The 252,405-nt window shown below is 38.4% G+C and overlaps 15 protein-coding genes and 3 long non-coding RNA genes across 25 annotated transcripts; 10 read left to right on the top strand and 8 right to left on the bottom strand.

Annotated features, from left to right (window-relative positions):
- The first annotated feature begins 20,474 nt into the window (after nucleotides 1-20,474).
- LOC143147201 (uncharacterized) lies at nucleotides 20,475-27,857 on the top strand. The gene is made up of 6 exons (XM_076312257.1): nucleotides 20,475-20,657; nucleotides 21,198-21,501; nucleotides 22,482-22,710; nucleotides 23,526-24,121; nucleotides 25,405-25,807; nucleotides 26,496-27,857. The coding sequence occupies exons 1-6, from the start codon at nucleotides 20,475-20,477 to the stop codon at nucleotides 27,112-27,114; spliced, it is 2,334 nt and encodes a 777-aa protein (XP_076168372.1). The 3' UTR covers nucleotides 27,115-27,857.
- Nucleotides 24,140-25,348, bottom strand: LOC143153887 (uncharacterized). The gene is made up of 5 exons (XM_076325519.1): nucleotides 25,341-25,348; nucleotides 25,270-25,292; nucleotides 25,186-25,190; nucleotides 24,685-25,070; nucleotides 24,140-24,378 (listed from the first exon to the last, which is right to left on the bottom strand). The coding sequence occupies exons 1-5, from the start codon at nucleotides 25,346-25,348 to the stop codon at nucleotides 24,210-24,212; spliced, it is 591 nt and encodes a 196-aa protein (XP_076181634.1). The 3' UTR covers nucleotides 24,140-24,209.
- A 1,695-nt stretch (nucleotides 27,858-29,552) lies between the features above and the next one.
- Wdp (Leucine rich repeat protein windpipe) lies at nucleotides 29,553-74,272 on the bottom strand. Its single transcript, XM_076322707.1, has 3 exons — nucleotides 74,190-74,272; nucleotides 39,911-39,960; nucleotides 29,553-33,874 (listed from the first exon to the last, which is right to left on the bottom strand). Exon 3 carries the CDS (start codon nucleotides 33,855-33,857, stop codon nucleotides 31,797-31,799), a length of 2,061 nt encoding a protein of 686 aa, XP_076178822.1. The 5' UTR covers nucleotides 33,858-33,874; nucleotides 39,911-39,960; nucleotides 74,190-74,272; the 3' UTR covers nucleotides 29,553-31,796.
- On the top strand, nucleotides 39,443-48,948 carry LOC143152498 (uncharacterized). Its single transcript, XR_012993585.1, has 2 exons — nucleotides 39,443-39,555; nucleotides 48,727-48,948. It is a non-coding gene; the product is annotated as an uncharacterized LOC143152498 (long non-coding RNA).
- An 18,642-nt stretch (nucleotides 74,273-92,914) lies between the features above and the next one.
- Nucleotides 92,915-102,875, bottom strand: LOC143152491 (uncharacterized). Its single transcript, XR_012993584.1, has 4 exons — nucleotides 102,823-102,875; nucleotides 102,585-102,757; nucleotides 93,711-94,076; nucleotides 92,915-92,996 (listed from the first exon to the last, which is right to left on the bottom strand). It is a non-coding gene; the product is annotated as an uncharacterized LOC143152491 (long non-coding RNA).
- Nucleotides 101,888-133,524, top strand: Gp150 (leucine-rich repeat domain-containing glycoprotein 150). 3 transcript variants are annotated; one of them, XM_076322693.1, is made up of 9 exons: nucleotides 101,888-102,079; nucleotides 125,895-126,244; nucleotides 127,622-127,956; nucleotides 128,715-129,298; nucleotides 129,420-129,762; nucleotides 129,957-130,322; nucleotides 130,478-130,651; nucleotides 131,105-131,321; nucleotides 131,693-133,524. In XM_076322693.1, the coding sequence occupies exons 2-9, from the start codon at nucleotides 125,903-125,905 to the stop codon at nucleotides 132,098-132,100; spliced, it is 2,769 nt and encodes a 922-aa protein (XP_076178808.1). In that variant the 5' UTR covers nucleotides 101,888-102,079; nucleotides 125,895-125,902; the 3' UTR covers nucleotides 132,101-133,524. The 3 variants fall into 3 exon arrangements, with proteins under 3 accessions (XP_076178808.1, XP_076178799.1, XP_076178791.1); XM_076322684.1 differs by lacking the exon at nucleotides 101,888-102,079 and adding an exon at nucleotides 104,342-104,505; XM_076322676.1 differs by lacking the exon at nucleotides 101,888-102,079 and adding an exon at nucleotides 112,646-112,685.
- A 398-nt stretch (nucleotides 133,525-133,922) lies between these two features.
- LOC143149993 (putative hydroxyacid-oxoacid transhydrogenase, mitochondrial) lies at nucleotides 133,923-141,785 on the top strand. Of its 3 annotated transcripts, none has more exons than XM_076317943.1 (8): nucleotides 133,923-134,294; nucleotides 135,783-135,891; nucleotides 137,185-137,448; nucleotides 138,399-138,631; nucleotides 138,777-139,010; nucleotides 139,153-139,315; nucleotides 140,277-140,558; nucleotides 141,619-141,785. In XM_076317943.1, exons 1-8 carry the CDS (start codon nucleotides 134,242-134,244, stop codon nucleotides 141,700-141,702), a joined length of 1,422 nt encoding a protein of 473 aa, XP_076174058.1. In that variant the 5' UTR covers nucleotides 133,923-134,241; the 3' UTR covers nucleotides 141,703-141,785. The 3 variants fall into 3 exon arrangements, with proteins under 3 accessions (XP_076174058.1, XP_076174079.1, XP_076174069.1); XM_076317964.1 differs by lacking the exon at nucleotides 133,923-134,294 and adding an exon at nucleotides 134,313-134,471 and having other exon boundaries at nucleotides 137,201-137,448; XM_076317954.1 differs by lacking the exon at nucleotides 133,923-134,294 and adding an exon at nucleotides 134,313-134,471.
- On the bottom strand, nucleotides 141,334-143,733 carry LOC143150001 (uncharacterized). Its single transcript, XR_012992915.1, has 3 exons — nucleotides 143,599-143,733; nucleotides 143,309-143,499; nucleotides 141,334-143,174 (listed from the first exon to the last, which is right to left on the bottom strand). It is a non-coding gene; the product is annotated as an uncharacterized LOC143150001 (long non-coding RNA).
- Nucleotides 143,734-145,254: 1,521 nt separating this feature from the next.
- Nucleotides 145,255-147,350, top strand: LOC143145901 (glyceraldehyde-3-phosphate dehydrogenase). The gene is made up of 6 exons (XM_076309700.1): nucleotides 145,255-145,368; nucleotides 145,589-145,704; nucleotides 145,853-146,116; nucleotides 146,299-146,459; nucleotides 146,667-146,861; nucleotides 147,187-147,350. The coding sequence occupies exons 1-6, from the start codon at nucleotides 145,284-145,286 to the stop codon at nucleotides 147,302-147,304; spliced, it is 939 nt and encodes a 312-aa protein (XP_076165815.1). The 5' UTR covers nucleotides 145,255-145,283; the 3' UTR covers nucleotides 147,305-147,350.
- Nucleotides 147,351-147,766: 416 nt separating this feature from the next.
- LOC143152470 (glyceraldehyde-3-phosphate dehydrogenase) lies at nucleotides 147,767-151,348 on the top strand. The gene is made up of 5 exons (XM_076322663.1): nucleotides 147,767-147,829; nucleotides 149,261-149,354; nucleotides 149,446-149,685; nucleotides 149,776-150,030; nucleotides 150,127-151,348. The coding sequence occupies exons 2-5, from the start codon at nucleotides 149,277-149,279 to the stop codon at nucleotides 150,553-150,555; spliced, it is 1,002 nt and encodes a 333-aa protein (XP_076178778.1). The 5' UTR covers nucleotides 147,767-147,829; nucleotides 149,261-149,276; the 3' UTR covers nucleotides 150,556-151,348.
- Nucleotides 151,349-152,086: 738 nt separating this feature from the next.
- On the bottom strand, nucleotides 152,087-156,484 carry Reps (RALBP1 associated Eps domain containing). 4 transcript variants are annotated; one of them, XM_076322628.1, is made up of 5 exons: nucleotides 155,989-156,484; nucleotides 153,888-155,097; nucleotides 153,734-153,798; nucleotides 153,310-153,412; nucleotides 152,087-153,222 (listed from the first exon to the last, which is right to left on the bottom strand). In XM_076322628.1, the coding sequence occupies exons 1-5, from the start codon at nucleotides 156,160-156,162 to the stop codon at nucleotides 153,038-153,040; spliced, it is 1,737 nt and encodes a 578-aa protein (XP_076178743.1). In that variant the 5' UTR covers nucleotides 156,163-156,484; the 3' UTR covers nucleotides 152,087-153,037. The 4 variants fall into 4 exon arrangements, with proteins under 4 accessions (XP_076178743.1, XP_076178733.1, XP_076178755.1 ...); XM_076322618.1 differs by having other exon boundaries at nucleotides 153,310-153,517; nucleotides 155,989-156,482; XM_076322640.1 differs by lacking the exon at nucleotides 155,989-156,484 and adding an exon at nucleotides 155,836-155,980 and having other exon boundaries at nucleotides 153,310-153,517.
- A 646-nt stretch (nucleotides 156,485-157,130) lies between these two features.
- LOC143147192 (uncharacterized) lies at nucleotides 157,131-164,897 on the bottom strand. The gene is made up of 5 exons (XM_076312248.1): nucleotides 164,666-164,897; nucleotides 160,668-163,982; nucleotides 159,056-159,978; nucleotides 157,767-157,910; nucleotides 157,131-157,581 (listed from the first exon to the last, which is right to left on the bottom strand). Exons 1-5 carry the CDS (start codon nucleotides 164,895-164,897, stop codon nucleotides 157,360-157,362), a joined length of 4,836 nt encoding a protein of 1,611 aa, XP_076168363.1. The 3' UTR covers nucleotides 157,131-157,359.
- A 3,529-nt stretch (nucleotides 164,898-168,426) lies between these two features.
- LOC143149857 (uncharacterized) lies at nucleotides 168,427-175,126 on the bottom strand. The gene is made up of 3 exons (XM_076317604.1): nucleotides 174,611-175,126; nucleotides 170,991-171,158; nucleotides 168,427-169,886 (listed from the first exon to the last, which is right to left on the bottom strand). Exons 1-3 carry the CDS (start codon nucleotides 174,663-174,665, stop codon nucleotides 169,672-169,674), a joined length of 438 nt encoding a protein of 145 aa, XP_076173719.1. The 5' UTR covers nucleotides 174,666-175,126; the 3' UTR covers nucleotides 168,427-169,671.
- Nucleotides 175,127-181,774: 6,648 nt separating this feature from the next.
- Nucleotides 181,775-186,523, top strand: LOC143153325 (uncharacterized). Its single transcript, XM_076324373.1, has 3 exons — nucleotides 181,775-181,832; nucleotides 185,554-185,688; nucleotides 186,300-186,523. Exons 1-3 carry the CDS (start codon nucleotides 181,775-181,777, stop codon nucleotides 186,521-186,523), a joined length of 417 nt encoding a protein of 138 aa, XP_076180488.1.
- Nucleotides 186,524-200,663: 14,140 nt separating this feature from the next.
- LOC143149566 (UPAR/Ly6 domain-containing protein CG9338) lies at nucleotides 200,664-208,651 on the top strand. Its single transcript, XM_076317085.1, has 3 exons — nucleotides 200,664-200,881; nucleotides 205,994-206,227; nucleotides 206,671-208,651. The coding sequence occupies exons 1-3, from the start codon at nucleotides 200,821-200,823 to the stop codon at nucleotides 206,895-206,897; spliced, it is 522 nt and encodes a 173-aa protein (XP_076173200.1). The 5' UTR covers nucleotides 200,664-200,820; the 3' UTR covers nucleotides 206,898-208,651.
- A 794-nt stretch (nucleotides 208,652-209,445) lies between these two features.
- LOC143149573 (uncharacterized) lies at nucleotides 209,446-214,428 on the top strand. Its single transcript, XM_076317098.1, has 3 exons — nucleotides 209,446-209,634; nucleotides 212,120-212,281; nucleotides 214,037-214,428. Exons 1-3 carry the CDS (start codon nucleotides 209,586-209,588, stop codon nucleotides 214,246-214,248), a joined length of 423 nt encoding a protein of 140 aa, XP_076173213.1. The 5' UTR covers nucleotides 209,446-209,585; the 3' UTR covers nucleotides 214,249-214,428.
- A 4,158-nt stretch (nucleotides 214,429-218,586) lies between these two features.
- LOC143147779 (UPAR/Ly6 domain-containing protein crok) lies at nucleotides 218,587-225,446 on the top strand. The gene is made up of 3 exons (XM_076313371.1): nucleotides 218,587-218,894; nucleotides 220,727-220,885; nucleotides 224,118-225,446. Exons 1-3 carry the CDS (start codon nucleotides 218,834-218,836, stop codon nucleotides 224,357-224,359), a joined length of 462 nt encoding a protein of 153 aa, XP_076169486.1. The 5' UTR covers nucleotides 218,587-218,833; the 3' UTR covers nucleotides 224,360-225,446.
- Nucleotides 225,447-226,234: 788 nt separating this feature from the next.
- Spz3 (Spaetzle domain-containing protein 3) lies at nucleotides 226,235-252,006 on the bottom strand. The gene is made up of 7 exons (XM_076317198.1): nucleotides 251,662-252,006; nucleotides 246,908-247,424; nucleotides 243,296-243,530; nucleotides 231,314-231,438; nucleotides 230,561-230,854; nucleotides 229,842-229,967; nucleotides 226,235-229,040 (listed from the first exon to the last, which is right to left on the bottom strand). The coding sequence occupies exons 2-7, from the start codon at nucleotides 247,408-247,410 to the stop codon at nucleotides 228,848-228,850; spliced, it is 1,476 nt and encodes a 491-aa protein (XP_076173313.1). The 5' UTR covers nucleotides 247,411-247,424; nucleotides 251,662-252,006; the 3' UTR covers nucleotides 226,235-228,847.
- Nucleotides 252,007-252,405: the final 399 nt, after the last annotated feature.

The following is a 252,405-nucleotide window of genomic DNA, read 5'->3' as shown; positions in this document are numbered from 1 at the left end:
TGTGAGAACGACTTCTGATCGGGAATCCGAGCGACAAAATTTTATCAATGTTTGAAACTCTAGCACGTGCTAGATTATTTTATCCGGTTTTACGTCGCTCTGTTATCTAGACACTCTCGGTGGCGCGACGATCACCGTTTCTAAACTGGATCAATTGGCTGATCACCATTTCTGATCAACGTACATCGCACCTACGCGCGAAACGTTTGTATAGATCGACTGTAAATCGAAGACAGTGTACATTTAATGCCGTATATATAACGACAGTGGTAGCTCCGAAGCTCGCGTGTAATATACAGGGAGCCATAAATATCGAAACACAGACCCGTCGACGTTCTCTGCCAAGGAACGAAGGGTGAACGGGGGTATCTGGCAGGGGTAGTTCCGCAGGAGAGACTCAATTGATAAACGGATAAAAGCGGGGCCACAGTGGTTTCGTTTCGCATACAGATAACGGAAGTCGCGGAGGGTGCACGCCCCGCAATTAACCTAATTATTGATTGCACGAAAGATGAAGCCAACCGAGGGAAAAGAAAACGATCGTACAACTCTGAAAGATACTTCCATCTCATCGATGTCCCGACGAGCCTATTTCCACCACTTGAGAACGTTATTGGCAATATTTGCAACATTGCGAAATAAATTTAATATCGGTGGGAAAATAGTAGAACCTTTTTCGAAACAAGAACGAAACGAAGACGTATATTACGAAGTTATTCCAGCGAACACGATTTTTCATTCGTTGTTAAAAAACGAACGAGACGGAGCGCGCACGCGCGGGCGAGAGAGAGAGAGAGAGATAGAGAGCGAGCAAAGCGTTTTCCCTTAAGCAATAATCCCCCTAATCCGCGTACTGGGTGTAACCACTGAATGCACGCGATCTCAATAAATAATTACCGGGTAGAAAATTCTTGTTACCGAGACGAGGAAACGGAGATCACGGAATATACGGAGAGAAGAGAAACTCGGCCTTGGCGGAGGAGAAACGAAACTGCGCCAAGAGAAGAAGAAGAAGAAGATGGGGGAGGGGAACGGAGGGGGTGGGTGGCGGTGGTCGGTTCCAGGGCTTCGCTGAATCCGCGGGTGTCGGGGCAATAAATCTGGCGGGTATATCTGAGCTCATGAATGTTATTAAGATACAACCCCCCGCGAGCTGAGCGGAGCATAGAGCACGGGGTGTATACGTACCGTCGTAGGGAGATATAGGCAGAGCCGAAGAAGGAAAGACGCTGCTGGGTAGATCGTAGGGACCAACCGGCCGGGGAGGGGAGAGGACCAGCCGAACCTGGTGGGAACGACGAAGAAGAGAAAAGAGAAGCAACCCGAAGAAACGGTTATGAAGAAATACCGCCACCGGTAATCCTACCATAGATCACCGCTTCTGGTGGCCGCCTCTGTATCTTCGGCTCTTTTCTTCCTCGTCTTCGTCTTCTACACGCTCTTCGTAGTCGTTACACTCTTCCACCTTCATCGTCTTCGCCGTCCAACGTGGACCTAGCGGGATAGTCTAGTCTGAAGAAATCGATCGTTTTTTTTCCTCTTTGCATTTCCTCAGCATCCAGAGCAGCCGCGTTCGTACTCGTTTTGAATCGAGGAACAGTTTCTACCTCCGGGCTGGGAATATTCGAATATTTCTCGAATACGAGGATACCTATTCGAATACGAGGATACCTATTCGAATAAGAGGATACCTATTCGAATACGAGGATACCTATTCGAATACGAAGATACGTATTCGAATACGAGAGTACATATTCGAATACGAAGATACCTATTCGAATACGAATATACCTATTCGAATTCGAGGATACCTATTCGAATTCGAGGATACCTATTCGAATACGAAGATACGTATTCGATTACGAGAGTACATATTCGAATACGAGGATACCTATTCGAATACGAATATACCTATTCGAATTCGAGGATACCTATTCGAATACGAGGATACCTATTCGAATACGAATATATCTATTCAAATACGAAGATACCTATTCGAATACGAGGATACCTATTCGAATACGAGGATACCTATTCGAATACGAGGATACATATTCGAATACGAGAATACCTATTCGAATACGAGGATTCGAATAAAGAATGTACGAATATTTGAGTATTTGAATGGTCGAATATCGGAATATATTCGAGCAGAAGACGAGAAGAAAGTTTGAAGGCGAACTATTCGAATGCTACGAGTATTGAAACACTCGAGTATTCGAACAGTATTTGAATTATTAGGTTGTTCGGAAAATCATTTCGTTTTCCAAAATGGGGAATGTACAATTCAATAAAATGTTTATACGCTCTAAAAACAATCGTGTTTCATTTTCACTAAAAAGAACGAAATGACTTTCCGAACAACCGAATATTTTACCGTAGAAGTGTCGCGTATACTTCTTACATCGGAGACAATGACAAGAAGACGTTTTCTGCAACGAAGCCAAGCTTTGTTGGCGGTAAAGCCAATTATTGCCGACACTATTCTTAGCGCAAAAAGGTGTCGGTCCAACAAACAGATGCGATTCGTAATCTACGTTAATCTAACCCTTATCCGGATAAATGTTTATCTAGACACGCGTTGATTCGCGTGTCGCAAATAAAACGTCATTCGTTGTTCGTTATCCGGACAAAAATGTGCTCGACGGATAGATATTAACGTTACGAAGAAACGAAAATAGCGACAAGAGTAACACCGAACTAATTAATAAAAATTCGAAAGGATAATCGCGTTTACGGAAACGTACGACTTAGTATAGTCTTGAACACGTAACTCTCGAACAAGTAAAGTTCACCCTCTTTATCGTCGGTTAATTAATTGGACTCTCCTGCACGAAATGGACGGCATTCTCGACATCAAAGCAAAGCTTTTGGTCTTTCGCTCACCCCGAAATACCTATCAAAGTGTCCTGCTTGCCAATTAATAGCAGACCCAGATATTTGTCCATCGGTCTGCATCGTGTCTTATCTAGTAATAATAAGTAAATACGGATATCTCATAGACCATGAAGAACCTGACAGGACTGATCTCCGATCAAGCTCCCTGTATCGTTTCCTTCCACTACTTGTTCCCGAAGTAGTCAGAAACGCAAAACTTAATAAAAAAACAAATCGTTTTTGAGCGAGAAAAACAAGATAGAATAAGAATTAAATAGATTGAGAAAATATTGCACTTAATTACAGTACGATCGAGAGAATTTGAATAACATAATAATTTAATATTTTACACACCAGTTCGAACGTACAAACTTCGAATACTCAAGAATTATTTTCATTCAACGAAGATAAAATTTAAATAGAAACGATCCACTTACAAATCTTGATTAACACTCCACACCGCGCTATTTGAATACCACGAATCCAGAGACTTGGACAGTGCAGAAAATATTCGAGTAACCAAGTATTCGAGTAACATTCGAATCGTATTCGCGCAACACACTAATGAATACTATACTTCAACGATTCGAATGCATCGAGAACTATCAGTTTCAAGACATCGTTAACACTATTGTTCTCAGAATTCCTTACCTCGTCCAATTCCATCGTAACAGACTGGATCTAATCCAGACCTTGACACCTCCATCCAAAAGTTCACCATATACTCAACAAACTATCCCTCTCCGAACAGAATATTTCCGTCCAATTCTTACGTTCAAACATCTCGCTCGGTGTTTTCCTCGGTGTTCACTCGAATCGTCCGAACGCGACCGGAAGTCCTCGATCTTGGTCTCTCAAAATCGTTCATTAAACGTCGTCTCTTGAACGCTGTGCACAGAAAGAGATACGTCGTGACCTCTAACGTCCCTAATTAAAGCTAACGTTCGCGTTGCGAAACTTACCCGCGTAGTCGCGGTTCAACCTACCGGAATCGGGCGTAAAGAAAATGTTTGTCCGCGTGCGCTAAGCGCTTCGGTATTATCAAATCTCCAGGTCCGGGGGGGTTGGGTTTCCATTCAGAGAGCACGCTCCCCGTGGCGAGCGTTGCAGGAACTGTGTCGGCGGGGCAGATAATGCAAAAGAAGAGGAGAACCGGGCAAGCGAATGGGAAAGATTTAAGACGGCGTGGCGCTACCGTAAACAAAAGCCGCGATAAATTTCATAAGTCGCCGAATTAATAAAAGATTACAGCGCGGTTACTGCGGCCAGCCGCGAGATAAGAAGATACTCCCGCGCGGAGCACACTCGACGGAACGGCCTCGAGACCGCAGCTAAATCATCGGATATCTTGCCCCCGCGATACATAAACCACCCTTCAAGCTTACACGTAGACGTTCCGTACACCGCTACCCGAGTTCTATCTCCGCGAGAACAAGGATGCTGTCCTCCCGATACCCGGAACAAGGGGGATCCGGATGTCGGACGGTGAGACGAGTCCTGAGAGCGAATGCTCGTCGATGCTTGACGTGGATCACCTACGGGTTAGGTCCTCTCCTCTTGGGTCGTACATGGAAACTTTTACGGTCGAGATACAACGTACAGGTGCCTTGGAATATTTGTTCTCCAGGACTTACGAGTCAACCAGGTACGTCGTTGAGGTTAGAAACCTTTGGGATGATCCAAGTTGGCACATTTGACCTAAATAATGCCTAGAAGCAGTAGTGAGTAACTGTTGGAACGTGTTCGGGGTATTCGAATAAGGGAGTAAAAGTCCTACAAGTGAAAGTAAACGAGGACTAGAATTGTGTGAATTAACAATGCGATTAACGGTTAATAATGATTCGACGGTTAGGTCCTCCCCTTTTGGGTCGTGCGTGGAAACTTTTACGATCGAGATCCAATGTACAGGTGCCTTGGAATATTTGTTCTCCAGGACTTACGAGACAACCAGGTACGTCGTTGAGGTTAGAAACCTTTGAGACGATCCAGCTGCACTACATTTGACCTAAATAATGCCTAGAAGCAATAGTGAGTAACTGTTGGAACGTGTTTGGGATATTCGAATAAGGGAAAAGTCCTACAAGTGAAAGTAAACGAGGACTAGAATCGTGTGAATTAACAATACGATTAACGATTAATAATGATTCGACGAGTGTACACCTGGTGACATGGATGGCGCCGCCAGTGAGAAGAGTCCAGTTACCCCTTCTCCTTGGTGGAAGCGCCTTGGTCTCGCGCGCGAAGGCGCTTCACGTATGCGCGACACGGATGCGCAGAACAATTTCGATACGTGTAATCTGCACGTGTCTGGTCGCACGAGTCGCTACGGAATGACAGTGTTCTTCTCTCAAATGGTTCGGTGATACGTAATCCAATGATAGGATAAAATGGGTTGTTGATTTGAGAATCGAACCGCTCGTTTGTTGAATAAAGTTTGATACTATGGAAGATTTCGGTTGCATGTCATGTGATCGGTGGTAGAACGATTCTGCGTACTACTTCATATTGCAGTAACGCCATCTAGCGTCGCGGCTGCGCGATAAGTAGAAGCGTACCGCGAAGAAGTAACGGGACTCGGTGACTTCCTCTTGTACGGCCTGAGTTCGTGTTATTGAGTGTGTACTTAGATTGAGTCGCGCGAGTTATTACGAACTGCTTTCACGAGCAATCGACCAAAACGTTGCTTAAAATTCTTGACAAAGATAAATATCTTGTTTGAATCACTGACGGTGATATTAGAATTTATACGAACGTATTTTGTTTTGCCTTGTAAAGAAATGTATTACAATTATGCGACGTTGAGTAAAATTATTCCCATACCTCGCAGTAGTAATATCGATTACTTTGTAATTTTTTGTACAAAAATTAAAGGATCAACGATAAGGAAGAATGCATAATTTGTGATGTATAATTGTTTTACAACACGAATTTACTATTTGAGGGCCTCACCGCTCGGTTCACGCTATCCCTTTTCCTCCCCGGCACGCTTCTACTTGTCGCACAGCTGAAACGCTAGATGGCGTTGTTGCAGCGGTTCGACGCGACCTAGCTGCGCAGAACAGATTTTTCCATATCCTAACCCAAATCCACGTCTGTTCTGTATTCTGCTGTCGTGAACAAAGTTATGACTTTTCACTTCTTCAATAGCTTTAATAACTTTCTGTTTTACCATTCGAAAATGTTCAATCCCTCTTTTCCCATAAACTATGAACACGATTGTCCAAGTAACAAGCGAGTTAATTAGAATGAAATTGTCAATGATTTTTGATCATTCAAGGATCCATTGTACCTCCATTAAGGACTTTTGCGATATCTTCACCGATCATCAAATTATGTTACTCAACCTGTACTGTTGAGAACTGACATCTACTCAAATTCAAGAAGGCAGTTCTATCGGTCATAATTTCGACGGCTGTTTCGTAACGCGCGTCAGTGTTGAAGTTAAATTACTTCCTGATTCGCGGGAATAACATCGATCCGATATTAATATTGGTTTCGAATCGTCCGCGAGATTGTAACTCGCAGAGATTTCCACGCCGCCTTCATTTCTTTTTAATGGAGCCATACACGTTTATCATAACCATTCTATTGCACGTTTCAGGATGCCGTTCGAAGATGGAAACGAAGCTCGCGTTCGATCAATGGTATTCCTACGAACATCAAACGAGAAATATTAACTTCGATCGCGGTTCTCTCGCGACACGTTTTCCAATTCTTAAATCGAATCAAATTATCGAGTTCGGAAAGTCGTTTCGTATTTTTTTTTTTTTTGGTGAAAATAAAACACGATTTTTCCAGAGTGCACAAACATTTGATTAAATTACACATTCTCCGTTTCGGAAAACGAAAGACCTTCCGAACAACCCGATACGAAATTACGATTCGCGTTTTCATCGTCTACGATGAAACAATCACCGAGCCGTGAGATCGTCTGTCCGATATCGTGGGCGTGCAATACTTTTTCAAATTGCTGCCTATATATGTACCAGAATTCCATATAACGGTGCCGGAATGGCGCTATATTATTATTAGAGTCCCTTAAGTCTAAGAGCCTTAAATCTGCGATAAGTTATGGGCACCCCTTTCCCCGCGCCTCTGTACCCAGTACCCAGGAACCGACTCCCCCAGCCACCACCTTCCACACCTTATACCATTCCTCTGTAATATCTTAGTCTACGATGGCGCCTCTCCGGCCTTTATCTCGCATACATTATATGCCCCTGAGCGGGCCGAGCTACGTTCCAAGCGAAGGGGTGGGGTTGCAACTGAAGGGGGTCGAAGGGTAATTGAAAATAACTGCCACCCCCGAAACGCGCCTAATCCTTTATATACCAGTTGAAATAAACCTGTTGGGATAATCTCGCGATTTTCAGCTGTCATATTTTCGCGCGCTGCAACCGTTGGATAATTATAATTGCGATTTAAATTGAAGTAATTCCGTGAAACTGTATACAGTGTGACGCAGGATTTTCCGTTTTCGAACCGAGTCGATACGTTGTATGGGTGAATACAAGTAACAAGGTTGTACGAACACGCAGCTCCGTAAATAATTCGTTCGAAATAATAAGAAGAAAATTAATCGAAACGTTCAGCATTTTTAATTTAAAACTACTGCGAGCGAATCGATTGCAAGGAGTCGACACGAGTGTACTTTGTACGTGTGTATATGTTTTCTCGGGATAGTTTTATCTATTTTGTTACCTTTTTTTTTATCTTGTATAGTACTTTCTTGCGAATTTTCAATACTCGAATACTATTATAAGCGTAGCGACGATTCGAGATAAAGAAATGTTTCTTTAAATAAGGATTCGTTAGGAGAGTTTCGACTCCAAAAATTTCTGTTGCCTCGGTATACGCTGCAGTTAATAGAACTTTGCTACATTCGTGGAGGTGTCTTTAATTCTGCATCGACTAACCCTTCTGCAGCTTCGTTATCGAACTCTCTCAGGCACCTTGCTTCATGAAAGAAGTCGGGGTGGGGTTGGAATGATTTTTTGGAAATTTTGGAAATCACGACTTGCAATAACTCGCACTTGGAACCTGTACATTTTCAATATCACAAAAGTGTACCTCACGGCTTACGTAACCGCGTTCTAACCTTCTTTTATCCTTCCACGCGGTGATGAAAAGAATTACAAGGACAGAATAATAAAATGGTCCGAGTTGTGTGCCGAATAAGTATAGGTTGCTCGAAAATTGATGCGAACTAATACGTTCTAATGCGCTCCCCGTTGAATGACAGACAAGGTTGCTTACCTTATCTGAAGAAAAAGTTAAAGGCTTCTGGAAGGGGGTTTATAGGCAGAAATGGCTCGAAGTTTCCAAGTCTCGAAGAACTGTCGAGGCACCCTGTAAGTTAAATTTTGCGGCACTGCGCGACTTAATCGCTAAACGTCCTGATTGGCTCGTTACGGGAAAGCTTCGAGCATTACGTAGGCGCGATCTATCGAATTTGCATAAACACCGAGGAAAGTAGTTTCGAAGATCTTCCGCTACGAAAATCTTGTCGAACAAAATAAATGTATTTCTCAACGCTTGTACGAGCCGAGTTCTATCGCGCACGGGTACGTTACAAGCAAAATATCGTTCGCAGTGTTAAAACTCGAAAGCGGGATATCGATGGAAATATTTCACGTGTAAACTAAACCGAAATCAATGCATTATACTTTATTGGCGCGATCCATTTTGATATGATATCGGAATATAATGGATTTTAATTAAAATAGCTAGTAACCAATTTAATTAGATTTTTCAGTAACCGTAGCTTTAACGTCTACTCGATAACAGGGAAACAATACACGGAATATGAGATACATCGGTGACAATTTCCTGCGGCAGCCATTTAGACACCAATAACGTGTCGCGTATAAATTAAAAAATCAAAAGTTCGTATATCGATTCCGATATTCATTAATATACGGTTCCTGTGTTTCGTACGTGCTCGTGTGTCGACAGAAACGTTCCATTACGTTGCTACGAGTAATTACAATTATTTTGTCATAAATAAACGGCATAAAACATCGCCGCTGGCCGATGCTCCGCCCTGGAAGACAGAACACGATGCGACCAGGTTGAAAATTATTTGGAATACGAAACGGACAACAACATTTCGAGTAATGATTCATTTGGATCCCGTTATTACTTTCGCTGCGAGAAACAACGATAGAAAACGTTTAAATATATTTCTTTTTATTAGGAAGGAATTAATATACATTCCTTTGGTATCTCACAATGTTGAAAAATAACGTTAAAAATTAATTTCTCAATCGTGAGTTACATTGAACCACGACGAAATCGAACTAATAGAAATCTCTACTTACCCTCGTTTCAGCGAACTCTTCTCCCGGTGTTGACGCTCGAAAGCGGGAATAGCTACAAGATCAACAAGTCCACGGTCCCGTGACTATCGCGGGAATAATATCTATGGATCAGAGAAGAAGATTCATCGCCGTGAGAACCCATAAAACTCGCCACGCGTTCGAGCGGTGCGTATTCTCGTTTACAAGCACGGATCGCGAAGGCGTGAAAGAAACTATTCGTCTTGGAATCGAGTGACGAAACGATCCAAAAAAAAAAAAAAAAAAAAAAAAAATTCCGTTGGAACGAAATAACCGAATCACCTGGTAATCATCTTCGAAATATTCCATTCGAGCAACACGAGCAATATACACGAAAAGTGGGCGATATTATTACCAAGTTGCACACTATCTCGAACAGCCCTTCGTTTCGCTCGATCGCTGCCCAAGCCGTTCCACGAGCCTGTCCTCATTTTTTCCTCCTGCTCGCCGTAAAGAAGATACGCTCTGTCAAATCTGGAAGAGATTGAAACTCGGTCGGTGCGTGTTACGCGGCGCGGAGAGGAGCGAAAGCGTCCATTAAGAAGCGGCGCAGAAGTAAAGATTACATTCGTAACGTTTCGCCGGGTGTTTTCACGGTTCGGGTGTGGGGGGAGCAGACAGGACAGCCGCTTATCGCGGCAATAAAAAGCATCGAGCAAGATTGGCATGTTGCCTGCCCCGTAGACGGTGCAATCTTTTCGACTGTTTGGCCGTGTTTGGATGCGCAACGGTTGCCTAGATAGCGCGGTGAAATATGCTCATCCCCGCGGAATGTTCCCGCGCCTCTTACCATTCGACGGAAAGATCACACGGGATCGTTTCATTTTTTTTAAACGAACGCGACCATTTTTCCCGATAACGTTACTTGGCACTTGTTGACGCGGGGATCGTGGACTCGTGAAAAAGAACTCGAGCGAATGCTACAGTCGTCGTCGAGGAAGGTGTCCGGTCGAGGACTTCGAGGGGTGAAAAACAAATATTGTACCCCATTTTATGTAGTATATCGGGTTGTTCGGAAAGTGATTTCGTTTTCCGAAATGGAGAATGTATTATTTAATGAAATGTTTATACGCTTTAAGAAAATCGTGTTTTATTCTGATAAAAAAAAAAACGAAATCACTTTCCGAACAACCCAATATAATAGATTGCATTTGTTATGCGTGTAGCTCTGTAGAAAGCGTTTGAAATGAAAGCTACAGTCGTCGTCGAGGAAAATGTCCGGTCAAGGACTTCGAGGTGTAAGAACAATTTTTCTACTCATTGTGATATATTAAAAAATTATCTGCCCACGTATTAGTGGGCTAGCTTGCATTTATAATGTGTGTAGCTTTATAAAAAGCATTTGAAATGAAAGCTACGGTCGTCGTCGAGGAAAATGTCCGGTCAAGGACTTCGAGGAGTAAAAACTATTTTTCTACTCATTGTAGTAGATTAAAAGATCATCTTTCTACTTATAAACGAGGTAGCTTGCATTTCTTATATATGTAACTCCATAAAAAGCATTTGAAGTGAAAGCTACAGTCGTCGTTGAGAAAAATGTCCGGTGAAGAACTTCGAGGAGTAAAAACAATTTTTCTACTCATTGTAGTACATTAAAAGATCATATTCCTACTTATAAACGAGCTAGTTTGCATTTGTTATGTGTGTAACTCCATAAAAAGCATTTGAAGTGAAAGCTACAGTCGTCGTCGAGGAAAATGTCCGGTCAAGGACTTCGAAGGGTAATATATTATAGTATATTAAAAAATCACCTATTTATCAGCGAGCTAGCTTGCATTTATGTGCGTAGCTCTGTAAAGAGCACTATAAGTAAAAGCTACAGTCGTCGTCGAGAAAAATGTCCGATCAAAGACTTCGAGAGTCTAAAACCACTTTGTCTACTCGTTGCAAAATATTAAAAAATCATCCTCTCACTTATCAGTGAACCATCCTGCATTCGTTGCGCTCTATCTCGAATCGGCCCAGGATCCGAGCGATCGTTCGCACCGAGAACATTGGAGTCTATCCCCTTTCGGCCTACCCTCCTCGACGGTTTCTCCACACCTGCGACCTTTAATCGTCACCCACGTGGAGACGATCGCGTCTCGGGATTACAGACTTCGCGAGCGAATGCCAACAAGGACCGTGATACAGAAGGGGACACCGCGTTCGAGGAAAGACGGTCGCAAGGAAGGAGAGGCGATCAGAAACGACAGACGAACGAAGGATAGACCCGGACGACGATTAAACAATGCTACGGAAACATCGAGGATGCTGAGGTTTGGCGTGTCCTTTCCTCGTTCGGGCCACCTCTCTTCTTCCGTAGTTTGGGAGCACCGACAGATGTGCTCGGTGTCACGGGCTGAATGTATAGCCCCATTGGCGTGTACGTGCAGCCTGGGGACACGAACACGCGCCCGTCTGACGGTATACGTTGCATCTCATCCTCACCGGGGGTTCCCGCGCCTCAATGTCTCTGATCTTGTTAAGGACGCACTGAACCACAAATAGCCGGCATCCATTCAAATATCAGCGAGAAATCTACCTACACTTAAGCCAGCTAGTTCCACGGTAACGACGCGTCGACGATGGATCTAGACGAAGAAACAAAAAAGCGGGGTTAGCATTAACTCGTCCTCGACCGATGATCAACCGGGTAAAACGGATTACGTCCATGTTACAGACTCTGCAATTTCTTTGTCGATTCGGTAGACGATCAACGGAGCGATGAAAATTTCGAAAAAATATGTCCTGCCAGGCAACAATATCCAAATTTGTATTTTTCAATACGAGTGGAAGAAAAGAGCATGCACGTACTTGTGTTGTATATATTTACACACTATGTTTATTTACATCGTTGTACCATTTACGGTGAGACACTACTATGGACAAGGTCGTGATCTTTAATAATAAGTCAATTAGCGGATGAAATGAAAATATTCAAAACATGAAAATGAACATTTTACATATTCAACGTGATGTATCTCTTAATGGAGCCATCGATATTAGAGATTTGGAAATGTTAAAACCGAACGAAGAATATCTTGCAAATAATTGTTCAACTGGAAGATTCGGAAGACTCGGAACGTTGCAGTAAACTATTAGTAAAGTTCGTGCACGAGCTTAGAATACTAACGAATGTGTTGCTACACTGACGCATGAAGTTTGCCTGCTTGTAGGGGCTGAGGCTGACTATAATCGCTACGTTCTACTTGGCTGAACAGAGGCTCGCTCAAAATCAAAATGTTGCTTGTTTCGAAAGCATATCTTAACGCACCGTATACACACACGACATTTAAAAACCGATAAATTTTTCATATATAATATATACTCGTGCGAAAACACGCAAGTCCTTTAACAAAACTGCTCAAAACCTAATAAAATTCGTAAAATTCGTAAAATTCGTAAAATTCGTAAAATTCGTAAAATTCGTAAAATTCGTGAAATTCGTAAAATTCGTAAAATTCGTAAAATTCGTAAAATTCGCAAAATTCGTAGAATTCGCAAAATTCGTAGAATTCGCAAAATTCATAAAATTCGTAGAATTCGTAAAATTCGCAAAATTCGCAAAATTCGCAAAATTCATAAAATTCGCAAAATTCATAAAATTCGTAAAATTCGTAGAATTCGTAAAATTCGTAGAATTCGTAAAATTCGTAGAATTCGTAAAATTCGTAGAATTCGCAAAATTCGCAAAATTCGTAAAATTCGTAAAATTCCTAAAATTCCTAAAATTCCTAAATTCAGATTCTAAAGTACTAAATATCAGTCTCGAAAGTAAGTGTAATGATTTGTTTAAACGCATACGAATGCGTACAATAGACGAACTTGAATTTGAATCGAATCGTTCGAAACCGTGTTTTCGAGCTGTGGAAATGTCCAAAACAAAGTTCGATTTTTCCAAAGTGTTGAATTAGAATACCATCCCCAAATAATCCGTGTAAGGCGAGGGTAACCTCGCGATAGATCCACGTAGAAAATATTGCACAGATCCGTGCACGCGACCTGTACGCGTTCGTCGATGTGGAAAGAACCGCGCGACAAACCGCTGGATTTAATTCAGATACATGCCAGAGCAATTACGGGCGCACGTTTCGAAAGACGTCTTCTTTCGCGCGACCCCTTACAAGGCATAAAAGGTGGCGGGAAGGGTCGCCGGGAGTAGCGGAGTTTGGCTTTGTACAGAGTCGCGGCGGCGTTGAAGCCGACAAAAGATAAGCTGTTATTTATAACCGAGCTTAAGGGCCACCGCGGGGCGGGGGTGGCTTTAGGGAAAATAAAATCACTCGGAGATCTCGAAGCTCGAGTGTACAACATCCCCACCGTGGAATGTATCCTCTTCCGTTTCTGGCACAAAGAACGACGGACTGAACTCGATTGTCGGACTGCGTCAATTACGGGGACCGTCAGTTTTCCGTTAACAGAGCTGTCAGTCGTTGTTCGTAACTCTATGGAAATTCGACAACAATGTTCAATATTCCTTTCATTGGCCGATGAATACAACTTTGTTCGTGCGCGTAGATCCAATCTCGTGGATCGCTGACAATCGATGGAAAATTTAAGGTAACGTAAAACGAGTTCGGAATTTTAAATGTAGCTTCGCTGAAACTAAAATAGAGCACATCGGACACGTATCGAACTATCGAACGAAGATTCTTAATTCTAGGGTTGCTCGGGTGTATCTTCTTTGAAGAAGAATTTCAGAAACGTTTACTAAATTCTGAGTGAGGTTAGGATTAGGTTAGCTTAGAGAAAATTTGCATCGGAACGAGCATTTATCTGATCGGGTTATTTAGATAGAAGAATAATTTAATGATCCTATTTTCAATTCGTAAAAATATTTCCAATCGCTTCGTTTAGACGAGAGAACGGCTCAACGTTTCGACCTAAAAACAACCGTCGATTGATACCTTCTACGATCGTGTCGTACAGGCGAGAGAAGAACTTAAAGATTGAACTTACAAACGACCGTCGATCGATAACTCCTTCGATCGCGTCGCAGCGAAGTTTCTTAAGTGGAAGAACAGCTTAACGATTCCACGTACAGACGACCGTCGAGCGATCGTTTTCTTCGTCGAGTCGTTTAAATGGAACAACACCTTGAAAATTCGACCTACAGACGTTCATCGATTGCTAATTTTTCCGATCGTATTATTTAAGTGGGAAAAGGGCTTAAGAAGGGGTCAACTTAATTCCAGGCGTCTCGTTCGACCGTTGAAAGCAGAGACTCGCGATTAGAATCTTCAAAAAACGATCGTGCATACTCTTCGTGATCATTGGTAACCACCGGCCTCACGTTCTATATTTAAATAGAACAACACCTTGAAAATTCGACCTACAGACGTTCATCGATTGCTAATTTTTCCGATCGTATTATTTAAGTGAGAAAAGGGCTTAAGAAGTGGTCAACTTAAGTCCAGGCGTCTCGTTCGACCGTTAGAAGCAAAGACTCGCGATTAGAATCTTCAAAAATCGAACATCGCTGAAAAACGATCGCGCATACTCTTTGCGATCGTTGGTAACCGCCCCTGTCGCGTTCCACGAACGAGAAAAAAGAAAATAATCCTTCCGGATCCCGTGGCCCGAAAAAGCGAATACGTACTAACAATGGCAACACACTCGACAGTCACGGTTCTGATCTTCGAATCGCGGAACGATCGGAACGTTTCCAATTAAACGGACCAAGAAGCGGCTTTGTCGAATCCCCCGAATTTCTCGTCGGTCGGTGGCAGGGTGGGGGTAGAATCGCGCAAGCGACGACACCGATGCAAACTAGTTCCCGTTTTATTTCCGTGGAGCCTACCGAAGCGTAACCCAAGGATCCGAGCGGAGACGACGAAGATATCTAAAGATTCGTCTTCGATGGTTCGTTGGCGGGTAGCTGGAACGGGTGAGAGTGGGGTGGAGATCGGGTGGAGGCGGATGGGGGCGTCACGAGAGACGCCGATGCCCGGCTGGTGAGGGTAAAAGGGAGGGGGTCGGTGCAGGGGTCGAAGCTTCCAGCCTGCAAACCGTGCACCCCCCTCCCCTGTACACCGGCCGCTGGTGGGTGGTACCCGGTCCTCGAACTGATCAATACCTGAAACACCGCGAGGTATCGTCCCGCTATTTCCGGTGTCCCAACGCGGCCGGAAATGAAGGCGTTAAAAATATATAGAAAGACGTGTACACGTAGACGTACGGGGGGCCAGAGTCTCTCGGGGTAGATAGTAACGACGTTATATCTTCTCTAGCGACTGTTTAGCGCAGCTGGGCTCCGATCGTCGGTTCGCACGATGAATTTTTCCTTCCATCGTATTTTTTTGGACAATACCTTCGCAACCGTGGCGCCAGATTTCACGCCGGTGTGTACGCCCGCGGATTGAATCATTCACTCGGTATTTCCGCCTCGTTAATACCAGAAACGTTTCCTCGGAAGGGAGGAAAGAAATTTTCTTTTTCTTTTTCTTTTCTTTTTTTTTTAATTTTGTTTTTACCGATTCGAACAGTCGCGTGAATTTTTGTTTTTTTTTTGTTGTTTTTTTTTTTTGCGTTCTTCTCGTCACGGTACCGTTTTTACAACGAGAAGATTCCACGTGGAATTAATGGCCATTTTTCCACGAGAGAATTTTCGAAGAACGGAAACAAGAGTACCCTTCGGTATCGTTTTTAATCGCGGTTGTCGGATTCTTTTTATCTTTTACCGCTCGATTGGTAAATATAGATGCACGCGGCGCAAGTTATCTCGCGGAGTTTCGAAAAATATTATTTATCCGCGATACCGAATGTTATATTTCGTTGCCGATTTTACGTTCCGGCCAAGTGCTGCTCGTATTTCTCGGTATACAACTTTATCGACTTTTAATTACAACTATCCGCTGCAGTGGCCGTCGACGGCGCTTTGAAATCAGCAATGGGAAATCGATACAGGGTGATAATCAAACCCACACACACACACACGTGCGCGCGTACACACGTATACACCTGTGAACAACCAGTATCGAGACACGGAGCATTTTTTGCTCGACAACGGGCCATTTAAATTCTGCGCTGTTGGTGCCCGGTTTCGATAAAATACTAACGGATAGACGTTCTAAGAAGTTGTAAAATTTGAAAAGAGAACTCGAAAGGATGAGATACGATTTGTAAAAAAATTCACACCGCACCTTGAAATTTTGTAAATAATACGAAGCATAGTTTCGAGGAAAGGAAGTCCTATGCTTGTAATTCGTTAAAGCACGAATTAATGTTTCTTTATGTTCAAATGTTTTATCGGTACGCTTCTAGATTAGTTTAATTTCAGTTGTGATAAAAATAATAATTTTTACAATTTTCATTGATATTCGAGGATTCTAAGATCAAATGATACCCATGGCCATTTATAACAAATAAAATATTCTACTCATTGGTATGAATTCGAATCAGTAAACGGTGACTTTAAAAGGAGGACTTTAAAAGAGTGTTTCGTGTAACTTTTACAGAATACGCGACCAATGACTGTATATAAAGAATAAAAAAATATAGTTCATTTTATTGCGTCACGGTATTTGATTCTGACACCTGTAAGCGCTAAAATTTACCTGAAGAGGCTAAAATTTAGTCTCTAAATATCGATAATTATCAGCTTATTTTTCAAACTTTGCACTCGTATTTAAGGGAGTATCGAGCAGTAACAATTCTTTCGATCACAAATCTTTAAATCGAGACGAGTTCAATTTTAGCAAGATCGTGTATCCTTTTACAAAAATTGATACATATATCGATACCAATCAGCAATTTAAAACCCTATGATACCGCTGTTACACCGCACCATCATTGTCCCTAATTGCTGTTCCATGCGCACGTTCCGTGTTACACGATAGCCAATTGTGCAAAAAAGAAAAAGCACGTGAGCTTCGACACGGAGGGCGTGACCGAACGTCTAGCGTGGAACTCCGGATTTGCAAAATCTCAGCGAAGGGGTTGGTTTAATATCAACAGGTAGAAATAGCGTGTCCTTGTCCCTACTGGATAAGCCGTTGGCTAAGCGCCGGCGCTGGCTAAACCGCTCGCACCCTCCCGAGGGTGTGACCTATCATCCCCATTGGACCAACCGGACGTGTGAAAAAGAGAGAGACACAGTCCTGCGCGGATAAGGCCTTTTTAAATCTACGGACACGAAGGGTGGAGCTCTTATCGCCTATCGGTGCTCCGCGGTCAGAGGGCAAGTCGGTTCGTATCGTTACAATGGCTTCACACCTGACGCGGTGCACCTGAAAAAAAAACAAACGTTAATACGCGATTTGCGTTATTTTACATCAATTGTGTAAAATTGTAATTACATCAATTGTGTAAAAAAATTTGTGTTGGATTTAGTGAAACTTGGATTGTTTGAAACAGGGCTGGGATTATTTGGTGAATTTCTTTTGTATTCGAATCGCATCGGTGATTCGAATACTCGGTGAATATAATTCGAATAGTACTCGAGTACCTCTATAAAAGAGTTCACGTGCGATTTAAATTATTATGTATCGATTGTTGAGTTCTCTAGAAATTATTTGAAGTAGGGCTTGGACTATTTGGTGAATTTCTCTTGTATTCGAATCGCATCGGTGATTCGAATACTCGGTGAATATAATTCGAATACTACTCGAGTACCTCTAAAAAAGAGTTCGCGCGCGATTTAAGTTATTCGATATCAATTGTTGAGTACTCTAGAAATTATTTGAAGTAGAGCTTGGACTATTTCGTGAATTTCTTTTGTATTCGAATCGCATCGGTGATTCGAATACTCGGTGAATATAATTCGAATAGTACTCGAGTACCTCTAAAAGAGTGTTCACGCGCGATTTAAGTTAGTCGATATCGATTGTTGAGTACTCTAGAAATTATTTGAAGTAGGGCTTGGACTATTTGGTGAATTTCTTTTGTATTCGAATCGCATCGGTGATTCGAATACTCGGTGAATATAATTCGAATACTACTCGAGTACCTCTAAAAAAGTGTTCACGCGCGATTTAAGTTAGTCGATATCGATTGTTGAGTACTCTAGAAATTATTTGAAGTAGGGCTTGGACTATTCTTTGAATTCTTTTGTATTCGAATCGCATCGGTGATTCAAATACTCGGTGAATATAATTCGAATACTTGAATAGTATTCGAGACGATACTTGAATAGAGTTACAACGATCTCGACGGAATAGTTATAAAATGGACAATATTGGAAGCTAGTTAATTAACAGCGAACTGTTTTCGATTAAATTCGAACGGAAAAATAGCACGGAGTTGAGGAAGAGAACGGTCATTTATCCTTGTTAAATGCAGGATGTTCGCTTTATTAACACCCAGCAATTTTCTTGTAAACGAATAATACGCGAAAAATATACGAGAGTATAAATCCTCACTACTTTTTACAAAGAATGACTACAGTCAATTTTCAATTCTGCGGTAAATTTCGAATCACAAATTGTCGTATTAAGGTGAATTTAATAAATTACGAAATAGTAATATTCCAGGTCACACACGATAAAACAAACGGAGGTTGACGAAACATTTCTCTTGATTTTATACGCCTAGAAACATTATGGTTATAATTATTTATTTATTAAGAAATTTATACGTACGCGTGTCCTACTTTTTCTTTTTTATACACGTGTGTAGCGACTTCGTAGTCACCAGTATCTTGACACGCGTTATCGTTATAATTCTGACCCACGATTGCCCCATCCTCTGGGAAGACCTTAGACACGGTCCTGTCGGATCGAAGGACCGATAAAAAGAGGTTGTAATACAGCAGGAGTAGTTGGGGAAAGGGAAAAATATCCGCATGGGTCAGCCGAGAGAGACTTAGACCGAAGAGATGGCCGCCTCAATATCGGCTTTCCGGGATACTTGAAGTATTTATCTAATGTCTTATATTTTCCACCGGACTGCCCCTTCGAATTTCAATTCGCGTTTCGCTGAGATATGTATGCGTTTTCCGCTGCAAACCCTCTTTCGTTTTCGTTTTTTTTTATTTCAGATCGTTGGAAACGCTATTGCAGATTATTCTCTAGCGCCAGTTGTTTCACCAAGTAAAAATGGTTCTTAAATTTTGGAAAAATTAAATACTTTTCGTTAACATTATACAAGTCTATTAATTTTCATTCGCGATTCAATTATTCCTCGGTGAAGAAAAGAAAAAATTATAAAAGACGCTCAATATTTCGATAAAAATTGTCTAGATCAATAATATTCCCGCCTGTTTTTTTCGGATCAACGGTTCACCCGAAATTGTAAAAACACCGTTAATTTAAATTATTACAGCCAATAGCGAAGAATTGTTCCAGAAACTACATCGGACAAGGTATCTATTAATTTTCATTCGTGTACAAAATTATTCCTTCGTTAAAAAGAGAAAATTCAGAAAAAAATTCTCGTGAAACTACATCGGACAAAGTATCTATAAATTTTCATTTCTCTATCCAATTATTCCTTCGTAAAACGAAAAAAGGAAATAAAAAAACCTTGAATCATCGACCCAAAGTAGCCTACGTTCAACACTCTCGCCCTCTTTATTTGGAATTAACACTTCCCCAAAATCGTGCACAATGTTTCTTAAAAATTGATTTCCTTTCCATACTTTAAATTACCAAATGTAACAAAAAATTCTTCCAAAAAAACAAATAAAATAAATACACACACACAGCTATCAATTTTCATTCACGACTACAATAAATCTTCAATTTCGTTCCAAGTAGATTTTCTTTCGATACTTTAAATTACCAAATGTACCAAAAAATTCTTCCAAAAAAAAAAATATAATAAATACACACACACAGCTATCAATTTTCATTCACGACTACAATGAATCTTCAATTTCGTTCCAAGTAGATTTCCTTTCGATACTTTAAATTACCAAATGTAACAAAAAATTCGTCGGAAAAAAAAAAGAATAAAATAAATAACCGATTTCTCTATATATCTATTCGATTCTTTCGTTCGCAGCGGGCAATAATGATTCCCGACACTTCGCCGCGCGCTCGAGTTATCTTACGGAGATATCGTGCGGCACATCCCGCGTTACTTATCAAAGATAAGTACTCAGTAGTTTTCAGGACGGTTCCGAGCGCTGTTGGGCCGCATCCATCGATCCCCGTTGCCGCCTAGTTCCCTTCGAAAACACGTCGTGTTACCAATCCCGTTCGCGACGCTGGAAATGAACGAAAACGAGGTCCTCTGAGGGAAAAGGGAGATCACCGTGGCTCTGTCGGGACGTAGGTTCGCGGTTCCTCGATGAAAATGTGATTTCCATGGAACACGGCGTGCCCGATAGCAGTGAACATGGAGAAACGGATAACGAACGTTTCGTTCTATTTGAGAACGGTGTTCCTCGGTATGCTCTGCGTCACGGTCGGCCAGAGTGTTTGCCCCGCGAGATGCTTGTGCCATTTGAGCCAACAGCCGAGAACTGTCATGTGCGCGAAACAATCCCTGGAAACGTTCCCCGAAAATATCAGCGACGTGGTGAGTAGAGAACCGATCGAGTTCTCGACACCGAGTTTCGTACCACGAATCTCGGATATACGCGCAGGACTCTACCGACGACAATAGCTCACTCTCGACCGAGTAGAGACGTTCTTCCGTGTTTTATCGCGTCGATTACTGAAATTGTACGACTGAGTCACCCGTATAAATGTAACCGTCGTGCAAAGACACCAATATCTAACAGATAACTCGAGTATAGCGACGAACCGGTTGCAAAACACAACGGTGTGTGCAATTTTATCGTTTTCAGAATCGAGCGAGACGAAGAAAGGATAAGAATGGCGGTCTGTTGGGATCATCGTGAAATGTAGGTTATCTACACGTGGATACGAGAAATATCACTTTCCCCGGTCGTGTCTTATCCACGTGAGATCGGTCGCGAAACGCTCGGGTTCGCGTTAACGTGTATGCCCACCGATTTAGGGCTACGGGCGTTACGGTCGCGTTACGTGTTCACGCGTTGCTTTAATCGTCGAGGAATGTTTTCTCGAAACGTGTCGTTTCTTAATCGCGTTTCAGGTGGAGCAATTAAATTTATCGAACAACCTGTTGACGCATATCACCAGTGATATTAATCGACTGATAGATCTACAGTACCTGAATCTGGCGAGGAACAAGCTGAGTTCATTGCCCGACGACGTTAGCCGCTTGACGAGACTAAGGAGGTTGGATTTGAGCGGCAACGCGATACACGAGATCGTTGACATCGCCTCTGTCAACCAACTGACCTCCCTGGTCGTTCTCTATCTGTCGAAAAATCCGTTCTCCAATTTCGACGGTTTGGCGAACGGGGCGGTTGAAGCTCTGGACATTGGTCACTGCGGTACGACGATATTCGAATAATAAAACGCGTCCAGTCTCTATTTATCGTTCAGTTGCACGTGCTTGGAAAATTTGAAAATATTCTTTTTCTCGTTCGTAGATACTATTAAATACCGACAATGGTTTTTTATGCAGTGTTGCATTTTTGCAGTACATTTTCATCAATTTCAATTCACTTCTCTTAAATAACGTTTATTCTAAAGAGTGTTTCTTTTTTACATTTTATTAGCAACTTTCCAAAGAAATATACATTCAAGGGGATTGACATTTTCATTTCTTTGCACGTTTTCACCAATTTCAATTCACTTCTCTTGGACAATGTTTATTCTAAGGAATGTTTCTTTTTTATATTTTATTAACAACTTTTGAAAGAAATATACACTCAAGGGGATTAACATTTTCATTTCTTTGCACATTTTCACCAATTTCAATTCACTTCTCCTGGACAACGTCTATTCCAAGGAGTGTTTCTTTTTACATTTTATTAGCAACTTTCGAAAGAAATAAACATTCAAGGGGATTAACATTTTCATTTCTTTGCACATTTTCACCAATTTCAATTCACTTCTCTTGGACAACGTTTATTTTAAGAAATGTTTCTTTTTCTAATTTTATTAGCAACTTTCGAAAGAAATAAACATTCAAGGGGATTAACATTTTCATTTCTTTCTCGTCGTGTCTCGTGTCGCGATGGATATCGATCGAGTATTAAATATTCTTTAATTTTTGAATGCTTTGGCAGTTCTTGTGCTTACTTGCAGCAAGTGTGCGAAATCTTTTAAGCTACCGATCGATAAATATTTCATTCAACGTGAATTTTTCATACGAATCGAGTAACTGCTAATCGAATTACGTTTCTGAGTCAAGTTTTTTTTTTTTTTTTTAATTTCCAGTCGGTAGGGACAAAGTGCATTTGTTAATCGATGTTACGCTTTTGCAGCTACGCTTTACTAATTTTTTTCGTATGCTTTCGTTCGATAGAAATACGAGAACTTAGTAATACATCTCTGGACGGTCTGCCAGCATTAACTACACTAAGCTTGATAGGAAACCCTTTGAAATCCATTCAGAAAGCATGGAGTCCAAAACTACGGTGGCTCGATATGTCCGACTGCCTTTTGAATTACTTAAGTCCCGATACTTTCAACGGATTTCCAGAGCTTGAAGAGCTTCGACTGTCCAACAATCCCACGTTAGTGTACAGCACCAGGTAATCGACTGGAAAATTTTTAATAGTTAAAAACGGAAGTTAAAAGTTCGTAGTACATTTCAGTTCCGTTGTAAATGGAAATATTTGACAAAAATTAAAGAAAATACATCGCGTGGTACGAGTTAATTAAATAGAAGACAAATATGGTTCGCAGTCCTATAACACCTTATAGTTACAAAAATTCTTCTTCAAACTACTCAGGCAACGATTTTAAGAATTTTAGTTGGAAACAAGTAGTGTGATAAATGTTATTTTATACCAAGTAAATTTAGAAACTGGTAAATTGTACATTTGACCCATTTTTATGACTTGTAGTACTCAATAATTGTTACATATTCCTTGATAATTAAATTCTAAACGTCGATTTCAATTATAGTATTTGTTTACAGTACTATTTACACATATTAGATACCTAATACATATGTTTAGTACTTTCATAAAAATAACAATTCACACAGTAACACAATGGATAGGATTTCTTCCAATCACCCTATACTATTTTTAAAATACAATTAAAAGCACACTGCACTGTACAAAAGGACAGTAACTTACCATAATCGTACTCTTCGTAATGGTCGTTATTATACAAACCTAATTGATTCCACAACTTCGATTAACCTATTTAATTGTAATTGTTCGGAAAGTCATTTCGTTTTCTTTAGTGAAAATGAAATACGATTTTTTCATAACGTACAAACATTTTATTAAATTACATACTCTCCATTTTGGAAAACGAAACGACTTCCCGAACAACCTAGTACATAAAAAGAAAAATAAATAAAAACTGATACATTCGTTCGTGGTTAATGTTCCAGACACACGACTCTCAATCATGCGAAACTGAAGAAATTCGACGTGTCGAAGTGCAATCTGGACAGACCCGGTCTCCATGGGTTCCCATTGTTGACCCACGCTCGATTGGCCCATAACGCTATTCGAATATTACCCGATCGTATCTTCGCGAAAAACAGAGAACTCGGTTTCTTGTATCTGAGCGCGAACCGTCTGGGTAAATTGAACGTCAGCACGTTCGAAGGGCTGGTGAAGCTCCAGGTGCTGGACCTGTCAGAGAACAGCCTCGAGGCGATTGATCGTTTGGCCTTCCACGAGAACATAGAGCTGAAGATGCTCAATCTGTCGTTCAACAACTTGCACGAATTCCCGAATCTTACGTCGGCGGTCGCTTCGCTGGACGTCTCCTCGAACCTGATTTCCAAGCTGGACACCAACTTTCTCGCGAACATGCCGAAGATAAGGAGCATCATCCTGAGCGACAATCGTTTAGAAACGATACCATCCACCCTCACGTCCACCACGTTGAAGAACTTGGACCTGCGACGAAACAGACTGGTGGAATTGGACAACGACACCTTCCTCAAGTTACCCCAGCTCATTAGGATCGACTTATCAGGTGGGATATTTGCTTTACCACGTATAGAATTACACGTATAAATACTCAGGGATGGATTACTTCAAACGGTATGCCCAACGTGCTAGAACTAGTCTGATGAGTCTAATGTGAACGTCTCAAGTTTGAATTTTTGGTAACTTTGCAGCTCTTCGTCGTCCAATTCACTATTTCCGAGTTTCGATGAAACTTGACACACAGGTGATTCTTCTAAACGATAAGATTGCAAGATTGAGCTTCTAATCTCTGTCGAGTATTCTCTGAAATAATGTCGTACGTTAAATTACTCTAAAGCTATGTATATGGCACTCGTGGGTGACCTATGCATTGGGAGGGATTGGATTGAATCTTTCATTGGAAATCGAAGATTTTACAGAACGTACTTTTGTATTTTAACTCTCGCATTGAGTTAAACTTGTTTCGAAGGATCTTTTTGTTAGATTAAAAATAATAATTAAAAAATAATGAAAGCTTGAAAGGAAGCCCACCGATATACTTTTCCGCTCGAAGTATATCGGATTACAAAGTTACGAAGCTTATTAACAAAATCCCCTGAAAACTCCAACCTCTTTCCAGTGGATCCTGTGACGGCCAGGTAGCTGACTGGTTCGTTCTCGAAAATCTTTTTTTCTCTAGTGACTCCTGGTGTTAGCCAAACACGGATTCGTTCAGAAAAACTCAACTTTCTTTTAGTGGACCCTGGTGGTTGGCCAAGCAGTGATTTGTTCATGCAATCTAGTTCTTTCCTGGTAGCTTTTGGTATTATCCATGTATTGTTTCGTAAATGAAAACCCAATTGCCTCCCAAAGGCTCTTGGTGTTAACCAAGCACAGGTTCGTCTGCAAAAACCTAACTTCGTTTCTGTGGCTCCTGGTGTTAACCAAACTAGAGTTCGTGTATGAAAACTACTTCCTTTATAGTTGCTCCTGATAGTTACCAGGCACACCTTCGTCTACAAAAGCTGTACTTCCTTCTTAGTAGCTCCTGATGTTAGCCAAGCACTGATTTAGCTCTGCTTATTTCCTAGTAATCTTGTTCTTTCTGTCGCTATATTATCATCTTATTACGGTATCTAAATTTATTTCAACGTTATAAGTTCAAAAATGATATTTAAATACATCCGTATAAACTTTTCCCCAATTTTCAATTACGTTTACAATTCTCAAATGTGTTACTTCAGAGACAATCTGTGGGGATAAAGAAAAGGATGTGGATAGTTTACTTAAACATATTCGTGACAAAGGATGAATAATTGTTTATCTAATCTTTGATGGATATATTTTTAGGAAATCGTTTGACGGAAGCTATGAGTCCAGAAATCTTTCGAAACAATCCAGTTTTGAATAGCATTAAATTAGGAGATAATCCGTGGCGTTGCGATTGCAAGGAATTGTACGATTTGTACAATTATTTGACCGAACAACCCGCCAAGACTCTAGAATCGAGTTTAATTTGCCAGAGTCCCGGGAACGTGACTGGCTATTCGTGGGAAATGGCTTGTTTCGATGTATGGAACGAATCCTTGTACTACAGCAAAGACAGAACTTGGAGCTTTGTGATGATCACCGTTCTCACGATCATCGTTCTGTTTGGAAGCTTTGTCTCCATCAGACACATTATGAGAGTCAAGAGAAGAGCCATAGAACAGAGACAACAGGCGGAGACATTGAGATTACTTAGACAAAGAAGGTAAGAATCCACAATGTTCTGATAAGTGAAGTTTACACTTAAACATTTTATGGTCCTTGACTGTTGATCGTGTTGTAACTTGGACACGAGAGGCTTGGGTATTAGTTGGGTATGTGCTGACAATACAGTTTCTATTCACAATGGTAGGACGTGTCTTCTGTGAAAATTTTTTTTTTTAAATTCTATCCGATATTTTTAACTTTACTGGTTGTACAAGACGTTATTTAATTTTCGATGTTCAATTGTTAGAAAGGATTTATAGTAAAAGATAACGTGTACTCGATATATGAAATTTTGTCGTACCAGATTTCATTTTGGAGAAACTTGAATTCGACAGTTCGATGTTATTTAAGTCGAAGTGGTGAATAAATTGCCTTGTTTTGATTTTGGTGAATTTTTAAAAGTAAACATACTTTTTCTCGTTCCATCTCAATAACGGAAAAAATGATCAAATATCGGCATACGTTAACTTTCTTAAATGGTTATATGATTTTGTAAATGTGCGAGTTACCTATGTAGAGTAACTAAGAAATCTACTCTATCTTACTAATTACTTAAATATATTTTCGAGTTTAAAATCTTTGATAGTCATATCAATCGACGAACGAGTATGCTTAATAATTGTTCGAAAAACTTTTCGAATTTTCTTCTCGAAAACTAATGCATTCGATTGATAATTACCCAACAGGACTTTCATGCGACAAGAAGAAGTCGTTGAACACACACCGGAACCGAGAATCAATCCTCTGGAATTAGTAGGACCACCTAGTTACGAGGAAGCGATACAGATGCCACGACTCGCTCGTTCTTTAGACAATTTGGACGAAATATCCGTGGACACGTCTTCTATACGTATGATGGGTTCTGCTGATAATATAAGAACCAAACAGAGAAGAACCAGGAGAATGAGAACGAGAAATTACAGCGAGGACGACTTGCTTAGAAGGGAAGATCGTCGACGTGAAAGAATTAAAAGGGAGAGGAACATGTCTGTCGGTAACATCGGGAACGATTTACCGCAGAATGCTAATCAAACGAATTCCAGACACAACGTGACGCGCAGAATCAGAAAACATAACACAATAAGCGATTCCGTGGACTCTGGAACCGGAAGGCTTCGGTCTAGACCACAGACACCGAATACGAGGAGACACAGAAGGAGGCACACGGTTTACGACGGACACTCGACCGACGATGAAGATTCGGACATCCCACGATTCCCATCGAATAGATCGATCGTTATCAGAGAACTTCGAAGAGAACCTAAAAGCGGGTACAGAGAATCCACCGCGGAACAAGACTCTTAACGATTCATGTACCAAGTGAACAAATTCTGCGAAAAATGTCTGAAACGGAAACTTGTTACATTTTGATATTTCTAACCTCTCAATTGTCGACAACGTTCGCATCCGTATCCAACGAGTCGCCTCGAACAGCGCACTCTACTTGTTGCGGACCGTACTCGAGTTCCTCGGATAACTAGACGTGAGAATCAGAACTAAGCATTCAAACGAAGCGAGTACCAATTTATAACCTACGGTTACATCAGCAACGCGTAGACAGACGAATGTTCTACGTTCAGTACAAACATATTTTGTGTTCCATTTCACGCTACAATCGCGCAATAAAAATCGTGTCATGTCGAATCGAATAGTCGTAGAAGGCTGGTCCGGGCAAGGGAACTGTAATTATCCAGTGAAACTTTTCTATACGGTGACAACGTTCCTTCGTTTAAACATTAGGGCAATAGAACACTTTTACTCTTCTTCGTGCAATGATCAAATGAAAATAAAGTACGTAAAATTAGTCTTGATTACGATTATCGGACTATTGTTAAGCGATACGACAGAAACACTATATAACTGGAGTCTGTGGTATGGGCAGAGTCGATGAAAGTTCAACTAATCTTGTACACTGCCTTTTACTGGTTTTTGTGATTTTGGTATATTTAATAAACTTTTAAATCGTAAGCCTTCGCAATACTAAAACTGTCTATTTATTGAACAAAGTTAAACAATTGTATAGTCTTAAAATTAGTCGTTTAAAAATCGTTGAAGATGGTTGAAACATGTGGTGACAAATAATGACGATATCTGTGTGGAGAAAAATGGACGTCGTAAAAGTGAATAGGTTTGAAAGGTTAAAGATTTGCATAGAAACCGATATATCATTTTACAGGAATTAAAACAATATTGAATAGATATGTTTTGTAATTTCTGGAAAGGTACTTTGGTCGTTCAGGGAAATTTTAAATAAGATTGAAACCTGATAAGAACAAAACCATAGAACTATAAAATTACAGTAATTTCACGCCAACATGGGAACGATTAACGTCAGCTTTGCACCGTAAGCAATTACTTGATCGTATCAACGTATCATTTACCCTGATATATGAACCGGAGAAAATGATAATAGGCCGTCCGAAACATGTTAATCTCTTAAATAATAGTCAACGTCGTCAAACAAACACTAGATGCGAAACTAAAATAATATATCATTACGAAATAACCTTTCATAGTCGTTCGAAGTATGTGTAACCCGTCAAATTTTTATAATACAACACCTTTCATCCCAAGTGACGAAAGTAGCAAGTTAGTTAATAAATTCGCGCGTTTATTTAGGTATTTTTTTTCAAAGAAAGCTAGTAATTTTTGACTCATCAACGATGTATTTTCTTTCGTTGTGTAAAACGTGACGCCATCTTGTAAGCAGATTTTGAATACCATTGTACAAGAAGTCCAGACTTGGTGAATTTCTTTTCTATTTCCTTTTTCAGAATTCGTAACTGTAAATTGTAAATGTCTCGAAAGGAACAAATGTCATGTTTTACCTTTCTAGGTTGAACTAGTGTAATATTCTGACTATCTTTTTACATGGATGCAATTTTAGTAAAAGTAGCAAGCACGTGAAAAATCAGGTTTTACAGCGCACTCTAGGTTCAAAGATGGCGACTATACAGACATCGTATGCAACTCATCTACAAAAGTCGATAAAGGTAGAAGAAACCTTATCTGTGATTTTATCGACTCTATCAATCTCAGTCTCAGTCTCTATGTAAAAATATATTGAAAATGAAAAACTTCAGCAATGTGAAAATGAATAGATATTAAAATATGTTGACAAAGTGCTAGTGCATACACGGAGAAGTTACAATATAATTTTGTTTAATCGATACTACATCAATCTCGTATTATTCCTCTTATTTTGATGACTCTTTAGCTATGTGTATCATCGAGAGAAGATTTTAACTAGGTGTATCATTGTTAGAGCCACACACCTTAGGTCTCAACTTTGTGTAAAAGAATTACACCAGATTGAAATCATAAAGGCAAAAACAATAAAATAAAAATAAAAAGTTAATATTAGACATAGTATAAGAATAAAGATGATTCTATACTGAGTCTCAAATTCGAACGAAACCAAGGTAGATTAAATTGGCACGCGATTATGATTTTAGGCTGTAAGCTAATCACAGTCCAAGAACTCGTCCTTCTGACCTGAGACTCTCTAATTCATAACCATAGCAATGTAGGCCAGAAAACGAAACATTCGCACCAATATTCAATGACTATTAAACGATCTCTTGTTTTTTCATGGCACTTATCGCCGTTAACATCTTTGAATATTTACAGAAACCATACAACAATAAGCACTAAACGAATCGAAAATGGTAAAGACGAATTGCAAGTTCGATTAACGTTTTAATAGGATTGGCAAATAGTCTTCGAAGTAAACGTTCACCAGATAAATATTAATATTTTATTTCGCATTCAAGGTTAAACTTATAAACACTTGAAAAATATATTCATACGATTATGTTGACTGCGTTTCCGCTATCGTATTTATTCGTAATAATGTATATTCTGTAAACTTTGCGCGGTCATCTTATCTAGGGAACAAATCAAATGGCGACAATAAAAATGACGTGTCGATGATATCACGAAGGATCAAAGATCACCCCTTTCAGCGTTTCAGCGATAATCACGATATCGATGAGATAATTCTTTTCATTGCTGATTAAATGAAACGCTCGTACGAAATCTTTGCACTATTAATGGACATATCTGTGATGCAACAGTCGATGCACAAGCGCGCAAACATCTTCTTTGGAAGAATTTTCTTACAAGGGGATCTGCCCTGTTTTAATCGTCAATGCCTTCACATTTCACACATTTGGCTCAAAGAAGCATAAATTCGCCGCAAAGAAACAAACGTAACGAAGATGATGGGAATATTCGTCGCAAAAACCCGGACGAGAACAATCCAAAGAATTCTTCTTGAAGACGTTCCACTTCCATTCCGTTCAATTTTTTTTTTTTTTTTTTATTCTAACTGACATATTTCCCATCGAAGAAAATATGTAACAGAACAATTTGAGCGTACCGTTACCGATAGCTTCTGTCTGAACTCTCAAAAATATTCCCATCACTTCGAATGCTTCCCAACAAATCCTTGAACAGCGTTTAACGTCACTATTTATAATATTCAGTTTATTAAACAGCTTAATCGTTATTTAAGAATACCTGTTGCTGTAAAATTTCCATACATGTGATATATTTTCGCGTAAAATGATCGGTAGATTGGTTCCAGAAAATTCGCAATAAACGCCGCGAACAACGATTATTCCCGCGGATTCGAATATTTAGAAATTCGTATCTCGTTTGAAAAATCGTTCGCGAATCGTGAAAATTGTTCAATTCGTGTTATGAAATTCCGAGTGCAAATCGATTACGTCACCTTTACGAAAGGTTTACAGCAGAATGGGGAACACGATCGTTCGATCGATGGCGAGTGATCATTGGGGACAGGATGATACGATTGATTTGGAATGCTCGTTGTGAATTTATACGATATAAACTTTGTATAAATTAATTTCTCAACTAGTTACTAAGTGGTAAACTCCGCTAGCAAAAGTCAAAATTCCTTTCCCTTTTTGTCCTTGGACGCGCGTACATTTGATACAGTGTCGCCCCGGATAACTGTACGCGAATCGTGGCCCGTTGGCGTTCAGTTAACCGGGGTGGGCGGCGACTCCGTTCCAGGAATCGATGGAGCAACATTGGTGGGAATGAGTCCGATTCGCTCGTCGAAACTTGACAATCCATTCGCTCGTATCGACGATACCGTTAACAGGCGAAACGTTTTATTTGCTACCGGAGCTACACGGCGTTTAAAATTCTATGTTCTATCAACACCGAAACATCATCAAAGATACAAAGCAGCTTGTAACGTTAATTACGATGGCTTCTATTGTTACAGCAATGCTAAACTTACGACTCAAATTACAATTAACGATATACTTCGAGTTCAGAGGATTCTAATGGAACTTTACGCAACTTGAATTCCATTCAAGCTTGCACGAGAAGGAAGATCCTTAAGGAAACTGACTAGTGTGCTAATATTGTATACACGTATATAAAATGTATCAAATATTTTCCATCCATAAATCTTGTACAAATAACGGGAGTTAATATATATAGATTTATATATATATATACATAATATTTAATATATTATGTAACATATTACATATATATCTGGAAATATGTACAAACAAATCTCGTTTCACGGAATCGCTCGTCCCTCCTAATGTTCTCGACTAAACGAATCCTCGTCGAACTTGTGCGTGCTCTCTCTTTATCTCTCTCTCTCTCTCTCTTTCTCTCTTACACACTCAACGTGATCTTTCTACCGCAAACGGTCCGGACATCGTTCAAGATACAAACTGGTGAAGAAACTCTAGATAGGTTCCACTTAAACGCAAAAGTTACGTCGCGATCACGTAGCCACGATGCGACTCGTGGCACTCCTCTTCCCACCCCCTTGAAAAAAGAAAGGAACACTGGCGACACTACGAATCCATCGAATTGGAAACACACGATCACGCCGATGATCTTCTCGTTTTTACGGTTCCTCGGGTTCCTTTTGCCGCGTTCGTGTCGTCCCCACCGTTGGTCACGGGTGAATCCAAATGTTTCGTCGTCTTTCGTCACTCCCCGCGCCAATCGGGTTCGTGGCGTCTCGGTTGGGGCTTCGCCACTGTCGTTCTCGTGATGAGTATCGGCGTTCTCGGCACGCTGTCGGGATTCTCCTGCAATGTGATCTTCACTCTCTGAGCACCGGGGCTCAACGGTGGTTCGTTGGTGTCCGATGTTTGAACGTTCGGCAAATTGTTAACCGTTAGATCGACGGGACTCAGCCTTGCGGAGTCGGTGGTCAGCGAGTTCGTGTCCAGTTCGGACTCGTTGGTTTTCCTCGTCGATTTCGGTGGGTTCAAACGATCGGTGCTGCTGTTCAGAGACTTGGGCGCGTCTTCCAACCGATTGGGACTCTTTCGTTCCTCGTGATCGATATCGTCCTCCACCAATGGCACGCTCTCGACGTTCCCGTTCGAGGCTACCTTTGATTGGGGCGCGTTGCTCGTGTCCAACAGTGCTTTCTGCATGTCCTTCAACTCGGTGCCGTTCTCCACGTCGCCACGTTTCCTTTTCTTCTTGCAAAAGTCACCTTTGTAAGCCGCGAACACTATCAGAGTGGCCAGTATGGCGAGCAGAGCGGCCAGAACAACGTAAGAGCCCATTCCCTTCTTGGATTGTTTCGCGGGCGACACCGCCGCCATTTCGTCGGTCGTGCAGTCCTCGTCCGCCTCCACGTTACCCGCTTTGCTCTTATCGTGTAGCCCTCCGTCGAGCAACTCGACCCCGGCGCTGCTCGCACCGGTGCTACGACTTGTGATCGTTTCGGTGGTAGTCGGTACCTCGGCCTCGTTCGGATCGACCCTCGTCGGTACGATTAATTTCTTCTCGTCGTCCTCTTTGGTCGAGGACGCGTCGATGAACTGTTCCTCCTCCAGATTGAAGTCCTTCTTCACTTCCGGAGCCGCGGTGCTGCTCCAGAACACATTGAACAGCGTGTCGAACACCCTGTCGCCCAAAGACATCGATTCCTCGTTACCGTTGCTCTTGTCCACGTTGTCCGATTTCCTCCAATCGTCGAAGATCACCTCTGTCCCGGAACCTTCGCCGGAGCCTTCCTCCTCCGCTCCGGAACCTTCCACTGGATAGAACAAAGCGTCTGTGAATATCTTCTTCTTCTTGTTCGCCGAGGAAACCGTGGACAGTTGGTCCTTCTTCTCCTCCGAGTCGAAAAAGATCTCACCGTCCTTTTCGGACGTCTTGTCGTGGTAATCCAAGTCGTTGGGTGTCCACGACGAGGCTTCGAGCGGTATCGTCACGGCGGGTATGCTCGATTCGGTGGTCGTAGTCATGGTCACGTGAGGAAGTTCTGGATACGGTGTCTCGATCTCCAGCTCCGTGGTAGACTCGGTCGGGGCTTCCGTACTCTCTATCGCTTCCTCCGGTTCGAGTTTCTCGAAATCGTCTCCAGAACCCAACTCCGTGGTTTCTTGGTAACCCTCGTCTCTCTGCATCTCGTGATCATCTTCCTCGAACTTGCAGATGATCGTCGCGTCGTGTTTGAACAACGACGTCCCTTTCATATTCCCCGGACCGGCGCAAAGAATCTTCTTCGAGATCTTCACGCCTCTGTCGACGATCTGATCTCTGACGCGTAGGGTCGCGCAATTGCATTGCAACGGGTTACCCTGAACGTCCAAGTGTCTGAGAGCCTTCAAATGTGCCAAGCTCGCCGGTAGCTTGCGAAAATTGTTCTTGCGTAGGTTCAAACTGTGCAGATGATTCAAATCGTCCGTGGTGGTGAACTCCAACTGACCTATATGATTCTCGGCGAGGCTCAGGCTCTTGAGGTTGCTCAGTTTACGGAAACTTCCCGGCTCTATTCGCTTCAGGCTGCCCCCGGAGAGATCCAGGTGTCGTAGGCTGGTCAGATTCCCGAAGAAACCTGGACGAAGAACCGACTCCGAAACGGGGGCCTTCAACGTGTCGAGATCATAGGTCTCGATGTACTTGACGTCTTTCAACTCGTCGCAGCGGGCCAGGGTACCGTTCTGCAGATCGCAGAGCCCGTTAGTCCATCCTGAGTAACTCAGGACGATCAGGAGCAACGACAGCACGGACTGTGCTGTCTGCATTTTTCGATCTGATGTACCTGCGAACGACAAACGAAGCGGAATTAAATCGTGGGAATACGTATTTAAGCGTCTCGCGCTCTTGGATCGCGGGTAGACGAAAGTTAACCAAGATTACGATACAGGAGGAATGTTCCTTATTTTCTTTGGCCAATTAGAGCTGGAACGCGCGTTACGTTATCGCGTTTATTGGTTCAACGTTACGACAGCGCGGTTTTGACAATCTTCAGGAATACCGTTGTGTTAGATAAAGGTACAAGTACAAATCTAATGATACGATAAGAACGAAGAAACAATGAAAAAAATGTATTTGGAAAATATAATACAATTCGACAGATGGAGAAGGATATTAACACGAAACTGAACTGTTTTGAGGTAAAGTGAATTCAGAAGTTGTTCAACTTGAATTAGAACACAAATTAAATTGTGGATCGGTTGACGCGATTGTACAGTGATTGGGATTAAAATTACAGTGTGCGCGATTAATTTTTGAACGTTGAATATTATACCATGATTAACTGCTTGAATGGATATGTACGAAACATTCGAGTCTATAACACTGGTAACTTCGATATTTAACAAATCTACGAACAAGATACGTGATTATCGCAGCAATTACTAAAAGTGGCATTATTATCACCGAGTCGACGATATTCAGTGTGGAACTAGAGATAAGGGGCAATTCAATTCGTATACGAAGTCTGGTTTATCTTGTGGCATGTGTACCTAAGTATTAATTATGGAATTAAATATTCATAGTAGTTATTAGTATCTAAAATAAAGTGTCAACGTTGACAAAATTTTAAGCAACAATAACGATCGAGTATTCAATACGCGACAAAATAATTGAAAAAGCAAGTAATTGGATAAGTACTCTGTTCGCTTATCGATACCTAAATTATGTTTACAATTGATACTGACACTTCGTTTTTCAAAGAATGAGATATCATTTTCATGGATAATTACGTAAGAGTTTGTGTATTTAACTACGCGAAATTTTTGGCGCGATGTAAACGCGTTCAAACACAATCCTACCGATTCAAACCACAAGACGTCCAAGACAGCTTCATACTCGATTATGCGAATCTGTTGCAAGTCTCGATCAAAATCTACGATAGCCTTCATTCCAAAGGTGAGACGCATTTTTGAAAATTAAAAACTTCAACAATTTATTCAAATTGAAAATGACACTGGACGAGTTTTTCAAAATAACTCGACCAATTTCTATGAAAGAAGCAACGATAAATTAATTCAACGGTTGGAGGTTGTACAAGAAGATGAACACTGAACGATTAATATTTCGCACGTACGTGTACATATTTTCCACGCAACGTCTCTGCTTAGAAAGAAAACTATGCAAAGGCGTGTGAAACGATTCGATACAATGGGTGATCAAATTATTATAAACATATTGAAACTGTTACTTATTTGTAGTTTCGTCAAGAATGGAATTAAAAATGCACTTAACTCGTAGGCAACGTTTCGCAACTATTTCGAAGCTTTTATAATAAAAAAAAAAGTACATAATTATACTACAAAAAATACATATATGTGCTTACACGTATAACAATACATTTTTTAAAAGAACCAAAGTATAGTTTTATATTTACAGCGAAGTTTCAATTCCATTCTCGACCAAACTTCAAATAAATAATCGTTTCAAACTGTTTACGATAATTCGATCATCAATTGTACACGGATGAACGTTCCACCCTGAACGAAACGGGATTACAATTCTAACCAAAACCCCGCAAGTAGTTCGCGTTAAGAACGCGAATCCGAGCGTGACTCACGACCGAATTGTTTATCCCGAACGAAAGCAAAATAAAATGTCCATCTGCTCCGAAATTAACGAACCTTCCCCGAAGAATCCGAGGTCGGGGCAAGGAAAATATAACGACGAAGAAACGATGACTCTTTTTCGTGCCTTTAAATGCCACTTTCAGCCGCCGAACCGCCATCCCGATCGTTCTAAACATAGACAGACCCGAGAGGGAAGCCGTCTACTTTCGGCGCGTTATTTGCATTATTTTGCATACCGTCCGCGTTTGCCGACATTACGTGACGTCACCGTCAATTTCCATATACACACATTCGCGATCCCCGGATAAAAAGAAAAGAAACCGCGTCGCGCGACGCGCGCGTAGCTTTCGCGGGAATGCACGAGCATTGAACTCCTCTGATCGATCGTAATCGCGTCAGCCCGCAGCTGAAGACTGCACGCACCGCGCACCGCGCACCGCGTTCTTTGTACACGCGTTCTGAAATCACTCCGATTCCCATTTGTGCAATGTATTAAGAAGTATCGTTACCGGGACGAACGCGAATCGTCCGTATCATCCGTTAATGAGCCTCGTTATCTCGGAAAAACGAACTGGACGAATGACAGGACGAAAAGAATAAGAATTTAGAGAATGAAACGCACAGAGGGTGACTATGCTTATATCGTGTAGTAAGTATCGAAAAGTATGTTTAGTATATAGGAGTTTGTCGTATTCGATAAAAATTTAGTAGCTTTTTTGAATTTTAGAAGACACGTGTGCTTATATCGTGTAGTAAGTATTGAAAAGGATATTTAGTATATAGGAGTTTGTCGTATTCGATAAAAATTTAGTAGCTTTTTTGAATTTTAGAAGACATGCGTGCTTATATCGTGTAGTAAGCATCGAAAAGGATATTTGGTATATAGTTTGTCGTATTCGAAAACAAAATAGTAGCTTTAACGATATATGGATAGGATAATCTACTGTGTTGAATTTTTGGAATTTTAGAGGACACGCGTGCTTATATCGTGTAGTAAGCATCGAAAAGGATATTTGGTATATAGTAGTTTGTCGTATTCGAAAACAAAATAGTAGCTTTAACGATATATGGATAGGATAATCTACTGTGTTGAATTTTTGGAATTTTAGAGGACACGCGTGCTTATATCGTGTAGTAAGCATCGAAAAGGATATTTGGTATATAGTAGTTTGTCGTATTCGAAAACAAAATAGTAGCTTTAACGATATATGGATAGGATAATCTACTGTGTTGAATTTTTGGAATTTTAAACGAGACGCGTGCTTATATCGTGTAGTAAGCATCGAAAAGAATATTTGGTATATAGTAGTTTGTTGTATTCGAAAACAAAATAGTAGCTTTAATGATATATCGATAGAATAATCTACTGTGTTGAATTTTTGGAATTTTAGACGACACGCGTGCTTATATCGTGTAGTAAGCATCGAAAAGGATATTTGGTATATAGTAGTTTGTCGTATTCGAAAACAAAATAGTAGCTTTAACAATATATCGATAAAATAATCTACTGTGTTGAGTTTCTTTGATTAAAATTTAAAAAATTTTTTTATAATCTACTTCCAGTAGGGGTTAATAAATAATTAAGATAATCGATACCGCTGAACGAACTCTAGTTCTCGCTTGTTTTGAATATTTACAAAAGTAAAAAAAAAACTCAGTTATTGTATCATTGCTCGATACGATTGTTTAAGACGTAAGCATTTCCATAAATAGAAATTGTTTTACACACGCGTGGTCCGTCTCAGATGTGTGAACGAGAAATGATATTTTGAAAACGTTTTCATTGGATGTAATTGTAATTCAATGCTATCTTCCTTAAAGTACTTGTTCCTTGACCCACTGATACCAATTCCTTGTGAATAATTTCAAGGTGGTCAAAGAAGACTATGCTCGTTGAGTTGATATTTGACATACTCCCGCGACTTTTCTTCGTTCACGGTGAAGATTTAGCCGTATCGTTTTGCATTTCGTTCTCTCGCGTCGCTCGAGCCGTGAAATTTGTTTTCCGGCTCGTTTCGACGATTTTATCAAATCTAACGCGGCGTGAATCGATTTTACAAGCATCGTTAAATAAAATAGTAACGGCAATCTCTCTGCAAACAACGCGCTGAAATCAATCTTGATCCACTTCTAGATTTATTCCGCGTGTAAGCCGGATGACGCAATTCGTTTCCAACGTTGGAAATTAGCATGTAAAAATTACATTCTCATTACTCCAGAGACGGACCGCGTACGTATAATGTATGTATTATAGCAAGTGGCTGTCACGTGTTCTCACTTTTATGTCAATTTTTACACGTACAGTGTCTCTCTGCGGAATTGTTCAAACGTATGGAAAATTTTCGAAAATATTGTAACACACGGGAACGTCCGTGTTTTATGAACGATTTAAATTCTAGCAGCTCGTTCGACGAGTTTTTGCGATTGTTAAATAAATTTGATGTCGCAGAGACTACATTAATCGACTACAATGTGATTTTTCATCTTTGAATTGATTCATCGATGTCGTACTTCAGAGAGAACGATCGAGTTCGGATTTTTCAAATTTTCGTAACGTCAGTAGCTATTTTTCCAAGTCGATCAAATTTCTATTCTATTTTCCCAAAAAATTTTCTCAACTTCGATGTAAATATTACTGTTGCCTGTCGTGTTTAAATTTGTTTCAGCATCTATTAAAAAACCAAGTACCGAGAATTGGTGAATCTCTTACAGTTTGAACTAGTAGAAGTATGTTTATGTACGTATGCTTCGCGTCGAAAATTCGCAGAGCTTTAGAAAAGTGAGCAGTAGGGTGTCGATTGACGTCAGTTTACGATATTTTATTGAAAGAGATAGACGTAAACTGAAAAACAAATTCCGACATACACGTGCCCAATTTTGTGACTTCGAGGTTCATGTTAATAGATACCTGTTTATTATTACATTTCGCTATCTACTTCTCACTGTTACCGATTGTTGTACATTCGAATGTACAGATCACAGATTTAACGTACAGATTTGCAGTACATCGGAATGTTAAGATTACTTTTTACCACAAAATAATTCATTTCTTAAACGAAGTGACATCCATCGAGAATCATTGCAGACAATCGAATACAACCACGAGAGAAACGTTGCAGCTACAAACCATTGAAGTAATATTTTTATTACGAAACTTGTCATGTATTAAACAAAAAATCATATTAATTTTTTAGACAAACCTATCATTCATTATAAGCTCTCAATAAATATAATTATAATTATTAAAATTCGTATCAAATTTTAATTTCTTAATCGAATTCAATTCATCGAACCCCAAAGAACTCGAGATGCACGAGGAATATTTTTGCTTTTTATTAAACGAAAAAAAAATTCAACGAAGTGTAAAAACATAAAAATTTAAAGACGTTCGAGTGCTAGTGTCTAGTGTCACCGGTGATTACGCGTATCCAAGAACACGTAGCAGTTGCGAGTAAGTAGCGAGTCGGTCTAAGACCAGACAATGGAATTATAAATACGAAACGCGTCGAAAAGACAAATTCGTCGCAAAGCGTATTATTGAAATCTGTGTGTCGGCCCGTCACGCAATTCCGTCGGGTCGAATGTCCAAATGACGCGTGCAGATACATGTGTACGCGCTGTCAGACACTTCTGACAACTTCTGCGCCTAATTTGCAAACAGACGCAACGGCTAATAGGACTTAAGTAGTTACGTACTGCGCAAAGCAGTCTCGGAGTGTTTTGTTCGGTCGCGTGGGTGGCGGCAGGTCATGGCCAATGAGTTCGAGAGATTTTAATAGACAATCCGCGATTCTTCGGCGTGCTAACTCGAGGAAAGAACAACACCTGACAATCTGCCCATTTATAGACTCGAATGCCTTCGTATACCACTAAGTCGGTTCTCAGAGTGAAACGCGGAGTAAGTGTAGCTAAACTCTTCTGTAACACGGTTAAGTCGCGGTTACATCGAAACTGTGTACACTCTACTCACTACTGTGAATACTATAAAATTGCATCGTACGTACGCTCAAAAGTAGAGTATTTGTTAACAAAGAAGAAGAAAAAATGATCGCTTTACGTTGAAGAATTTTTGACGATTTTAGAAATGCATCCGAAATTGAATATGTAATATCATACGTTTGGAATTAATATTATATAAATACAAATTTGACGAGCAATATTTGGTATAGAGTTATCGTGTTGTGGAAGGATTGACGAAGATTTTTTATCGTGTTATAATGGGGGTACATGGAAAAAAGTTTATAAATACTCACGACTTGTTTGATCAGATGTGGCTTCAGCAGCGATGTAATTTCGGGAGCATCTGCAATGCAATAGAAAATATATGTATATATTTTTTTTTTATTGTTTAGTTTCTATCGAATTGTCACGATGACAAAAAGGGTAAAAAATATTGTATAGAGGAAAGTTGAGAGTACATTGAAATTAAACGATGATAAATATATTACCCATTCGTGACCTTTAAATAATGGATCTCATCGATAAATCTAATACGATAAATTCCAGAAAACAGTGGAGTATATTTTAACATATAAATACATCATTTACATCTAATGATATTAAATTTCACTCGCGACGTTTCGAATCTTCAGTTTCGGGTCATCTTTTATTCAGACAGAAGTAGTAAATCTATAAATAGATAATGAACGTAATGGCCGTACAGCGATAAGGAAATAAAATTAGAAAAAAGTGTGTAATAATAACAAAGAGAAAGAAAATGGAAACAACTGTAAAAAGTATGATACGAAGTCGTCCGTTCGAAGACGGGTGTAAACATCTTGATTTGTATTTGGTCTGCGAAGTATCAAGAAAACGTGGTAAGTTTTATGCCTCTTCGTTTTATTTTGCCGTGTTGGTTATACGATGGAAAAAGAAGAATAAATTCCGAGCTGTCAGGGACTCTGACAGCAGTGAAAAAGAAATTTGTCTCAATCATCGCGAAGATTTACTAAGCGATAAGAAGAAATTAATTTCTTGAAAAAGAGGGCCCATAAATACAATTACATCGAGCGATTCTAATTAGAGTATCGACGATCGGTAATAATCGATCGCTTATGTGTTTTGAACACCTTCTAGATTGACTCTTAAAAAACATGTCACGCTCCGTTGGAATTACGTATCAATATCGTTCCTAACCAAATAAATATAAACGTCACTCGTTGCACGAGCGACACGCCTCCCTGCGGCGAACGCGGGAAGCTTAAAATTTCCAGCGCGTACGCCATTGCGTACAATTGTGCAATATTTACAAGCGATACGAAAAAGTACGCAACGTGGAAATGTTACATCCTGTACCGTTGCAGAATAATACAAGCACGTTTTATTTACATCCGTGTACAACGAGTAAACTTTAATCGAATCGTGTAACATCCTCGAAGGAAACGTTTCGGTTGCGAAAGAGAAAATGTTTGAAAACAGTTCACGGTGCATTGGCGCGTACTAGTACGATTCGTGCAAGTGAAAATATCCATCCAGTGGACGACTGCGAAAACTTATCGCGCGATAATTACGATTACAAAATGGAGACCGATTTCCGTCGATTCTCGTCAGTTACGTTCTTTGGTATCAGTTTTACGGTAACAAGTGTTCCGCCGACATTTACCTGTTCTTTTAGAGTTCAAAGAGCACCGTCATTACGCTCAAAACCGTGTCGTGTGCTGCGACATAAGTTACAATTACACCGCGGTAAAAGTGCTCCCTTTTTTGTTTAATAACTGTGTAACCCAGTTCGGACGGAGATTATTCGGAATTACGGCACACCGAGCTGCAATAAACTCAAACACGCGAATTAAACCTGTTGCCTATCTCCGTTCTGTGATCGCTGCCAAACGTATCTTATATCATTCCGTGTAAATGTTAATTGAAAACCGGAAGACATAACAGCGTGTACTCGGTGTGCGTTATATTTCGAATTCATTGCCGTCTCATTGCGAGCGCTCATTATTATTGCGCAATCGATTGACATAACGGTCGTATAAGTGCAATTTTTGTCTCAATTAGAAGTCGTTTCACGCTGTCGCGGTTTTTATACGTTTCCCTGTTGAATCGCGATCGGTACGTTTATTAACGCAATCTGTGACCGATAGTTTCCCGAAGTATTACATTAATTTAAATTCCTCTCGGCCCGTAGCCCGGAGTAATAATAAATAGCCGTTTCATAGAGTAATATAACCACGATAAATGTTATATTAAACGTAAACGATTCCGCGAGGACCTCTTTCGTTGCCCTGTGTTGGCCAGTGGAAGAAACGATCGTTTATAGCGAAGACGAAGATGCAAGGAACGTGTGCTTATAACGAATAAAGGCAATGTGGACACTTTCGAGGAATTTTGGTTACATTTCCCGTTTCGAAACTGTTTCTCCACGATCGTAGCGATCTGAAGCCACACCGTGTAAGCGAGACTTATTCTCGTTCCATCGGTTACCTCTATAATTGCACCAACCTCGATACTTGTAGCAATTTCCAGCCACCATTGCAATCGTCCGCGTTCTACCGTACGTACGTACGAAAGTATTCCATTTTCACGATCACTTAACAGTATTCCCTTTTATTATCCTGAAAAAGGGTCATTATCTCTCTTACAAAGGGACCACAAGACATGCACCGATTTTAACGACACTTGGTACATACCTTCGTCAGAACCAACAAAAATCTAACCTCTATCGTTTATTTAGATACTCGTCAGTTCGTGAGATCTTAACAAAGATCGTTCGTCCGCTGACACTTCGAGCATTTAAACGACACTGTTCTTTTTAACTTCGAACGATAGTCCATCGACCGCGGTCGTTGCTTCCAAGCGACGACGCGACCTCGGTTCGAATCCCGCTGGAACAGGTTTTTTTTTATTTTTTCCCCCCTTACATTTTGTTTGGATTTATACAGAAAGTAACAACGTTACGTAATCATTTCTTTTGACATTTAAACGAACCTCTTTTTCGTCGATCACTTGGAACGAATACGCAAGAATACTCGAAAACTCGTATCGGGTGAATACTGTTGCCGCGCGCAGCGAACACGCGAAGGTCACGAAAACCCTCCTGCAGTCAGAAATCATTTTAACGTAAGCGACGCCATAAACTGGGATTCTTGGGGAGCCGTACACCTCGCACAGCCTAGCCTCGACCGTGGCTCGTTCCACGAACGAGACGTCGCAGCTCGATTTCCAAGAATCCAAAGACCGATACGAGATTGGATAAAACAATACTGAAACTTTTACTCGGTTCGCAAAACTAGCTCGATCGTATAATTGCTGTCGATAGCTGTGGTATCTCCAAGACATTTATCGATAGCGAGTTGACAGTGATCAGCTTCGAACGTGTCCGTGGTATTAATCGCTGCTACAGTGCATCCGGTGGAAAAAGTGTCTCCGTGAAGTTTTCCGTGAAAAATCGAAGCAGAAACTTTGCAGATGTGGCTGAGAACTGCTTTCGAAGACGATTGCCCGAACGAGGTAACGTTTAGATAACTTACCAATAAGTTTCTCGATAGATTGGAAGATTTAAAGAGAAATAGAGAAGAAGAGGAAGCAGAGTAGAAATAGAAAACGATTCGTTCGTTGAATCGAAAATGGCGAATTATTCGAAGTGAGAGATAATAAATTGTTTAATCATTTCCCAATGTCGTGGAAATCGTTACGCGTAACGTCACCGTCCGATATTTCCTCCTTTTAATGGAAATCAAACGCGCATTGATTGAATAAATAGTTCCGTATCAAGGTTCTGTATAATTAATAATAAATTAAAGGAAATGGTAAATAATAAAATTGTACCGTGATAAATCGAAGTAAACGAGCTTCGACAACGTCCCACTTCAACTAGTTTCTAGAATATTGATTTATCTCCCGAGAGCAACGATTTATCATAACCAGGATCGTCCAGCATCCGATCGCGACCTTGTACCACGACAAACCTGTTAATTAATACCATATTGTTCGCGGAAACTTTTTTAGGCACATTCCTTCAGTATTTTAAAATACGTATTTTTCATTGGTACAAGTGGTTCTCAATAGTAGACGTTTGATAAAGTTACTGGGTGCAATAAAAAAGGAAAAGATACTTTTAAAATACGAGAAGAAGAAAAGTCTTCGTAAAATTCCCTAGGAACTATTATTGTCAAAATCGTGATGACTGAAATTCGAATCTTTTCCAATTCGATTAGCTATTGGTGTTCAATAATTTAAAAAATCTCTTATTAAAATACGAGAAAAATAAAAATTCTCATAAAATTCCCTAGGAACTATTATTGTCAAAATCGTGGTAGCTAAAATTCGAATATTTTCCAATTCAATTAGCTATGATTGCTTAATAAAAAAAAATTTATTAAAATACGAGAAGGAGAAAAGTCCTCGTAAAATTCCCTAGGAACTATTATTGTCAAAATCGTGATGATTGAAATTCAAATCTTTCCCAATTCGATTAGCTATTGGTGCTCAATAATTAAAAAAACTCTTATTAAAATACGAGAAGAAGAAAAGTCCTCGTAAAATTCCCTAGGAACTATTATTGTCAAAATCGTGATGACTGAAATTCGAATATTTTCCAATTCAATTAGCTATTATTGCTTAATAAAAAAAAATGTATTAACATACGAGAAGGAGAAAAGTCCTCGTGAAATTCCCTAGGAACTATTATTGTCAAAATCGTGATGACTGAAATTCGAATATTTTCCAATTCAATTAGCTATTATTGCTTAATAAAAAAAAATGTATTAACATACGAGAAGGAGAAAAGTCCTCGTGAAATTCCCTAGGAACTATTATTGTCAAAATCGTGATACCTAGAATTCGAATCAATCGAAACTCGTCGAACACAGTATTGTTTACGCGAGGATCTAACTTATCTGTTCGTTCCATCGAACGCGAAGGAATCTAAATCAGCGTCACATTGGAGCAAGTTGATCGTTCGCGTTGATCCTTGAACGACGACGATAGAAACGATTTGAGAAAACAACGAACGCCAAGGTGGGTTTCTTACTCGGGCAATATCGTTTTGTCCAGATTCGGTGGTAAAAAGCTCGACATCGTCGATGAAAGAAATCGTGGAATCCACGGTCGATCCATCTCGAATGACACAATACGATCACCGGAGTCGACAATAGCTACACCGAGGCTGACCAGGAAATTCGAAGTTGTAAAGAACCCGGCAACGAGCATACACACCCGCTTTGGTCATGGTTCGGCTTTTTGCCGGCTGCGTGCTTAACGGTACCATCGCGGCCTCGTGGTCCAGTTAACCACGTGCTTCTACGAGAGCCGGCGATTCCAGAAGTCGTTTCAGGAGGTCGTGTACCTTTCGGTACGAGGAAGTCGAAAGTATCTCTGAAATCTCCTCTCCTCAAGCTCCGCGTTAACGAAAGAAAAAGATCGCCGAGCTCACCGTGTTTCTTGCATTCTCGTAGTTTCGTGCTTACCGAATTGATAACCTTCGTTTCGCCTCGATAAACGTCGGCCACGGGCCCTCGGGGTCTTCTCGGATCTTAAAATTCCGATTTCACGTAATTCGAGATTGGCTTATGCAACTGTGTACAATTGTGTATAATCAGCGATACCGACTTTGAAGTATTCAGTCCCCGGACGAAAAGAAACGGTAACGATTGGAGGAACGCGTGAACGAAATACAGGAAGGAACTTTCAGAAACGATGTAACCATCGGTGTGATTTTTCGAAGGAACATAGATATCAATGTCATATAAATTAGAAAAAGGAATCTTTCTCTCGCTCGTTAATACGGTTTCCCTCTTGTTGATACCGGTAGTAATTTAATTCAATGTGCAAATGAGTGAATAAATTTACATCCAAGAAAGAAGAATTAGCAAATTAAATTGGATTGCTCCTCGCGTACCAAAAAAAAGGGAAACCGTGCTGCGTAATGATGTTAAGTCATAAAAGGTTTACGGCACTCGTTAAATAGAATTAAAGTGAGCCATACAATAGTACAGAATTTCAAACAAATGTTTACCAATTAAAATAGTCGTCATTTATGTCGATATAAGAGATAAAAGTCGAATCTGAAATTAACATCGAAATTTTAATACAAATCTTTCACCAAACGTTCCGATAATTCTTGTTAAAATTATTCTTAGTGCGTGACCAACGACGCGTATCTACGGAACAAGTAACATTGTTTTTAATTCTATTACTCGACCGGACAAAACGATTAAATAAATGACAGCCGATGGGTGAATGATCTGGGTCGTATGGTGGTTTCAAAACTTAGATCCTAAAGTGTACGGTACATGTCAACCGCGCTATATGTGGTCGAGTAGAAAAAGCATTCTTTTTCCATCGATCTCGAGAAGATCGTTTTTCAGCCACTTTTTGTCAAACCACATCGAGTTACGAGCAATACCTCCCAGCATTAATGGATTTTCTGTCGCTAAGAAAATTTATCTCGACTACTTCTTTCCTCTAAAGCGTCTATAAATCTTTCGAACGATTTCTTTCGATATTCTGCCAAGTTTGAATCCTCAAAATACGAAACATTGTTCACCGAAAACGACTTCCATTCTGAACTCACATGTAAGAGAACAAATAGTATTTTGTAAAAAAAAATACCAACACTTAAACCTACAAACAAACGAATCATCCTTCGAGTAGACATACCATGCTATTCATTACATTGTGCAACGACTATTTTACAGAAACGTGAGAAACCTTCTTGCAACGACCCAATAATAATAATACGTCTTCGTTGCACCGGAGATGCATCCAATATAAAATGTGGAATCGTGTGTGGAATGTGATGCATAGAAATGAAAGTAGATGTACATTTACGTATAAAGACGGTTTCTGTATATGTGTATATATATACTGTTATTGATACAGCCTCGAAGATATCGTAATAAACCCCGAGATTAATAGTTTAAGAGATATTCCCTTTTTAACTCGCAAGTAGACGGTTCTTTGTACGAGTACACACTCCGTGAAATGACTGATATCTCGAGAGTTCAATGAGTCAATAACTAATGGACGACCTCGGAATGACTATGGAGACTGTTTCACAGCTACGGGCACCAAACTTAATCGTTACACGAATCTTGTAAGATGAAAAACCATCAACGTATCCCCGAGTTTCCCGCTACGTAAAACTGTTGTTTCTTTGCTCGATCCGATATATCGTGCAATGATTTATAACACGCGCTCGCGCGTTCGAGAGTGCGCGAGCGGCTGTTTTAAATGAACGCGTGGCGTAAAAGAAATCTAAGAAAGGAAAAAAAAAGGAAAACAAAAAAGAACCGACAAGACGTATGGAAACCACACACGTCCGCAATTACCACGGGCGCAATAATGCAAATGTAAATGCAGCCCGTAACAAGAGATATTTCATTACGAGGTCACCTGTTAGTTGTTGACACGCTGAACTCTCGAGATATCGGACATTTTGCAATACGTGTAATCGTGCGAAGAGTTATTGCCTTATAAACTAGAAAATAAACCTCGCGAAAACGACTAGTTCGAGGACCTATGTTTATCGACCTTAAGCCGTTTTATTATACTATAAGCTCACCATTTTTAGCCAAGGTATAATCTCCCGAATATACGAAACTTGTATCTTTAACTCAATTGCATATATTATAATAACTTTAATCGTAGAAAAGGAAATATTATACGTCGCCACGGTTGAAAAATACACGAAGAACGCGTCAAGTTTAAGTCTTCGACATCTTCGTCGGATTTAATAATCCGAGATTACAATTTTTAAATACTTTTTTCATCGTCTTCAATACAGTTATAATAGTATTCGCGTACGATTTTTAGATATTCGAACTTCGTTCGAGACGTTGATCGACTCGCATAGTGTCGATCCAAGGTACGAGGAAAAAAACGAACGAGACCAATTTCATGGAGAAAGCTTGTACAAGCCTGCATTCGAACAGTCATCGTTTTCAACAATTGCTACGGAAAACCAGTTTCGTGATCGACAGTGTACACTCGATTCGAACGATTCTGTCCGCACTACCATAGACGCGCGTGAGGCGTGAAGCGAATCTCAACTCCCGATTGGTGGAATCCGCATCACCAATCTTGCTCCGCCAATAGGAAGCGACTCGCCTTTCGCGCTTCTGTGGTAGTGTGGACAGAATCGTTCGAGTCGGTGTTGAGCAGAAAATATCACTCGAAACAGCGTTCACGATTCAAAATGAACAATCGTTAATCGCACGTAACCGTCGACGATCGAATCAATCGTTAGTCTCTAGCGATGTCTAGGTAAAATATACCCTGAATTTCACCCAATACCAGAACATTAGAAAAGTTGTATCTCGAGTTAGATCAGACTTATAAACACTACATTGTTCGCAAGTTTGACCTTTACCCTCCGAACGTTTTCTAAACGATTCGTTTTAAATTAAAAAATGTAAATAGTGGAAACCAAAACGACAAATCGATGAATATATAAATTTTATTCGTTTCGTGCATCGTTCTGATGTAAAATATAAATACTAACGACAACAATGTTGCGAAATGTATACGTATACTCTACGCGTGTCTCGATTATCTTGCACTTCTTGACATTCGAAAGCTTGGTGCGTCGATCGAAAGCTCGTTCCATCTACTTTATCGTAACAATTCCATTTGTGTAATAAGTCATCATTCTGTAACAACACCACGTTCCATCGTCACACGAACACGCGTAACGCACACAAATGCATTATTTATGGAAGGAAAAGTTCCAATATCTAACGAACAGAGAGCAGGTGACTTGCATTTAGCCAAGTTCGGGGTTAAGGGGACCCCATCGGAGGAACCGTGCCGCAACTTCGAACCAAAGTACCAAAAGGATTGAGACGTACCCTCACCTGGACCTCGTTAAACGATTAACCTTTGCACCCACGGTTCTGAAACACCCTGTAGGTCGCTCTTCGCGATTTTCCCCCACCCCCTCTAGTTGCTCACGGTGGGATCACGCACCGCGGTAAAATCCCGCAACGGAGTGCAACGCCAACTCGTTCGGCACAATAGATTACACTCGACAGAGGATGCAACCGGCGCATCTGTGTAATTATTACGCGGACGTTACGCGCGTAAGCAACATAACTGCAAACTTACCATCCGCAATATCCATTTACAGGAATCTCAAGGTGTTCCGGCAGGAGCACGAAGACACGGCCAGGACCCCGGCTGCGTGAAGCGCGACGAGGAGGCGAAGATGGTGAAAGAAGAGGAAAGAGTAGAAGAAGAAGAAGAAGAAGAAGAAGAAGAAGGAGGAGGAAAAAAAAAATAAAGAGGGAAAAAAAAGAAGAGGAGGGAAGGGTAGAAGCGGAACCGAGGAAAAAGGAAAGCAGCGCGAGGGAATGCGGGCTCGAATGTGTCGAGGGGGGAAAAAGAGAGTGAAAGAGGAGGGGAAAAGAGAGACACACAGGCCACACAGGGAGAGTGTCTTAACCACACAGGTATCGCGGTATCAATGGCAGCCGGTCGTGCGAAACGATTAGCAAACCGTAACGCACCAGAAATCAGGCTCGGTGCATACGTCAGGACAGGTCAATCAACTCGAAATAATCGCGAATAACGAGGCGTATTCGCTTTCCTAACGAGCCTTTCTAGTTATGAATTGCCGCTTTCGATTAACGGTCCTGGACTACGAACCGATCAACGGACATGGAGGACGCGAACGCACCAACCGATCCCGATGCAACGGACGAATTATCGGGGGACCATTTTGTTTCACCGTGTTCGTAGAGTTTACCTAACTGACCGGCGAGCCGCTCGACGAACACGGTCTTCTCTTTTTACGCGATGTTTGCAATCAACGGGATCGCGTGACTTGGACGATTCGACGTAACAGATCGAAAACAATGAGATCTATGATCCTCGATCGGTGGAGTCACGGGTCGGACAAGATATCGTGGATGTTGCAACGAACAACGAGATTGCAACGAATAGTTTGTAATTATAATTCGTTACCTACGGTTAAACACAATTATCGTGAACGATGATTGATTATCCGTCCGACAACCCGTATACTTATTTTTATGCAACGAGCAACGAATCTTGTTTTACGTGTGGATTGTAAATTGTTATTTGCGGTTGTAGGTTCTGTTGCTCAGTTGTGTAGGAATAAATATTGTTTTGTAGGAATAGTTGTAGATTCTGTTTAGTTGTGTAGGAATAAATATTGTTGTGTAGAAATAGTTGTAGATTCTGTTGCTTACAATTAGTTGTGTAGGAATAGTTATAGATTCTGTTGCTTAGTTGTGTAGGAATAAATATTGTTTTATAGGAATAGTTGTAGATTCTGTTGCTTAATTGTCTAGGAATAAATATTGTTGTGTAAAAATAATTGTAGATTCTGTTGCTTAATTGTCTAGGAATAAATATTGTTGTGTAAAAATAGTTGTAGATTCTATTGCTTGTTGTGTAGGAATAATTGTAGATTCTGTTGCTTAGTTGTGTAGGAATAAATATTGTTGTGTAGGAATAGCTGTAGATTCTGTTGCTTGTTGTGTAGGAATAAATATTGACAACTATGGTACAAACAGAATAATTCTTTATGTAACGTTTACGACACATTTTCTTTTTTTTCAATCGTCTTTAGAATTGTTTACTTGCAAACGTAAGCGAAGTGGAAGTATAACTTACCTCGTAAAAGGACAAGTGAAATATAAACACAACTTTACTTTATATATATATATACAAGTTCACCGATGTGCTCCTTTTATTAATTTTTATACCAATTAAGGCTATTGAGACGCATATTCTTATAAAATGGCTTTTCACCCTTTAATGTCGGTGAGTTATTGTTAGGAAGTAAGGCGATAGTCATTGAGATGAGATTGTTGGGCAACATTGAAGAGAAAGAAAACCTGCTTGACGGTGCTTGCAAATAAGTGAAAGTAACGACACAACGTGTGCTCTTAAAAATACGATACGTCGTAGTCAATGAATAATAGATCGACGTGATTAACAGAACAGCATTATAAGAAGAAACGGAGAATAAAATTAGAAGAAAAAGCACTGTGGTAACTGTACAGTTGATTATTCGAATATATTGACCAATTGTACGATGGAAATGTTACTCGCTGCATCGAAGTTTGAAGAAAACGTTTGAAACTTTGAATAATTCATCAGAAGAGCAACAGGAGTTATTTGCTACTAATATTGACTGGGAAAACAGTGATTTTACACGCAGATTGTCTAATTTTAATCTTACCACTATATCGTCTCTAAGATAGTCGGTAACAGGAAAGGAGTCAAGTTTGTAGATGTTGAAATCGTCTTCGTTGCGATACATGGAACTACGCAGTGGTAATCGTCTATGATTAATGTACGTATTCTGACAAGTGCAACGATCTTAAATAGAAATGTTTACTATACTAGAAAGCGTGAATGCATTTGCACGGGCATTCAAACATTTCCAGATTCCCTTGCGAAAAAATAAGAAGACATTAATTTTTACAGTTCGATGGGCGAAATATTTTAACTGAAAGATAATTTTTCAAGGTCGTTTTCAAGTTTTCCAAGACCATCGATATTTTTTTACAACGGCACCGTACGTTGTTGTAATTTATAATACCCGAGCCGAGGAGAAACTGAAGACAAATTCCAAGATTTTATTACGCATTGTTTATTTACATCGCGAGATACTTGATCCTAGATATCAAATATTCGATGACAAAATAGTAAAAGTTAAACAAATAATGTCTCTGCGAACGGTACAACTTTTAAACTTAATACCGACCTGTTCGGAGAAAGTAGAATGATCGTATCACAGTGGAACACCCTGTATACAGTTACAAGCATCGATAGATGTGATTAGCAAGCAGTGCATCTGAAAACTGGTAATTAAAATGTTCCATAAACGCCTCACGAGACGGTTAAAGTGCACAACACAGGAGTTGTATCGAACGATTGTGTAACTTGTTGCAGTTTCAAGAAACAACATTTATGGTAAATCGCGTGAATGTCAAAACCATTGGAGATAAAGTGTAATAGTATTTTGTACGGCGTATAATTGGCAACAATCGGATACGCGGCGGCGAAAAGTTTCTCAGAAGAGAAAGCAACTTTTGGGTGAAACAGTAAATAACCACCACGTGAAACGAAATTTTATTCTCAAGTTCTCGATTCAAATTACCATGTAAATTATTTATAACCGTATATTATACTTTATCGTGGTCTATAAATTACAAATAAAAATGAAGTTACAAGTGATTCCAATAATTTCCAACGAATTAATATACGTTTTATACGTATGCAGGAAGATTTTATTTTACAAGAGACGAACAATCGATGGAAAGAAATATCTCGAAACTTCTGCTATTCTTATATGGTGTGAGTCACCGTGGCTTAGCACCTTAAATAACTCTTTTACTTTTGATATTACGAAAGAGTGTCTCAGAAAAGATACGCTCTATTTAGTGGGTGCTACGAATACTCGAAAGACTTTTTATACAGATCTCGTTGTTTTTAACATCCGAAAATCACCTTGTCCTTTTTAAACGAAACGTGACTCTTTCCAAACCTTATCATATTTTACGTTCTATTTACATTTCTGTCCGAGAAGTCGCTCGAAATTTGGACTATCTACGACGCGAAATAAACGATAATAAACAAGAAATTCAGAATCTCCTTTAAGTAAATTATTCACGTACGGAATGTTCTTCCCTCGATCGAACGCTTCGTCTTCCTATTTTTCGCAACGTTCTCGTATTTCTCACAGACTTTAAGTCTCAATTATCAAAGCGGATACGACGTTCTTTTAAACAAAGTTATATTTTACTTGCTGCAACGAGCAACGATGTGATTCCATTTCTGACTTCGATGCATAAAGAGCAAAATTTATTACGTTGTTCCACTCGTGAAAGTGGATGGTCCCGATGTAAAGTTAACGAGCCGACGATGAACGAATATTATAAATCGTAATAATACGACGAAAGCCCGCGATAATTTCGCGACTCGTACTCGGTAGTCGTTACCATTTACGTATCTCTCGGAGCTTTTGTCTCTGCCAAGATCAAAGTAGCGGAAACGTCGTCTTAACGTTTCCTTTTGCGCGATCGTATTGCTAACTCACGGCGAGGAACGCATCTGGATAAATCTGAAACAAGATTTCCTTGCGCTAACGCACACGCGCAACATATCGGTTATTAATTTCACGATTATCGCTTAGCTTTGACAGGTAGTTTGTAATACAATGAAAAAATAGTCCCGTTATCGAGCCGCAAACTGGTTTTCCGCGACTGATGAAAGCACGCCAGCTGGTAGGCCAGTTGGCAACGTTAAACCCGTGCATCTTCGACGACGTGTCTCGGGGACGCGCAAGTGCCATGGTATCGGCACGAACCGCGAGCATCACGTGGCCGGTGTTCCTAAAATAATCCTTATTGACAACCAATGGAAGGCAATTAAGAACGATATCTGGCCACTGACATACATTTCGTGGCGAAACAAAAGACGCGAACGCCCGCGGACGTTGATCGGCTAGGAGAGCAAGGCGTGTCCCCTGTCAGACACATTCGTCGATTGAATAAGCGATAGAAATCGCACTTGGTTTTATAATTCAAGGGTATGCATACACAGTAGTAACCACTGACCCGTTAATCGCTGAAATTATTTTATTCGCAATATTCGTGTTTTCTGTCTGCGAAAGTGTCACTTGTCAAACACGTTTCTCGATCGATTAAGCGATAGAAATCGCACTTGGTTTTATCATTCAAGGGTACATCGAATATACGAGAGTATACATTGACACATTAATCACTGAAATTAGTTTATTTTCAATATTCGTGTTTTCTGTCTGCAGAAGTGTCACTTATCAGACACGTTCCTTGATCAATTAAGCGATAGAAATCGCATTTGGTTTTATAATTTAAGTAAAATTGTGTACCGATCGTACCATAGTATACATTGACCTATTAATCGCTAAAATTATTTTATTTTCAATATCCATGTTTTCTGTCTGCAAAAGTGTCACTTGTTAGACACGTTTTTCGATCGATTAAGCGATAGAAATCGCACTTGGTTTTATAATTCAAGGATACATCGAATATACCATAGTATTCATTGACCCATTAATCACTAAAATTAATTTACTTTCAATATTCGTGTTTTCTGTCTGCAAAAGTGTCACTTGTCAGACACGTTCGTCGATCGATTAAGCGATAGAAATCGCACTTGGTTTTATAATTCAAGGATATGTCGAACATACAGTAGTATCCACTGACCCATTAATCACTAAAATTAGTTTATTTTCAATATTCGTGTTTTCTGTCTGCAGAAGTGTCACTTGTCAAACACGTTCCTTGATCGATTAAACGATAGAAATCACACGTGGTTTTATATTTCAAGGATATGCCGAACATACAATAGTACGCATTGACCCATTAATCACTGAAATTAATTTACTTTCAATATTCGTGTTTTCTGTCTGCAAAAGTGTTATATGCCGGACACATTGGTCGATTGGTCCTATAATTCAAGGGTAGTACGAATAACTTTCGACGTAATAATATGCATTAACCCATTAGGTAACCCAATTATTTTGCCTTCAATTTTCATGTTTATTACCTATAAAAGTCATGTGATATTTAAAGCAATTTTAATGTCAATAAAAGACCATTGACGCTGGTATACAATGGGTTAATAACAGCAGCTGGCTAACAATACCACAGTAATACACATTGATAATAGTTGATTCGTAGTTATTCAACTCATTTGCAGTGGAAACACGTCTTCGAAAGAAGATATGGATAGAAGGAAAATATTTTTCTTTTCGAAACAGAAGACCAGAGGTGTAGATTTTTCATTCAAATTGTGCATTTATAGTTAACGAATATTATGTCATTACTTTATAAGTTCCATTGACGTTGAATAAGTGAATGACAATGAGATATAACCATAAGTGAGTCAAAGTGTATGGCAATAAAATAAAGAATCACCTGTTACGTGTAACAAATTGTACACACTTTAAATCACATTAGCGATACATTGACTAGAACATAATATATTAAATTACTTGGAAAAACTTTTTTTCTAATAATTGCTTAGAAAAACTGACTATCCTAATAATATCTTACGTACAGTAAAGTACAAGAAACCATCTAGGAAGGAACAATAAAAGGTCTTACTAAAAATGAGAAAATTAATTTTTATAAATTTATATACACGTAAAATCCAATCTATCGTTAAAATTTCATTCGAAAAGGAACAATGTCCTTCACGAAACAGTGGCAATGATTAGTAATATAAGTTGCGCAAAGAATGTGGGTCAGTAAACTCTTTATGGCAGAAGCAAGGTCAACATGATGTCTGTGCCTCAACGTACAGGCAATATCCTGAAAACAAGTCCGTTATCCTACTAGTGACACCTCGATTTTAAGATCATTGCGCGATTACGTTCAATCAACCGGTCAACCTTCACCCTTTGTTAACTCGTATAAAAGAAACAGCAACAAGTATAATGCGCAGATGTGATTGAATTAGGGCTGAGACTGCTTGACGACTTTTTTTGTATTCGAATATTCGACGAATATAATTCGAATAGTTTCTCGAATATTCCGTACACTGATCACAAGTATTTGGATATTCGTAGTGATCGAATACCGTGTAAGGTAAATTATTAATCGAGTTCTTTTCAGACTGTATTCAAAATAATGTACAATGATTCAAGACAAGAGTTAATATTATACATGCTTAGATATAATATATTTTACCAGTATTTGTACTATTTAAATGATGCAAAAATAGAAATGCTTAGTTAAATAATAATATTTAAATAATAATATTTAAATTAAGAGAGAAATATCTTTTAAAGCAATTATTAATAAAAATTCAAATTAATACACGCGTGTAAAACGAGAAAGAAAAAACGAAATTAATAAGGAAAACTGATGATGATAATACAAAAGCAAATAGTTAAAAAAACATTAGAATTCATTATTCACAGTATGATGGTCGCAATACAACCGACGATTGAGCTCTCGCTTTGCATAACCGGAAAACAATGGGCTTCTTCAAACACACACGGTGTTCTAGCTATTACTGGCCAGCATTTCTTTCACAAATGAAACGTGTAAGAGAAAAATAGAAGAGAAGAAAGTGCAACCGTATCTTATAACGAATACAATTGCTGAAACCAATTTTCTGAATTTACAATCGATTTTGAATTGTCAACGAGACCTTTATTTTTATACGAACAAAAATTTCCACAGAAGAACAGATGTCAGAACAATTTCGACTCTGACAAAATAATGTTCAGGGTCACACGAAGTCAAAATTGAGAGACAATAAGTAGTATAAATCACTCAGTCGCTGTATAATGCCTCTCCGAATACTTAAAACATCGATCAATATGCAGAGTGAGCCACCTAATGTCAGTGTCCCAAAAATCTTCAACAACACGAAAGAAATCTCTGCGGAAAAAATTATTTGACTTGGGATGACAAATATTATCATAAGCAGATAATTCGTTTCAAAGATACATTTTCCGAAATTTATAAGAGATCGTGTCAAACAATATATTTGAATTTGAAAAACGTATACCAAAGTCTATTAGTAAAATTTTATTTACCACAGTAAATGCGTTACGCAGTATTTTCACAATTTGTCACCGCTCTTTCGTTAAGTTTACATACCTGAGATTATTAAATTAGAACAAATTCGAATTTTTGTCACCGCAGTCACGATAATAACATATTTTTCCTAATAACTCTTATGGATGCATTTCTCCTTCCAATGCTTTGATAAAAGTATTCGATTAAGCATTTAACTCTTATATAGGAGTCGCTTTCAAACGCATAATTGCGTCGGAGACAATAGGCTATTGGATCAGCCTTACTGATGAGTTCACAAACAGCCTAAGTAAAAACATCTTCTATTGGTAACCATTTGTTCCCATTAAAAATACTTCTTTCAGAATTTTACAAGGAAAGGTGTACCAATAAAAATCGCTAAAAATAGTGTATGATATTGAATTAGATTTTGGGTGGGTGTACGACGGTGTTGAACAAGGTGTTGCAACGTATAGTAATTTAAAATATTTGAACAACATGAATAAAGTACAAATATTGTTATTACGTACGAGTATTACGTACAAATGTTATTATTACTCGTATACCTAAGCGGAGATGTATTTGACTAAATGTTAACTGTCCAAGTATCTTTTCTCTCTCACTATGTTTTTCCGTTAATAACAAGTTCTCCGGTCAGTAGACGTTACATGGTTATAGTAAACGTCATTATACACGATTGGTATACTAATATCGTGGGCGTTACAAGTTTAAGGTGGAGAGTCTCGAAGCAGAAAGTAAACCTGCTTTTCTCTCCTGTCGAGTAAGTATTGTTTCTGGAAACCAGCCTACGAGACAATTAGTCAAATGTTCCACGATGACCCCAATACATGAAGTATGATTTTGGCAATGTAGAATTATCCAACCAAAACTGTGACCTCGTTAATAGACAAAGAACAATTGATTAGTTAATACGATAGAATAAAAACACTGCTGTCTTCTCGTCAGATATGTAAGAGAATTACCTTAAATTACTTACTTGTCTTTTATTTTACTTACTTTACTTACTTATTTTACCTTACTATTATTTCGCTTACTTTGTCAAGAAAAACTAAATTCAAAATATCGTGTTTAATATCGATCGATTGTTTCCTACGTTTACAATTTCTTCATAGTAAATTATAATATTTTGTTTCAAGAAAATTCTATTGTTTCTATCATTCACCGAGTGATCTGAGCTAGAAATGCTTTCACTTTATTTATAAGTTTTTCCAACGGTGCGCGATATTTTTCGAACGATCGAATCGGATCACTCATTTCGAGTGAATTTATGAATCAGACGATTCTCATTTTCCACGCTTCGATGTTCCTTAAAAATATTTCGTTTTCCATTTACGATCGAAACGTGCTGCGTAAACGTTGGCTGAAATTTTTGTCAACTTTTCCTAGAATTCCTAGAAAGTGGTCGGTTCGTTGGAGAAGAAAACGCTCCAAACCCGTTAGTCGTACGAGTTTCCGTATTTGCGAGGTATCGTCGCGAAAATATCTCGAATAGTTGGAGCGCAGGCTTTTCGATATTTAAAATTTTAATCTCTGGCAAGACGCGGGATAAATCTCAGGCAGGAAGCGGGAAAAATGTAACCGAATGCCGACCCGTCGACATTCTTCGTTCGATCTAAATTGCTCGCAGGGTCAGTTAAACCCCGGAAACTGGCATATCATGCCTCGTTACAACCGATTCTCGCATTGCAGCAAGAAAGGTCGTACAATAATGTCGAATCCAGTGACCACGTTGCCATCCACTTTGTTCGACTTTCATCCGTGACCTATACAGGAAGAGATTCGCGTACGATCGGTGTGACTCCAGTCAAGTCGGTTCTCGAAACATTATTCCAGCGGTTCGATCGTTCTACAGCTGGACGATCAAAATACTGTGCAATTCTGCCCACGACGAAACCTCCAGGATACCGACTAGCACAGAGACACGAATAATTGGAACACACTCGCTTTCCCGATCGTTCTCTATTTCTGTTCGAATAACAGAAACGGAGGAGCAACGTAACAGAAAATTTTCTCAAATATTGAACTTTGCGGAACAACGTTCTTTGCGTGTATCTCGAAGCGTTCGATCCCTTCTCAAATACAACGAAGGCTCGAACGTTTCTCAATCGAGATATTTTTAATTCCAATTATCTTACACTCCTCGATGTCAACAATTTTTACGCTACGACACCGTCGCTCGACTCGCGAATTATCTCGTATCTTGTTTCCATAAACAAATACGAGCGTAATGCTTGCTCAATCCTTGAACAAACAGGGATTTTTGTTCCCCAAGCGGTGTGGGTTATTCAACGACGATCGAAACGTAACGATCTATTTTACGATCATCTTTGCACAATTATTAAAGTATCTATAACGAGAAGAGTGAAAAGTAGGGCGACATACATTTTGTAACACGTTTTACGGAACATCCAATTAGTCTTCTGGTAAAGACACAGTTAGGTTTGCGCAATGTGAAAAAAAGTTCTGCGTGGAATTATACGATGTATCCACGTGTGTTTCAAAAAAAAAAAAAAAGAAAAAAAAATGGAACAGGAAACATAAGATACATCAAACAGTATCTGCAAACAAAGGTAACGCTTTATCGTTTGAAATTACTATTGTTACTTCGGTATTACATTCCCCTACGGTTTTTGACGAATATATAACGCTCAGTTATGCATTATACGTAAAAGAAACGTAAGTATCTTACGTTGTCAAAATGATATCGCAAACGATTCTGTTTAATCAGTTATTTTTTCTTCTTCTTTCGCCAACAGTTAGTCCCCGTGATAAAAACACTGAAACATCGATAACCTTCCGAATTTTTTTACTAACAAAGTGTTGCATATGCTTCGTTAATTTTCCGATAAATGCACAAAAAAATCAGACGGACGAATATCGTGTTACGTTCGCGTGTTTTCAAATGATAAAAAATCGTCCAGTATATAAAAAAATTATATATATATCAAGTAAACCTTATCTTATCTTATCTGGTGCAATCTTTCATGGAATTACGGTATAAATGTAGTTTCTGGCACACCGTGTGGCTCTATAGCCGAAAAATGATCTCATTGAAATATTCTTTACCGATATGATCGAACGGAATGTCACGCATATTTCCGAACATTTCTATCCAGTGGAACAAGTTAGGCCAACGTGATTCGTATTTAAAGAATTTAATCGGCGCACTGTGAGAATGTACCTCATTAGTTCTACAGTTTAACGACACTGGACATTTAGAGAATGCAGACCGACTATATAAATGACATAGTTTATTCAGATATCTTCCGATCTAACGAGTTTTACGGTACTTTCTGTTTGAAGTTAAATGTCGCTTTTTTCTCCGACTTTTTCCCAATATTATGAAAATAAAAAACAATGTAATCACGCGAGCCACACTAGTGCATTCTAGGAAGAATACTAAATCGAACATTTTCAAATAAATCAAATCTTTCATTTTTATATCGAAGATTTGCAAATTATCAATGTTCGACCGATCGGTCATTTTTGGTTTTATCGCAACCGCGGTATTTCGAAATGTTTCGTTTCTAATTACTAATACTCAATATTCGATTTTAATATATCCTTTAATATGAACTTCTCACAATTTCGTATGTTACACATCGTTGCGAAACTGTGTTAGAATTTTAATTCGTGTCTCCTAAAGGGGGCCAGAAAATTGTGAAAACGTTAACGAATAAATGAAACTATTACCTCCGAAACGATCTCGTTGCCAAAGAACACTCGTAAAAAATTGCAAAAAAATAGAAAATTAGAAAAATTAAGAGAAACGCGTCGATATTTACTATTTCTGTGAATCGAGGAACAATCGAACGCGATACTCACTCGTGCCTCGTTAAAAGTGTTTCGTTGAAGGGTGGACTGTTACGGAACCGCTTCCGACCCCCCTTGTGAGGAAATCAAGGTGTTCCGCGCATTTCGACCCATCGCTCGACTCGCAGATTACGTAACGCACCGTATCGCGACATTACATCAGAATTTCACCGTGTACGACCCGGTGCTGTCCGCAATAACGATCGTTTTCGTCGTCCGCGTCGGTTTCGCAGACCGCAAACGTAACGCGGGCCGCTCGCAGCGCCGCTAACCGCCACAGAACAACACGGAACACATGTACGAACAAAATGGAGACGACGCGACCGAGACGAAGAAGGGATTAAATAAATACGCGGAGGTCATGGGTCGTTTCTGTCGTCTTCGAGGCGTATCAGCATTGTTAATGCCAAGCTACTCGCAATCAATAACGTCCTTTTCTACTTTGCCGTCCAACCGTATGGAAAATAAAACGAAACTGTTCACTTTCTTCGCTCCTCGGCCGATGCGAGCGCGTTGCATGAATATTCGCGGGCCCCGATGTGACCCAAGGTGAGACTTTCTAAACGAAAGAAATCTCCTTTTTAATCGGTTGAATATTGTCGTGGAATTTATAGAAAGCCCCGTTTAAAAGTTACAAGCTCACCTCGATAAAAGTTTCGATATCGTCCACGCGACTGTTTGTTCTTTTGTTCTCTTTTTAACGAGGTTTTTCGTACCGACATTCGAATGGGTTATTGGAAAAAGTCTAATTCGTGATTGTCGGAAAGTCGACGACCTTTGCGAAAAGATAAGAAAGCGTTCGTTGGAAGTACGCGACACACATTTCTCTGCTTGAAAAATTACAAAACGTGAAATAATATAAGGTGTGCCAAGATATTCGCAGATCCCCTGCGGGTACCACAGTATGAGAATCACTGCTATACATAACTCGGACTACACCGCGTACGAGTTAACCCTCGGTCTGTCAAATGGGATCCATTAAACTTAATCATACGACTACAATGTTATTAATTATCTTAAGCAATGAGTCCTTGAAGTTTCGTAACTTTCTCTACGCACGAAGGAAATTGCCCCCCCCCCCCCCCGCTTGTATACTAATCACGGAGAACACTCAAAGTACATTTTCAATGTATAAATTCGTTAAACAGAAAATAGCGATCATTGAACGATTGTTAAGAAATAAATCTCTATAGTTCGCTAAAAATTGCTGCTTTGGCTACCTGCACCACTTAACCTAAAAGTTAACGTACAAATTACGTACACATTAAACTACTGCTTTCTCACGTTGAACGAGAAGACTAAGTATCCTTTAACAGGAGTTTCATTGTGCGGTTAATTGCAAGGAACTACGTGAAAACCGTACTTATGAAAAACTATTTTACACAATTTACCCGCCAACTTCGAAATGCTAGAACTTCCAAGTCATAGGAAGTAACGAGGTTAGGTTAATAACAGCATGCAGCTGTACATTGTCCATGCATAGTAAACGTATACTTCTCTTTACTTCCGTATACTATATTGTACTCGATATGTACATACCTAATGCATTTCATATTGTAATACATAACTCCGGAGCAATAAAGGCGTGCTGGTATTATTATTAACTTGACGATCCTTGAATCGCAGGAAACCGATACGCGTTTACTATCGTAAATAAGAAACAAAGAAATTCGTTTGAAAAACCATAACAAAGACGTGTACGCACGATAAATACAAAATATTTCACTATAGTTTTCATACTTGCAAACGTACATGCACCTTTTCACAGATTGTTGGATTCGTTTAGCGCGCTTACGTTGCACAAACCTTTCGTGAATTCAAGGACTAATTATTTCGCTTGAAATAAATAAAAAAATTCCAATCAATACCGACACGCGTCATCGTGCGGTGTATCATTGGAAAATTTAATTCTGAATTAATTTGAACGAAATGCAAACACACGTATTTGCCAATAATATCGGAAAAAGTTAATACGAAATTTTATCGTTTCTCTTTCTCAGGTTTCTCTCGTTTCGACTTTCATTGTTTCCTTCCGTTCCATTTCTGTTTTGTTTCTTCGTCTTATCATTCTGTTTCTCCCTTCCGGTCGACCCTCGGCTTCTTATGCGCCGCTCTGAGAATCATCGCGACTCTGTTTTCTTATTCGATGGCACGTGACCCTCGTGAAAGTTCACATGCGCAACACGTGCGTTCTAGGGTCGAGGGAGATTCATGAATTAACCGAGGTTCACTCGAGCAACAAACTTCGCTAATCGCCTCCATATTTCTGTGTAATTTGAGGTGTTCGCTCCATGTTGCCTCTTGCGGACCGATGTAACGGATAACCAGACCTGCGGTTTTGCGGAAAATGTTTAATCAAAGGTTTGTAATTAACACCGACAGGTAATTTCGATAAAGGTGAGAGCAGTCGACCGATCTCTATATTGATTACCTATAAATTTGAGAACACGCGTAACTGAGACGCGAACGCATTAAATTTTGTGGAAACCTAATCGATCGCTATGTTTCGTTCAGTCGGTGCTCCGAATAAAAGTTTTCAGCGCATGCCTCCTTTGCGCTTGATAATAATTTCAATTCACGTACCGAGAATACATCATTTAAATGAGGTTCGATTCGTAAAGGAATTTTTTATCGCTCGCATCGATTACGTAACGAACAATAAATCGTTTCATCCACGCGAAGATATTAATTACTGACACGGGAAATTATGCAACGACAGTTTTGCCATGATTAATAATGTCGAAAGGAGATTATAAAAATTGATTTTCATACATCGGAAAATTCACTTCTGGAAGACTGCCACGCGATTATCATTCAACGACACGTGACACTCTTCCGATTAAGGATCATCGTAAACAAATAGTAAAAACAGATGTCGGATTACCTGACAATAAAATACGGTCAAAATAAACAGTCGCCGTATGAATTTTTTGATATTCTCAAGTAATTTCACTGGTTTTTTCGTTTCCAATGAAATCGATATACTTCAATTTCGATTAGAGATAAAAAATTAATTAAAAATCACCGTATTTCTAATTATCTTGAACACGAAGCACGAGTTATGTAAGAGCGTTTAGAGTAAAAGTTCACTTGAAAACGGGGTAGGTAGTGATTTTTTCAAAGTAAATCGCACACTCCGAGAGTAAACGAGATAAACCAACAGCGCGAATCTCGCATTAGGTGTGTTTACGGACCCCACCCACGGAGAACACTGTATCCATGGTGAAATAATAATGCTTTGGAACTAAAATTTTAACAATTTCTTTGCTAGAAAATTAATCGTCGTCGACGTAAAGTGCCTTTGAAACATTTTTATCTTCTCGTCAAGTGGAATACATAGAAAGAACAAAACATTTCGACCTTGACTTTATAAAAATATTTTCCTCTACACCGATAAAACAATGAAGAACAACACCGTAATAAACTATATTTCGTTTCTTTGTAGTATTTGTATACAAATTTGCCTAGAGTGTATCACGTTGTACGTCTGTCTGTCAAGGTTTCTAATTATAAAATCATCCAATAAACGTGTCTTCCTATATTCCTTTACATTAGAGTTACGTTACATTCTATATACTCATCGTACAAATGACGTTAAGAATTTGTGCGATATGACGTTAAGAAAACAGATAAAAGTCGCGTTATTCTATCTTTAGCACGTATGAGAGCCTTATCATGCATCGATGAGCTTACGATAAAACACGCGTAAAACTTTATACGGATCGTACAGGTATCCGAAGAGAATTTTTTAATTAATAGGATCGCAATGATTGCACCTGATGTTGCGTAATAATAGGGCGCCTCGTGTCTGGAAAATGTTCAACTTATCAATTACGGTGGCCACGTTTTCCCTTAAAGAATGTTATCACGAGTAGCACATTATTCCTCTGTTTTCTGTATCGTTATATAATACACAAGTAACGGTATCGTTTTGTCAGTGTATTCGTTACACTGCACCCTATTGTAAATTTGTTCTTACGCATCAGAATAAATAATGTACGAAAAGAAATAAGAAAATATACGATATAAATTTTTTTTTTATGATATAGTAAAGTTTTCATCGAAGTACTGATTTCTTCAATCACGAAGAATGTTATGCTTTGAAAAAATCAAATTATAAATAAAATACAAAAAAAGGTTTGACCAATTCTATCGATATCTCCTTATCTATTCATCATTGACTTACAAGGTATCCTAGTCCAACAATCTTATCGTAGAACTACAAACAATCTTTGCTAGTTTCATTACACTTTCTTGTTACAACGAAACGTGGACAAGCAGGAAGTAATTAATTGGTCACAACTCTATTGCAACGACAAAAACTTTTAAATGCATCGACTTAACCATTATATACTTACAGTATTTGTACCGTTGTTACGTTCGAAATTAACAATTCAATTTATCATTTAGTGGAGAAAGAAAGTAAAAAATGTCTCTCGTACCGTAACTATTACACAACGGTATATAATTACACGAAACTCGTTAACGACCGAGATTTAACAATTCAGAGGTACAATAATCACCGAAAACAACATTTCAATTACCAAAGTCGAACATTATTAAAATAAACTTTGATTTAGGTGGTAACGCATACATTTACGTTGTCAAAACAATACCACGGAAGTGTCTTTCATTTAAACTGTTTACTATACTTATACGTGATCGCACACATAATTATGTAAATACACTTGGCATGATTGGCAGTCTTGCTTTGTCATTAACTGTATCGTTCTTTATTAAACGAAACGATACAAAAAAAAAGAACGACCTTCTAATAGTGATTATTTCCTGTCTCTATTATTCCAACATATTCAAAATCAAAATCATGGTCGGTGTATTTACGTTTTACACATCTACCTATTTATTCTTATTACAATATTTTATTCCTAATCGTACAACTAGCCAATGAAATGACACGTGACATCAAATTTGAACAAATTTCAAAAAATACTAGATTGTTCGATCAATTTTGTCGTTTCCTCCATTGTAAAAAAATACTACGACACTTCAACTACGAAGTCGACAGATCTACACGAAACTTCACACATTCGTTAAACGTTCATTAAACAGTAGTACAATCTTTGGAAAAATAAAACGACGAACCCAATAGCTCCGTTTCTTATCGAACGAGGAAACTTATTCACCTATTAAAATCGAGATTGCAACCGATACAAATTTAATAAGTTTTGTATTATATATAATTTCAAATCAAACTTGTCCAATCCATCGGATCGCTCTAAGGACAATCCAAGCTTAACATCACGACTGTTCTGTTAGCAAAAATGGCTGACCCAAACTATACCCCCGTAGTGTTAAAAGGTCGCGGCAGAAATAACCAAGGGAACGAGAGAGAAACTGAGACAGTGGATCGCTGGAACGAAACACACGGTTCTGTTAATGCAACTCGTTGGATCGAGGCAACTGAAATGGTAAAGGTGGGTACGATGACGTCGCGTGGTCGTAAACACCTAGGAACTCGTTATCATGACGGTACGGACGCATCGAACGTTGCATCGTCAACTGCAACTTCGCGTTGCATCTGACACATCGATGCGCGTGTGCAACGTAATTGTAAATTTCTCCCGGAAGAAAGTCCCGGTGGCGTTCAATGGAGCAACCAAATAAAATATACTTCGATCAGAAACGATATTTCCAGAAGAGTTTCGTGTTTCGTTACTTACTGTCATTACCGACCCTCGAGATTTGTCCATTTTCGTCCAACCTGTTTCACCGTTTCCAACTCATAGACGTATAAGCAATTTAAATCCTAATGGAGCAAATTTCTACAGCCTGGGATCATCAACGTGGAAGAAACTTGGAAACGCGAGGTAAAATATTTCCAGATTCTCGAAGAACGTTTCTGATCGCTCCATCCAGTATACACTCCGTGTACACGACAAAACGATCGATTTATTTTTAATAGACGTATTTGAAAGTTAACTGTAATGATGTAAGCACAGATTCAATTCTACCCATTGAATTTTCTATATTTGGTATAAAAATGGAAAGGTTTAATTATAGTAACGGAGTTACCCTAAATTTTCCTCGATAACAGCTTCGAAGCAATTTTGAGGACAATGTGTAGTCGCATGGACAGAGCTCGAGATTGTTACAAAGTTTGTAAAATTAACATCTTATCGTCTTGCCCATCGGTGTTTATCGACACTTTTGTTCGTAACGATCAACGTTACCTTGCAGTTTTCAATATTCCCTCGAGTTGTCTTTTCAATTTCCTAGAACGTCTCCATCAGGAAGGAACGATCACATCGAACCTAACGTGATCGTGAATTTACATTAAGCGCGCTCGCGATAAAGCTTTAATCGCTGCTGTGACGCGAATAGGTTAACCAGAACAGTCGCATCTACGAGGGAAAAAAATTCACGATACACGAGACTAATGTAGCCGGATGTCAGTTTTTCGGCCGGATACAAAGAAACGATACGCGTCTCAATTTAACACGGGACACAATTTGCTTCACGCTCGAGAAACCATCGCTTTAGATTGATTTATGGTGATCATAAAAGGACGTCCAGGGAAACGCTGATTATAAACTCGCGGTTTTATAGTGGAACGTAACGGGTGTGAAATTCACGCTGTGAATTTTAACAAGCCACAGCTTCCAGACCTAACTCCTGCAACCACTTCGAGTTCGGGAAAAAATATTTTACTAACGAGTTTATTGTTACAGCCGGATACCGGTTCGCTCGGAAATAAATATAAGACGAAAAGATACGATAAGCGAGCGAAGCACGGTAGACCCGGCGTTCGAAACAAAACCAATCCAACCTACGGGTTTCTAGTTCTGTTACATTCTTTAATATCAATTATAAGTCAATTCACAAATTGGTTGCACGGATTTCTGCCAATCGTCGCTTAAGCGCCGGCAATTACTTTCGATCAGTAACCTCTCAATTAATTGATTGGGAATCGATACTTCTAGACGATCGAGAGTTTTACTCGGCGAAAATCGTTTATCTTAATTAAATACATAACCGTCTCGATCGGTGGACAAATTTGTGACTTTTTTAGCGATATATATATATAGTATTTCTATGGTAAATATATTTCGATTCAATATCGCGCGATATTTCGATTTTGTTGGGTCGTCAGTCGAGCCCGACGAGGAATAACAAAAATCGAAATATCGCGCAATATTGAATCGAAATATATTTACCACAGAAATACGATAAACTTGCGAAGAATTGCACGAAATTGTGACGAACATTTCTGTAACATTAGAGATTACCGAACGTTTTCTAACGAAAGATTCGAGACACTCTTCCGAACTGGCAGCCATTTTTCAAATCAATTCAAACTCCGCAATAACGTCTAAAATATTATTGCAAGGTAATGCACACGTGGATAGCACGACGTAAATGAAATAGACGATTCAAAGGGTAGAATCACGCGTACGCGATAACGGCCGATAACTGATGGTAACGAAGTCACGTATACGTGACAGCGGCCGTCAACACGACTTAACTGTTTCTCGGTCGCGTCGGGGAATCTGTGAAAACTAAATAAAGGACACGGAAGAACCGTACTATCTTAATCAATGTGTCGTTTGTAACCGGCAAATTTACACAGTATCATCCACACGCTCGAAGCGAACCAGCACGGTGTTGGAATTTATCATTCGTGGAACGAACACAGATCTGCGTTAACATAAATTTGAAAAAAAAGAAGAAAAAAAGGAACCCAGCGGTCTTATTTATGCGCATACCCGGAATTAGGTACGCGCGAGTGTACCTGCATGACCTTAGATACCTCGTGGTATGGATGTACATTACGCAACGAAACGTTAACGGTGACGTGTAATCCTGGGACTCCGCGCAAGACAAATCCGAACCGTCATCCCATTCTCGCTTAAGAAACTTAAGAGTTTTAGAATCCTCGGCCTTGAGGTGACACAGTCGTGCTCTCAATAGAGCAATTTAGAACCGATGCGCCTTCCCGCGGAGCGAAGCCATTGGATTAAGCAGCACCCGAAATGATTAACAGTGATCAGCGCGCACTGGGGCAATGACAGTACACAGTTCGCACGAAAACTCGAATCGAGTTACATCGAAGAAAACCCCGAATCACTGTACCGAGCTAATGGTTCAAATATTCGCCGATACGAAAACTTCGATATGGAATCGAATGTTGCATCGTTGGCGAGAAATAATATCTTTAGAAATTCGATGTAGTATTCGCAGACGCGTATCGACGATTATTGTCAATCAAAGGCTCGATCCAAGAGATCGTTACATTCGTCGTTAACGGATTTTAATTAACTTTTCTCAAATGCTCGTATTAGGAATAGTAATATTGCAAAGGTAAGAAATAGAATCAACGGTGACTCCTTAGATTACTGCTACGTTTTTATTAAACACTTTTTCCTTAAAAAGTATCGTATGATAATGATTTGATTGAAATCGGTAGATTCGTTTTCTTTTGTGAGATTTCAAATTGCACCAGCTACATTTTGCGCGAAATTATGAACTTTGATATTCACGCACGATTCAATTATATTTTCCCCGATACTCGCTCGATGCGAGTAAATCGGTGACGTTGTTCGAGTTGTCGCGTTTTCTCGTTAAAGGAACATTATAAAAAGCGATTGCCCCGTCACGTAGTATTTTTAAATTTCGTATCAAAGAAACCACGTTTCACGAAATTAGGTGCCCGCTCGAGTCGCCCAAAGAAACGTTTTCCCTGATATTAACTGTGCCACGATAATAATGATTACAAAATTACTTGTTTCCCAAGCCGGAGACGGGAAGTGTGTCTCGGTGCGCGTGACTAATCGTGACATACGTGGCAATTCGATCACGCTTACACGTGTCAACCCGTCAATAACACTTCGATGCCGTGGTAGAAATAATTCCCAGCTACCCGGTAAAAGTCATTCCCAGCCACCCGGTAAAAATCATTTCCATTCGCGTGATCGAGTAAAGTCGTGGTGTTCCTCGCCATTGAAGTTTCCCTGTCGAAGAAGACGACAATAAGTACTTGGGACAGGTATCGAACGAGACAAAAGCTGCATTTTGTTGTTCCACGTAGAAATCCCGGTGAGAATAATCGGTCAATCTTCAGAGAGGGGACGAGCAATGAATGAAGCAGTTGTAAGAGTAACGGAGGTGTGTCAACCTGACATCACCGTAACAGTTTCCTTTGCCACTGTCGCAGCCACTATGAAATATTGAAACCAATGACGCAACGAGTTTCCGCGATACTCGAATTTATCCACGGTTAACGACAAAGAAACTGGTCTGCAGCGGACGATACACGTGATTGAAAATTATTTGATCGTTTTGAATTTATTCATCGTCTACTCGAACGTTTCTTATGAGAAGAGTTTACCACGATATTTCGTATTAGAGCAATCAATCGAGAGTTATTCGAATAATTTATATTTACTTAAATGCTACGAATAAACTTCGAATACTCGAGTACTTAATATTATTGTTAGAGTGTTTGAGTATACAAAAATCATTGCTCGAGTGCTCGGGTATTGGGATATTATTGTTCGAATATTAAGTAAAAGTATAATTTAAAAAAGAGCGACAGTTTCGACGTATTCGACCTAATGAATATTCTAATTATATTCACTGACTATTTGCGTCACTGAAGCGTTCGAATATTCAAATACACAAAACTTCACCAAATGGTTTCAACCGTAGTCGATACGTATACCGAATATAAACTTTCAACATACTTGTATTTTAAGGCTGTTTTCTAGATTAAACTTTGTAAGAGTTTAATATACCGAATGTCGTATAAGTACTTTTTTCATACTATTGACAATTATGCGGAGCCCCTGTGTACAAATTATGATACATTTAGAAGATATTATGAGTAATGTATGAGTAATACTTTCTGGAAATTAATGGAAAAGTGTTTCAATGTATTATAGTTGCATATCCACGCGCGCGCATTAAATCTTTACGATACAAAATTGTGTACTATTTAGGAAATTCTTGATTTCGTTATTATTTATTAACGTTACATCAACAACGAAGTCTATTTAGAAATTTTTGTAAAAACTTTTATTCCAAAGCTTGTAAAGTATTTCTTTTCTTGTACTATCGTACAAATATAATGCAATGATAATCGATAATTGTAACATTTATTATTGTAATATTTATGCGTGAAAATGATCAATTATATTTACGTACTCTGTGTTACGATACTATTCTTACTGTTGAAGAAGCAGACAAGTCACTGACGCCACAAACCGAAGAACACTTCTCACTCTGACAAGGTTAATTTTTCGATTTATGTTGACTCAGCAATTTTCATTCGGCTCGGTGAGTAGTAAATGCTTTCTAATTGTAAGTCCTTAACCTCTTTCTTATTACCCTGTATAAGTTAAATATTTAGCAAAATATGTACCGTACTTTATTTTGCGAATCGTCTAAAAGCATAATAATTATTTCTAGTACGCTATTACGAAAATTTACTCTTAGGAAATAAGAAACCGTTTCGGATAGAAAATTTAGTTTTTGTAATTAATATTTTACTTTATACTTTTCTTTTTCTACGTTTCTCGCCTGTGCCTGTATCGATTGATTAGAAGTAACAGTATAAAAAGAACGATACGAACAGTTGATAAATTAACAACCTAAGTAGTTTATTGAGTGAACGCTAATAATGAGTATAAATGATGGCAAAGAGTATTGAGTCGTATAATAATGTTACACGTATCTTTTTTTAAAAACTGAACCGTTCGTGTAATTTATTGCGTTAATACTGTGTTTATCAGATGGAGATCTTCTAGATAAGATTAAAGAAAAGGTCTACTTTTAATAGCAAAGCCGTGTACATTTATCGTTATATAATTACGCAATCTGGACGATACAGAAGCTATTAAGAGCGTATAAGTTACACAACATTGTAAAATTTCAATTTTCCAGAAATATTGTTAACTTTTTAAACTGGTAACGTTGAAAGCAGAAATATAATTAAAATTAATTAAAATAACCGACATTATTTTTGCAAATGCTTCGTTTACGAAACAATAATGTTGTCGAAGCCCGATCTAAAAAAAAAAAAAAGTTTTTCTTTAATGCATCAGCTGACTCAAGATAACATAAGAGAAGTACCACGATTCTCAGATACGAATTAAATAAATATATCGCGAAAAATACTTCGCAAAATTGATCCAAGAATTTCGTTGAGAGCTGAAAATAAACGTTAATCGCGATATAAGCAAACGACCGCATTGTTCGGTTAAAGCTATAATTTAGTCGCATGGATAAAGTCTTTATTTAACCGACAAGTTTGTGAGTCATGTTTCGAGCATAATAGTGATAAGTTCATTCAAAGACGCACTGTTATTTCACGAGTGCGATACAAATAGAGATTCGTATCCAGAATTGTTCTGCAATCGGATTAAACAAACGCATTGTAATATCGTTCGCATACGAGAACAATTAGTAACGCGAGCTAGCCAAACAAGTTTCTAAATGTAAAATGCGTTTTCACGCCATTGAAAATGAAAGTGCTTAATCGGGGAACGATCTACTCCCATTGATTCACATAAAGTGTACAAATTTCTGATAAATAATCGTCTGAACCAGAAATAAGGGACCATCTCGGATAAAAAATTTCGCATCAACGGATAAACGTTATCGTTTATAACCAATACTTTACAGACTACTGTCCGGGCTCGTTAATTCAGTTACAACTTTTGTATAAATAGAATTCACGTATGCAAATTTGTACCTTATCGTTAAAGTATGAACTAAAATTGAATAGGAATCAATATTTCGTTACTCGTTTTTTCTCGAGTCTTTTGTCTACATATTTCGAGCAGAAATTGGCGTATTTGAATGATTGTAATATTATTTCAGATACGCCTCAACAATAAAATATTAACACATTTACTATTGTTCTTCGATGAGTAAATACATAAGAAATATTTAATTCGCACAGAACTAATAGAACCCGAGAATAAAACGTTACGCATTATTTATTTTACCTAGATAAAAACGGAATATAATATTCTTCAATTACTCGACTACCAAATACCAATATATTCAAGTGAGTACAAAATACTCGGGTATTTCAAAGCTGAAAGTATCCCTTAGTTACAGAGCTACCGAATACAGTACTCGAATACTTTTGAGTATTCGATTTAGAATGAAATACAAACGTATAAGTTATTCATCAAATACTTTCGAGTATTCGATTTAGAATGAAATACAAACGTATAAATTATTCGTCGAATACTATCGAGTATTCGATTACGAATGAAATACAAACGTATAAGTTATTCGTCGAATACTTTTGAGTATTCGATTTAGAATGAAATACAATCGTCTAAGTTATTCGTCGAATACTTTTGAGTATTCGATTTAGAATGAAATACAAACGTGTAAGTTATTCGTCGAATACTTTTGAGTATTCGATTTAGAATGAAATACAAACGTGTAAGTTATTCGTTGAATACTTTTGAGTATTCGATTTAGAATGAAATACAAACGTATAAGTTATTCGTCGAATACTTTCGAGTATTTGATTTAGAATGAAATACAAACGTATAAGTTATTCGTCGAATACTTTCGAGTATTCGATTACGAATGAAATACAAACGTGTAAGTTATTCGTCGAATACTTTCGAGTGTTCGATTTAGAATGAAATACAAACGTATAAGTTATTCGTCGAATACATTCTGAACTGTGCTCGTTTCCGGTTTCGAAGAAGAGTCACCATTTTCTCGGCGAAGTTCCACATTTTCATGCAACAAAGTTTATCATCATTTATCCAAGATCAAAACAAAGTTGACCTGCACGCTGTTGCTCGACCCTGACTGTCTCGAGATTGCGTTGCTCGGTTTCCAGCATTTCGTTCTAATTTTAGAAAAACACGGCCACGCGGCTAATACCGGAAGAGCAGTTTTACCAAAGTCATGAGCCGCGCGCGATAGGTATCGAGCCTCGTCTACTACACGGGACACAGGTAGAAATGGCTGTCCATTTGCATTACAAAGAAAGTACGACCAAGCATAAAATAAAGGATCGCGTTACGTATGCGTTCGGAAAGATTGGACTAGATTTAGATCGGTATTAAAATTACACGTTGTTCCGTCGATAAGACCCTTCAACCGCAGATCCCGTGTAAAAATATCGGTGGAAAATCTGTTCTTCGTTTTAATCTTCAACTTCTCGACGGGGTCTCGTATTTTCGTCAAGTTCCCAATAGCGTGTTTGCTCATTGTTTCCCTTAACCCTCGTGAACTGCAGATTGACGCAAAAGGAAACTTTGAATGTTCATAACTCATTGACAATGTCACGAAAGACGTTTAATTGCTCGAAGAATATTTTAAACGACGCCAATAGAATTAAGTAATAATGTAGTTTTATCGTAGCTGATTATTTATACTATCAGCTGATAATATAAATGAAATTTTTTCGATGGATAATTAAAATCGAAAAACGACGAGAAAAATTGCTTGTTCCGTATTATTCGTATAATTTTTGACTAAATAATTATTTAGTCTACTTCAACTCGTATTATTTTAACAAAATGTATTAACCTCTATTAACGCGTACACTACCTTTCAATAAAAGTAATTTGTATGCGTATAAATCTGACACAAAAAATAACAGTTTGACTATTTTAAACCAGTTAACAATATCCGCGTAAAATTTTACTGTTTCCAGGAAAACGAATATTTTCAATAAAAATATACGTAACTTCAAAGACACGAACATGTTCCTTGGACAAATAGAAATAAATTTTCGATGTACCGGACACACGGCTACTCCCGAGCGGATAGCGTATACGTTTCGAGTACGGTCAGTAAATACCAAAATGAATTGAGTATTTTATCAAAAAAGTTATTAAAAGCCTGCCTCGGTACGGGTCAACTTTTCCCCGGAGCCAATATAAAACATTAAAATTTTCCTAAAAATAAACCGCCCCCCTCCCCTCCCCCTTCCCGAAAGAGTGATACTCGGAGTCGGTGCAGTCCCGTGGAAAATAAAAATTACTGTCTGCACCCGGTTACACGGTACGGGAAGCCGCGATTGAAAATCCCACCGACCGACCGATGGGATCGCGGTTTCTAACCTCACTCTATAATTGAGCGCAAACCGGGACCTCGCGACTCGGTTCGCGCTCAAATTCTCGCGCCCGTCTCGTGCAACTCGAAATCAAATTTCTCGTCGAGACGATCAGCTGCTCGGCAATAGTTCGCTGTAAACACTGTTAACCCTTACCTCCTGCGTTCCTGGCGGTCGTTGCTTGTATCCTGGTCGCAGGAAAGTATCCTCGAAGGTCCTTGAGGTTCACCGACACTTGAAACAAGACGGCGAGAAACCGTTGGCGGAACGTTATCGACGCGACGCGCGATAAAAGGTGACACGGTCGGTTGGTCGGTTGGTCGGTCGGTCGGTCGGTCGGTCGGTCGGTCGGTCGGTTGGTTTCGGGGCGACACTCGAAAGGTTCGTTCTCTCGTTCGATCGGTCGGTCGCAGTTGAGGAGGTCGGTCAGGGCCGGCGAGGAGAGCCTGACGCGCGCGTGAGACGTATTCGCGGCAAGATCGAACCGACGAAAGATACGATCTATCTTAGCCTGAGGCCGAGTTAGGACTGTGGACTCTGACAGACCGCAAGTGAAAGAACGTAGTCAGCGGGCAAGCCTACCAACTCTCCGCTCGGCTCTCGCGGCCCCACCACGTTTCGCGATGCACACTTGGTAGCGATAGGTGTGCGCGATCTGTCTCGGGGAACCGGTAAAATCGTTCCGGGGAACGCCGCGGCCTCCCTGGTTTGTCCTTTAACGCCATTGCCCCCGCGGGCCCGCGAGAGAACCGTAATTAGACGTTTCGTACATACGTACGTATACTATATATGGAATTTATATCTGTACGTATGAGTGTATATCTGTATAATGGGTGTATATATATATGTATGTATGTCTGTATATACGAGTGTATATCTGTATATGTGAGTGTACATCTGTATATACGAGTGTATATATGTATCTATATCTTTATATATGAGTGTATATGTATATATGTATGAATATATGTATATGTATGTATATATGTTTGTATAAATGTATGAATGTATGAATGTATATTCTTTTTTCAGTCGCTCAAAAGAGATATCTACTCTCGTCTTGAAGAAGAGGGGTATAGAAGAAAAAAGATCGTCCGCTTTCTTTTTTATTACATTTTCTCGACGCGACGATTCTCGTGGCGAGGCGAGAGCGTCGTGTATGCGCAACGTCGGCGATTGTCTGCTGCTCTTCGTAGCAACAAATGAAGCATGGACCAGACTAGGGCACGGACCTAGGAATATAGGAACGGAGCATGCGGTCACGGGTGGAAACTATTGGGGGACAGGGAACGAGGTAAATTGGGCCTAATTTTTATTCGCTGCTGTTTCGTACAATTTTTTTTTGTATATTTATAGCTATATATATTTTTCTTTATACAGTAATGTATATGTAATATATACAAATGTTGTAATATTTTCACACATATATTAGGTTGTTCGGAAAGTCGTTTCGTTTTCCAAAATGGAGAATATATAATTGAATAAAATGTTTACACACTCTAAAAAGATCGTGTTATCATTTTCACCGAAAGAAAAAAACGAAATGACTTTCCGAACAACCCAATGCATATATAAAATTTCAGATTGAGTGTTGTAAAGCGTTCGAGAGTGGATGTTTGGAAAACGTGTTTAAGAGAATTAAAAATACAAGTTAAACAATGAGAAGAAAAACCAACGCAGCGGTAATTTGTGCCTACGTGCAAAAACCGATCAAACTTAGACACAACAGGTGGGCCCCCCCTCCCCCGTGAATTAGAATTCGCTCCCCTCTTTGTCCATAAACTAAGCTTATGCTCCGGTGCCTGTAATTCTAGGTCCGTGGACCAATGTCGCATTATGCACAGCTTAATATGGAAATATTTAGTTCGTCTGTTCGATACATTATTATTTGTACGTATTTAACCCTGTTGTTCTCCTGGGATCGTTATAACCCGAAATAAGAAATAGTGTCAGGAGCGTAATTATTTATACAAATTTACATTCCACCGATGACCTAATGCTTTGAACTTCGAGTAACCTGTACTTCGAACGTATGCTTCAAAGTTAACCTGTACTGCTTTAAAGTTTTTCAATTTTTTAACCCGTTGTTACTTAACGTAACCTAGAGAAAAACCATATCATCCCAGACCACTACTTTTGGCTTGTAAAGACACGACGAATAAATAATTTTAAATTTAAAATAAATTACAATTACCTATTGGTGTTTCGTATTGAATTCCACGCAATCGAGTAGAAAAATTTGATAGTACTTCAAAGCTACGTACCTCGACAACCGTAACCGACCCACGCATAATTCAAAGCATAGGTTACTCGGAACTCTATTCCTCGCAACATGTTCCAAAATCACGACAATCCATGCGATGTAAGTTTTTGTAAACAATCGTCCGTCAGGAGTCTTAAAATTTAATTTTCGATCGTTTCGTCCGTCACATTATGTAAACTGTAGCGGAAACGAAGCACAATGTGACGATTATTGGCATTGTAATCGAATTGTAGACCATTGTGTGTCGCAATTTTACGCCAACGTGTAACTATTAAATGTTTACAGTCGACCATTATTACATCGTAGAGCTCCCGTATCGTTTTATCTTGAGTTTTATCTATAAATATAACAATAAGAGACGAACGATTGCTCATCGATGACGTAACGATAGAAATACATTTAAAAGCGAGTAACACTAATCGGGAAATTTCTGAAGAAGAAAATCACACGAACGATGACAAATACGAGTCTCTAGAATCCAACTACGATGACTCGGACAATGCTTAAATAAATAATGCAATGTGCACAATGCTGCGCAAGCTAAATTAAAAGACTAATGTGCAACTTGGATGTCACAAGCGTATCCAGACAAATTTCGATCATAAATACGTTCGATCGAAACGTGACGTTTTCCTTGCCCGTTAAAAATGTGCATTGTTTATTAACCAAATGCAAAATTTATCCTGAACTTACCTGCAATGACTCTTTCTTGCCCAAGTAGCTCACCGAGCGCGAACACGGCGAACGCGAAACTTTTTGACATACCGATGAAAAGCGAGATCAAGCGAATCGAACAGTATCAAATTAATTACAAGTGTTACGCTTATTGCCTATAATAAACGCACCACTAATCACGGAGGTTCGGCGCGTGGCTGCAACTAATCATTCGCAATAATTCTGCCCCAACAGATTACCCAGAACAGCACGTTTAATCATTCACTTAGCGACCCACGCTATTCGCGAGATCGATGTTGCGTAACCCGAAATCAGAGCGATAATAGTCACGATCCCTTAATCCGTTACATTTCACCATCCAGTTGACCCTAAATTATTGTATGATATTTCGAATATTTTCCAGAAGAGGCTTCAACTTCACCGCACACTTGAACTTCGAATTCGTAGAATTATTTATCAAGAAAAGCAATTATTTGCATCGGAAAATATTCCTATCACCTGGAGAAACATTGAGAAATATAGGTACGAAGTTTGAAATCGATTCATCGAGTAATTTTCTCGGAAATAAAACTCAAGTGTCGAATAATTGTTAGGATTAGCAACTAGGCGGATAAATATTGACTCATTGAAACGTTTAAGCAGATACTTTGTGCAAGAACACGCCGGTAGAAAGTGATCACAGATCTTCTATATCTTTTCACACATAATTCTTAAACAATCAATGTCTGCTGCTTCCACTGTCACGTGCAAGAGTTTCACATAGCAACAGAAGCACATGTTTATCGACTAAGTGCATGTCATAAATCGATATAGCGTGTGGCAACACCAGCACATGTTTATCAACTTGTTACAGATCAGAAATCAATACAGTCTTGCCGCTTATTGTTAGAAAAATAATTACAGGGATGGTCGTTCACACGAGGAAACTCGATTCTTCGTACAAAATGTTTTCGTAAATGTAGTGATAAATGTACCGACGAGGGACCAAAATGCAGAATGAAAATATTTAATTTTGCTCGTTCGAACGATCGTTTTTATTCTCACTTTTATAGTAACGAGGTATAGCACATGCTGACGGAGCAATGACCCCTAAATTTTATCAAATTCGTCTTACAGATCGTGAAAACAGCAGGACTGTTACAACGTAAAATCGAGATATTACGTACGATGAACGTACAATAATCTAGATTGTAATCTGAAAATATTATTTTACTCTCTATCTCTCCGAAATGTTACGAAATCATCCATCACTTACGCGTAAAGTCATCCTTGAGCACCATGACACGTCTAAAAGATGAAAGTTAATTTCACAAACGGGAAGAAAAATACAAATTTACTCGTTAAAATGTCAATAATACTATCGTGAATGTAGAATAATACTGATTCTTTGTTACGTCAGAAATCAACATTTGTAGAATATTTTCTTAAATCTGAAAAGACGCTATTTCGTTGCATATTTCTTAACATCTAACCTACTGTACGAAACGTAACTCATCGGTTTAGTTCAATGAAATATAGAGCAGACAAAGCTGTTTAAAAAAGTATCTAGTGTCTCCGGTCAAACAACTTTTGGAAGTTTGGCAGAGCATATATTTAAATTCATTACCATAAATAGTTGATTTCAGTAGGTAAAGATAATCATCACGTGATGGAAATTATCGGTCTCGTCAACCTATTTATCATTCATTTTCTTATCCGTTTCTGTCGAAGAGACCTTTAATGCTGATAAGAGTTCAACTGGATCTTCGGTATTGCTGTTCATCCAAACTTAAGGAAAACTTTTTTCGCGCGTGAACATATTATCATGAAGTTAACATCAATATTATTGACTCGATTTTCGCGAATTAAAAAGTTCAAGTACACGATACTCGAGCGTTCGAATAACATTCAAACGTTCGAGTATTCGAGTATTCGAGTCATAATATTTGAACGGTATTCGAATGTTCGAGTATTCGAGTCATAATATTTGAACGGTATTCGAACGTTCGAATATTCGAGTTATAATATTTGAACGGTATTCGAATGTTCGAGTATTCGAGTTATAATATTTGAACGGTATTCGAATGTTCGAGTATTCGAGTCATAATATTTGAACGGTATTCGAACGTTCGAATATTCGAGTCATAATATTTAAACGGTATTCGAACGTTCGAGTATTCGAAACACAGTATTTAAATACTATTCGAACACGGACAAATTCAACGAATAGTCCCGAACCTGACCCGAACCTTTCACCTTTCACAACGGACTATCGTCTTCGAAATCTCACAACTTCGTTCAGTTCTTCGAACTTCGAGCGAAAGATGCCACCCAACATTCTTGAGACCGTGAACCGTGAGAAGACAGAAGAGAATAAAATGTTCAATCTCGCGTGGCAAGACCAGACTCTCCCTTTTCAACCCATAGCAATTAAACGAACGATCTCTCGGGGTTCGTTGCGGAAAGAACGAGATACGCTTGAAAGAAAAATACCCAACACGTTCCACAACAGTTTCTCCCGGCAGGGCTCAACATCCTCTATAGCCGGGTACCATAACGTCCACCCAAGATCGCACTAAAGATAAACTGCGAGTGCATAAAACATAATTTGCAACAAGCGAATCGCAGTAAAGCGGACAGTTAAAGCGGTAACCGGGACCGAAGGTGGCGAACGCATTCATTTCTGGATTATCCTCGAACGATTTTCTTTCAACGACGAACAAACCGTTGGGACTCGCTGCGTTCGATTATCGATTATCACTTATTCGCGTCTCCGTTGTCCTCGACCAGTCTCGTTGCAAGAAGAATTCTCCGAGGTGGCATCGAGTCGATGACTTATTGTTAGTCGTATCGACCGACGCCTGTCGTATATATTTTCTGACCCAGAAAGAGATTCTTGCGAGCGGAGGAGAGCAACCGAGGGACAAGTAGCGAATCGAGTCGAGCTAAACGACTAACACGTCTATTGCCTCACTGCCGGTAAGCATACGACCACTGCGAATCGACGATTAGGGTTATATGCATATTGCGAGACGAGTTGGGCAAATTTTATTTCGAATAACGACTCGAACTTAAAGTTTCGTTCGCAAACGTAGAAAAGATTCAACGCGAGCGAAAGAACGCTAACGGATACATTAGCGTTTCATCTATCGGATTAATGTCGGAATTTATTCGAATGAATTTTGATTTCTTATTCGTTGGAATTCAGCAACGCGATATGCTTCATGCGGTAACACTATACGTGTGGTGTATATACAGTAGCGATGGACACAATTTGTATCCGGATGAATGTTTCGAACAACGAATGAAAATTATATTGGTTTCGATGAGTAAAAAAATAGCCTCGAGTAAAATTTGGAATTTGAATAAGCGTAATAAAAGTCGCGAATAAATTGTTACACGTTGCTTTCGTGCGTAAACTTTTACTCGAAGAAAACTTAACCGTGTGTTACGTACCTATACTTGTGCGATAGGTATTTGTGACGCAGCATGTGGGTAAAATTTATTCAAATCGATTTTAATTCGAATGAAAATTTATTCGAAAAATGCTCGGCTCCGGTTGCAGGTCAAATATCGTTGTGTGGTCAAGAATCGTGATCGAATCCTTTTCCCGTTCCACTTCTTCGATCGATTATGTTTAGAATGGAACACGACACAAGATGGAAACATTGCTTCCGGGAGGAATTTACACAAATGACATTCGGGGACAATAATTTTCGTAAAAGACCAACTCTAAACACAATACTTTGTATAAAAGAAAATTAATACCGTTCAGTCTTCGTTGATTCCTCGTGTTTCATTTCTACGCAATTACAAAATTATCAGCTATTGGTTACATATTTTCTACTCGTTAATTCGTATACGTATTACCATACTTTTTTATTTCATTTTACTATAAAATTTACAAGAAATATTCGACTAATTGCATACCCCTAGAACGACCTCGTAATGATTTTTTTATCACCGTTGCGAAACAATGGTGTCGATAAACCGCATCGATGCAATGGAAATAAACGCTGACGAGTAAATAAAGACGAGCAATGCATCGTGCGTCGCTACTTTAGGAAACACGCGTAGCTACGCGTCTGGGCGCGATTAAGGCCACGTTAAATGTTGACCATCCTTATACGTACGGTTTCTTTTATGCGAAACTGAAGTTCGAACTGGAACGATTCGTGACTGACTACGTGGGACTTGTAATCTCAGAATTCTCATTAGTCACGGATCACCGAAGGTAAATCTGCATCGTGAGTAAATACTTATATCGTTTTCCGCTGCAACCTTGGTATGCGTGGCAACCAACGACACAGGTGCAGACCCGATATCGTATCGTTTCCTTCGGCATTAAGGCCTACGTTTGTCTTACGAAACGGTCAATTAAGTTCTGTTTGAGACCACGTTACGCGCATCCAACGTCATCTATTCGATAACGACATTAACGATGCTGTTTTCAGAAAACAAAAACTCAAGGAACACACGAAGCGTGTTCGGGCAAACTGTTGACGTTGCTGTTTTCAGAAAACAGTGACTCAAGGAACATATGAAGTGTGTTTGGGAAAACTGTTGACCAACTTTCGAAGTATGTACTCGTGGAAGGAAAATAGACTCGGTATAATCGAGAGGAGGAATTACTCGTTTTCGAGGTCTAAGAAGTTCAATCTTTATTCACGAGGCTACTTAACTCTTCGTTGTGAGACTTCGACACCGTACTGTGCGGAAATTTGATAGTCTCGTTTATTCAACGTATACGTTGGACGCCTATAGGCGTTCAACGCACAGGATGTATCGATCGCCAGTTCAAGAATTCAATAATAAATTGTTTGTTGAGTGTGAATCCACGAAGGAAAGAAAATACTCCGAATCAATTAAAATATAACGTTTCGACCTTTTATCGTTTGGGTCTGCATCAGAACGCGTAAGAAAGAATAAATATCGATTTAAAAAAAAAAAAGAAGAAAAGACATGGAAAATACGTGCGCAAGAGCGAAAAAAAAATGACCGATAATACAATATTTTTGAAGTAGCACCTATACAAAGAATGAAAATATATCAAATGTTTTGCTTCGGTTTCTTACTATCTACGAAAGGTAAAAAGAAGAAGAGAGTGATTCATGAACGAAAAAATATTATTTTATATTAATTTCTTGTAACAGATATTTGTTTCTTCTCTTCTTGCGCACGTATCATACTTTCATCCCTCTTATCTTCCTTTTTTGCTCAGATTAATGTTTGTTCTTTTACTACGTTTACCGAAGAGTAGAGATTAATTAATTATTACGGTATCGAGTACAACACGAATTGAAAAACTACGGTATAGATTATAATTAAAGGCAAACACGTTGAACGCAGGTGTTCAAACGAATTAATTTATTCAAGGTGCACATCTTGTAATATAAAAATGAACAGTTTTCATCCCACGTAGTCATCGAGAGCAGTTTTTCTTTCTTTTTTTCGTGAGCCTTCTATTAAACGTTGATATTTGTTGTACACCGTGTAGAAACAAATGGAGCGGAATCGAGTAAAGGATATCATGCTGTAAGCGTTAAATCTACTTCAATCTATTCCCGCAGGGTTTCAGTCATTACCAATTTTTTATGAAGGAAGTCATTGCACCGAGTGGAAAATATTATATACACGTACACTGGGATCTTGAATGGTTTTGATCAAGTAAATTGTTTTATACAAAAATAAATATCGAAGGAAAGCGAAATTATTTTGCTATTTTCTCTTTAATTGCAGTTTGAAGAAAAAAGTATTAAAAGTAGTTCTTCGGTTATAGGAAAATGTAATACGATGATTGCTGTTGAAAATCTATAATTGATGGAAATACATCAATAAACGTTTGTTGCCTAAATGAGAAGTCTGTCTACCGCACTTTGATCAAACCTAATCGTAAAACAATTAGAAATCTAACTGCAAGAAATTTGTTATAACCGGTTACAACGCGATAAACGATGCATTAGGGTAATTGACATACTCCTGTATGATACCCTACTTTTACGACATTTTCGAATTCTTTTAATCAACATTGTTACAAGACATCTCGATTCAATCCCGGAAAGAAATGTGGTAAAAAATTCCAAGCTTTTTCATAAATATAGTAAATTTCAAGTCTAGATATCTACGGTAAAAAGTATTTCAACGAATCAACAAAGTAGACACTATTTGTAGTAATATCTTAATTCACAGAATGTACATTATTTTTAAATCTGGTACTTCAAACTCTTCCGTTACAAATAATAGAAACACTGCTGAAATTCAAATTTTTAATTATTCGAGTCCCATTTTTACAATATTTTATCGATGCCAAGATTTGAAAATGCAACGTGCATTGTGCACGAAAATTCCGTACTCGCATTTATAACATCGAGAGGATTGAAAATTATCAAATTACGTATAAAATTATTATAAATATTTGTAAAGGATTCCTAAACGTCCACAAGGTTTTCTAAATCTTGTCTTATATAGGAAAGAGGAACTGCACCTAAATACAATGAAAGCAAGACATCTACTTTTTTATATTTTTTATTCTTTTTTACCAATCGCGAGAGGAATACGATAAACGTTTCATTTATGTCAACGTTAAGTTCGTAGATTTTACGTTTTCTTGCATTATCTCTGCTTAACCAACAGGACGACTTTATCTTGTTTTTTAACTTACAACATTTTCTTTTTACTTCTCCGAATCTTTCCAATCTCCTATAAACATTTTTTACAGTGCTGACAAATCACGATCACATTATTTCCTTCCGTCTAATTGCACGCTTCCTTCGTAATTTTATATAACAGGATATATTTTAAATTTAACGACTGCGAGCTTATTATTAAAGAGAATGTATTACTAAAGAAAAAACACGAAACCTTTCTTCACGATGAATTTAGATATTATCGAACTAAATATTACCAGGATCACGTTACTGGAGTAATTTCTCCCAATAATCCCCGTATAAACTAAAATACAAGAATATAGCCCGACGTGAAAAATACTTACCGTTACAATCTCTAATTACAATTCATAAATCTTCTCTATGCACTTTTCTTCGTCTAATATTTACTTCAACTTGAGTCGTATATTACAATACCAGTCATATTTTTCTCGAACTTCGAAACATTGTACAAAGTTATTCCAGTAGGGTTCGTTCACCTCGATTAAAAGTCTTTATAGTACAACTTTCACAATCGAAAAACAAAAATTTACGTTGATCCCATTCTCGTCGTTCACCTATAGTACAAAGAAGCGAAGTTCTACGTTCGAGAACATTGCACACGAACGTACCTCGCGACCGAAATGGTCCGAATTTGAAACACACCGGGTCCGTGTTCGTCGAACGACGTATAAACGGAAACGAAACGTTTACACAGGACGGTGGAACGAAGAAATCGTTGTGAGTACACCTTTACTCGATGTCTTAGAGAGAGGAGCCACTTAGGTAGTGCCGCAGTAACTCTATAACATAAGCGTGCCAGTTGGTGGCAAATTTGCGGATGCGTGCAATTGGCATTGCCTAGGCCCTGCGTATACCTATATATCGGCAATGGTAAACCAGCTGTCCAATCGGCAGCTATGAAGCAGTTAACTTAATATAGGCGCACTCGGAATGTGTGCCATCGACGACCTCGAGAGGCCTTCCCTAGGTCAGTGCTAATTCTCCAGAACCGACCACCTCTTCCGAATTTCCGGTTGACCTTGAAGATCTAGACGACACGAATTTAGAATACCATACACGCCCATAATCGGTTCGTCTCGCCGATGATCGGTGCTCGAACGAGAATCGTCGTTTTAAGGACACGTGGCTCGAATCGATTTCCTATTAGCGATTATTCGGTTTCATGGTCCGCGGTCCGGTTCCTCTGTTCCCTGTTTGGCAACCAAACGTTACAATCACGATCCGAGTTAACGCGATACTCGATGCATTATGTACATTATGATCGTGTTAAGGTTCGATCGTCATGGAACATTATGCAAATGCATTTAAATTAAAACTAACCGTAATGGGGATCTTTATTAACCCTAGGTTGATTTCTGTCGAGCTTCGCTCCTGGGGTCGTCCGAGACCAATGTTAGCCTGAATTTCATCAGGTTTAATGGAATTCTTTTTAACCTAGCTCGATACTTTGAAGCATCGAAATACTTTGACGCGATACTCGATGCGTCGTGTAGATTATGATCGCGTTAAGGTTCGATCGTCGTAGAACATTATGCAAACGCGTTTAAATTAAAACTAACCGTAATGGGGATCTTTATTAACCCTAGGCTGATTTCAGTCGAGCTTCGCTCCTGGGGTCGTCCGAGACCAATGTTAGCCTGAATTTCATCAGGTTTAAATGAAATTCTTTTCGACCTAGTTCGATACTTCAAACTCGATAATTTCGTGTTTTAAGTATATACGTGTAGTTACGAAACTATGCTCCGTACTCGTGTACACTTATATACTTATGAAACTATGCTCGACATATAGGTACACTCGTATACTTACGAAACCGTGATCTTTCTCAATATGTGTATTTCATTAGCGAAACTCGATCGCAAAAACCGTGCGTAAAATTCAAGTTTGCAAAGATCGGAGAATTTCGCAATCTGAGATACCCGTGTACGCGTGATGAAAAAAAAAAGTCACAAATATGTCGGGTCAGTCGCGACCCCCAGAAGCAGTCCCGTAATCGACGACGTCGAAAAATGACGATCGCTTATCGGTAATTAATAACGTTGATAATCGTTTCGTTTCTTTTATGTAACACGTGTTACTTAATTGCGAATATTTCAGTTCCACGATACGAAAAAAAAAAGAAAAAAAGAAAAACGTAATTTTACAAACACTTTCTATTTTACGAAATTCCTTCGTAACCTTACGCTACGCGCGATAACCGTTTCGTGATATTCCGAGCAAAAATGACGCTAGTTATTGGATTCGATATATGTATCTTAAAAGCGACACCAGCGCCACGGTCCAAAGGATTATCATCGCTACCGAGATAAAACCGTCGAGCGTTAATCCGTAAACAATGTGCTTACTGCTAACGCGACAATTTTTCTTATTTTTTCATTTTCTTTTCTCCCACGTGACCGTACTCAGGAACGATTCGAAGTTTTCGCATCGATCGATCGACGGCTCCCGATTCGAGGAACGTGTTCCAGGAACGCTTCCCGTTCGTCTGGAAATTTACAACGATATTCCGCGCGAGTTCCTCGCGATGAAACCACTTCCTCGATGTCCGATCGTACAAGGGAGCATGCATTATTACGAAAATCATTTTACACATTTCAGCAATCCGCTTGTGTCCGTTGATTTTCACTTTCACTTTAATATTTCTTCACCATAAGTAACTCCGCAATGCACGCACGCGGAATGTGATAATGGTATCCGTAATACCGCGAGCGTGCACGATACTATCGAACACGGCACGTTTTTATTTAATGGGAACGGTGCCTCTTAGAAATATATCTGCCCCGGCACGTAAAAAAGTCACGTTATCTGATTCGAAGAACATTTCGTATTTACTTGAAGCCGTTCCCGATATCGATATTATCAGGCCAGCCATGGAAACTCGGTATAAATTATTCGCGATATCGGTTGCAACGAAGTGAACCAGCCAATTTCGCTCGAATGGATTTGATGGTCTATTGAGAGTAGCATTGTTAACATAGTCTGCTTATTAATCTCCTATTGTCTCGCGTCGGAACTCGAGGTTATGTAATTGTATTCGTTACACACAAGGTATTAACGAAAGAGGGGTTCAAGACGTACCAGGTAGCGATGGGGACCAACCACTTCCACGCAAATATTTCATATCGTTGCCAATTTTTTGCAAAATGATTTCACAGTCTTCTTTTCTCGCTCTATCGCGGTGTCGATTGATAATTGTATTACCTCGACTTGAAATGTAACGTATGTTTAAGAATTTGATATTCTTAATCGAGAAACACGAAATTTCGAAAAACGAAAAAAGCGATATTATATTTCTGGTTTGCATTGTTCCGGTGCAAAGTACATTCCAGATAAATATTACTGAGCAAGGCCTGAACAATTTTTATTACAAAGTTAGAAATCGATATTTCGAGATAAAAGTGTTATTTTTGTCTTCAAGAGATCAAAGATAATAAACGATTAAAAAAAAGAAGTTTGCGCTTCTCTTTACCTAACTCGAATTTAAAATTTGTCACGCGAAGTGCCACGACTTCTTACTTCTCCACTAATGCTTGCAAAACATGTCTCTATTTTACAAACATTTGTTCAGAATCTTCGCCACCGGAGCTAGTGAACAATTTTCAACGCGCCGTCGTTCGTAAGCTTGTTGCATTACAGAGAACAATTTCTCCGATGAAATTCGAATATTTGCACTTTCCAAATTAAAATTAAACTTTCGCGAAAAATTCGACTGGTTGTAGAAACGACGTTTGTATATAAACAATTTTAAGCGAATTTTTCTCCCAATTCACTCTGCACAAATACGAATTGAACTTTTGATCAATTCGAACGTTTACCAAGAACACAAATATAATACATATAAAAATTCTAGTTATAAACAATTTTAAGCAAATTCTTCCCCCAATTCACTCTGTAGAGATACGAACTGTACTTTTGACCAATCCAAACGTTTGCTAAGAACACAAATATAATACATATAAAAATTCTAATTATAAACAATTTTAAGCGAATTTCTCCCTCAATTCACTCTGCACACGTACAAACTGAACTTTTGACCAATCCGAACGTTTACCAAGAACACAAACATTATATATATAAAAATTCTAGTTATAAAATATTTCCAGTCATAAATTTTCAACGAATTTTTCTCCCCAATTCACTCAGCACAGATACGAAGTAAACGTTCGACCAATCGGAGCGTTCGTCGAGAACGCACACATTAGCTACCATTTTGTTATGACGCTCCATAATTGATAGTACGTACCGTTGGCACCTATGCAAATGGTGATTATTACTCCAGTGCCGTTATCAAAGCGAACGATATTTTATACGGCGCAGCATTCCACCAACAGGAATCGCGCGCTTCAATTACGGACACGTGTGTCGTTTCAACGCGTACCGTTTCCCGGGCAAATGGTCTAATTACGCGGTCGCTGAATTATAAGCGGCGCAGAACGAATCACGTCGGAGGTTAATGCGTTAATTAAATTTTATCGACGGGGTTTCACGTTTTTGTTGACACGAGGTTGCCTGACACGAGGTTGCCTGACACGAGAAGAAAACGATCTCAATCGGTCAATCTCTTCGCGTGACGATGACGTTTCCGCCGCAGAGCCTCGGTTCATGGGAGAACGAATCGGACAAGGGGACGTCTAATGCACCAACGAAATGCCACCGCTAATCCGCGAAGGTGAGCAAAATTTTACTCGAACCAAAAAACCACACGGAACAAAACCAACGCAAAAATAACCACGGTTCATTCTTTTCTTCTTTGTGAAATATTTATTACACATTTCACTTTTTTCATTTTTATTTAACGAGTATTATATCCTATTTCGATCTGGATAAAAATTTCGTTACACTTTGAAAAGATACCGAGCGTGGAATATTAATTAGTAATTTGGAGCGACGAGATTTGAATATTCTGAGTTGCATTGTTTCGAGAAAATTAAAATTATGGTATTTTAAATCAATTGGAAATCGTTTTGAGACTGGAAAGATATCCTTGGGAATTTTGAATATTTTGAATATTTTGAAAATTTGAAATATTTCACGTATGATACGATTCGTTATTAAATCTTTGTTACTTCTGTGTTTTGTTCAATTTATGTCTAATGTCAAAACATACAACTGTTACGAATGTAAAAATTGGTAACACAATGGGTGATATTCCGCTCGTAACAATAATAAGTCTTAAATATCTCGAATGCGTTAAAAGTCTTACAAACATTTCAACTTCTGATAACCCTGACACCACTGGTTGATATCGTGACGATAGGAAAGAATTTGTTTATGTTTATCCTACACGATTAAAAGATAATACTAGCAATAAAATTTTGTATTTACATTCCGTGGAAATCTTTTGTTTTCCGTTGTATTAAGATTAAGTACTGTTCGATTAATATTCGAATATATTTTAAGTATTCAAATACACTTGATATTGTACGTAATTTATGCTGAAAATATTCCAATGCTCAGGTATTCGAATAATATCCGAATTACATTTACCGAATTATTGAATCACCGAACTATTCGAATATTTGAATACAGATACACTCGATGAGTAATTCCAGCCTTAACTTAGGCACTACACAACATACAACAACTTCGAATCATTCGATATTCCTAAGGTATTCAAGACTTCCAAGATATTCAGGACACTTAACAAGCATTTAAAATTCCCAACATATTCAAGACTTCCAAGATATTCATGAATCCCAGGAATTTACAAAACCTCCAAGCACCAACAGTTTTGCAAAACACTTTGAAATTTAAATGAGTTCATTCGGTGTCGCATATCCGGGGAAGACAGCTATTTGTTCGTTGAATAAAAAAAGGTTGATACGCTTCTAATTGTACCAAGCATATTTATGCATGAGATGTCCTTAGATGTAAACCTATTAACAGTTTATGAATATATACAACAAACTGAACACAAAAAACCATTCGTATTACGCTTACTCTTTTTTTCTAAACCTCCTATATGTTTATTATTTTTTTGCTCACACTTTCCTTCTTTATCGTTGTATGATAACCAGACGTTCATTTTCCATATACAAAATTTACCATTTTCGTCTAAAAGGTGTTTCGGTTATTACTAAGTGACTTTGTAAAAGAAAAAAATGATCTCTTGTTTCTGTCTCAAATGAAATCCACTCTGGAAGTAATTAAACCGTTGAATAGTAAATAACCGAGTATTATTCAATATTTATATATTCGAAGAATACGTTTGAATTTGTTTTCTCGTACTTACGCTCGAACTGTGGATCATTTTTTTTTTCTCCGCTTTGCTCGTCTCGTAGTCAAGGATAATCAATCATCGACAATTAAATAGTCGTTTCAGAATTGGAATGTAGGATCGATCGCGAGTCGGCGCCATCGCGTAACAATCCGTGATCATTCCTCGATCGAACATTCTTACGAATTTCATTCAACGCGAAAAACCGAACGTTTCCTTGTAAAATTCACGAGCGACTAGCGGGAAATAACGTTTGCATAACCTGTTTACCGTGTCCACGCCGTTTGTGAGTTTCCTTGGTCGCGCGTGCAACGTCTACGCGGTATACGTGAATTTGCGACGTGCAACGGTAAAGTTGCCAATCAAAATTCAACCTCACTCGTCGTGCTCCAAGTTAGTATCGAACGCGAGAAGAGATCGTCGTACGTCTGGTTCCCTCGTCACCAAGTGCCTGGAAATTCCCAAGATATATCACGAATGAATCACGCATAGAATACTCGTGAATTGACGTACTCGCCGAGTCGAATACATCGTGACTTGACAGATTCCTGGTTCACGTGGGAGAAGGTCACGAACTAGGTGCTCTATTGGTGGAGTAATTCTTTGTAAAAAAAAAATAAGTGAAAATCGAATAAACGAATACAGATACACTCGATGAAAATCGAATAAAGTACTCACGAATTGACACATTTTTTAAATCGAATACATCGTGACTTAACAGATTCCTGGTTCACGTGGGAGAAGGTCACGAATTAGGTGGTCTATTGGTGGAGTGATTCTTTGTAAAAAAAAATAAATGAAAATCGAATAAACGAATACAGATACACTCGATGAAAATCGAATAAAGTACTCACGAATTGACACATTTTTTAAATCGAATACATCGTGACTTAACAAATTCCTGGTTCACATGGGAGAAGGTCACGAATTAGATGGTCTATTGGTGGAGTGATTCTTTGTAAAAAAAAATAAATGAAAATCGAATAAAGTACTCACGAATTGACATATTTTCTAAATCGAATACAACTCGAATTAACAGATTCCTAGTTCACATGAAAGAAGTTTACGAATGAGGTGATCTATTGTTGACGAAGTAACCAGCAAGAGGATGATTCTTTGTAGACAAAAATAAATCGAAAATACAAAATAAAACTTTGGAGAATCTCCGTTGACAAATCTGTGTTTTTGAGAACGACTTTTAAAATCGCTGAGATGGACGTACATTCGACCGAAAATTGGCGTAGCGAGTTTTATCTCGGACCACGTCTCGCTTACTCTTGTTAAATGACCAGCCTTCTGTGTGCTATTACTCACCCTGAGTCAATAAGCCCTACCGTCGAAGAATTGGAATCTTCACACCTTCAAAACATGTTACTCATTGGCAGGGCGCTTTCTAGTACAAAGGTCGATTCCACGCAATCTAACATTTGCACTATATATGCTTAAAATATTCCTAATAGAAACACTTTTAATTACAGAAACTCTCTTTTCTTTAATGTTTCTTTTCGTTTAACTTCGATTAACTTTTGCAACGAAGATCGTATACCAATTGTATCGTACAGAGAAAAGATCAATTCTAACAGGAGAGTTCACATTCCTCTTATCGATAGTGTCACGTTATTAATCCGTAATCTTTGTTTCTCCCTACAATACGTTACAATGTTTACAAAATTAATAATTATTCATAAAATTCGACCGTGAAAAACACCGGGAACGAATTAACCACATTGAAGGACATGTGTACAATGTATCTAAGAAAAGAAATTAAAATACATAATGTGTTGTGCGCAACTATTCGAATTGTATTCGTCGAATACTCGAAGCGTTCGAGTATTCGAGTAGAGAAAAATTCGTAAAATACATCCACGACTATTAGAGACACGCTGTCGTTACACGATGTCGTGTTACCGTGCAAATCATGTCACGCCACGTGTCTCTTTCATTTTCCGTCAAAGAACACACTTTCGTGAGCCACGAGTTACGAGTTACGAGCGATAAACGATGGAGGTAGTTGCACGTAGAGAAAATTTACGCGCACGAAACGCTCCGCGATGTAAAATACCGCAATTATGTACATTAGAATGTTCACCGAGCGACATGGAAATACTCTTTGGACGAAGTTTGAAAAATGATAGATTACGTTGTCGCGTACTCGCGCGTACCCATCTCCCTTGATTCTCAATCAAGCGCACGTGTAACCGACGTTACTGCGAAGTCATTTTTCACGAAAACGACGACTCACTCGCAAAAATTCTATTCCACACTTTCGACTAAGCTCTTTGCCCGGAATGGATCGTTTACCTTTTGCGCCGGCCATAACGGACCACCGTGTACACACGAGGAAGAACGCACTTCGAAATCGGTTGTCCACCGGTAATAAACGTACCAGCGGGACAATGTCCACGCGCGGCCGAAACGTCTATGCGCTTTTTATTTATGGACGTTAATTTGAACATAAAATTTTCAACTCGCTTCTTGCAAGTACGAACACTTGACTCGACAAAAAGATTTCAAGGACTTCGACTTTCGCTTCGCGCACTTAACTTGACACATTTTATTACATCGATATGGCCGAAAATTTGAAAGTTTCTTCCTTACACCCTGCAACCTATAATTTGTTTTTTTTTTTTTGGTAAGAGGGGGTATTAAAAAATTCATGGTACTCGATTCATATTCGTTAAGACTTCTCTGTTCGGGCTATACAGTGGAACGATACGAGTCAAGTGTCAAAGAAGAAAAAATTACTTCAAAATGGAGTAGACGTGTTGTAGTAAAATACAATGTTGAAGTACTTGTTTCGTTGTAGCACTTATGTAAACGATAACATTGTTATTTTAAGGCTTATTCGAAGTATATTAATTCCAAATGAATCGATATTTCTGTTATTTCCACGTACAATCGTCGAATTATTACCTGGAATGGTTGCATTATATATTCCCTGTACGATGGCTGTAAAAATTATATTTTTATTTGATAATGTATTTCAATACTATCAATAAACATTGTGTAGACAATAGATTTTAGATGACCCAGCAAAGATAATATTTACAGAATAGTCAACAAGGTCGTACGTAAGATATCGAGCATTGTTTGTAAACAGTTGAATGGAGTCAATTACACTGGCTTAGTTTGTCGACAGACTGTCTGCAGCAGAAACCTCTCTGTAACAGGAAACCAAAGTCGAACGAAACATATATTTACATAAATTTATTTTATCATTTTTTAAACGATAAATACCTTCCATTTGAAATTTGACTAATTCTACACATTCGACACGTTCTATTAGGTTGTTCGGAAAGTCGTTTCGTTCTTTTGGTAAAAATGAAACACGATTTTTTTAGAGTGCACAAACATTTTATCAAATTACATATTCTCCATTTTGGAAAACGAAACGACTTTGCGAACAACCCAATAATACAAAACTACCTAAATTGTAAGCCCCGTAAGAAATACTTTTGGAGTCGCGGAAAATTTAACGAGACATAAAATACGTCTTCTCTTTATTTCAACACGTGTTTCCAAATAATTAAACATTTCCTCAAAAACATCTCATAAAATACATAATCCAATATCGTAATACTTTATCCGTACATGAAAATTCAATTTGTAGAATGATACTCGTTACAAATATTGTATTAATTCGTTCGATCAAATATAAATATTATACATCGGTTGCTAGAATGTTCACGGTACCTATAAATTAAACAAAACCGGTTGTAAAAGATATTTAAGTAGCGGTGTTCCCATTCGTGGGGATCGATTTTAAACGAGATCGTCGATCGATAAACGATAAACAACGAACGCTGAAATTTCCGCGTGTTTTGTAAATTGTTGCGTGACAATTGGCAATGACCATTGCCGAATCAACTACTTACAAGTACGTGCAGCCCGATAAAACGGTCCACGCGAAGGTATTACGTTACGCCTACGTAATAAACGGCGTTAACGCGAGGATGTTAAGAGCTAATGGACCAACTTCCCGGACACGACGAGTTTCAACGGCCGCCGTAGCGAATCCTCTGGCAATGACATTGCCGTCTGTCACGTCGTCGACGCTGACAATTTCTCGTTTTCATTTCGCTGTATTCGCTGTTTCTATTGTTACAACGGTTACGTCTTCGTACCGCCATTTCGCTTCGGTGAAATGTTACTTTCTGCGAGGAAAGCGCACCCTTTATTACGAAATGGGAGTACATTGTAATCGTTCGTGGTGGATGATACCTTTTGAACCGTGACGCAATCTGAAATTTAAAATTGGAGAAGAATTACGAAATTTTTGTACATTTGTGTACATAGAGAAATATAATTTTCATTCTGAACACAAGTCTTTTTTTATTCTTCCCCGCTTCCAAGTGTACTCGCGGCGATTTGTCACTTGAACCGTATCTGACACACCGTCTCGAAAACTTCACGAATATCGACTAAGTAGAAGTGTTACTTCGTAGACACGGTAATTCTTAAATTTCAGATCATTTATGACATTTTTTGACGAGCGTAATATTTAAAGAGGACGGTGGATAATAAATTTTCAATGTATTGTAGTGGTTAAAGATTCTTTTGCTCAATCTTCGGTGAAATGCTACTTTCTGCGAGGAAAGCGCACCCTTTATTACGAAATGGGAGTACATTGTAATCGTTCGTGGTGGATGGTTCCTTTTGAACCGTGGCGCAATCTGAAATTTCAAATTGGAGTAGAATTACGAAATTTTTGTACATTTGTGTACATAGAGAAATATAATTTTCATTCTGAACACAAGTCTTTTTTTATTCTTCCCCGCTTTCAAGTGTACTCGCGGCGATTTTGTCACTTGAAAGCGGGGACTATTCAATCATGATCGTATCTGACACACCGTCTCGAAAACTTCGCGAATATCGACTAAGTAGAAGTGTTACTTCGTAGACACGGTAATTCTTAAATTTCAGATCATTTATAAAATTTTGCGACGAGCGTAATATTTAAAGAGGACGGTGGATAATAAATTTTCAATGTATTGTAGTGGTTAAAGATTCTTTTGCTCAATCTTCGGTGAAATGCTACTTTCTGCGAGGAAAGCGCACCCTTTATTACGAAATGGGAGTACATTGTAATCGTTCGTGGTGGATGGTTCCTTTTGAACCATGGCGCAATCTGAAATTTCAAATTGGAGAAGAATTACGAAATTTTTGTACATTTGTGTACATAGAGAAATATAATTTTCATTCTGAATCCCAAGTCTTTTTTTATTCTTCCCCGCTTTCAAGTGTACTCGCGGCGATTTTGTCACTTGAAAGCGGGGACTACTCAACCGTGATCATATCTGACACACCGTCTCGAAAACTTCGCGAATATCGACTAAGTAGAAGTGTTACTTCGTAGACACGGTAATTCTTAAATTTCAGATCATTTATGACATTTTTTGACGAGCGTAATATTTAAAGAGGACGGTGGATAATAAATTTTCAATGCATTGTAGTAGTCAAAGATTCTTTTGCTCAATCTTGAGCATTGTCGTGCATCTTCGTTGCCTTGATATTCCGCAAAAATATATTTCGTAAGAAAATGCGTCTTGTAACCGAAGGTGTGCTCGATACCCCGCTTTCAAGTGTACTCGCGGCGATTTTGTCACTTGAAAGCGGGGACTGCTCGACCATGATCGTATCTAGAATGATTATATATTGCTGTAGAATGTTAACGCTGACTTGTATAATTTTGAAACAAATACGAATGTTTGATGGAATAATTCAAGATATTTGATATTTAACTTATCAAAAACTGCAAACTGCGACCCATCGTCATGGAACATAAACCCGACTATTCTTTGCACAATCTCAAAAATTTTACAACTTACGTGCTCGCGTATGATCGATAACTGTTACAAGGTAAAAGTAAACGAGCCTATTTACGATCGTGCTTCTACTTACATAATTACCTGTTCTCTTTCTGTCTTTCGTGATCTTCTGTGTCTTTAACGTACAATTGAATGAATCGTGGACATTGCCACGTAAGAAAAGTGTACTTGGCCTTCCAACATCAATCATGGGTTAATTTGCAGTTACCATGAAAGGAAGAACCTTCGCAAAAACGATGGAAATCTTGCACGTTGTTTCAGAGGTATTCACGTACGAAATAAAAATATAAAATATAGTAATTGATACTCGAAAAGTATGCTCGCTAAAGATTACCAATGTCTCCATAGATATAGAATTTAGAGATTAGATTTTACAAAAAATTTCACTCAAAACTTTGCAATTGCATTAATTGCAGACGTGTAAGACATAGATACGAAATTAGAAGACAGATAATCTCGTAAATTAAATAATTATTAAAATTAATGTACAATTTGTTTGTGAGAGTAATAAAAGAAACGATAATTTAACTCTATCGATTAATGCATTTATTTACTTGTTTACTTTTCCTTTCACATCCCATCGTCAAATATTCTTATCGTCAGTTTTTTTATCCGCTTCTTATCCAACGCTATATAATACAAAATTATCGAAAATTAATGAATTTCGAGATATTTTCGAGAGGATACACAATTTTTAACATATTTATCTACTCCAATAATTCATCGAAATAATTATTATCGCATATTAAATTGGTAATTGTCGAAGTGAGTTAATTATGATTGTTTTTTACTCTAAATTTATTTAAAAATCTTATTTGTATAAATGTAATTCGCATGGCTCAACATTTAATTATACTCAAGAGTCAATAACAAAAATCGATAAAGTGCTCTACGTGAAAAATATCTATTCTGTAAATTTATAATCGATTAGAAAACACTGAAATAGCGAAATCAAAGAGCTACTACTGCGAAATTATTACAGCAAAATGTTTAATTGAAAAACATGTTTAACACGATGGGACCTAATTTCACTCAATAATTTTCTCGAATCTTAAGCCAGAAAGTATTTCGCAACGAAATGTAATATAACTCGCAATCTATCGGCGAAATACGAAGTAAAAAAGTATCGATTCTTTATTGACTTTTTCGCACATTCTACGATTGCAGTGACGATACTGAATACAAATAAAGTTAAATCGAATATCTTCGGTTTCTCTCATTCGCAACTTTATTATATTTTGCGGCGAAAAATATTAAAAAATGTTCGAGGAACAGAACGAACACAATGATTCTTCTTTCTTTATTATATTATTTACATTACAATCAAATAATTTAAATTTCACTTCGCATTGTTCTAAAATGAAATAAAAGAAACGTAAAAAAAAAATAAATTTAGTTTTCCACTCTGTAGAAATACAGAATTGTTAACCCTGAAACTATGAATTATTTCAGGGAAAAGTATAATTAAAATTTAGTATTAAATACAACGTAATACAAAATTGTTAACCCTGATACTACAAATTATTTCAGGGAAAAGTATAATTAAAATTTAATAATAAATACAACGTAATACAAAATTGTTAACCCTGAAACTATAAATTATTTGAGGGAAAAGTATAATTAGTATTTAATATTAAGTACAACGTAATTATTATTAGCATTTTTACCGTGAAACAAGAAGTGTAGTGCCAAGACTCCAAGTGGAAGAATCTAAACTCGTGAGACTTTCCCATGACTCTAAGAAACACATGGAAATAATCTTCTTAGAATCATGAATAAATCACCACCGCTAGCCACTCTTCTACGGTCACCGAATTCACTCTCGTTTCTTCCTGTTTATGCCTGCCGTGGTATTATAATCGGCAACCTTTCTAAATCGAAACGAGAGACACATTCTTTATGCGACAAGGAAATTAACGAGCAGAGACGATTGTACAGGTTGAATGCAACGAGTGACACCAACGCAAAGACGGTGATACTACGCACAAAGTAAACAAACAACGTCGAACAGAATTGTTTCGCGCGTGGTTTCGTTTCGCGGAAAATCAATGGAACTCGATTGAATGTACGAACGAAAAAACAATTTATACAGACGCATCGGTGTTACATATTAGATTCTAACAAAAAATATATTTTACAAAACTTAACGCAGAATTATTGACGAGTTTGAGAATAATAAATAACTATTACTGCCAACGTACAGAGAGTAATAAAGAAGTAATCGTTTATCATCGAGTACATTCCTCGTTTCAAGATAAATAGGAATCACCGATGTTTAACCGAGGGTCGGTACAGTATTTCTTGAAACCGATCGAACTTAAACAGGACGCTCGAAGAAGACAGTAAACGGGAACAGAAACATCGAGACTGAGAGAAACAGAGCGGAAATAAACAAGTAACAGAAAATTCGAAAAAGAAATCGGTTTGTTAACGCTCGTACGAATTACAATTTTTTATATCTTCTACTGTATCCTTGCGATAATTATATTACTCGGTTAGCGAGTATCTCCCGTTGAATTTTACGAATTGAAACGTTACACGAAAAAATCTAAGAATAAAATACTATATTTTCACATTTCTTACACAGTGCAATAATTATTTAGAAAACAGCTGTTGAGGGAATACGTGTTTTTCTTTTTATTGCAAAAGCGATAACCAGTCAGCAGTATCGGTTTGATAAAGAGTACAGGGAGAATACAAACAAAAGAGTACAAATATAAGCTTCAAGTCGCGGTCTTATGATACATCGATCGCTATTGAGGACAAGGCAGTACGGCGCTAGAAGCGCACGTGTTCAGCAGAAATGATCAAGTTTGTGACAATAAAACGATTTCAAGTGCCTCGTTCTCTGACTTAATTAATTGCCCGTACCATCGATAGAGTATTCACGCGTGACTGAAAAACAAATCTGTACCGCACAATTTCAGTTACTCGGGGTTATTCACGCTTTCCTGGCTGGAATCGTTTTTTTTTTTACGACGAGATAAATACACCAAAACCGAGCGCGTCTCGTGCAGGCGCCCAATCGCCGAACTTCAAAGCGACGTCGCGCGCGTATCGATGCGACAGCCTTTAATGCAAACCAAAAACTTTCTCGCGAGAGTACTATCAATCGATTGGTTAAGTTCTACCGATGAAAATGAGACCGAACGCGACTATATTCGCGCTACTTCTACTTTCCGACTTAGAAGGAAAGAAAACTATCGTATTCAAGAGAAATGTCAAAAGAAAAATGTTTGTCACCGAAAGACACGTTTAGAAACTTACGATCACCTTTCATCCGTTAAAGAAGAAATGATTTTCGAAAGAACATATCGTACACCCCGCTTAAAAGTCACGCGTCACTTACCCACTTGACCAAATTTTCATTACGTAATGTAAATTACTGAAATTATTTTGCTTCGTTCTTGGGTATATTTACAGGCATGTGTTCAATATTAACTAAGAACAAAAAAAAAATATTTTGTTGTTCCAAGCTGTGGAACATTCCTTGAGATGAACACTCAATGAGATGAATAGAACAATATTGTTCGAGAAATTATGAAAATTTTATATCTAATTCCGGTGTATATTCGTCATTAGCAAAAATTTCAATCTTAAAAAAAAATAAAACGAGACTCTCCCTTTTATGTGGATTGAAAAGTGAAGAAAGTTCGAATACGGTCGTGTTTGATCGTATTTTAATCGTTCTCATCGTGAAGCTCACCGATCCGTTGGTAATACACTCGTGAAGCCACGCGATGAGAAATATGTAGAAAAGTTCGTAGTTTGCTCGATCGCCGCGCCGATTGGTGTCGCTTCGAGTCGAGCAGTGAACGTGAACGACGAGGACGATTCGGTTCCCCGAATCCCGTGCGGTGAACTTTTATCTTTAAGCGAGGAACTACCGTATCGACGGTTCCGCGCGAGCAGATACGACGATTCGCGAATAAACACCGCGCATCGTATCCATTTGCGAAAACGCAAACGATATTAGAGTTCCACTTGTAAATCGATCCATCGTGTCTGCAACCACTGTTGGAAAGCAGGTGTTTGTAAATAATATCCGACGGGCGAACAAAAATGTGTAACTCAAGCGTACGATATTCGATGAAGACGCACGGAAGTTAATCTGTCGGAAGACATATATATATATATATATACATACATTTATATATTTTCCTCGTAATCGAGACAGTGCACCAGTGTCTGCGGAATCGCGACGTTTCTTTCGCGCCTTTTTTTTTCACTTGGACTTTTTTTTGTCATTTTTTTTTTCCTTTTTATTTCTCTCGTCGTCAAAAGTATGCATTATATTGCAAGCACAAACACAAATCGTGTTATCTGATAAGTATAACCGAGATACTGTGTACAAACTAGATAAAATCCTTTCCTACTTGCCGCTGATATTGCGAAAGAATGCCAAGGATGACGATGTTTAATCGAGAAGACGACTCCGAGTACCGCCCGTTGCGATGAATTCTTTTTCAACCGTGCCGGACAAAACGATAACGCACCTCTAATTACCACTTATATAATACAAACATCGTCAACGGCAACGAGTTTATCATCTTTTCTTACGAAACTTTTGTATTCGGGTTACGATATCGAGCGAGAGATCGCGATTGAATTTTTTCGCATCCTCGAAACGGTTCCGATACGTTCTGCCCTCGATATGGCCCTAATCTGAAATGAACGCGAGTTCGTGAAACCGATAACCAAACTAGCGACAAATTACAAATGTTGCAATTAGGATATGTTGAATGTTAGATAGACGACGCGGTCTAGATTTTTACGAATAACGTTTACATTAACGATGTAATTTTGTATTATGGAAAAATATATTAAAAGTAGCCTGTTGTTGACAATCGTGTCCATAACCTCAACATTGTCAAAATCGAAGTTGTTACCTCCTCGTCCTTTATGCTAACGAATGTGACATCATTTTTTGAATTATTTTCATTCCAAAATACTGTTTCGAGGTTAAACGTGTTCAAAATTGCACAGTTTGTCTATTGATAATTTTCAACCGAGGTTTAGCAGTATATTCTGCTACTAAATACAGGAACAACGTGTTAGGATAGATATGGTTCGAAACGATCTTTGTTAAATACTTGTGTTAAAAATATGGGAGAAACAGGAAGGAAATAGGACGACAAAACGTCCTGGCCAGATTTTGCATTTCAAAATGTTGTCCAACTCGATCGATACAAGTCCGATATCAAGTTTTTCCTTTACAGTTACCCGCAGATAAAAATCTAATTGCGTAAGGTCTGCTGATCACGGAGGCCAATAAACTGGTCCTCCGTGACCAATCCATCTTTGGAAGTAATGTTCATTCGACCAATTAGTACTGGCCTTACAATTAGCCAGTCACCGTTTCCCTTGCACTTCGTACTTTTATAGGTAATGTTTAACGAAGAATTTTAGGAAGAATAATTACGCAACGCTTTTTATTTATAACGATAAACTATTCTGCCAAATTTTTGATCGAAAAACTATTGGTTACCCGATACACTTGTAGCTGATAATTCAGCTCCACAGCCTACACGTATTATTGCGCAGCTGCCCTCTATTTAGCGACGATTTAAAAATCAATTTTCCGTTCTTTGATCCTTGAAATAATAATACCCATAGCAGATACATCTAAAAGTGAAATTTCTTTCCCTATCGGTAAATATTACATTTTTTCATCATTGAACAGAATTCCGAAATAACAATAATTGTAAAGTTCTCCTTGTAACTGCAAGATTGAATCGTTTGTTTTCTGTTTCCTCGTTTTATATTGAGACGAGACAATTAATCAATTGAAAGTTTTCCATTTTTTTAATTATGATAATGTACCTCAGAGGGCAGTAGTCCAAAGGCTCTCTAAATTACTACGTTACCGACGATCATTGAATACCATCGGTTGATAAAGACAATTCAAGGAAACAATTGACGAGGTATGGAATAAATAGCGTACAATGAAAAAATACCATTAGTCATTTAGGTGTCAAATACAACCTTATTAATTCAAAATATAATAATCTCTCATCGTTTCAGTGTCGCTTCCAAAATTATCGACTTAGCCTGAAATAAGATTATAGTGCCATCTACGGTAAGAATTAAAACCAAGTATGCCGACAGTTACGTATTTCAAAATGATTAACAGTTAGATCGATCCGAGTCTAGTGGGCGTGCTAAATGATCTGACTAGATGTGTATCAAACTTTGCACAGAAATCAAGCACACAGTGATATGTTTTCTTCGCTTGTTACGTCATATAGTATAGCTTTTATGTAATACTTAAAAATCAAGCTACAATTCCGATAAACTATATAATGTGACAATTGGAAGGAAACAAAATTTTTTAATTTGTCACCAACATCCGCTGAAGATGCTCAGAAAATTCATCGTCAACTCTTCGTAAATGCAAACAAAACCGTGAGTGGACCGTGAGTATTAATTTATTAAATAAAAAATAAAAAATACTTCTGAGAACAATATAGAAAATGATCAAATATTCAATAGTATATATGCAATATACGTGTAACTTTATCGATAGTGATAATATGATATCATTATAGTGATAATCTTAATCATCGTAACAACGAAGTTTTAATTAATGTTGGATAAAACACTGATAAAAAGGAGATTGGTCTGAATCAGAATAATAATTAGAAGCATGACTCGATGCTCGTAGATCTACTGAATCTTTCGATACGTATCTACTATCTCTTCGATTTCCGCGGAATGAATGACAGCATTTCCTACATAAAAGTACAAAAATACTAGGAAAATGTTTCGATTCACAATGACTTGTATATCGAATTCGATGAATAATTGAAAAGTGAATACAGCAAGCGATTAAACAATTATCGATAACTATTTACACTAGAGGTTAGAACACCAATTTTGATCAAATTGAAATATGTGTAAACTGGTATTTCTTATACATACAACCGCTGTTTGGCCTTAGTTTCCGAGATTTTCGCGAAGAACTGCTTCTATAATGAATTCTGTCCATACTTGTGCGTTCGTAATAGCGTGTGCGTAAGTGTAGAACCACCGCGTGTCTAGTGTTCCTCTAAACACATGGCGGTGACTGGCAGTCACGATGTATAACGGGTAAACTGAAAAAATACGACCTGTATAGTTGGCCGCCTCATAAACCGTAGGGAAAAAATATATAACCAACCAATGCATCTTTTTCCATACGTACGAGATCGGTATTGATTGGGGGCAAATTTGTCTGTGGCTATAAGAATCGAAGTTTTTAAGTTCACCCATTATACGTTTTGTTGCTGACTGTTGCGATGTGTTTGTAGAAATTGTAGATGAGTGGTGGTACAATGTTGACGCATACACTGCTACGGACACGTATATATAGAAAAAATTCAATGTATTGCATCGAAAGTTTTTAAAAATATTTCAGAAACTAAACTTGTTACAATATTTTCTAGGACTGATAGGTTTGATACAATTACAAACGATATTCAAAAATGTTTTCTACGTTTGTCATATTTACGTTTGCTATAGTTCTCAAAATGACTGCTCTTGTATTAAAACATTTCAAAACCTGTAATATTTCACGAGATCGTGTTTGTAGATCGTACCACACTATCTTCCGTAAGATGAAACATCTGTTTTGTATCCCGTCTGTAATATCGGTTCGTAACGCTGCATATGGTTACCTTGCGAATGTAGTTTTTCATATCGGCGCTAGATGGTAGCACTGTGACGTTGATATACAGACAGTAAACTTACAATGCGATTCACATTGCTGTTTAAATAATACTTACCTATGATCTGGAGAATTTCGCAGCCTTGTCTGCATTGTCAATACGTGCAAAGAAAAACAGACAAATACGATTAGCAAACGATTATCCTTCCAGATTCAAGAATCGACGTGTATTCTACTCGTGAAAGAACAATATTCATGAGAACATTTGACGCGTACAAAATTAAACCCTGTTAAATAAATACGAAAAGCACTCATAGGTTATGGCGATTAAACTATTTCTAAACCTCGAGAGACCACGTCGAGGCATTTTCCACAGCTTTACCTCCATAGTGAACAATGACGGTACGTTTCAACGTGAAACTTCCTCATCGCCGTAAACGTTTTCTCGAAACGACTATCAAAGAAAAATTCTAATAATTATCGAAGAAACAAAGAATCGTGAACGTTTCATGTTTTTCGTATACCCGTACCGATGTTCACCGTGCAGAGAAAAGTTCAAACACTGATACATCTGTTGCATCTGTTTCCTTTCGTTCGTGGCGTTAAAATTGTGTAAATAAGCAAAGCAAATACACCGAAAGGAATGTGTTTTTACACTGTTTCCAAAATAGACGGCACAGGACAGCGGGCGCGTAAAATGATTCTCGTATTAACCTTCCCGCGGAACCAGAGCCGAGTATTACGATCCTTCGTCGCATCCTTGCGCCGTGAACCGCTGCCCACGCGTTTCGTTCTCGTATCGTTGCTCGAAGAATCGGGGAGAGAGATACACGCACGACCGTGGATGTTTCTGCATCGGCTTCGCCAGATGGCACGACCACGGTCACCTGTTTACCTGAATTTTTACCTGAGCAGCTCCGCAGCATCGGGGCCCGACCGACCGACCAATCGTTGCGCCGACCCTGGGGCCCTACTCCCCCCCACCCTCCGAGCTCCGCACCACTTGCCGCCTGGCTCGAGTGCAACGGGCTACGTAGTTCAGAAATTCGTCAGCCGTACGCGCGAAACCGATTTCTAGCGTTAGCATTCGTGGCTGCTTTCATCGCAACTGCGTCGCGTTGGTGTTGTACAGCGTACGCGCGCAATTGGTTCAGTGTCTCGGCCCTCGTGGAATACCAGCACGGGAAGCGGGAACAGGTGAGCGATTTACAATACAAGACCACGATTCGTTAACGCGCGTTTCCTCTCGCTGAACGTGCCGCGCTCGTCGACGAACCGTCGTTCGCGTCGTCGAGGCGACACATCGAGTCCCGCTATCGGATTCGCGAGAGGAAGTTCCCCAACGGACACGCCAACTAAGGACATTCCGTCGTATCGTTTCGCGTTCGAGGACGCGTTGAATTAATTTTGTAGGCGTATTCGTACCACCGTCGGCACGCATCTAGGCGACTCGTTCCCTTTCTAGAACGCTTGGCTGTTTTTTTCGATTAAGGTCACACGACTTCTGTTTATCACCGCGTCGATTCGAAGAATGGAACCCACGTTGAGTAGCGAAATTCTTCCGTTTCTTATTTTTCCACCACCTCCTTCTTCCTCCTCCTCGAATCTTTCTCGAATCGACCTAATCCCCATATTGTTCTCGACGGTGCGTTTGAGAAGCTTTGTTTGGACACGTGACCCCACCTTCGCGATCGGTATTCAGTTCGGTCGAAGTTGATCGAAGCGCGACTCTCAATACCGGGCGCAAGTTTAATTACGATGCTACCGAGACTCGGTTAACTTCGACGCGATGGTAAAAATTCTAACACGACGTACCGCGCGTATCCTTGACGTATTCTGTGCACGAGCCCGTACGTACGACGCTTATCGGGTGACTATTTCGATTTATAATTCCGGTTCTTTCCACTGAGAACCTCGACAACGTCATATTAAGTAAAAGCAGGGACGAGTTGGGTCATCGACGAGGTATTCCGATCCACCTTGTCGACACGTTTCGTCGACAACACCTGAAATAGAGTCTAAAAATATTATCCACCGATTAAATCGGTGTATCGAGCGTGGCGAGTGATCGTACCTTTTTAAATCGTTACGGACCTACCGTATAACAGTGGACGTTCGATCGATTTAATTTCCATCGTTTCGCACGTAGCGTTTCCCGGTAGACAGCTTCCGTGGAACTCCGTAAATATTTACGTCGATTATTATACAGAGGACTGACGCTGTGCGCGCAGTCGGTAATGCTCGCGACTATAATCGTCGTTTTCTTTCTTTCTTCTTCTTTTTTTTTCTTTTTTCTTTTCTTTGCACAGTCGTTTACGTAAAAGAAATATATACGGCGACATTAACATAAGGCCGATCTAATACCTTCGGACAACAATTTAATTTTAGATTCCTCAACTAGTGTCTCATGGCCAAAGAATAATTACTGAAACACCGTCGACCGTATTTGTACGAACACTTGTCGTTGGTACGTTCGCAAACGCAATGTTCGTTTTCGTATAATCGCCAAAATTCGTACAGTCTTTTTTCTTCTCTCGTCGTTTTGTGCACGAGTCGACGCAACCTTTCGGTCGATCGATGCAGACACGATTGATGGACAAATATATCGGTGTCGGAGCTACACGTGGCAACGTAGCACTCGAGTAGTTTACTCACCGTTTCAGCGATCTCGGAAACGGAACGATCGACGCGTCGAATTAACGAACTCGACGCGAGTTTTCAGCTAGGTGTGCAATCGTATCGTAACCCGTTTACCAGACACAGATGCACGATTACCCCTGCATACCTTTGCAAGCTTATCAGCGTCCACAGATTAGCCTGCATTTTTGCGTCCTCGTTGGCGCCAACGGATTGTAAAACAATACCACCGATAAGAGATACCAAAGGGATGGAGACGCGTCTTAGACAATCAACTTGTAAACTTTCATCGTATTAGAAACTCAAACTTTTCGAGTTTGTGGACCCAGACGTCCCGTTTGACGCACGGCGGGCGTATGTCTGTTGTTTTAGGTTATGTTCGCAACGCTAGAACAGATATTGCAACGTCGACCTCATTCTGTTTGAAATAACGTTCGAAGGTCGAATGAAGATTTGGCGTCGAACGTAATTGCGAACGCGAGACAGACGCTACAGTTGAACCGAAATCAATCGGTCGCTCAAGGCCACCGAGAAATTATCCCCACCGTGTCGCTTCTCTACTCTCGTACGTACGCACGTACACGCCCTCTGTCTCTCGAACAGTGAGTAAAAGTAAACGTCCCGTTGGATATTAAGTTTCGTCGAAGAAGTAACTTCTAACGATCGATCGAGTTCGATCCATTTATACCAGGAATTACAAATCTTTTGTCGCTTAAAAATAGTTACGTGGACATTTTACGAACCTTTCTTCGAAGGAGAAAAAAAAATTGGAAAATTGTGATATCTTTGGAAACATTTTGTATAATAGAAAAAAAAACTACGTTGTGTGTAAACTTATTTATATCGAGAAAACATCTTCAATCTATTGATATTATTTTTACAAAGATCAGATAAAAAATATTAAAAATTTACTTTCGTATTAGTCACGTGTATTGCGAGACTCGATTACTGTTGCTCCATCTCGCTCCCTCTCGGTGTATTCTATTCAGACTCGGCCTTCGAGATAAAATCTCTACCTACCTCAATCTCGAGTGAACTGGCCCCGATTTTGTCACTCAAAAGCAGGAATTACCAATACCTAACTATTAATACAGTATTGCGAGTAAAAGTTAAGGAATTACTATTTCAATAGAATTCTCGTTAGTGGAACTTCTTCTAACGACCAAGTTTAATCTTTTTCGGCTCGATTTTAGTGAAAAATCAGCATTGGGTAATTCGAAAGTTTTTGATAGGTTAATTGCCAAACAGTAAAATTCTTTTAGCCAACCACGTTGGCAGATTTTGAAAGCACTTTATGTGTACAACCATGCATCATTATTTGTCAGTTAATCAGATAAGTAGTCAGTTCAGAAAGCAATTAAACTCGAATTATAGGTCGTTAGAATCATTCCTTATCACCTTGGTAAGTTTCTTTGCGCTAAAATAAACATGATTCAATCGCATCGGGTTTCAAATTATTTGGTGGAACAATTTCGACTGCAAACTTTTTCCAGATAGAGCTTCTATAGCCCTAATCTTAATTTAAGTTTAATATAACCAATAAATTCTTAATTTCAGTCACGATATCGGGACTTCTTTTCAAGAGTTTTTATTCACGTTAAATATTCTCAAAACTAACGGAGTATTTAGGAAAATAATACGAATTAATTTTAATAAAATCAAATTTAATCTAACTTAGCCTTTTTTTCTTCTATTATTCGTTCTCGAGTTCTTGTTGATTTTATATTACGCTATTCACTGCTCGTTTTTATTTCCCTATGTGTTCTCTTATCACGAATCCCAAGAGTATTGTATATAGTATATTCGGAAACAGTCACTCGAATCTCGGATACCGAATCATTCTCGACACGGCTAACGATAAAAACTTGAATTTTGTTGTGCAATCTGTTTTATACGATCTCGTTCCCGTACACTTTTGCACGCTGAGAATCGGATATTTGCGAAACTGGAAAACGAACTACGAGACCACAGAGAACTTGGCGACAACTATAAAAATAATTACCAGCGTTCGTATGATCTTAATAATACCGCTGTGACCACACACAATGTTAGTACACAAACATAAATATTAATAGGAAACAGGTATACTTTTACGTAAGCCATGCACATGTTCTGCCATCATCGTTGCAAACCCACGTACTATACAGGGTATTTGCAAATTCATGGTATACACTTTGCAGCCATGTACTGCTTGGCATAACTAAGTAAAAAAAGGGTAAGTGAACACGAATTCGAATCTCAATCAATACGGAGGTACAAAACATTTTTCTTGCGTACTTTATTCTTCGAATGAGATTTTTCACTATAAATAATACATAATTATAAATCAAAATAAGATCTTGATCTATAGTGTACAAAATTGACACAGTAACAAAGAAAATTATGATCGTTGGAGCATTTCTTGAAAATGCATTAAGATTTCCAATCCCTCTGGCTTCGATCCTGTTATGTCTTTTCCGTTAATGATCAATCGGTTCTCCGTTTGTATTTTTTTTTTGTTTATTATAATATCTTTCGTCTGATGGTATAATCGTGTCGTTGTATCGTCGAATAACAAAGAAAGGACTCGGTCTCTTTGATCTGTGTTAGCTTGAATGAAAAACGCGCCCATTGCCTGTCCAATTTAAAGATGGAGCGGATGTAAACACTTCTATCTCACGTAATCAGAATCCCAATGGTCCGGTGTGTCGACACCGCCAGGTGTTGGGTATATTGTAGTAAGTTTGTGTTTAGCGGGTCTAATCGCTAAAAAAAATACGGTGCAATGGTTAAAAAAACAATGGCAGATTTGCCATGAAAAAATTGCTTTGAATATTACTACAGTACTATATATATATTTATAGTAATTTGTATCTCTAAAGATATCTGTATTAATAACTGTATAAATATCTGTATTAATAACTCTATAAATATCTGTGTAAAAATTTATATAAATATCTGTAAAGGTTTGTTTAAATATTCGGTAAATATTTGGTTAAATATTCGGTAAATATTTGGATAAATATTCGGTAAATATTTTCCCCGTCGGAACAAACTCTGTCGCATCCACGTGATTTTGTTTACTCGCACTCTACCTTTATGTTGAATAATAATTTACGTTTTGGTAAACAACAGAGATTAACGCGTTGACCGCTGCGCTGCATTTGCCGATAATCCCACCAGATCACGCTTGTTCGATCGCCAGACAACGGAATATAGTACATACATAACACGCATTTTGGAATAGTCGAATGAATAAAAGAACACTTCGTAACATCGCAGAAATAGAATGGTACAACCTGCGAGGTAAATTGAATCTTTTTCCTAACGACAAGTAACGATTGGTTCATGCATTCAAACTATATTTCACACGTATCGTTATTATTATTACTATAATGTTCGTGTTTAATATTATCGTTTTTACTTCAACTAAAACTTTCAAATTTTTATAATTTCAATTTTATTTCTACCGATTATAGAATTCTGTTTATTCCGAAAATAAATTAAAACTCATATGTCGAAACGTTGATAAAAATGGTTTATACCGAACGGTGCCGAAACGATTTTTTTAAGACCGATATAAAAACCTTAGTTTGCATTTAGCCTGTAAATGCAAAAAAATTGCTTTGAATAGTGGTATAATATTATGTATATATATAGTAATTTGTATCTCTAAAGATATCTGTATTAATAACTATATAAATATCTGTGTAAAAATTTATATAAATATCTGTAAATGTTTGTTTAAATACTCGATAAATATTTGTATAAGTATTTTATTTCGAATTGTAAAGAACGTATAGTAAATTTTGTATCTTATTTTATTTGCGCCGTAAAATAACGAAGAAGAATAAACTAAAATAGTCAGTGACTCGGACAGCAATGGAAAAGAAATTTGTGTCGAAGATTGTGAATATTTACAAAATGATAGCGACAAGGAGTTAATTTCTACGAGAAGAAGGCTTATAAAATTAATTCTAACAGGTGATCCTAATTCAGATATTGACCGTGCAAATACTGATTATCGCGTATTACTGCCATATACGAGTTGTTAGCAGTTCCTAGACGAATTGGTTATCGAATGACGCATCTAAATAATACTAATATTATTCGTAACCACGTGGACGTAAAGGTCACTTACACGACGTGATCCTCAGTGGACTCGAATTTTAACATTTATTATAATGATTGGCTGGGTGTTTACGAATATTTTATGTTTATTTCAACGACTGCCAAACTTAATAGCTCAATATACCAAACGAATGATCGAACACCCTATATATGAATATTATGCGACGATTGAGAAGCCATCTTACATCTTGCGTTAATCCACCAACAAAAAAAGGTCTATGAAAGACACATTTGTGATACTCACGACGTAAAGTGTTCTTACTTTCAACTAAAACAAAGAATCGCCTAAGCGTTCGAGGATCGTGAGAATCGTGGTTCTTTGCAAACATCTATATCATAAATTTATTTTTTTCGCATTGATTTAATTTACATTTTCCGGAATTTTGTACAAATCGATCGAAGCTTGCGTAAAGAGAAAAATGTAAATTTTTTAAATCGACGATCTCTTCGCAGTAACCGAGGAAGAAATATTTATAGATGTTACAATCTTCGAGTTTAAGATTGTCGATCGCGGTAAACGTTTCGATTTTCCCCGTAGCGTTTTTAACCGTAAGTTTCGTCGTCATCGGTAAATAATACAATCTAAAGTCGTTGCATAACAGTAAACGAGGAATAGAAATTCAATGACATCATGTATATTTCGAGCTGAAATATAAAAAATATTACCTGGCACTTTACAATTTATTTTAAGACCAAGAAAAAGAGATTTTATTTTCATTCCGTTACATGTACACAAACACTCATCCGACATATGTTTTAATTGTAATTAATTTTAACCGGAGAAACACACAATCCTGACTATTTTATATTTTCTTCGAAACATCGTACAATTATTTTACAAATTAAATAAAGATTAAATTTCTTTCCGTCTCTCCTAACAATTAAGATACAATCGTTCGTTACACTTAATTCGCGCTACAAATAATTATATCATCGATGGAGGACCGAAATTACAGAGGTCGGAGAGAATTACAGAGCCATAAATTTATTACCGAATCGCGCACGAATGAATATTAGTACAAAATTGCGTCGAGCCGGTATTTTAGTATTTATTCAACCCGGTACCGATTTACGTGGTAATATTGCTACCTCGTGTCGTTAAGAATTTTAATTACGAATATTTATACACGATGTCGGCGGTTAGCTCTCTATTAGAATATTTAAAATAATTGAAACGTTCGCGTACGTGCCGGTGATCATGAAGAGGTCGGTGTCTGGATTAAGGAAACTTAGAAGCGGGCTTACACCTCGATAAAAATCTTATCTTCCGGCACTTTAGCCGCGTTAAAACAACGGAGTCGACAATATGCTCGCCTTTCTAATAATATTTCGCATTGTTGCGTTGATTCGATCGGTTACGTAACAGCAAGGTCAGTGTCCATTCGAATGATCTATTTTCGGTCGGGAGAAGCTCGGAAATACGGCTCAAGCTTCTGCATCGATGTAGCGATTGTGAAAGCGGCCGGACCGCGCGGAATGACGGTCAAGGTGTCATCGTACCGCTGCAACATGTGACCGTCGACTTTTTGAATAGCAAATCACTCGATCTTCGACTCGTTCACAATTATTCCCACCGAAGTTTTCTTCTTTGGACAAGGTTACATTTTATTGGGTTTGGAAAATCATATCGTTTCTTTTTGGTGAAAATGAAACACGATTTTTTCAGAGTGCATAAATATTTTTCTAAATCCTATATTCTCCGTCTTGGAAAACGAAATGACTTTCCGAACGACCCGATACATTCGAATATACAATCGTTGTAAACACGACGATACGTTTTCGTAAAGTTCGTAGATGTTTCGACCCAAATTTTCGGGCCTTTCTCGCCTACAGAAATTCACAAAAGAGAAACTCGTTGTAGCAAAATACTGGGAGAAACACTCGAGCGAATATTTACGTTCGTTGTTCGAAAAATTCGGGTCGGTGTGCCTAATGATCTCATCGAACGCATAGAATCGATGCTGTCGATAATACTTTTTAGTGTCGTCGATTCGCTATAGAGCATACGAAACTTAGAATAGAGATTGCCGGTGAAGAAATAATTGTTACGTCTCGTGATCGTTGCGTCTCGTTGCGGGAATTTTCGAATATTCGTCCTCGCGTTCGTACGGTCTCAAATTGTACCATTTTATTCGTAAAATACAACAGAATGTACTCGACGAGGGGTATCCATCATGGCGGACACGAAACGATTTCTGAGAGCGAAATGTCCGTGCGAGATCGGTTAAAATCGGTCTATTTCGTGCTCCATAATTTCATTCTTGTCTCAATGCCTCCGGCCGAGATCAGAAACGATCGCTCCCAGCCCCTGAATGAATAAATACCGAGTGGAAGAGCAGGTTTGCCAGATGCTTCGATTATCTTCGTTTTTTTTCTTCTTCTTTTTTTCTTTCTCTCATCCCTTTAGCTTTTTCTTCGAGCCACGAGCACAGTGCTCATCGATCGTGGAAAGTAGAATTTTTTCCCTTCTCTTTCTTCTTTTTATTTTTTAGCAAGGTACGTTCCAGAGTTCGTGTTTCATTATTCGTCGTTAGCAAATAATGTGACGTGTTCGGTGGCACGACGAGAGGTACAGTGGAACCTCGATAATTGCAGGAAAACGGGAATGAAAATTCCTCCATCGAACGAAGGTACGTGCAATAATTAAGGTGACCCATCGAATGAGTTGTAGCACCACTTACACGGTATATCTTGACTGGCTGCAGCCACTGTTGCCAGTTACTTCTTCTTCTAATTTCACACGTTGCTGAGTGATCAACCCTTCTATTTGTCAACGTTGTGCAACATACGAGGTTTACTGGTACACTCGACGACTCGATAAAACGTTGTACGATCAATTTCGCGAACTCACGTAGGTGATAATCGTAAGTCGAAAGAGGTAGATTAAAATCTTTTCGTACGTAATTATTCAAATGCAATAAATATATTCCACTATTTGGAATATAATTTTTCGTGTTACGATGTTATAAAATTTTTGTAGCATAAGGTAATCGCGCCGATTAGGCCTCACGAACCGTGTAAAGTTTCATCAAAATGCTCCGAATGTGAATCACGAAGTTTTTTATCGCATAAACGATTGAATACGTTATTACGATCTTCGCTCTAGATTAGTCTTCCCAGCCTGAAAACAAAAAGGAATGTCTACGTTCGCGAACAATGCTCGATAATTTACCGTTAAGAAATTAACATCGTTGACGTTGGTAAAACACTTGATAATTCCCTGACGAATAAGTGATTCACACACCATCGCCATTGTTTTTGCATACAAATATAGAGTGCGTCGCAAATGAGTTCTACAACGGTTAAAGATTTATCGCCTAATCGGTACAAAGTAACCGTAAACGTGGCTCATTGTTAACGTTAACCTTTTAAGCAAGCTTTTCATTTCGAAATTCTAAAAAAAGAAAAACAGAAATCTCTTCTTTTAACGAAACACGTGTCCGTCTGTGTGTACTCGAAATTACGATTGGAGCCGTGCAAATATTTTTGGAGTATTCGAATGTTGCGAATGAACTTCGAACATCGTTGTTCAAAAATTGTAAAATGAACACGTCGCGCTGTTCGTATACTTTTCATTTCTACCGGTACTCAAATACTCGAGTGTTCGAATTACATTCACCGAACATTTATTCGAATCGCTTTAAATATTCAAATACAAAAATGTTCGGCAGGTAGTCCCAAATGTGTTCTAAATGTGAAGAAAAACGTTAAAGAATGTCAAAGGAAGACGAAAGAAAAAGTCCTTGTGGCTTCTTCTTATACTTCAATGACAGACAGCTGTATTCATTTACTTATTCAGAGTGATCACAGAGTGCACGCAAGAAAGTTGCCGCACGTTCATCGAAATGGAAACTGCTGCATCAGATATTCGCTTTCTTGAAGCCACGTGCATTTTACTGAAATTACGCTGACGCGTTTTTTCCTTCTTTTTTTTTGCGTCGCTATAGTGCTCTCCACTTTTGAACGAGGATTGTTGAAGTTGACGCGCAAAGACAAAATTGATTCGAAATAATATATAAATGTCGGTTCCTTTCTGACATGTGTATTTGAATTATGGCTTTGAATAAGTAGTTACGGTTATATTTTTTTTTTTTTTTCAAATAGGTTACGAGATGCCAATATTCGCGTAATTCGCGCGATGCAAATTGCTATTAATATAACGCGACACACTCGAACCTCCGTTTCTCGCACAAAATGTGCTTCAGATACGTTGGGGAACGAAATGTTAGCACATTTCGTGTAACAATTTATTTAAACATTGTTGACGACAAGCGACTTCACAGTCTTTATCAAATGACTTGTTATTAGATAGAGTGATGTCATAACGTCATTTGTTAAATACTGGACAGGTTATCGTATACGAAATGAAAAGTCGTGCAAAATACGATGAACAAAATTTAGCATTTTATACGAATGAAAAATAATTCATATATATAAAATGAAAGAAACATTCTACTGTTTGTGTTTCATGAATTATAAAATCTAATCACGTTTTTTTTTTTCTTTTTCTTTTGGTTACATTTAATCAGATTCTACTTGGAACGACAAACTTAATTGTAAGTTACGTCGAACATTAATTAATCGAATCAATATACAATTTTCATTAACGCTAGATTTATCAACCAGTCGAAATGACTGGTTCCAACTGCTTTCATAATAAAATTTACTTTAAATTTCGTGGCATGTTTTCCTAAAACGTTATGATTTTTTTATTCTACGCACGTGATCAATTACATAAATTCTTCTTTTTCCTCATCGATTGATTTTCTTTTAGATATGTATATAAATAAGGTATACCTTAATGTTACGAAATCTGTCGGTAGATCTAGTGTTCTAGTAGAAACTTCAATCTCTGACTTAACAGGTTTGTCGATTACTGAATCACGAATCAGAATAATTCTGACTCAGAAGTCCACAAACCATATGCGGATCGAATTTTGTGGCTTCTTAAGATATTATAGTATTCCCTATTAGGTCGTCGCAAAGTTATCCCCACCACTTCTGACTGTATCTCGTTCGCTCTCACTGTTTCTAACTTGTATCCTCGATGTGTACGAAATTAATCGAGTGGAACCAATTTTGAACAAAGTATACTTTGATTAACGATTAACGAATACGATTGTCGTGCAATCGGGACAATGATTAATGACTTCGATTGCCGCGTAATCATTAATTATAATTAATAGATAACTCGAATAATATAATTAAAAAATCGAACGTAATAATTACTATTGAATTAATAATTACGAAACGATTGCATTTTTCGTTCCAATTAAATTGCAACGTTAACAATAACGAGGTAGCTGAAAAAGAGTCGGTAAAAGTTGAAGTAAGTTATCGATCCATTAATGATTGTAATTATCATTGTCACTTTGAGCAATTAATTACACGAATAATCGATTATGGAGCAACTCTACTCGAAAGGGCATCCTACCGAGAATATATCGAGTTGTTCGGAAAGTAATTTCGTTTTCCAAAATGGAGAATGTATAATTTAATAAAATGTTTATACACTCTCAAAAAAATCGTGTTTCATTTTCACAAAAAAAAAAAAACCACTTTCCAAACGATCTAATAGTGAGTGAAACTCGAATAATGTCCAACTCTGATTCGATACTGTTTGCGATTGTCGCCGTACAATGGCATCTCGCGTATCAATCGTCTTTATCGCGTTAACTTATCGACGTACGATCAAATGGTATTTACGCACTCCTTATCGCGTCATAAAATCCTCAAAGGTTAACGACGTAAATCGACTTTGCTCGGCGAGAGGAAAAGAAAATATTTATAACACGTACAGTGGAACCTTGATTGTTGCAATTTCGATAATTGCATACGAGCTTCGTTCGTTGTACCGTGTTGACAAGTGAAAGGGATGGTGCATCGAACAGCGAGTAAAATTGGAGAGGGGGAGGGGGGAGAGATAATTGATAGCAGTGGCCACATATATTAAGAATATCCTGTGTAAGTGATAGATTGGATTGTTGCACAAACCGCGATCGTTGTAGAAATTTTCAGTCTTGTTTCTCTACAAATATGGTCAATCTATTCTACCGACAAAGTATTATACTATTAATTGAAAACGTTAGAATGGCGTGGTCCACGGTAAGAGATCTGTAACTTACGCAGCTTCTTCGATTCAATTTCTAAAAATATGGCGTCTATTGGAACGAGTTGGGAGAAGTTAGGTGGCAATGGTGTTTTACAACTATGTCAAAAGTTATAAATTAACGGCCACCTGGATAGATCGATTACTCTCTTTTGCTTCTTGTAATCGATGTACGAAACTTTCAACAAATCTTGAAAATTAACAATTTACAACGTGTAACGTTTCAGTTCGTTCTTTGGATTCTCTTCGTATATTATTAGTAATGTACGAATAGTAATATACGAAATTACTGTTATTAGTAATATACGAATAGTAATATAGAAAATTACTATTATTAGTAATATACGAAGCTACTATTATAAGTAATATACGTCGTATATTATTAGTCATAAATTATTATTGATTCTTCTCACTTCTTCGTTCTGTTTTGTTCTTTAATTGTTCGTATTAGATAAAATTCACGGCGCGAGATTTATAAAACTTAATTTTCCACAAACCGTTCGAACGATCGCATCCCTTTTAAGCGGAGCGTACGCAGGATGTCGTTAGTCTACTTACGATGTAACATTTCTTTTTTTTTTTTTTCAATGTACGATCCGGTACTACGAGTTTGGAAGTCCTGATAAGTATGCAAAAAAAAAAAGTACGGTGCATGTTTACGCGCGCAAGCTACAACCTCAAACAGAGATACAAAGGCGCGTAGAGCAATGGCGTAGTCTGAGACAAAACAAATACGTTATCAGTATATGCGAGATAAACTGGTTGATAAGACACGACGATAAAAGCCGTACGTACGTTCCGTGATAAAACGACGGTAACAGTACTGACAAAAGGGTTGGACAAAATTTCAAACACGCCTGCTCGCGTGAAACGGAACAGGAACCGTGCACGTAAACTACTTGCACGAGTACGCAAGAAATAATTATTTCGTCGGTTTGTACAATTTAACGGTTATAAAAAGCACCACGGGTTCCGCAGTTTCGCAAAGTGAAAGCTGTTCGTAATTTTCGTTCCAACGCGCGACGTTGGATAACGATGAGAGAAAGAACGCAATTAATGCCGATCCAACGTAGATGGCGGTAATCGCGCGTTAACGCGACGACCCAGGCAGGCATCCAAACCCGATCCAAGCGGTTCTCGTTTAACACGCTCGAATTGTATTTGAGCCGGTGGTCGCGTGAAACGACCAGCCGGGATAGAATCGAATGCATAAAATGCGTGACGCGCGCCACCACCGTTAATTCTTCCTACTCAACAATAACGCGTTACGTAAGTGGCAATTACGATGCAAAAACATTTACGCGTCGAAACGAAAACGTCGCGATCGAGCGAAGAGTGGGGGAAACGAAAGAGGCTCCGGATAGAACGATCGTTGAAAAATTCACCTAGAATTCGACATTTTCACGCAGCGCGATATCTTTATCGACTCGCTGAAACAGGGAGCGATATACCCGCGTATTCTTATCGTTGAAAATCCAAAGTGCGACGAATTCTAATCGCGATTATTCGAGTGTTAACGTATTTTAGGCCCCCCGTGAGTCAACGATAGCTCAAAATGAACTTTCCGATTTTCAATCGTCGCGAAATTATTTGCAGTATCGTCGATCGTAACTCGTACACGTTCGATGCAAATATTTGTAACAAATTTCGATCCTCGAACGAATTATCCAACTGTTCTCGGACTAATGAAATTTAACGACTGTTTTGTGCTCCTTCGTACGAATTCTTTATTTACCGCTATATTTTTCAAACAAATATGCGTTTATCTCCTATTGGTGATTATTTAAGTCTTAACTCTGATTTTTCTTTTATTTTTTCGTCCTCTTTTAATTATTCAACAATTCAGACCTATTCAACATTCGTAATAAAAAAGCTGATATTTCGTAGATATCGATTGTCAACCACTTTATAATTATTCCAACCATTCGAGTATTTTTATTTGTTTGAATAAATTTGGATACGGTTTCGAGGTAAATATGTTCAAACTTATCGGAGAATGAGCTTCAGCAATTTGACACACTTTTGAAACTATTTTGTAACATCGCTATTTTTCAGAAGGATACTCTAGGAATATATTTTTAAATGGTTAAACCTTTAAGAAATGTAAATTAGAAATTTTTTCGACTCTGTACAGTGGTTATCCTTATCTATTTGGGACTTGACGGTAACAGATGTGTGCATTACTGTACACGATACTTTAACAAGTTAACAACCGCACCCGAGTTGACTCGCCGTCATAACATAATCGCTAGATAAACAAATGAAACAATGTTTAGGAAGAATGCTTCTTTTGTACGTCTAAACAAATAAGAAAATGTGTTCTCACCATAGAAGTGGTTAAAATCGATAATTTTATGATATATAATATACATTTGCGCGTATGTTATCTATATACCTACTATCTATGATGTAATTTACCATCTTAAAACTACAAATGAAATTATGCAATGATCTTTTCCAGTACACACTGTACATTTACAATTTCTTCGAAGCTTCTTTAAAGAAACGATTTGTCGGCTGCACCGTGTCGAAAACCACATCTATGATTAAATATTATTAAGGAATAGCAAATGTATCATAACATTTATCGAATCGTAACGTTCTCGACCTCGTACATGTATGTCCCCTTCCAATGTATAGTTCTACAAGTAACGAGAAAAATGATATCACAAACGATCCAGGTAAACGCGCTAAGGAGAAATAAACGAATAAAAATCGATATGAAAAATATAAATACCACATCTATGATTAAATATTAGGAAGGAATAGCAAATGTATCATAACATTTATCGAAATCGTAACGTTCTCGATCGTATATGTATGTTCCAATGTATAGTTCTACAAGTAACGAGAAAAATGATTTTACAAACGATCCAGGTAAACGCACTGAGTAGAAATAAACGAATAAAACTCGTTATGAAAAATATAAATCTATTACGGTTACCGTGTTTCAAAAATCACTTTTCCAGTCACTTGTGAAACGGTACGTCGAAGAAGCCAACCGACAAATTCGTAAACGTTTCGATCCAATAAATAGCTTAATTGGCGATCGGATAGGAATTGTTATTTTTACAAGCATCGGTTCGTCAAATATTCGGATCGGTGAGTGAACCGAAATTGTCTCAAACGTTTGACGAATCGTGCACCGTTTCGCGAAATTGTCACTTTTAATGTCATCGAAAGTATAGAACGCAACGATTATGTTATGACGGCGTTGCATTAACAGCGGCGTGTGTGCTTCCCCGTAGAGATTGTCATTCGAGCCGTTCGATTTCATAAGAAATCGCCTAACCGTCCCACAAAGGAAGGCAGTCAGTCGTGCAGCGCGGGCAGGGAATCGATCGTATCGATACGCGATTCTCGCTCGGGGAACGCTTCGATACGACTTTGCTTCGAAGGACATTGCTTTATAATAATTGTCCAACGCACGTCAACGGAATGTGTTCCAAGCGATGTAACATTGTATCGGTCAGGTGCAACTGTATCGTTTGGATTCATCGCTTCCGTGTAGTCATTTAGCCCCACCGTTTCCTTTTCCAGTTACGCAATAAAGATTTATATCGGTGGTTTCTAAACTTTTTTAGAAAGCGCAACCTCCCCTCGCCTCTTGGAAAGAAGCGGTCGGTTCGAAGCTACGCAACACAGATACACTCGTGCAATTTTAAACCCCAATGAAGGAAAGAAACGTTCGAGTTATCCGTATCTCGGTAAGACGCCTCTTCTGGAAGTGTCGACGCCCACTTTAAATACACAAACGAAACGCGCAACGATCGTATACACCGTGTTTTGCTCGAAACGATCCAACATCGATATCCGTGAATCGAACGGTTTCGTCGAACGATCGACGTTACGAGAAAACTTCTACTTCTCCTCGGAGTTCTCAAGGCCCTGAGAGTTTTTCTTTTTATTTTATCTACGTATCTACGTTTTTCACTTACGCTCGATAGTTTAATCGCGTTTATCGTTTAATCGCGTTAAGTTTGTTTACAGTTTGTTTCGTATTTCAACGAGTATTTACTTCTTCGATGAAACGTTCGATCGATTTATTCTAGCTCGAACGAACTGCAATACGTCTCGTCGTGATTCGACCTCGTTGTTCGAATATTCTCAAATTTTTAAAAAATGAAATTCTCAAATGAAGAATGAATATTCTCAAATGAAAAAAATTCGTAAAGAAATTTCTTCTCGAACTGTAGCGTCGTCGATCCTTCGTAACGAACATCCGGGAACCCGTTCTCGTCCATTGGTCGATCGTGGCACGTCTTGGACAAATTTAGCACCATTTCCATAGAACATTTGCAAAATTTTCAAAATCCTTCCGTTCAAACGTGAAGTAAAGAATGATCGTTGGTGGTTCGGACTCGAGCCAACTCGTTGCTCCGAAAAAGTGTCGTTGTTGGCATGGAACGTGGAAACGAAACACGAAAACACGACGCGAAGCATTGTGACACGGAGCGCTCGTAAACAAACCTCGACGTCTCGAAGTAGCATTCTAGCTCGTCCCGAGCGACGTTTCCGAGTTGATTTATCTATTTTCACGTCGGTCCCTTTTCAATGGTCCTCCAGCGGCCTAGGTGGGCCGGTAGACGTTACACGAAAATGCCAATCTCGAGATTTACCGATTCTATTCCGGACTGAGTGGCCCTCTTTCTTACGTGGTCCTTGTTGTCGAGCGATTTCGAATGGAAAAGGAGGAGGACCACCTGCACTATGCACCGGGGCAGGTAACTCTACCTGGTTTCTCGACCGCCGAGATTATTCGAGGGTCGAACAAAGAGCCCAGCTGGTACTCGTGCGCTCCGCGACCTAAGCCCACCTTTCATCTTTTAAAGCGGCATTCACACGTGTACCTGGCCCGATCCGGGACTCGGCTCCTTTAAACCGCATTCCATCCACGGTGGCTCCCGCTGTTTGCTATTTAGACGACGGTGCATACCACGCGCGAAACCCTCGATAACAGGGAAAAAGATTTTCCTCGGAAACGGGCACCATCGCCGCGGATTACAGACCAGACGACCCAAAGACGCGCGTCTCGGTTCCACGGGGATGGGAATAATAATTTTTTATCGTCGGAGAAAATTATTACTTCGAGCCTCGGCTCGCTGTAAACAGACCGGAGCTATTTAAATAATTTGTCGATAAAATGGTTAATTGAAAGGGACATCGATTGGATAAGACGAATCTCCCCCTCGAGAAGTAGAAAATTATTGAACACGGAGACTATTGGAATTGTTAGATATTTGAAAAATTTCCACCTTGCGTTTCGTTTACCGAGCGTTATTGAAAACTGACGAATTTTTACGTATTTGGAGAATTCTCCATCTTGTGTATTCGTTCGTTTAAATTTCAATATTTTGAAACCTCGGGTGGGGTACGATAAAATTTATTGGCGTTTCAAGTGTTTACATAGAATAAGAAGAATTTGAGGAGGGTGTTTGTTTAAATTTTCTCGAAGTTCCACACGTTGGAAGTATTTTTTGTTTGTTGATTATTTTTTCTTTCGTTACGAATAAACGTCAGTTTTACGCTATCTTGAGGAAAGTTATAGTCGACGGTGTTCGAGTAAGAGATTCACGATGAAACGCGTTTTTTCAGCGTACTAAACCAGAAGACCCCTTTAAGATAATGACAGCCGCATCGTTAACGTATTGCGCGGAACGGAATAGAATTGTTATTGGACTGATTAATTCTTATCTGGAGACATATCACAAAACGTTATTACCATGATAAATAAAGTAATTAACCTTACGGAAGATCTATTTAAAAACGTTTTATCGGTTCCGCATTACGTATCGTGCTTTAATATACAGTGTAGCGTGCATACGTATGTCCGCATTTTATTAACAATCGAGTTCACTGTTGGTCGAGGACATAAATAATTAGTATACAATAACTGGAATATAAAAAATATATTGCTCCTTATTGGAAACATTCGCGTATTGTTCTGGAACATTATTAATTTTCGTGCAACGATTGTAATAAATACGAAGGATTAAAAACGAACAATCGAAAATGATAAAGATACTCGAGCGAGTGTGTCCTTTTGACGTTTAAAGACAGAAGCTATTGTTCTTCGTCAACTTCGGTTTCAATCTCTCGTTCACAAGAATCGAGAATCAGACCTGATAAAAGCAGTCATGCGCTTAAGTTGAACTGTTTAACAAGATAATGTGAAACGTGACAGATAACGATTTTTACGAAAGAAAGAAATTTTCAACAGTACGATAAAAAACATAGGGCATATTTTCATTCGAAATAAAAGCTGTCCAAAGATCGATTGACCTCGTATTCAACGATTCGTCTGTCAAATATAAAACGTATAACCTAGAGAAGAAAATGTAATCAGATATTACGAAGTATTACGTAAACTTATTGTACTCCGAGTAACACTACACTCACTAATCAGGTTTAACTGTTTCTGTTCTTGGACCTTCGTTACTTCGTATTGCAACATACCCTCAGGACACAATACTTCGTTCTCTTACTTCGTTTCTGATCCTGATCGTTCAAGAGTACCTATCGTCTATTGAAGCACGTAGAAACGTTGCAAACAATTCTTATCTATCACTTAAATTCAGTGGGGCAATAACTTATCCTGTGATATCACGAAAGACTTCACTGTCGATGTGAAGTTCCGCGTGTATAGTTCTCGCGAGAATTTCGTATCAATCGTGCGTAGGTAATTATTTCGTTTCTGTTTCGAAAAATTCTTGGTCTTTCGGATCGAAAAGTCGAGGCGGTGTATTTTTTTTTATCATCGTCATTATTATTATTATTATTATTATTATCATCGTTAGTCAAGTGTTTGCCACTTGACGTATCTCGCAGTGACTGGAATAAATCGTAGAGTGATTGCCGATTTCAAGCGACGAAACTGGTGCAATAATTCCCGCTTTCAAGCAACAATAATTGTAACCGTCGATTAACTTGACAACGGTGTAGATGGCGACTGTTATTCGACGAAAAAAGTGAACGTGAATTGGATACACCGAAAGTGAACGAAATATAGAGCCACAGCAAGCGAGACTCGCATTACACGCACTCGATGGCCGAAACTTCAAAACGATACTACTCGCGTAACGATGCATCAACCGCTAATGCGAAATGAAAATTTGTAGATTTCTCGTCGTATCGTTATTACGAACAGATTAACGGGATTTTTTCGACGAAATTGAATCCAAACACGACCTTGCTCGATTTATTTTCAATTATAACGCTATTTCTGAAAAAAAAAAAAAACGTTTAATTAAATACACCTCGAACAAGGTCGTGTTTGGATTTATTTTAATTGGGAAAACCTCACCGATTCATTGGTAGCGGATCCGTAAAGATACAATGGGAAATATACAAAGTTTAATTTTCACTATAGGATGAAATTCGATTCTGTCGCTTGACTGAAACATTGTCACTTGAACGCAGAAATTACCCTAACCTAGATCGAACGAATACGATCGACGCGACATCTGTTCCCAATTGGAGTGTTTAATCATTTCCCTGTGTCGTTTGGACTGTATTTGTAAACAATAAGCAATAGTGTATCGATAGTTGCAGAGAAACGGTGATGAACATTTTTGCGAGTATCGAGGTTTGTACAATTATCAAGGTGATCCATCCAATACGAATTCTCGCTTCAAACAAAATCTTTATATTGTCTGTGGTTGGTACTACCAGTTACTTGCTCCTCTAATTTTACAAATTGGTTAAAATCAATTTGTTAAAAACATTTTTAAATTCCATCTTTCGATGGAACAGTGGGGCAGGATTGGAACGTTGATTGTGGATAAAAACTAAACGATCTTCTCTTGTCGGGAGAAATTTTTCGCGAATAGCGCGCAAAGGTGTACGGTGTTTAAATTTGCGCTCGAAGCAGTAGGTGATCGAGGATCGAAGCACCGAATCGGGAAGATCGAGAAGATAGAGGCTTCCCCTGGATCGATTACTCGAAGGTGCTTCCCTTTCTTGTAAAGATGCTGCACTTCCGCTTCTAAAACCGGTCGTGGTACACTCGATCCTAACTCTGAAACCGTACGCGACGAGTCTAAAAATTTATGCATCGATTTCCAGCGAAACTTTCCGCGTATAGTTTTAAATTACGATGTAAGGATGGAAAATTATACCTAGGAAAGAATCTTGTCGCGTGTTATATATAATGGAGACCGAGGTTTGAAATCGTAAACGATAATAATAGGGATAAAAAGTCATTTCTTTCCATTTATTCGACGCGCACCTATCTATTTTAAAGCAAACTTTGCAGAAAATTTCTGATTTACGAGTCCGCGAAATTACAAGTTAAATATTATTATCTGGTATCGTTTCCTATTGTCAGTTATGACCTGTTTCCAACGATAAGCAGCTTTCGAGAATGTGTACATTGGGGACCGTTTGAAATTAAAAATTACTTATCGTTAGCAGTTATCGCGTTTAAATCAAACAGCTTCATTGAAGATAGTGTTCATAGTGTTTGCGTTTTTAATTACGAAGTGTAACAATCTCTTATTGGTATGAAATATTTGAGAATATTTATTCGTGCACCAGCATCATTTCTATCGTGCACGTACGCCATTGTCGTTAAGAGTACGTAGTTATCCCTGCCTCGCTAGTTGTCGCCTTTCTGCCTCGTTAGCTACACGCATTTATCCCCACCACTTAATTGTCTCTCGTTTATTTTTACCGTTTCTCGAAACACTCAGCTTTGCCTCTAAACAGGCCTCTGTTGCTATGTTTAAAATATTAGGCAAAACGATTCGATCAATCTCAGAAATGCAAGTAATTAATGCCACATAACTTGTTGCAACAGAATAGATGACGCTATAATCGGAACTGTGGAATTATTTAAAAAACGAACGTCTATAAAAAAAAAAAAGAATTTAACACGGATATTATTATTAACACCGACAAGACCAGCTGCCAAGTACCCAAGTAATTATTCGGTGAACTTTATCGCGCCAGATTGAAAAATCTATGAAAATTCGCATTAAAAGTACAAAATGCATTGTTGGGCTATATTTAATAACAGGTGTGAAAAGCTACTATTAAAGTTCTCTGTTTGCAAGAAAGAAACGGTTAGTTATACACTCGTGTTTTACCGATCGTTTCTATGGTTTTAATGTATGCACAATTATTATTCGACGCTTTACGCATCGTTATTAAAATTGTAAATGAAAGCAGTCGAAAAAAGATAATATTCTGTGAACTGGGAGTCAAACTCGTAACTGAGGTCGCAGGGATTACCTACCCGCTTACTTGTACAATCTACGCCACGGCTACACCGATAAAAGAGGTTCGTCTCTGTATCGAATTGTTAAACCTAATGCACAGCAACAGGGACCAATAATTTACCATTCTGCGAGAGTAGTCAACGATTTGTCTTGACTATTAAACGATTAGTCAACTACAAATATACAACAGCGTTCAATATTTTCTGGAACGCTCACATTCCTCGTTAATAGTCTCCATTCGATCCCGAAGCTGCGACAATTATCGGGGCATTCCGTACTACACGTGAATATAAAATTGTTCAATCGACTCTTTTGTTTTAACTTGACTTTTTTGTCAAGTGTTAACACACTTGACATATCTTTGTATATTATTTAAAAGTATATATATATTATATATATATATATTTTATATATATATATATATTATATATATATAAATTTTTCATATATTTTTTAATTTCTAATTCTTTTAATTAGAAATTCGTTCAAATAAGGAATGTTTCTGTTTGCAGGTGACAGGATGAAGGTCCTGGCAGTGCTTCTGGTGACCGCCCTCTCGGCTGGAATCGTTTCTCCGGCTATAAATTCGTCGCCCGATCTCAATGGGATTCACGCCGCGGAATCGTCGAGTGACTTTCACGCAGCGCTAAACGCTACGCAAGAAGAGTCATATTCCACCACGCCGGCGGTAATTATACGTGCAAACGATGAAACCACCTCTCAAGCTAGCGAGAGCGTGACATCGATGTCGGACGATTACGACGATCTCTTGCTTTCGGAACACGCGAAACCCTTCTTCAGCCCTAAGAACATACTTCTACAGGAAATACGTACTTTGGACGAAGTAGCGTCCAATGACAAGGTAACAGTTTCAATTCATACCGAACGCGTGCGCTCTATTTAATAGAAGTATCTATAAATAACGTCATTTTTTTTTATAAGCAGCAAGATACGAAAATTCTGTCACTATTTATTTTTTCTGCTTTTTTTCTTGGAATAATATATATAAAGAGAGAGATTAAGATCGGAGCAGAGCCTAAACAAACTATTACAGAATTATCTAACACACTTGACATATCTTTGTTTACTATTTAAAAGTGTATATATATATATATTTTTTTTTTTTATATATATTTTTATATATATATATTTATATATATATTTTATATATATACATTTTTTATATATTTTTAAAATAATATACAAAGATATGTAAAGTGTGTTGGATAATTCTGTAATAGTTTGTTTAGGCTTAGCTCCGACCTCAATCTCTGTACATTTAATATCCAACTCAACGAACCACTCAGTTTGTTGCACATTCGAGAGATACCAATTTACCAATCTTGTTTCGAGGTTTGTTTATTGCAGAGACGATGAAAGAACCTTGCTATCGTTATGGAAAAAGAAAATTTTGTTCAGTAAATATAATTTTGCGGTTAATTTTGTTCTGTTTTTAATTCAAATCGATCGAGTTTAAATCTTTATCCAATGTTTCATCCGTGTTTCAACATAGCAGTAAAATATCTCATTTTTTTTTCTCACCTCGCGAACTCTTTTCATTTTTTGTCGAGATCCTGTTGGACGCCTTTACAATTTACATAAATCATTACCACATCGTGCATTTGATATAATAAACACGCAAGATGTACGGACGAATACGCAAAACATCGATTAAGCATATTTGTTATATTACTTCGAAGGTTTATCGTATCATCGTTTCAATGACGCAAAGAGATTGATAATTTTATGCATCGAGACATTACATTTTCAAAACACATCCGGTATGTCCAAGAGTCTTGCATTATTTCAAAGAGGGAATTACTATCGTCGAAGTTACTTTACGTATTAAGATAACGTATTTGTATTTCAAAAGTGGAACGAAAGTGAAATAAGATAATACGTTTTTTGAAACAGTATTTCAAATAAGAAAATATCCAAGTCTGTCGATAACTTGTATTTAGTATCTCTATTCTTTCAATGGCAATTCACCTTTTCTTGGCTATCACTCGTGAGCTCTATGTCGATCTGTTAAGTTGTTCGGAAAGTCATTTCGTTTTCCAAAATGGAGAATATATAATTCGATAAAATATTTATACACTCTAAAAAAAATCGTGTTTCATTTTCACCAAAAAAAAAAAGACCAAACCAAACGACTCTTCGAAAAACCCAATATAATATCGATGGTCGACTAATACGACGTAATTTTTTTTTTTTTTTTTTTAAATAATCACCGACTCAGAACGAAGTGGCGAAGACACTTAAAGCGGAAGCTCAAAGGACAAAACTGATGAATCCGACGACCAAGATGAAGTCGACAACGGTTAAGAGCAACGACGATACAACTTTCGAAGATCGCGCCATGAAGAAACTATTCGAAGCTGAGGACTTCCCCTACGAGGACGATTTAAACGAGGACGAAGAAGACGAGACCGACGGCGATGGCGACGATAATGGCGATGGTGATGGCGACGGCGAGATTGACTACCAAGAGTTCGTAGTCGATGCCCAAGTAATGACGCAGTGTCCTAATTACTGCAGATGCGCCGGGGAGTACGCAGCTGCAACAACTGCAACGTATGTTTGTAATTTTTGTCGAGAATGTTGCTCTACAACCGACACTTTCATAACAAATCGCTGATAAATTCAACACGGGAAAAAATTTAGTCCGAACAAGCATTGGTTTAAGTATAAATATAATTTAACGTAATCGTCTACGGTAAAACGTAGAACAGAATGAATGTAAATATAAAAAAGAAGAAGAAGAAGAAGGGAAAAGAAAAATGGTTAGAAGGATAATGAAAAAACAGAATGACACGAATAGGTGTACATTTAAATTAAAACGAAAGTTTCGTACAATGTTCAAAAAGTTGCAACTACACGACACGTTGGATCTAAACGTTTAAACTATTGTTGTATTACAGTTTTTCGTCGTTCCGACGAAATGGTTCCAACGTAGTTTCATTGTGAGAATCGAGTCGTGGGATGCTTGCGTTTTTCTTAGGAGTTGCACCTTTCTGTCAAGTTCTTTTTTTTTTTTGTAATTCGATTCTTTCGTCCTGAACATGATAAGGCAGGCTCAGAGGCGGGTATCTCAAATAGTCCTACTTGCTCCATTTTGTAATTAGTTACATCGTACCGTATTAGACACTCATACGTTAATATTGCTCTTACTAGGATTTTCACTTTCGATTCAGGTGTCTAGAAATGTTCAAGTATTGCTTCAAGTATGTACCAAAAAGCGAAAACAATCCAAATTTGCGCACCGTTTTAATTTTAAGAGCAAGGTATCTTTAATTTATTAAAAAATAAAAATATATTCGTTTTGTCTTCAGATGCACCAAACTCGTAGAAGAACAAGCATTCGGCGCAGGTATCGCCCATTTGCGTATCGTGAATGCCGAACAAATTCGTCTCGGGCCCCACGCGCTTCGATCGCGAGGTCTTCAGAAATTGAAGTCTCTCACGATCGCCAACACAAGAATCGTCGAGTTGAACCAAACCGCATTCGACGGCGTTCAGAACTTACTCTCCGTTAATTTAACGCGTAACGGTCTTCAAGAGATTCCTCCGAACATTTTCCAAAACAACACGCAACTGTCGCTGCTCACCATTTCGGGAAACCCGTTGAAACACACACAGGACTCGAAATCGTCGAAACACGGCCTGTTCGATATCCCGGCTGTCACCGAGTTCGACTTCTCTTCCAACGGTGTGACGAAACTGAAGCGTACAGCGTTCACGAAGATGCAGAATCTCAATTTCATTAACCTGAAGAACAACAAGCTGCGAGCGATCGACGGTGTTATCTTCAACGGGTTGGAATCACTCGAGGAAGTGGACCTTTCGAACAACTTGTTGAGCGAGATTCCCGTTGACCTATTCGATAACAACGGTGTAGAGACACTTCGTATTGCTGGTGAGATATTAACGATATCGCTCGGTTTTGAAAACGAAAAATTAAAGAACGAAACATGTGTACGTTGAAATACATTTTTTTTTTCTTTTTTTTTTGTAATAAAAATGTATTTGATTCGCAGGAAACAATTTGACCAGGCTGAGCACTATACAAGCGTCAAAATTAACGCTATTAGACGCATCCAACAACAAAATCAAAATAATAGCAAAGGATGATCTCGCTGGTATGCCTTTATTGGATCAACTGTTCATTAGCTCGAACGGTCTCAAGAGGATTCACGAGCACGCTTTCGCTAATTTCGAGCAGCTCACTTACCTCGATATCAGCGACAACAAGTTAACTTCCTTGACGGAGCATCACCTGAGAACAAATTCAAGACTGCAGACTTTGTTAATGAACGACAACCCTGATTTAAGAATCTTGCCAGTATTCAAGACGACTGGTCTCGAATACAACACTTACAAGTAATGTATTGTATTTCTTTAAAAAAAAAAGATCATGAGATTGTCTTAAGATACGAAGTAAGTGCTTGGGTACTGGCAAACTTAATTGTTTCTTCGTTAAGTTGCACGTACTTTATTTACTATACGTAGTTAGATGTATACAACGATCTGTGTACATATGTGAAAAGTTCTTCATAATTAAATATATTTTACAGCGTCTATCGTTTCGAGTGCGCAAATTGTGGCTTGCAGTACCTCGAGAAAGAAACATTGACCGCCATGCCAGCGATAACACGACTGAATCTCTCCAGAAATCGTCTAGCTGGTTTACCAAATGGGCTGCTGAGTGGTCTCTCTTCTTTGAGATCCCTCGATCTGTCTGATAACATAATTAGCTCTTTGGAGATTAACATGTTCCGCGGTGCCCATAGTTTGATAAGAATCAACCTCGCGGGTAATCTCTTGGTAAAATTACAAGTAGCACCATTCTTAATGACCCCTGGTCTTACTAAACTTGACGTAAGCAGAAACGCTTTGGAAAGGGTTTGGAGCGAGGCTAGAGTTCCGTTGACTAGTTTGAGGTGCGAAAACCATTTCTAATATATGAAAAACTTTCCTATTTCGTTCTTGACTATCAATGCGTTAAATAAACGCAATAACATTTTCCATTTATTTCCAAAGCAAGGCAAAAGCACGAAAGTGATATAACGTTGGGAAAATTTTATTATACTTTTAGATTCCTATCGGTTCGCGAAAATTATCTTCAACGAATCACGACGGAGGAATTGAGGGCAACACCAAAAATTTTCGGTCTGGATTTATCGCACAATCCTCTTAATTGCGATGACGAGTTCAATGAAGCTATACAGTGGCTCACCGATCAGGGTGTAACACCAATGGAAAGCTTGAAGTATGTATCAATTTCCAAAATGGTGTGTGGAAAATGATTAAAAGAATTATTCTTGTAAAAGGGTTTTTAATACATACATTTATCAAATGGCAATTCTTGCAAATTGTTTGTGCTTATATGCACTATTTACAATGTCTTTTGCTCATACGTAATTGGACATATATTTAGAACAATATTTATTGGATGTGTATACATGTTCATCAAAGTATATTGTTACATGTGTTGGCTGTACCAACTACCCTGCAATTGAAAATGATGCGAATGAATGTTGCCTCATCTTTAGAAATTAATCCTTAAAGATTGAGATTTGACAATATAAGGAATAGAAATACGAAGAGAACCCAATTTTTAAACTATTTAAATTACATTACTTTCTCTAGTTTAAACGCATAATGAAAAGTTAATACCTGTGTTTTTGTGAAACATTTTATAATTTTTTATAATACTTTACAGAAACGGTAATAACTATGGCAATGCCGAGCATTACCTCGATTCTGATGGTATCAGTCAGTGGACTGATTTGGCGAAAAAAGTTTGCGATGGTATTAATGATGGACCACCGGATAGAAGTATTTCACAAAAGGAAAAGAAATTGAACATCATTCTCAGCGGACTTGACATCTCCGATGAGTCCAATTCTCTTTTAAGATCCGATTTTGTAGACAATGATGTGAGTTCTCATAAATTTTTATATTATTTTAATTAACAATGAAGCAACACAAAAAGATACTTTTATTTTTGACAATATTCTCTATTGTGTAAAATGTGACAATGACTATTTTCATGGTTATAAAACTACTTTCATTGTATCACCTTCCCTTTGAAACCATACATCTTTTGTTTGTATAAAACGTTTTCTATACTTTAATTTCTATATAGTATAAACTCAAATAAACATTTCCAAGAAATAAATATCATATTGAAGAAAGCGTATCAAGGAATTTGGACAATAACTTTTATGATAGAAGTTTATAAAACATTAATTATCGTTCATCGTCACATTCATTATGAAAAGAATAACGAATATCCTCACATTTTTAGGTGTTACTTCCGTTACAAATTGACCATGGTTTGATATCCAATGAAGATCTTGAGAAAGCTTGGACAACACAAAATCAGGAGTACGAAGATTTCGTTGCTGCGGAGAACATGGAGTACCATCCTTGGTACGTCAGTGCTGTTTGGCCTGTGCTCAGCGTGATTATCATAACGATGGTAATTCTTCTATTGACGGTGAACGTTGCAATTTATTTGGCGAGACGAAAAGGCCGAGGTCCTGTCATCAGGCCACCGATGATACTTCGTCAAGGTTTGATGGACAACAAGAATTGCGGATTAGTTTACAAGCCTCTTCAAGAAGAAATCGCTACGCCGCATGTGCCGAAAAGAGGGAGCTTCTACTCCAGTAGCACTTTCCACTACGACAAGATCGTTCCAGAGAGTGTTTAAACAAAATGAGAGAAATTCTAAACAGGGTTTGATGTGGGGAAACTATTGTGTATATAGTAAATCCTCGTTATAAGATCACCAAATTCTGTTCGTTGCAAGATCATCGCCATCTCTACCAATTGGGGAGATTCTCATCGAAATCAGTGAAGCGTGAACGTATGACACGAACCGGAGCACATCAACGACTTCTTTGTAAGAAACCCATGGCTAGCATTCAAACTCCCACACTCTTAATGAAAAATACATTTTAAAAATTTCTGGTTTTATATACGTTATATAATAATCTTTATTTTCTAACTCCTACTTATAAAAGGGTTACTTCACGTAAAATCGATCATTTTTTGGACTCACAAATTGATATATTATGTAGTGTTCGCTCGTTTCTAGAGTGGAATGTGTCCTCCGTCTCATTGCGTGTGCAAGAAAATGATCGATTCAGCGTGGAATGACACAAAAGTTAACACTTTCATTGATTCCCTGATTTTAAATGGATAGAACAGAGGAAAAGTCACTGTGCTTTTCACTCGCTCTGAATTCCTTGGATTCCATCTCCTTTCTTCCTTACTTACACACACTTTTTTTACACACTGTCCTTTTCTTCGACCATTACTAACGATGAAACATAAAAGCTACTCGGCAGCTCAACGATATTGTATGAGGGAACACCAGCTCGAGCCGAACGAGGTGTGCCAATCCTGGGTGGCGATCTTACAACGAGGATTTATCGTATATATATACATATATTTTATTTGTAAAATATATATAATATACACTATAAGCATAAACTATAATATAAGACTTGTGACTTTTAATTACAGTGACTACAATGTCTCGTTCAAGCCATACAAATACAGTAATCTCTCGTTAAAACGTCGCGTTCGTCCCTTGATAAAACCTACCGAATCATCCCCACTATTGTTTATGTTCTTCAACTCGAGCATCCAACAGCTACATATTTTTATACTTCTCATTGTATCTTCATGAGAGTATTATCAATGGACTAGTGAGTTTGTCCCGTCAAAAATAAGTTCAAACACGAACTGATTTTAATTATGCCTAATTATAAAAATTTTTTAAAAATGATTCGCGCATCGTGTAAGGAAAAATATTGTTGTTAATACTTTCGCGAAGATACAATAAGAAATATAAAAATGTTTAGCTGACATTTGATACGAAAAATCGATTCCTGGAATAAATTCGTTACCGTCCCTCCCTAAAATGTTTTAAGCGGGCCCGAAAGTGTATATTTTAAAGCGGGGTTACCGTACAAGTATTTACGACTAAATACCGCATACTTATTCTTAGAATTAAGGATACTAACGTTTTGTAGTATAAGTAGTACGTTATTATGTACTATGCATTATGCTACTTGCTGTAAATAATGTATAACGTTTTAATAAAATTTTGACTATAATACATTGGTATTTATTAAATTTACTTTCTTTCAATTGTTCTCGTTTTCTACAATTAAGATTTCTTCCTAAGCTTTTAATTTGAACACATAGTTATTTCTATGAAATAATAAGACCTTTTATTATTCTCACGCGAGACAAAAAATTATTCAATTTATTTATCTTGTTAGTCAATATTTTTCACCTGGATGGAAGTGCTCGCAAATATGATCCACGTTTGAGATTTACCACAGTATTATTCGTACGATCAACGCACGATAGAACGATCGATGACGTACATTCTTAAGTAGATTGTTATTGGACCGTTCACATTATAGCAACGCTTTAAAGTATCTTGTAAGCAAATCACGTTACTCGTAAACACGTTTAAAAAATACAGAAACGTGTCTTCGGATCCTTATTCCGTGACTTTTGAAATATTTGAGTTTCGTATTTCCGTTTCTTCTTCACGGTCTCTTAATCTGTTTGTTTCGCGTTCGTGTATCGCGTTGCACTTTCAAAATTCGTTAAAGAATCATTGTTATCTGTTGGGTTATGTGGGCGAAAAAATTGATACGGCACTGGTTACGTTGTTCATGTGGAACTATCTCATCACATATGTGAATAACATGAATGGAAGGAGAGGAGAAGTGGATTAGTCGATCGAGAACGAAGCACGAGAAATCGACGACAAGTCATCAACTTTGATCGATAATTCCTTTACAAATCTGCACATCACCTTGGCGGAAAATGTTTCCAAGAAGACGCGTCATAGACCTGTTACAAGTTATTTCCTCTCAATCGTGAGTAAATACTGATAATGAATTTCTGGTGCCATGACATTCTCGCAAAGGGAGACGCGTCAAGGAACACTTGTTAAACAGTGACACCGATATTAACTCGACGTGATATTTAATTGTGAATATTTCGCGATGTCAACAAGAATACGATACAGTAGAAGATTAATGTACACCTATACAGTATGTATTAATATATAGATATTTATTTAATTACACACACGTTTAATGTGTATGAAACAATTCGCGTAAAATTATCCATCTTCGAAGATATTTTGTCGCTTCTGAAGAACTACGCTGGTGTTACTCAATAAATTGCGTTTATTCGAATTATCACAGAAATTAATCATTTCTGAGATAGTCTGACGTTTCATTCGATAGAACGTTTCGCAAATTTTTTATTCGTTTATACACATCCTAGAGATTATACTATATAGTTTTCATACCATAAATTCGTTGCTTTCTATTTTTGTTCGTGGAATGTAATATTCAAATGTAATAAGATCACGTTCACGTGACAGCGGCCGTCAAAGTATTGAAATCATTGAACCAAGTTCGTATACATAGACATACACACGTGTGTTCTTGTTGACATGGTTTTCATGTTATAGGGAGCGTCGTGTTTTAGCAACCTGTATCTGTTTATTTACAAAACGTAGACTCGAAATGACCATTCGATCTTCCTATTCTTTCGACATACATACATATGTATCTACATAGGTGTTCGATTCTCTGGCGGAAGATTTTGATATCATTAATAGACAATGGATTTCAAATAATTCCACGATTAAAAATCCAATCGATTTAGATTACAGATAATGATTACAAAACAGTTAATAAGATCTTACCTAAGATAGGATAAGAGCATTGTTTGTAAACACTATTACACTAATTATCTAGTGTATTTTGTAACGATGATGGATAATAATTTTCAATGCAAAAGACTATATAAAAGTGTTACTTATTTCGCATATGTTATTATAAGATAACATTTATTGTGCAACTCTGTGTCTGGTAAATTTTCACAAGTATTTTATTTTAATTGTTTTTTTTTTTCGTACTTCTCGATAATATCGACACCATTGACGAACTTAAAAATTATCACACAACAAGTGAAAGCTTATTCGATCCGCTGTATCACAGTATCGCCATGATTTCACCACAGAAATAACTTCTGTTACGACAAGTTTAAAAAAAATGCACAAGCTCAATGTCAATAAACAAATATCACGTTTTGTCGCAGAATAATGTTCGAGAAATTAGTAAATTTTACAATGTTACACAGAAAATGTCATTAGTATTTATCTAAATTACTTTTGGGGTCAGATGACATAGCAATCGTTTCATAATCTTTAGTCGAATCACCAAAGGTTCAACGTTTTGTATTACCTTACTCGCTCTCGTATACACATACCGGGTGTTCCGTAATTCGTGAAACCAATTCAAAAGCAAAACAGAATAGTATTTATTACTATTCGATCCTTACTTTTGTAGATGTAAATGCCCTGCTCACGGAAATCTAGAAGGCACGACGAGACACGAGCTAGGAAAGGCTCGTAGCACGATCGCAAATGCAACTCCAACGAAAGAATATGCTTTCGAGGTATGGGTTTTCCACTTTTGACACAATGCTTACGAATCTTCTAATTTTTTTTATTTTTTAGAAACTTTACAATTCATTTATTTAGAAACTTTTTTATTTTTTAGAAACTTAACAATTTATTTATTTAGAAACTTTTTTATTTTTTAGAAACTTTACAATTCATTTATTTAGAAACTTTTTTATCTTTTAGAAACTTTACAATTCATTTATTTAGAAACTTTTTTATTTTTTAGAAACTTTACAATTTATTTATTTAGAAACTGTTTTATTTTTTAGAAACTTTACAATTTATTTATTTAGAAACTGTTTTATTTTTTAGAACCATTACAATTTATTTATTTAGAAACTTTTTTACTTTTTAGAAACTTTACAATTTATTTATTTAGAAACTGTTTTATTTTTTAGAACCATTACAATTTATTTATTTAGAAACTTTTTTACTTTTTAGAAACTTTACAATTTATTTATTTAGAAACTTTTTTATTTTTTAGAAACTTTACAATTTATCCCCTTTAGTGGACACTTGGTAAATTATAACACGTGGATGATAATCCCTATTGAGTCGCCTCCTGAAGATAGTTGTCCGCTTCCTACTCTATTTCTTATCTATTTTCTATTTTACTTAATTGTCAAATTTCTATCTCGTCTTCTTTTGAAGTTTACCACACCTTCTCAGTTAATCTATAGGGTCTGTTATGAGTCACAATCCATGACATAGAACGTACGTTTGCGAAATGCAAGAATCACCGGAACCAATTTACTCGGGTAACGAGTGTTTACGAACTCGTTCTAGTTACCGTTCCGTGAAAACTTTCGATAGCTATCTGACTCACGTAACTTTCTATCGAGGCTTCGAACAATCGTCAAAGTTTTCGAGGAAATGATTCTTCAATCGTGATACAAATTTCGCAACATTTCAAATGTCGAACCAAAGATACAGTAGCGTGATCAGAAGATGAGCAAGAGGGCAGATACCATCCCCTCTAGGAAAGAATGATAAAAAATTTACTATTTTATTTTAATATTTAAAAATTGCAAAGAACATTCACAGAAATAAGCAGGCAAAAATGTTTCCCATTTGAAATAAAAATATTCAACTTTCTCCTATTTGAAATGTCTGGTTACGCCACTGTGGAAATTTATTTGTTTAAGCTTTCTCGATATTTTTTTCGTTGGTTCAGCGAATTAGAAACAGAGGGATTGAAACTTACAGTTTACGAAATTAATAATCACCCTGCATAGAACGATGCGTTCGATTAATTTCGTTGCATTAAACCTGGAAGTTAATTGCAGATGGCCTGTTCCACAGTACGATATGGCGTCGACGTTACCAAAGAGCTGGGCCTGGATATGCAAAATTTCGGCACAAAAAAGGCTTGCTTAATGACAGATCCGGATTTGGTGAATCTGCAGCCTGTTAAAACCGCCGTGGACAGTCTCGTGAAATACGGCATCGATTTCGAGATTTACGACAGGGTACGGGTGGAACCTACGGAGCAGAGTCTCCAGGATTCCATCGAGTACGCTAAACGCGGCAAATTTGACACTTTTATCGCGGTGAGAAAACAAAGATTGTATTAAGAAGATACGATTGTACCGTTCGAATCGCACGTTTCTCATAAAACGTCTACACACAGAATACCTGATTCTTAACCTTATGGACTCGAGAGGAGATCCTCGGTCGCCACCTGATTCAGTGTACTATCTTCGATCCGGGAAAACTTCGTGGTTTGGAATTCAAATTGGAATTTAAATATTACGTTCTTGTAGAGTGTAAACGCGTGTATGTCAAGTATATAAAAATGTTCCGTTCTAGATTTATTTTACGACTTGAGGGATTTTCTCGAGGCGTCGATTTCTGGTAACAAAGAAACCTCGAGTGCAAAGGGTTAAAGTTTGTAAAATTTATTTTTCTAATCGTGTATACATACAGGGTGTTAGCGAGCAAGCGGTACCATCGAGCAAATGTTGATTCTACGTGAGAAAATAAGTCGAAGAAAGGAATAAAATTTGTTCCGCTTGAAGCTTCGTCCAGTGAGAATGTTTCACAACTAAAAGAAAAAATAATAAATGCTTTCACTCAGATAAAGCAACTGAACGACGTGACATTAGTCTATGATTCACCGATAAGAAGAGGTTATGTATACGTGAACAAGGTCGACACTTTCAATAGTTCACTTAATATAATGTAATTAATAGTAAACGTGCTATCTATACATTTTTAAACTCGATTATCTCGTAAAGAAAACTTCAAATGAAAAAATTGTATTCCTTTTTTTTTATTTATTTATTTTCGCACGTAGAATCACCAGCTGCCCGATGATACCACTTATCCGGTAACACCCTGTATATGATCGGTGCAACACGATTACGAACAATACAGTATGAAATTAATATTTATGCATTGGATACCTAATGTTCTTTAATTTGATCAAATTAATTCTCTTAACCGTGTACACATATATGAATCATCATTACGAACGGTAACAAAATTAACGTTTTATCAGGTTGGCGGTGGATCGGTGATGGACACCTGTAAAGCGGCAAACCTTTACAGTTGCGATCCGCAAGCAGATTTTCTGGATTATGTAAACGCACCCATTGGCAAAGGTAAACCAGTTACAGTGCCGTTAAAGCCATTGATCGCGGTACCAACTACTTCCGGTACTGGTTCGGAAACTACCGGTGTTTCTATCTTCGATTATCGACCCCTTAAAGCCAAAACTGGAATTGCCAATAGGTAAATCATTGTTTGTGGACTCTTTCCCGTGAATAAATTATTCGTTCTCATCGTTCTGTGTTACATTCGCGTTATTGATTTTTAAAGTAACGTGACGGATTGTTATCGAGTCATAGCGGTTTATCAACGAATGGTTTTCCAACAGAGCACTAAGGCCCACCTTGGGCCTCATCGATCCGAGACATACATTGACCATGCCTGAAAGGGTTTGCGCTTATTCCGGGTTCGATGTGCTCTGCCATGCCCTTGAATCTTTCACAGCTATACCGTACACAGAAAGGACACCCTGTCCTTCAAATCCAATCCTTAGACCCGCTTACCAAGGGAGCAATCCTATCAGCGATGTGTGGGCAAGATACGCACTTCAAACTATGCGCAAGTAAGTATAATTAAATGGGTGTATGTAAGAAGGGCATATGCCACATTTTGTGAAATGCAGAGGAAACATTTAGAAACAATTCGTTACGCGATAATTGCGACGTTTCGTGGGTTTAATATTTATTTTTCATCTCGTCTCGTAGATTCTTTCAAAGAGCTGTTTACAATCCGGACGATCTTGAAGCCAGAAGTAATATGCATCTAGCGAGTACTATGGCGGGTGTTGGGTTCGGTAATGCTGGTGTTCATCTTTGCCACGGACTGTCCTATCCTATTAGCGGAAACGTGCGAAGTTTCCAACCTCTGGTAATTTTGTACGAATTTTTATACACGGATGAGAAAGGAATCGAACGATTCGTCGAACCGAGATACGAATATCGAATTCATCGTTAATGTGGCAGCCAGTTTAACTGGTACAAATCGATTTTGTCGAAAATTTGTACAGAAGAAATTGAAATGTTCAATCGCTCTCGTTGCGTGCACGTTCTCTTCAAAAGCAAATACAAACGAGATAAAGACAATGACGTTGTGCAATTCGGATTTTAAGTCGAGCTACCTGTACATAGTTGATTTGAAACGAGAACAACTGTTTGAAATAACATTTCGGGAGTATTATCGCTTACGTAACGAATCAATATTTACTCGTCCATCGAAAATTGTATTCGTCGCCTCCGAATAGAGAATTAATAACTTTTACAAGAAGTGTACGTAACATTTTCGATTTATTTTCAATCGATCGTAGAACGTACCGGTAAAATCTCTATAGCAACGGAGGTGAATCTAGCGCACCAAAATAAGAAGAAAAAGTTTATCTATAGTAGACACGCGTTATAACCGTTTTTATCTTCCTGTAATTCTTACGATAAATCAAGCTCTTTCTTCGACCGATTACAAGTAATATATTTTGTCTCGCGCACGACCTTGCTGTTCGTTATGTAAACACTATTTTATAATACGCTCGAATCGGTTTAATGCATCCTCTCGGCGATGCGTGGAAAATTTACAACACACCGGTAGATAACGTTGATGTTCTCCGATTGCGTATAGAAAAAAGTTGTCCGCGAATTCGAACAATAAACGACGTATCTCTCGCCCAGCGTTACATTCCTTCGTCAATTTTAATTCACGTTTCCAGCCGATATTCATCCGTTGCAACGAGTGAAATAATCTTTTCAAATTTGATTCGGAACTCTCGATACGTAAACCTGTGCATTTGAAGGTTCAGAAGTTGAGGAACACTCCTCCAATGATAAAATGATCGTTACAGGGTTACAGCAACGACCATCCTATAGTTCCACACGGTCTCTCGGTCGTTATTTCGGCACCGGCTGTGTTCTCCTTCACCGGAAGCGCATGCCCCGAAAGGCATCTCGAAGCTGCGGAATTACTCGGTGCTGATGTCAAGCGTGCGAAGAAAGAGGACGCTGGCAAGATATTATCGGACATCGTGAAAGAATACATGCGCCTGATGAAAGTCGAAAATGGTCTGACGGAATTGGGATTCAAGAAAGACGATATTCCTACATTGGTCCAGGGTACACTGCCACAAGTGAGCTTCAATTCTATCGAAATAAATAATTAACGAACCACTGATCGATTCAACGTCATTTTCATTATCGATTCGGTGAGACGTCTCATTTTACTAACGTGCGAAGAATACGTTGATCCAGATCAAGTAAGATTATTGGTATTTTATCAAACCGTTGTGGTAGATTTTTTGTCTTTCAACTTGAAGACAAAGCGGATGTAAACAGTACATCGTCCGTGACGAAACGGTTGAAAAACCGACGGTAGCTTAATCGTTATTATACAACAGTTAGTGTCTTCGAAAGGAACTGATACTTTTCCTATTTATATACGTACATAAATAATAACTTGTATGAGTTCTGTTGTACCGGTATCTATTTCGGGGAGTAGCCATTGCCAATTCTAATCGCTGCCACGTGGATTTGCTCTCACTCGTTTCTTCCTCGAGTTTAACGGACAATATAGTAAATTTAGTCGGTTGTTTCGGTCGATTCACGAACGTTTTCGATACACGGATTGAACGATACAACCAAGAAAATTGAAAATGAGCGTCGACTAACAGTAGGTAATAGAGTAACTTAACCTTTAAAAGTCTGAATTTTTATCTGTTAAAGTTTCAAGATCATTCTCACGATTGTTTGTATTTTTCTTTGTCGTTGTGACTTTCATCGAGGATTCACTGTACTGTATTTCACACAGAAATCAATGAAAAAGTATACTATTAATTGGAACGACTCGGTTTAATTATCAATTACAGTGTATAAATATAGTTTCGAAAAATAACGGGGAAGGTTAAGCAAGTTTGCAATAGTGATTTATTAGTCACCATATTTATAATTATTACAATTTCATAAATTCGCCATAGTCTTAACATCGTATACTCGTATCTATGACGAATTAATAATAATTGTGATATTTATAGTACATATCTTTACAATTAAATTTCGTATTTTTCATTCGCGTAATCGAAGAACAATTTTTATATATTACATGTACACACACACATTTAAAATTACACATCTTACAAATTTTATCATCACTATTATCCGCGTATTAATGTATCGTTTATTTATCATTTACAGCATCGTATTACAAAACTAGCGCCAAGAGAACAATCCGAAGAAGATCTCGCACAATTGTTCGAAAATTCATTTTCAATCTATTAAGGAGACGATATTGTTAATTGCTGTAATCGATCTGAAGAAAGACAACGAATAAAAAGAAAATATTTCTTTTTTTTTTTACACAATTATACCTCAAGCTCTACATTTCTTATCCTAACCCGCTCCTTGAATAAATATTATAGTAAATCTATTTACCGTTTTACGATAATAAACAATTCTACGAAGTGTACGCGTTTTAAAACGAACGAACCAATGTAAACGTAAGTATAAAATACCGTAAACGAAAGACGTTAACAAGTATACAATTAATTCGACCAGCTGTTAACGAGGAAATGTACAAATATTTTGCACGGTTACGAACGTGTAGTTTACAATTGGTCATAAAGTCATCTTCTCGCAAGGTCCTTTACAAAGCGCCCAACGTTATCACTAACGATGGAAAGGTCCTCCGAGATCGATGACTTCAATCTGTTCGTGATATAATTATTAAGAAATTGTTTACTTCTACATCGAAAAAAAAAAAGAAAAGAAAGACACGTAATTTCGATCACCTACGCCAAACACATCGCATATGTTAATTAAAGTGCTAAAATCGAGAGCCACTAATTTTCTAAATCGTAAACCGAGTGTCAGCCACAGAGTTCAATTCACATCCGAAGCAGTCAAACTTTATCGCGCAAATCTATTTATAAATTCACTAAATCCCCAAAAGACACTAGTCACGAAATGTTTTCGGAGACGATCTAATTTTATTTACAGTTCACACCATCGGAAAACATAGGAAACTTGGGACCGATATAATTTCTACAAATCGAATTTGAACATTGGACCATATTGTTGTAACGTCCTAACCAAAGATATGATAATTTATCAATCGCATCGTACGATTTTAGTCTCGACAAGACATTGCACAATTATTTCGAGAAGTGTATATGTGTATATACATATATATTTATATATATTTTTTATATACTTCTTTGGCAAGTTTTTTCTCTTCGAAAAAACTGGAAATATAAATATAAATGCTGCACCTGCACAAACACCACGTCATTGGAATGTATGAATATCGTTTATGTTGTACGAAAATGATTTGACCAAATACGTCACGTGTATTTGAGTGAAATCAATGTTCGTGTTGCACGATTGTTTTTATACAAAAACGATAGTTCAATTTCTAATGATTCGTATATGTACCGTAATGCAGCATATGTGTTTCTCATTCGAAAGAAAGAAATAATACGACTGATCTGTTTTGCAATGATAAATACTTCTCGAAGCAATCGCGATGATTCTCATCTCCTGTTTTCCTTCTCCCTTCCATCGTATCAAACTCTAATCGAATTTTTCGTACGTAAGGAAAACGATACGCCCTTTAACTCTCGTGCGTCGGATTCGCTATTTGTTTGAACATATTTAAACAAAGTTCGTTCCTCCTGTTGAATGCTATCGATGTTCAATATTATTCATAATAAAAAAATATCCAATCTCGGGCCGAATCTTTCGAAATGATTACTCTGGAATTTACAAGAAACAATATCGAGTCTATCGTACCTAATAAAAATTTCGAATCACTTTGATCGTGCATTTCTATTTATAGCGGTTAATTTAATTAATCGATTCAATTATTGCTAATTTTTAACTGGATTACCTTACGATGAATTTTGGATTACCTTACGATGAAAGGATCTACGGTTTCTTTTTTTTTTTTTACTTTAGCCTCGTATAATCGACCTTTCATGTTTCACAAATGTTTCGTGCGTTCTTCTCAATTCTCTCTTAAAATTCGTTCCTCTTAATTACAAAATTCTTTTCGATTAATACGTGGCACTGCATTTTTCTCTGCAAATACGTAGCAACGTTACGAAAATTTCTCGAATAATTTGTCAGTTTCTTAATAACGAGGAAATATTATTTAATCAAAGATACCAATTTACTTACCGTTGAGCCACTCTAAAGAAAAGCTAACTTCTCAACGAACGCTTATCCAGGCTTTTCCGATTTCATTTCGAACCGACTTCCCTTACCGCAAATACGAGACTGACGATTGAATAACGTCTTAGGTATCACTCTACCCTCTGGAAATGTTGATGTTTGGCTCTCAATACCGAGTAATCTCGTGTTTCATAATGATTGTAATTACCTACGTTACCAAAAAAAAAAGGACACTGATACAAGGAATTTACGATTCTCATTCAAAGCAACGTTACGTGAAATTTCGAATATTCTGAACGGATATAAACCGTTCGTATTAAATTACCGATCTTCTGACAATTAAAATTCAATATCTTCCATGAAATTTTGATTGCGCAAATTCTAAAATTTTCATGCGAATATGAATCAATACATTGCCGATCGTGATATAATTTCCGATAACAAGTAAACAAATGTTAAATATTATCTGAACGGTGAATTAAATATTTATAAAGTTGTTGCATTCATATCTGTACGTCAAATAATTCTACATGAAGTACTAAATATCATTTTCTTATCTAGATCTTTCTTGCCAAATATCTTGCAATGTTTCGTATTAAGAAAGCATGATTCTATTTAAAAAAAAAGAAGGCGATAACGTTGAAAACTTGGAAAGAATGACAATGAAAAAAATTATTTTTTCATTATTGTGTGTCATACTTCGTATTGAGTAACTTTCGTCGTTCTTATTTTTTCGTAAATTCAAATGCAACAGAGATATTCAAGCGTGTTAATTTAGATAATATTTAGTAGAAAAACGAAGAGCGTTAATTTTCAGAATCGCGTGTTTTTTATCATCCGAATACAAAGCCGATTGACCTAATAAATATATATTATTTATACAACTCAACTAATTAAGCTTGTTCCGCTTGAGTTTCATTTAAAACAATAAAACTGAGATCTCCTTAATACCAATACCTAAACAATAATTATTCTCAATTTGTTTCGTACTTCGAACTTGACATTTTTCATATGAACAGTTATTCTATGTGATCATTCAATTTCGTATGGTGATCGTAACGGTCGCATTATATTATAATAACGACTTTGCAAAACATTGATTATTATACCATCAATTTTAAACATTATACGAATGAAAATTTATGACAGATTTCCGTGTTTTAGGATATTCAAAGTTTAGGATATATTATCCGAATTTTTTTTTTCTTCAAACAGAGAAAATTACCAAGCTTTGATTTTAATTAGAAATTTCGATTAATTTTGTCTGTCATTACCGTATTGGATAAACTCTTGCAAATAATATATCACGTATTTCTATCAGAATCAAATACTTTATATTAATAACAATTTTGCAAGCAAATTCACACTATTGATTTCTAGACATTTGTAGCAACTTAAATATGTGGAAAATAAATTCTGGATATAATTTAAAAATATTTCAACGAAATATTAATAATATTTAATTAACAATTATACCAGATATATTAAAGTTATGGCAATTGTTGGAATTAACGGATTTGGTAGAATAGGGAGAATGTGTCTTCGTGCTTGTATAGAAAAAAATATTGAGGTAATATTAATTATTTCAAATGTATATATGTATATACACTTGTTATCTTAATTAAACGTAAAGTAATTATACGTTTCATTAGGTTACGTTGATCAACGATCCATATATTACGACCGACTACATGATATATTTGTTTAGATACGATTCAACTCATGGAGCTTATCCTTTGAGATTAGAATGTGAAAACGGATCTATTATTGTTGCAGGTGAGAAGATAACTTATACATATATAAAAGTTTCCGAATTAATTGTTAAAACTATGTAATTTAATGAAACAATTATATAATATAATTAATGGTATTCGTAATATTTTCATTTTATTAATAACTTTCACTATACAATAATATAATATGTACATACAAATTGGTTAGATTGTTATATAATATTGAAATTTAACATTGACAATTGATTTTTTTCTTCTTAAAGATAAAAAAATTGCTACGTCGCAGGAAAAAAATCCATGTAAAATAAAGTGGAACGATGCAGGTGTAACTTATGTAATTGAAGCTACTGGTGTATTTAATACTTTAGAGAAATCAGGTGTAAGAAATAAAGTTATTAACCTTCTCTATTTATTATTTTTCATTGCAAGAATGAAATCAAGATAGAGCATTATCATCTTTTTCATATCATAATTTTAGGTACACTATGTATGAGATATATAATAAGAAAATGTCTACTCAATTTTAGTTACACCTGGATGGTGGAGCTAAAAGGGTAATTATTACTGCACCATCTATCGATGCACAAATGATTGTATATGGTGTAAATCACACTTGTTATGACCCAAAGAAAACTAAAATAGTATCAGCTGCTTCTTGCACAACAAATTGTGCTGCACCAATTATTCAAGTAATGCATAATAAATTTGAAGTTATTGAAGTGATGATCAGTAGTGTACATGCTTTGACATCATCTCAAAGAACGTTAGATGGTCCTATAGAAAGAGGAAAGGTAATAATTATATTTTCTGTCACAATTCCTCTCCATTGTTTGTTATTTATAATAACCATAAACTTGTATTGATTATTATCTACATTATTTGAAATCCTCTGTTTTTATAAATGTCTAATTGTAATGATTCCATTATAACAAAATATATTATAATTATAAATATATTACAATCTGCATCACAGTTATGGAGAGATGGCAGAGGCGCTGTTCAAAATATTATTCCAACATCCTCAGGTGCAGCAAAATCACTGGACAAAATTATTCCTGAACTCAAGGGCAAGATTTCTGCAATAGCCTTTAGGGTGCCAATCCCGAATGTTTCTTTATGTGATATGACTTTCAGGTATAAATAACATTATATGAAATAAAATATCAAAAAGAACACAATAATATACTGACATAAAATTTCGATTTTTTTATGTTAATAACATTGAGAAATTTTTGTATCTGTTCCTCTGTAATAAATATGTTTAAAAAATTTTTTGAAAAATAGTATTAACAATATGCATATTGTCAAATATTAATTACTGTCTTATGTAATCAATTTCAGAGTTAACAAACCAACAACGTATGAAGAAGTAAAGGAAGCTATGAAAGAAGCATCGGAAGCTGATCTAAAAGAGATACTTGGTTATACAGAGGATGATTGTGTATCATCTGATTTCAACAATACAACTTACTCGTGCATTTTTGATGCACAAGCTGGCATTCCTCAAACAAGTACATTCATTAAAATTGTCGCCTGGTATGTATAATCATATTTTATGTTATATATCCTATAAAAATAAAGCACTCAATTTTATGTAATTAACAATTTCATTGTATTATTTCAGCTACAATTTAACGATATATTTTTCCTTTTGTATATAAGTTATTTTACAAGGTAGTTAAAACGAAAGTAATATATTGTAGTTTTTCAAATTACCTTACAGTTAGCTTTCATAATTGTTCAACATTTTTAAATTATTAAAATTAATTACTTCTTAAATAAATAATATGAGATTTAAGGGGATTATATTCTCTACACATGATATTTATTACTTAAATAACAAAAATCTAAATGCTTACAGGTATGACAATGAATATGGTTATGCACATCGTGTAGTGGACTTGGTACAATATATGTTCAAAGTTGATTCTGGTGAAGTATCAGTAGCCTCACCCAATTTAGAAGAAAATAAAGATTAATAATTTGTTCATTAAATAAAAATACATTGCAATATTATATTTTTACTATTCCTGGCATAAAATGACTGTAATATTTAATTTATATGTATTTAATTATATTTTATATAACTTTTATAGAATACAACTATTTTCATAAATGTCACGATTTTTAATTAATACCATTTTGTTCATTTAATTTTCTTCAATTTAATGTTTCTTCTCCTGAAACATAAACAAATTAATTTAAATAAATTCATTGAACAAATGTTCTTTGATAAAAAGTATATAAACAAGTATTCTGTCTAATTTGAATTTCCTAACAAAGTGTAAAGTGTAAATCGATTTTAAATCAAGAGGATTTAAATTTGGCGGTTTATGAAACGTCGATAAAACCATTTACCACGTGATCCGAATGTAGCCGATGATGCACGAAAATAAAAGCGGTTACAGCGCACACACCTAGGCTGACGCCGGTTATAATACCGTTTTCTGCCCTTCAAATGACACTACTTCTGTGGTAATCGTAGCGTACGGACGTTTTTTCACGTAAGTACTACGAATTTTTAATTTTACTCCAACTGACCCTATTTGCATGTTTTTGCAGAATTAATAAATTTTCATCGTACATTTATGTTCTAACTTATTAGATAGTTTACGAAGTAGATTCGGCCATTATCACGTTGGTGTCCATTAAACCCAAAGTAAAAATTAAGAATTATTCCGGCGTGTATCTGGAATTATATAGCATGTGCAGGTACTTATCATCCATACCGGTTAATATGACGTCATACAAAATGAATATCTTGCAATAATTTATACATTGGTAGATTCGGTATCTGGCGAAGAATCTTCTGGAAATCATCCATTAATAAAATCATTTCAGATCCGAATTTGTTTCTAGGCGAAATCATTTTTTTGACTTAGCAGAATTTTGTTTCGTTTTATTTGTTTTATACATTATTATTTACAACATAGAGAAACTTTATTTATTCCCATTTGAACGATTTTCTTGATTTTGATAAATATGTAAATATTGTAGCAGTTATGAAATTCCTAACAAATTGCATTGATTTACAAATACGATTTATATTTTCTATAATTTTTTTTACGTGCTGTAGAAATTATTAGTTTATAGGACAGTATTTTGTGTTTTAGTTTGTTTTAATAATGATTTCATAGAGAAATTATATGAAAGACTATACAGTTTTTATTTTTATAATTAATTGAAAATTTGTATTTGCAAAAGATGTTTCCAACATTTCATTTTTATTTTGTAATTAAGAAATATTAATTAGCTCTGTTAATTTCGTTCTAATTTAGTTCATAATTGTAATAATGAATTATGGAATTTCCCAATAACAAGTAACATATCGTTATAAAATGTAATATATCCTACTACTGTGATTTTTATTAATCACTGTTACATCATATATCAAATTTGATTGTAACCGTAAATTATTATGAATGTAAAATATATTTTGCACTAAAAATTTATAAAATAATAACGATCTTCAATGGATTGCATTATATGTGAAAAAGGTCATGTTCGTCCTCAAGGACAAGTTCGAGAATGCAACCTGCCATACTTTTGACCTTGAGTGACCTTTGAGAATGCACGAATCTTGAAACACGAATACCTAACCTGCAATTGATTCGATTATCGATACTTAATTTTAATTTATTTATATATGTATTTTTAAATAAGTAAGGCATCTTTTGTTTCTAATAAAACATAACTGTTATACATTTGATAAATTTGTATATGTACCACGAATTACACATTAATTTATTTAACATATGAAGACGTAATACATAATTACTGAATATTATCATTTTAAAAACCGTTTACCGATAAATATGAAAAATATAACCTCATTTGAAGAAAATGTTTAAAATGAAATTAATTTCATTTCATTTTCGAAAAATTAAAACTGAATTACTGTCAATAACACAAAAGTTTTCTCGTTCATTTTCTAGTTGTACAACAGACATCATGAGTAAAATCGGAATTAACGGATTTGGCCGTATTGGTCGCCTTGTACTTAGGGCCACCCTTGACAAAGGTGCTCAGGTATGTAGCAGTTTTGATAATTTACCACATTCAATCATTTTTTCTTAGTTTTATCTTAATTATTAATTGTTAATCATTATAATTTTAATAGGTTGTTGCTATTAATGACCCTTTCATTGGTTTGGACTATATGGTATATATGTTCAAATTTGATTCTACTCATGGCAAATTCAAGGGAGAAGTTAAAGCTGAAAATGGTTGTCTGGTTGTCAATGGCAATAAAATTGCTGTATTTAGTGAACGCGAGCCAAAATCCATTCCATGGGCAAAAGCTGGTGCTGAATATGTTGTAGAGTCAACTGGTGTTTTCACTACCATAGACAAAGCTTCTGTACGTAGAAACTTGCATAATTGCTATTATTATTAATAGAATATTTCGAAAGCAAATTTATTATATAAAACTTATTTAATGTTTATGTAGGCTCATTTAGAAGGTGGTGCTAAGAAAGTCATCATTTCTGCACCATCGGCTGATGCACCGATGTTTGTTGTTGGTGTTAATTTGGAAGCTTATGATCCAAGTTACAAAGTCATATCTAATGCTTCTTGTACTACCAATTGTTTGGCTCCTCTTGCTAAGGTTATTCATGACAACTTCGAAATTGTTGAAGGTCTTATGACTACTGTACATGCTATCACTGCTACCCAGAAGACTGTTGATGGACCTTCTGGCAAAGTATGTGAAACTTTTAGGCCATTCCTTTTTGTACTATAATTATTTTTTTCACATCTAACCTATGTTTCTTTTCTTTTTCTTTTAATTATCTAATAGCTGTGGCGTGATGGCCGTGGTGCTGCACAAAATATTATTCCTGCTTCCACTGGAGCAGCTAAAGCTGTTGGCAAAGTCATTCCAGCTCTTAATGGAAAGCTGACTGGTATGGCCTTCCGTGTACCAGTACACAATGTGTCTGTTGTTGACTTAACAGTTCGGCTGGCCAAACCTGCCACTTATGATGCCATTAAAGCCAAGGTGAAGGAAGCATCTGAAGGACCTATGAAAGGAATTTTAGGATACACAGAAGATGAAGTAGTATCTTCTGACTTCATTGGTGATAACCACTCCAGTATTTTTGATGCTAAAGCCGGTATACCCTTGAACGATTGTTTTGTTAAATTAATCTCGTGGTACGACAACGAATTCGGTTATTCCTGCCGTGTGGTTGATTTGATTAAGTACATACAAACAAAAGACAACTAAGCAGTTTTTCGTATGTTGCGTGCGTAATACGTTGATTAATTTTTCTGTATGTTTATCATGCAAGCATATTGTCATTATATGGATACTTCAGATTAACGTTGACTAGCAATAGCGTTTTCAAACAAAAATTGAAGATGTAAAACAAAGGGTACTTTAGTATACATTTATTCTTGCACAATTAACACAATTGTAACTAATGTTGTCTAGGTATCTGACGCTAAAATCGGTATAAAATAAACAGGCTTTAGAGTTCATTATGTTACTTAATCCAAATTTCAGCAGTTCATACTTTTCAAACCTATTCGTTACTGATGTAAAAATATAGCTGCAAATATAACATGTATGTAAGGTATACAGCCCAATATGTAACATAAATTATTGTATTCTTATGTCGTATTATTTAGATCAGCGCTGTCCAGTATAGAGGTTCCTCAGGCGCCTACTTTCCTTTCCAAATGTTCCTTTTCCTTATAGCATACCTACGTTGTCACAGAATTCGCGCAACGCTAAAAAGGTAGCCATGACAAGCTCTAGCGTCTCCGTCTTAAGGAAGCTCATAGATGTATGATTAGCGTCGTATACAGGCAAGAGGGAAAGAACTTCGGAGATTTCATGAGACTTGGCTTGGACAGTGCTGATTTAGGTACAAGTAATGTATGTTACATGAAACTGATTTACATTATTCATTCAATCAACATTCGTAAGAGGGACATGAAAATATTTCTGATTTCTTTTTGTAACATTAATATTCTTTATCACTCATTGACACCAATAAAAATTGTTACAAAACTAAGAGGTTGTTTTATTTTATAGACATTTATTTATCTGCATATGTTGTTACATATTTACAGGATTACACGAATAAAAAGAATAAGTAAATAACAATTAATTTTATATCATTTTTACACAACGATTATACATTTACAAAAAAATTTTTTCATATAAGTGGTGTTGATTGAAACATTTATTTCTAAATAGATTTAACAACAGGACAGTATTATTTTTTTTGGCCATTGTTAGTGGCTGTACTATGAATAATATTAATATATTGTATTGTATGGCACAAGGAATTATCTGTTATTTAATTTTTCTTAGCAACATTAAATTATTGCTGGTTATAATGATCTATCGAGTTTGCCTTTATATCAATATAATATTCATATAATCCTTGTAAGCAAAATAGTGAATGATATTGTATGATATTTTTTGTTTTAAGATTTAAAGCGGTACATTAAATAATATGTGAAGTAAAGCAAAAGTAGAACAACATATAAATTGATTCAGGATATTAACATTTTTTTCAAAGTATATTTATTCTCTGAATGTTCTGTTCCTGCAGACTTCATTTTATCTCATTCCTTGTTCTAAACTCTATTGACTATGTATAATTACTATCACGAAATGAAATACATTGTAACACTTTTTCAGGAATACCGATTCTGAACTATATGCCATGCTGTGAAAAATTTGATTGTACAGCGATACGAAAATACAGTTTCATTTTGTCGTCGTAAACAATAAACATCTATCACTCGTTTTTACAATATGTTTCTATAATAAATTTGCAGTTTACAATAATCACCAAGCTTTTCACTATCACTTGATGTAAACATTCAACTTTTAAAAGATTCTTATATATACAAAGAACTATGTTTTAGCAATTCAGTACAATACTATGCATAAAAAATATAAGTTCTCAAAAGGAATTGAACGTTAAAATGCTGTAACATTTGAATGTTAGAAAGTGGCAGATGTACTATGGTACTTGCACTCACGCTCTTAATAATGCACACTGGAATTGCTAGCGTAAAAGGATTAAACATGGATTATAACGCAACTATAAGGAATCTGACCTTAAGATTTAATATTTTCAATAATTTTGAAAATTTCTACTTTCTTAATAAAATGCAACTCAAATGTTTGTAAGTATCGTTTCCATACGTATCATTACAGTATTAACCTTAGCGGTCTGGTAACAGTCGTCCAACTCATTGCTGGCATTTACCTTGTTTAACCATAAAAATTAGTAATGAAAGTTTATTGAAACCTTTTCTATTTTTTTTTTTTTTGTGGAAAACAATACTAATGTAAATCAAGGTAGTAATATCAAGTAATTTATCCAGTAACGAATAATGAATTACGCCATTTGAGTGCGCTGTGATTGCAAAGATTGTTAGAAATATATAAATATAAGTTTCAAATGCAACTGATATTTTAAATATTAACCTGCTCGAGTAAAATATCAATTAACAGCAATAGAAACAGATCAAATACTTAATTCTTCTGACAAACTTTATCTAGTTTTTATGGATGTTTCGTAATATTAACTTCGGGTTACGCTAATTATTATGAATATACAAAACTTTATCGAAAAAGGAAAAATTCTACACTAGACTGATATATCAAATACATGGATTATGATGAATTTAGGAAAAATCGGTACTTCACAGTTAGGAGCGTTCACAATTGGTAACAAATTACATTATGTTAAAAGTAAAAGTTTTGCACGAAGATTTATACGTTCCTGGAGTGCGCTGGCTAATTCTTGCGTTAATTCTTCACAAATTAATCGTAGTTCAGCGTTTTTCTCTCGTAATTCTTGTAATGTTAACTTCTTTGACTCTTCTACCTCATCTTTAGGAGTATCTTCCTTTCCTCCTTCCCGTTCTAGAGAAAAAGAAAAAAGAAAGACAAATTTTTAAAAATTCATATAAATTTCTTAAAAATTAAATTAAGAAGAAATAAAGAACTTACTTGGACTAGGTTTTCTATAAATATGAAATGCACCACAGACACCAGTAAATTGCTGTGTTTCTGGAGTAATGGTTTCCAAATGTGGATTTTCAGGTAGTTCGCTCTTTGGAGAAAAGTGAGAAAAATCAGCAACAAAATCTTGATTTTCACTTAGGGTTTTTTGTCCCTCTCCCTCACTTTTTTGTCCAACCAATTTACGAGGTGAAGTCTGTAGTTGAGATATATGACAAATTTTTCTTTATAGCAACAATTTTGTCTATGTTTTCTAATATTCTGAATCCATATAATCATGTATAACATGTAAAATGTCTGGAATATCTACTGTGCAGATCCATAAAAAGCAGCTTAATTAAACATGGGTCTCGTCCATAATAATTTTGATTTAGTTGCTTATTAGTTGAATCGTTTAAAAGTAAATACTTACAATTCCAGGAGAGATCCTTGGCGGAACTAGTGGAGGTGCTCCAAGGAAACTTTGACCATTCTTCCCTATAAAAAAGTGCACAGTTTGAAGTATAAAATTTTGCATTTACAGCCACAGATGAAAAGTATTGCAGAGTATTGGTAGCAGCATATACCTAATTTATTAAGATCAAGACTAGAACTTCTTGCATGCGTTCTATATGGTCTGGGTGGCGGTGGAGGCGGTGGTTCCTTCTTTGGAGTTACAATAATACCCTCTTCAGGAGGTGCATGTGGTTTTTTAAAGAGAGGTCGTTGCATTAATGAAGTTGCTGTATCTTGAAAATCATCATCCCCTAATGTGGTGCAACTATTACTATTACCATTTGCACCAGAAGCCAAAATAGCTGCTTCAGGTGTTAAACGCAATGGTACAGGATGTAGAATTTTAGGATCTTTTTCAACTGCAGATTTTTGAAAATCAAACTTTACTAGCTGTAGACCTGGGATAGTGAGGGAACTGCTAGTTCCTGTCGGTGAATCCACAAATTTTGTCCACTCTTTATTTTTTTCACAAGTACTTGTGGGATTTGGTGGAGTTCTCGAAGGCAGTGAAATTAAGAGGCGTGGAGGTAGGAAAATTGGAAGAGGTACATGATTTTTTCGTAACACAACAAGATGCATAGCCACTAAAAATTCTTTTAAACTCAATGCTCCATCCTTAGTTACATCTGCTAGCTTCCAAATATGTCTAAGCTCTTTGAAAGGAAGACCAGACTTTAGAAAAAATGTTTTAGCTGTAGAACCCTGCAAAAGTCCATCGGAATCAAGTTGTAGCTGCGCAAACTGAGTAGCATAATATTCACGTTGTTCATCGGTAATTATCCACATTTCACTGTCTTCGTCATCTTCGTCACTGCTGTGACGTTCTGAACTTTCTTCTTCTGTTCCTAACAACTGTCTCGATTCTTCGGATATTCCCTGCCAACCTTCAGATACAGAATTTACTATTGTATCATCATCTACATCATTATTTCTCTCTGGTAATACACTATTTGTCAGTATTGGGGAATCTGTACTGCCACCAGTTTCTCTAGGAGATTCTGCTCCGCTTTCGCTTTCCGTAGTACTTTCAGAAGCAGAACTTCTTCTATCATCTTCATCCGTCGATGGTGGCCAAGTAAAAACTGGCAAGGGAAGAACCACAGGCATGGTAATTATGTCTTCAGAAATACTAATTCCTGATTGGTAAGCCGCTACAAGCTTCATTAGCGCCAAAAATTTTATCTTTGCAATACGTGTACCAATGTATGCTGCCTCTGCATCAATGTATGCTGTCTCTGTATCAATGTATCCAGCTTCGGTTTCAACGCAGATATCCAATATCTACAAAGTATTAAAATCAACCATTTTGCTAATAATAATTATGACTTCTTGTTATCATTTTCAATTTGGTTAAAAATAGTTTCATATTTTTGTTACACGGTATTTATAATCTCTGTAATTTCTGTATTTCAAATATTGTATTCGATACAAAATAAAGATAATGTTACATTACATTTTAATATTGTAGTATAAGTTTTGTATTTGTTATTGTTTAATTATCAATAAAGTTGAAACACTTACGCGCATTGTTTTGTAATTTATTGTCGACAAATGATACATGTCTAATTGATAATTAGGATGAAGTGCGAAGAAACTCTGTTTCGTATCGTGAACTGATAACGTAAAGTTAGTTTTAAAAAATTTTTTTAATGTTTTCAAAGTTCAAACCGATCGCCAATTTTACAATTAATTTATAGAACTTTGAAAACATTAAAAAAATATTCAATATACGATAATATTATATTTTGGGCTTAAATTTGAAACGTATATATTTTCAAGGGCGTACGTTACTTTATAATCCTATTACAATTTACACAAATAGTAATACGTCGATCAATTTTATAATCAGACATATTGATAATTACTATTACGTATTCGTGTTAGCAATACTCCACAAATAATCAATATAGAGATCTAAATTCGATTCGTGTTTCGCTTAAGAATATAAAAAGGTGTAAACGTTCGATTCGTTACTTAACAAAATTTATAATTCACTTACGAGCTTTGCTTAGACCTAACCTGCTCGAGTTCCCATAATTTGCCGACATCATGACACATTGAACGCCCACCTTGGCATAATTAACTGTATACCGTGGACTTAATATTTTACTCGCGCGTATGACAGAAAACCAACAGCTGACAGGCTAAGCATAACGAGTAGATGTAATTTACCTTCTTTATGACAGCTCCTGGTATATTTGATGAGCGTAGCAGCTCGATTACTTTGATCACCGGCACATTCTCATTGTCATTATTTTCGCATAAAGCACTAAAAATGTTTTCGTAAAAGTATTGCTCGGTCGTCGTCAGGTAAAGGTTCGCCACCGTCATCAAGTCCCAATTCATCTTGGCAAGTCAGAGCGGAGCAATGAACCGCTTCAACACTCGTTACGTATAAACTGGGTGTCCGTTCTCTTTCTCTCTTCTCCGTCCTTCTGCTTCGTTGTCCTTCCGTTCTTGACACGGTTTGCTACACGGGATGGTCGCGATCAGCGTGCTCACATCGCACGATAATATTACGGCTTCGATGTATCCCTTGGGAAGGTGAGACACCCCATTTATAAACTATATCCCATGCATCGCGAAATTACCGCTCGACCGCCATCTTTCCGTTCCCTCGGCTTTTGATATTCCTACAATCCATACGCATATACCATTCGTACCCCACAACTGACATTTCTACAGTAAATGCGCATTAACTTTACGACACGGTACACTCGTACCGCGCATGATTTCTAGTCCGTGACGAGAACGCGGGTTATTTAATTTTTTCACTTTTTTTATTTTGTAAATCTTTTATCCGTTTAACAGTACAATTTAATATTATAGTATTTCTATTCCTTCCGTCGACATACAATTCTCGTATACGTCGATCGCAACGCAAACGATAAATCGCTTTGCCTTGTGTATTTCGATTATTCGCATTATTTTGGTTCAATCGTATTTTAACCTTGTCAAAAGAGTATAATCAAAATGTTTTATTAACAGTAATTATGGTATTTTTAAGCTTTAAAGTCCTTGGCCATCGTAATATCGCCGAGTAATTATTATTGTCACTATTTCTTGTCGTAAAACGTTTAATAAATATAAAAAAAGGAAATTATTGTTTTCTTGTGTTTTAAGATATTCCCATACGGATGCACCACAGTTTTGGCGCATCGAAAGACCAAGCGTTTAAACTTTCGCGTTCCTTGGAAACAAACGAGGAAAGCTTTAACTGGGGGGGGGGAGGGGAGGGGAGGGGAGAGAGGAGAGGAGTAGGGGGTAAAATTGCTTCGCGAAAAGGAACACGTAGAACGCTTATGATAACAACGATACGAACTGATGCATGACTAGAGCGTGTTATTACGATGAACTCTTAGAGATATACCTGACTTTCGATCCATCTGGACACGTATAAATTCGATGCAATCGGTTATTTTTCAATCTAATGGTAATATAAATTGTAGTCGTAGAACGAAATGTCACCGTGGATTAGAGTCACGATAATTCATCAAACGAACGGTTAACGTTGCACAGAAGAGTGCACGAGTGAAGGAATCATCAAATATTTTCCGTGACCGAGGAAGATGGACTTTTCTTCGCGTTACCGTAACGCCCGGTTACTGTCTTTTTCCCGGCCGACTTGAATCGATGCAACACCGGTGAAACTTCCCTCGGGCTACCGCTAATATTCTCGAAGTCCCAACTGGCGAAATGTTCTTCGAATAATTCCTCCAGTTTCTTCGACAGCGTTTCGATCGTTTTTACTCGATCGTGATCGTTCTACAATTTAAGTAAACGTTTATTTTGTTCGCAACTCTGAACGATTTTCGATCGAATTTACATTTAAACAATATGTACGCGTAATACATAAATTATATATATATTTACGTATACGTGTGTAACGATGGCAAAAGATTGTCGCGGAATATGTACGTATCGATATTGTGTAACATAAGACTACGAACCTTGTGATATAATTTTGAATTATAAACGATACGACGAAAGTCTCGAACCGCGTGTTCTACTTTATGATAAACTCGATTCTTCAGTTTATACTCGACAGTTTCAAGGAACATTGGGCTTTTGATGATTGTACAATAGTCTTCGATCTGAAAGAACATTTTGTAACTATTACTACTATTGACAATAATGATAAGCGACTATTATTTGCATCGATATTGTTAACGTGTTTTGATTAATATACTATTATTGCATCAATATTGTTAATGTGTTTAGATTAATCGTTGATATTATAAAATTTATACGATTAAAAATTTATTAAAACGAGTATGGTTATATATCACTGCGGAAGATTTTTGAACTAATTCGTTCGGCCCTAGTACTGTGCGTTGCTGAAAAAATGGCTTACGCGTAGAGACAAGAGGTATACCTTTAGATACTCCACCTAACCTCTACCTTTAACTTTCCCGTAATTTCCATTAATGCATCGTTTCGTATTATTTCGCTTCGTTTCGACATATCTCGTACTCTCTTTTTAGCGATTCTTTGGTAATAGTTCATTTTGACCAATAATATAACGCGAATATGATCACGCGTGTGTACAAATGTACTCCATCCACTGTAACCAATCGCATTTTTCCTGCTGGTCATCTTTCCAGCAACGTACAGTAGTAAATGTAATCATTTCGGTCAATAATACACCACCACGATCAATCGTACTCTCATTCCTTCTGCGTGTCATCTTTCCAGCAATACACAGTAGTAAATATAATTTGGACCAATGATACGTATACCGCAATTCAGATCATCTCTGGGTACAAGTGTGCTCAATCTACCACGACCAATCGTTCTCGCATTTCTTTTGCATGTCATCTTTCCAGGAACGCACAGTAGCAAATATAATCATTTCGGCCAATAACACACCACAATTCAGACCACGTCTGGGTACAAATGTGCCCAATCCACCACGACCAATCGTTCTCTCATACCTTCTGCGTGACATCTTTCCAGCAATACACAGTAGTAAATATAATTTGGACCAATGATACGTATACCACAATTCAGACCACGTCTGGGTACAAGTGTGCCCAATCCACCACGACCAATCGTACTTGCATTCCTTCTGCATGTCATCTTTCCAGGAACGCACAGTAGCAAATATAATCATTTCGGCCAATAACACACCACAATTCAGACCACGTCTGGGTACAAGTGTGCCCAATCCACCACGACCAATCGTTCTCTCATTCCTTCTGCGTGTCATCTTTCCAGCAACTCACAGAAACGAACTAACCGTGTGCGCGGAGGACTGGCTGCCGCCACTGTCACCCGAGGACGGACACTTGAAGATCTCCGCTTCCTCCATTTGCCAAACGGTGCGGTGTATGGTCTCCAGCTTGCTGAGCGCCAGCGGGCTGAGACTTTGCTTCCTCTTCGAGCTGTACCACACGGACCAGCCCCGATCGCTCATTTTCCCGCCAAATTTCCCGTCCAGAAACTCCACGCAACCGACCCCATCCTTCTTCTTCCCGTGTTTCGTTGTTATCGCGGTCTGCAACGTTGCAGACGAAACGACCAGCGAATTCTCTTTCACGGTGTCGTTCCGCGAACACTTGGACTTGGTGCAGGCCATCTCTTCGGTTTGTTGGTCGGTGATCTCGCAGCCTTTGGTCGTTTTCTTTCCCGAGCATTTGCGGGATCTGTTGTGCAAGAGGTAATAGGATTTCTCGGGATCTCGTCTCTGACTCTTGCGTCCGGGGATCGGTATGGCGGGGCTGCAGACGTTCCCCGTTGCGTTAGCCGCATTCAATTTGCCCTTCCTGCAGAAATCTTTCTTCTCCGACTGCGAGGTGGCGGTCATCGGTGTGTAACGTCTCACAGTCTCGGAGTAAGTGGCCTTCCCCGCGACACGTTCGATCTCCTCCGATGTGGACGCTCGAACGTTGCTCAACGAGCTTCTCCTGGAACAGCTTGTCGTCTGCTGGATGCTCTTAACCGTGGCGGTCGTCGCGATGGTCGTCGCGATGGTCGTCGCGGCGGTCGCCAACGACAAAACGGAGATCGTTTGCTCGTCCTCCATCGGCGAACTGTTCGAGGTGCCGGAGCTGTGACGATCGGAACTGTTCTCTCGTCGTTTCTTCTGTTTGTTTACCATGCTAGCGTTGTTCAAAGTTCTGATTAACCACGAGTCCGTTTTTACGTTTGTCTTACTGGAACCTGTTAACGGGCAGCTGCGTAAAATGTTGCGAAATTTAATGCCGGAAGAACGGAACGTGTCTCTCTTTCGTTCTTCTCTGTATCAAGTGTCGTTTGCATTAAACAATTAGAACGATTAGAATTAATAATAGCGTTAGACGTAACCGACGTACACTAACGTTGCGTTAGCACCGGTAATAATAGAAAATCGCAAACGAATAGCAAGTCTTTCCTCGAGATGCGTCGAATTATGTGGTATTTCGTTAGGAGAAATCGTTCGAACGTACAGGCTGCGGTAGGGGAAACCTTGTTACGCGTTCGTGTCTCAGGAATCGGTGGAGACATCGCAAAAGTTCTCGTAGACGAAACAGAACAGATGGTAAAGAATAACAGATGCTCAACGAAGAACGATAAATATCTAAATATAATTTACACGTAGAAAGATCTCGGTGAAATACCGATGAAATACTTCATTTTTCGAACGTATCGCGATCTTTCCCGAGTAACGCGTTCGAGATTCAAATCGTTAAAAAAATGAATTTCTTTTTTTCCGTGAATTAAAAATTTAATCTTGTTTAAAAATTAAAAATGAAAGATTTCTTGCGAGATCTCTTGTGAAAATCAAGAATTTTTACGTTTTCTCCAGCGATTCCTGCGACATTTACCGGCAACTTCCTCGCTCGGTACCTTCAACTGTTGCGATCGTTTACCATTTTTGTTCTCAGGCGATTGCAAAGTTTCGTTGACACTAGCGTTGAGCGAGAAACGGCAGGTAGATCCCGAGTCGTCCTCGGAGGCTTCGTAGCTCGAAGCGCCACCGCAAGCGTCGTGTTCATCTTTCGAGGTTTTCGAGAGGTCTTCCGGCAACTTGTCCCGAATTTGCGGCGTCCCGTCGTTCTCGTCGTTCTTCGTATCGTCGTGCGCCTCGCCTGGTTGCTTCTTCTCGGGTTCGGTGTCGTTTTTCACGTTCAACGCCTCCAACAGAATCTCAGCCGAGGCGCAAGCCGCCCTCCATGTGACATCTTGGGGTATGGCGTAATTGTGGGCGTCGGAGCGTTTGAGGATCGTGGGTGAGTTCTCGAGGGAGAAAGCAGGCGGTGGTACGATAGGTGTGGCTGGAAAAGGTATCTTCATCGCCATGTTCGCCGGATTGTTGGCGAAAACGGACGTCGCAGTGGTACGAGACACCGGTGTCGATGACGCAGCGGCACCAAATAGCTTCTCTTTGTTGACATAGTGACTTCTATGCGCATTGGTCGCGTTCCGCGTCACCGAGTTGTCCAAACGTCGATTGGATCGTCTCTGGTGTCTCTTCTTCGGTACGTTGTAACTGCCCGGTTTCATGTACACTCGACCGTCCTCGGAGCTGTCGTACTCCTCGGGTACTTGTTGCGCCTGGATTCGATTGTTGATCAAGTTGTACGCGTTCCAGGGGGCGCTCTGTATGCTCTGCATGTTCTGCAACGTCTGAAACTGACGATTGGCATCGATCTGCAGCTGCCTGATACAATTGCCCAGGTCCATCGTGTTCTTGGACATGTCCTGCCTGGGTGGTAACCGTGTCACCACGTTCCCCGTTTTCCCGTCTCCCAGACTCATGAACGGCATCTGACGACTATCGGGGTTCCTCATACTGGCGAACCAGGCGGAGAGATTTGCGGTCATCTCCTCGGACGATTTGTCCGGGACGCTGGGCTCGATCTGACTGAGCAAGGTCATCCTATCTTTGGGGACTGCGGCCAGCTCCAGTTGGTTCGTCGACGATTTCCCAACGTATACCAGATCCACGTTGGCTTTGCCCGTTTGGTTCTGATCGAAGTTACGGAGATTCTTGTCGTTGTAGTCCACGTGATAGGCGGGGGGGCACACGGTGTAACCGTGATCGTAGTTCTCGGACTCGTTGTTGGACGTGAAGTACATGGACTCCAGGCTGATGGCCGGGTTCAGAAACGAGGACTCGACCCGCGAGAGACACTTCTGAGCGTAATTGTTCCCGTAGCTCTCGTCCAATTGGCGCTGAAGTCTGAATACGGGATCGGAGTTCTCGCGTGGGACTGCTTTGTCCTCGAGGTACTCCTGCTTCCTCTCCTTGAACGTCCACTGCCTCGAGGAGTAGTCTTGGCTGTTCTCCGTGAGCACTTTGCTTCGCAGATGAAAGAACTCAGCGTTCAAGGATTGCGCGGAGGTATCGACCTTCGCCGAGGACGTGCCTACGCGCGAGCGGAACCTGCTGCTCGCTTTTACACCGGTCTCCATCTGGCCTAGGAACGTATCCGGCATGGATTTCGCAGCATCCGTCACGGGTAGGTTCTTGGAAACTGTCCACTTGCTTCGTGACTTCGACTCCTTCCGTGGCGACTGTTTCTCCGTATCGTAATGTCCCAGGTTTCTCTGACCACCCACCGACAACTGAGCAAGATTGAACGATGAGTCCCGACCGTTCTTCCTGTTGTTGGATTCCTGACGCGACGTGTTCGTCCCGGTGTTCGACGAAGGGTCGAACAGGTCGCAGTTCGTGTAGACGGAGACGTCACCTGGGAAGAAAGTCCCGAAGGATTCGAGTTTTTGCTCGACGGTGACGGTGTCGTTGTTCTCCACGAGCTTCAGGAACGTTCGGACGATTCGATCGAGCAGTTCGTGGGTGTTCCTCTCCCAGGATCGAAAGCACCTGATCAATTCCTGATCGAACTTCTCGTCCAGGCTCGGGTAATGTTGTTTGTTCAAATAATTATCGAGGATCAGCCAGCCGTTGCTGATGCGCAACAAGGAGTTTATCAGATCACCGACGAAGACGTGGTCACCGGCGAAGACCGGGAAGCAAGTGGACGACTTGGTGATCGCTGTTTTGGTGGCGGTGGATAGGTTTCTCAGCCAACCGGATCTCTGGTTCGTCCTGGAGCTCTCGTTGAGAACGGTCTCGGCTTCCGTGCATCCCCAATAGACGATCTTCCTCAACAGTTCCGGATACTGAGCACCGTCCACCCAAGGGCCGTCAGTTTGGCTAGCTACCGAGGCGCAGCTCCCGTAATTGGTGCACAGGTCCGCGAACCAGGCGTTCTTGTTCGAGATGGTGTCCCCAGCGCCGTTGAACAGCGGCGCCGTATTGGGTTTGGTAACTTTCGTCTCCTCCTTGCAGAGATCGTTCGAAGAGGTGTTGCAAAGGGCCGAGACCATCTTCTCAGCCTCGATGGTGAAATCGAAGCTGGCCGAGGACTCGTCGGAGTAATGTTCCTCCTGCGTTTTGGCCGACACGATCGAGGTGACTTTGTCCAAAGAGTTAGGGACCACGGTGTCCTGGTTCGCGTCATCGGTGATCGGTTTCGCGTCGTACAGGTTGCCCGAGTTTGAACCGATCGTTTGAAACGGCCAGTCGTTGTAACCTTCGGGAGCTATCGGAGCGATCTGCGATTCGCTCACGGTGGATATTTTGCTCTTGGTGCATTTGAAGGCTGAGACGTCGAGCGTGGTTGCCGAAGGTGGTTTGTCCCTTTGGGTGCCACTGTAGGTTACGTTTGCAGGAGGATTGGGGAAGATCTGAGAGGATTGCACCGGATGAACCGGTCCGGAGACTTGGTTGTTCGCGAAGTTCGCGTACGGGCTAAGATTGGAGAACTGAAACGTCGAATGAGCGTTAACGGTTTGCAAGTTGCAGCTGTTCGCGGCTGAGATATTGTAGTAGGGGCCGTGAGACGGTTGCTCCGGTTGTTGTTGCTGTTGGTTGCTCGGTTGATCCTGGAGCAAACAGTAGGTAGGCACTTCTGGAGGCTTGTAGTAGGGTTGGGGTATCAAGGCGAGACCGGAATTGTTGTACTGATCGCCGGAGAAGGAGCCGTGAGTGTAGGTCGAGGAGGCAACTAGAAACGAGGCGGTTGGAGCCGGTGGTGGACCATTGTTTGTCGTTTGATCCAGGAGGACCACGGGTTTCAGGTTGTAGGACAACTGCTGTTGAATGTGTTGCTGCTGTTGTTGACAATATTGTTGATTTCGGACGAGTTTATTCTTGGGTAGCCATCTGTTGTTTTTGCCTAGATTCACGGGTGGGATCGTACGGGAATTTTAGTTAACCGAAACGATATCTCGGGACAGACGGTAACTCTCGCTTTCAGGGCGAGAACTTGGAACCGTCTTGTAACCGGGGTGACCGGTGAATTTTATCTCGAACCGACGAAGGGACTCTACGACTCTCCCACCGGGGATTTTTACGATATTCGAAAGGGTAAGTTTAGACCTTGAACGACGATTATTTTGTAGAATATTTATTATTGGTAATTCTTTAACCGCATTGCACGAAAATGGTTCTTCTTGGGGGATAAGTAATACTCGTGTTCATTATTTATCGGAAGTACTGTGTGGGACAAAATATTATCGTCGGTAATATTCAAAGAAATGTACAATATGTATTGTTTGTCGTATATAAAAAAATAAGTAAAATTTTGATCAGTAATACTTGTTACCCTTGTACATTGGCCTCACAAATTTTCTTTATACAAATACAATCGTAACGAAGGGTACCGAAACGTCAGCTTGAAACGTTTATACCATTGTAATAAACAATGCTTACGAATGCTAGATTCTTCATCGTTCGAATAAATTACTATCCGTAACGTGGTATCATTTTGTCCAACACTGTACACGAACGATGAGAGCATCGTATTTTTCTAAACGGGGTACGAGATTAATTGAATTTTAAGAGGATGCGTATTTACACCTTGTATGTGCAAAGGAACAGGACTAGGTAGACCAGCGTTACGTTGCGCTCCTGGATAAATACACGATGGATGCAAACCAGTTCCGCATGGTTGGAGGGTTAACATCGAATTAACGATGGGACCGTAAAGAATCTGTTGTTGTTGCGGATGCAGGAACGGTGACGGTGTGGACGTAGGCGGAATCGAGGATTGTAAAGTTGATCGATTGGATCGTGCAGCTGTGGGGTGCATGATCCACCTAACCCCGGCTCAAAAATAATCTTCTTGCCAGGACTTGTCTGCGTCTGTTCGAACACGATATTTACTCAACATCCGTTTCGTTCGAAATTATCCTATACGTTATGCAAGTATACATCCCTTGTCGAGAAGAACGAAACGAGATCGTTTATTTACAATCGTTAATTATCGTTACGTATTTCCTCGTTTTCTGCAACAGTTTTCCATTTGGCTACCAATTTTCTAGGAAGGTACCGCGTCAACATTTCTTAACTACTTTCGAAACTATGTTTTCTATACTTTCTAGCGAACTATACTTTCAAATCTACATCCATGATCTTGTTTTCTGTTCGTCGGGGTAGATTTTTATTCTCGTTGTGTTTTTAATCAAGAAAAACAACGACTGAGAATTATTTCGGTGAAATAATACGTATCTCGTTAATTCTTCCATTGCTGAACGTTCCAGCTTCCAGTGTCAACTATGTATAGTTCGGACCTGGTAAGATGACTCCTGGACGAAGAGGAATCTAGGGTACCGTGCGTAAGAATAATGTGGGCAACGTCGAGCAATGTTTGCTCGGTTTTTAGAGCTCGATCGAAACGTCTGACCCGACACGATTCGCAATTCCTTCCAGAGGTCATCTTCTCGACTCCGCACAATACAAGTGCACCGCGTACTGCGATCGTTTCACGTCGAAGACTCGCGCGATTAAACTATATTACGCAAGGTCAGTGTCTATTAATCTTCCGCTCCAGTTACAGTTTCGCAAAGGAAAAATTAAAAAAAAAAAAAAAAGCCCTCAATTTTTCGCCCAAATTGTTTCCTATACAAAAGGTACAGAAGATACCGTCAAAGTGAATTTTCACAAAGACGAGTAAGCGAATCAAGGAAGGGGGAAAACGAGCAATCGCGAATAAATTGTTTCGTTCCGTTCTTCTCGTAAGTAGAAAAATATTCGCATCACTTATCGGATAACCTGATATCATTATCCGTGGTTGCAACTTCTCACGGAAGTCCGTAATTTTCGTTCTCCAGTTGCAACTTCAACGTTTACCTCTCTTTCTCGGCGTAATGTCAGCTCCTCGAGCGTCGACGCAATATCGTATCATCTATCCGACTAAAACGAAATAAGTAACTCTTAACGAGAATCTCGCTAATCGTCGTTTACACGTACGGAACGAACGTAGCCGCTACATCGGGTGTCGTTTCACGCGTTTCTAACCTACGCGTGTACGTTCGAGCGTATCGCTCGGAAATTTTCAACAATTTCGGACATTACCTGATGCAACGATGAAAAATTCTTTGAATGTTCACGAGCGAACCGGTTGCGTTCGACGATCGGCGAGCGTGGCGTGCAACGAGGGATACGTCATGGAACGCGAGCCTTCATCCGCCGTGGCGTCGGCCAACGAGGCGATATCATATTTTAGTCGAACGAACGAGCACGGTGGAAAAAGTGGACAAAGAACAAGATTTAAACCGTTAACGTTTGCGACACGCGAGCCTGTATCGAAGAGAACCTGCGAATCGATCGACGAGTTCACGCGATCACTTCGAACCTTTATTATTTCGAATCGACGGATGCATGTGTTCTCTTGTCGTTCTCCTTCGCGTAACGTGCAATCCCACGGGGAACCGGTCGCGATCCCTTACAAACGAGAAACAACGAAACGTATGTACATATTGAAAATCGAATGGTATTCCACGGAACGGAAGAATTCAATGAAACGCCGCGATGAAAAATGGCAGATTACTGACCATTGACACCGAAACAAAAATTATTGCCACGGAACAATGAAACGGGAGAAAAAATTTGACGCACGGCTCGCGGCCGGTTTCGCGTACGAAACACACACGATTCGATCGTCTGAACGCGATTTAGCTGGTTATCTCGCGCAATGTCGGGCCCTCGTGAAATTCTACACGAAAAGAACCGAAAAGATTCTACGATTATTTGATACACTCGACGAAATGTCCTCGATGTTTACACCGGGTTGTTAGATCGAGTTTCGGTCGAAAAAAGGTTCTTCCTGGATTGAATAAATAATTATTCAACGGTGTATTTTCTACATTTTTGACCTACTCGAGGAGTAAATACAAAAACTGTCGTACGCGATCCACGTTTCTACGGATGTCTACTATTATTATATAATAACTGTTATTTTATACTTAATCCTCTGTGGGCACACATTTTTCTCTTTGTTGAGATTGTACGTAACTTTATGCGTACAGAATCTTGAATTTTCAGAATTTTCGATTCTCTGGTCTTTGAAATTGTTAGAAAATTCGGTAACGAAAAATTGTTCGTGCCTTGGGAAGATCTACTGTAGGGAGGTAAAAGAGTGTTTCCAAAGGACGTTCGAGATGTAAGAGATCATCTTCCGGTCCTGTAAAATGCGTTTTCGCGACTTCAATGCTACCAGTCGTTGGTTTATAATATTGGGTTGTTCGGAGAGTAATTTCGTTTTCCAAAATGGGGAATATATAATTTAATAAAATGTTTATACACATAAAAAAATCGTGTTTCATTTTTACCAAAAAAAAAAAACGAAATGACTTTCCGAACAGCCTATATGAAATTCCGACTAACAGCGAAATAACCTTTTTAACCTTTTGCGTACTGAACATTTGCGGTCAAAGTGTAAACTTCACGGGTCCAGTGGTTCCGATTGCTGGGGATAGAATATTTCGTTACTAATGCGAACTTTGTCGATCGAATCTACAAGGTGCAACTACGTTCTAATTATAATCCTTTCACACCGAATGAAATAATATCAGAAAGTTATTTTCGAGCACATATGCATTTATAGTCCACACCGATAGCTTTCTCAGGACGTATATACACGTTCATAGTCAACATCGATAGCTTTCTCAGGGCGCATATATACGTTCATAGTCAACACCGGTAACTTTCTCAGGACGCATATATACGTTCATAGTCAACACCGGTAACTTTCTCAGGGCGCATATATACGTCCATAGTCAACACCGCCAATATTCTCAGGACGCATATGTACGTCCATAGTCAACGCCGGTAACTTTTTCAGGGCGCATGTATACGTTCATAGTCCAGACTGATAGCTTTCTCAAGATGCATATACACGTTCATAGTCAACATCGATAGCTTTCGCAGAACGCGTATACACGTTCATAGTCAACACCGATAACTTCCTTAGGACGTATATATACGTTCAGAGTCAACATCGGTAACTTTCTCAGGACGTATATATAAGTCCATAGTCAACGCCGGTCACTTTCTCAGGACGCATATATGCGTTCATAGTCAACACCGATAACTTCCTCAGGACGCATATACACGTTCATAGTCAACACCGGTAACTTTCTCAGGACGTGGATACACGTCCATAGCTCTCAAAGGGTTAAGAAATTCCGATTTTAATTTTCATTCGGAGACATAGTTCCCAGTTCTCGTGTACCCCGATATAATACATCGTGAACGTTCGAAATTGATTCGAGAAACGGTATCACTTCGAGACGATCCGTTCCGCTCGGGATTGTTGGGGTAAATAAGAGAAATTCACATTCTTCGCAACGACAACCCTGATATATTTTCCTCGCTTCGCACAAAATCATATCGTACAGATGTTTCCCCGGCGCGTGTATTCGACGCGACGGGGCACGGTGAAACACGTTGCGCGATCGTTGCGTGCGTAATATCATTCTTAAGCTCTACGCAGAGAAAATTGTCGAGTGAACACAATGTGACCATCGTCACACCTTCAGCATCTAAGTTGAACTTTTCCAAGAAGGATTATATGCATGATCGAGGAACGATCGCCAGGCTGTTTTTTGCAAAAAGTATGAAAAACATACTGTTCCTGTATCCCTATACGGGTATGTTCGGTAAAAAATGGCGAACATTCGCGTAAGTTATGCGTAAATTTTGGTATCGTTGATTGGACAACGCGTTACCAACATCAACGACACGGTCTGACGAAAATTTCGGGCGCGAATATTGTGCGGGCTCGTTGGCGATTAATTTTGCGCGTATTCTACTCTTTTGTGTATATGTCTGTCTGTCTGTGTGTGTGTGTGTATGTGTGTGCGTGCGCGTGTGTGCATACTCTTTCGATTATCTTCGATGGTGTAGTTCTTTGGTTACAATTCGTTTCGCGGTCCCGACTCGCGATTTAACCGTGTACGACGGGTATCGTCGACGAAAAAAAGAAATTTCTCCCCGCCTGGGCGCATGCGCGTGAGCGTTCTCGACGCGCATCGTTTCGAAAACGGACAGGTGATCAGGAACAGCGTGCACATTTTCTCTAAGCTACGTATAACCGTTCGATCGTATGGACAGGAGGAAGTCGCCGTCTCTACGATTTCGGAATTAAAAATTGCGCGCCCTCCCCCCTCCCGTCGGGGGCGGGTCCTCCGCTTCTTTCACCAAATAGGTACACATCTTCGAGATCGCCGGCAGTTCAATTCTCCAAGTGTACAACGTAAAAATCTTTTCGCGTTCGAAACAAAGGGTGAAAACAAGAAACGAAAACAAAAAAAAAAATAAATAAAAAAAAAATAAAACTAAAAATAAATGGCTGCTCGGCTCGTTTCCCCGCGCGCACCTCTTATCAGCGACAAGAGATCAAAGGAGAGTAGGTACTTCCTCTGGAATCCATTGTCCCGTTGTCATTGTCGTCGTCGTCGTCGTCGTCTCTTTCCGTTTCTCGAGTATGCGAGGTCGAAGCTGCTGTGTTAAGGTACTAACGATCTCGAACGCATCCCCCTTTTTTCGTCGGCTGTTCGGGAGTTGTGGTAAAATTCTCGGAACTAATTACGGATGAACGCCAGCAGAAAGCTGCCCAGTATACACGTGAGGATCAAGGATTTCGGGAGTAGCACGCTCGGCGTCGCCGCGTTGCAGTAGTCCGTCAAACACGAGCAGACCTCCTGACGACCACCGAAACCGCTCCGTTGGTAACACTTCCCTTTGTAGTTTGATTCGTCCCATCCGCAACCTCTTATGACCCGGGTGTCAGCTGGAACTGTACGAAAACACTCACGATCGATTAAAGATTCGCGGCAATCTCATGTGAAAAATGATTTCGACCAACGTGGAAAATGATTTTAGCCTTTCAAAGGACCCGGCCAAGCGTCCGGGCCAATTATGACCCACGCGGGTCAATAAAGACCCACGCGGGCCAATAAAGACCCACGCAGGTCGTTAATGACCCGCGCCGGTAGATCCAATGTTCGATCCGTCATCGCGAACGCTACGATAGAGTCTCGAATTAATAGAGAGACGTTAGATTCTGCAACAGAAGGAGAATTTCCGTTACTGAACTTGGTTCATTCGAATCGACAATTTGTTTAAACAGTTAAGGATACTACTGGTGCTCCCGTGGCGGCCATGTTGCGTAAACGATCGTACGAGTATTTACATCGAGAGGCTCTTGCGTATCGTAAAATGACCGATGTGTCGAGAGTAACCTGACCGCGGCTAATAGGTAACCTCGGACGAATATATCTTGTCGTGGATTAGTTACGCTCAGACGTTCAGCCAGTAGCGAGATACGTTTCAAGCGATCCCACTATTTCCAGATCTTTTATCGTTTCTCTTGCCAAGCAAACGACTTCCGACTTCTCTCGATTATCTCTCGTAGAAGGCCCGCGCGGGAATTCTACGCTCGAGTACCGACAAATGGTAATTCGAACGAACGTGCAAACTACGAAACCGAATACCTCGAAATTGTTTAGTTAATAGGACGGTACGTATGTTTCTATATTGCGATGTACGAATCGGACTACCGTAGTGCGGTATACGTATTGTACTAATCAAGCTGCAGTAGCATGCTCGACAATGCGTGGTGGCTTTCTATAGAATAATGAGGGTGCTGTATTAATCTGGGTTAATGCAGATAGCTTGCTGCGGTGGATTGTTGTATTGCTATTCGGCGTTCCACAAAATCCTACTAAACTTACTATCGAATTTACTGTCACTGTACTCGCTACTCGTATCAATTTATTATACGCAGAATTCGTGCGAGCGGTCGACCAAAGGATTCTGAACGAGGTATTTATGGAATTCGTCGAAAATGATTACAAAGGTGCTTGTGTTGCCGTAATGAAACAACTTGTGTATTACTTACGTCCATTAACGCTAAACTCAATGACTTGAGTAATCTTTCGGCACATCGTATACTTTGCGCCGTCCTTGAGATCGGAGCAATCTTTTTTAAGGGCATCCGGAGGTTGTTTGTCGGCGCATCGACTGTCATTGTGGCTGTTACACAAGTAACATTGCATCCCGTGTGTACCTGAAACGTTGTAACAATATTTCAGAAATTAATCATCGGTCGAAGATCGCGTTCGCATCAGGATAGGGATTACTTGACGAATTTGTCCGTATTCGAATATTCGAACACTTCGGAGATTCGAATATTCGACGAATACAATTCGAATACTACTCGAACACTTTGGTGATTCGAATATTCGACGAATACAATTCGAATACTACTCGAACACTTTGGTGATTCGAATATTCGACGAATACAATTCGAATACTACTCGAACACTTTGGTGATTCGAATATTCAACGAATATAATTCGAATACAAGTTCAACTCTCGACTACTCGAACGGTATTCGAGTATTTTGTACACCGATTGAATGTTTCGATATTCGTGCTACTCGAGTAGAGTCATGTGGTCGTATAAATGAAGTTCATTGTACTTTTTTTCTATTACTCGGTTCATTGTACTTTTTTTCTATTACTCGAATAATTATATTTAAATACTCGAATGTTCGAATAGCGGTATTGAAATACTTTACTATTCCTTTACGTTCCTTCGTAATATTCGAAATACCTGCACGATATTTAAATATTAAATTATCAGAAGAGTCCCCAATTTACGCGGTTAAAAATACTCTCTGTATCGATTGCTCTTCAACGACAACTCGTCAACGTTGTTCCTACGTATTCGAAAGGAAACGACCGGAACTTTGAAGAATAATTTCTAACAGAGTCACTGACCATTTGTATACAAAATTACATTCCTAACAGTTCGAAACAGATGGAGTTTCAAGTTGAATCGAGCGACTGATAGAAGAGGTCATCGTGTAATGGCGATAACGCGACGATCAAACGACCTACACCGAGGGGACAAACATACAATTTGTTTTTTAAACGTTAGATTTCAACGTGTATCAGTTCCCGCGTTCGCCGATTCGTTGCGTAAATGTCCTCTTGTGTTTATATAGGTCAACATTCGACAGCTTCGAATTGACGAACGTTGTCAGAGATTTCAGTTATGAAACGCTTGATAAATTCCGAGAAACTTCGCGCTCCGTATAAAAAACCTTCGACAATTTCTGTTTCCGATTAAACTCGTTACACAAATAGAGCATTGAATAATATTATATCGATATTTCTTTTATCGTGCGATATTTACGTTTCATGAGTTGAAAACTGGGATAAAAAATATTCGATCATTCAATTTCTGGACGATCAATGGGGACGATGAACAATTTTTAATACGACAACAAATTCGTTTTCAACGCACGATAATACAGTACGAAAAAAATATTATCAGATCACATCTGATTCGATTGGTTAGTTTGGTGCTACGATTGGGTAATTTTTATTCGAACCATATTATACGTTCACGTTTTTCCATCTCGATCGGTTCTCAAGAAATTGAACTAATTATTTCGTTCAGAAATTTGAGGGTAGTTCTCCAACTCTCGAAAATCGTTCGATGTATTGAAAATACGCGTTAAATATTTTTCAATGCTTCGTCAACGTGGCCATCAAAAACGAAGTTTATCAATTGGGTCGTGTTGCTCGAGTGTGGAAAACATCGCGGAAGGGTTCATTGTCCCCGTGACCCTACGCGATATAAAAATCAATGCAGCTACCTGCCCCAGAAAGACACACCGCCCGATAAATTTACTCGGGCTGTCTGCACACCCAAATCTTGCTTCTACGATCGTTCGTGGTCACTCGTAGAGACCTTCGTAATCGTAATTACAGAACAGAAGAAGCCGAGGGTTTCTTATTAAAGCAACGCAAACTGGGAACGACCTACTGCGAATTGATAATACTTCGTGACATTAATATTTATAAATTGGCGAGAATATCTCGACGTTTGATCGGATTTTACAACGAGCGACAACGCGTCAAAAATAAGGAGTAAAAAGTAGAATTTTGCTCGTTGAAAATTAAATTTTGCTCGAGAAGTGGATGTTTTAAATCGATGGGGTAAATTAACGAGCAGTTCGGTAACTTTCGAGGGTCGAGAACGCAAAATTGTTAAGATTCATCCGAGTAAATTTATCGGAGAATTTACAAGAATTAATCGATACATCGCGTTCGAAATATTTAGGAAAATTTCCAAATGGAGCGTGCTAGTTTCGAACGTTATAGTTTCGACAATTTCGCCTTGCTTCAACCGCCCTGACGATCGACTCGACGAGCAATCATAATATTGTACATTTCCGCGATCATTGTTAAATCGGTCGCCACACTAGTACTACGCCTCGAACACTCGACACCTCTCGAACGAGGAAGTAACTTGATTCACTTTTAGCCGCGATATGTATACCGAAGAGTTGGAAAGAACAACCCTGAATGGAATTTAAATTTAACGGTCGAAATTATACGAGATATGTTGTTCCATTATCGAAGAAAATTTTGTATAGCTGAAAATTACGATTAATGACACCGCTACCGTAACAATTTTCGGGGTTGAACGTCCCTCGGTAAGTGTTCGATGACGAGTACGAGAATAAAAAATAGTAATAAACGTTTCTCACGTGCCCTACCGCTAAAAGTATTAAAAAAATAATAGTAGTCTTATCTACGAATTAAAGTGACAAGATTTTATATACGCGTAACAAGAAAACAACAATTGGGTGTACACGATGATCAATTATGTTACGGTTTACTCTATTTTCTCTTTTATCGAATGTACACGCAACGATATATTTAAATACTTTCGAGCGGTGTTGTTGTTACACTTTGCGAACGTATCGACGTATTGTACTCAAGACGAATCGTTGATGATCAGGAATATTTACAATTTCACTCTCGACGAGGATAAGATAAATGCACCTAATGTAGACACTAGCCCAGTTACAGTCACTTCCGATTCGATTCATAGAGGTAATCGTCGATACGATTGTCAACAGTTCGGTAGAGTCGTTACGTTCCCTATTTTCGGTAAACCGTAAAATCCAATCAATAATCCGTAGCAACACTGTAATAGTTATTTTCGTCACGACCGAAAAAATCGCTGAATCGTTCCCACGATCGAAATTACGAAAAATGACGAACAATTCCCCTTCGATGTTACAAAGTTCGCATAAAAATCTCGATCGCTACGTTTCTCGTTACACTCGTGGATCCTACGATGTCCCCCGTACAGCCACACCGTTCACTTGCCCCTTGAAAATTCAAATAAAAGATAAACTATCGTGGTCGAGGAGAAGCGAGAGAAAACAAAAAATGGAAAATATACAGTTCGTACCCCCGTAAAAGGTTCCATGGCACCGACGCGATCGAAAAGTGTTCCCCCCCTCGGTTGTCAGTAACCGTTTCGAAGTTGTCTAAAAAGTATGTCGACGATCGGGACATTTACCTTAGTCATCGAGGGAAGCTAGGTCTGTGGCGAAGGAAACCGGGATCGATAGCGCGGCCAGTTTTGCTAAAACCCACCCCTCGGGGGATCGTTGAACCATGGTTACCCCAGACACGACGGGTGCACGCTTACCATAAAAATCGAGGACGACCAACAGGCAGACGAGGAGGACGTGAGCGCGCCTCATGGTTGGCGTCTGTATCCTTGCACGATTATGGGGTATATCCTTCAACGATCCAACGAGTCCTTCCCGCGGTCACCCAAGTAGTCCTGCACGCGACCGGGCGGCGCTCAAGGTGTCGTGAGACCGGAGGGAGCCACCGAGAGCGAGATAGAGACAGAGACAGAGACAAAAAGAGAAAGAGAGATAGATAGATAGATAGAGAGAGAAAGAGAGACAGAACAACGACCGGATCAGGGGTTGGCGAGGCCAACCATTCGGCCTCGAGAGCTGCTGAAGCACTGTTCACGCTCGCTGTTCGTCGCTCGATGCGATTGCAGCGCAAGCCCGCGACTAAGGCGACGATCCTCGCCAGTAGAGAACGGAACCGCGAGTACTATACGTAATTGCGCGCGTGGAACCACACCGTGGTGGCCGCTGTTGCTGGCAAGACGGGGCGAGACGCGCGGTACGAAACGTGTTCTCGTCAACGAACAGCCCAAGGCCCAAACGATCTAGCCGCGCAGCTCGAGGGAAAGTTTCGATGCTGATTGCTACTGACCACCTCGACGAGCGCCGGGCAGATTCCACCGGTGCCCACCGCTACCACCGAATCAATATTTTTGACGGACCGGGAGAAGGGACGCTGACCGAGATTGCTTGCCGCGCGTAAGCGCACGGATTCCGTTTCGCGCGGACCCGTTCATAATACAACACGGAGAACAGATTCAACGCGCGTGAAACATTTTCCAGCTACCGATTACTTAGTCTTTTGGGTACGAGCGAATAGAGGAGGATTATTTTCGGGGTATTTGTAGCACGGAGATATCAAATGTAGGTTATGAGTAGTTGGAATCTTTCTTCGCGAGTAGAAAGGTTTGGAAACTTTTTGGAATAAAACTTTTTTCGCTCGTGATTACAACTTTTTTGGGTACGAGCGAATAGAGGAGGATTACTTTTCGTGTATTTGTAGCACGGAGATACCAAATGTAGGTTATGAGTAGTTGGAATCTTTCTTCGCGAGTAGAAAGGTTTGGAAACTTTTTGGAAAAAGTTTTTCTCTGAAAAGAAAAGGGAATTTTTGGAGTAAAACTTTTTTCGCTCGTTATTACAACCTTCTTGGGTACGAGCGAATAGAGGAGGATTATTTTAGGTGTATTTGTAGCACGGAGCTCCCAAGTATAGGTTATGAGTAGTTGGAAGCTTTCTTCGCGAGTAGAAAGGTTTGGAAACTTTTTGGAAAAAGTTTTTCTCTGAAAAGAAAAGGAAATTTTTGGAGTAAAACTTTTTTCGCTCGTTATTACAACTTTCTTGGGTACGAGAGAATAGAGAATGATTATTTTAGGGGTATTTGTAGCACAGAACTCCCAAATGTAGGTTATGAGTAGTTTGAATCTTTTTGCAAGAATTTTCTTTTTGTAAAAGGGACGAGAAAATATTGCACTCAAGATACTTTCACTTCGTCTTGGATACGAGCGAATAAGGGATGATTATTTTAGGTGTATTTGTAGCACAGATCTCCCAAATGTGGGATACGAGTAGTTTGAATCTTTCTTCGCGAGTAGAAAGGTTTAGAAACTTTTTGGAAGAAGTTTCCCCTTGAAAGGGAAAGGGACTTTTTGTGGTAAAACTTTTCCCGCACGCGATTGCAACCCTCTTGGGTACGAGCGAATACAGGACGATTATTTTAGGTTCACAAGTAACAAAGTTTAAAAACTTTTTGGAAGAGATTTCGCGTTGAAAATGAAAGGGAATTTTAACGCCCGACATACTTTCAAAGTTGTTATATCGTTAATAATTGATAGAGAGGTGGTCGAGTTGTCCGTATCTTTCTGTAATAGTTACGTAGTTTTTTCACCCTCTGTATTTTATGGCGCCCGTCCTCCAGCACGTGTTTAAATATATATATACCGATATCTTAAACGTTTCGACCTCGCGTTTGGATCCCCTTTTGTAACAATTGAAAGATCAGCTCAGGATTATTTATAGTTTTTTACTCTCGACTTTTGTATGGAAGATATTTTTAACCACAGGTTTGAATACAGATATTGTTTGGTAATCTTGGGTGATAACAATTTGTAGCAATCGTTATTTATTGAAGGATAACGTATTAAATATAAAGTAACGTAGCCCTCCTCGGATGGAAAACTTTATGCTTGCATGTATTTGTAACAATTTACAATAAAAGAAGAAAATACTACGTCTGGAAGTACTATGTCAAGGTTAGATCGACTTTGCTATGTAATGTGTATATTATACGATACCGAGCCAATTTATCTGATCGTAAAAAAGACTATTATAGTACATCCTTAACGGAAAAAAATATTAACAGTACCTTTAACCTTTTCGAAAGAAAATGTTTACGTACTATATGAAAAAGGTCTTCAAACACGTGTCTTCATTATTACCTTTTTTATCTTCAAACCGACTGAAATACACTATCGAATTTAAATAATCGTGCTCGAATCGTCTTGTATTTATCCTCAAGTTCGAATTATTTTCTACAGAGCGTTATTGCACGAAACAACATATACGAAATATTGGAATAAATTTTACCTCCGAAGGAACCACACTTTTCTTTAATCCCTGTTCTCTTCTATCTTCGACGACGTTCCGTTACAACCACGATCCAATTTAAATTACCAACAAAATGACGTAGCAACCGCTCGTGACGTTAGAACAGTGACGGGATATTCGAATGAAACGTATTACACGAGGAAGAATAATTTGATACACAGTTCCCGGTGCTTTCACGAAGACAAACGATTTTCGTACACGCACCGTGTACTACGAAATGGCACATTTATCGTGTACCATAAAATGCCACATGGTACTATATAAAATAAAATGGCACACGTTCTACGTATCGTTTAATACGTACTACGTATCATTAAATAGTACATAAAACCAGTACAGTGCATCGGTCATTTGGTTACTTTCGGTTCATTGGATTTTCCATAGGTCTCTTCAATAAACAAACTGCACTCGTATCCCACGTTCCATAAAAATGAGTCCACGCATCTGAAATGTCGATTTCCTGCGTGCACCTCCACGATAAAGTATCGAAATATCACGTGAAACATCCTCCTGTTCGTTCTCGGTCTCTCGGTGAACAAAGAGGATCGATTCACCTAGAAACAATATACACAGGTTTTATTCAAGAAGAAGGTACACGCTACTGCTCGAAAGGAATACATCGTGAAAAGATATTCCTCCTCGAGTCGTTGAACCTCCCTTCGACAAATTTTCTCCGTCCCCCATTTAGAGAGGAGATACAATCCGCCCCAGTTTCCGCAATCACCCTCTATAAACTCGGCTTCCCCGATTCGTTGGTTTCCACACGAAAGGAGGAAGAATACCAAGTATCTTAACTTCTCGGGGACAATGTGGCGTAAGCAAGAGATCCTTTATTCGACGATAATAAAAAGGTACGATTGTTTTGACGGATAAGGCAGGGCAGTACGTTAAATGGGGAAGGCCGTGGGCGGTACGAAGAGCTTTATGTTCAAATGGAGCCTAAAGTGGCGGTTTGGAACACGCTAAGTGGATAATATCCCTTTTCCTGTGACACACTGAACGTCATGAAATGTCATGGAAGCTCGTATAATATGTCGCACGCGAACAATACGCGGAAAGGAACCGTGGAAGGTGGACACTTCCACGTTGTCGCCGGACCACCGATATAACCGTTTGTTATAACACAACCCGTTTCCGTTTATCGCGATGAAAACCGATCCCGGGAGAACCATTGAACTCGCCACGTGTACCTACCGTATACACACAAGTAGATTCCTTCTTATTTAGGCTTACCAACCGTGAACGAAGAGTGCACGAGGCGATTCTCGAAGGAAGTTGATGACACGCGGGGACCAGGGAGGGTAGCATTTTTTTTTTTCGAGTTTGCGTTAGTGGATATTATTTTTGTAATTCAATTATCATCGATGTAGGTGTAATATTTCAATCGAGCTAGCAGAACCCTCGATTTGGTAAGTATAAAATTGTAGAAACGAAATGACATTTTTTAGCAGGTAGTTTGCGATACAAGCGGTGTGTATGTATAAAACAATAAACAAAGTCGAGTTGAATAGTTTCTTCCCTTTGAGCTTTATATTTTTTCGTTTCGAGAAACCTACGTTTCGCTTCGCGAATAAAAAATGTACTTTAGTTTTTCGATATTATTCGAATGTTGTACCGTTCGAACTGAGAATGTGGGCGTGGATGTTTTAGTGTTGTTTTTACGTAATAATAATGTAGATATAGATACATGTGATTGTAAGTACAAAGACGTAATACAATATGGGTAAAAGTGCGAGTTATCGAGGAAATTGGGATCAGTGGCTTTGGAAATGTTTTCACGAAAAATCAGAATGTCTTTAACGAAAATATTTTCAGGTACTAGGGGAGTGTATTTTTTAAATAAAAAAAGCTTGCGCAATTCGGAATAAAAATTATACAGGACTTGTAAATTTGTAGGAAAATTGTTTCTAGAATAAAAATTACACAGGACTTGTAAATTTGTACGGAAATCGTTTTTCGAATAAAAATTACACGGGACTTGTAAATTTGTACGAAAATTGTTTCTAGAATAAAAATTACACAGGACTTGTAAATTTGTATAAAAATTGTTTCTAGAATAAAAATTACACAGGACTTGTAAATTTGTATGGAAATCATTTTTCGAATAAAAATTACACAGGACTTGTAAATTTGTATAAAAATTACACAGGACTTGTAAATTTGTATGAAAATTGTTTCTAGAATAAAAATTACACAGGACTTGTAAATTTGTATGAAAATTGTTTCTAGAATAAAAATTACACAGGACTTGTAAATTTATACGAAAGTCGTTTTTCGAATAAAAATTACACAGGACTTGTAAATTTGTACGAAAATTGTTCCTAGAATAAAAATTATACAGGACTTGTAAATTTGTACGAAAGTCGTTTTTTTACATTAATTTTTTATTTGTATTATCAACTCTTACGCCATTGTACCGGAAATATGGATTGATCGACGCCAGGGACACGACTGTTCTATTATACAAAAATTCTCTTGCACGAACAATCATGTCTTTCTGCTAATTCGGATAATGGAGGTTCTATTGCAAAAACGATTCACAAATCAGTCTATTTTCAGCACGTGATGGTCGAAGAGATGTCGCTGGTTTGCGTGTTCATCGTTACGATTTCATTTATCCGTGTCTACATCTTTACATTTTCTTTCAATTTATCGATACCGCGACAACGAAGACTTCCAATAATTAACCGTTTACCAACGAATAATAATTGACATATTACTAATCTATTATTAGTAATTTATCAATAACCTTCAATCTCTTTTACATTTTATTTTTACTCGTTTGCAATTAGATAAACGGGACATAAAAATCAAATAGTTGGTATTACCGTCACTGAATTTTATTATTTATCACTTGGAATTTATAAACTGTTTCTATCGATTTACAATTTCAATTCCAAGACAAGCGATGGAATACTTCCTATACCTCCTTAAATAATTTTTAATCAAAAAGTTTGCGATTGTATTTACATCGGTGAATGCACAACATACCTATGTAAATAATTTTCTTTCTATCGACGAAGTTAAAATTTAGATAACCGTTTTCAAAACATAATCCATGAAAATATTTTAAATACGTACAATTTACGTAATTAGTTACTTTCTTTACCTTCGAAAAATTCACACACATACACACACGTAGATTTAAGGTATCGATAAAAATGTATGTGTGTTAATTTCTCGTATGCATCGCGTTTGCGGTCTCATTTTCATTTCGCGTCACTTATCGCACCTAACATTTAACATATTTAGCAACATAGCGAGTCCCTGACACGTCTTCGATGATTATGTTCTACATAGTAAGTATCCGATCCGATTCTTATATCGACTATCTGACATTTTTTGAATCACGTACACGAGGAACGTTACACGCTGAACGTTACTCGCGGGCACTCCAATTGATATCGGGTCGATAGATTCGTTTAAATTTACATTCACGACACGTGGATAATAGAATCGAGTCTTATTATCCGAGAAGCAAGTTATTCGTAGGTCCAAATAATAATCGTAAAATAATTTCATGGATTTCGAAGATAAAGTTCAAAATTCGTATTGTTCGAATAATTACGAGCGGTATCGCATATGCGAGTAAAAGAATCAGTCGCGGTAGAAATTTTCGAGAAAATTAAGCGAGGTTACTCGGTCACATCGGTTTGACGCGTTACTACCCTCCCCCCTCCACATCGTGAAATCCAGACCATACTTTCCAGAAAGCTTCGCGCAAGGAATAGTAATAATTCGAAAGAATCGTAAATTTAAAAAAATATAATTTTATCGGAACAGGGTGGGGTTACTTAATTTTTTATACGAAGCAAATGTTAAAACTGTTGCCAGATCTTAATGGCGTGCAGCGATCACCGAAACGAATAAATAGGACGTAACGAATATAGGTTCGAGAATTATTCGTTTTGTCATAATTCGGTAAAGTTATCAACGGAATATGGCAATCTGTTGTTTCTCTCAGCGTACATTTTAACACATTTCTTAAGAGAATAAATATCATAGTCGTTGAAAAATTCCATATTTTGTTTCCTTATTTAACGAAAACAGTGTTGAATTTGTCAAAAACTCTCCTATTGTAACTACAAACGTGTTGTTCGACGTAACGTCGAAATAACCATACATTGATTCTATGTCACGTTCATGTTTGGTGAGCATTTGCGACGAGGTTAGTAATAAGGAATTAATAAATCGAACTGTAATCCCCGTGACGCGTATCGATGAATCTCTCGATGCGTAAAATTACAGAAAATATTCTCGTGTATCAATAACTAAAGAGGAAACGGAATTTCTCACCTCGGCGTATTCGTTCGTTTCTCGAGGTGATGTATAACCTCACACGCGATACCATTCTCGTCATTATTTATACTTCACATTTAATTCCTTAAATTCCAGACTCTAGAAAAAGTACAATGACGCCGAAATATTTGAAATTGTGATCTACCGACAAAGTTATGTAACATCGGGGAACGAGTTGAGGCGAAAATTAACATCGTTTCACGTTTCACCGATCATTGAGGAATTACAGATAAGGTGGAAACACAAATGAAAAGGCTGCGATGCAGATAAAACTAAATATGCTGCGAGTACTTTTATTCTTGTTCGTTTTCCAAGGAGGTAAGATTCACAATGTAGTTACCGTATTTCTCGATTGTAGATAATGTAAAGTAGACTTCGATTAAGTAAGGACGAAACAATCATGGTCGATACAAGTCCATAACAATTGCTAATATCTAGCTCAGCTATTTAAGATATACGTTGTAGGTAAGTCTATTTGGTGTTGCACGGAGTCCTCTTATCATTTCTTTGTCAATTCCAACGTTACCGACTCGGAACGGAATAATATTTCAGCGCCATTGGGTGTAGAAACTAAAATTAAACACAAACAGAATTAATTATATCAGTAACAATCAAAATTATAAATGAAATGTGGCAAAGATATTAAGAAGTTGAAATATCGTCGTTGTAAAATATTAGTTTGGTAGTAACCTCTTCGTTTAAGAATGGTGGTTCTGGGAACTACAGTGAATCGAACCACTAAAGTCGGTAAAAGTAGAAAATATAGAAAACTTGTCTCTGTACGTCATTTCTCGTTCTACCAAACTTATCGGCTTAGAAAATGTTCTAACAAGTTCCATTCTTTCTCATAGATGGAACTTGAAACACGTTAGTAACACGACAGTAAGAATATTTTCAAAGTCACAGCTATCCTAACAGCTTCATAAAATTTCTCCGAGTCCCATTTATTCTCGAATATCGATTCAGTTTAAAATGTAATTTCAATACAAAAATCATATCTCGTTCATTGACTTATTATATAGAATTACGCGAAGGAAATGAAAGCAAAGAAGAGAACGAATGAAAGGTATACGCGATACTTGGAATAAATATATTTATAAAAATTGTCAATGTTAGAGAGTTATATTAATTCTTGTACGCTAGAAAACTACTCTAAGTTCACAGCCGATTAGTTCGGTATTACTCGCGACGAAATATTATTGTTCTCCACGAGTAATACCGATTACCAGGTCTCACCACGTGGAGGTTGCTGCGAGTGAAAACCCAGAGGGAGATAGATGGAACTTTGATTCCATCTATCTCCCTTGATACGCTATACAAACCAAATTACTAAACCGGGTAGATAGATGGAATCAAAAATCCTTCGATCTCCTCGTTTAGTTCTGCCAAGCAATTACATCGTCGAACAAAACGAGGCAAAATTGGGAAAGCAAGATGTTTATTTATCATAATTGTTAACAACCGTCGAAGGACAACATACTAGTCGCTTTTCAATTTGTTTCTCCTAGATAGGTACATTGGCAAAAGAAGAAACATTTTTTCTTAGACTTCGCTCCACTTCCTTCCGCGGTACTTTGTTCTGCTCCACTCTTCCCTGCTCTGCTCCGCTTCCTCCCCGCCCCCGCCCCATCAAAAGGCCGCGAACCGCTCCGCTCCGACCGCTCCCCTGACGCGCTTCGCCAAGCCCCGTTCTGCCCTGCCCTTCTACGCCCTGCTCCGCCACGTCCCACTTGCCTCATCCGCTCCGTAACACCCCGCTCAGCCCGCTCCACCTCGCTCCGCTACGCCTCGCCCGACCTCGCCCCGATCCGCCTCCCCCCGATCCGCCACGCCCCGATCCGCCACGCCCCAATCCGCCTCGCCCCGATCCGCCACGCCCCGCGCCGCCTCACCCCGTTTCGCTTCACCCGCCACGCCCCGCGCCGCCTCACCCCGTTTCGCTTCACCCGCCCCGCTCCGCCCCGCTCCGCCCCGCTCCGCCCCGCTCCGCCCCGCTCCGCCCCGCTCCGCCCCGCTCCGCCCCGCTCCGCCCCGCTCCGCCCCGCTCCGCCCCGCTCCGCCCCGCTCCGCCCCGCTCCGCCCCGCTCCGCCCCGCTCCGCCCCGCTCCGCCCCGCTCCGCCCCGCTCCGCCCCGCTCCGCCCCGCTCCGCCCCGCCCCGCTCCGCCCTGCTCCGCCTCGCCACGCTTAACCTTGGCCTAAAGTGGGAGGAAACGTGGCCTAATGGGATAATTTCCGAATCTATGGCTACCACAGTTACAGAATCGCGTAGAGGAATAAATTAGCGTTACCTGATTATATATCAGCTCACATTTCTCTCATTATTCATCTATTTATCTACTTATCCATTTTTCTAGTTGTCCATTTATCTGTTTGTCCATTTTTCTAGTTGTCCATTTATCTGTTTGTCCATCTTTCTAGTTGTCCATTTATCTATTGGCCCATCCCGCCGTGCCCCGGCTTGCACCGCTCCGTTCTGCTCCTCTCCGCTCGGCATTACTCCGACCTGCTCCGCTCTGCTCTTTCCTACTCCACTTTACTTCGTTTCTCTCCGCCCTGCTTCGCTTTGCCTGGCTCTAGTCCACTTTACTTCGTTCCACTCCACCCACACCTGCTCCGCCCTGCTCCGCTCTACTCTTTCCTACTCCACTCTTCCCAGTTCTGCTCCGCTGTACTCTCTCCTACTCCACTCCTGCCAGTCCTGCTCCGCCCTACTTCGCTCTACTCTTTCCTACTCCACTCTACTTCGCTCCACTACTCCCAGCACTAATCCGCCCGGCTCCATACCTCTCCTTTCTTCTCCGCTCTGCCCTGCTCTAGTCCACTCTACTTCGCTCCATTCCGCGCTGCTCCGCTCTGCTTTACTCTACTCCACTTTACTTCGCTCCACTTTTCCCAGCCCTCCCCAGCCCTGCTCCGCTTTCCTCTTCCTTACTTCACTCTATTGCGTACCTCTCTGCCCTTCACCGCTCCGCCCCGCTCCGCCCCGCTCCGCCCCGCTCCGCCCCGCTCCGCCCCGCTCCGCCCCGCTCCGCCCCGCTCCGCCCCGCTCCGCCCCGCCCCGCCCCGCTCCGCCCCGCTCCGCCCCGCTCCGCCCCGCTCCGCCCCGCTCCGCCCCGCTCCGCCCCGCTCCGCCCCGCTCCGCCCCGCTCCGCCCCGCTCCGCCCCGCTCCGCCCCGCTCCGCCCCGCTCCGCCCCGCTCCGCCCCGCTCCGCCCCGCTCCGCCCCGCTCCGCCCCGCTCCGCCCCGCTCCGCCCCGCTCCGCCCCGCTCCGCCCCGCTCCGCCCCGCTCCGCCCCGCTCCGCCCCGCTCCGCCCCGCTCCGCCCCGCTCCGCCCCGCTCCGCCCCGCTCCGCCCCGCTCCGCCCCGCCCCGCCCCGCCCCGCCCCGCTCCGCCCCGCTCCGCCCCGCTCCGCCCCGCTCCGCCCCGCTCCGCCCCGCTCCGCCCCGCTCCGCCCCGCTCCGCCCCGCTCCGCCCCGCTCCGCCCCGCTCCGCCCCGCTCCGCCCCGCTCCGCCCCGCTCCGCCCCGCTCCGCCCCGCTCCGCCCCGCTCCGCCCCGCTCCGCCCCGCTCCGCCCCGCTCCGCCCCGCTCCGCCCCGCTCCGCCCCGCTCCGCCCCGCTCCGCCCCGCTCCGCCCCGCTCCGCCCCGCCCCGCTCCGCCCCGCCCCGCCTCGCCCCGCCTCGCCTTGCCCCGCCCCGCCCCGCCTCGCCCCGCCTCGCCTTGCCCCGCCCCGCCACGCCCCGCTCCGGCCCGGCCCGACCCGTCTCGGTCGCCTCCCGCTGCTCCGCCCTAGTATTTAAGAAATACTTACATATTTCTTAAATAAGTAAACTTTTTAAATATAGCTCGTATGTGTTATTAATAAATTTTATGTGACATATTCGCAATAAATATTGACCTGTGTTCCATGCTAAATTTTTTTGTATTTTGCGTCCAATCTTAAATAAGAAATGTCTAAGAGGAGGAAAATATTAATTCTTGAATTTAATATATTTATGTTGCTTTATTTTTGCATGTAATACATTTTCGGCGTACGTAAGAAGAATCCAAAGCCATTAAATGTTTTCAATGCAATAGTAAAAAAGACGAGGATTGCACTATCAATGGAGCTAATATAAAACATTTAAAGTCCTGTCCAGCGTCGCAACGATTTTGTCGTAAAGTCGTGTACATATGTAAGGACAAGTTTATAATATTATATTTTATTTTTATCCGTTCGAATGTTCTACTTCTTTAAATGTTTGCACATTTCGTCTACATTTTTCGTTCATACGTCATCGGACATTTGGCAAGCACGTACCGAATCTGTTCAAATTGACATTATGGAATGGAACTCTTATTAATTGTTTACATTACGGATGAAACGTAAATCATACTTTCTGTCGAGGAGTTTATCAACATGTTTGTCACAATAGTTCCTTAGTGTTTCTAGATTCATTTTATTTCTACATTTCTATAATGTATTCCACACGTTTTTTTCTTAAACTTAAACTAAACGTAACAAAATAAGGTAATAGGATCTCTTTGGAAAATCTTATCTGTATCTTAATTTGTATTTTCAAGGTAACGGAAACAAGTGTCTGGTGACTTATGAACAACAGTGTACACTAAACGGTATGTTTGAACACAGAAATTTACATATACTCGTTCGATGTAATACGAAACGCTGAAATAAGTACACACGTTGTTGTAGGACACTTGGCAATGGAAAATAAAAATATCAATGCTTATTTGGATATTTTTTTTTTGTCAATCATCTTACCAGATTATTTCTATGGATTTTCAGATTACTTCATGGATTCCCAGGAACGCGTAATTGTACGCGAGTGCGCGAAATGGCGTAACGCTGACACGGAGTGTTATAGAGGTCGTTACTCGCGCGACAGTTATCAACTCGTTTGCGAGTGTCACGGTGTAGGATGCAATCGGTCTGCGAGATCATCGTTGAGAACAACGGTTTTGCTTTACATCCTGTGTCAACTTGTACTTCTCGTTTTAAGTCCTACTTGACCAATTGTTAAGTAAAGGGAAACAAGCAAATTATCAGAAAACAACTACCATTGTTCGATCTCGACTACCACGACGAAAATTACTCGATTTCAGTATATATATAAATAAAGGTATAACGACATAACAACGTATGCATTACCAAATCTTAACGAGTAACAGTCGCCACTTTGGTGAAGATACTGTTTCTCTTTCTTATTCCCGCGATCAATATCGTCGAAAGAGTTAACGAAATTATCTTATCTCCGTGTTCATCCCCCGACATAGGTTTCTCGTTTCGCGAACAATCTCGACGCACGTTGTTTCGTGTATTCGATTACTGTGACTCGATGCGATAATTTTTATCCGCCGTGGAAAAGTTTTCGGTCGGGCGATCAGATTCGATTAAGAAAATTCAATTATCGCACGAACGTGTATCGAGATCGCGTATTGCTATTTACGTTTCGAATAGCAACAATTAATCGATCGTAAATCGTCTTTTGTAGCGACAGCCCGGATTTACGTTATACATATAGACGATTTATTTACGAAAACTAAACGCTCGCTCACATTTATCACGTTCCCGCACAACGAGTAAGGAGTGCCGTCGGTTTTTTCTCGAACGCGGAACAAAATGATCTTTTTTATCCGAGTTGGCTCCTGGCCAATCGAAGTTTCATAGTAGTCGAGAACGACCGGAGTAAGTGTCGATTATACGTTTATTTATGCATCGTGTGTTTCTGATCTGGACATTTCATAAACATGATGCACGCGTCTGCGATTCTGTTAGGCAAATTACGGATTTTAACGCAAGTTTATTGTTTCTGCAACGTTATGGTAATATTCTGTTGTTTCGTACCGTGAAGTTCCAGTTATCGAACGACTTTTAATTAAAATCACAACGCGCGATATTTAACTCACAGATACGATCTTCTAACATTAGCGTAATGGCTGTCGGTGACGTGGCCTATTAAAATGAGGACGAAGACGAGACTTGACTACTTACTTCGGTAATCCGTTCGAAAAACGCAACATTTTCTTGTTTCAATCTTTAGGTATTTAAAGACAGTTTCGAACATATGTGAGAGTAATTTTTGCTTTAAATTTTTCTGTTCTTTTATTTCGTTATTGGCTATTTTCGTCATTAAGCACAGTTTCGGTGGTTTTACCCCAGTTAACTTGAGGCGTGGTTTTGAAACGGTTAATCGTTGTATTATTCGTATTTGAGGTTAGAATTAGAACGCGCCGTGTTCCTTTTATTTTTGAAATATTCTTTCACGATGGTCGACATTAATTCTGTTCTTAGCAATATAACGTGGAATTTGAAACTTGCGGTTCGAGCGTGATAATAGCTAAAAGGGAGAGAGAGTATGCATTCGAATAAAACACGAGATAATTCATAAGTTAGTAAGTCATGGCAGCATCGTGAAAATAGCAGGAGTAAGTATGTGATATTAAAAAAGTTACGATTATTGATTGTAAGTTGATTAAAAATCGTCTACGTGTTTACATAATTGAACAAGAAGGTGTAAATACTTTGAAATTTAATAAAAATCCACTGAAAAGTTTAGACTGTAAATTATTAAGAAATTATCGAATTATTGACAAAAGTTACGATTATTGGTAGTAAGTTAATTAAAAATCGTCCACGTGTTTACATAATTGAAAAAAGGGTGTAGATAATTTGAGATGCAATGAAAATCTACTGAAAAGTTTAGACTGTAAATTATTAAGAAATTATCGAATTACTGAAAAAGTTACGATTATTGGTAGTAAGTTGATTAAAAATCGTCCACGTGTTTATATAATTGAAAAGAGGGTGTAGATAATTTGAGATGCAATGAAAATCTACTGAAAAGTTTAGACTGTAAATTATTAAGAAAATCGTTTGTTTAAATTGATCTTTCGTTTCTGTCGGTCACATCGTTAAGACCACTATTGTAGAATGTCCTTCGGTATTGCTTCAATTTGGTTGATGGAAGATTTTCCGCGAACGAGAGTTCTACTGTTACAGTAAGTCACGCAAGAGTGAGCGAGTTAGAGCAACAGGGAACGAATCTCGCATTACGTGCACTCGGTGATCGAATATTTAAGACGATGCACGCGTGTGGGTGTTTTAACTAATGTGAGATAAAAATTATCATATTTCTCGCGTAACGGTATTATCAGTGAATCGACGAGGTATTCTCAATGAAAATGAGTCCAAATTCGACTTCGTTTGGACTACTTTCAATTGCACGATATTATAATTATATTTAAAAAATGTTCAGCTAGCTTCTTCTTCTTGACTATTCAACCGTGGTATTATTCGAACTATTGTATCCGTTCTTGTAGAATATCTCCATTTCTATTGGAATGTACAATACAACTAATTCTGCTCGCTACAATGTAGCATGAAACTGACAATGTACCTAATGATGGCATCAAAGCAGAATTATGTGTAGTTAGCTGCAGAACCAAAACCCGAAATAATTCATAAATTGGAAAATACATAGATCGCAATATTAGCAAGAATGTACGATACGAGTAGAACAGTGGTCATGCTGGTACAATACGAAACAGAAATTGGGTAGATAATTTTAGATAGAAACAAAAGTTTCATTTCAAACGATTGAACGTTCGAAGAAATTTTCGTGATTTAGAACAGCTAAAGGAATCATTCCCCTGTATTATCTTTTTAATTTTGTCATTAATATTTATATCACTCTAGTGGAAATATAATTACGATTACTTTCAGAAAAATGAGTATTCTATTATCTGAAGATTCTCTTTGCTAAACAGTTCTTTTTTTTATGAGTACGGATAGTAGAAGTTTTATTGTATATATAATTAAAAACAATTCGAATATAGTCGTGTTTGGATTTATTTTCATTGGGAAAACTTGATCAATCTATTGGTAATATTCACGTGAAGATATATTGACAAATATATAAATTTTTACTTTCATTGGAGAATGAAATTTGATTCTCGATACTTTAACACCCTCTCTTGGGACCAGCGGTCGTAGGAGTCGACGGGTCGTTCGTGTTGAATAAACATAAACATTTGGGGGCTGATTGAAACGCTTGAATTCAGTATAAGCATTGCCGTTATGCTAGGGGGGATTACCTCCTTAATATATTATTAACGTCATTGATAGAAACAAATCCATTACTATAACGTCACAACGGTGCACAATGATTTCAATTTCGGTACAATGTAAAATTCAGAATAATACCGGAAATATTCAATAATTTTCAAATTAAACAAATCTCGATCGATACATTCACGGTACGCTACATACGCAAAATTTGTGAAAAATCAAGAAAAACGAAGCACCGAAATATATATTGCGAACGATACATATACACAAACTTACGTACCTATTAAAAATATTTGCTTTCGTAAAACGCGATAAAATTACACATATCGTTAAGAATAGTAATAAAAACTTTCAATCTTACTATTCTATCGAACCTACGACGAAAATATTCACATCGTTAAAAATAGTAATCAAACTTTTATCTTACTATTTTATCGAAGCTACACACGACGAACGATTCGATGTTTTCGAGCGGTAGTGTAGAAATAAAACAAGACCGTTCGTGTGAAAGGGTTAACCGAGAAAGTTACCGTGAAATTATTTTTACGATGACTGGAGAAGTCGAACGAGCGTGTGTAACGCACGCTCGCGAGTTATCATCCGGCCACTCCCGTCGAGATCCACCGCAAATTAACCAAAACAATCGTTCGACATACGGTGCTCTAACCCATCACCGCCACCCACGTCGTCCTTATTGTGACCATCTACCAATGGAACCTTTTCGTAGGAACATTTGAACGACATCCGCTGATTTATCCGTACGAGGAAAGTTTCTTCCCGTGGCTCTTAATATCTATCCGCGACATGGTGGTTCCTTTCTCAAAAACAGTCTATTTCTCACTCCGTTAACGGTACCGCGCAAACAGCCAACCACGAAGCGACGATTGTCGACGTGCGTGTGTACGTGAACCAAAATGGCGACATCTCGGTTTTTTTCGACGCGAGGGGCGCGCGGTGTGCGTAGAAGTCGAGCCAGGGTAAAATAAGGTAGGCCGTACGAGGCGAGAACCTCGATAAAAGTCTTTGCATCGCGCCACGGATAATAATGTTAACCGAGGGCTGGCTGCGTCCAAGATTCGCAAATGTAGGTGGTGCACGCGGTCGGTCGTTCTTCCTCGTCCTTCATCACTCGCAACAGCGTCTCCGACCCGCCTTCGTCGATGGTATTATTACTATTTGGGTCGCGGCAATGTGGCGCCGAGCATCCTGACGCTCTCCGGACACTTTTCACCAGCCACACTTTCATTATTGCGCACCCGACGATTCTTGCTTTCGAACCACCGCCAGGTTCGTACGTACGCGCGTGCTCGTTTACCGATCGAACATTCGGGACACGGCCGGTGGAATAACCTTTTTCGTATCGAGACATCAAAGAAACATTTCGCGACGGTGCCGCGTACATCCTCCATATACGATCGAGCTCGTTTTTAATTACGACCGGGGCTGGTATTAATCTACCGATTTTTCCGCATTCGAGTATCCGAGTAGTCGAGTAGTCCAGGATTATTCCAATCTTATTCGAGTAGTCGAGTAGTCCAGGATTATTCCAATCTTATTCGAGTAGTTGAGTAGTTCACCATTATTCGAATAGTATTCGAGTAGTCGAGTAGTATAGTATTATTATAATAGTATTCGAATAGTTCAGCGGTATTCGTGTAGTTGAGTAGACCAGAATTATTCCAATAATGTTCGAATATTTGAATATTCGAGTAGGCATTATTCGAATACTTTACTGTTCGAGTATTGTTCGATTACTTTTAGAATATTTGACTACTTTGTATCGATCCAAGGATTTTTCGACTAATTGGCTATTCGAGCACTTCCAAATATTTGTGTATTTGAATACTATTTGCGTACTTTCGAATATTTGAATATTTGAATATTTGATTATTCGAATACTATTCGAATACTTTCAAATATCTAAATGTTCGAATACTCTTAGAATACTTTCAAATATCTAAATGTTCGAATACTCTTAGAATACTTTCAAATATCTAAATATTCGAATACTATTTTAGTACTCTTTGAATATTTGACAATTCGAATACTATTTTAGTACTCTAAATACTTGACAATTCGAATAGTATTTTAGTACTCTGCATATTTGACAATTCGAATAGTATTTCATTACTCTTTGAATATTTGACAATTCGAATACTATTTTAGTACTCTTTAAATATTTAATTTTTCTGAGCACTATTCGAACGTTCAACCATTTGAACACCGATCGAATATTTCGTGCACCGATCGTGCTGGGTGCTCGTGGTATTTGAATAACGCGATGTGGACTTTAAATCAAGTTCTTTAAATTCATCGATCTTTTCCGAACTTCATTTCCATTTAATACTGTAGGTAACCTGCGTTATATGGGAGCAACCTAAGGTTTATCTTCCGAACTATTACTTACGGTGTTGTAAATGTCTCAAATAAACCAGTCAGTGCGTGTATAATTTCGCGATGCTACGTTCACGCTAACAAAGGAAGTTCCAGAACCCGGAAATGCCGAAAATTTTGAAACATTGCGTGCAAGTGGAGCAGTTCATTCGTAACGCAAAACTATTTCTCGTTGATACCATAATAGGGTTTGAGGGAGTAAAATTGCTCCTTGAAAAAAAAAAAAATGCAAACTCCCCTTTTTCGTCAAATAGCTGCGGAGCAGTGAGACGTAAAATATTAAAAGTTTCGACAAAAGTTGTATCATTTTTTACGTCTATAATCACGTGCAATTTAATTATCGAAAAATCCATCTAAAAATTCAACTGGCTTGAAAATGAACGTAACTTGGAAAGCGTAACTTTTTCAGAACATTTCGTTGCGCGTTAGAAGATAGATTGGCGCAAGATAATTAGTACCGATCATTGAAAATTATTCATCGAATAATTTCGCTAATATTGTACGTTTAACTTTGTCGTCGAAAGTTTTCAACGATTAGCTGAAACTTTGGCTGGTAATGAGTGGCGCAAAAACACTCGGTGTTTCGAAATTCATTGATTGCGCGCGAAAACGATACTTAACTCGCGTTGAACGTATGCCAAGGTTGTTATCTGCATTATAGAAGCGCCCCCTCCTTCCGAGGATGACCCGCTACTACTTACAATAATGGATACCATAACGCTGACACTTCCTCGGGTGCAAGATTTATCGGTTTGTCATGATGCATCGTACTGTGACTTCCGAAAAGACGCTTGGTTCTTCGTGAGCATTAATCAGACAGAATTCACAGCCGTAAATTTGTGGTATTTCGGGACAAGTTTCATAATTCACGCACCGAATCGGTGGCACGACGAAATCCAATTTTCAGTAAAACCGTTTAAGTCAACAAAATCGTAAAGTTTCGATTAAAAAATGTCGTAACCGTATCGTTTCTCGAAAAACGATTCGCGTGTACGTTTCGAGCATTTATCGATATTTTGCGAGAAGAGAGAAATGCAATTCTTTTAATGTTCTACACCAAAGAATTGATACTTTCTGCGACAGGTATGATTATATATATAATATATAATATAAATATATTTTTATTTTTATTACTTTCAACATCATTAACAAAGAGTTGTAATAGAAGAATAATTACATTAATAATGCTACTTAGTAATTTCACTTTTATTGTAACGAAAAACTGTAATCGTTACAATTAAGATTTTCTTATCATCTGCAAAGTTTCTAGTTATCCATTCTTAACGCGAAACATAATGTGCATTCTGTGTCCTTCCACTTGATCCATTTACATGGAATTTTTTTCTCGAACTTTTTCTTTAATTTACAGGCCACCAGAAGCAGTAGAACTTTTACTCGAAACATTTTTCAATATCTTTTATAATTTAAGAGTTATATCGACACGAATAAAATGGATGGCTTCGATATAAGGGGTGGTTTCTCCCTTAATATCGAAAAGTAGCAGGAACGAAATATGGTGTAGTTCTTAGACCGACGAACATTTGTGCAAAGTTCGATGATCATGTGTGCAAAGTTCAGTATCGAAACTGACGAAGAGGAAAACTAGGAGTACAAAATTCGGAGCAGAAATTTTCAAATATATCTTCTTGACTATGTTTAAATAAATCGAACGTTAAGTTTCTTGGAAACTACTGAAAAAAGTTAACGAAGTAGAGTAAGAGTAAGTGTACAAAACTCGGAGCGGAAATTTTCAAATATATTTTTGTAACTGTATATAAATAAATCGAACTAAGTTTCTTGAAAACTACTAAAAAAAAGTTAATACGGTAGAGTAAATGTAGAAGTACAAAATTTGGAGCAGAAATTTTCAAATATATTTTCGTAACTATGTTTAAATAAATCGAACATTAAGTTTCTAAGAAACTACAAAAAAAAAGTGAACAGAGTAGAATAAATGTAGGAGTGAAAAATTTGGAGCAGAAATTTTCAAATATATTTTCGTAACTATGTTTAAATAAATCGAACGTTAAGTTTCTAAGAAACTACAAAAAAAAAGTGAACAGAGTAGATTAAATGTAGGAGTGAAAAATTTGGAGCAGAAATTTTCAAATATATTTTCGTAAGTATGTTTAAATAAATCGAACGTTAAGTTTCTAAGAAACTACAAAAAAAAAAGTGAACAGAGTAGAATAAATGTAGGAGTGAAAAATTTGGAGCAGAAATTTTCAAATATATTTTCACAACTGTGTTTAGATAAATCGAACGTTACGTTTCTTGGAAACTGTTGAAAAAGTTTAACAAACTGCACCGACAGTCGTGCAACTATTGCACAGATGCAACAGCATCTTATCTGTACACGCACGATGCTTTATTGAATAATGTCGAAACTGTCCAACCACCGTCACCTACCACCGATAACAACTGTACACGAGAAAACTCTGAGTATTTTTTATCGAACTTCGTACACGACAGGAATAAGCCATCTGCACGATAAAAGTATAAAAGATTCGATAATGCAGCACGATAAAAGTGTTGAACCGGTGAGGCGGTCGACAAATCGTCCAACGACGTAAAAGATTTTCTAAGTGACGTTGAATTATGAGACGAACGAGCAGTTGACTTATAAAGAAATGTGACTGGATGAGATTCGTTTCTTCGAATGAAAATGGCAAATCGTCTATCGTATGATCGTAAGAAAATTCGCGTCGAATACTTCACGATCACGAAAAGCAACGTCGAATAAATATTATGCTACATGAATATATATGGTGTATCAGGTAATTGGACCGAACTATAAACCTGTTCGTAACGAAGACGGAAAGAAGTTGTAGAGAAAAATTTTTTAAAGCGATTTTTTAAAGAAGTTATATTTTCGAATTATAAAGTCGATATTATGGTTGAGTGTTTTTAAGAGTGATATATTACTGTAAAGATCGCTGTTGTACAGTGTTATTACAGATTTAATTGTCAAAATAGTGCTACGGTAAATGATAATTGCTAAAATGGTACATTGGTGTAAAATATTTCCTTTGAATCGTATTTAATTCCATAAATTAAAATAAAGCTCTCATAATTTGGTCACGGATGATCAGGAGAAACCTTAATATTAAAAAAAAATATAATTTACCAACCGGATCGATTAACGGTCAATAAATGTACGACTAAGAAAATGTTAAACTCGAGGAAATGTCTGTTGGAAACGAAGCTTGGAAAAAGTGCGTGATCTAATCAGAGAGACGATATAAAGAAAAAAAAAAAAACAGAGAAAGAGAGATGAGAAACGATCGAGCTCGTTTTACGAAAAGTCATTCGAAGGGGGGGGGGGGGGGGAATTAAAAAAAAAAGAAAAAAAGACAGGGGAACGCATTAAGATAGATCGAAATACAGAACATAACCGCAAGCAGAGAGGAAGGATACTGTGGTGGATTCCCTTAGTAATTGCTAAACTCAAAACTGTGAGCTAGACGGCGTCGTTGGCGTCCTGGATGGGCGCCACGGCGCCGGACGTCTCGTTTTCATCCTTCTCCGTCTTCGTTCTACCGTCTTTATCAAAACGTACTGATTTTCGAAAGAACGGAGTCTACGCAGCTACGAAACCGACGCACACGATCGAAAAAAATCACCTGACAGCGATCAACAACGACGAGTGATAGTCATTCGGGACTCTGTCGCGAATAAATGAAACGTGTCGCTTAGACCGCGCGAGAAAGGGAACGTTTTCCAGCAAGGTAGAACATTTCCAATCGCGAAGGGAGCAAGAGGGCAAACCGTAGGTAAACTTGCGCGTAATTCAATGAATTTTCTTCGTTCTGTTGAATGGAGCAGCTAAATGTACGTGTACATCCAAATGTAGTATAAACGTAGACGTAAAAGTAGAACGCTTCTGGGTAGACGGTCGATCGAATATTCGAAGAGACGAGTTGTTTACACAAACCGAGCGAGGATATTATTTTCGACCTGATTTGGCTCGCCAGGAGGAAGATTATTAAATTGCACAAACGAGCTTCGTATATTTCATACTGTATTTTTTAACCTAAGCATTACGACGTACAAACGACGAGCGCGGATCGAAAACCGTTCGTTCAACAATATTTTCTCGGATTGAATTTTCTAATTTTCATCGCATTTCTATCGGTTTTAATTTCACTTTCTATCAGTTTCTAGAATTTTCCAACCGTTTCTCTCGTTTCCTAATATTCCAGGTTTAAAAATTATCTTCAAGATTAATTACAACTTAGAAAGACTCTCTTAATAAACAACCGATTGGAACTTTTACAGAAAGACAAAGAATCTTCCAGACTGTTTACACGCACGAGTTTTATTACATTAATTACACTTAGAAAAGTACAACGGTAAGTACACCCGCGGATAAGTATGATTTTGTTTTTTCCTCCGTTGGGTCGTTCAATTGCAAACAAAGTGTACTCGAAGGAATACGCGAAAGGGAATTTAGAAGAGAAGAAATACCAGAAGGACTTCTCGTTGCGACCAGACTTGAGAAACTAACGCTTGATAGTTCTTCAAAGTCATTCTTCTGCTAAAAGGAAGCCTTGAGTGGATAACTCAACTCGATAATCTCGATTTATTTTTTCACGAGAAATCGCACCCGGTTTGATTTAACCACGGTTGCGGAGACACCCTGTATAGTACCCTTTAACGCGGCTCGGTGCTTCGACGCGAGTCTCGTGGGATTGCATTCAGAATTCATGCCAAACAGATTCACCGGCACAATTTTCCACGTGAAACGAAGATAGGAAGTATCGTGTTAATCCAACGAGCGTTACACGATCACCGCGCGGAGTATACGCGATTAAATAGGCGAGATTCTGGACAACATTTTTGGCGCTTACGCGACGCAACAGATGCATACATTGAAAATTATGCAAATTTCGTATCGCAGCCGGATTTAAGAGAGCACGCGAAATTGTCAATGATCACAGATTTTCTCTCGATGAAAATGTATTTGGGTTAACGATATCGTATCGATGATTGTCGCGTTGTGAAATACAACGATCGCGTGGAATGTATCAGATACGAAGACGAATGCAACTGTGTCTGGAAAATAATTGATTCGAAAGGTAATTTTTATTGTCCAGGGCAGGAGGGAAATATTACATGTGTTTTATTAGGATTCTTTTGGAAATAGTATCGTGAAATGAATTTTGTACGAAGTTCAACCGGTCTTCCATTTTTCATAGTTTCTTTCATTTTAAAATCGATCTATTCGCGATTCTCAAAGGGGACCTGATTTGGAGGAATCTAGGTGTAGAGATACAATGTCCAACGCGACAGACGGATACGATGTACACTATTACATCACGTATGATATTGGATTGAAACGTATTTTGAAGAAAAAGACATGTTCGCGTTGCGGCGACCGGGACATCGAACGATGATTAACTTTAACATATGGTACACAATGTGGTGACAAACGTATCGGGTTCTGTTCGTTAATTACTCGAGCCTCGTACAGAGAATCTCGTTTATCCGAAAAGATTCTCATCCGGACGCATCTAATATTCATGGAGAGATTTTTGTGTTCAATGTTGACCCGTTCGTTTTTTATTCTTTCGATTAGTCCTCCTTGATGCTGTTTTATGTACGATGACCTACATACGTTTGATAACCGAACTGTCGAACAGTAATTTTCTTTCGCAGACGTTTCAAGATAACATTCGTTTCGCAATCCTCGAAATTTTCGTATCGCGATTCGCATTATTGTAAAAAAATATCGAAAAATTGCTAAACTTACCGTAGGTTCGCTCAACGACTCTCGTTCACAGATTTGGGAATCTATTTGCGGATCTATCACGAATTGTTTACAGAACGAGGAAATACTTATCAACAGCGATAAAATTCGACGAAACAAACAACCTACTATTATTTTTCGTTACTCTTATCGAGGCACACGTTTCTCAATTAGTTTCACTCGCATCGATCGCGTGCTTCTTCCCAAACTTGAGTCGCGTCACGTCCAAGTTCTGACCTGCAGATACATTATCGTATTATTGTTCAAGTTGCATAAATAATTCCACGTGCGCGCCTACTCGAAGTGCGAAAAGCGGCTGATCGGTTTCGTTCAACGATCTTGCTGCAAGATAACTTTTCTTTATTTGGTACGCGACGAGTAAAATCGAACGCGGCGATCCGCACGTGAGTGCTCGAATGATGAATTCCCAGAGTCTGAAACTGGTTATCTGTACAAATTGTTCCATCTTGTCGGTCTGGAAACCTCGTAACCTCTTACGGGTTTTCCCTCTGCTCGGAAATCCTCTAGAGGGTTGAGGAGGTGGAAGGTTTTCGCGCGTTACAAGTTACTGTACGCTCGGAGGAAACTTTGGGATTTTTCCCGCTCTTGCGTTTAATCCCCGAGTGGCCAGGGTTATATTCCTGGCGGGGTAGTATTAAAACTCGTGGCAGCAAAAATCATCCGAGAGGAAAACATTCTCGCGCCGAAGATCCGGGTTTAGCGTGTTCGGTGACAACGGTGTCTTCGATGATTCGAATACGACGAGTAGCCTAATTATTCTGGGCGAAATCCCCTGGTTAGAGGTGGTCTGCCAACGGGTGTAGACGATTCTTGTTCGTGATCTCCGGATCAATGAGGTGATAAGCGAGAGCTCCTACACCCATGAGTGCCACGACACAGAATTTCACAGGCACGGCCAGGTCCCCGACGAGGAGAATGTCACTATCGATTTTAATGAAATTTGACGGGTTTACAGGTACACGTATACGACAATCGTGACAGGAATTAAACGATCGACCAAGTATGAGAAAGTTTGGAAAAGTGTAAAGTTTGGAAAAATTGCTTGTACAAGTATACCATTGGGTCGTTCGGAAAGTGATTTCCAAAATGGAGAATATATAATTTAGTAAAATGTTTATACACTCTAAAAAAATCGTGTTTCATTTTCATAAAAAAAAAAATGAAATGACTTTTCAAACATCCTAATTGATCGGTGGAATGTTTTGATTAACGCTAACTGTAGTAGCAAGCGTAGAAATTTGGGTGAGATTCATCGTAGGATCGGTGAAAATATAATATATTTGCATTTGTCGAGCGTGTCGTTGCACTTATGAAAAAAGTGAAGTTGTAGAAAAATAGACACTGACCTACCGATAAACTTTCTCCTTTAGAGTTTTTTTCTATTTCTTACCAATTTCGAGATTTTCGAGATACTGTGCGTAACTGAGAAGTTGACCTCTGGAAGGAATCGCGAATCGTGGTTGGCTAGATGTTTCAGTCGATCTTCGAGTGAATTCGTGACCAAGCAAATATTGCTCGACACTGTCCACGTTCCTCTTACACATACTATTTTTAAGTACTATGTGTAAGTACTATGTGTAAGTACTATGTGTAAATACTATGTGTAAGTACTATGTGTAAATACTATGTGTAAGTACTATGTGTAAATACTATGTGTAAGTACTATGTGTAAATACTATGTGTAAATACTATGTGTAAGTACTATGTGTAAGTACTATGTGTAAGTACTATGTGTAAGTGCTATGTCTAAGTACTATGTGTACATACATTCCCCTTAATTCAGGAGTCATCTTTCCAGCTGCCAAGTGTACCTACCTTGAATTCTGCCTAAACATTCGCGAGAGTTCTCTACGGTCACAATGGTTACATACTCATTGCAATCATTGCAATTACCATAATCGTCACAATTATCATAATCACGTAACCGTCACAGTCGCCAGAATCGAGATAACGATCGTAATCATCGTAATAATCACAGTGGCCGTAATTGTCGTAACGGTAACAGTAATTAATCATCGTAATCACCGCGACAATCATACCGATCGCAATCCTCGTAATCGTTACAAATATTACACCGTTTATGATCAACCACCGAATCCATCCCGCAACAGAATACTCGAAAATCGAAACGATCGCTCCATAAATTGTACCACGATCGGAATCACCGTTCCACGAATCACTCGATGATCGTAATCACAGTTCCACGGATTACTCGACGAGCATGATCACCGTCCCACGGATTACTCGACGAGCATAATCACCGTCCCACGGATTACTCACCGTTCGTAATCATCGTTCCATAGATCGCTCGAGGATCGTGATCACCGTACTATCAATTACCCCATTCGTTCATCGTACCCTCAAATTATATCCTACTCAGTTATCGTGGGTCATTAATCGTTAATTCGATCACGCCTCCGAGCCGAAACTCGGCTCAAAGTCAAACTCTTCGAGGAATCACCACCCCCGGCTGGTCTGTACCGCCCGATAGTAAAAGACCAAGTGCCCCCTAGCGGCGGCACCGTGTCAAACGTAAAATTAGTTCGTTTTAGAAGATTGGCGTCCATTCTGCCGGCGTGTTTTCAAGCGCGAACGTAAACATGTGTACACATGCACAGAGGGAATTCGTGAAATACGGGCGACGACGGTGAACGCGCCACGTTGATCCACACCCAACGATCCAGCGGGAGATTCACCGAGCGGGCAAAATCCACACGCCTTGCGCGAATACGAATACTCGTGAGCTGGTTGCTCGTCGGTTAGGAGAGCGTGGGGCGCGCGCGGAGAGAGTGGGAGGGAGGGGGGGGGGAGGGGTACGACGACGCCGCGGCACAGCGCGGCGCGGACACGAGGGGCGTAGAGGGGACGGGGAGGAAATAGGAGAGGAGTGGCGTGGTGAGTGGCGAATCTCGCAATCTCATACTCGCGATCAGGCTGTCGACTCGACGACAACCGTTCCCGGAGCCCCACAGTGCTTTACCCTCCGTCACGCATCACAGTTTGCCTTCCGTTCCCCCGAGGACGAATTTCTTCGAGAGGAGAAACCTGACCCTTGCAACACACTCAACCGTCGGCATGCATCGAAGGATCCCAGTGCTAATCGTTGGTCTCGCGCTCGTCTTGGTGGTTCGTTCAGGTGAATATTCCGAGAAATGTATTTACCGTCGGAACATATCCGGGGAGAGTTTTTCTTTTTTTTTTTTCTCTTCCTTTTTCTCTTTCTTCCTCTTTGTTTCGTTCCTGGATAGTATTTAAGCGTTACGGTGAAAACGAAAAGAAAAGAAAAGAAAAAAAAGGAGAAGTTCAGCGGCCCGCCACGCCGGCTGGAATTTTTCCGAGGTTTCGAGCGGTCAGTGATCGGAGAACGTCGGTGGTCGGACACGCAGCTGCGTCTAGCGTACCGTTAGAGTGCTTTCGAAATTCCATTTTACCCCGTGACCCTCGACGAGTGGATCTCGTACACCGTACGCTTTCACTTTTCACGTTTCGAGATTTTTTCGTCTTGTATTCTCTCCGTTTCGGGAATAACCGAACTGATTTTTCCGGATGAGAGAATATCGTTTCGTCTCGATCGCGCAACTATAGAGAATGTCGTTTCGATGTTGCGCGCGGACGATGTCTTACGAACGAGTTAATTTCACTTCGCTCTCGTGCGCGACCAAGAGCAATCGTAAACACAAAAGAGAAACGGGAGATCAAAGGATTTAATATTCGGGCAGGTAATTGGAAATCGTGCGTAGATCGAGAACAGGGAATCTCGCGTTTGGAAAGACGAGGGGGGGAGGGGGGAATTATCCACGACTACCAAGTATTCGTTGCAACGGTCGTCGTAATTGTACTCTTTTTTTTTTATTATTATTCTCTCCGAGATACGTCGCGGTTGGCAATTTTCACGATTTATCCGTTACGTATATCCTCGAAGAAAAGTTATCCGCGGAATGTGTTCAAATAACTGCAACAAGTTACCGACTGTCCGACTTATTAGGCGCTTTACTACTTTCGTTCCAGAGGAACTCGCTGTATTCACGCTGTTACGATCAATTTCAATTCCCAGCGACTATAAATACATTCTACGGTGCATTCTTCCGAATTTATTTTACATCGCGGACATTATATTCTACGGAACTTCGTCGAAATTCGCTCCTGGAACAAAGTTGAACAATTTCTACGATTCGCCACTGTTACGAGCTCTCGGTTCTCGAACGTTGCTCACACATCGTTGAAATACCATTTTTAGGAAACCCACTTCCTTCGTTTTAATTCTTCGAACACGAATTTTCGACCTTGTCGGCCATCTCGTTGCGATGCGCGATCTTCGCACGAATACTGGCGATCAAGGCGGGTCGCAAGAATGGTCAATTGTTAAAAATTAACGCCAATGTTCGGGCTTAATCGGTTGGTCGGCTCAATGCGAGACTAAACGTGGATTATGACTTCGGGTCGGTGTTCTTAAGAAAATTGCAAAGCTACCTCAACGATTCTTTAACCTCTGTACTAAATTCTTTTCGATCGAATTAAAGGTGTTCAATTCTTTCGATTCTAACCGAATTCTTCTCGAGTGTGTATTCAACGAGTACTCTCCGTATAATTAGAACCAAGTTCGAACGATCCTCTCTGATAACGTACGAGAATTTTTCCACGGACGGCCACGCGGAATGTTTGCAATGTTAAATATCGTTGGAATTTTTCGTTGATTCCGAATAGCTTCAAAACAGAAGGATAGTAGGTTAACTGCAGTTTGTCGAACTGGCTGAAGCTTACCAGAGTGAGTAGCGTCGCGACTTACGGCGCCAGGACGCGACGCCGCGACCCAAATAATAACTACACACCGTGGCTCGCGAATCTACTCGAGTACTTCCAATCGCGAACGTTAACGAACAATGTACTCGAATTAAAGTGAACTCTTCGGAATAAACGTGGAAATATTTCATTCGATACTTCGTATCGACGATCGGACACCGGACACTGTACGAAAGTGTTCGAGCAACAATATTATCATTGAAATATTTTCCATTTCTTATCGATCGTCCAACACGATCTGACGATTCTCGCTACGCTCTAATTTTTCTATAACGATATTTCATTCGATTTGATAAAATTCCAAGTATCTCTGTAACCTTTCTTTACGAATTGAATTTATATTTTAACACGATTTCATCTTGTACCTATTTCGAACCATAAATATCGGATTAGACCAACGAGAGAGCATTATACGCGATACTTGCAATTTTTTGCCAATTTTCGCGGTATATTGCAGAAACTTTAGAGAATTTCCCGAACTTTTTAACCTCCGAGGACCTTTCGCATTTCTGAATATTTATGCGGAACTTGGAAACTTTTGTTTATATCCGTTCTATCCATCGATGATCCACCCATTAGCAGTTAATGCTTGAGAGAAATTTTGTACGTGTATATTTATTAATTCGTTTAATTTTATTCGCAGATAAATTAACGAATATGTAATAACAGCGAATCCATCGCTCGTTGAGTACTTGTATCGATGAATATGTTGCTCTTTTTTAATTTTATGAAAGTGTAAAACAATTTCGCGATGAAAAAAGTGTTGCAAATATTAGACGCAATATTTTTTAATACTCGAACCACAGAGGTAGTTAGAAACATTTAAAAAATTATATTTAAGTCTCGGTGTACTTTATATTGGGTTGTTCGGAAAGTCATTTCGTTTTCCAAAATAGAGAATGTATAATTTGATGAAACGTTTATACGCTCTAAAAAAATCGTGTTTCATTTTTACTGAAAAAAAAACGAAATGATTTTCCAAACAACCCGATACATGTATATCAATTTTGAAAAAGATTCGTGTAACGTCGTTTCATCGTCGCTATAACCGGTAATAATAATTACGAAAGTAGTTTTGACCTCGCGGAACCACTGAGTGGATCTCGTGGAGCCTTAGGGCTCCGTTGAGCACTCTTTGAGAAACGCCACTTTGGATCATCGTCACGTTATAAATGAAAATCACGTAATGACCCCCTTTTTGCTGCACTTTCTTTTAAATTTTGTTTCAGGGTGTATAAATATTTATATTTACTAAAAGTTCCTTCTATCAATATTAAATTTCCTGTCCCAGTACCACAACTTGGTGCCAATAATAGAGAAATTTTCTTCCTTAAAAGTATATATATATATATATATATATATCGTTTCGCGCAGTTTAGAGTAAAAGAACGAGAACCAATAGTCGATATTTCGAAAGCTTCGATCTTTGTTTTAAATAAATCATTTCTCGATCGATAAACGATGAGTTTATTAGCTGACTCTCGAACGTAAAATGTATAAACGTTTACGACCTCTTCTAGGTTATGTTCGGATACTCGTGTAAAATTTGATACATTTCTCGTGAATGTAATACCGAATATGTTTACGCGAATGTTTAAAGATAATCTAGAAGAGATCGGAAGTTTTTCTTTGCGTTGCGTATTTCCTTTCACGTATTTCGTTCGTTAATGCATCGCGGTCCCGAGTATTCGAATATGCTCGTGCGCCACTTTAAAATGGCGCACGTATCTGCATTCAACTTGAAGCGAAAAGAGACGCTGGAAACGTACTAACGATCATAAACATTCTTGCGATGCGAGAGCACACTCCATTGGTTAGTTAGAATTATGCGATGGCCGAAAGGGTCCCGGCGTCCTGGAGGCGTCTACCAGGCGCCAGAGGGAGCAGATTATTTACTTCTTCCGGGAAACAAAGAATCGTTGAATTGAAATGGACTATAATCTAGAAAAATGGCTACCATATTTTCCCAAGAAGACCTTTCTTTCCAGCGAGTATACTGAAAATCTTACATCTCACTGTTTTCGATTACAAGCTAAAGGATTTACGGCGTAGGAGGGTACGATTCAGCACAACTTAGATTTACAAGATTCTAGCCGGTGATAAATCGCTCGGAAGTGTTTTTAACAGTGACGATCGTTTACAATTTTTTTTAACATACTAAAAATTGGAAACAAAAACGATATAACCCATTACGACTATTTTGGATCGACGTTTTTTCATCAGAGTATAAGTCAAAGTTGAACAAAGGAATTGTTTATGTTTTATTTTTTAAACATTTTTAAAAAGACAGAGATTTGTACCAATGATGTTTGTACAATTAACAGCGGCACGATTGAAAATTGTTTTATATTATAGTTGCTGCTATAATTTGTTTAAGCGTTAAAAATTAAATTTAATTTGTTGGAAATATTGCTCGTAAAAGATGTTGGAAATTCGAAATGTGTGCGCTAATTTTAATATCTTTTGAAACTTTAATCCTTCGAACTACTTTATCCTCTTTTTTTATTAATCGTGAAAGAGTATCGATATTTTCATTACTTTTTCATTCTAATTAATTCTTGATTATCGTCGTCCGTCCGAACGGTGATAATTGAGAAGTATTATAGTTCCGTCCAATATTAAAATGCATCGTCACATCGCGATGACACGAGCCAGCCAGAGAATGGAGTAATTTACAGTAGTAGGACCGGTAGAAAGGAAATTATGTCACTGACAACATGTGGAGCCATAAGAGGGGGTAAAAATAATGAGTTCTGGAGAGCTACGTTATCCACGTCATAGTCGAGTGCACGAGAACGCGAACGAAAAACTTTTATTTTGCACGTACGACTTACTTTTACACGAGGAGTCACATTCTCTTTGATTCCATTGCAAATTACCTCTTACGTTGTATAAAAATTTCTAAGCACTTTCGCAATGGAGAGTCACGGTTTATTTAACCGAGATTCAATCGAGCCGTACATTACAAATTTTATAAATGCAAGAAAACGTTTCACTCTCTTCGACAAATTTGTGAAATTTCTTCTTCGACGAACCATCGCCAAAAACTTGTATTTATTTTGCAATCGAATGGTCAGTGACTTCCTGCGTTGACCTTAAATTTAACACGAGGCTTGTTAAAAATTATTCATTGCGGTATTACCATCGAAGAATTATACATTTATTATTCCAATAACAATCTAAGATAAGAGTAAGAAGAATAATGATATCAGCAACGTTTTTACCTCTTACAAGAAGTTGAGGTGTGGCTGAGCTGTTATCTAAAGATTTACTGCACATATGCAAATACCTGCAGATTACGATAACACTCTATGAAACAGGACTTCGGGGAATCAATTTTCAAGAGATATTTATTTAACGAAATACTATACTCCTGTGTAACATCGACGTATGTTATCAACGTTAGAAATATCAATAAACGTAGAATGTGTCTTCTTCGATTTTGCAGACGAACCTTTGAAGTGCTACATGTGCACTTCGCTCACGAACCCGGGCTGTGACACTGATCCAAAGGCGCACAATATCGAACCTGTCGAATGTACTCTGACGCATATGGCTGATTGGCAAGGAACCGTTAATCAGAACAACGATTTAAAAGCAATATCTCACATCTTCGAAGTCGACAATTTCCAGCACTCTCAATCACCTGGACCGATGGCCTGCGCGAAAATGGTCCTCAAGGGTAACTTGGCTATTCAATCTCTAAACAATTGAACGATTCCAGAACACCTTATCGAATTTTGTACGAAACACATTTTTTAACTTTCATAACAAAACTTACTCACCGTTCAGGGTATATTCACGATTTGTAAATTCGAACGAACACTTTTGTTTACGATCGTACCTTTACTCTTTAACGAAAGATTCGAACGCGATACTGAAACGTCCATTGAATTTCTGTGTACCCTTAATTGAATCTCGCGTCTTGAAAAATGGCACCGCGTCAACGGAAACGTTAACGTCATACATAGTAAACGCGTTAAAATATCACGGTAATACGAGACAGTGCTTGTTTCGAACGCAAGTGATTTATCAGTATTTTTTTTTTTTTCAAGACCGAAGCGTTCCTCGCGCTATACTTTTGGTTCCACTTCGTAACACATCGTCTTTTTTTTTTGTTATCAGTGAACAAAGCGGAGGTCATAGTGAGGAACTGTCAGACTGCGAAGACAGAGACCATTGATCCCTGCAAAGCGATACAAGGGAAATTCTCCAACGAGATTATGCAACACTGCGATCTCTGTATGCATGACGCTTGTAACGGCTCGATCGCACCCACGGCTAGGATTCTCCTCGTCTTGTTGTCGCTGGTCGGGTCCGTGATCCTCGGCGCCATTTACAATGGCGCGTAACCTTCGCGGACGGTTTTGCGGAATTGATCGGGATCGTCATCGGGGAGGCGATGGTTAACGATCGTTCCACGACGCGTTCGAAAACTCGAACACCATATAACACATTGTTCATCGATGTTTCACGTTGTTTCATGTTCACGATGTGCGCGCGACGTGCCTCTTGGCGATACGAAACCCGGAAATCGAGAACGAATCTGACATTTACCGTTTTCGTTACCGATACGAAACGAGATTCATACGTACGTACGAGTCTCTCGGAGAGAATCGAGACGTTTTTTGTTTTTTTTTTTTTTTTGTTTCCATTTTCTCTTCCTTTCTTCGTCGAGGGGAAATTTTCGCACGTATTTCTCGTCGAGGAACTTCAGGATCCCTCGGCCGAAGAATATTAAACGGATCGTTAAATTTACGCGAAATAACCGCGAACGTAGCGAAACTCTCGGGGTAAACGTTATGGGAGTTTGCAACGCAATTTTCTGGCTAATTTCTTCGTTAAATTCAGTTTAGGGCCGTTTATATCTCGCCTCCGCTCGCGTCGAAGTAAAACGGGGCGCATGAAATAAATAGAAACGGAAATGTGACCTTCTACTCGATTTCGTTCGCGGCTCGGGCTGGGATTGGTGGAACTTTCCTGTATTCGAATATTATAACGCTTGGGAGGGGGATTCGAATACATGGCGGATATAATTCGAACGCTATTGGGACAGTTGAAGTAGTTGACTGTTCGAGTACCGTTCGAATAATTCGACATTCGAATATTTCGCCCACCGATCTCAGCTCCGGTGCGAGTGTACGAATACTTTCTTATTCGAATAGGAATATTCTTATTCGAATAATAATATTCTTATTTAATAAGTGTTACTCGAATACCTTCTTATTCGAACGATACTATTCGAATAGGAATATTCTTATTCGAATAACAAATTTCTTATTTAATAAGTGTTACTCGAATACCTTCTTATTCGAATAATAATATTCTTATTTAATAAGTGTTACTCGAATACCTTCTTATTCGAATAATAATATTCTTATTTAATAAGTGTTACTCGAATACCTTCTTATTCGAACGATACTATTCGAATAGGAGTATTTTTATTCGAATAATAATATTCTCATTTAATAAGTGTTACTCGAATACCTTCTTCGAACGATACTATTCGAATAGGAGTATTCTTATTCGAATAATAATATTCTTATTTAATAAGCGTTACTCGAATATTTTCTTATTCGAATGATAATATTCGAACGATGGTATTCGAATACTCGTGTATTCGAACATTCAAGTAACGATGTTCAAAATTTGTATCGCGTGATTCGAGTACCTGTAAAATATTCGAACGTTAAACGAAACGAACAGTTCCAGCCCTGTTCGAGATAAATTGTCGCGGGAAATTTCCTACACGGTACTCGAAAAGACGAGGTCTATATAGCCGCATACAACGATCAACCATTATCGACGTTCGCGCATGACGTGCCGCGACGTTTGCGTGTACGCGTGCCCGCAATGAAAATTTGAATATTATTGTATTCATTAAAGTGCATTCGCGAATCGATGGATCAAACGAGGCTCGAGCCCGCAATAAATTTATTAAATAGAATTATATACGTACATATGTGTGTTGCGCAGACGAACGGGGCTTCGAGATGTGACATTCGACCGAAACGTCTGCACAAAGAAATTATGCTATCGAGCTTCTCAAGGACAAATAAAATATTATTGCACGAAGATTATAATGAGCAATAAAATGTATATTGCATTACTGCGTCCTATTTTCGTTACAGCAACATTCGTTCATTCCCAGACGGTTACAGTTGCGGAATTTACAAACTGGAACGTGTTGAAATTAAAAAAAAAAAAAAAATCCAAAGAAATTTTAATTTTCGTTTATTATTATATGAACATTGATTAATTTCTCTCGTGTAATTATTGAAGGTGAAAAGTATAGATCTTTTTCTTTGTTACATCGAGAAACAAGAAGAACCTACGGAGAATTATTTATTATCAACAACGTTTCGATCATCAAGGTGCACAATCTACTTCAGGTATGAACCTCAAATTGCATTTAAATATAAAGACTATCGAATACGAAGAATCATTGTTGCGTGTGTAACACGAACAGGAAAATTAAATGTTTGACCAATGATAATAAAATTTTCTTTACCGTGGTGCTGCGCAAAAATGCTTTTTCCATATTCGTTAGTTTTCCGTGTTTAAATTTACCTTAGCTCGTTGGAAAAACAACGCTTTCGAAAGCAACGACGTGTTATCGCGATCGTAATCAGAGTTTAATGCCACTTTTCTTCGGGAGGAAAGTGGTTCACAGTTTCGTTCCACCATTTTAATAAACGTTTATGTATTTTGATTTTTCGAGAATAGAATAAAAATTATGCGACGGTACGAAAATCAAGAGGTGAACATTATTAAAGTTAATACAACCATCCGTATAATTTTTCGCACGCCAACTGTTTCACCGCTATTCGTGAAATCGATCCGATCGATCCGTTGAAACACCAACGCGTGCAACACCAACACCGTCATCGTTTACATGTCGTTGCATAAATGAAAGGCTGTACGTAAATTTTCTACCCACTTAACACTTCCAGTGGCATGCTAGTTCTTGCTTTTATTGCGAGAGATAAGATAACAGGTAGCGAGGAGATTTGAGACGTAGATCTCGAGGTAGAACCATCATGGTTGGACCGCTCAGTTTAACGATAGCGATCACTTTAATGAGTTTCGGTAAGTAGTGTTTACAATTTATAATTTTTACTACCTCCTTCGCGCAATTATTGCACGAAATTACCGATCTCATTATTTAATTTAACATAAATAACCTATACGTTACCAGCTCGATATCTGCGTGGAATATTGTCGGTAAATTGTTCGAGATTAATTTGCGCAATTGAATTAAATATTTCTACGGTGATTTATTAATTCGTGAATATCGAAACTGACAGAAAATACGTGGAATACTTTTAACAGTTTATTCAACACGCGCGTTGAGTTAAAATTTCATAAATATTTTATAATCGATCATTCTGAATCGAAGCAATTAAAAAAAGTAGAACTAAAAAAAATTTCAGCTGTGTTTCATAGTTCTAATCACGTTTTTTAAACTATAATTTCACGAACATTATAAGGTATAAAGTTTATTACGGTAAAATCAATAACGTTGGTTGTAGTCGCAACAAGCCGTTAATTAAACTTGAAAAGTAGATTGAACTAAATCTTTTCTTCCAACTTTTACTTATCTGAACACGCAGTTTCTTTGTTAGGTAATTACTCGTTACGTAATTCAAGTTTTTTCTCTCTTATGAATTCAGTTTGCCCTTGTTTGATAGTTTTGAAAATGACTACAGATTATAGGTCGAGAAAGATTTAATAAATGTTTCGTTACGGTTACACAACGTTAAAATTTGATTGTTTTTATTGACTGTTATAACGGTGCTAATTAAGTTCTTAAATAGGTTGACCGAAGGATTTTACTTCTTACTTGATAACTGTGTTTATTCTACAATGAATCAGAACTACAGAAATGGGTTAGAAAGTAAGAAATTGTGAAGATTTCTTTAGTAGACAACTTTTGAAGGTATTTAATTACGTTTGAATGAAATATTACATTATACAATTTATTGATAAAACACCAATAATTAATCCTCTACAGACACACTCTGTGGTTTCCAAAGTAGAGCTTCTCAAAAGTCCACAGGGAGTGAAAATTCTTCGAGTTCGTAGCAAATTTTTCTAAACGTGAAATATATTTATTACTTCGAAATACCAAAATTTGTTATCCGTACACAAAAAGTACGCTTCTAAAGTAATTATTATCGTAAATCGTACATAGCTATTAATTCGTAAAATTATCGTTTCACAGCCCCCAAATAAATTATTGCCTTCCATACAATGATTCAATTTTAGAGATTTCATCAAACTGGTAGTCGTTAATAATTTCGTCTGACGAAAATTCTTCGAGTTCGTAGCAAATTTTTCTAAACGTGAAATATATTTATTACTTCGAAATACCAAAATTTGTTATCCGTATACAAAAAGTACGCTTCTAAAGTAATTATTATCGTAAATCGTACGTAGCTATTAATTCGTAAAATTATCGTTTCACAGCCCCCAAGTAAATTATTGTCTTCCATACGATGGTTCAATTTTCGAGATTTCATCAAACTGGTAGTCGTTAATAATTTCGTCTTAGGAAAAGAGGTCGCGAGCGAAGAATCTTTAAAGAAAGCGTTTTCGAGGAACAGTCGAGATTTCGTAATCCAATTTTCTCGGAATCTCAAAGACTCCGAAACTCGACTTCAAGCTCGGTACTTTGTAAAGAGACGGTTTTTTTCAGAGCTGAGTTATTTTGAAAAGAAAATCGATCGGGGCTAAAGGACCGAACGTGTCCAGGTACGATGCCAAATTACAATGTGGTTTGTCGAGGGTTGAAAGTTTTCGAGTACGAGCAAAGACGGTGGATGGTGTAACGAATCATGTTGCAAAGTGGGGTTGTCATGGCGAAAGACGCTTAATGAGAAAAGTACCTCCGTCTTGGTTCTTACCGTAACTGTGTCGCATCTGAAGAAAGGGAGGAAACAACTCATTAAATGTACTGTGTCTGGCAGAATGTTCTCTAAACGATGCTCCTCCATGTAACACAGCCTCTCCCTGGAAATTTCAGAAAATAAATTTCAACGTTCGTCCCGTGTGTTTCAAGTTATCTCGTTAGTAAGTTAACATGGACATTAATAAATCCACCGTTCTTCTTTTGTGATTGTCGAGCTATTGTCCGCTCGGAGCGTCTCGAATAAAAAGTATTCTCGTCGTTATTATCCACGATAGTCACGGTTGAATCGTGAATTTCTCTAAAATGATAATAAACGATGAAATGGCTGCAACTTTAAGCGAAACGTTCAGGTTACAAATTTTCTGGATTTTTTTAATATAGAAGAAAACGAACACGAACGAAAAGAGTGAGAGAAGAAACAAGATCGGTTAACCGTACATTGGAAAATCTACCGACAAGGTTCGATATCAAACGATTTCGTATATTTGCGAAATCTTGACGATATTGAAAATATTCCAGAACTATTTCTCTTAAATTTCAAACTTTAGGAGTACACGTTCCGACTGATTAAACTTTTCGAAGACAAGTACGGTAACGGTGGTAAAGAATTCGTTCGATATTGTTCCGTTCGGTAATTAATGATTTTTCGATGTTGCTCGACAGTGTACGCGGATGGAGGATCCTTATGGTGTTACAGTTGCAATACCGATTTGAGGGTAGCCCATACGACGGAGTGCAACGATCCGTACAACCCATCGCCTAATTTCGACTTGGTACTCTGTCCCCAAAACGACTCTCATCATTGCCTGAAAAGCGTGATCACTTGTACGTATGAAAAATATTCACAACTAATCGTAAGAGTAGATTACCACTGCGTGCATCGATCATTGTTACCAGGGCGCATCGCGTCCTCGTACGTGCTCGCGTTAACCTTTATCGCGTGCAGTTCGTCTGCATGCGCGTAACGTGCTCGTCGAAATGCACTAATGGATTCGAACGAGGCACTTTAAGGCAAACAAAAAATATCTCGATATTGACGAGAAGCGTATCGAGAACACAGTGGCCCACGTACGATGCACAATATACTCGAGAATGTGCGTCTGCCGGTTAACCAATCACGTTCATCGAGACGGTCTCGCCGCCCCTAAGTGGGCTCTGGCTCGTTCCTGAATCTACGATATTTTCTATTCACGCACGATCAATATTATCGTAGCGATACAATAATCGATACTCGATATCACCGATTCGATAATATTGAATAATAATCGTCGCGGTAATATTCGGTAATCGATACCGTTGCGTAGGTAATGTTCAATGTTCGTTATCAAAGTTTCAGTAATATTCAATAACAAATGTCATTGTCCCGGCAATATTCGGTAATCCATATTACCGTTTCGTTGATGTTAAATAATCCCTGGAAAAATTGGAAATATTGTTCCCAAATGCGAAGTAATATTTCTAATTTAAATATGTATTCTTGGTATACTGTAGAATACTGTCTGCACGTATACATTGATACGATTTAAATAATATGAAAAGTTTCTTTAATTGTTTCGACGTGTTTCATCGATCCACGATATCGTCCTTAGGCGGTCAATTTTGGCAATATTCGATATTGCACGATAATATTGACCGTGCACTGGTACTTTTATACCCAACCACTAACCAACGATAAATCATGTGTACAAATACGCAGAGGCCGCGTTAGGCGATTTTTTACACGGTCGTGTGGTGCAACCCATCGACGTCATCGAGTGCATACTCTCCGCGCGTAGACTGTACTACCGTGTTTCCGATTTACGATGCAGATCTTACGCAGATACTATAACGACGTCGTAACTGTTCCCGTACATGTGTTTCACGAAGGTTGTAACATAGTATGCAGATACGTTTTTCAAAGTTCATTCAACGTTTCGAACGATCCCCACTAACGAATCAAATGTACCAAATTGAAAGTAACAATACAAACCGAAGAACGAGCATCAGCGATAATTCGTAACAACATTCGTTTAACGATTAATTTTTTAAATTTGTCTCCCAAGGGAAGATTCTTTAAAATTCTTCGATTCTTTAAAATCGAACTGTACGTCATCCGTGGAAGGTTTTCAAATTTAATTTTAATCTCGAAGAAACAGCGTTTCTCGAGAGAAAATTTATTTTCGTTATCGGTGACTTTCAATTTGGAAATTATGAATTGGTAATTTTGAAAATATATACTTCTGGAATTTTACAATAATACTTCTCTCGGAAAGTAAATGTACAGATATCGTTTTCAGATTCTTGGAATGAGACACGCGTCGGCTGTAAGGTTATTTTTTCTCCCCGTTTGATTAACATTTCGTCGGATTCGTATTAATTTATACAAGACGAGGATCGATCGTAATTACCTAACATCGAGAAACGCTCGTCGGTATTCAATCTTGAAATTCTTCGTCGATATTTTATCGCGGAACGATCAACGATACGGTTTTCCGTTTGTTGCGTTTATTTTAATGGAATTTGTAGCTTCGAGATTTAGCAATTAAAATGTTACCTCGATAGTGGCGAGGCTATGAAGCAACGATTTCCTTAATGATCCAGATAGGGACGTCCTGGTGACGGTGCGAGGTTGCGTGCCGTCACGCGAAATCGATGGATACTGCCAACACGAGGAATATTTTCCAAAGTCCAGCATCACGTGTTCCTTTTGCAACAACTACGCTTGCAACGGTCAAGGATCGTATCATTTATCAGTCGCGCAACATTTGGAACTACTCCTGCTATTCGTTTCCGTATCATCGTATCTCAAATAACGTTTATCGTCGTATTCCAACAGCTCGTTAATTTTCTTCGATCGACGACGTATTTGTTATTACTTTTATTAAATTGTTCACCGACATCGCAGTTCTATAAATTTGTACGCACAATGATTGTAACCGTATCGCGTCAAGATTGTAGAAAATTCTTCAAAATGTAATTAATAAAATATTATTAAGTGAAAGTTGTTTTGTCCGATTCGTGTAAATATAGAAGATAGTTTATACAATGTAGAAAAGTTAAATTTGCCCGAAACAATTCTTTTTCCCAATGCCTAATTATAGTAGAAATTTTGCGCGACGAACGATAAGGTTAAATTTATTCATATTTTTATTTGTAAACTAATTACATATTAAAAATTAACTCGACGAAGCTACATCGTGATACTCCTAGTGGTAACGAATCAAGAACTGGATACAATCTCAGCAATAATATTTTATTTTCCCGGGCCTTATGAACGAATTTGTAACAATAATCCAATCGTAATAACAGTAATGATAAAAATACTCGCGGTTAAATTGACACTCTCTCGTTGCATTAAATTAACTACAGAGAAACTTTTTCGACGTTTCATCCGCGAAAATAATCTCTGCCAAAAATATAATTCAATATTCGATACTGTTCAATGATGAACATTGTTCAATAGTCGTCAAACTGATATAATTTAACCGCGTCATCCGATTTCTCGATTAGTCTTTGACAAATTTCATAAATTACAAAATCGAAGCAATCGTCGCAAAGTAATTTCTACTTTAATAATCAGCGTCGTTAAATCAATCCCATTTTGAGGCCCCGTTAAAGCTCGAGGCCCCCAGGGAAGGCCTTGTTCGTTCGTGCGTTGTATCGTCCATGCGTATATGGCCACGAATAGATTATCGCTGGAAAAAAAGTTTTCCTCGGCTTTCGAGTTGACCGCGTTTGGTCCACAAAAGGGAAGACGATGACGTCGAATGACCGGAAACGGTTGTTGACTTTCAACGTTGAAATTAACCGGCTCGTATGAATGAACTGGGAGACACGGCCGGTTTGATGTAAGCTTTGCGTCGATGGTGGTAACTTTTAACTGCTGCGCACGAAAACGTGCACGCACGGATGCACCACGGACTCACATGTACGCGTATAGGTCGAGGAGAAAGGGTCAAATGCTCGAGTCAATTCGGTAATGTCTCGCGGGGTTAATTGGTCTTCTGACCCGTGGCAAGACCTCCTTAACGAGTCGGCAGGCCTCACTTTGTAATCCTGCGTTTAGAGATCTGTAAGCAACTTTGATAATCGTGAATTCGAATTCGATCACGCGCGATCACGTTACGGTGGAACCGTAATTATTCGAGTCCCTGTTACTCGATTGTTCTCCAATCCGATCGTTCCATTTCGTGCGAAATCTCTAGACGACGATTTAAACATTATTACGGAACGAGAGAATTTTCGATAAGTTTCTTTTCTCTAATATTTTTAATTTAAGTCGAGGGTACCATTTTGTTAGAAATGAACGTTTAACGTTGATTTTAGGAGGGATACAATACTTGGAAATAAATTTCTAATCTTGTTTAAGGTTCACCGATTTGAAAATGTTTATTGAAATCAATTTCCTCGGACGATACCGATTCATTACCGTGAAAAATGTATTCTCCACGAAGATTGACACAATTAAGTAAGGATCGATCGTGTTTAGATGCAACTAAGTTTTTGCATTGTTAAATAATTAATTGCATTGTTAATATTTGCACATTGTTAAACGTGTTCTATGTTCTTGACCGCTTTAAACGCAATTTATAATACATGTTCAGCTCCGAGGTTTCGGAACACTTAAATATTATCGTAAAATACTTTTATCGTTGAATCGAATTTAATATACTTGTTGGTTGTCTCTAAATATTCTTCTTAGGAAATATTTCAGAATTACAAATCCACAGGAACTGAAAATTGTAATCGATTCGTGTGAATTTGAAATTACGCGTTATTCCTGTGTATACAGGTGTCTTTTTTTCAAGCCAAGGAACATTGGATATTTTCGCGTTAAATTATCGCACGATTGGTTGGAAAAAATGAGATAAGTATCATATTTGATGGAATCGAATATCTTGATTATATTCGACTTTTATTTGGAGGTGTGGCATGCGGTTTACTTTTATACTTTAATTTGTGACTGAATTTTTTAATATCTCTATTTTCAATTTTGGAAATTTCCTCGGAAATTTATTCAATCGGTAATAACGCAGCAGAAATAACATAAATACGGTGAATAATTCGTGCAACGATAAAACAAAGTGTTCCACGTTTCGAAGAAAAAAGAAGTGTATACAAAATGATTCTGCATTGCATAGCCAATTTCTTTGGTCATGGGAAAAGAAAAAACGTTATTACCGTGTTTACATTTATGTTTACGTTTCACGAAACGTTGTTACATTTATTTAAAATGTGATGGGAACCTGAACAGAAAATAGTATATCTATAAGTGTGTGTAGGTTAAGTTATCGTTTATTACGTAACATGAGGTATTTATTCTTCTCGACAAGTAAAGCTCAATGAGTAGTTTCAGCGCGAATGATTCATTCGGTGGGCACGTGACACACAGTATATACGGTGCGCGCGTGAGAAGATTGTGTCCCGGTTCTGGCGGGTTCTATTCGTTCAGGGGCAAGATCGTATATATCTCGTACGCGCCCGAAGAGATGGCTCCTGAACGAATGGAACCTGCCGTAACTCCTGACGCAATCTCCTTCCGCGAGTACTATACATAGGCATGAACAAGCAAGCCAATCCTTACGATCTAATCTTTAAATTCAGAACAAAATCGTTGCTGGAATGTGTTCTCGAGTACTTGTGTAACTTGAGTCTATTTATAAGGACGGTTAAGATTTATTTATTTATTTATTTATTTATTTATTTACACGTTAGAATTCGATAATCCATCTTCGTGTACGCGAGTTTCAACATTTGTCCACGATAAATCATTTCTGAGGTTGAGAATGTATCAGAAGTCAATTTTCCACAGAGATTAGGTATTGATAAATCTACACAGGAATGTTATCATTACGATCAACTTGAAAAACATGAACTACACTGAAAACAACACGGTAAGTACGTCCTGACCCAAACCTTTGAACTATAAATCTTAAAAATGATAGAAGTAACGAAAATTAAACAACAAAATCAGTAGTAGGCGATAGTCTTTTCGATAACTGTACATTATTTATTTTAATCGAAGCTGGATTAATAACAAATCATATAGCTGTGTCTCGCTTTTGTACTAAAGTGTATTTAATTTTACTTTCTTCCCTTCGCTCGATACTGTATTAGTATCTTTTTTCCTTTTTACTATAATTTTGGTAGAATCAAGACGTACTATTTTCTCTTCGTTTGATACAATCTTGATACCATAAAAATATATTATTTTTGTTCCTTTCTTCTCTATAGAATCTAAATACGTAGAATATTTCCTCCTACTTAATACAATCTAAGAAGTACAATAAACACGTACAATGTTTTGTCCTTTTTAACACAATCGTGGTACAATAAAAACACATTATTTTTGTTCCTTTCTTCTTTATACCATGTAAACACGTACAATATTTCCTCCTATTTAATACAATCTACTTACAATAAACACGTACAATATTTCCTCCTATTTAATACAATCTACTTACAATAAACACGTACAATATTTCCTCCTATTTAATACAATCTACTTACAATAAACACGTACAATATTTTCTCCTTTCGAACACAATCTACTTACAATAAAAGCATACTGCGTTCTCCCATTTAACTGTATAAAATCTCGATGAAATAAAGACGTATTATCATTACCATTACGATCGTTCGCAAGATCGTAATTCGCACAATACGGGTAAACTTATTTCCGTCAGCTGTTCGGTGCTCCCGAGGTACCCTCTCTTGAAAGCGGGAATCACGGGGCGACCGAGAACCAGGAGACCTACCTCGCTGTAATCTGAAAATCCGCGGGCGCCGACCGAATACGTACTCCAGTTTCCAGCATACTCTGGTTTCCACCTCGAAAGATCCCAGAGCGTTCGACGGGCCCCGTAATTGTCCTAATGAGTCCAATGAGGGCCGCGAGCTCTGTCGGTCTCTGTTATTCCCCCCACCAACCCCTGACCGCAATTATTGTTTCGTCTCTTGTGTTCTCTCGGAAGCCTCCTTCGGTTGTTTGCTCTTGACTCCTACTTCCTGGCGGTTGCATCGCCCGCGGAGGGGTTACGGGGTTATTAGGCACGATACGCGTTATTACGCCGGTCCACGTTAACCGCGTGCTCGAGAGAACGAAGAGTGAGAGAGTGAGAGACTGAGTGAGAGAGAGAGAGAACGGAGGGAGAGAGGGAGCGAGGGAAAAAAGGAAACCGTGTGTGCACGCTCTCGGCAAAAAGGGGGTGTTGCCTCTTCAGTATCGTAGTGAACACGTTCCGTGACGCTGGCCTGTTCTTATTCTGTCTGGTATCGTACGCCAATGGTATCATTTCTTACGTATTGAGCAGTCTCCACGTTGCTTGCGATCCGTGGCGACGACGATCGATCGAATTCGCCTGGAAGAGCATTGAAATCACCGAGTCGACCATCAAAATGTCACCCAGGTTCGTGTGGATGCTGCTGGTTCTCGGACTGGTCGTTCTTGCGCGGTCAGGTGAGTAACAACCGAGTATTTTAATCGATTTATGAACGTTTCTCGAATCAGTTTATTCGTGGTTCGATCGGTCGAATCGTAGTTTATTTATTTTTCAATCTGGAGGGATAAAAAATCGACGTCACTGACTTAGGAATCTAGGCTTCGACGAGGTGTCACGAAGTTACTCGATGAGGTTATCTCGTTGGCTCGTGGTTATCTCCCAAGATAACGAGAATTTATCGTGGTAGAGAAATATTCGTTATTGAAGGAATAATTCGTATTTACTTTTTTTGTACATTGTTTTAGTCGGTGACGGTGTAAAAGTTTGTGTCGAGAAATATGAAAACGTTTAAGTTGATCGGAAATTTTTGGAAGGTGAATGCACTTTTTTTTTCAAAGAACCTTTTTAAATTTTGTCGAACAAATAAGGGTTTAGTTCTACTCGCGTGATTTGCGTTTATATGCGTTTCTAATCATTTATCGTTTAGTTTAAGTATTACTTATCTCGTGGACGTATAAAGAAACAAGAAACAATTTCTTCAAAATCCTCGCGCGTTGCGTGATTAATTAGTTTATAAATCGATAACTCGAGAAAATTGGAATATTTGTGAGGATGAAAGGAATTTATGCACAGAGTATGTAACTATGGAAAACGTTTTTATATTAAATATTAGAATAGAAAACTATAATTGCCGTAACACTTGAACGAATTAAAAAATTAACTGAAAATTGAATACAGAAGAAACGTGTAGAGAAATGTTAAAAATTAACTTTCGACGTTCAGATTTGCGTACCACGTTAATATTTTACAAATTAATATAATCGTTTGTCCATACAATGCACGTACACTTACAAAAATTATATTGTCGATGATTTTCACGACAATAAATCTTGAATGAAACCAGTTTCTTATTGTGTGCTTGAATTGAATGATTTTAAGGAGATGGATAACTTACTCATGCTTCAACAGCGCTCCCAAATGACTCATTCAATAACCGGTTGTTGAATTATGAGTAAGAAAAATTTAATGCGTCGTATCTTTAGTAAAACCCTATCTGAAATATTGGCATTCGTATTGTCTTACACGTTCCGATTATTATTCTTGTTATTGCTCTTTTTGTTGCCTCGTTATACCATGGTCCATTGTTACCGTCTTATCAAACGTATTACGTTAACTGTAGTTGAGGTCTACTCACTATTACAACCTACACAACAAATTACTCCGATATGACCGATAAAATATTAATTCTGCAGATTTATCTATAATCGTCCAAATAGAATCGTACTTGAATTAAATTAATTTGCGAAATGGAATTTCAGTCTTGAACTAAGCTCTACTATCGATCATTATATTAATATAAATTACATTGATACATGTAAAATTCTGCGCGGTATTAATCCTTTTTTAAATTAACACAGTAATGTGGATAATTCGATTTGTAACGTACAGTGCCTGTATATCGTGTACAGCAATATATTACATAATTACTACATTATTATGAGCTTCCGTGATCTACATCAGAAAGGAAAATGAGTATGTCAAGAATGAGATACATTACGATTAAATCCAATTCGGAAGAAACATTCTGGAATGTTACGCAAGTAATCGTTGTAAAAATTCTATAAGAAGTTTATCAATTCGAACTGAAGAAGAATGGCACTACCCACAGTGACTAACAGAGTTTCCATTTAGGTATTTTCCGAAAACAGTGATTTCTTTCGATAATTTTTATAACTACTAATTTTTCGGTGAATGTCGCAATTAAAGGAGGAAGGCGAAAATAATCGTAATGGAACGAATATTGATGACGTTTGCTGTATTTATTGATAATTCGTAATGCATTCTGCAGGTTCGGCTTTAAAATGCTGGGATTGTGCCTCCAACTTCAATGCTTTGTGCGGCGACCCAATGAACATCACGGAACATCATGCGACTTTCCATACGAAAGTGTGCGAGAGTAGCTTTTACGAGACATCGAAGCCCATATGCCGAAAAATCGTGAAAAGAGGTAAAAGAATTGAAAACTTTCGGCTAATCTGCATTCGTAAAATTCAGAATCGATGAAACTGTCGAAAGATTCGATCATCGTTTGAACAAACGATTCGTCTGAACAAACATTTCCCGGTGAATCAAAGTCCAAGGTCGCGATTGCAAATTTCGTTGATAAATACACACGAAAGTGTCAATAGATTTCTAGACTTTACATTACAACAAAGAAAGTGAAAATAATTTTAGAAAAAAGTTACTGTCACGACCGGAGATTGTATACCATTTGGTTTCATTGCGTACTGGCACGCAGAGCGAAAAAAATATGCACGTAATTATACATGTTTACATTCTAGTCATCAATTTACATTCATTATTACAATTCAGCTCCTTTCCGTAGCGCCGAATAATCTGTTGCATAATTAATCGACAAATCATCATTCGATATTTGAGTAGTCGAATATCATTAGTAGGTATTTGAGTATACGAATATTGTTATTCAATATTTGAGTAGTCGAATATCATTAGTAGGTATTTGAGTATACGAATATTATTACTCAATATTTGAGTAGTCGAATATCATTAGTAGGTATTTGAGTATACGAATATTATTATTCAATATTTGAGTAGTCGAATATCATTAGTAGGTATTTGAGTATACGAATATTGTTATTCAATATTTGAGTAGTCGAATATCATTAGTAGGTATTTGAGTATACGAATATTATTATACGATATTTGAGTACTTGAATATCATTATTCGATAGTCGAGTATCCAAATACCATTATTCGATAGTTGAGTATCCAAATACCATTATTCGATAGTTGAGTATCCAAATACCATTATTCGATAGTTGAGTATCCATATACCATTATTCGATATTTGAGTATCAGGAAATCGTTATTCGGTATCTGAGTACTCGAATAATACTGTCCGATATTTGTGTATTCGAATATCGTTATTATCGTGATCAAGGTTTCGTGATAGCTGTTACAAGACTGTTACGTTGCTTGTTCATGTGCAATGTACTTAAATACGATGACGCATTCAAACATTGCGTGGAATCGTCGCATCACCCAATGATCATCGTCTTCGAGCTGATCGCTATACGGCGCACCGTATTACTCCCGTGAGTCACGACACGCGTTACGCTACTATAATTGCGATAATTGTGTGCAACCAAGGCCGAAACCACACCCGCGTTAGAGAAAAATCACTCGCCGGTGTAGGATCATGAATATTGAGGTTAATCGTGTTAACGTGACAGGAATTCTAGGTTTAACGGCGCACGTATGCGCATATGTACATCCACAACAAGCGGAGGATTATCAGAATTTACATAATTCAGCTCATAATAATTATGCAACCCAGAAGGAAAAGTACTCTGTTTACGGAATTGCGGAAACGAAATGTTTCCGAATAACTTTGGTTCCTTCCGCAAAGAATATAAATTTAATCGTTTAAAGCCACCAAAAATTAATCCTTTCGACAAAACCTTGAAAATTTGAATATCCATTAAAAATGTTCGATTCTTATGAATTTTTGTTTCATATATCGAGTAGAGTTAAACATCAGTTTATAACGAGTTGTTCGTCGGTTCACCGCGAATATCGTACAGGTAAAAATTGAAATTCCTTTTACTTTCATCCCTTTCTTTTTCTTCGATTATTACATTCGACGAGCAATTCTTTCGTAATCATTTTAAACGTTGAGGTTTCTTTAAACCGTGTATCCACTGAAGAAAAAAAAACAATAAGGGAAGTTGTTAACGTTTGTTAACGGAACTGAATTATTTTCACGGTGTTTGCGTCGTTTCTCGTTCTAGAATTTCTGTAAACGATCGGCACGTTGCACGTATCGCGCATTATTAATCATCGTACAAAAGAACCAGGTTTTATTCGCGTGCACAATGCCATAATTACTTCCGGAGAATCTTGGTACATATTGAATCACGAGCGTTGCTCAACCTGTTGCGCCAAATCGTTCGAACAATACTTTATTGCAGCCTCAAACATTTTGCATTGCACGGTCGATTGCACATCTAAGCCGGAAATCGTGAATATATCGTTACACGTAAATCGAAGATAAGAATTCCGTCGTACAGTCCGTTTCCATGAAAATAAGCAATAATTACCAATATCGACGTCCTGTTATTTTGTAAACAAATATCGAAGCGAGAAAAACGATGACTCATATCCATTCGTTTGCGCACAGACTGCGCTGTAATTCGATTCTATTAAATTATTTAATATCGAGCGCGAAAAGTGATGTGGAATGACCGGAACATAACCTGCCATGATCGTTTCAACGATCATTCTGCTGCGAATCGCACGAAACACGAAAAGTTGTAGATTATTTATTTTTATACCGGATTGCAATCGCAAATTAACGTTACTGCATAATATACGCGCCGAGATTATTTTCACTCTGCGAGGACGAATAAATCGAGATTTAAAATTTTCCTCGAAGTAGCTGATCGAAATCGTTATATACGGAGACAGAATGAGTAATATGAAAATTATTCAAATGAATTGACGAAGCGACTAGATGAATCGAATAAATTATTCTTCTATTTTATGGCTATTAGAATACCACGAACGAATTTCGAATATTTAAATATACGAATACCTGAGTATTCGAATAAGAAAGTATTCGAGTATCATTATTCGAATAAGGAAGTATTCGAGTATCATTATTCGAGTAAGAAAGCATTCGAATATCATTATTCGAATAAGGAAGTATTCGAATATCATTATTCGAGTAAGAAAGTATTCGAGTATCATTATTCGAGTAAGAAAGTATTCGAATATCATTATTCGAGTAAGAAAGTATTCGAATATCATTATTCGAGTAAGAAAGTATTCGTCTATCTGTACTGATACTGTAAAATGCTTCATAAATATTCCTACCACCTCTTTTTTCGCTGATAGAATCTTTTCTACAGCTGGAAACATAGTGACTGCACAAACAATTGTTTCCAGCCGGAAGATGTATCAGTTTTTTTTATCAAACCGGAAACGTTGTTATCGTTGATAAAGTATGTTCAATGAGAATGAAATTTAAAACGATGTACCTAAAGAACTTATTTCCAAATACTCAAGTATTCGAATGGAATTTGAATTGTATTCGTCGAATAATTTGAATCATCGAATACCGAAAACTTCAACGAGCAGCCCTACTCAAGTACTACTCGAATCGAGAATTACCGCGCATCGTCCACACTGGAACTCACGATTCAATTTTTTTTCCCCAGAAAATAGCGAACGAGTGGTGATACGTCAGTGTTCCACTCCCAACGTTGACGAAACGGACATCGTCGATGGTCCTTGCAGCGCAATGGCTATGTCAGGTCGGAGCATAATAGAGTCTTGCCACATTTGCAGCACCAATCTCTGCAATTCGGCGACAAGTGCATCGATTATGCAGTCTCTTTACATCGTGTCGTTGGCCGTTATCGGTTACCGTTTCTTGCAATCTAAACACAGCAACCTTTAACATCGCAAGGTTACCATCGTGTGAAGAAGGACCTGCAAAAGACGAGGAGCACTTTCAAAGGGGAAAAAAGAAAAAAGAAAGAAAAACCATTGGAATCGTTGTGTGTCGAAACGCAATCAGCGAGTAGCGTTTCTTCCTGCCACTTTGCAGAGATTGTCGGTTAATTAAAGATCGTTACTCCGCAACATTGCTTCGAATTTTCGTTGTCGTCGCACGACGTTGTATTAAAACGGTCTCACGTGGTCTGGGACGAACTCGTTAGTGTTTTATAGTTAGATACTTGGTTAGTTGCGTACCAAATAGAACGATTCGACGCGCGTTTCACTACTTACGCTAACGCGCTTGAAAGCTTTACTTAATTTAATCGTACCGCGTAACGGTCCACGATGTGTCGCGTGAAAATAGTATTCGAGACAAGATGATTATTTTTGTACCATATAATATATATGTATATAGATGCGACGATACGCGGTGACGACGTGTTTGTACAATAAACGGGAGCTGTTCGTTCGAACCGTTTCGTTAAGTGTGTTCGATGTGTCGCGGTTTCATCGGCGACAACGCGTTCTTCGCGTCACGATTTATGTAATTCTCGATCGATCGATCGATACGCGCCTAATGCCGCACGCTGTTGTAGATAGTGCTTCCCCTTCGTTCGTTTCGATACCCGTTTTTTTTTTCGATCTAAGCTCTCCTCTCTTCTCTCCTTCTCTCTGTCCCTTCTTTCGTTTTCGTTGTTTCTTCTGTTGCGAAATTAATTTAAAATGCAAAAAAACAAGCGGAAAATGTAGCTTATCAGATATCCGTCCAGCGCTTAGGATAACGTGAAATCTCCTTTTAAGATGATTCGCGGCCAGCGAATGTCTGAATTCGTTTAAGTAGTGTTTACGTTATATAATTCTTTCGAATTCTATCGATCTTTAACAACTCGTACGTTATATTCTTTTGTTTTTTTCTGCGTACAGAATTAACGTTTCGTTGCTACTAATTTGTTTCTCCCTAAGTATGAAGCACAAACGTCGAAATATGTACTTTGTAAAATCTATTAAATTTATTATGTATTCGAATTGAAGTGTTTATCGTTGTTTTCGAGCGTGTTTTTATTTTATACCCCAGCCTTTAAGAATCATTCTTAGTTGATACGTGTACTATTTTCCATTGCATTGTTTAGAACAGATTTCGTCACTCGTTGGAAGAATCGTTGGGACAGATTTATCGCTTCTTAAAATTTATTTGAGCGCAACGATACATCAAACAAGCGGAACCGAGGTCTCCGCTTCATTTTTAATTACACGAACGTAATTCGTGAGATTTCCCATTTGATAAGCGTTTGCAAAAAATAATTACTCCGTGTGCCGGTTTTCAACGAGACGAGGATTGAAATTACAGGAACCTCGTGACAGCATGTTTTAATCGAAATCTTAATTTCAGTTGTCATCTTGAAAATACTTGAATAGCATTCCACATACGTATTTGTAACTTTAAAAAATTTGAAAGAAAATAGTTTGATCATCGAATACAATTATTTTGTATTTTCTTAATTTACGAAACGTGGAAGTACGAATAAAAAAAACGGTGCAATAATTTATATCGAAATTCGTCCATAGAATTCTTCACAAATTGATACATTTTTTTAAATATTCTTCTATACTTGTCATAGCGCGTCAGAATAAAATTATACTTATCCACTTTATGTACCGTGTAAATACATTTCCAATTTACGTACTCCATTCGTTTATACCGTCTCGAATTTTAATAACGACACAAAATGGATTAAAAATTGTCCTATCTTCCTTCAGGGTCGAACGTACAATGTAATACACACCTTTGATGGCAGTTTCACGATTGAAAAGAAATAAGAAATACCAGTTCACTGTGTACATTTTAAAAACTTATATTTTATAGAATACATGAGTCTAGAATATACATAGCTGTTTCTAAATATAATCTCGTACAGCCTTCTGTTTACTCTACCGCTAAATAAATACATGAATTTTGATACGTGTATCTCGTTTAATTTCGAATGTTCGGAACGACGTTCAATCTCGAATTGAAGACGATCTTGAACGCGTATCGTAAGAGGAAAAAGTCAATTAAACACGGATGAGAGGTTAACTGCTTAACATACACCGGTGATCGGCTACCGAAGACATGTTTTTTTTCAGTCGCCTTAACCTCTTCAGGGACGAATCGTTTCGCTCGGGGTAAACAAAAATACCAACCGATCTTGACGACGAATATTACGAAATTCATCATCGGGAATATTTATCGGCAATTGGAGCGGTCGCTTCCGTGTTACGATGTTCGAGATAAAAATAGAAAAATTAAACGCCCACACGTACACACGGCCCGGTATCCCTGAGGAGGTTAACGAACGTGTATCCCATCGGGCTGCTCGTGGGCTTATCTACTTAAATTAAGCGAAAGAAATAAAAACGACAAGGAATAAGTAAGTACGGAGGACGAAACGCGAAGGTTGCGCGCCGCAGGAGCCTCTTTTCACTCGAAATTAAATTATGTCACCCGTGGGACAAAAAACCAGGCGGAAGATACCGCGTGGAACGAGTTTTTCCTGTTTTCGACATTGGGATCGTTCGATGCCTCGTTGCAACGGACATTTTCGCGACGCTTGAAATGCATTCCGAGGGCATCGAGTACATTGGTGTCTCGTAACGTTCGATATTTTTTCCATCGCGTTGTAAAAAAAATATCAATGGTGTGGTGTCCTTTTTTTTCGTTGCGCTTGACGAAATATTTCTGTACTCGAGGAAAATATTTTTTATACACGATGAAGTTGTTTTTGTACACGAGGAAAATATTTTTTATACACGATGAAGTTGTTTTTGTACTCGAGGAAAATATTTTTTATACGCGATGAAGTTGTTTTTGTACTCGAGGAAAATATTTTTTATACACGATGAAGTTGTTTTTGTACTCGAGGAAAATATTTTTTATACGCGATGAAGTTGTTTTTGTACTCGAGGAAAATATTTTTTATACGCGATGAAGTTGTTTTTGTACTCGAGGAAAATATTTTTTATACGCGATGAAGTTGTTTTTGTACTCGAGGAAAATATTTTTCATACACGATGAAGTTGTTTTTGTACTCGACGAAAACGTTTCGAACACTCGGTACATCGTAGACGATCTCGCGTTTCGATGAACTGAGAACAGAAGCGATCCGAATCGGTGATTATCGTATTCTTGAGAAATTAATTTACACGAGTAACAAGTAATTGTAATTCTATTCGTTAAAGCGACAAGAAATTGGGGAAACAGCTGCCGTTGGAAAACACGTTTTCCTTAAGAGCAACACTTAAGGTAACATTTGACGCTTACACTATTTGCGATAATGTTCATTCTAATTGATAATAATATTCACTCTACTTTTGCTCGCTACTCAATCGTCTACATAGAAGAAGATTATTTTTACTCCCTTTAGATTTTCCTTATTAACTAACGTATCAGAGACACACTTCTAATTAGAACCGGGACAATAGGCGTGTCCCCGATATTTTGAAGCAGCATATTCTATAAATAATTATAGATTCGGGCACCGAAGTGTATCCAAACCGTAGACTCTAAAGTAAGGCTAGAACGAATGATTTCGAACCTACGTTGTCTAAGGTTCGAAAACTTGAGAAAAAAGTTATTTTGAAGTATTTAAAAATTCGTTACGCAACTGTCGTACAATTATCACATACACTTTTTATTAATATATTTTATTGTAGTCGTTTATCTCGGTATACCCAGCTATATAAATTTACTTTTTATATTCTTCTGTGGTTACAGGTATTTTATACACTTGAAAATGCTATACACGACGAAACAAAATAAACAATGGCACATAAAAAAAAAAAGAAAAAACTTTCTCGCGTACCATCGTTTGTTCCTTTGAGATCGTATCGGGAAAGATCAAACCGATCTCTACGATATACATAATCATGAGTCAAGACGAACGTCGGTTCGAATTTCCTCGAAAAGGTTGATCAGAAATATTGATTTTGCACGAGGAAGGCACTGTTGAAAATTTAATTCACTCTCGAACACAGCGAAAAGAAACAAATTAGTGATAATTTTCATCATTTTTGTCTTTAGTAAAACTGGTGTTTCAACTTTTAGAAAATAAAAGTAGCAATGGCTGTCACCGAAGAGTGGTGGCAGCAATTTCTTCGCTCGACCTTTGCCCCGGTCGTCGTAACTACTTTAAAGCATCGTTGAACGACAAAGGGCTGATTAGAAAAATTGACGGAAACGTGGTATATTGATGGAACGCCACTGTAACGGATTACAAAGGCCAGGAAGGTAACAAACAGTATTTGGGTGAAACTCAATTTCCTTTCACGCGAACGGAAATACAAAACCGATCCGTGATCCGACGGAAGTTCTCCGATCCGTGCTCGGCACAGCAGTCCCCCTTGCGACTGCAATTGAATTTCAAATACAACCATAGAGTCCTAGGAAATACCCAGCCCCTGAGAAATCATTTCAATTTCGATCACTCGACGCGGAAAATTTGTTAGCGTCCGGATCGCATCTACAGACGCAGCAAGAGGGGAAGAGGAACCAGTCCATGAAGATTCCCTTGCAGTCGTTATCGGTGTCGTACGAGAGTAATCGGTGCCATTTGTACTTTTGTTCGCAGCCACAGCCCGTGGTGCAACGATTCGTTTGCGTTTTCCTGAAACAGAAACGTTTATCGCGGTGATACCCGGTTTCAAGTAACGATTACCCCGGATACAAGCGAATAGATCACCCTCGCTGTTGGTCCCGTTCGAGATTCGTTTTTACGAGCGAGACAGGATCGAGTTACATATTTCCAAGGGAAATTAGGATTGTTCTATTCGTCGGTGTATTTTTATGTCGTTATTGAAATTAGTTCAAACTTGATCTTATTGGGATTGTATTCGATCGTACGTTAGTCCCCTTTGAAAATATCAATACACATGTGTTAGACAAATTTTAAACTTGATTTGAATATTGCAACGTGGAAAAATTGTGATTAAAAAGTCTTTTGAAGAAATCTTTTCTAAAAATCTAAAGAAGATTGCTCCTGAAATTTATGAAGATCTGTACCTTTGAATGTGATTGTATTCGAATTTATCACCATTGGGAAAATCTTGCTGGATAAATTGATAATACTTTCGTAACGATATTGTTCGACATTAAATAACGAAGTATTTTCAAAAATTTGATATAAAAATTTTAGAAAAAAAAATCGTAAAAAGGAAGAGAAAAAAATTCGTAAAAAAAATTGCATGTAATGCGAGGCTCGCTCGCTGTTGCTCTGTCTCGCTCGCTCTCGGTGTATTCCATTATTCTCGTCGAAGTTGTTAGACCGAATAAAATTGTTTCTCAAGGTTTCACCGGATATGACGCAGCAGTTTTAGAAAACAACACGCTAAGTTGGCTAACAGTAAATAGGTTAACACGGAGCTGAAGTTTTATATACGCATGGAGTGACATTTTGAGGTGCACTTACGAGCAAACTTCTTGGTGAATGGCTTGTTCAAAGTGCTGCGTATTTACGATGGCACGAATTTTACCGGCGCTGTTTTTGGCCCAGTAAGGAGTCAGTATTTCCAATTTAGACTCACACGCATCGACTCTGAAAAATGTTAACAGTGATTACGACAATTGTCTCGAACATTCGACGTTTGAATGTTTCGTTCACCGAAATAAACCTTTTCCATCCGTTAACAATATTGTTAGTCATTAAATATCGAAGTATTTTCAAAAATTTTATACAAAGATCTGAGAAAAAAAAATCATAAAAAGAAAGAGAAGAGAAGAGAAAAGAAGAATTTCCCTTTGTCGAAGTTGAAAAACTAAAAAATGTCGGTTCCTCTTATTATAATTAATACAACATTTTTATTTTTACATTCTACTTCCCGCTCACGGAAGATATACCTTTCTAAATTATAAATACATTAACAACATTTTTTTATAAACTTCCCATAACTTTCTTATCCAGTTCACTGTCAAAACACTACACATTTACGTAATTGTTCGTAACTCTCGTGATTGTTCATACATTTCAACGAAATTTTGACGAAGTGTTCACCGAATAACAGACAACAGACTGTGTAAATTTCAGACGAGTATAGTCATCGATCGTTTAGGAAGGTGAGGTTGAAGAAAGCTCCCCATCTTCGATTCCGATCTCTCGATTAACCTCTCGTAAGTTTGAAAATTACCCACCTTCCGTTATCGTTGTTTCGATTCTTTCCAGGTGGCTCTCTAAGGTTTGTGGTTTTTCTGACATTACCAAAGAATGAGTCACCATTAACCTCGACATCCGGATCCAACGTGTCCCGAAAACTAGGTCCACCGTCCGGGATATCGTGTTTTCTAGCCTCTCTGCTTTTTCTTCTGCTACGTGTTCGATGGCCAGGTTCCCTTGTCGGTGAACCGAATCCTGAACTCATCTCAAAGTCACCGTACATTCTCTTCATTAACGCTTTATTTTCGTCGATAAAACGCTCTATCCGATCTCTAAAAACATTTTATTGCATCAATTTTACCGTCACCCGATCTTTGCACGGTCGTTCGCGCTGAAAATCGTTTACCACGTTTACGCATCGGTATCGATGAAACACGCGGTATATGCGAATAAAATGTTTATAACCAATGGATATATAAATATATGTATATTATCTTCGTTGTCGCGCGTCTTTAAATTTATGATCGAAACGTAGAATATCGTTAAGAATTTGAAAACAAGAAACGAAAATTTTACGATTGAAAGAAAACACGACGATTTAAATACGGTTTCGATACAGTTTTAGAACATTGATATTTAGAGTACGAAATCAAGCAATGGAGGTAATTTGGAAATTAAAACTTGTAACGAACATTTCTTGCTCAACGTAGGCGATGTAGATTAATACCGTGTGACGTAACGTTCGAGACAATTGGGGTTACGTATTATTATACTATTGTTAGAATTATTACATTGGGTATGCGTTTCCAGCTGTTGGACAGAAGAGTTGATGGTATTTTTTAATGCATGGTACACCACGTATCAAGTCACCCCTCGATTCGACACCCAGTGCAACTGAGAGCGCGGTCCAAAGGATCTGCAACACATAGACAACGTATTTCAAGTATAAATATTGTGTTGTGCAAAGAGTGATTACGTACGTATTACGAGTATAAATATTGCGTTGTAAAAGGAGTGATTACGTACGTATTACGAGTATAAATCTTGCGTTGTACAAAGGGTGAAAATAAGTCGAAAAAGTGGAACAGGAGTTTCTTGTATGAAAATGAAATTTTGAAGAAAATTAATGATCGACAATATAATTGTATCAGATAACAGGGTCTCGTTGTAAACGATTGCTTCTTCAATTTAAATTATAAATATTTCAAACAAATTTTATCTTTATTTTCAAGTAATTTTAAGTAAGAAATTATACATACATACCAAAACGACCCAAATTATGATTTTTAGTAAAAGGAAATAAAAATTACATTACGTTGTTAGCACCTTGTAGATACTATCGGTACATTGTTATTCTTGCTTGTATATGTCATCAGAATGTGTAGATGGTGCAGACGGGTCAAATTTTATTCGAATAGTAAATGTCCCATAAAAACATCGCATTGCGATTTATTCACCATGTTTATTCGACGAAATAGATAAGTTTCGTATCTGTCAAGGTGAAGCATAATTTCATTCTACAATTTAGATTCTAATCTTTATTCAACGAGTGACAAATAAAAAGCTGTGTATCTTTCGTAATCTGAAATTTGTATCTAAATAAGAATTTTTTCCCATTTCCAATAGAACGAATTCAAAGTCTATCGAAATACGTGTTACACAATCCATTTGATTAACGATTAGTATCAGTGTATTAATTACCGAAAAAATAATGCTAAAAATTATAATCCATCGAAAGTGGTGCGAGCTAAAAATATGGAAAATTTAATTACGAGTTTCACGAAACACAGTTTGAAAAACGCTGCAATATATGTATCAGATCGTTTCTTGGGCATTTACGTATTTAATTATATGAATTTTTAGCCTAATACCATACATAAACGTAGTCCTATCAATTGTAATCGTACGACGTAATAGCTGCTTTATATTCATGTACCAATCGTTAAAGCGAGTTCGAGCAAGATGTTTAATGCTTTTCAGTTCGAAATGAGCGCGAAGAAAAATCCATATTAAACAATACATGTAACATATAACACGAGTAATAACAAAATTAACGATTTAACGACTTAGATACATTGACATTGACAATTGCGTATCTGTATATATTTCCCTCTAATATACTTAAAAAAAATTACAAAGAGATCAAAAACATACGAAATTTTTATCCGGACAAAGGTTAAAATATAATACTAATTATTATTATTATTATTATTTTTACACGTTGAATAAAAATTAAAATCTAAATTACAGAGTTGAATATTTCGCACAGCGCGAGTAAAAATTGAACCCGTTCGACCGTAAAAATCGCAACGCGTTCCATTCGTTGGTATAAAATTTCGCACATCTCCGACGGAGACTCATAAAACGCCATGACGGTATGCAGACCACAGTGAAACTCAGAAATGCCGCGAGACGAAAGTAAGAATCCGAGATAAGGGCATCGTACATAGTAGAAAAACGTTGTTAAAAGTTCAGAGATAAACCAGTGACAAAGTTGCGATATCTTAGTGGAAAATTACGGGACTGTGGAAACGCGAAGCATGCAAGAAAGGATCCTTGATAAAACGATCCTTGGTACGGATGAACGATCGATATCGAGCAACCACGCCTCGTTGGAGTCCAAGGCGTACGTGACCGTTCCGTACATTATATTTGCATTGTACACGCGAGGCGAGCGAACGGTGCCAAAGAACGAACGTGCAAGCACACACAACCCGTGTAACCTATCGACGTGAGACGATACCAGAGACTCGTGGTACGAGTCGCACCTACGCAATATGCGAACGATAAGCGACGTATTTCAGAAATTGTTAAGGTAAAACCGTAGCCTACGCGTAATGGTGGCTGCGAGCCACCGTCTATGAAAAACCACGATAAGAAGACAAACAGCTATGTAAGACCCACTTTAGCAACGTAGCCGGAACACCCACGATCGACCGCAAGGACGTTTCCAACGAGGAAACAATTGTTTTGTAGGAAGACTGACGCGGCGATTAATGCTACGAATCGAAAGGGTTAATTGGAATTTATACGAATCGGATGCAACCGATGCAGCGTATCACGAGATATCAATTATTTTTCGATATATTTTTTTTTTACATTCGCTCGAACGTCACGTTCGTTGTTTCGAGGTTAGAAATTGGAAAATTCTCGACGATCGATCGCGTCGCACGATTCGAACTTCGCGAGAACGACGACGACGAAGACTTCGTTTTGAGGTTAGAAATTGCGGAATTTTCGACGATCGATCTTGCGTAACGATCGAAACTTTGCGGGGATTTGAAGGATGCTCCGTTTTAAGGTTAGAAGTTGAGAAATTTTCACCGAGCGATCGTGTCGAGTAATCTTCAATCTTTCGAGAGGCTTAAAGACGATTCAAAATAGTGGAGATACGATTTCGAGTAATTCTTTAACTACGTTTTCAGTACCTCGTAACGTAAATTTGTACGTTTTGCGGTAGGTATGTGTAGCAATCTGTGTTCTCGTGCGATAAAATCGGGACCGTGGGTTCGCTCGAAAGCGGGGTAGGTAGTGAATTTGAATTGTAGAATGGTGTTATCGGTATTTGAAATTGTTCAGGAAACGCTCGCTACTTGTGAACCAAAGATAGTCTATTGCAACGTTTCTGATCACAAATCGGTATGCTCCTTCTCGTAAGCGTTCATTCGAATATTGTACATGTATTTGATACTTGATTATGCTAATTTGTTGCTTTAAAATTAATTCTCCAATACGCGTGTCTAGTATCCGGGCATTGAATTGTCGTTTGAAAATTACAAACTTGAATTGGTCCGTCGATTTAAAATTAATTCTTGTCGGAGAACTTGAGAGTTCTCGGTTATATTTAACGCGTTTTCACGACGTTTGGAAAATCGTGTAAATAATTTAAACGTTGTCGCGCACGAAGGATTTTCTCTGCTGCAAACTGTCACAGAGGTCATCGCGTAATGTTCGCGGTCAACGTCGCGCACATTCACGCAATTGCGGAATTGCTTATAACCGGAAGTCGGGTCCGTTAACGATCGTCGTCCTACACTCGTGTCTCCGTGGCAGCAGTCAGTAGGCGTCATTCACTGGCGCAGCTCGTTCGAGATCGTTCGTATACGCGAGAAAAGTATCAGCGACGCGATACATTGCCCGGCAGAAATGAATCATGCCGCGTGTCCACGCGAGTCAATCGCAGTCTGCTCGCACGAATTCAATTCGAAGATTAACTTGCATGTCACTGGCTTGTAACCGAAATAGAGCAACGCTGTCAGTTGCAAATTGATTCGTTCGCGGTATTTAAATCGGTTCTTCTGACAACGATATTACTCTAGATGCTCGAACTGAGGTAAAACTGAAGTAAATTGGTGGAGAAACTTTTTGTTTTTAATTTTTTTAATTTTTGCACATACTCGTTAGGTACAATTGTAGAAAAATAAATTGGGAAATTTTAGCAACAATGTTACTCTAGATGCTCGAACTGAGGTAAAACAATTGGTGGAGAAACTTTTTGTTTTTAATTTTCTTAATTTTTGCACATACTCGTTAGGTACAATCGTTGAAAAATAAATTGGAAAATTTTAGCAACAATGTTACTCTAGATGCTCGAACTGAGGTAAAACAATTGGTGGAGAAACTTCTTGTTTTTCATTTTTTTCATTTTTGCACGTACTGGTTAAGTACAATGTTTGGAAAATAAATTGGCAAATTGATTCAGTGCGGAGACTTTTCTTACCACCGATTAATTCTTTCGAAAAGAATTTATTATGCGAAGTAGAAACTTCTCAGTAGTGACTTAGCTGTTTCTCCACCAGAAATTTTTTTTAATTATTCCAGAATATAATGGTTTAACACTGGCTGTGTGGACTCATTTTTGGACAAGTTTCGGCTCAGTTCGTTATTGGTTAATCCAGGTATACAACCACGTAAAGTGGTACGAGGTGTTTTCTCTGGAACCGATAGAGATTATCTATCGGAGAATTTAAAAGAGAATCTAGATTGTTATCGATTTTACATCACACGAAACGAATACATAAACGCGAAAACGATAAAACCATCGACAAGTTGACGAACCGGTAGATTGGGTAAAAATCGTTAGAAACTCAAAGAAATGATTTGAAATTTGATTTAATTATTCGTTGATGTACACCTAAACGAATACCCTAATCCGACTATCGAGGTCGAAAGAATCTTTTGCGTTGCGACAGTCTTTTAAAAACGAAGGAAATCTTTGGTACGAGAAATTCAAATTTGCATTTGCATTCACAATTTTTTCCCTCGCGACATCAATAGGATTATACCTGGTCCTGTTGAATTTACGTAACAATACTCCAAAGACATTCGTTATCCTAATCAATTCTATAATTATTACCGTGGAAACAACCACTGTTGAAAATACGTTTTTCTTTGTCTTTTAAACCGTGTGCGATGATTCTAATGCTGTAGATCATTCTAAATAAATCAATGATCTCTGATTTATGTATTTACAGAGTTTACTGTCTAACGGCTATCAACGTGAAAAAATAGGTGAAAAAATAATAAACACAGTTCTTATTATTTTCATTCCAAATTACATTCATTTCTTTAACGTAGTTTACGTTCAATGTAATTGTGAAATGTTTCGTGACTATAACGCGAGGTAAAATATTATAAACTTTGTACGTAAACTTTGCAGATATGTGAAGCAGCCAAAAGTAGGGAACACGTATTTTGTCAAACTACGTTAACGAAACTTTAAGGGATAAAATTACCCTCCAAAATCTCACCCCCCTAATGTCACCTCTGTTTCATAATTTTTTCGTTCAGGAAAACGCCACGAGGTACAAGCAAGTATGAAAATTCAACAAAAAATCGAGACATCGACACGATCGCTATTTTCAGAATTGTTACCTAATACGTCTATAAAAATTACAATCCAAATTCGAATACATTTACTTGATCGATGTAAATATTCAAAAATATTAATTCATCCTGATTAGATACATCTATCCATTCCAAATTACTCTATCTTTGGATAATTTTTACGTTGCAAAGGATTTAAGTAATTATAAATTTTAACCATTCGAGTCTTTCGTATTGTGTTACATTCAACGCCAGGTGTCTATAGTGATTCACGTCGCCCGAGCCCAAGAAAATGTCAATAACCAGTTAATATTGCAACTTATTCCTGCACTTAGTCGAACGGGAAAACTTCCATTGGGATTCCATTAGGAATAATTATCGATCGTGAATGAACGCCCGTGACGGTGCATAATACGTCGAAAACGTCGAAATTGATTCGTCAGAAAATAATGTCGGTGGTCAGCCATTACGGTCCCCCTGTATCCGAGTGAAGACGACAACCACGTTCGGTCGCTGGTGAAAGGAGCAATCATTGGCGCGAAACAGTTTCTAAGCTCGATCGGAGCAACATTGAACCGATTAAATAATCTCCGGCGCTAATGGGAATCAATGGCCACGTGTCTTACGAAATCATTTCAAGCGACACACACCGTTTTCAATTCTACGATTGTTTACGACCGGGTGATATTTCGGCGCTGCGACGTCGAATAACCACTTTCGCGCCTGATTTTGAATTCAGCTACCATCCGCGGATGGAATAACAAAATGTAGCGCGAGGTTTCGTCGTGAATTATGATGTAACGAATATTTCGTTCGTGACGTAACAAGTGAAATGTGACGAGGAACGAACCGTTCCTCCAGTTTTATTCTGTTCCTGCTTAGATCAAATTCCCTCGCGTGTCACGCGCTGTCGTTTTGTGTCGACAAGCTGTAAAACGTTGACTCGACGAAATTTATTTCGAGCAGTTTCTCAAGTAACGTCGGAAGAATGAGATTTTTTCGTGGGTTGGTTACGTTTCTGAAATTTGTAACACCGTTCGAACGATCATTGGGAAAAATCGAGATTCCGTTTCGAGCGAAGAAGAAAAATTGTGTTCGATTTCAAGGTAACGAACGATTTTCACAATTTCTGACTAGTATACAAGATATGTGATGACACTTGTAATTGGTATATAAAAGATTTTAATCGTTAAATTTCAAACGTAAAATTTCCAAATTATTCGTGCTTCCATCGTTACTGTTACGAGAACAAAATGTTGTCGATCTTCGTTTCTTTCAACGGACTGGAAAGAAATCTTCATCGATAGTTTTTCAACAAATGGTCCAACCGAATTGGTCCGGAAAGACGGTAAGGTGCTTCTACTTGTTAAAAAGACGATTTAGGGCAATTGAATCGAGAAAAGTAATCTTCCTTTTGCTCGTCGTTCTTATTCATTTATTTAAAAAAAGTGTACTTTATCGTTTCATTACTTCGTCTCCCTCGTTAAGGAGATATTCTCGTCTCAATATTCTCAGTTGCGAAAATTAATTTCTTTCACATTTTCTTATGGCTTAATTACTAAACCAACTTATTACTGTATGTACGTACATACAATTATATCTATATATATATATTACACTTGAATTTTGAAATTGCTGTATTCTCCAAAATTGTGATATAATATTTTAAGAATATATTTTGAAGTAATACGTATATGTAATGTAATAATATATATATTTTTTTTATTATATTCTATTAGAGTATATATATATATATATTTTTTTTTTTTATTATATTCTACTAGAGTACATTACATACACGTATTACTTCAAAATACATTCTCAAAATATTACATCGCAATTTCGAAGAATAATAAAGTTACAGCAATTTCAAAATTCAAATGTACGTGGTCACGAACTCACGAAAGTATTACGATACGTGTACCTATTGTACACGCGCGAGAAAATTGTCCCAAGTTACAGCGGGTCCTATTCGTTCGTGGGCCCCTCCAGAAACTACAAAGAGCACGATAGATACACACACACACATCGTTTTCGCGCCTGAGGGGATGACCCCTGAACAAATAGGACCCGTGGTTACTCCAGACGCAATCTCCTCATGCGCGTACCATACTAACCTTGACGTACATATGTATCTAAGTATACACACATCGAACGAACGTTTAATATCGATTTTCTCGGAAACGAATCCCCCCACCGCGCTAACAAATTCAATTTCACGTTATCGACCGATTTCTTCACACGGAATCGATTCTTTTACGGTCGACCCACGATTACGACCGTGTACTGTGTAAAAAGTTAATTCTCTTCGATTTTATTTTCTCACGGTACGATGGACGACCGACGATCGGATCGAGGACATCGATCGGGTCACTTCCGAATTGGTGTTTCGATTCTTTCGATTCTCCTGCGCGGTAATTGCAAATCAATGATGCGTGTCGATCGATTTTACGAAATTTTCTTCGTTTTTACTCGACACGATAACACAATCGGTATTATTAAATTTTTCAAAAATTTACTTTTACCATTTTTATGCAACACGGTAACGTTGTCGGTATTATTCAATTTTTTAAAATTTTATTTTTCCCATTTTCACGCGACACGGCAACATTGTCCGTATTATTAAATTTTTAAAAATTGTATTTTTTCCATCTTGACGCGACACGGTAACATTGTCGGTATTATTAAATTTTTAAAAATTTTATTATTTTCACTTTTACACGACACGGTAACATTGTCGATATTATTAAATTTCAGACAATTTTATTTCCTATGTTTATATGCAACACGGTAACATTACACATATTATCAAATTGAAGAAAATTTTATTTGCTCCGTTACGATCAATAACACAGAGTGTATAGAAACCGTACGTTATTTAGTTTACATTGTCTATTTTTTAAATTGAATAATTGATTAAATGAATCTTGTTTCATAATTCCACTGATTATACTCTGTATACTATAAAGCAAACAGTGTACTGTCATCAATATTTATTTCCGTGTTACTTTATCAAGTGGTAACATTTAAATAGACCAGAAAACGAAACTGCTTAATATGCTAATACGTGTTATTACGATTTGCATGCTATTGCGTGTAATTACGACTGGTCACGCACGATCAACTACAAGTGCCTGATATACACTACTGGCCAAAAGTATGGAACCAAATCTTAGGGAAGTCGTGAGTGTCGTTCCACGAATAATTATTAAATCTTCCATTAATAATTTTACTATATGAACTTTACATACACATTTATACTTTCTAACAAAACGTTGGAACCAAATTTTACGGAAGTCGTGAGTGTCGTTCCACGAATAATTATTAAATCTTCCACTAATAATTTTACTATATGAATTTTTACATACACATTTATACTTTCTAACGAAACGTTTGAACATTAAACAAAGGACTATTGAAATATTGTCAGAAATGGAAAATCATTTTCCAAACATTTCGTCTGTCTATTTTAAGTGAAAAGTTTAACATCTTAAATTTTCTTCTTACAAACAATTTTATAATACATTTGAAATTGAACATTGACAAACGTCGCGAGAAATATCAAATGTTTGCGCACCTCAGAGATTATCTTCCACCCATTGAAACACTGAACATTAACGGTTAGGCAATTAGTATGATGCTTATGATTGCGTTACCGTGTTCGAACGAAGTATCTAGTGTGGTCATTATGAGACGATTGTTAAATAGTTATATATTAGAAATAATTTAACGCGGGATTACGATTATAAAATTTACCGTTTTTGTCAACTTATCTCACGAGATGTGCAAGAAGTAAGTTCAATGGTCTCGTACTTTTGGTTGGTAGTGTATATGATACATGCGTGTTTGTTCCTGTTCTCGAGTTTTCAATATCAAACTGTTATACGCAACTGTTACACATGATAAGGTAGCAGCACTATGTCATTGTAACTGTGTATAAATATTAATAATATGATAATATTATAAGCAAGATAAGCGACACCGTGCACATACTAGATAAATAACTCTGAATCGAACACGTGCAGACCTAACCTCCACATAAATTTCACTATACTTTTTACTTAATTAATCAATAGACGTTATACTCAACAGGTTCTAAAAGTGGTCCGGAATTGGTTATCACTGTTCCATAAAGAAATATTCTTTTGTTTACCAATGCAAAGAAAAATTTCACTATACATTTTACTTAATTAATCAATAGACATTATACTCCACAGACTCTTAAAATGGTCCAAATTGGTTACCACTCTTCCATAAAGAAATATTCTTTCGTTTACTAACCAATTTCTATACTACACATAAATGTCACTATACTTTTTACTTAATTAATCACTAGACATTATATTCCACAGACTCCTAAAATGATCCAAAATTGGTTATCACTCTTCCATAAAGAAATATTCTTTTATTCACCAACGCAAGGAAAAATTCTATACAAAAAACTAATAAAGACACACATCTCAAAACAAACACAACTTATCTTCGGAGTCATCGGATATCTAAAAACAAAATAGCAGTAAAAAAATTCCCAAACTGTACAATCGTAGAAATTCAAACTCGATAAAAATGAAGAAAGAGACTGAAAAACATAAATTATAAAATATTCGTATCGGGCAGCTTTTATTATTACTATCTGCATTTTCTCGAATTCAATTCGTACGATTGTTCGATGAATAACGTCTCTCCTGTTAATTTGTCTTCGTCGTATCTAAAAACGATCTTAAGATGGAGAAACGAAACGTAACGACGCATCTTTGTTATTTGTAAACATTGTCGCGTAATTTTTGTACGTAAGAGGAGTGGGAAAATTGGTAAAATTCAATCTGGCACACAACTGGGAGTCGATTCTCGCGGCGAAATGGTCGGTGAGGTCAAGGGGTTACCGTCTCAATGCCGCTGTCCCGATTGACCTCAACGGTGATGTCGTGCCGGGAATTCTTACCGTGGCGCACGAATCCACGACGAGAGAAATAAACGACGACAATGGTAAAAGGGGACACGAGCGAAACACCTGGGCAAGTGTAACCGAGGCACCGTGCACCCAGCTGATCGTACGTTGTACGAGATTCTAGGGAAGATACTCGAAGGGTCACGGGTGCTGCGGGGAAATGTCACGCCGGTGATATAGACTTTGAACGTTGCTGTAGCCACGGCCGCGTTCGATCACCTTTCGAACGATCCTCGAACGTGTGCCACGGTCTTTCAAGTACGAGACTCCGGTTACGACGTCTCTACGTTGAACATAAATATCGACGAACAGAACTCCTGTATCCAGCTGTCGCTAGATACCACGATAAACGCTTCGACGCGTACCTGAATCGTCCGAGCAGGTAACTCGTTTTGCCGTTGAAACTTTTGGCAAACGAAACGACCCCAACACACCGGGGAATGTTAATTTAACTTCGTTTTGCGGGTGAATTGTATCAACCGTTTCCATCGAGTCGATTATATTTCAAGCTCGGAGAATTTAATTACGCCTCACCACGATCGAGTATTTTAAACGGGACGTTTATTTCTTTTTTTTTTCTTTTTTTTTTTTTATTTCTCGCATCGCACGTACGATCCGAAGGAACGATTTCTATTCGTTCGTCAAAGTTTTCGCTATTTTCTGTTCCTCATCGTGAGATGGAAAAATTATAAGGTGATTGTATAATAATGTAATGTAGCGTGATATATACGGGACATTTATCGAGGAAGAAGATTGTGTAGCGATCTGTATAATTTTTACCAGTATAGAATTTAAAGTAATATAAGTTCGAGAGAAATTTTTTAAGACGTTTTCTTCTTCAATTTTATTTCGATACGTATTTTTCATTTTTTTGTTCAATATTGTATCGTATTGGAATCTTTATTTCGTGCCTTTTGAACGAGGAGTGAATTTATTTTTTTCTTTCGTAATAAACAAATTTACATATCGAGTGTTTAAGTATTTCGAATATTATTTCTAACTTTACACGCGTGTTTCTCTTTGATCGATAAAGCGATCAAATTGAGAAGACGTATACAGATTGAGAAATAATTTTCGACAGGTCTGTTAGAAGTTGTTGAATATGAACGAGATCTTGATTCGCAGTGTCAAAGTTTGACGAAATCTACTTGTGTATTCGACAATCGTCGCTCGTGTGTGAATAGTTCGGTATACTTTCTACTCACAATTCTTCCGCTCTAACAGCATATGAGTCACGCCATTGTTACTCAGCATTCGTAAGAATTGCACGAACAAAATAGCATTAAAGAATCCACAGTGTCACGGCTCTGAACGATTGCAATTACCTGTACGCGCGTATGTGCGTAGAACTTGAAGTTAATATTGTACTCGCGGAGTCGGTTTACATGCACCTAATGGACATTTGTGAGTAATTGTTGGTGCATCGCGGTAGAAGATTCATAGAGTCAACGGATGTAGCTGTCCGATCCTTGACGATTTCGAGTTTTCATCGATGAAATTTTATACACCGATGGAAATCAAAATTTTCTATTTTCCTTACATCGTAGCTCGTGGATACTTTTCAGAAATATCAACCACGAATAACAATTTTAATCGCTCGTCTAAAAATACTTGTGCTAACAACCGATAGCTTACTTACGATGTAAAAATAACCGAATCGATCCGGAGAGCCGTGCTTCGACCAGTGATCTGAGAATATTCGTAAATTCGATATTACGAAAGTTAAAGTAAATACAAGAGTTATTATAATGAAAGAATGCGAGGTATTTCGTGAAAGGGTGATCTCATTCTTAGCGGTCAGTTTGCGGGATATCGGACGATGGATCGATTCGACGGTCTCGTTTAATGGATCATTTACCAAAAGTGAAACTTACATAAACCACGGAATATTTAAAAACGCATAATCGATCGGAGTATTGCATCAGCTGTCCGTCAGGGAGGTTTTCCAAACGATCGGATACGAAGGATATCGAAAATTGTAATTTCGTCGCGAACTTACCGGTATTTGTACGAACGAACCATTGTTTAGCTGAGGATAAGAGTACAATGGTACCACCGGAACCGAGCCATTTTTCAGAAAAATTGGACCTTGTATGGGCGTGACGTGAGCGTCTCTTGGTATTTGTTGGTCCTCCTCGTCGTAGTAGTCCTCGAAATCGTCGTCGTAATCCAGGACAGCGTGAACCGATGTCTTCGTACCTGAACCACCTCCTTCACCGTTAACTCTCGTGTACCTTTGACAAAATGAACGATCAACTTCATAAATGATAATTCAACGAACGCATCGACAAATCGTACATTAACGATACGAAAATAATTTAGAGTTCTTTCGATTATTTTTTTTTTTTGATTAAGAGTTTAGTCTATTCAAATTTCAGTCCTTCGTAGGTAGAACACCTGAACTGCTCTGTTCAACACAGATGCAGGATAGTTTTATTTATTTTGCACGCATGTCTTCAGTTTCTCTCGTATTCGGTCATAGTCTTTTTAATATTTAAATTGAAAAGCCAGTTTGCTTTTGAAATTAGCCTGGTATCGATTTTCAAACATGGCTGCGACTATTGAAAGTATCGATATAGTCAAACTCGGTCGTAACGAGCACCGAGGGACCGGTTGATTTCCACGTTACAACCATTATTCGCTGTATAAGCGACAAGTTAAATTGGACCGGTACTTTTTCAAATTTCCGATAGATTGAAAAAACAAAAGAAACACCAGAAAGTATCGTTATTCGAATAGTCGAGTATTCGAATATTTGGGTATTCAAATGTAATTAGTCGAGTTGTATTCACCTAGTTCTCGACTGATCGAAATGTTCGAGTATTCGAATACAGAAAAAGACAACGAGTAGTCTCAAATTTATATATTCACAATTCGTCCGCGCGAAATATATTTCTTTTATCGTTTATCGATTGACAATTTTTTCGTAAACTCGTATTTTAAACAAGAAAATACGAGTGACCGATAGATCGACAAGCAGAAAAGAAACTAAATTTCACTTTCAGAACTTTAATGCACGACCGTGTATACCGTGATTAAAAATTGACTCACTGATGCGAGAAACTTATATTTTTCATTATTCTCTACTTTCACATCGCAAACGAAATCAAATTTAGAGCGTAAAAATAATATTTTCAAACCCAGTTTTCCATTATTTTACTCCGATACGAGGACTGTAGCGAAATTGCTCTTCGAAGCGACCATAATACAAGTCGGCTAATAAACGTTACGCAATAACGAGGGGCGGTCGAGACGCGCGAAACAACGAAAAAGGATAAAGAATTTTCGAAGAAATTCGAGTGTTAATAGCAATACAGAAATCGGGAGGATAATATATCGTTTACGTCTACCAACGTAACGTTATCGAGTACGAAAAACGAGAAATTAAACGGTGGAGAGGGGATGCCTTTAACGATGATTATCTGTCATTCGAACAAAAACAGTACCCCGTGGATAGTCGATCATTCGTATGAATAACGCGCGTCTGAAATGATGTGTGACGAAAGAAGCGGCACCGTGCAGATCGATGACATAATTGCTCGCTCGGAGAAATGAGAATCCATGAACGAGTAACGTCAGATGTTCGTCAGATATTCATTAGGAATGCGTGACACGTAACAAGAAACCGTTCAACTGTTAGTTACATAAATAATTGCCAGCTCGATTAACGCTATGTGCGTTAATCACTTTCGCTGCTTCAGCGACGATTCAATCGGTACGAGAACATCGTTGTACGGAGGGTTGGTATCGATTCAACGAGGGTTGGTATCGATTGGATTTCAGTACCCAATAAATGGAACATTTATCCCTCAAAAAATAGAACATTTATCCCCCAAAAAATAGAACATTTCCCCCCAAAAAATAGAACATTTATCCCCCAAAAAATAGAGCATTTTTGGAAGCATTTTTGAAGGTTGAAGGTACAACCTTCTACGAAGAACAATTTACGAAAACGGCTATTTTTTATATTCTTCGACTCGAGCCCAAAGTTTTACCGTAAGTTATCAGCTACTTCCACATTTTTAAAAATAAAAATTGAACGTAATTATACCAGCCGTGTCGTCCAGTTTTTTTTAAACATACTTTTGCAGCTATATTATTCTTATAGTAAACTCGAGTTAGTCTAACTATGTCGATAGAATTAAAATGTATCGTGAAATATAGTTACTTTGAAAAATTCAGGTTTGCAAGATACATTGTACATTGTGATGGAAAATATTTGAAGAATTGTTCGTTATATTGGGGAAACGGGCCCTGCAATCTCGAGAGGCGGCACTGTTAATTTGTTCAAAAATTAACTACCGATTTAACAAATTACTGCTCGCGATGTTGATGTACGATGTAGTTACCAGTTTCGATCGCGCGTGTTACAATCTCGAAAAAATGAAACGCTTAATTGCTTGCAATTAATTGCTGGCCGGCTGTAGAGTAAGCTGCTTGTAGCGCGCAATGGAGGAGTTCGTAACAGAAACGATCCTCGTCAAAGTTCAAGGTAACGCAGTACCTTCTACGAAGAACAATTTGCGAAAACGGTTAGTTTTTACATTCTTTGATTCGAGTCCAAAGTTTCACCGCGACACGTATACTTTTTATCTCCGCTGTCGGTGAACTGATAAATCATTTTTTTGTTCACGGATCACACGAATCGAAAGATCTTCCAATGCAATGGTATTAGAATTTTTATACATCCTTTTTCCGATTACAAGTTTTCAAGGTCACCGTTCTTTTTATCCCTAATAAATACAGTTTCTTTTTCCCTACCGTTTGCAATGCGAGCATCGAGGTGAAATCGAAGAGGTTCAACACGACCTTCGCGCGTCCTTGAGTGCGAAAGTTTATGTCGATGGAACGAACATACCGAACCAGTAGTTTCCAAGGTGTTTTTTGGAAAATAGATAAACCATAGTAGCTTACAGTAAGGTGTAATTAAAAATAGCCCGAACGAGGTCGTGTTTGGATTCATTTTCACGGATTAAATCTCACCGATCCGTTAATAACACTCGTGAAGATATATTGGAGAGTATGAAAATCTTTACTCTCATCGAATAAACGAAACGAGATTAAATCGAGATAAAATCGAGACAAAATCGAGCAAAATCGAGATGAAATCGAGACAAAATCGAGACAAAATTGGAATAAAATGGAGACAAAATTGTTTCTTATAAGCGAAAATTACTTGGAATTTCTCGATTCGAGAATTTCACTTTACGAGATGTTTACCCATTTGGTCTTTCAGGATAACTCTCTTCTTCCGGTATTCTGAAAATCCTGAGACTATCTTGATCCCTTTATACTTGGGATCGTTGGGATTGGGATAAAATCGAGAAAAAATGATTTCTTATAAGCGAAAATTACTTGGAATTTCTCGATTCGAGAATTTCACTTTACAAAATGTTTACCCATTTGGTCTTTCAGGATAACTCTCTTGTTCCGGCATTCTGGACGTCCTGAGACTATCCTAATCCCTTTCTACTTGGGATTGTTGGGATCGGGATAAAATGGAGAAAAAATGATTTCTTATAAGCGAAAATTACTTGGAATTGCTCGATTCGAGAATTTTACTTTACTTGGAATTTCTGGATTCGAGAATTTCACTTTCTAAAATGTTTACCCATTTGGTCTTTCAGGATAACTCTCTTGTTCCGGCATTCTGGACGTCCTGAGACTATCTTGATCCCTTTCTACTTGGGATCGTTGTTGCTGCGGTTGCTGCGGTTGTTGCGGTTGCTGAGGCTGCTGTAGTTGCTGGGTTTGTTGCGGCGGTGGTCTCATTTGCTGTTGCTGTCTCGGTTGGGTCCTTCGAAAATCTTGATTGTAATTCGCGTATCTAGTGTCCTGCGTCGACGAGAACGACGAGTGTTCAACGAACGCGTTCGTATTTGTTTGTCGGTTGAAGCCTGACTGATGTTGCCTCTGTTGTTGGTAGTTCGCCGGCGGTGTGTACGGCTCATTTTGAAAAGATTCCCGTTCGTTGAAATTTGGAGCGGGCGCAGGCGGAAGTACCGCGTTCAAACGAAGGTTGTTCACTGTCGAGTGTCCTCCGTTCTGACCACCGTAGAAGAACGGCGTGGGCGTCGCCGACTGATACGGCAAGGTGAAATTGACCAGCGACATGTCTACCGTTGCGTCTGCAATAAAGTATAAACAAAGAAAATCAAACACTGTTTACCAAACGTTCGACCTTCCTGCGAATTTATTTCGTTTCTCCCTCAATTTTTACCGAGCTTGGAAAACAAACTTAGAATGATATTTTTTTTTTTGGAGAATTCGAGAATATAATACTAATAAAATGGTGATTTACAATTCGACGTGTATTCATTTAATTTCGATAGAAACTCGTAGCATCCTTTTCGAAGTGTACCCTTTTTTATAGACCTAAAAAAACGAAGCGTTTCGTAATTTGTTCGAGTACGGAGTACGGAAATAAAATACCGAGGTCGCGAAACGATTTACGAGGCGAGTCATATTTTCGTACGGAATTATTTCAAATAAAAAAGATTTTCAACTGGATTCAATTCCGAAATTTAATTTTCGACGTTAGAGTCGGTATATTAAAGTGTTTCGTTTAACGTCTGTATCGTAATTTATTTCGGTGGAATAAGTACGCTGCGTTTCTTTGATATTCGGTTAAAGTTATACGATTTCCAAAATGCAGAAATAACCACGAACATCGTGAACATTTACGTAAGCGAAATTTCACCGTAATTCACTTCTTCGGGGGGAGGGGGAGGTATTTCAAAATTCCAGTTTCCTTTTTCGATGAACACGATTCTTGAAAGCGCTTCGACGAATCTCTCGAGATTCATTTTCGTCATTGAATGCGACGAAGGATGATCGATGTTTGAAAATTTCTCTGATTATTCGAAACTTGAATTATTCAGGCGTTTCTGGAGTAGCGGAGCCGCGATTACTCGGACATGATTAATGGTTTCTTCTTTCCTTTTTCTTCCTCTGGTGGCGCTCTTGTTGACGCGAGAACAGCCCGAAATGATCGAGAAAAGTCGATACTTCTCGTATGTGTCCCTGACGGGGACGTTTATTCATTAATCATTAATTTTAACACTCAACGCACCACGCGGGCGAGAAAGCACTTTCGAAGGAAGAATAAATTTGCCTATTTTGCCACAGAAGGAAATTTATCCTCGTTCAATTTCCAACCTAATTCTGTTCGCTGGTAAAAATAGTAACGTTTCAATAATAATATTGGAACAGTTGAATATTCGAAGTGTATTCGTGGTATTCGAGTATACAAATATTCGAAGTTTATTCACACTATTCCAATACTCGAATATTCAAAGTTCAGTGGTAGTATTCAAGTACTTGAATATTCGATGTTTATTCGAAATCAATATTCGAAAAAGAAAACATTTTTTTACACTCGTGGAATCGAATCTCAGAAACGATTAAAACTTTCCCATTGAAAATTCCCATTGTAACAATTTGTACGATAACTCGAAAGAAGCGCACGGTAAATTTTTTATAATTTTTCTTGCGATACATTCCGCGTTCGATACGATCGGATAAATACGACTGGCTCGTAAATATCGCGCATACTATTATATTTCTTTAGTTCTTCCGTTAACATGCTCCAATAAAGTGACACTGATCCGCAGTAGTTACCTCGTTTACAATTAACCCATAAATTATTCGTAATTGCTTACCGTCCGTGATCTCACATCTTTAACAGTAAAATTCTCAATTTTCATAATGTTTTCGTAAAACGTTTGCAAAATATTCTCTGCACCGCGAACAATACAATATCGTTGACAACGTTAAAGAAAATTAAATATCAACAATAACAATAAGAAAAAGAGAGGAACCACCTACCCCGTTAAACGACTCAAAATGAAAAATCATTTGTGTCGCAAATACATCGTAACGATCCCCCGTGAAAATTGCGCATACGTAACGCACGGTGACTCAACGTGCTAAAAATACGAATAATCTGTCTGTATAAACAGATTTTTCCGAGTTGAGCGGTGAAAGCCCCCTTTAACGGGAGGACGCTAATAACTTTATGAAAGAAATTATGAAAACGCGTCGGCGTATGCGTGGACGCGTCGCGGGATTCGCGCGCGTGTACCACGTGCCGGCGGAAGTATTCATGGAAGCGACAGAGGATCACGCCGGTGTACTCACGGTGCCGAACAAAAAATTCCCCCGTGCTCGAACGAGTTTGACCACTCGTCACTTTCGCCCACCGAATTACTTTCTTCGAAGACGGGTATGCAAAGCGTGCTTTCACCGAAAACGAACTCGAGTACACTACGTCCATCGCGCTGAAACGAATACCCGGGGTTTCCATATTTCGTCACGTTTTTGACGTGCGTCGACTCCTCGATAGATCGGTGAGAGAATCGCTCGAGAACCGTTACGTCGAGTGACCAGTTTGATAAATTCATCGACCGGAGAACAGTTAAAATATTGACCTTTAAATGCACGCGACCGTTGTAACATATTTATTTGTTGTTTATACAGATATCGTTAGGTATCCACCGTTGTATTTTTGCAATTTGTATATATGTTGATATTAATTTATATCAGAGTATCTGTGTATTGTAACGAGTAACATTGCTTTGTTTTCTTTGATTTTAATTTGTAAAATATTACGCATTTAAGGATCGATGGTTTTAAACACGATTTACTTTGAATATTTAGTTTCAATGCGGTAAGAACCTTGGGTATCCTTTAAAATTGTGTAAAGTGTGCTTTGTGTTTAATACATCGAGCCACTTAATGATAAAACAGAAATGGAAATTATTATTTTGTAGTCGAATCGAACAATAGAGGTTCGAAGAGGAATATTTCACTCGAAATGTTTTCGACCTTATTTTACGTCATCTTCGGTGACAAACAATCTCTATGACATTGAGAAAATAATAGTACAGGTTAACATAATAATTAAGGTAAGAGGAAGGTTTACGAAAAAAAGTATACATATGAATAACGTACTGTTATTTTGAAACTCATGATCGCGCGTTACTAATATAGCCGACCATTGAAAGCAGCGAGTTATTCATATGTAATAGTTATTCATATGTATATGGGATTGCTTAATTTGTCTAAAAAGAATGATAATTTAGACATTAAAATTAACCAAAATGAATAAATTTACACGTATTATACCGGTAATGACGCAACTTGTTTCTTTTAAAGACGACTTGTAAATCTAATACACTCTCTAAACTACAAATACTTTTAAACTGATTGAAATACACAAAATTTTGTTTAGATACTCCCGAAGTAAACTTTAAAAAAGTGTCGAGACGTAATCGTTAGTTTTGTTTCGCTTTGGAAATGTGAAATTAAGCAGCTATGATGCGAAGCAATAATCGAGTGATACTTAACAGGAAAAAAAGGCATTGCTAATACTTATTTACAGAGCGCATCTAAGGAAAACAATGGTGTTTATTCATAATTAATGAAAAAGAAAGCACAAATTGGAAGTTTTATAAAATTTTTCTCAGAGTATCAGTTAAAGTGTTCAATGAACACTTATAAAAAGAAATTATACGTATAGAATCAAATATACACAAGTATACGTAAATTATATGTATAATTTAACTTCGTTTTCGAATTAAAATCTCGTTTCAGACGTTATAAACGTCTTCCATCGAAGTACTTAAAAATTACTTATCGTTAGCCGCACCATTTTTCCATCTCGTCATTTCACCTTCATCGCGCTTCGAATTGCTGCTCTTACATATAAAATATGTTCAATGATTAATTATCGTATAAATAAAACGAAAAAAAAATAAATAAATAACAAACCGTACGTAATAACATTCTTCCAAATAAAGCAATCGAGTCACCTTTAACATTATTAAAAAAAAAGATGACACGTTTAAAATCTTCATACGAATCGAGAAGTTACAGCTCCGATCGTTAAGAATCTCCGTCTCCACGTGAAATCCACGAGAGAAAGATCTTTCGCAAAACTTCGTTAATTTCCTTTGAAACTAAATTATGCACCGTCCGGGTCCAATTATATATTTAAATTTTTATAACACCGAAATATAAACGCGCGTGATCCGTAGGGTGCCGCGGAAACAGAAGCCGAAACGTCGTTGATGAAACATCTTACTCCGGCTTATGGTTATTCGTTTGACAATTTTCGAGCTGGTTTCTCGTTCCCCGAGCCGTACGAAATCGTACACGAAGAAAAAATGTCGATTCGAACGATCGAATCTATCGTTTCGCGTTTCTCTCTTACGAAACACGTGATTGTTCCGTAATTTTAATTTCGATTCGACTTAAAAGAAAAAAAGAAGATTACTCGTGTTTCGTTGGTTACGCGCCGTATACGTCTTCGGACACGGATAAAAATTGTACCCATCTCCGTGCACAGGGTGTACTCGATCTTACCTGATTCAACGATCCATTCTCCGCGTTAAGGCTGGCGCGGGGCTGGACAGATTCAGCGGAAGCCACGGTCACATGCACCGAAACAAAAATCTTCTCTTCTCTCTCGCTTTCACTTTCGGCGGTCCGGGCGATCCACGGGGCGAATCCACGGGAGAATCGACGAGCAACGAGAAACGGGGCAGCGTGATCCGTAGACGTAATAACGTGACCGCGGAAGGAAACGCACTCGGTAGAGGTACGGGGACGACACGTGCTCGGCGGTGCGCGAAACGCGAGCAGCTCGTTGAAATCACCGAGACACACCGTGCGTCACACCGCGCGGAACGCTACGTTGGCGAGCGACAACTGAAAGAGAAGCGTTTCAACCGACTGTACAGAATGGGGATAAAGAGAGGTGTCCCTCGATCATGAAGAGTAGCGGCTGGCCGCGGTTCTCTCTCACTTTCCGCTCCCTCGCGCCCCACCCCTCCCAATGGGATATCTCCCTACCTTCGATTCCGATCGCTGTACTTACCTTTTTCTCGCGAAAGATCGTTTAGCACTCGCGCGACCGTCGGCGAAACGCACGAACCGTCCTCTCTCGGGTCTAACCAGACCCGTGAGGATTCTAACAAGGATTTTGTAATCGCGAACCATGGAACGAAGAAGAAAATTTAAGTACTTCCCCCACACATCTGAATCGACGAATCTCGTAGAGTTTCGAAGAGGAATATTTATTTGAAATTTAAAATCTCTCGTAAACGA

Source organism: Ptiloglossa arizonensis, chromosome 1 (assembly GCF_051014685.1).
Source record: "Ptiloglossa arizonensis isolate GNS036 chromosome 1, iyPtiAriz1_principal, whole genome shotgun sequence".
Lineage (NCBI taxonomy): Eukaryota > Metazoa > Arthropoda > Insecta > Hymenoptera > Colletidae > Ptiloglossa > Ptiloglossa arizonensis.
Note: the sequence above shows the minus strand (reverse complement) of the source record. Positions and strands in the feature narration are given on the sequence as shown.

What these genes read in the sequence shown, in the direction of transcription:
- LOC143147201 (XM_076312257.1), top strand. Translation starts at nt 20,475, where the DNA reads ATGGAGAAACGGATAACGAACGTTTCGTTCTATTTGAGAACGGTGTTC. An exon ending in ACGTTAGTGTACAGCACCAG is followed by an intron (nt 22,711 to 23,525) that starts GTAATCGACTGG and finishes TTAATGTTCCAG; the next exon opens with ACACACGACTCTCAATCATG. An exon ending in CATTAGGATCGACTTATCAG is followed by an intron (nt 24,122 to 25,404) that starts GTGGGATATTTG and finishes ATATATTTTTAG; the next exon opens with GAAATCGTTTGACGGAAGCT.
- LOC143153887 (XM_076325519.1), bottom strand. An exon ending in ACAGGATCCACTGGAAAGAG is followed by an intron (nt 24,379 to 24,684) that starts GTTGGAGTTTTC and finishes ACATTATTTCAG; the next exon opens with AGAATACTCGACAGAGATTA.
- Wdp (XM_076322707.1), bottom strand. Translation starts at nt 33,857, where the DNA reads ATGCAGACAGCACAGTCCGTGCTGTCGTTGCTCCTGATCGTCCTGAGT.
- Gp150 (XM_076322676.1), top strand. Translation starts at nt 112,661, where the DNA reads ATGAAAATTCCTCCATCGAACGAAG. An exon ending in AAGTAGCGTCCAATGACAAG is followed by an intron (nt 126,245 to 127,621) that starts GTAACAGTTTCA and finishes TCACCGACTCAG; the next exon opens with AACGAAGTGGCGAAGACACT. An exon ending in ACACCAATGGAAAGCTTGAA is followed by an intron (nt 130,652 to 131,104) that starts GTATGTATCAAT and finishes AATACTTTACAG; the next exon opens with AAACGGTAATAACTATGGCA.
- LOC143149993 (XM_076317943.1), top strand. Translation starts at nt 134,242, where the DNA reads ATGTTTCCAAGAAGACGCGTCATAGACCTGTTACAAGTTATTTCCTCT. An exon ending in AATTTGACACTTTTATCGCG is followed by an intron (nt 137,449 to 138,398) that starts GTGAGAAAACAA and finishes ACGTTTTATCAG; the next exon opens with GTTGGCGGTGGATCGGTGAT. An exon ending in TGCGAAGTTTCCAACCTCTG is followed by an intron (nt 139,316 to 140,276) that starts GTAATTTTGTAC and finishes TGATCGTTACAG; the next exon opens with GGTTACAGCAACGACCATCC.
- LOC143145901 (XM_076309700.1), top strand. Translation starts at nt 145,284, where the DNA reads ATGATATATTTGTTTAGATACGATTCAACTCATGGAGCTTATCCTTTG. An exon ending in ATACTTTAGAGAAATCAGGT is followed by an intron (nt 145,705 to 145,852) that starts GTAAGAAATAAA and finishes ACTCAATTTTAG; the next exon opens with TTACACCTGGATGGTGGAGC. An exon ending in GTCCTATAGAAAGAGGAAAG is followed by an intron (nt 146,117 to 146,298) that starts GTAATAATTATA and finishes TCTGCATCACAG; the next exon opens with TTATGGAGAGATGGCAGAGG.
- LOC143152470 (XM_076322663.1), top strand. Translation starts at nt 149,277, where the DNA reads ATGAGTAAAATCGGAATTAACGGATTTGGCCGTATTGGTCGCCTTGTA. An exon ending in CCCTTGACAAAGGTGCTCAG is followed by an intron (nt 149,355 to 149,445) that starts GTATGTAGCAGT and finishes TAATTTTAATAG; the next exon opens with GTTGTTGCTATTAATGACCC. An exon ending in CTACCATAGACAAAGCTTCT is followed by an intron (nt 149,686 to 149,775) that starts GTACGTAGAAAC and finishes ATGTTTATGTAG; the next exon opens with GCTCATTTAGAAGGTGGTGC.
- Reps (XM_076322618.1), bottom strand. Translation starts at nt 156,162, where the DNA reads ATGAATTGGGACTTGATGACGGTGGCGAACCTTTACCTGACGACGACC. An exon ending in TCTTGATCTTAATAAATTAG is followed by an intron (nt 153,799 to 153,887) that starts GTATATGCTGCT and finishes ACTTTTTTATAG; the next exon opens with GGAAGAATGGTCAAAGTTTC. An exon ending in TTATAGAAAACCTAGTCCAA is followed by an intron (nt 153,223 to 153,309) that starts GTAAGTTCTTTA and finishes CTTTTTCTCTAG; the next exon opens with AACGGGAAGGAGGAAAGGAA.
- LOC143147192 (XM_076312248.1), bottom strand. Translation starts at nt 164,897, where the DNA reads ATGCACCCCACAGCTGCACGATCCAATCGATCAACTTTACAATCCTCG. An exon ending in GCCAGTCCTCCGCGCACACG is followed by an intron (nt 157,911 to 159,055) that starts GTTAGTTCGTTT and finishes ATGTTCTTTCAG; the next exon opens with ATCGAAGACTATTGTACAAT. An exon ending in ATTCAAAATTATATCACAAG is followed by an intron (nt 157,582 to 157,766) that starts GTTCGTAGTCTT and finishes CTTAAATTGTAG; the next exon opens with AACGATCACGATCGAGTAAA.
- LOC143149857 (XM_076317604.1), bottom strand. Translation starts at nt 174,665, where the DNA reads ATGAGGCGCGCTCACGTCCTCCTCGTCTGCCTGTTGGTCGTCCTCGAT. An exon ending in GGTCGTCCTCGATTTTTATG is followed by an intron (nt 171,159 to 174,610) that starts GTAAGCGTGCAC and finishes ACAACGTTTCAG; the next exon opens with GTACACACGGGATGCAATGT. An exon ending in TGAGTTTAGCGTTAATGGAC is followed by an intron (nt 169,887 to 170,990) that starts GTAAGTAATACA and finishes GTTTTCGTACAG; the next exon opens with TTCCAGCTGACACCCGGGTC.
- LOC143153325 (XM_076324373.1), top strand. Translation starts at nt 181,775, where the DNA reads ATGCAGATAAAACTAAATATGCTGCGAGTACTTTTATTCTTGTTCGTT. An exon ending in CTTGTTCGTTTTCCAAGGAG is followed by an intron (nt 181,833 to 185,553) that starts GTAAGATTCACA and finishes GGCGTACGTAAG; the next exon opens with AAGAATCCAAAGCCATTAAA. An exon ending in TCGTAAAGTCGTGTACATAT is followed by an intron (nt 185,689 to 186,299) that starts GTAAGGACAAGT and finishes ATGGATTTTCAG; the next exon opens with ATTACTTCATGGATTCCCAG.
- LOC143149566 (XM_076317085.1), top strand. Translation starts at nt 200,821, where the DNA reads ATGCATCGAAGGATCCCAGTGCTAATCGTTGGTCTCGCGCTCGTCTTG. An exon ending in CGTCTTGGTGGTTCGTTCAG is followed by an intron (nt 200,882 to 205,993) that starts GTGAATATTCCG and finishes TCGATTTTGCAG; the next exon opens with ACGAACCTTTGAAGTGCTAC. An exon ending in CGCGAAAATGGTCCTCAAGG is followed by an intron (nt 206,228 to 206,670) that starts GTAACTTGGCTA and finishes TTTTGTTATCAG; the next exon opens with TGAACAAAGCGGAGGTCATA.
- LOC143149573 (XM_076317098.1), top strand. Translation starts at nt 209,586, where the DNA reads ATGGTTGGACCGCTCAGTTTAACGATAGCGATCACTTTAATGAGTTTC. An exon ending in GATCACTTTAATGAGTTTCG is followed by an intron (nt 209,635 to 212,119) that starts GTAAGTAGTGTT and finishes GTTGCTCGACAG; the next exon opens with TGTACGCGGATGGAGGATCC. An exon ending in CCTGAAAAGCGTGATCACTT is followed by an intron (nt 212,282 to 214,036) that starts GTACGTATGAAA and finishes TTAATGATCCAG; the next exon opens with ATAGGGACGTCCTGGTGACG.
- LOC143147779 (XM_076313371.1), top strand. Translation starts at nt 218,834, where the DNA reads ATGTCACCCAGGTTCGTGTGGATGCTGCTGGTTCTCGGACTGGTCGTT. An exon ending in GGTCGTTCTTGCGCGGTCAG is followed by an intron (nt 218,895 to 220,726) that starts GTGAGTAACAAC and finishes TGCATTCTGCAG; the next exon opens with GTTCGGCTTTAAAATGCTGG. An exon ending in CCGAAAAATCGTGAAAAGAG is followed by an intron (nt 220,886 to 224,117) that starts GTAAAAGAATTG and finishes TTTTTTCCCCAG; the next exon opens with AAAATAGCGAACGAGTGGTG.
- Spz3 (XM_076317198.1), bottom strand. Translation starts at nt 247,410, where the DNA reads ATGTCGCTGGTCAATTTCACCTTGCCGTATCAGTCGGCGACGCCCACG. An exon ending in GCTGGAAACGCATACCCAAT is followed by an intron (nt 230,855 to 231,313) that starts GTAATAATTCTA and finishes AAATGTTTTTAG; the next exon opens with AGATCGGATAGAGCGTTTTA. An exon ending in ATTCACCAAGAAGTTTGCTC is followed by an intron (nt 229,041 to 229,841) that starts GTAAGTGCACCT and finishes TTTCTGTTTCAG; the next exon opens with GAAAACGCAAACGAATCGTT.